The sequence below is a fragment of the Halichoeres trimaculatus genome, unplaced genomic scaffold, assembly GCF_033239565.1.
Source record: "Halichoeres trimaculatus isolate MK-OKI-2021-1 unplaced genomic scaffold, fHalTri1.1 fHalTri1_scaffold_10, whole genome shotgun sequence".
NCBI lineage: Eukaryota > Metazoa > Chordata > Actinopteri > Labriformes > Labridae > Halichoeres > Halichoeres trimaculatus.
Window position 1 is genome coordinate 28,711,356 of NW_027437187.1, and position 228,658 is coordinate 28,940,013.

At 39.7% G+C, this 228,658-nt stretch overlaps 8 protein-coding genes across 13 annotated transcripts; 3 read left to right on the forward strand and 5 right to left on the reverse strand.

Annotated features, from left to right (window-relative positions):
- The first annotated feature begins 9,489 nt into the window (after positions 1 to 9,489).
- Positions 9,490 to 14,313, forward strand: best1 (bestrophin 1). Its single transcript, XM_074678233.1, has 10 exons — positions 9,490 to 9,669; positions 9,846 to 10,121; positions 11,210 to 11,304; positions 11,387 to 11,620; positions 11,727 to 11,881; positions 11,989 to 12,066; positions 12,325 to 12,477; positions 12,565 to 12,645; positions 12,736 to 12,887; positions 12,969 to 14,313. Exons 2-10 carry the CDS (start codon positions 9,970 to 9,972, stop codon positions 14,056 to 14,058), a joined length of 2,190 nt encoding a protein of 729 aa, XP_074534334.1. The 5' UTR covers positions 9,490 to 9,669; positions 9,846 to 9,969; the 3' UTR covers positions 14,059 to 14,313.
- A 103-nt stretch (positions 14,314 to 14,416) lies between these two features.
- fth1b (ferritin, heavy polypeptide 1b) lies at positions 14,417 to 17,673 on the reverse strand. 3 transcript variants are annotated; one of them, XM_074678231.1, is made up of 6 exons: positions 17,485 to 17,672; positions 17,015 to 17,073; positions 16,542 to 16,645; positions 16,305 to 16,451; positions 16,013 to 16,138; positions 14,417 to 15,656 (listed from the first exon to the last, which is right to left on the reverse strand). In XM_074678231.1, exons 3-6 carry the CDS (start codon positions 16,641 to 16,643, stop codon positions 15,498 to 15,500), a joined length of 534 nt encoding a protein of 177 aa, XP_074534332.1. In that variant the 5' UTR covers positions 16,644 to 16,645; positions 17,015 to 17,073; positions 17,485 to 17,672; the 3' UTR covers positions 14,417 to 15,497. The 3 variants fall into 3 exon arrangements, with proteins under 3 accessions (XP_074534332.1, XP_074534333.1, XP_074534331.1); XM_074678232.1 differs by lacking the exon at positions 17,015 to 17,073 and having other exon boundaries at positions 16,542 to 16,664; positions 17,485 to 17,673; XM_074678230.1 differs by lacking the exon at positions 17,015 to 17,073 and having other exon boundaries at positions 14,419 to 15,656; positions 17,485 to 17,665.
- A 682-nt stretch (positions 17,674 to 18,355) lies between these two features.
- On the reverse strand, positions 18,356 to 29,057 carry incenp (inner centromere protein). 2 transcript variants are annotated; one of them, XM_074678228.1, is made up of 21 exons: positions 28,872 to 29,057; positions 27,769 to 27,917; positions 27,549 to 27,659; positions 26,872 to 27,470; positions 26,688 to 26,763; positions 26,534 to 26,594; positions 26,300 to 26,432; positions 26,177 to 26,216; positions 25,980 to 26,067; positions 25,742 to 25,882; positions 24,514 to 24,531; positions 22,830 to 22,939; positions 22,633 to 22,753; positions 21,369 to 21,482; positions 21,018 to 21,181; positions 20,746 to 20,866; positions 19,801 to 19,899; positions 19,366 to 19,398; positions 19,029 to 19,091; positions 18,762 to 18,915; positions 18,356 to 18,630 (listed from the first exon to the last, which is right to left on the reverse strand). In XM_074678228.1, the coding sequence occupies exons 2-21, from the start codon at positions 27,906 to 27,908 to the stop codon at positions 18,455 to 18,457; spliced, it is 2,562 nt and encodes an 853-aa protein (XP_074534329.1). In that variant the 5' UTR covers positions 27,909 to 27,917; positions 28,872 to 29,057; the 3' UTR covers positions 18,356 to 18,454. The 2 variants fall into 2 exon arrangements, with proteins under 2 accessions (XP_074534329.1, XP_074534330.1); XM_074678229.1 differs by lacking the exon at positions 24,514 to 24,531.
- Positions 29,058 to 29,944: 887 nt separating this feature from the next.
- LOC141796902 (inositol hexakisphosphate and diphosphoinositol-pentakisphosphate kinase 1-like) lies at positions 29,945 to 89,174 on the forward strand. 2 transcript variants are annotated; one of them, XM_074678227.1, is made up of 29 exons: positions 29,945 to 30,189; positions 39,996 to 40,567; positions 43,032 to 43,227; positions 44,935 to 45,025; positions 45,631 to 45,716; positions 46,286 to 46,440; positions 46,906 to 47,007; positions 47,113 to 47,274; positions 48,462 to 48,583; positions 49,322 to 49,423; positions 50,584 to 50,670; positions 51,746 to 51,821; positions 52,227 to 52,336; positions 54,614 to 54,699; positions 55,753 to 55,878; positions 60,137 to 60,258; positions 62,227 to 62,409; positions 62,575 to 62,716; positions 63,168 to 63,391; positions 63,921 to 64,048; positions 64,171 to 64,285; positions 65,744 to 65,851; positions 65,932 to 66,048; positions 66,755 to 66,895; positions 67,088 to 67,196; positions 70,615 to 70,767; positions 82,496 to 82,633; positions 82,820 to 82,933; positions 86,229 to 89,174. In XM_074678227.1, exons 2-29 carry the CDS (start codon positions 40,364 to 40,366, stop codon positions 86,318 to 86,320), a joined length of 3,591 nt encoding a protein of 1,196 aa, XP_074534328.1. In that variant the 5' UTR covers positions 29,945 to 30,189; positions 39,996 to 40,363; the 3' UTR covers positions 86,321 to 89,174. The 2 variants fall into 2 exon arrangements, with proteins under 2 accessions (XP_074534328.1, XP_074534326.1); XM_074678225.1 differs by having other exon boundaries at positions 29,945 to 30,091.
- A 6,232-nt stretch (positions 89,175 to 95,406) lies between these two features.
- On the reverse strand, positions 95,407 to 196,841 carry map1ab (microtubule-associated protein 1Ab). The gene is made up of 7 exons (XM_074678269.1): positions 196,572 to 196,841; positions 181,860 to 181,961; positions 114,389 to 114,471; positions 113,674 to 113,811; positions 101,884 to 113,425; positions 101,465 to 101,697; positions 95,407 to 99,617 (listed from the first exon to the last, which is right to left on the reverse strand). Exons 1-7 carry the CDS (start codon positions 196,834 to 196,836, stop codon positions 99,462 to 99,464), a joined length of 12,519 nt encoding a protein of 4,172 aa, XP_074534370.1. The 5' UTR covers positions 196,837 to 196,841; the 3' UTR covers positions 95,407 to 99,461.
- A 5,022-nt stretch (positions 196,842 to 201,863) lies between these two features.
- Positions 201,864 to 216,682, reverse strand: scamp2 (secretory carrier membrane protein 2). Of its 2 annotated transcripts, XR_012598883.1 has the most exons (10): positions 216,479 to 216,682; positions 212,142 to 212,213; positions 211,883 to 211,969; positions 209,231 to 209,342; positions 208,754 to 208,882; positions 208,389 to 208,548; positions 207,341 to 207,442; positions 206,973 to 207,027; positions 205,524 to 205,641; positions 203,571 to 203,710 (listed from the first exon to the last, which is right to left on the reverse strand). XR_012598883.1 is itself a non-coding variant. In XM_074677337.1 (9 exons), exons 1-9 carry the CDS (start codon positions 216,533 to 216,535, stop codon positions 203,561 to 203,563), a joined length of 987 nt encoding a protein of 328 aa, XP_074533438.1. In that variant the 5' UTR covers positions 216,536 to 216,680; the 3' UTR covers positions 201,864 to 203,560. The 2 variants fall into 2 exon arrangements, 1 of the variants encoding a protein (XP_074533438.1); XM_074677337.1 differs by lacking the exon at positions 206,973 to 207,027 and having other exon boundaries at positions 201,864 to 203,710; positions 216,479 to 216,680.
- An 817-nt stretch (positions 216,683 to 217,499) lies between these two features.
- Positions 217,500 to 225,003, forward strand: mpi (mannose phosphate isomerase). The gene is made up of 8 exons (XM_074677336.1): positions 217,500 to 217,583; positions 218,333 to 218,460; positions 219,782 to 219,982; positions 220,147 to 220,288; positions 220,409 to 220,588; positions 220,995 to 221,168; positions 221,262 to 221,470; positions 222,242 to 225,003. Exons 1-8 carry the CDS (start codon positions 217,568 to 217,570, stop codon positions 222,458 to 222,460), a joined length of 1,269 nt encoding a protein of 422 aa, XP_074533437.1. The 5' UTR covers positions 217,500 to 217,567; the 3' UTR covers positions 222,461 to 225,003.
- A 708-nt stretch (positions 225,004 to 225,711) lies between these two features.
- On the reverse strand, positions 225,712 to 227,834 carry LOC141796755 (protein PML-like). Its single transcript, XM_074678013.1, has 2 exons — positions 227,405 to 227,834; positions 225,712 to 226,958 (listed from the first exon to the last, which is right to left on the reverse strand). The coding sequence occupies exons 1-2, from the start codon at positions 227,481 to 227,483 to the stop codon at positions 226,276 to 226,278; spliced, it is 762 nt and encodes a 253-aa protein (XP_074534114.1). The 5' UTR covers positions 227,484 to 227,834; the 3' UTR covers positions 225,712 to 226,275.
- Positions 227,835 to 228,658: the final 824 nt, after the last annotated feature.

Here is a 228,658-nt window from a genome sequence, read left to right on the forward strand (position 1 = left end):
AAAGTCAAGCAAAGTAAACAATACAAGGTAACTTCCATAGGCCAATTAAGAAAATTAATATAAAATAGAAATCAAATTGTTTTCTGCAAATTCTAGAAGATTCTTCTTGAACATGTCTCCACCTACCTCTGAGGTGATTTTCAAGTAGTTTCACTGCAGATTTTACTGACAGTTTTAGGTTAAAGTCAGGCCCAGTATACAATGTAATGTATGCTTCTTTATGCAAATTTAAAAAAATTAATATAAAATAGAAATCAAATTTTATCAGTTATTTGACCATAACTTTACTTGTATTACAGCAAATTGAATGAATTTTGGGCAGGAACCTTATTTTTACATGCATTTTGAAAATACGATTTTAAAAATTTTCAAAGGGTTAAAAGCCACTGTGGACAACTTTACTGTACACTCGTCCTGTTAAGGCTGTTTTCAGCCACTAACTTCCAACTGCTCTAAAAACCCATCCAATCAGTATTTTTTTCTACTTTTTTCACTAAAATCTCTTAATTCACTTCTGCCCTGCTCAGAACTACCAAGCATTGAAAAATAATTTACAAATTTTAATACCTTAAGGGCAATGAAACTGATAGAACATCACTGATTATGGGAGGGTTAAAGACAATGACCTATATTCCATATAAAATGCCATCAGAAACCAGAGATTTTTAAAGGGTTATCATGGTCTTAGATATGTCAAAGATTTGTCGCATCATTGATTTTTGATCATTTCTCATTTTTTTTTGGCATCAATTTTTTTTTCGAAATATTAATATATATTAATATAAATTAATAAATTTGATTTCAGCCATAGCAGTGCACAAGGGTTAAGTAGAATCTGGTAGAATTTGCAGAAAACAATTTGATTTCGATTTTATATTATTTTTTTAAATTTGCATAAAGAAGCATAAATTACCTTGTATACTGGACCTGACTTTAACCTTAAACTCTCAGTAAAATCTGCAGTGAAACTACTTGAAAAGCACCACAGAGGTAGTTGAGGTCATGTTGAACAAGAATCTGGTGGAATTTGCAGAAAACAATTTGATTTCTATTTTATATTAATTTTTTAAATTTGCATAAAGACGCGTAAATTTCATTGTATACTGGGCCTGACTTTAACTTCAAACTGTCAGAAAAATCTGCAGTGAAACTACTTGAAAATCACCACAGAGGTAGGTGAGGTCATGTTGAACAAGAATCTGGTGGAATTTGCAGAAAACAATTTGATTTCTATTTTATATTAATTTTCTTAATTGGCCTATGGAAGTTACCTTGTATTGTTTACTTTGCTTGACTTTAACTTCAAACTGTCAGATAAATCTGCAGTGAAACTACTTGAAAATCACCACAGAGGTAGGTGAGGTCATGTTGAACAAGAATCTGGTGGAATTTACAGAAAACAATTTGATTTCTATTTTATATTAATTTTTTAGTTTGCATAAAGAAGCATACATTACATTGTATACTGGGCCTGACTTTAACCTAAAACTGTCAGTAAAATCTGCAGTGAAACTACTTGAAAATCACCACAGAGGTAGGTGAGGTCATGTAGAACAAGAAGAATCTGGTGTAATTTGCAGAAAACAATTTGATTTCTATTTTATATAATTTTTTAATTTCCTAATAGAAGCATACATTACATTGTATAATGGGCCTGACTTTAACCTAAAACTGTCAGAAAAATCTGCAGTGAAACAACTTGAAAATCACCTCAGAGGTAGGTGGAGACATGTTCAAGAAGAATCTGGTGTAATTTGCAGAAAACAATTTGATTTCTATTTTATATAATTTTTTTAAATTCGCATAAAGAAGTGTCATTTACATTGTATACAGGGCTTGACTTTAACCTTAAACTGTCAGAAAAATCTGCAGTGAAACTACTTGAAATCACCACAGAGGTAGTTGAGGTCATGTTCAAGGAGAATCTGGTAGAATTTGCAGAAAACAATTTGATTTCTATTTTATATTAATTTTTTTAATTTCCAAATAGAAGCGTACATTATATTGTGTACTGGGCCTGACTTTAACCTAAAACTGTCAGAAAAATCTGCAGTGAAACAACTTGAAAATCACCACAGAGGTAGTTGAGGTCATGTTGAACAAGAATCTGGTGGAATTTGCAGAAAACAATTTGATTTCTATTTTATATAAATTTTTTAAATTTGCATAAAGAAGCATAAATTACCTTGTATACTGGACCTGACTTTAACCTCAAACTGTCAGAAAAATCTGCAGTGAAACTACTTGAAAATCACCACAGAGGTAGGTGGAGACATGTTCAAGAAGAATCTGGTAGAATTTGCAGAAAACAATTTGATTTCTATTTTATATTAATTTTCTTAATTGGCCTATGGAAGTTCAACTTGTATTGTTTACTTTGCTTGACTTTTACCTCAAACTGTCAGAAAAATCTGCAGTGAAACTACTTGAAAATCACCACAGAGGTAGTTGAGGTCATGTTGAACAAGAAACTGGCGGAATTTGCAGAAAACAATTTGATTTCTATTTTATATAATTTTTCTAAATTCGCATAACGAAGTGTCATTTACATTGTATACAGGGCTTGACTTTAACCTTAAACTGTCAGTAAAATCTGCAGTGAAACTACTTGAAATCACCACAGAGGTAGTTGAGGTCATGTAGAACAGGAATCTGGTGGAATTCGTGGAAACCATTTTGATTTCAATTTAATATTATTTTTTTAAATTTGCATAAAGAAGCATAAATTACCTTGTATACTGGACCTGACTTTAACCTCAAACTGTCAGAAAAATCTGCAGTGAAACTACTTGAAAATCACCACAGAGGTAGGTGAACTTATGTTCAAGTACAATCTGTTGGAATTTGCAGAAAACAATTTGATTTCTATTTTATATTAATTTTCTTAATTGGCCTATGGAAGTTTAACTTGTATTGTTTACTTTGCTTGACTTTTACCTCAAACTGTCAGAAAAATCTGCAGTGAAACAACTTGAAAATTACTGCAGAGGTAGTTGAGGTCATGTTGAACAAGAAACTGGCGGAATTTGCAGAAAACAATTTGATTTCTATTTCATATAATTTTTCTAAATTCGCATAACGAAGTGTCATTTACATTGTATACAGGGCTTGACTTTAACCTTAAACTGTCAGAAAAATCTGCAGTGAAACTACTTGAAAATCACCACAGAGGTATTTGAGGTCATGTTGAACAAGAATCTGGTGGAATTTGCAGAAAAAAATTTGATTTCTATTTAATATTATTTTTTTAAATTTGCATAAAGAAGCGTAATTTATAGTGTACTGGGCCTGACTTTAACCTTAAACTGTCGGAAAAATCTGCAGTGAAACTACTTGAAAATCACCACAGAGGTATGTGGAGACATGTTCAAGGAGAATCTGGTAGAATTTGCAGAAAACAATTTGATTTCTATTTTATATAATTTTTCTAAATTCGCATAACGAAGTGTCATTTACATTGTATACAGGGCTTGACTTTAACTTCAAACTGTCAAAAAAATCTGCAGTGAAACTACTTGAAAATCACCACAGAGGTAGTTGAGGTCATGTAGAACAGGAATCTGGTGGAATTTGTGGAAACCATTTTGATTTCAATTTTATATTAATTTTTTAAATTTGCATAAAGAAGCATAAACTACCTTGTATTCTGGACCTGACTTTAACCTCAAACTGTCAGAAAAATCTGCAGTGAAACTACTTGAAAATCACCACAGAGGTAGGTGGAGACATGTTCAAGAAGAATCTGGTAGAATTTGCAGAAAACAATTTGATTTCAATTTTATATTAATTTTCTTAATTGGCCTATGGAAGTTTAACTTGTATTGTTTACTTTGCTTGACTTTTACCTCAAACTGTCAGAAAAATCTGCAGTGAAACTACTTGAAAATCACCACAGAGGTAGTTGAGGTCATGTTGAACAAGAGACTGGCGGAATTTGCAGAAAACAATTTGATTTCTATTTTATATAATTTTTCTAAATTCGCATAACGAAGTGTCATTTACATTGTATACAGGGCTTGACTTTAACCTTAAACTGTCAGTAAAATCTGCAGTGAAACTACTTGAAATCACCACAGAGGTAGTTGAGGTCATGTAGAACAGGAATCTGGTGGAATTCGTGGAAACCATTTTGATTTCAATTTTATATTAATTTTTTAAATTTGCATAAAGAAGCATAAATTACCTTGTATACTGGACCTGACTTTAACCTCAAACTGTCAGAAAAATCTGCAGTGAAACTACTTGAAAAACACCACAGAGGTAGGTGGACTTATGTTCAAGTACAATCTGGTGGAATTTGCAGAAAACAATTTGATTTCTATTTTATATTAATTTTCTTAATTGGCCTATGGAAGTTTAACTTGTATTGTTTACTTTGCTTGACTTTTACCTCAAACTGTCAGAAAAATCTGCAGTGAAACAACTTGAAAATTACTGCAGAGGTAGTTGAGGTCATGTAGAACAAGAATCTGGTGGAATTTGCAGAAAACAATTTGATTTCTATTTTATATAATTTTTTTAAATTCGCATAAAGAAGTGTCATTTACATTGTATACAGGGCTTGACTTTAACCTTAAACTGTCAGAAAAATCTGCAGTGAAACTACTTGAAAATCACCACAGAGGTATTTGAGGTCATGTTGAACACGAATCTGGTGGAATTTGCAGAAAACAATTTGATTTCTATTTAATATTATTTTTTTAAATTTGCATAAAGAAGCGTAAATTTCATAGTGTACTGGGCCTGACTTTAACCTTAAACTGTCAGAAAAATCTGCAGTGAAACTACTTGAAAATCACCACAGAGGTATGTGGAGACATGTTCAAGGAGAATCTGGTAGAATTTGCAGAAAACAATTTGATTTCTATTTTATATAATTTTTCTAAATTCGCAAAACGAAGTGTCATTTACATTGTATACAGGGCTTGACTTTAACCTTAAACTGTCAGAAAAATCTGCAGTGAAACTACTTGAAAATCACCACAGAGGTAGTTGAGGTCATGTTGAACAAGAATCTGGTGGAATTTGTAAAAAAAATATGATTTGATTTCTATTTTATATTAATTTTTAATTTGCATAAAGAAGCATACATCACATTGTATATTGGGCCTGACTTTAACTTCAAACTGTCAGAAAAATCTGCAGTGAAACTACTTGAAAATCACCACAGAGGTAGTTGAGGTCATGTAGAACAGGAATCTGGTGGAATTTGTGGAAACCATTTTGATTTCAATTTTATATTAATTTTTTAAATTTGCATAAAGAAGCATAAATTACCTTGTATACTGGGCTTGACTTTAACCTCAAACTGTCAGAAAAATCTGCAGTGAAACTACTTGAAAATCACCACAGAGGTAGGTGGACTTATGTTCAAGTACAATCTGGTGGAATTTGCAGAAAACAATTTCTTTTCTATTTTATATTAATTTTCTTAATTGGCCTATGGAAGTTTAACTTGTATTGTTTACTTTGCTTGACTTTTACCTCAAACTGTCAGAAAAATCTGCAGTGAAACAACTTGAAAATTACCGCAGAGGTATTTGAGGTCATGTAGAACAAGAATCTGGTGGAATTTGCAGAAAACAATTTGATTTCTATTTTATATTAATTTTTTAATTTCCATAACGAAGTGTCATTTATATTGTATACTGGGCCTGACTTTAACTTCAAATTGTCAGAAAAATCTGCAGTGAAACTACTTGAAAATCACCACAGAGGTAGGTGGAGACATGTTCAAGAAGAATCTGGTAGAATTTGCAGAAAACAATTTGATTTCTATTTTATATTAATTTTCTTAATTGGCCTATGGAAGTTTAACTTGTATTGTTTACTTTGCTTGACTTTAACTTCAAACTGTCAGAAAAATCTGCAGTGAAACTACTTGAAAATCACCACAGAGGTAGTTGAGGCCATGTTGAACAAGAATCTGGTGGAATTTGCAGAAAACAATTTGATTTCTATTTTATATAATTTTTTTAAATTCGCATAACGAAGTGTCATTTACATTGTATACAGGGCTTGACTTTAACCTTAAACTGTCAGAAAAATCTGCAGTGAAACTACTTGAAAATCACCACAGAGGTATTTGAGGTCATGTTGAACAAGAATCTGGTGGAATTTGTAAAAAAAATATGATTTGATTTCATTTTATATTAATTTTTAATTTGCATAAAGAAGCATACATCACATTGTATATTGGGCCTGACTTTAACTTCAAACTGTCAAAAAAATCTGCAGTGAAACTACTTGAAAATCACCACAGAGGTAGTTGAGGTCATGTTTAACAAGAATCTGGTGTAATTTGCAGAAAACAATTTGATTTCTATTTTATATTAATTTTCTAATTTCCAAAAAGAAGCGTACATTATATTGTATACTGGGCCTGACTTTAACTTCAAATTGTCAGAAAAATCTGCAGTGAAACTACTTGAAAATCACCACAGAGGTATTTGAGGTCATGTTGAACAAGAATCTGGTGGAATTTGCAGAAAACAATTTCTTTTCTATTTTATATTAATTTTTTAAATTGGCCTATGGAAGTTTATCTTGTATTGTATACAGGGCTTGACTTTAACCTTAAACTGTCAGAAAAATCTGCAGTGAAACAACTTGAAAATCACCACAAAGGTAGTTGAGGTAATGTAGAACAAGAATCTTGTGGAATTCGTAGAAAACAAACAAACAAACAAACAAACAAACAAATATATATATATATATATATATATATATATATATATATATATATATATATATATATATATATATATATATATATATATATATATATAAAGGTTTTCTGACCAATTCAAAGAATGTTTTAATGACCAGTACATGTTTTCCAAAAAATGGTATAATAGCAAGTGAAACACATTTCTATACAGATTCCCACGTTTCCGAGATGTACTTGAATGCACCACAGAGCCACTCTAAAGCTTTACCGTACAAGGAGGTTCAAATGCGCACGCGAGTTTTAAGCGTAGATAGCGCGACTGAGTGTTTCCAAAGCGCAGCTGGCGTGACCGCAGTCGTCTGATGAGGACGAAACACAACGTAGTTCAGCACTATCGACGACCTCTCTGACACTTTCCAGGCACTATCTGTCACTATTTTTGTCTTTACTCTGACTTTTTTTTGCCATTCCAGCCGGGAAAAGGAGTGTGTTCGCCACGGTTCTGCCTCCCTCTCACCGGTCACATGACAGCACATCCACTCCCACCCAACGCCCTGAGAGGGACACGCTGTCCGGGAAAACAGAGGCAGAAACCCGTGCGGACAGGATCCTGTACTTAGTTATGTTAAAGATTTGAAAAGTGCAACTGCATTACATTTGGTTCTCTCTGTATTTCCCACTTTTGTCAAGATGAAAACAGTGTTAACATATAGTGGGTCACGTTTTTTGTGTGGGTGTACAACCTGCTAGTCTTTAAACTGGACACACAAAGTATTAAAACCACTTAAATTGAACAGTGGTGAACAAATTACTCGAACACCTGACAGGTCTGAAAATATTGACCATTTTTGCCTCCAAAGCATGATTGTGTAACATGCAGATGGTTACTCTAAGCACAATAAATACCAGATGAAGTAAGTCCTGGTTTTATCTACTTTTGATTTTTTTTTTTCCACCTCTTGCAGCAAATAACTGCAGCACATGTTTCAGAATCTCCATATGATGGCACTATTCTATGTTACAGTGAGTATTTTACATGTTTCTTAAAGGCCATTTCAACCAAATCCCTGAAAAAAAAAACCCCTGAAAACTTTTAGATGTAAGTGTAATTGTGACTGTCTTGTGTGTCTAACCAAATTTATGTCCCTCTTTGTTATATTATTATCATTTGCAACTGTAAAGTAGGGTAAAAAAAAACAAAATACTATTTCACAATAAAAACTGGCTGAGACACCACCCTGTAGGGGTTTACCTAGTGTTGTCAAAAGGTAGTTAACCCAATGTAGCCACAAGGTATACAACATATTCACATAATTAATAAGGAAGGAATATTCCTACTACTGCTGAACTGCCCACACTAAAAGTGAGATGTCAACTGTTGAACTAGCGTGTTTATGATAATGTAAATCAAGGTTTTACAGCTCCCTGATGTCAATTAATGTAAATACAATGGATGGTGAGATATAGATGAACATGAAGGCAATAAAATCTATGTTGTCTATGTTGTGTATATGTAAACTGATCAGAACACCTTCTATATATATTGTATTTATAGATATCTAAAATTATTTCTGTACAAAAGGAATTTCTGCCTTTCTGTCGTGATATCATTTTAACGTAAAGAATCTTGGACAACACTTTGGATGACTAAATCTATCATGTATACACCACATGGGGGAGATCAAACACATCCTTGGTGCAACGGTGCATCAGATCTTAACTCTTACCGTCCAACAACACAGCCTTCTGCCTCTGCGTCTCTGTTGGACTTTTGTCTGGAACCTTGACGCCCCAGAGCCTCAGGTGAACCATAAAACACAGCAGAGGAATAAACTGCTATTCCAGACCTCCCAGCTCTGAGGACTTCATATCCTGGGCTGACTTTCGCTGAAGATGGAGGAGAAGAGGAAATCTGGACACTGTGAATCCCCTCAAAAGCATCCATCAGAAACTCACTGATGTCTTTAGGGATGATGATGCCACTGTTCAGTGCTTTTTGTGGTGATGTCCTATAGGTGCAGAGAAGGGGTTACACACTGCAGCTTGAAATCACATGCAAACTAATAAGGTCATTAAAGTTTAACCAAAAGACAGTCAAAGTTTTCCAGTAGTTTTAACCACAACTTCTACATATTTCCTTCCTCTTTGAAGAGCTTAAGAAAGTCACGCTCTTTTCTTTGGCTGTCATGCCAAAGGAATTTGTTTCTTTCAGAAAATCAAGTGTAAACATAACTTCCTATGAGAGTATCACAAATGTGTAGTGCAGAAGAGGAAAAAAATAAGAAATACAACAAATTATACACTCACCACAGTGTAAAAAAGGGATCTTCAGTTGTTTCCGGCGCATCAAAAATGAGTTAAAGTGCTGAAAAAGGGGTTTGAAAGTGTGAGGCAGGTTGTCAGCACTTTGCCCTGCTGTTGGTCTCCTGGTTAGACGGGAAGGGTTAATCGCTAACACCTTCTGGCCAGTTAGAGCTAAGCTGTGCACATTTCTTCCAGCAGAGGGAGTGTGAAACAGTTTCACCTGATCAAGACTTCTCCCTGTCTGCACACCCAATGATCCCTCACAGGGGTAAAAATCACTTGGCCTCTCTTGAAGTTGACAGAAAATATATGACTATGAAAATATTTGTGTTTCAACATAAGATGAAGACTTTTGACTGAACTTTGAGAATAGTAGTCAGAGTTGCAGGAAAGAGTTGCATAAGAGTCTTTCTTCCAAAATGTGGACACAATACCCGGCACCAGCCAACCTATTTTAGAGCAGTGTTGGCGCTCTGCTGTCCTCAGATTTGTTCAGATTAACAGGACCAGGACTCACAATGCAGCTTTGTTACAGAAACAGATTAACACATCAAGTGACCGGAGGTGGACGACTCTCTTGCGCTCTCTCTCTCTTGTTCTCTTTTTATTTCCTGCCTCCCTTTTGGTCCAACATTCCCCCACACGTCTCCAGCCTCAGCAGCTTCCACACCTCGGATGTTTTCACTCTGAGTCGAGTAAGTAACCACAACTTCACAGTCTTGTGTTTTGCTTTGTTTGAATCAATCTTTGGGAGAGTCATATACTGTTTTTGAATGATGGACTATTATATTTTCAATGCTTATTTTTTACTGTGCTGAGTTGATTTTGAATGGAGTGATGTAACAGATCTGGTATACTTTTGTCATTATAGGTATGTGACCACATTGGATTTAAAGGACCCAGACTAGCACAACAAGAAGAGTGAAGTTGTAAAAGTCACAAAGGATTTTCTTCATGCCACACCACAGTCAGCGAGTAATGGCCAGTGAGCAGCAATGACAGTAACATACTCGCGCAGGGTTGCTGATGCAGGTCTGGGGACCTTCTTCCATCTGCTTCTGCGGTGGAAGGGCAGCATCTATAAACTTCTCTACAGAGAGCTCATCATCTTCACTCTTCTCTACTACTTCTTCAGTATTGTTTATAGGTAAACTCTCAAAGATGATGTCAGTAATCTTTACTGTTGGGTTGTTTTGTGAAACTGAATTTTTAAAAGACAATCTTTTGTTAAATTTGGTGGATTGAGTTGATTAAAAAATTGATACCAAAATACAGTACTACATCCCATATTTAGAGCTTTAAAAATTACCAGAGCCAACATTTCTGCCTGCCTAGCTGTTAGTTGGGTTGTTTTCTTCAACCAGTAGCGACTGGTTTGCCACTCCTGAGGGGGGTTACATTACGCACTGACTGTGGCAAAACCATTCAGACCATTCAGGCAAAAACGAGGGGGTAGCCCAGTGGAAGCTTCATAAGAACTTATCAACTGTTTCTGTTAGTTTGTTCTACTAATCAACAAAAGAGGGAGTAATGAGCCATGGTAGTTTAAAGTAAAATTGTAAAACAAAGTTTAGAAATGCTCTTCAAAACATGTTTTGCTTTTTTATGGCCAACCAACACATGCTATTACTTATGTATTTTTGGTGACTCAGTGTCAGCTGATGTTATATTAAATGACAGGTCTAAATTAAATATGAGTGAAATTAAGACCCATTTATCCTCCCTTTTATTATTCACAATTTTTATCAAAGTAAAAATAGCAGCTCCCAAAGCAGGTTGTAAACAAGTTGCTTTAAATTTTCCTGTTAGTTACCGGTAAATTACTACGAGTATTATTCCTGTATCTTCATGATTGCATTTCAGCTTGCCCTGCATTATTGTTTTTTTTTTTCCCCCACAACCCTTTGCTGGTAACAGTGATATATTATAGACCTTTTAGGTAAGTTAGTGCAGATATTACGGTAAAATACTGTAAATATTACAAAAAATGAAAATAAACAAAATAAAAAGACCAATTTGACAAACTTAACATTCAAACACTGATGAATCAGTTACTGTAAATAAAATCCATCCATTATTTTTCTAAACTTTAAAATAGCATCACAACCAGATGCTTTTGCAATGTTTTTGTCACAGTATGTGCCAAAACACCATGCTAAAGTTATGTTTAACCTATAGACCAACAAGAGCACTTTTTTGTTGTACTTTGATCATAATGGTTGTTTTCTTTACCAGGTTTGTGTTGAATGATGAACAAAGAAGGCTGTTTGAGAAGCTGTCTCTTTACTGTGATCGCTATGCTGAGCTCATTCCTGTGTCATTCGTTTTGGGTAAGTGTTTCAATGTCAAGGTTGGAATCTATCCCAGGAGGGTGGCTTGAATTCTTAATTCATTTATTTTGTTATTGGGCAGGTTTCTATGTCACCCTGGTCGTATCCCGTTGGTGGGGCCAGTTTGAGAATGTCCCCTGGCCGGACCGGTTGGCAGCATTAGTGGGTGGTCATGTTCGTGGAGCTGACGAGCCCTCCAGGTTGACCAGACGGACGCTGATGCGATACGCCAATCTCTCTGGTGTTCTCATCTACCGTTCTGTCAGCACTGCCGTCTATAAGAGGTTTCCCACAATGGAACACCTGGTGCAGGCAGGTGAGATGTGGTCCGCAAAACCATCCAATCCCACATGGATCATGAACAGCCAAATATGCTGGTTACAAAAGCTCTCCGTTATAGCCTGTTTGTCTGCTCCCCTAAGGCTTGATGACCTCAGAGGAGCTGAGGAGTCTAGAGGACTTGCCTTCTCCCCACAACAAGTTCTGGGTTCCCTGCATGTGGTTCGTCAGCTTAACTCTGAGGTCTCGAGTTGAGGGTCGCATCAACAACGACGTGGCACTGACGGCTATTCTCACTGTAAGTCTGGTATGCAAGACTTGAAACATCTCTTTCACTGAGTGAACATTTCAGCTTTGAAACATTAAATTGGTTTTGCATGTCCTGCTTTTGTCTTCTCTGTACAGGAGTTAAATAGTTTACGAGCAAAGTGTATGAAGCTGTACGGTTATGACTGGATAAGCCTGCCTCTTGTCTATACTCAGGTTTTGTTGATATACCGATAACTTGTTTGAAGAACAAAGTGATTCTGTAGCTCATTTTAGTCAATAATACGTAATTTGGTATCACTAATACCAATAGGGATGTGATTACGTGCTGTGCAACTTTAATCACAAAGCCTACCTGAAAATGATTCATTCAGTTTAATCAAACATGATGAATAAGCAAAAGCAATGCCAACGTGACAAGATATCCCCTCATAAAAGTAGATATTTGACATATCCATTTCTTTTATTAAGTAGGTAGTGACAGTGGCTGTCTACAGCTTCTTCCTGGCTTGCCTCATTGGTCGTCAGTTCTTGGATCCATCTAAGGGTTACCCTGGTCATGACGTGGACTTCTATGTGCCTGTTTTCACCCTTCTACAGTTCTTCTTTTATGTTGGCTGGCTGAAGGTCAGGATCAAGAGAGTCACTTGGAAGGTGAACTGTTACATATTTGTCCACTTCAACACTAAATCCCTTTACTGTTGGTGGTCTTAGGTGGCTGAGCAGCTCATAAATCCTTTTGGTGAAGATGATGATGACTTTGAAACCAACTGGCTCGTTGATCGCAACCTACAGGTTAAGACTGAAACCAAACTGTAGTGTCACTTTTCATCCAGTGTTTACAGAGGCTGTCTTGTACTTCACCTGGCTCTTCTTGTCTCTCAGGTGTCCTTGTTGTCTGTAGATGAGATGTACGACAGTATCCCATTGGTTGAAAGGGATATGTACTGGAATGAGTCTGAACCTCAGCCTCCCTACACTGCTGCCAGCGCTGAACATCGGAAACCTTCCTTCATGGGCTCAGCCCTGGATATCAGGTTCAGTATTTTTCTTTTCAGCAGATGTTTTTTTTGTAAGTACACAAGCCAATATGTAATAATTCTCTTGATCTAAATTAGTGTTCCTAAAGAGGAGATGGAATTTCAGTCCAATTTGGAGCAAATCAAAGAAAACGAGGAAGCCAACTACTCAACTCCACTCCTTGGAGGGCTGGGGCGTCTTCTTGGTGTCAATTCCCCAAACTTTCCCCGATCTTCTCGAGTTTCCCTACTGCGACGCCGCCCCGGTGCTCCGCTTAGCCGCTTTCCCCTGTTCCTCCATCCAGAGGGACTATCCAATCAGAGTCAAGCTCGCCAGCCTTTGAACCAAGAGCGAGATCCAGACTATGCTTTTTCTAACATCCCCTTATATGAGAGACCTGGTTTTTACAGCTGCCCACAAACACCCATCCACTGTGCCCCCCCTGCTGTCCCCCGTCCCCGGCCGACCCGTCGACCTCAAAATGAGTGTGACCGCAGCTGCGCCTCTCTCGCTCATCCACTGGTAGCCTCCCAGATGCTGCCTCCTGACACTCCAAACCACATCCCGCCGCCTCCATCCTCTGCCTTCCCCTGGCTCAGTGAGGATGGCGGGGCACCAAGCGCTCCTGCATTCTCCTTCCCAGATCCCCTACCTGAACTCTCCCCAATCTCTAAACTCAGACCTGGACATGGCCTGCTCTCACGCCGCCCTCTACCTCCCCGCCTCACTCTGGACCCACTCCCCTCAATGGATACCCAACAAGGACCCCTCAGCGCTCGGACAACAGGAAGTGGAGGAGAAAGGGTGTTCTCGTTCACTCCACCATCTCGCACAGCAGCAGCAAATCCCAGTAATCCCAACAGCAGCTCTAACAGCATTAATGCAACAAGCACCAACAGCGCTGGCACAACAGGAAGTCCCTGCAACAATACCAGTCACAGTAATTTCAACAACCATGGTAACTTAAGCACCAACATGAAGACAAGCAATGGGGGCACTAATGGTGGACTGAGCAATAACATGAACACAGGTCCCACTGCAGCACCATCACAACCGGAAACCAATCAGCAAAACTCACCCAATGACTCGGGAATCTCATTGGCTGAAGGTGACCTTCTGGGCGTTTTGGTGGACGGTGGGGTGAACAAGGCAGCAGGAGGAAGGGAGCAGGACGAGGCAAAAAGGTGACTGACTGTTTTTGTATCACTTGAGGTATTTGAAATATCTGAGCCTAACACACAGAATGTTGTCACAGTCTGAATGTATTACAGTTATTTGTAGCACTATGCAGAGCTGAAAGTATTTAAGTTAATCTCTACTTCCTGTTATGGTCTTACAGAACACTTAACCTATTTGTGATTGAAAAGCTCCGTATGAGATTAAACAGTCAACATGTGAAGGATAAAGGAGGAAACTTTTTTTCTCATTTCATCTTTAATAAATGTTCAGTATCATGATGTTTCTTTGGTCATTTTTTCACCTTTTCATTAAAAAGAAGTTTCTTTGTAACCATATGACTTCACTTTATTGCAGAAGCAAACTGCATAGACAACTTGCCTGAAATACAAAATAATGCCACAAATAATTCATAAACTGTAGAGTTGTATTATGTATAAATTGTTTCCATAACAATATGCACAGTTGAGAAATTATTTTAGAGGTTATCTACTTAAACTTAATAATGTGTTTGTAATCTTAAAACAGGTTTTGTACAGTCAGACTTCAGAGTCTACTTTTACATGTGACTTGTGGATACAAGGGAGGAGGCTTTTATGTGAAAAGTTTATGAGAAGCAGAGGATGGTGTTCTTTCTTTTTTAAATATTGAATTTAGCACTGTTTATACATAATATAAGCATAAAATGACAATGTTATATTTATTAAGTAGATTAACTATAATAGCAGATTTCAGTTCAAATATTTTCTTTCAATGTGATTTATAACAGGGGCTCCCAAACTTTTCAGCTTGCAACCCCAAAAATAGGTGTGCTAGAGGGAAGTGATCCCCTGCTGTGGGAAAACACAAATCAGCCAATCCAAAAAGAGAAACACACAAACACATGAAAAATTAGGACTGAGATACTGAATTTAGTTTATCAGCAGAAAATTGGACTACCTATGCACACACTTAGCCGCTTCGTCACCTAATCTGCAGCCACTAATGTCATCGTTATCCTAGCTAAGTGGCTTGGGGTCTTGGGGCAAGAGAGAAATCTGGAAAATAGATCCATTTTCTTTTTTACGGTTTTCCAAAATGTACCCCCTATCCTGGTTTTAGTCTTACTATAATAAATAAAATTTGAACTTACAAATAGATTTCAATTTTTCAGAGTATATATTCTGTATTTAATTTTCAAAATACAGAAGCAGTGGATAAAATACCAAGTTCTATGAGCAAATATTTAACATCAGAGGTTTTTTAAGTGTTATTTCCACAAAAATTGATTTTAACCTAGAATGTAACATGAAGTAAAATCTGCAGTCCTGTGATTTTTGAAACCTGTGCAGTTTAGTGCTCACAAGCATAAATTAAGCAGTGTTCCTGTAGCATTATCTGGACACATCAGAGGCAGAAGATTAAGCAACACACAGTGAAGTCCAGGAGGATCATCGGCATCACAGTTTGGTTTAACAGCCTTCTTTAGCCATGGTGTGTTTATCAAACAAGTACTCAGCCATGCCACTCTGAGGAGCCCCCATGCGATGCAGGTTGGATATCCAGTCAGCAAGCTGTTTGATGGATTTGACTTGTTCATCCAGGAAATGTGTTTCTATGAAGTCACACATCTACGGGGCAGAAAAAAAAGTACTTGTCAACATCCAAACATCCAGCATGCATATGCACACAGAATCGGGCTGTAGTCTGGCCCTGTAACAGCTCCACCCTTGTTTCAAGAGCAGTATCTGCTCTTCATCTATCACACTTCATGTGTAGTTGTAAAGGGAACTGGATAAACACATATTTGCAGCTCATCAGGATGTATATGTTCTTGATTTTTTTCTAATCAATGCACAGAACCTGTTGTATACCTGGCCTTCAGTTTTTTTTATTAGGTAAAGTAATAATTTTATCTGGAGCTTCATTAGACTGCTCACAAACAAAGGGTCTTATGATCTGAGCGTTTCTTTTGTCTACTGCTTACATGAGGATCGTTGTGTTCTGCTGCCATTTTCTGCAGATCCAGCAGGGATTGGTTGACACTTTTCTCAAGTTGCAAGGCACACTCCAAAGCCTCCAGGCCACTGCCCCAGTCATCTCTATCAGGTTTCTGAAACGGACATCAATAATTCAGGTTAATATGATACCAAAGCTATTCCAATTTTGCAAAAATAGAGAGCACACAAATTGATAACTGTTTGATAAATGTGCAACTTCAAGGCCTTGATTTTGTACCCCACTGCAAAGTGAATACGCACAAAATCATACACAAATACCTTGATGTCCTGAAGAAAAATTTTGCCTCCCCGTTTGTTCTGTAGACTCATGAGTTTCTCTGCGTGTCCCTGCTCTTCTTTTGACTGTGCTTCAAAGAACTTTGAAAAATGTGGCAGGTATTTGTCATCCCTATTGAAATAGTAGGCCTAAAGAAAGAAAAGATAACATTTTCAGCCACTCAGCAGTTGTTTGTCAGTTTGGAGGTAAGGCAAAAAGATGCATCATGCATATCTCACCATTGAGAGGTAAACATAGGAGGCATAAAGCTCCAGGTTTATCTGTCTGTTGATGGCAGCCTCACAGTCTTGGTGGAAGTTTTGTCGGATTTGTGAACTCATTTCTAAGGAAGGGAAAAAAATCTAATCAGAATGAAAACAATGTGTCAGAATTGCTTTTTAATTGGCCCTACTTTTATTTTTCTTTCATTCTCTTATTCACTTAACACATAAGGCAGATGTAACGAGAACACAACAGACACTGACCAGTGCTTAAGCTTTGCTAGTGCAGTTTTCATAGGGCTTGGGACTAAGTTTAATGCCAACAGACCACAGACCTATCCGAAATTAACTTAAAACTTCCTCTCCTACACATGTAATTTAGTTTGAACTAACAGAATTGCAAAATTGTTTATGTATTTGACCTTGACCCCAACTACATCCTGTAGTATTAAAATAAGTGGTTAAATAAACTGACTTTTTATACTCAATACCTTTAGACTTCTTCCACTGCTGTTGTGTGTTGTGTGACTTTAAGGGCCTTAGATTCACGCTGACGAAATGACGTTCATGTAACAGAATGACATTGAAACAGATAAGAGAATAATTTATGTAAAAACCTCTGTTCACCAAACTTTGACTGTAACTTTTTAATTGTATGCCTATCTTCAATAATAACAAACCCATTTGTTATTATGTGTTACAAAGCTATCTTACATAAACATTGTTTTATTAAAGGCAGTGAAGAGGCAGTGTTGGGCGCTAATACAACACTGTTTTCTGTATTCCCTGACAAACGTTACCGCTAACTTATTAGCTAGCTGACAAGTAACCGTTACGTTTTCCAGCAGCCCTTCCGTTGCTAGGCATCGTTAGCAACCAAATCTCCATCACCGTACCTCAAACACTAACCTCAGCATCATAGTACTGGGATAGCAAATCTGAAGCCGCGGTGAATACCTACCTGGTTTTCAAGCCTCGGTCTCCTTATTACAGGGATAAAAGGTTATGTGACTGACACCAGCAGCAGACAACAGGAGCTGTAGCCACGTCCGGATACAGAGCTTTGCATTTAGAGATGAGTTTAGAGGGGAGGGATGAGCGTAAGGATGCCACTTCTTCCAATGTTGACGTTTAAAGGGATAAGGACAGTTTGAAAATATCCTAAATTATGACAAACAATCGTTTTCGACGCTAGGCATGTATCCCCCCCTCCTTTTTTAAAGCTATGTCCCAGTTGCTTTTTTAAACATCACCTTATTTTTTTAATACTTTTTTTTGGAACTGGTCCACGTCGGATCCTTCATACCAGTATCAAAGGCTAAATTTAATGTCCACGTGTAAAACTCATCGGTAACAATATAAATAACATTGAAATGAATTCATTTTTGATGATTCAACAGAACTGAAAAATAAAGCTATGGGTTGTCACATTAGTAATGCAGTCAAAATACTGTGGTGGTCTGTTGGATACAAGTTTCCCAAGTCCAGTGACACAACTTAATCTCCATCTTTGCTCTATTGAGCCTGAGCAGAGGCGAAACCAGGCAAAACTCAATTTCAGATTACACAACCTTTGGTGGATCTAACCTTTTAATGCACCTTTATATATCCCAGACATACGAATTCTGTCATATACATGGAGTACACACACGATACAAGTCAAAGTATTAACTTATCATACAGCATAGACTTCACATCCCACTGAGGCAGTGTAATCTCCCACATTCAAGTACAAGAATGAAGCATCAGTTTCCCCTGCGTGTTTCAACTTAAGCTAAAGTCATTTAAAATTACTAAAAATCATAAAATACCTAAAGAAAACAGATTCAGTGTGGGAGAAACAGAGGGAAAAGTGATAACTTTATTTAAAAACAGACAAAACTAAACATAAAAATTTTTACAGCAATGTAATCTGTATCAGTGTACAGACACTATTTGGTTCCAATTGGAGGTGAGTGCCATACAGCTGAACTGGTGCGTTTGAAATAGCGTGGCTTGCTCTTGTAAAAGATGCCTTCCAGTTTAGGTGGCTCAATATCCCCGAAGAAAGTGTCAAGATCAGGAGGATTGAAGTACTGTTTGATAATAATCTGCTGCAGGTTTTGACCTGAAAGTAAAAAATTAAGAACCAAGTTTTTCATGGGCACATTCAAGTTACGAGCACTTTTCAAAAGTTTAGGCAAAATGTAGAAAGTAATCCCACAATAAGAAATGACTGCATGATAAATTATTGTCTACCTTCTGCCCAGGATGGAATAGGCTTCCTTGGAGCAGACTCGTCATCAGTAGAGTCATCACTATTTTGGTCCATTCCATAATCTTCAGTACTTTTAGACATGATCAAAGGTTTGTTGCCTCCTTTAGGAGTGATGGGGTAGGACTGTGGTGATTGCTGCAGTGGAGGATAAAACACTTGCTATTAGACACTTCACACATTTTTGTGACAGCTCGTTATGAGATTTCAGCCCATTCTAAACATTTTTCAATACTATATCCGATTCTTACCTCAATATCCATAGTCTTATTAAGACAGCCACCTTTTCCTACGGGTGTGGTCATTACAGAGCGCTACAAGGAAGAAAAGAGGGACATGAATTTTTCAATTTTTCTGGATCTTCAAACCTTATGTGATGTTACAAAGCCATATTTCAAAAGACAGAAATGTCTCTTTTACAAACCCAAGACTAAACATTAAGATCTATAAAATGAAACAATTTATTTAAAATAACAAATTTCTTCACTTTTTGGTTTTTGATCCCGCTTTGCCTGTGATACACAGTTCATAAATTTAAGCTTAAAAAGTGGGGTTTTTTTGTCTGAAATTCCAGCAGATATTTCTTACCTCCAGATCCACAGTGACATTCAGGGCAGCCTTCTGAAAGAGCATAAAGATGAGAAAAAGCATATTATAGAAAGCAGATTCAGTATTATATATTTGGTTCTTTAAGGATTTGGGTGATGTGTGTTTTTAGGGATCATTATGTGCAAGCGGAAGTATTCTGAATGTGTTTTGGTTTTGATATGTTTTTGTTTTTATTTAAACCATCTTAAAAAATGTGAATATATTGTATCTCGAGTTTGACATTATTAGTATTATTTACATGAAATAAATGTGCACCTGGTAGTCAAGTTCATAACACACAAAGACCCGACAGTTCTCAAAAGATTTTTTTGCACTGAATTAAGACATAAAAAATCTTTTCCATGATATTCTGCTTTTAAGTTGCAAAGGTTGAATACTTGCGTATGTAAACAGCATCGCCCTCTACTGGTTTACCTGTGCCTCAGCAGCCTGTTTTGCAGCAGCTTCTCTCTGCCGAGCAGCCTCTCTCTCTCTAGCAGCCTTCTCTTCTGCTGCCCTTCTCAACTGCTCCTCCTAATGGAAAAAAAAGCCCATGAGCAACCAGACAGCTGATCATAAAAATAAGAAACCAAGAAGTGTCAAAAGTCCTAAAACATCAGCATCAAACTAGGGGGAAAATTTTTACTTTGAAGGGTGTATTCACACCTGTGGCTCGTTTGCTTTGTTTCGATTCAGGGGCAAAAAATTATACAGTTGTAGCAGTTGTCACTTGGTTTGTTTGTGTTCACGGCAGAAGTCTGTTGTGGTCCAAAGTTGTAAACGAATGCCACGTGCGGCCAATTTTTTTTCTCTCATTGGTCAGAAATCATACCCACAAGGTAGGGAGTTTCCTTTTCTCCATGGAGCATCAAAAATGTGTGTGGCTAATTAGCGTTATAGCGTTTATGGCTCATGTAACAGTGTGCGCTATATGATCAACATATGTAGTTTTAAAGAGTCTTGACTGCATTAAGGCACTTCAATGGGGCACTTTATTCCTTTACTGCCCCACGTGAGCCCATGTGAGCCCATGACTCATTTTCTTCAGTGCTTTGGTCTTCTCTTCCTCTGCTGCTGTAGTTGATTCTTCTACTCCTTCTTCCTCTACTGTTTTGACAGTACAGTTGTCAACTCAGCTCATTACTGCTCACATCACTACAGTGTGAGCCACAGTTATAAGTCAGTTGTGATGGTTGCTGGAGAGGGGGTTGTGTTCTCACTGTAAATGAATAGCTACAGGGCTTGAGTAGAAGTGATTTTTGGCGGTCTCAACCTGCTTGTTTTGTCACGGATCTGAGAGCGATAACTGTGTTCTCCCATGAAATCAAACTTGCTGATTGAATCGTGGTTAAGATATTTGGATTCAAGATTTTTTTTTACCAGTTTTCTTTTTTCCTCGAGTGCCTTCCTCTTCTCCTCCAGCTCTCTCCTCTCCTTCTCTCTTGCTGCTTTCTCCAGCTCCCGCTGCAGGGCCAGAGCTTTTTCTCTTTCCACTCGTTCCCTGTAAAAATGAACACCAGGTCACTGATCAAAGCTCTGGTGGGGACAATGCTAAGCCATTTTGGATTCTCCAAATGTTTGATGTTTCAGGAACCTTGAAACAATGTTCTCTCAATGAATTCACATGAACTTTAGAGGTAGTTAAAACCAACCTTTCAGCAGCAGCTTGTCGTTCCCTCTCCAGCTCTCTCTCCCTCTCTCGCTCCTGCTCTCTCTTCAGCTCCAGTGCTCTGCGGGCTTCAGCTAGCCTACGAGCTTGCAGTTCTTCCTCTGCTTTCTTCTTGGCGAGTAACTCCTGTTGTCTCTTCTCTTCCTCCTGAAGATTTTAACAGAACACACTTTTGAGTATATTTAAATGCACAAGTATTTTCTGCTCAAACATCCAAGGACAAGAGCCCTCAGTTCTGTGCCAAAATGACCCGATGAAAGCCTCACTTAGCACAGCCACAGTAATGACCAAACTAAAAACTCAAAATACAAAAAACAGAAGACTATATTCTCACTGCTGCTTGCTGAAGCTTCTTTCTCCTCGCCTCATCCTCCAGCTTCTTCTTCAGCTCGAGCTCCTCCTGACGTTTTAGGGCCACCTTCTTCTTGGCCTTCTCCTCTGCCTGACGCTTAAGGGGGGGGGGGGGGGGGGGGGGGAAGAGGAATTATCAGTCCACGCCATCATGAAGATGCTTACGCATTTTGACTGCAGATTCAGCATTCAGCTACATTCCTTTGGACAAGCTAGCATTTTTTAACACTAAATTCAACCTGTTAGCTGCATTAAAATGTACAGTTGTTTTGCGGTCAGCTGTCAGAAACAGTACAACACAACAGAGGCAACATCTATCAAGTTCTGACGGTTGCATAGCAACCAGTGCTTTGGAGTTAACAGTGGCCATGCTAACTGGTGACTCTCAGTCGATGGTATCAGTAATAAATGGCTGAAGTCACCAGTTAACAGGGTCACACTTTACACTGAAACACCAGTGATGTCTGCGGGTAAATAATCAAAAGTGCCATTTTCATTTAACCTCAGTGAACAAGATTTGACCGTAAACAAACAAAATTAACTTTTGATATTTAAAATACAGTTTTTGCTTTGTTTATTTAATGAAAAGGTTGATTTGGGGTCGAGGTTATGACCAAACATGGACTCAATATAGAGAGTAAATAAGAGTAATAAGAGAATTATGATTGAAAAAAACAGATTTTATGATCAAAGTAAAATTGTAAAATATTATGAAATCATTAACCAGTTTATCAACCCAAAAATACACAGCCATTCATATTCGGATATGGCGCAGTTCTCTGGGCGTAGTTTTCCGGTCCTTTTATGCTGAACCAAGTCTCAGACTCAGCAGTCTGTGTGCTCTCTTTGGTTTTGGAGGGTTTCTGATTTAATGACACATGTTTACGTCCGGGTATGTCACAGTCTGGTAAGTGTCAATGGATAATGCATTCATGAGCACAGTGTGAAAGTTGTGTGCCTAAATTCCTGACTAAGGTATGCGGAGGATTCCTCTGCTAAAAACATCTGTCTACCTGCTGATACCTTCTATCTACTTACTGCTATTTCATAAACGTGGAAGCCATTTAAAATCTGTCGAAGTGATTACACAATGTTAGAAAATGTGGGGTTTTTTTGTTGGGTAACTCCCCCACGTCAGTTGAAAAAAAACATTATACTCCACAGCCTCTGCGCTCATCTGCCATTGTTGATAATCAAATACCACTATATGAAGGAATGGATAAAGAGCTGCTGCAATTGTGGCTTACCTTGTCGTTTTTCTCATCAATCTGAGCCATTTTTTGCTCAATCTTCTTTTTCTTTTCTTCCTCTCTCTGCTCTTCTTTTACTTTAGCCTCATTCACTCTTCTCATCCTCTCATCCCTCTTCCTAAAAGACAATTTGATTAATTAAAAACAGAAGTTCTGGAGTTATCCACACAGATCAGTATATATGTTGTGTTAACCTTTTGAGCTCCTCCTGTTTTCTTTTCTTCTCCTCCTCCATTTTCCTCATCCTCTCCTCTTCTTGCTCCTGCTTCTTTTTCAGCGCCTCCAGCTTGTGGCGCTCTTTAGTCTGAGGAAAAAGAAGAGTGAGAAAGCATTAAAGAATTTGTTGACAAAAGAAGAAAAGCTCATTGAAATTTTATATACTGCATTAGTTGACAAATGTGGAAAGGTGGGGGGTTTGTTAACAGATCACTGTGTCATTGCAGAGGACAGATGAAGCAAAAATCCACCCTGGCAGATTTTATTCCCTGAAGTTAATATTGTGTTTGCGGTTCTGAAAAATGACTCTCCAATTCTGATTTTAACTTGAAGTAGTTTGAGTTTATCATCAAAGTTTTAGAGCTAACTTTCAACTTTTTTTTTCTTTTCAGTTTATTGGTTTCCCACTTAAGTTCATTTTTCTCAAGCAAAGTTTTCATCTTTATCATTGAAAACTGTTTTTACTTTTTTTTTCTTTGAGACAGAATGTAGAGACCCAGGAACTACATGTGCCAGACTGTCGGTGCCTGTTACTTGTGCTATTTTGGCACCACTTTTACAGTAGGAGGAAAATGAAGCATGCCATCCATCTTTCAACATCTGAATTATGAGTTCAGTAATGCACAGTTGTGACGTTTTTAAATAAACTTGACAAGGTGTCTGGTTCAGGTGAGTTTTTACTTCAGCTTGTACCCCTGATTGAGTTATGTAACAAAATGAACAAACACTGAGGTTATCAAAGCTTTTGTGAGGAATACAAGATTAGGAGAATGAGAATAAGTGACACACTGGGTTAAAGACACCATTTACAGCCAGTGCAGTCTTGGGTGTGGACAGGAGATCCTTTCACCAATAGAGCATACATTGGCTCAATGAATGTGACTGATTGAAGTGGCCGATAAAATTTGCAGCATCAAATCAGATCTCTCAGTTTTACTAATGATTTCTGAAGTTTGCAGCTCATATTCTTAATAAAACTCAACATTTTCTAAGAGTCGAGCCATCAATTTGTCATGTGTTGCATGTCAACAAATATTGAAGACACATCCCTAAAGTGGAAATGTGAAATTACTGCAGATATGTAGTAATGTGGAGACATTTGATGAAATGGCACAGTGGGAGTGTCTCTTTGTCCTGGCAGACTACCTGCGTTCATTTATACCTGGAACGCGCGCACGGACTGATACACCAAACGGCGAGTGCCTCGTAGCCAGCTGTGGCTCTGCAGCAGAGGTAGCGCCGTTTTACGACACGATGAGAACTAGAGCCGTGTTTAACGGTGTTTTGTGTGAAAGTAACGTGCTGAAAATTCTCTAAATAAAGCATGAATGCAGACCGATATCAGATTTATTCGGTGGGAGTCTGTTTATTTGTGTTTTTGGTCAAGTAAAATATAGCCCTGTCTGAGTGCAGAGGAAACCGGGAGACGAGCAGGGAGGGGGTGATTGGTGCGTGCGCCCTGGGCTTCTGCTGCACAAAATCACTGCTGTAGGGGTAATTTCTGCCCTAAACCTTGTGATAGGACCCAACTTGTTCCATCTCGTAGTATCACTTTAATGAATTTAAGACATTTTAACACTTTTCAAGGATGTGCAGACACCCTGATGTTAGATGACACCAAACACCCACAAACGAAACAAGGTGCTAAGACATTACACTTACCACAGTACCAATGTTCATCTGGGGAGAAAGATAACATCCTAATGACAGGACTGCAGGTTTATTAGAAAAACACTTACTCTTTAGATAAATTAAACAGGAAATGTATTTATTCATTTTTGTAAATACTTGTATGATTTTAAAATGTTGTATCTGCATAAGTCTGTACAAAGAGGGGGTCAACATTAGGTTATCCACAGGTTTTAGAAACTCCTTTTAAAGCCTCAGGTAGAGCTTTTTCCCTGTGCCACCTTATTTATTTGTGGAACACAGAGGGATTATATCTTTAAGATCGAATAATTCACCAGGGAAGTTCCTATTCTTGTTAATGTGAATTGCCATGGAGTATCTGGTCAACAACAGAGAGCAAAGTCCAAAGCATATATTTATATCCCTATCATTATGCTAAATAGAACCAAAATTAAAAATAAAATTATGCTGTATGAAAGAAAACTCATACATAACAGACCCTGAAGTCAATAGAAGAACTTTACTAAGATGGTTAACCGAGTAAAAAAACAGTCCATGTCTATTCTAGCTTTAAACAATCCCTGCTCACAGTGCCGATCATAATCTGTTTCTTTAACCGCGTTTCCACCAAGCAGTCTGAGTCAGTTCAGTCCTGTTTGGGACAGTTTGGTACAGTTAGGCCTGATCCTGTTTGCGTTTCCACAGCAAACTGTGCCCTCTCGTGACAGGCGGCGTGTAAGCCGGATGCTGGGAGCTGCAGCTGTTAAACAATAGAATGACGCCGTAGCAGCTTACCCCGCTATTAAATCCAACAAAGAAGAAAAACGCGACACAGTAAACAAAGAGCACAGATGGAAGACATGAATCATTTCGTCCTCTGTGATTGGCATGTAGCTCTTTGATACAAAGTGCAATCAAGCTTTGTTTCAGAGAAGTCTGTGTGCCGCCAGGAGAAATGCAGCCGCTGTCGGGGTAAGTGACAATTATTTTGACCAATCAACGGTCTGCAATGTGTTGCTCCACCTTCAGAGAGCGGATCAGTCTGGCACCCATACGAAAGGAACCAAAAAGTAGGCCGGCTCGTCTCGGTTTTTAGGGATCTGTCCTGGGATAAGTCAGTGGAAACGCTGCAAAATGTGCGTCATACCGAGACGAACCAAACCAGTCTACTTGGTCAAAACGAGGCTTTAGTTTCTGCCCTACTTTCAAAGTCTTGCTACAGAGTGTCGTGGCTCTGTGTGGATATGAGGGCAAAACATACCTTAAAATCAGTCTTCAGAGGAGTGGTGTGTTTGATGAAGGATTTGATAGCACCAGCTCTGCCGAGGGAACTTGGAGTCATCATCAGCATCTGGTTCTTATGCACAGTCTGGAGGAAGGATCTCATATGGGGTTTGATTGCCTGTTAAGAAATACAAAAGGAAGTTATTTTGACTTATTTAAAAAAATCCATACAGCAATAAAAAAAACCTTTAGTATTTCTGAATTTTGCATCTTACACTTTGACTTTTCTTGGGAGGAGAGAACCTCTTTGTGGGACTTTCCTCAACAGTATCTGGTGCTTTGCGTTTAGTACTCTGGCGTGACCTGAGGAAACCAAAACCATTTATTGAACCACTTCAGCACTTTGATTCGTCCTATAATTAAATTTAATAAAAGCTTTCTGTAGCTGAGAGATCACAAGAAAAGCACTTACCTACGACCTGACTTGGAAAGCTGTTGCTTTTCAATAACAGCTGAAACACAGAAAACAGATTAAGCAGGATGACAAAATGCAAAAACCCATATAATATATCTGGGAAGTGGAAAGCTGCCTTACCTGGTTTCCTGTTGGGAGTGCTCACTGTCAGCTCAGAGGTAAACAATGATGGAGGGGCCAGTTTGGGAGAGTGTGCAGCCTGTGATCGAGTGACGCGTCTAATGGATGGTAGCAAGAGTTCTTTGTTCTGGGCCTGTTTGATACACAAAATGTAAAAGAATAGCATCAGCTGAAAAATAACAGAAACTGCATTGATAGCTTAATGCTTTTAATAGTAAAGGAGATTATATTTACTTCTGGAGGTTTCTCAGGTGTTACTTTATCCACTGTGTCTCCAGATTCTGCTTCCAGCACCCTAGAGTGGAGAGTATTTTGATATGAGCCTGACAGATCAGACATGCATCGACACATCCCAAGCTGCAAAGAAATATCTGAAGGCTTTTCTTACTCCTCTTGTCCTTTCACCTCCACCATCTCCTCCACAACCTCCTGTATCTCCTCCTCTTCCTCGGCACAAGATTCCTCTTCAACCAGAGAGAGAGAATTATTATTACAAAGGCAAATCAAAAAAATGGCAGAAACATATATTTTTTCCATTTCCTTTATGCAAGAAGAAAAAGTCTCATTCTCACCATCAGCATTGCTGCTGCTGCATGTTGAGTTTCCCATGCGAGCAGCCTTCTTTTTGAGCATGGAATGGCGCGAGGTGCGGCGAATGGACTCCTGGATCATGCTGCGTCGCAGACCTGCTAGTGAGTGACGTAGCTTCAGGGAGCAGCTCCGCCGTGAGCTTTGAGTTGTACGAGCTATTGGGATTTTAGCAGCAGATCGGCCAGGAGACGGGTCCTCATGTACAGCACGCTCAGCAGAAAGACGATCGCTTGAGGTGATGCTGACAACAACATCCGGTGAGGGTATTTGAGGGGGGGATGGAGCAGCGCTGCATTTGCTGTCAGACTCCATCTCAGTGTTATTTTTGTCAGCCTTGTTATCCTCTGCAACCTCTGGCTTTTCATTCTCCACCTCCTTGGTTTTGTTGTCAGGAGCTGCCTCACTCACCTCCTCTGTCACCTTGGATTTTGTTTGTTTGTTTTTGCGGGTGGTGCGTTTAGGCTGAGTGGTGCTGTTGGTTTCAGATGTGGAAGTTTCTGGGCAGATCTGGTCTTCGGAAATGAAGTCCAGTGTTTTTACAGATGAGCGACGAAGATTACTTCGCTTTCCCTTAGAAAACCTGTACCAAACAAACATCTATTCAGTATTTAAAATGGAAACAATTTTAAACTGCTCAGGATCTGGATGCTAAATTAACCTGCGCATGGCTTGATTTTCTTCCTGGCGCCCCATTGACACACGCTTCCTCCGACTGTTCTTCTTTTGTGATGGTGTTTTTGGCATTAATTCTGGTTCTGCATTGAAATCACTGAAATATGGAAAGCACAATCATCAGTAAACCTTTTCAAGAAAATAACAAAAAAAAAAAAAAAAAAACAGATTTAAGCTTAAAATTTAGATTTAAACTTTAAGCTTACCCTGAGAAAATTCGGTTGGCCTCTTGCTGGATCTCCACGAGCCAAACCATATCCACACTTTCAATTTCATTGATGAAGTCCTTTGTTTTGTCAACAAACATCTTATTGAGGGACCCTATGGTTGACTGTACAGAGTTCATGTTGGCAGCCTGAGGAAAATATTACAAAAAATACAAGGATAAGCTCAAACTTTCTTGAGACAGCAAGAAAAATCACTCTAGGGAGTCGGACTGGCTTTTCTTGTCTAAGTGTTTGGTCTTTTTTAACTGTAAGTATACATGAATCCACTTATGTGAAGCCAATTTCAGTCCGCAGCATAATAAAATGTTTATGCACTTAGCAATAACTCACAACTGGTCAATCTGTAGGAGATTTTTTTTATTGTTTTTACCAACAAATAGGGAGTTGAATGGATTATCATTCATTATTAATGGTGAAGCAGTAGGAATGACTACGTTCTACTTCTTTGTAGCAATGTGAAAGAAGTTAAATCAGAAAAATAACACGTTTTTTTGTGCGTTGTTTGCAATACTGTAATGTTTTCCTCCCGAAGCAAACCAGTTATGCTGTAATCGTGAAATCTGAATAGGGCTTTTAGAAACATAGCTACACCGAAACCTTACAGCACGACACAAGATAAAATGCAACCCATAGCCTCATATAATGTTACATTTTGCTGGAACAGAGAACTTAAAATAAACCAAACAAAAATAATAACAAAGCGTGCCTCGTGTTTTTAAAATAGTGATGTTACCCAAGCTCCCCGTGTTTTTATAGTCACCAAATCGTAAATAGCCGCAGATGGATTAGGAAAGACTGCGTAAATACTCGAATTATGTGACTGACAACATGATGCGAACAGTGAGCTAACGTTCCCAGTGTCTGGTAGCTGAGCATGCGTATCTAGTCTTTCATAGCAATGGAATCTACATCAACATTTAATTTATCAGCACACAGTCGTGACAGTATTGTTAATCACGTTTCTCTTATTAAGGGATATTATAGAATACAACAGCTCTGGTGTCTTTAAATGTAAGCTCTAACATTACGATGCTAGCTCGCTAATGCTAACACAGCCCCTAAAAACAAAACCATCACATTACCTTTGATTTCCAAGTTCCTAGAATTGAAATCCGTGTTTCGTTGATTGTTTTTATTATTAAAAACTAAATTAATCGCATAGTAGCGTCAAATTGAAGGTGTTGTAATGAAGAATCTCCAACTCCCATTCATGTACAACTCCTCACAAAGTGAACTTCCCGGACGGTAAATACAAACCTCCCCGCTGAAACCGTTAGACTTTTTCAAGCCTTCAACGGCCAATCCCAACCATTCGTTCCGTGACGTTGAAGGAAGAGGCTGTTCAATTTATTACATATATGTGCTGAGACGGGCGGACCCCACCGTTGGGAGGCATTGGAGATGACGAGGCGGGGTTATTGCGCTGTAAGCGTTGTAAAAGAATCGAGCAAACCCAACGGAAAACAGGGGCGGAGTTACAGCGCTGCTCGATTTTAAATGCTCCAATTAGTAGTGCCCTTCTCCGCCCACTGTTCTCGTGTTTCCTACGGCTTCTTGTTTCCTTCCTTTCAGCAAAACGGTTTCTCGATGCTTCATAAAAACACTAGTCTTCCGCTGGGAAACATATATATTGTAGCGACATACACTCCATCCTGCGACGTTGCAGCCAAGGGAATGACTGCCAAATAAAAGAGAACAAGTCTAAGTAAAAGCATTTCATAAACTGGTTGTGTAGTCATTTGCTCAATAAAATGATGCATATAACACTCAAGTGTTGAAAAAGATGAGTGGCGAGGTTGAAGTTGTACACACTGTCACTTCTTTTCGTCCTTTTATTTTTTTGCACGTGTTTTTGTATTTTTTTCCTTTACTGCCAGGCCTGCACTGTAAATAAAGCTGGCTGTACTTGATCTGCGGATGAGATTTTTGCCTGCTTTTTAAGCCACCTCGACTAATCTACTAGTGCACCACTAAATTTTATCAATCAGTCTGTGGTTCAGTCAGTGTCTGCAGCACTGCAGTACATCTCTTTGACCGCTAGATGGCAATGATGTCGCTACCGCGTAACAAAACAAACCCTGATGATTAAAATAACAAAAAAGGAAGAAAAAGAAAAGGGAAGGAAGCTTCCTGTGGCGTAGGCTAATCACGTGCAATGACCGGACTCGAACTTCGGGGTGTTGCAAACAACTTTACACTGAGTTTAGAAAGGAAAACAAACCAAGACAGCAACAAGAGCTTCACTTCAGTCAGAGGAAACAAGGAAGTGGATAGCTGAGTGACTTCCAGTTGTTTTCCGCCGGTAAGTCCCGTGGGTTTTTCACGCTTTCTAGTGTCTCCTCACGGCGTGATACCTCTGAGTACTATAATAGAGGAAAGTTCGTGTTTACTGCTGAGAAGGTAAGTCTTTAGACTTATCTGCGATTGTCTATGGGCTTGTGGATGTACAGCCCGACGTCCTGATTTATTAATGTGTGTTTTTAGCGGTTTATTCTTTTCACTGGACCAGTAAAGCTGCTCATTCATTGTGTGTCAGAGTCAGACTGTGAGACAGACGCTCGCTTTACTGAAGCAGCTGGACACCTGTAACCCCCTGTCACAGTTGTATAAGCGCTAAGAGAAAAGAGGATGCCTAAAACCTCAAATAATGTTAACTTGACATAAACTTTGGTGATACTTGCGCTGCAGAGTTTGCGTGGGAGTGTTGATAAATTGCTGACATGAGTGTGCATCCGTCAGACTGTGGGAAAATATGAGTCCTTGCTTCCGAAATTGTTGTACTCCCTGGTTATTGACTGGTTTCCAACCTAAACTAATTACCTATCCACTTTTCCTTTTGAGTTGAGTTTTGTTTATTTCGTAACTAATAATTTTTATTATTTTCATCTTTGGTTGTCTCATTTCTTTTAAGTTCTTTTTTAAAAAAAAAAACAAAACATATTGGCATCACAGTATTTTTAGTGTATTATTTATTTGTATTTTATGGTCATATTTTTGTTTTATTTTAAAGCTACTATGCACAAGTCTCCACTTTAGAAAATATTTTTCCAATTTATATATATATATATATATATATATATATATATATATATATATATATATATATATATATATATATATATATAATTTATTGCTTTTTCACAAGGCTAATAATTAGGGAAAGTGACAGTAATTTTTATGTACCTAATAGATCTTTATATCATCATGTGAAGACAGAGATATTATTTATCAGGTAATGTGAACTTCTTTAACTCTGTTTTAGTATAATTTAACTGACTTATTTTAAAAAGAGGCGTTTATATCATGAAGGATGCACTCATACATCGAGTATCGGTGCAGGCTGATCGAGGTAGTTATCTTTCGACTTATTGGCAACTTACTTTCATTTAGATTTACTGCAGAATTATATCAGCTGCTTCTCTTCAAACTAACAAAAGTTGTCCCCACCTATTTGACAGCTTTTTTTATTGTTGTTGGAAACTCAAGTTTCCATTGTTTGTATTCATGCTTAATTAACATTAATTGACTTACTTATAGTAATTGCATTTAATTACACATCAATATTATTTTTTATGCATTCATTGAAAAACCCCAAGGGTTCTTTTGTTCAGCACTAGTTTAGTAAATTGCTTCTTTGTGGCCTCTGAAGTAGATAACGAGAGTTTTTAATTTGGGGATTCTTTGTCTTGGCTGCCTCACCTGGTTTCCTGTTAGGAGTGCTCACTGTTGGCTCAGAGGTATACAATGATGGAAGGGCCAGTTTGGGAAAGTGTGCAGCCTGTGATCAAGTGATGGGTCCAATGGATCGTAGCACAAGTTAATTGTTCTGGGCCTGTTTGATAGACTAAATGTGAAAGAAAAGCATCAGCTCAGAAAAATATCGTGGGCTCTGGAAGGTGAAAGTGAAAATAATACTTTAAAAATTAATCAACTCAAAAGCTTTAAGATTTAGTTTATCTGTAATTTACATTACATTTTTAAATGCTGTTCTGAAAAGCATTACCATTCAGTAGAAAGACAGCAGAATATAAGTTACAAACACCTTTAAAATCAACCACGCTAAACCCCTACTAGTAATGAAACAGGCTCAGAACAAACAGGGTACATAAAGAAACGGCACATCTTCGAAATTCCTTATCTTTGTAAGATCACCACACACCTCAGGAAAAGCAACAAAAAAATAACTGTAAGAGAGGCCGTAATACTGTCCAAATAATGATATAATGATGTCAGATCTTTTGACTGTGTCATTAGCAGATTAAATATTATCAAAACAGCTGTAAAACGTCAACAAAAACTACCCATACCCATACCTCATACCCAGCAGGTATGAGTTGAAATAGCAACACTAATACTTCAAACTGTCCTTTTAATGAGTGATTTATTAGAAAAAAATTCTGATTAAGAGCCAAGAATGGAAACCCCCAACAAGAAAAAGGGTCACTGGTCCTTTGTTAGTGTATCTTTTTATCTATAGACTGCATGTAGAGATCACATGCAGGCTGTCACCTGATTCCCTGAGTTGTTTTTTTGTGGAACAAATCTGATGAAAATAGTTTTGGACAAAGATATCTGCGCACTGAATGTAATCTGATGTAACACATATATACAAGCTCCTCTTTTTCAGTTAAAGGCAGTGTGTAGCATGAGAAATGTGAACATGTAATGATGAAACTGCTCCATTTGTGAAAAGATTTCTACTTTATCTGTGTTTACAACTCAGTTTATCGTCTGTATTGTTTGTTTAGTTTCTCTTGCGTCATGTTATCATCCTGCTGCCTTCATTTCATTTGTGATTGTGGAAGCCCTACTCTACAGAATTGTGTTTATCTGTAGCTTAGAAGCAGGAGTACAGAATCCTGCAGTTTTCCACACTCTATAAATCATAATCCACACAGGGCTCATCTTTTATACAGTGTGGGATGTTTGTGTAAAGTCAGAGATAATAGGCCTGTTTTGGAGTACACAGCCAGGCCTATTATGGTGTCTGTTTCCTGTTTGTATTTGCAAACAAAGCTAATTTCTCCAGTGCTTGGTAAATATTGAGTTTACAGGCTCATAACTGCTGTTTCTCTGGTGGTTTTCTTCCTGATAACATCACTACAGCACGTTATCAGACCCTCAGGGTGGTGTTAGTGTTTCAGGGTTGAGGTTTGTGCTGTTCAAATACAATAATTAACTCAATATGTTAATGATTTAAACCCTCCTCGGATAACAAGCTGCTGTATTCTTAGGTATCAGCTGTATCTGTGGAGAAGAAGTGATGAAGAGCAGAATACATCTGCATTATTGTCAGGATATTTACAATAAAGGTAATTTGTCTCCAACTTTTTTAATCAGTCTTCACAATATGATCTATAACCGACAGAAGAGCTGCTGCCAGACAGTGTTGTGATGTTTTCATTAGCGGTCTTATCAGAGAAATGACGGTGAACCAGAGTTAATGACCAGCTCCTCCCTCACTGGTCATAAACACGACACAGGCTTCCTGAGGCAGACCGTCTCAAAGGTTAAAAGCCTTTTATTGGAGCCAGGTTGTTGATCTCTTGCCCTGCACTCATGCCGGAGGTGAGTCATCCACAGTCGACGGGATGTTTTTAATCAGACTCCTGATTCATTTAAAAGTGACACGGGGTTTCTTCCATGGGAGGGAACAATCTAAAAGGCAGACAGGAGACTTTTTGACACTGTGTCTGTCATTACTGTGTGTGTGGTTCCTCTGTCTGTCGCCCTCCTGCTGGTTTTTCCATTAAATCATTAAAACATGAAGTCATCTTTGACTTCAATCAACTTCCAATTTGCATTTATTAGGTGAAAAAATCTCCAGTTACAGCTCACTGCACTGTAATGACAGCAAATGAGCATCAACTTTGAAAAACGATCAGTGATATGTAGAAGTGAAAGTGGCTGAGTTGCTCTTACAGGCGTAACTTTAAAGTGATCCCATGTCAGAGTTTATTTTTGCAGCACGAAGGTAACACCTTTTATTTCCTTTGTTGGAGCATTACATTTCTTTGCTCCACCTTTTTTTTTAAAAAAAAACGTGTTTCCTATATAGCGGTGTCTAGTTTGGCATCAAGGTTGTAATAGTTAACTAAAACGAAACTAAAACCGAAAACTAAAATCTAAAATACATTGCAGTTAACTCAAACTAATAAAAACTAGAAAAGAAAACAAAAACGATAAGTAAACTAAAACTGTATCTTGTGTTCACAAAACTAACTGAAACTAACTACAATGAAAGACAAAATTCCCTTAGTTATAGTTTTTGACAATATTAATAGCCTTTGGGATTTAAATTAATCCGACACATTTTCCTAACCAATTCTAGACAGTTTTAGGCAGTTGTCAGTGCCGTACGGCACCGTCATAGCGGCGTATAGGGACGAGCTTGTTTACTGCACAGACTGGCTGTGCGCTGTGCTGCAACAAAACGTAGTGGAGCAATGAATTAGAGCATCTGTAATAGTTTAATTGTTACACAGTCAAAGTTTTTATTGTATTTGAGTCTGCCTTTATTGTTACAGAGTCCAAGTTTTTATTTATTGAAGCTCATATTATATTGTTTTTTTTATAATTTATGTTTTTATTATTTTTATTTAATTCATGTTAACATTATTTTATATAATTTATGTTTATATTTTTTATACTAAGTTTATATTATTTTCATGTGTTTAAGGCAGCAACCAACATTTCGGTATCAGCATTGACTGAGCAGTGAGCACTATGTTGGACTTGAAAATAAACAGTATGACAAAATATTTACTCTGACCTTTTTGAATCCTGCACCTGGTTAATAAGGTATGAAAAAAACTAAACTAAACTAAAACTAAGCCTTGTGGCAAAAATCAAAACTAAATAAAAACTAGAATGCCCGCTCCAAGACTTATTAAAACTAAACTGTAATGGAAAAAAATGTCAAAACTAACTAAAACTAAACTATAACGACAAATCCAAAACTATTATAACCTTGTTTGGCATTGAGTTATTTTAATTATTAGTAAAAAGATAATTGTTTATTTTGAAAGGTAATTTTAACAAAGTGCAGCAGCACCAAAGAGAGCCAGTAAACAGACTCCTTGGTGTCCTAGCATGGAAATATTCTGTCTTCACTTTGCTAACTTTAGACTTCAGAAGCTAGCAGCTGTACTTCACAGTCAATCCATACATGGATTTTAGAGAGAGACTATGCTTTGTCTGAAATGAGTCTTGTTGAAAAGCGATGGTCCAAGAATGACTTCATGCATCAGGTTGAATTGTTTGAAAAATTTATTGAAAAAGGTCAAAAGTTTGAGCATCAGAGTCTTGTTTGGACTATTTTGCTTCGACAGGCTCCCAGAAACTGTGCTGTTATCATTATAGAGCCACTTTTAGGCATGAATAGAAACAAGGCTTTGTACTTCCTCTCTTTGTGATTACACAGAGTAATGTGAGATCATGAGCAGCTACACGGTAAGCTAACCTTGATGAAAAAAAAAGAATCTAATTTGATACAGAACTGGGGCGCTTGTGTCGCCTTGTGGTATAGGTTGCGTGAGGCTGAGCCCTTGAGCGGGTGGCCTGGGTTTTGGATCCTTCCTGTATGTTGCTCCCCACTCTTACCCTGTTTTCTGCTCTGTTCACTGAACTGTCCTCTCTGAAAAAAGAGCAAAAAATGACTTGATAATAAAAGAATGAAAAAATCTTACTAAGAAGAATTTACTTATCTGCAAACTCTGGGATGGAGTAGTTTGCCGGATGAGGTAAACTGGGCTAGATTTACAGTTGGTGAATAAGACATAAATTGCTTCAGAAAACCCTCAGACACCGCTTAAACAATGTATCTCTGACAAACTTTTTGTTTTCATGTGGCTCAAAGAATTTGGCAAAAGAGGAATTTTGCAAATCAAAATATGCTATTTATTTATTTACCAAAAAGATTCTTCATTTAGGATGTGGTCGAGAGTGTTTACTGTACGTATAACTACACGTCAGAGTGTATCTTCTGAACAGTTACAAGGCAAAAGCTTGTTTGACCTTAATTTTCAGATTTTCTTCTGACTTTTTGTGTTTTAAAGTGATACTCCGGAATGGAACAAGTTGGGTCCTATCACAAGGTTTAGGGCAGATATTACCCCTACAGCAGTGTTTTTGTGCAGCAGAAGCCCAGGGCGCTCGCACCAAACACCCCCTCCCTGCTCCTCTGCCGGTTTCCTCTGCACTCAGACGGGGCCAATTTTTACTTGACCAAAAACACAAATAAACGGACTCCCACCGAAAAAATCTGATATCGGTCTGCATTCACGCTTTATTCAGAGAATTTTCAGCGTGTTACGTTCACACAAAAACACAGCTAAATAAGGCTCTAGTTCTCACAGTGTCGTAAAACGGCGCTACCTCCGCTGCAAAGCCACGGCTGGCTACGAGACACTCGCCGCTTAGTGTATCAGTCCGCGCGTGCCAGCCATATACAAACGCAGGTAGTCTGCCAGGACGAAGAGACACGATGAGAACTAGAGCCTTATTTAGCGGTGTTCTTGTGTGAATGTAACACGCTAAAAATTCTCTAAATAAAGTGTGAATGCAGACTGATATCAGACTTTTTCGGTGGGAGTCCGTTAATTTGTGTTTTTGGTCAAGTAAAATATGGCCCCGTCTGAATGTATAGGAAACCGGCAGAGGAGCAGGGAAGGGGTGTTTGGTGTGAGCACCCTGGGCTTCTGCTGCACAAAAACACTGCTGTAGGGGTAATTTCTGCCCTAAACCTTGTGATAGGACCCAACTTGTTCCATCCCGTAGTGTCACTTTAAGCTAGAAAAACCAGAAAAGTTACCTCTATCAAATAAAACACACGGCACAAAAAGTACAGAAATTTGTGTCACATTTGTAAGGACTATGTGGGTTGAGCGCATGAAAAAGCTGCCAAATCTTCTCTGCCGATGCCAACAGCTTCTTCTGCCTGGACTCTTGTTTGGTGGATTGGATGATTCAGGTATGAAGGAAAAAGACACATCGGCAATTTTGCAATTTATTCATTCAACTAACAGGAGATATAACAGAAAAAAACAGTCAGCACATTGCACTTTGCATGTCAGGGGAAATAGAACGTGAACTAGTCAGCTAGAGTTGATCCAGAGCAATAAGGACTGAAGCTTTTTTCCTGTACATGGGGTGCCTGATCTACCAACTGAGGTAAACCGTATTCCAACTTATTTACTATTTTTACTTGGAGTTTGATCAATCAAAACAAACCCAAAACTAGTGACCAAGATGAGTCCAGCAGCAGTTGCCATGCTAGCTTGCTCTCCATGGATAGGAAGAGATGAATGAATTGTCCATGAAAATCAATCTTCACCATCTTGCAGAAGAAATTAGAGCTGAACTGTTGAGCTAGTGGTACTGGTGAGTCATGAGTGCATGAAGGACAGTTACATCACTATCTGTGTTCAAAGCATCAAGTTATTTTAATCTGCAGGTTGAATCTGTTTGGATCTGCATTCTTTCATTGCTTGGACACTTAGTGCAGTTTTGCAGAGCATGTGCAGGGTGGGCTGAAGGTTGTGACTTTCTCAGAACTTGGAGTGATGCATTTACAATGTCATTCGTACAAGTCTGTTGGTGTTTTTCAACCTCAGGCCAGCAAGAGAGGCTTCCACTTGGTTTAGTGCGGCCTGTCAGCACCTCACATGTTAGTGATGATTAGTTATCTTTGGGTTACGTAGTCGCTCATGGCACCATTCGCCCGGGGCTTGTCCAATTTGGCCCCCTGCAGAAGAGGACACTGTTATTTCTGGGACCAAGGTTAGGCTGGGTCACGTGTGGGATCTGGTGGAGGTATGTGCTGGTAGAAAGTCCCCGGACACAGAAGAACCATGGCTGTTCTGAGGCAACATGGATGTTAAAGCGGTGCCAGGGAATTAAAGCCGCTCCGTAAGCGAGTGGAAGTGGCTTTAAATAAGTTCTTGTTGTCATTTGAAGACTGTTCGGCTACCGAGTGGTGATACGATCCGCCCATCTGTTGCTGGAGGCTTTTCCCCTCGAGTCAGCTGTTAAACACCAGTGGAGAGGTCAGACTGGGGATGGTGGTGGTGTTTGAAGTGTGTGTGAGGGGGTGTTTGACTAGATTGATGAGTGACATATGAGCCACTGCTGGCTGCGTCTTCTGTTGGTGGATATATCCTGCAGGGGCAAGTTTCTACTTCTAGCTCAGCTTCATTTCCCTGTGGCTCTCTAGCTTTGGCTTGGTTATGGGGAAGTGACATAACCGCTTTGTTTCTTTTATTGCATCGTATGGGATCAGCTAACAGAGCAGCGGTGACAACACACACCCAGGGTATTGAACCACTGGAGTTTAGCCTGTTTAAAAGAAATGGGGGTCAGTTTTTAGCAAATGTTGTACTTCCTTTTTCAAGCAGCGTTAAATCATTGTGATGATGTTTGATTTTAGATTTTGGAAGAACAAAAGTTCAGAATCTGCTGTTTTGACAATGTAAAAAGATGTCACATTTCTTTTTTTTGAACACTGTTTTATTTATATTTTACATAGATAAACCACCTGTACCATTCAGTGTAGTTTCTTTAATATAACATCTCTACAGCAATCCAGTTCCACACAGAGGCACAGGTACAGCTGTCTGGCTGTCTTTATACAAAGTGTGCATCTATTGCTCCACTTCTGCACCAGTTTTTACTTGAGCCCGACCGATATGGAATTTTTGGGGCCGATGTCGATACCGATATTGGGGGCAAAAAGAAGCTGATTTCTGATATATAGGCCGATATTCGATATATCGGCTGACATATGTAATAAATTCATTGATATACACAGGATATATACTGTTTATGAACACAAATTATGACTAGCTATTGAAAAGTTCCATCTTCCATTTGATGCATGGGGCTAAACTAGATTTTAAGTAACAATGTAGCTGCTTTCAAAACATTCAATATATACAATTACAACAAAATACACTGAAACATTTTAAAAAATTATTTTAACCAAAACAATAACTGGGGAATTTATAAGCCCAGGTAAATCCTGCATGGCGTTATGAAGTGAGACACTGTGTAGTAGCCTTATATTAATTAACACACAGGAGCAGGAGCGACAGAATCTCTGCGGAGCAAAACATTTTTTAATCGGCTACATTTTGGCAGATGTTGTTTAATCGGTGACAGGCTATAATTGGTCTGATTAATCGGCCGGGCTCTAGTTTTTACCATGATCGGCTCAACTCTACTTCAGTGGAGATCTCCCAAAAGCGGCGTCTGGACAAGACAGTTATAGCACCACCTACAGGCCTGGCATGCTTACTACAGTGTTTTCAGTCCATCAGCGTTTCCGTTTAAATGCGGATGACAATGAGTAGCTGACTAAGTTTAAGGATTTATTAGTTTTATTTTGAATAAATGGAGGGACACTGGCGCTTGACTTGCAAAAGGAAAAAGAACAGAAGAGCAGAAGAAAACTAAACACGAGAGTGATAGAGAAAGGACTAAAACACAGGTTAAGCTGTTTGTGATAATGTTCATTCAAACCAACACGCCGCAGTTGTTCTGCAGTGGCCTGTTCAAACTTATGAGTCTATTGCCAAGTTTCCAACAATAGAGCCCCATAACTACAAATAGACAGTCTACTCTCTATTTAAATACATGGGTGGGAGATGGTGCTCATTGAAAAGTCTTTCTCTTGTAAAACAACTATTAAAGCCAGGTATCATCACAGCACCTTTCAGAACTGGATATCATATTTAAGACTGCATTTCCTGTGCCATGGCTGCAGGCGATGGCCCTGACTCAAGCCACCGTGGCTTCACACAGGCCGTGACGTGGCTACACAAGAGTGAAAGCTGAAACCCATGATGTCACTCTTGCTGACTCAGAAAGGTTGAAAACCAGACTCAGGCTACGTGACACCCCTGCGAATGTTGAGTCTTGCCATCAAAAGTGTTTCAGGAGCAAAACTATCAGAAGTTCTTCAGACTTGTGTAACACATTTCTTGACTCAGGAGTGTTGTAACACTCAGTTTCCCCAGGAATCAATACACTGTGCCCTCTATTGTTCGGCGTTTTGACGTTTTACAAAAGGGCAGATGAAGAAACACTGCAACAAACCATCCACTGATGGGCTGTTTGTGTACCATTTTTAAATGATTCTGTCTGTTTTTCTTTTTTTGTGGACATTAAAAGCTTACATTAAAATTATATCTTTTTTCTTTTGTGCCCAGGGTAAAGAAGTTGCACACATGTTGACCGAGGATTACCCGGAGTGAGGACCCACCTCAAACTGGGAAATGTTATCTCTCAGACCCAGACCTCCTCCGTCTTGACACATGGAGTTTTACAACCAGAATCTTGACTGTCTACCTCAGCGCACGCAAAGTTCACCCCTTCTCCTCTACCTCTAAGGAGGTGTTTTTCTACCTCAACACGCTGCACAGACACGGACTCACGTAGCTGTTATCAGAAACACCAACAGGCCTTTCACTTTATCAGCAGGCTTTCAGGTTTCAGTGAAAGCACTGAGGACTGGCTCTCTCCCCGCTTAGCCACTTGAAAAGACACCCTGAGCAGCGATGTCACAGCGAGGTTTGTGATGTCCGAGCCCTGCAACGGACCAAGACTTGGACTTGGACCTGGAGCGTTGGGAAAGGAAGGGCAGGTGTGGCGAAGTCGAGGAGGCGTTCCCCGGTTTGTGGTTGGCAGTGAAGATGAGGAGCAGGACATGGTTGAAATGGAGGCTGGCATGAAGAACGAGATGTTTCGCGAAGAAGATATGGAAGATGATGAGGATGAGTCGGTAAGAGAGGAGTGTTGGTAAATGTGTCCTGTGCTTTTGTTCAAAGTATCAAAGTAGACTGCACTCTAACCTTTTAACAGAAGAGATGGTTTATAACCAGAACAGGAAGCCAGAGCTTTGGTCTGAATCAGACTGCAGAAATGAAAGAACACAAAGCCTGGTGAGAGTACAATACCACAGATAAATAACTTTAAGCACACTGGTCTGTTGTTTACTCCTGTAGCTATAAAAAGACTTTATGATAGAGCTGCTTTAGCTCCTCGACTGCTTGTCATTATATGCTCCCTCTATGTTTTCTCAGTTTATGTCTCTGTTTTGCTTTTATTCTCTGGCTGTTATCTTATCCAATCTGGAACAAAAGCAAAGTCTTCGTGACTCACTATTATGCTCGTGAACTCAGCCATTGGGGTTTGATTTTATCTTAAGAGCTCAATAGCTGTCAGGGTCCAATGATAAATTTGTGTTTTCCACGAAGAATGTTTTTTTTCTCCATGATGAAAAACATGTGACATCTTCAGGCACTATTTGGTGATTTCAAGACAAAACTCTTTTACCTGAGAATTTTAGGGAAACAAAGTTATAACTCTGAGTTTAGAAACATATTTTCTATATTTTAGGATTCTTTGGGATATTTGCGATTTTTAGTTTGCTTTTTAAACACCAGACTAGAGCCCGACCGTTATGAGATTTTTGGGACCGATTCCGATATCAATACTAGGGGCAAAAAAAGCCGATATCGGATATATTGGCTGATATATATAATAAATTCATTGATATACACAGGATACTGTATATGAACACAAATCATTACAATACCCATATGATTCAAGAACACTATTGAATTAAAACAAGGAACTTTAATTATAAAACTGTCAACATAAGAACTGTGTTGTAAACCAATGATAAATAAGAACAAGCTGTGAACGCAATAATAAATAAAGAAGTCAAACTGTAAACACCTTAAATAAAAAAGTCAAACTGTAAACACACAATGAGCAACTTACACAATGTTAAAACGCCGTTTTACAGTCTTACATTAGATAATGGTGGACAGAGGGGGAGGGCATTTGGGCAGCACACAGACACACAGGAGCAGGAGTAACAGAATCTCCAAGGAGCAAAAAATTTTATAATAGGCTTCATTTTGGCTGATGTTGATTGATCGGTGACAGGCATAATCGGCCCGATTAATCGGCTCGACTGATTAATCAGTCGGGCTCTACACCAGACCATGTAAAAAAGTTAAATGATGGTGATAATGTCTACAGACTATTACATATCTTCCCATAAAATGCACATCCCGTGAGTCAAAGAAACATTTCACCCTCTGTAGGAGAAAAGTGCTTACTTTTTCCCAATGGAGTTTATAAACAAAAACTGAAATGAAGAATTTGAATTAAAAAAAACATAGTTTTTGACAAAAAATCCCAATATATTGATTTTAGGTTTTTTTCTACCACCTCTAGTATAAAGATCCAACTAAAATGATCCTTAATTTAGAAAAACAGTATGATAATGTTAAAACTAATTTAATTCTGACTTTTAAAAAATTCAGACCCTAAAGTAAGATTTTTTTTTTGTAAGTGTTTTTTTCATTGTCCCTCATTTTTTTCTGTGGCGCCAACCTTTTCCCAGGTCATTCAAAAAGCTCATTCCACTAACAGAGTATTGATGAATGAAAGTTAAAACATGAAAAACATGATATTCTTACATTAAAATCTTTTCTTTCAACATACGTGGGGAAAACAGGAGAAGAGATATCCTCAGAGAACCATGATTTTAAGGAATCAATATAAATTTAGCACAAAAAGTTGGGCAATTTATCTTTGATATAACAACTTTTGGCATGATCTTGTTGTATTGTCAATCTATTCATTTTCCTTCGGGCGCATCCCACATACTTAGCTCTGCTGCTCATCTCTCAGATGCATCTTTCTTTACAAATGTAACTCAATTTAAAAAAAAGAAACAAACCTTCCAGTGGTATCAGATTTATTGCCAAGATGCATTGTTACAACAAAGAAATAATATACAAATCACAGATTTACTTTCATTATGTGCTCAGTAAGGCAGATCTGTTTTATGCATGTTGAGGAATTTCACTTACGACCCTTTGAAGGTGCTGAACAGACCATCAAAGTCACCAGGATTCACATCCGATGATTCAGACCGTGTGCTCAAAACAAGTATAGATGTGACCAAAGACACTGAGTGATGAAATTTAGGCTGTGTGGAAAGGATAATCTGAAAAATGACTCACTCTTAGTTTCTTTCAAGGCTCCCTTAAGGTTTTATCAAAAGATAAAAGCTGCAAAACTCTCAGTCACAGTGTTCAAAAATCACTCAGTCACAGGACAACTCAAAGCTTTGCATGCAGACTTCTTTGAAATGACACTACAATTAACCCTTCATCCTTCCCCATCCTTCTCTCTCTGCACTTATCTTCCTCCCTAACCTCCTCCAGCCCCCAGAGCGACAGATCGTGGTGGGCATCTGCGCCATGATGAAGAAGTCCAAATCCAAGCCCATGACTCAGATCCTGGAGCGCCTCTGTAAGTTCGACTACATCAACGTTGTGATATTTCCCGAGGAGGTCATCCTGGAGGAACCCGTGGAGAACTGGCCCCTGTGCGACTGCCTCATCTCCTTTCACTCCAAAGGTAATGTTTCAAATCAAGTCAGAAACGTCTCCCTGCAGGAGGAGAAAAAGTTACAAGGAGGAGATGGGGAGAGATCAGAAAGACTCAGTTGCTTTAGTCTCTACCCTCGGTGTCCTGCGGTTGCATCATGTTTTGCTACAAATGATAAAACACTTGCAGGTTTTAAACCACAAATAAGAGCCCTGCAAGAATAGTTTCAGAAAACTTTCCTTAACCTGTATGCAGCCAACGTAGAGGAAAAAACACACGTCTGTTTCTCTGACATCAAAATCTTCTTTCTCTCTACTTCTGAAGTCCCGCAGGGACTAAACCCCTGTTGAACAGTACATTAACATTGTCCCATGGAAGAAACTCAGAAGTCATGTATTCGGAAGTGTGCCAGGTTTGTGTCAGCATGTCTGGCAGTGATCTCAGACGTTTATGGGAACTTGCTGGAGGGAAACAATGAGTGCAGGGGGCAGTGGAAACATCTATTTAAAGCCTAAATATTGTTCCTCAGCTGACTCTGCGTGCTTTATAAAGGCAGAGAAGAAATCAATACCACTCTAAAGAGCTTAAACTGTATCGCTTTAGGGAAATGTTACTGTATTTGAGCAGGGTTGTATTTCCCTTCGACACTGATTGGTCTTGTTTGTTTGAGTGACAGGGGTGCCGCATGTTTATCATGTCTGTTTCAAAGGGAAGAAGTTTCTGATTCCTTTGTTGCTTATGTTTTTGTTACTGTAAAAATATTATTAGAGGTTGAAAAAGTTTTTTTCTCTTGAGTGTATTCCCTGCTGCCATTTCTCTCTGGCCTTAATACAGAGCATGACAGCAACAACACAACAACATCAATGTTACACATTCAAAAATCAATCTGCTCAGTAGGTGACATATAAAAATAGAATAGAAAATACTTAATTTATCCCTGAGGAGAAATTCAGGAGAAGTCACAGCAGCAATCAAGAAAACAAAAGTAAGAAAGTGTATAGAAAGTGCAAAAAAGTCCATAAAAAAATAGATGATGACAGCTTGTCCATCATTGTCCAGTCAGCCAGCCTCCACCTCCACAGGGTCCAGGACTGAGCTTCGTCAGCAGTCTGTTCAGTCTCTGTCTCCTGGATCCTGCCTGCTCACAGCAGGTGAAGCTCTTCCAATGTGGCGTTCATGTCCAGTGTTAGCTCCATTAGCCATGTCTGTGAATAGCATGATGCTACTTTGCCTTCTGGTAGTCCCTCTGTTGCTGAGTTAGCATGGTTAGCTGGTCCATCTTATTGGAGATAGATCTTACGTTCCCAATAACGATGGATGGAAGGACAGGTGGATGTCATCACTTCTTAGCTCACACCTGAGAACCAGCACGTCTTCCTCACCTCCTTCTCCTCACCCTGTGGGAAAACATCAGGCCTTGCACCAGTTAGCATTGACATGCTACAGGCTGCTAACAGCTGATTTCTAATGTAAACAATGCAGCCATGGTTACATTTAGGATCTCCAGACAAACACAGGTGTAAAAATAGTAAAAATATCACTGAAGACAAAACCAGTTTGGTGTCCACGACCAACAAATGAACCATACAACACAATGATCCACTTCAAATGCACAACAGGGCAGCGCCCTGCAACAAAGGAGAAAAAAAAGGAAATAAAACTGCTTTATTTTTTTCAATTTCCAAACCTATTTTGACAGAAATATTAAAAAGTATGTCACTGTCACTTGTTTTTCAGGTTTCCCTTTGGACAAAGCTGTGGAGTACGCCAACCTGAGGAACCCACTGCTTATCAATGACCTCAACATGCAGTATTTCATCCAGGACAGGTACAGCTGAGCTAGTACACCTACATCTGAGGGGCATCGAATCGATTTCATTCATTTATTTTTTTCAAAGAAGTGTCTGATGAATGTTTCAAAGTGCAGAAAAAATATTCAAAACTGATCATTTCACCATTGAATTCAGCACACTGATCCTGATCCTGTGTTTTTGTTTGTTGTAACTGCAAAAGTTGGCATTGTTTTCCATGTCCTGTTTTATTTAAAATTTTTACAATGATTATTACAATCTACTAAGATTGCCAATCAGCTCCACTCGAGCTCATTTCCCAGCTGTCAGCAGATGATGTGGTCATCATTTTGAAGTAGCGTGTCCGATTGCCACCTGCTCGTTAAAATCAAACATCTTCATGGCGATTCAGCTCATCCCCTTCGATAAACTGCAGCAGCTGAATTTCTGATGTAATCAGCACGTAGCTGCAATGTTTTTTCTTGTCTTTATCAGCTGAATGAATGAATGAATGAATGGATGGATGAATATAACAGAACTACTTTTTTCCAGATTCTTGATATGTTTAGGATGTTTAATGAAAGGGCTGCTCTGTGCTGTATTTTTTAAGGGTTGTTGATAAAGGTGTTTGATTTCCCAACAGGAGGGAAGTGTACCGGATCCTGCAGGAAGAGGGCATTGACCTGCCTCGTTACGGGGTGTTGAACCGAGACCCTGACAATCCTGAAGGTGAGGAGGAGCTCCTGCTGTGTGTTTAAGAAGCTTTTAACAATGAACGCTCTCATTAATAGTTATAAAACTAAAGATAAGTCACCAGCTCCTGGGGAAACTATAAAACATTTGCATTATCAATAAAAAGCTGACCTTTCTGAACTGTTAGACAGTGTAAACACATTTCTCCCATTGTTTTCTTTTTTAGATGTGTGAAGTTGTGTTTAAACAAAAAGTTACCAAATGTTTATAACAGTATTTCCTATGCACTTTTATTATTGAGGGTGCTGCAAAACTTGTCAGTTATCTGTTTTGAATAAGAAGCTTCCCCTTGCCACATGTTTAAAGCTTTGATAATAGAAAGAAAAAATAAACATTTAATGGATTTATTGCTGTAATGACTTTTTAGTTTGAAAGGACTGTGAATTCAGCAGGACAGCTGGTAATAAAAGATTCAGTAGTTGAAAAATGGGATCAGAGTTTGTTTTTAATTTAAAAACCAATATCTGCTCTCCACACTGCACAACACAAATGTGTAATTTCCTTTTAAGTTTGACTTCTGTTGAAATTATCCTTCCTCTGTGCAGAGTGCAACCTGGTGGAGGTGGAGGACCACGTTGAGGTTAATGGGGAGGTTTTTCCTAAACCCTTTGTGGAGAAACCTGTGTGCGCTGAGGACCACAATGTCTACATCTATTACCCGACATCTGCTGGTGGAGGCAGCCAGAGACTCTTCAGGAAGGTAGCTGTCTATTTTTAAGTGCAGGAAGAGTTCATTTTAGTGATTGGCTGATTCTCTGTGGAGAGATTCTTTAAAAAGAAGCAACAAGAGTTCAGAAAGCAGGTTTGTCATACAACTGGCAACAATTATTGGCTAATCTTTGCTTCATTTGGAATAAAATTTAGTATTGCAACAGTTAAACATCATCACGCCAGCTGGTCTGCTAAGGTTTACAAGTTGTCTAAACAACTCATCCACATTTTGGGCTGTAGTGGCCACTGGCATAATGCTAAAAAGCTCTACTATCCAGATGTAGACAAGCATAGATTATGGATGTCATTTTGTAGCTCTGCTAACATTTGCAACACTTGATGGACTAATTTTACATCAACCTCAAATAATTTTTTTGTGTTTTAATTTTTTTTTTTTGTCAGGATGACTCAAACATTTACATTTCCTCTGTCTCTCTCTGCCTCTGTGCTGCAGATTGGGAGTCGTAGCAGTGTCTACTCCCCAGAAAGCAGCGTGCGAAAGACTGGATCCTACATCTATGAGGAGTTCATGCCCACAGATGGTACTGATGTGAAGGTACCGTTCAGTTTCACGTCGCTTTTAACATCTGTTGAATATGAAGACATGAAGCTCAGTCTTTCTGAGATGTGTCTCTGAGGCTCGGTCTTTGTGTTGTTTCAGGTGTACACAGTGGGTCCAGATTACGCCCACGCAGAGGCCAGGAAATCTCCTGCCCTTGATGGGAAGGTGGAGCGGGACAGTGAGGGCAAGGAGATCCGTTACCCTGTGATGCTGACTGCTATGGAGAAACTGGTGGCCCGCAAAGTCTGCCTGGCCTTTAAGGTAAAAGTCACAAAAAAAACCAGCAAAGGTACAATATGTATGCGCTTGTAGTACTTGTTTTGTCCTCTTTCTAGTTTGTAATACCTTTTAATCTACAGTTATCCATTTGTAGCGAACATAAAGCGCACATCAGCTTCTTTTTATCTGCAGTGAAACAAAAGTTTCTCAGCTCATTAACCCACTTTAAAAGTGCTGAAAAAATGTCCTAAAAACTGAAGACCTCAAACACAAAAGAGTCTTTCAAATGTGGAGAAGATTTTGATATTAGATATTTTCATATTAACACATAATCTTCAAACAGTAATGTTCTCTCAGAAGCTGTCAGAAGCTTAACTTTCTGAATCTGGCAGCTGTAAGAATAATTCAAATCAACCTGTTCCTGATATTGTTAGTATGTAGAGTTATTAGCAAACATTTTGCTCATTGAGGGCGTCCATTTGCATCTTTGTGTCTTGGCTAGTTAGGTAATCAAACAGATTTTCTAAACTGACAAATGAATGGAAGTAAGAGGTGAGTAAATCAAATGTACACAAATTAGTTTATTATTTAGGAGCAGATGCTGATTTAAACCACAAATGAGTCGCTCTCTGGCATAAGAAGTTATAAACGTAGAAAGAAAGTGCACAAACACTGCAGTTCTTTCATGATCCACTAGAGGCACCATTCAGGAATATATATACACACACTCCGTACAAAAGGTGAATCGTTTTTATGACTCATGTTTTAAAGACAGTACGACTCATGGGCTGACACTGAGACGTCATGCACCGTTTGCATATTTAGGAGCTCAACGGAGCTGATTGACAGCTGGGTGCAAGGTGACAGTTTGTCATGAAATATGAAAGCAAAATGAAGACTGATTCTTTACAACTTGACTTTCAGAGTCTCTCAAACACACACACATACGTTACTTAACCTCAGACATACAAAAGACATGTTAATGTTTGGATAATACTATACCAGTAGGAAATGATCTAAGGTGAACTTTTCAGTTTGGTGTGTCAATAGAATTAAGTGTTTTTCTACTCTTGATGTACGATCTGTTGCCTGTCAAAACTTGTATTATTACTGTATTCTAGTCTTTCATTTTTCTTTTAAGTCTCATCTTTTCTGGCTTACATGTCTGAGATTTTCATTTCAAAATTGTTTTCATTTTAACTCAGTTTTGTGGTGTTTCTTTTGTTTAGCAAACAGTGTGTGGGTTCGACCTGCTCAGAGCCAACGGTCACTCCTACGTCTGTGACGTCAACGGCTTCAGCTTCGTCAAAAACTCCATGAAGTACTATGACGATTGTGCCAAAGTCCTTGGGTAGGTGACATCAGCTCACACAGTTTGATCTTTTTGTCTGACTATACAATCTAAATCTTAAGTGGACCTGTTTGACTTTCAGGCTTTAACCCTAAGACCATATCAGAAAAAAATGGCATTGATTTAGATTCAGAATTCAAATCAAATATCAACTGTGTCAACATACAGCAGAAATAAAAAATACAACCTGTCCAAAGTGCTCTTTCCTATCTTTTTGTTCTCACTGAATGTTTCTCTTACTTAAATACATAAATGCATTCAAAATATCCAAACAAAATGGCTTACCTGACATCTCTGGCTCTAATCCCTAAAACCTTTGTTGAACGTCCAAAGTAAACAATTCTTTAGAGTCGCCATGTTGTAAATTATCCAAAGCCTCAGACAGCTGTGAGTCTGCTGTTGTCAGCATAACATAGTGAGTTAGTTTCTGATTTATTACCTTAGCCCCCAGGCGCTGAAGCTTAGCGACTGACTACTTATAGATGATAGGAATAAAAAGACAGACCAAGAAAACAACTTCTCCCCATTCATGGACACGAGCATCAGCAGAATGTCTCGAAGTGTGAGGGAAAGCTGAAACAGATTACAGTGCAAATTCCAAAAAGTAAATCTGGAAAACTTAAGACACACCATTGAATATCATCTATAGGCTGTTATGAGTCTGTATTTCAATACTCATATGAGTGATCAGTTTTGTTTAATACTCTGGTGTCTGTCATTCTGTCATGTACTTCACAGGAACATGGTGATGAGGGAGCTAGCTCCTCAGTTCCACATCCCCTGGTCCATCCCCATGGAGGCTGAAGACATCCCCATCGTCCCTACAACCTCAGGAACCATGTACGTACTGAAAATAGACAAAGATAGTATATTAACAGGGTTCAGGGTTTCTGGACAGCCTGGAAAATAGTGTAGTTCATTTTTTACTTGAAGACTCTTGTACAACAAACCTGTATTTATAACTTAACAATGAAATTTAAAAGAATGCACAACAAAATTGGAAAACTAAACAAGTGTTTTTGTCTTCTTTTCAGTACAAATTGATTATAAAAAGTGATACTGAAACTAAGAACAAAAGATGATCAGAAGCAGCAGTTTCCATCCTTTCTCTCTGATCAAGTCCTCACTGTAGTGGAAAAAGTCTAATACCTGGGGCACATTGTCAGAAGTGATTTGTGTGATGATGATATCCAGCGTCAGTACTGTAAATTGAATGCAAAAGCTAATATATTAGCTCGTAAATTTTAGATGTGTACAGAAAATATTAAAACTGAGCTTTTTAGAGCCTACTGTACCTCACTGTACTCTGCACATTTATGGTGCAACTACTTTAAAGTAAAAATGAAAAAGGTACAGGTAGCTTATAATGATGCCTTTAGAATATTTCTTAAACATCCTTAATGGACGAGTGAAAGTCACATGTTTGTTTATAACAATGTGCCCACATTTTATGCTGTTCTTAGAAGCTACAGGTACAAACTCAAAGGTCTATTGGTCAATTCAGACAATGAAATGAAAATGCCACTTACTCAGCTCACACAATGCTTACATCCTGCTACTGGAAACATTGGTACAAATGTCTTTTTGTGTTTTAAGTTGCTGTCAACATATGAACCGTGTTTTTCCTTTTTTAGTTTTTTTTTTTTAACCAGTATCTGTTGTTTTGTTATGAATAAAATTATACGGACCTAAGGGTCTAAAATAAAGTATATAGTAAAGTAAAAGTCATAAAGATACCTGAATTTTTTGTACGGAGTAGAGAAGTATCTAAACAAGAACATTTTCTGACATTTCTTTTACTCAAACATCCATGCACCAGGAACTTTCTTACACTGATTTGATTTCACTCTAACTTTGAAACTTCAACAGTCTTGGTGATAGGGAAACACTCCATGAGGAGCAGTGTATGTCCAGGGTTGATAAGGTCTTATTTAGTAACATAGCAGAGTCTTCATATTTTCTGTTTTTTTTTAAAGTTTTCACTTTCCAAACTCATCTAGGATGGAGCTGCGCTGTGTTATTGCCATCATCCGCCATGGAGACCGAACACCAAAGCAAAAGATGAAGATGGAGGTCCGACATCCTCGGTAAAGCTCTTGGATTCCGATTTCAGATTTTGCACATTTTTCTTTAAAGGTCTCATATTCTGCTCCTTTTCTGCAGTTTAATATGGATCATTGATGTCTTCATGAAATGGTAGTAACAGGTTTTGGTCCAAAAAGCCAATAAATCAAGCACAGCAGCATTGTTTCCAGGCTCTCATAGCCCCTCTGTTCAGGATTTAGTGGGCGTAACCTTCATATGTAAATGAGCCACAGCTGATACCGCCCCGCTCTTCCGTGTTACTGAGAGCGGCGCCACGAGCTCCAAGTGCACATTGTTTAGAAAACAGAGAAGCCTGTTTGCGGTAACATTACAGGCTAAAACAACAGGCTAATCGCAGCTACAGTTAGCATCCTGAAGCTAACACAGAGATAGGGGGGACACTGAGGAAAAGCTCTTACATCTGCTCCACAGCACACAGCATTTAAAATACTCAATATTTCCAGGGTCCGAGGTTTGTTGCCGGATGGTTGGTAATGCGCCTGGATTCAGGACCAGTCTATTTGTGTAGCTGGCACATTTCCTTGATAAATGAACTCAAGCCATTTAGTCTTGTCTTTTTCTGAGATGGGAAGCTTGAGCATGATGGAACTATGTAGCTGTTTATAGCCAAAAACAGAACAGTGATGGCTCTTCAACCTTGGCATTCTCCTCCCCACTGCTGAAGAGGAGTGGGCTGGGAGGGGGTTTGGGGGTATCTGCTCCGGTGGACCAATCAGGTCAGACTTGCTCCTGATTGGTCAAAAATGGGAATGGCTGATGTCGGCAAATCCCCAAAATCCAAACAGCTCGTTTTAGGTCAGGATTTTACATTCACAAGCACTACTAAATACAGGTTTTGTGATTAAATATCACATTTTGTGGGCTGGGAGGAAAGTCAAAGACCAACAAATATCTCTAAAAGACTTAATAAAGTGATTTTTGTATAATATGGGACCTTAAAGGTTTTTTTTTCTTGAAGAGGGGATATTACCACACAGTTTAGATTTTCTAAATGTAAAATCTCACTGCTTTCAGCTGGTTATCTTACAAACCTTGTATAATGATTTTCTTGCACAGATTCTTCGAGTTGTTTGACAAGTATGGAGGCTACAAGTCTGGAAAGCTCAAGCTGAAGAAGCCAAAACAGCTCCAGGTGAGTGACGCTGATTTTAATCTCTCATGAAAGCTTTTTCTCGCACTCCTCCTCGTCTTCCTGTTTGTTCCTCCCAGATTATGACTTTTAAAGATGATGACGGTTTCCAGAGGATCCAGTTATTGCTGCATTTATCAAGCCATATAATCATTATCATGAGACAAAAACACTGTTGTTCTGTTGTCTAAATATTGACACTCAGCTGTCTAAATCCAGTCCCACGCTGCATTCATCCTGTAACTATCATCATTTTTAATCTACAAAGCCACCCTCTGTGCTACCAGCCTCATCTCTAACTCTGTCATCAGTTTTGTCAGAATTGCAGAGCTCGAGTGTTTGTTTGTTCTGCACAGTAAAATTAAAAAGATAAGAGTCCAAATGAAGGATAATCTCGTCTGTCTCCAGGAAGTGCTGGATATTGCCCGGCTGCTGCTGGCTGAACTCGGCCAGCACACTGACTGTGAGATTGAAGAAAAGAAATCCAAACTAGAGCAGCTCAAGACTGTCCTGGAGATGTGAGTGAAGAGCATCAGTCACACACTCCATCGTCCTCTCAGTTATCATCTTTCATCCTCAGCCATCCGCTCATGATGCAAAGTTTCATGTCTCCACACTCCACCTGGGTTCAGTCGTTACTCACAGACACATGTTTATTCCTTCCTCCCTCCTGTGTCTCTAACTCTTTGCTTTTTTTCCTCCTTCCTCTGTCTTTCTCTTCCCTTCCCCTTCCATCCCTCCTTCTTTCTCTCTAAAAGGGAATCCAGCTTGAATGACACTCAGTACGCACCCTCTCCCTTCTCTCTTTAAAGGATGAGGTTTTCCACCCTCCTTTTCTTTGGTCTACTTCAAAAAAGTGTACAAAACATTAGGAACACCTTTATATAACCAGGCATCGACGAGATAAAGGTTAAAGCTCAGCTGTTTTGCTTGTAGCAGTTTTAAAAAGTAAGAAGTGGGTTAAAAGTCAATTTAGTGCAAGTTTAGAAATCTAAATTCACCCCTGTGAGGTTTTCCTAATGTTTTGAGCACTGAGTGTATCATTTTCCATTAACATCCATTCATTCGTAGCCATTAACAGTGGACACATACACAGTTTGATGTATTTGATGCGTTCTCTGTGTTCCTGTGTATGTAATCAGTGTGTGATGTGCTAGTTGTGCGCATGTGGTTCTCACTACATACCAGGTTGACTCTTAATCTCCTAATGTCTTCCTTCCTCGTGACTTCCATCCATGTAAACATTCATTGCAGGTTTTTCTGGCGCTCATTTTCTCAGGGATTCAAATGAGTGGAACAGGAAGTAATCTTGAAGTTGTAGCCTCTGAAGAATGTAAGAGAAGTTTTTTTTGTCATTGTTTTAAAATCAAAGGTATCAAACTTTTTAGATTTTCTTTTTAAACTACCAGTCTGGTCCATAACCAGCTGTAAACTCCTCAGAAGAGCTTCACGTGCATAGGTTACCTCTCTGACAGATGTGTGTATGAGGTGAGAAGAGTCTTAAGAAACACTTAAAAGTAAAAATTAGATAAATGCAGCAAAATCAGTAAAATGAAAAAAGTGCAATAATATTATTAAAATAATGAAATGATTCGATATTAGTGAAAAAAAATGAAACACAAAATTTATTGAATTTAAATCAAGTTTAAAAAATGAGTAAATAAAATAAATCAGAATAAAATAATTAGGAATTACGTGAAATAGGTTTAAATGACAGTTAAATTAATAAAAAAAATAAAATAGTGTAAAAAATAAAAGAAGTGAGTGAGAACAAAAATAAAATTAATGGGAATTGAGTGAATTGAATTAATTAATTTAATTAATATTAAATAAATTAAACTTTAGAAAATTAATAAACATATTTATTTAGATAAAATTAAATAAAAATAAACAAAACCAGCAAAAATTATAATAAATTAATTAAGATAAAACTTTTTTTTTTTAGAAAAAAAAAGAATTTAAATTAACATTGAAATTAATAATGAGATTGAATGAAGTTGAATAAAAATAATTGAATTTAAATAAAATTGAATTTATATGGAAACAAATTGTGCTTTAAGTTGCTGTGGTAGTTAAAAAAACACTGAAGCACACCTGACCTTATATCTTTTTAAAGTGTCGGTCTTCAGCAGCGGCTCTGATCCTCTGGCTCCCTGCCAGAGTTATTTCTCCTGCTTCAGTGTCCCTCATCGTGTGGCTCTCTGAGGCGTCCACTCAGCTGCCCGTCCCATTACAGAACACCATGTGGTCATTAGTCCGCAGGATGTGCTAAATTCTTACTCAAGCAGAGCGTGCTTGGCAAGTAGACGCTCCTCCTGGTGTGTGTGTGTGTGTGTGTGTGTATGTGTGTGTGTGTGTGTGTGTGTGTGTGTGTGTGTGTGTGTGTGTGTGTGTGTGTGTGTGTGTGTGTGTGTGTGTGTGTGTGTGTGTGTTTTGAAGATTAACAACATGGTTAAAATAGGTTTTGATTTTCATCCGTCACACACACACTCTTTTTTTAATGTCCTTACACATGTGCACAGTGACACGCTGGAATCAAACCCCAAGGTCCATTAGAGGTAAAGCTAATTAGCTGACCTAAAGTATCCGCTGAGTGACTGGATTATTATTAAACCATTAACCGTAACTGGTACGTTGATGTTGGTATCACCAGAGGCAGGTTGAGGAAAGTGCTGCCTTGAGAAAAGTCAGATGTTCTGATAAAGTGGATGAATTCTTCCTGCTTATGTTTGTTTGTAAAAGTGTACATCAAACTGTGTTTTGTCTGCTTTGTGTGTGTGTTCTTCTGTCTCCAGGTATGGCCATTTCTCAGGTATCAACAGGAAAGTCCAGCTGACCTACCTGCGTAATGGGCAACCCAAAGCTTCAAGTGAAGAAGAAGGTAAGAGACCTCCACAAGTGCCCTCCTGGCAGGCAAAACATATTATCTGCCCGCGTGGGATGCAAAGGCGTGGTAAAGTTCCCTCGAAAATATGAGGAACTTACTGCTCTTTTAGGTCATGATAACGCGCTGAGTGTCTTTTCGTTTCCTTTCGCCCCTGACCTTAAAAAAGTGTTTGCACGCCACTGCCTGTTGTCGTGTGTGTGTGTCAACAAGAATGGTTGCCTATCTCTACATGTTAGTCCTGTGGCAGTCTGGCGACCTGTTTTCAGGGTGTACCCCACCTCTCGCCCAATGATAGCATTGTTAGGCCCCGGCCTGCTGTTAGCCCAACAAGTTTTATTTTTTACAGTGCTACAGTTTCATTTAGCAGATGCTTTTGTCTAAAGCAACGTACAACACAAGCAAGAATTTAGACAGAAGGAAAACCTTGGCCAGTGCAACAAAGTGCTACAAGTTATTTGGCTGCAGGTGCTGCCATTAAGTGCTGGATTTTTTTTTTCTAATAGTGTTGAATGAGTGTAGAACTCCATGGTAGATATACTGACTTTTTTGCCACTATCACATCTGCTTTATCAGACAGGAGGTTGTTCCACAAATACTTGGCAGCCACAGTTTTTGACCTCAGAGACACAAATCTGTCATGGAGTTCACTCGTGTGTTGTTGGCTCGTTTTATTTTTTCTTCTTTTTTTTTAAAATCACTTTTAATCAGTTTTTCAGGTGTGAGTCTTTGCTGAGACACTTCATTTCTTTCTGGAGACTTGTAGGGGCTTATTTTGTGTTAATTTTCATCTCTCTTCAAAAAAATCTTTTTGTCAAACCAGATCTTGGATCTAATCTGGACTTTTACATGATGCGTTTATTAGTGCTCAAGTCTAGTGGGTGATAAAAGCTTGTTCCCAGCTGCTATAACACAATAACTTTTCGTTTAAAGATGCTACATAAAGGCTTTCCTGTACATGTTTTCTATCAGGTTGATGAGTGAAAGCTTTTAGGGAAACACTTTAAAACTTTTTGAAGGTGTTTTATATTTTTTCTCTTCTGATTTTAGACTCAAAGAAGGAAGGTCCGTCTCTGCTGCTTGTGCTGAAGTGGGGCGGCGAGCTGACGCCTGCAGGCCGGGTTCAGGCTGAAGAGCTCGGCAGAGCCTTTCGCTGCATGTACCCTGGAGGTCAAGGTACCTGTCAGACACACCTACACACACACACTAAGTCACATCTGTTGTGATCATAAGGGATTGTTCCTCTCTTGCCCTGTCGTTCTTGGGTATAATTAGGTTTGATTGATTTCTTCCTTTTTTCTGTTCTCAGTTGGAAATAATGTAAAAACTGTGGACTTAGACTTAAAAAACATTCAGTCCACAAAAAGCAGCACAAATAGGCTATCACATCTCTCTTTATTTTTTTTTTTATGATACTACTAGTATACAAACTAAGTGTCAAACACCAACATTTAAAACATCGCTAGACGACAGTTTTACTGAGTGTCGTCAGAAGGGAAAACAGTGACAGCTCAGTCTGTCCTCCCATGTTTGCTTTGGCTTATTGAAGTTTATTTCCAGCTCCTCTCTTCAGTTACTGCGAGCTCTGCAGTGTGCAGTGTCAACATTGCGTTGCTGACATACGTTGTGTCAGAGGGGTCAAAGGTGGAGGTTATTTTGGAGTTGACAAGCCAGACTTTCAGGCTTCTCACCGCCACTGGATCCTTCTTTTTTCTGTCTTTGCTTTCTTAGACGTAAGAGCCAGTGTGCAAACAACTCATTCAGAATGAGAGCAGAGGAGGGTGAGACATCAGGGCTGATGCATTAAAATAGATTTCAGTCTCTAGTTGTAAACAGTATTTTCTTTACAAACTGCTCTCTTTTTACTTCTTCAGATCAATATTCTAGGTTGCAATTAGTAAAAGGTTATTTCTCCAGAGGGGTATCAAGTAGAGCATGTTTTATTGCTTTTCAGAAAAAATCAGGTAGAATCTGTTGATGGTTTACAGCAGATAGTTCAACAAGGGAAAATCTTTAAAAAACGAATCGTTAATCTTGGATACTGCCAAAAAAAGCAAAGCTGCCTAAATGTCTAGACTGGAACCAAAACGCACCCACAGTTCCCAGGAATAAGTTTTCCCACCAGACATTTACAGGAGGAATGATATGACAACATTTTTGCTTTTCACTAATATAAATAAATGTTTCACGGTGTTGACCTCCCCCTCCTCCAAGCTGCTGGTAAGAGACCCACCATCAGTCTGCATGAGAGAGGAGGCAACTCTGTAGAAGACCCAAAGCAGGGTCAGAGCAGGAACAGGTGGTCGTTTAATTCACTAAGACAAGCAGCATTCATAGTCCACGAGTACACACAGCTGGGGCACAGACACACAAACACACACAGACAATGAAAAGAAGTTAATCTGATTCCTTATTTGACTCAAGTGATTCATCTGTTTTAACAACTTAACACTGAAATAAGCCTTTTCCAAAATCTTTCTCTGTGTTGAATCAGTTTTTTAGAGCTTCAGTTGAATGGCTGTGTTATCCAGATGTACGGAGATGCAGTTTGATGGAAATTTGCCTTAAAATGCACCTTAAAGCCTGGTTTATAGAAACAACATTCTCAGATTCACCGTACATCAGCCGTACGGTTTATTTCCACAGATGTATCCTCTCTTGTCTTCTTTTTAATAGTTGCTTTATGGTAAACGGCAAGATACACCCACCGGCCACTTTATTAGATACACCTTGCCATCAGAGCTGCCTTAGTCCTTGGTGGCATAGATTCAACAAGACACTGGAAACATTCCTCAGAGAGTTTGGTCCATATTGACATGATAGCATCACACAGTTGCTGCAGATTTGTCGGCTGAACATCCATGATGAGAATCTCCCGTTCCACCACATCCCAAAGGAGCTTTATTGGATTGAGATCTGGGGACTGTGGAGGCCATTTGAGTACAGGGAGCTCATTGTCATGATCAAGAAACCAGTCTGAGATGATTCCAGCTTTATGACATGGAGGGTTGTCCTGCTAGAAGTAGCCATCAGAAGATGGGTACACTGTGCTCATAAAGGGATGGACATGGTCAGAAACATTACTCAGGTAGGCTGTGGACTTTAAACCATGCTCAGTTGGTACTAAGGGGCCCAAAGTGAGCCAAAAAAAATATCCCCTTCACTATTACACCAGCAGCAGCAGCCTGAACCGTTGATACAAGGCAGGATGGATCCCTTTCATGTTGTTGATGCCAAATTCTGACCCTACCATCTGAATGTGGAGCAGAAATCCAGACTCATCAGACCAGGCAATGTTTTTCCAATCTTCTATTGTCCAGTTTTGGTGTTGCTGTGTGAATTGTAGCCTCACTTTCCTGTTCTTAGCTGACAGGAGGGTCACCTGGTGTGGTCTTCTGCTGCTGTAGCCCATCTGCCTCAAGGTTGGACGTGTTGTGTGATCAGAGATGCTCTTCTGCAGACCTCGGTTGTAACCAGTGGTTATTTGAGTTACTGTTGCCTTTCTGTCAGCTCCAACCAGTCTGTCCATTCTCCTCTGACCTCTGGCATCAACAAGGCATTTTGGCCCACAGAACTGCCGCTCACTGGATATTTTCTCTTTTTGGGACCATTCTCTGTAAATCCTAGAGATGGTTGTGGGTTAAAATCCAAGTAGATCAGCAGTTTGAGAAATACTCAGACCAGCCCGTTTGGCACCAACAACCATGCCACGTTCAAAGTCACTTAAATCACCTTTTTTCCTCATTCTGATGCTCCGTTTGAACTGCAGCAGATGGTCTTGACAGTGTTTACATGCCTAAATGCATTAAGTTGCTGCCATGTGATTGGCTGATTAGAAATATGCATTAACTAGCAGCTGGACAGGTGTGCCTAATAACGTGGCTGGTGAGTGTATATCAGCTACAATCTAAGATAATATGCTCAAAACTGTTGTTAAAAAGCAATCAGTAGCAGTGTTGTGGAAAACTCTGGTACAGAAGTATGAAGTTTATTAATCTGAAGCACAAGTGTAAACCAGGCTTTAAAGTCATGGCAAAGTGAGGCAATAAAAAAAAGATGTTTAAAAATATATGTGTGGGTCCAAAAGTTTACAAAGTCTGTACATATAACCACAGGGAGGAAAGCACTGATTTTAGGCAGACAAACCTGGCTGTTACATAAAGTTTCTTCCTCTCCTTCACCTTCCAAACACTTTGTGTTTTCACATTTTACAGGCTCTTCTTCTAAATGCTTTGTTAGTGCATGCAGAATCACTCCCAGACTGCGCAGGGAAGCCACCTGAAGCATAGCAGAAAGTAGATATCCCTTCTGTTCATGAAAACAAGGCCCTCTGCTCACCCCAGCCACTGTTTTCATACTTCTTTTTCCTCCACAAGTGTTGTCTATTAACTCTGCTCTTCTCTTCTTACCTGTTGTTGCACTGTGTAAACTACTAGCGGGTAACCGCCGGTCCCTTGGCTGTGAGTCCCCTATTGACTTTGGTAAGAGAAGGGTTTCCTGGACATCACCGCTCCTCCACTCCTCTCTCATTCTGCGCGTCTCTCACTGCGTCTCCACTAACGTGCTTCGATCTCTCCTCTCACTTCATCATGATTCTGCTCCATTCCACTTTGCGAGCAGTGCCGTTTGTCCTACATTGAGATTGCTGTGGATTGTTTGTGGCATCAATGATGTGTTCTCGAGGTGATCCACCGTGGCAAATGTTGTTTTGGTCACTCAAACAAAGGAGGCAGAAATTAAAGTCAGTGTGCCCACGCGGATCATCTCACACTAATCCTGCTGCTCATGAGATCTTTGGATGTTGTTGCCTGTTTAATGAAAATCTGCATTAGACTGAACCAGAGCCTAGAAAAGGGTTAAGTCTCCAACATGTCCCAGATCTCTCTTGCCAAATGAGGCATGATAACACAAGATGGCCTGTAGCATAATACCTGCTATTCGGCTGTACACTAAAGAAAAGTGCATGAAGTATTAGTGTGATCTGGTCTGTAGTGTTGGTATGCATCCACCTCCTACAGAGCATTAATAAAAGTTCATATAGCATGTCACAAGATCAAGTTATTAATAACGTGTTTGTTGATCTCTCTCCAGGGAAGCCGTCTGCTGTAATTTTGGGCGTTCACTCAACATCTGTTCGCTTCACTTTCACTTCATATTTGAACTTAATCCACAGAATTCAGGTTAATTGAAATGATGAAAGCCAAAAACAAGTTACCAACCCTGCTGAGGAAAAAGCATTTGAACTGAAAGTGATGTTGCACCCGCAGAATTGCTGAATCAGACGTGACTTTGTAAAATAATGCTTGGTACTTTTGGTACAATCAAGACAACGTTGAATTTCTCTTTTCTTTAAACTACCTCACCATCTCGGCAGTAATGAAGAGAAGTAATCGTGTCAGCTAATCATGACACCTCACTGTGTACAATCCTCCAGGTGACTATGCTGGGTTTCCAGGATGTGGCCTCCTGCGCCTGCACAGCACATACCGCCACGACCTGAAGATTTACGCTTCGGATGAAGGCAGGGTACAGATGACAGCAGCAGCTTTCGCAAAGGTAGAGAGTCTTAAAGAGTTCAAGAACAGAAACATCACTCAAGCTGACAACCAGTGCTCACCTATGAAGGATTTCAGACAGAACACCTTTCCTACAAGCTTGAAATCTGGTTGTTGCTGAGCCATGATAAAGAAAAAAAAAATTAAGAGGCCTTGTTACCATAAAATTCAAAGTGGGCTGTTATTTTGCATGAAATATTAAAATTAGGGTTCTCACTTTAATGCACTAAAGAGATTAATTACACCACAAATTAACACGTTATAAAAATTAACCCAGATTAACTCATTTGCTGCCAGACATTTTCAGAGCATCTTGAAAGATCTTTCAGGAGCCAAAAAATATTTTTTTTCTATGACTATGTAAACACCAAAACTTCCCAAGAAGAGTGAACCGTCTTCTTTTGTGTCTCTACTACTGTCTTTGATCCAAAAACAGACTAACTTTTTTTTAGATTGTGCTCATTTCAGGCGCTCTAATCTTTGATATCTGTTGTCTTTTCTCATCATAGGGCTATTCTCTCTAAACTACTGCGACACATCTTCAGTTTAAGCATGAGGTGTCTTAACTTTTCTAACCTGCAGCGTCTCGCTATGCGTCTGCCATCTCACATCTTCTCCTCATATCCATGCTGAGCTCTCATCCCAAAGAGCGCACCGCTTTCACCACAATAGTTTATGAGCATGATTTTGATTGACAAGCTCCGCCAGACCCTGCCTCCCCCTGCTGAAAAAACATAATTTACTTCTATGGATGCAGTAAACAGCTGTAATCGAATTAATGTCTATAGATGTTAATGGCAGCAAACACAGACATTTTAATATTGGCCAGTTGAAAAAACACTGAACAAACCTTCTCTTCTTTGTCTATTCATTTGATTAGTCACGCAATACAATTTTGTAATGTGCTGAAATTCAGATTCTTTATTTCGGGACCTTAAGCAGATATAAGATTAAAATGTAATTAATTAGATTAATTAATTTTCAATCCTGTGATTAATTAGATTATTTTTTTAATCACCTGACAGCCCTTATTACAATGTATACTTTTCAACATCTGATATGTTTTCTTTGTTCTACTGTGTTTAACAAAGGTTTCTGGTTTATTTACATTTTGCAGTGCACCCCAGATTTTTTGACATTGTCGGCAGCAGAGGGTAGGACGAGCGCTAGTGTTGCATCTTCACACAGAAAGTGTTGGGAGATGTTTCTTGTGGTATTTTCCCAGCTCTCTGTCTGACACATGGAATGAGCTTGTTTGTGTGTGTGTAAATGCGCTCACCTGTTTGTGTGTCTGTGAACGCGTAGAGGCAGAACTTCACTGTGCGCTAAAGATAATGAGCTCTTTCACGCTCGGTGAAGTTCCAGTGAGGAGAAATGTGAACCCAACGATGTACAAACGACATCCCATCATGTAAACTAGATAACATAAGGCTGTTTAGTCTGTTACATTAAAAAATCAAGGTATAGACCTCATTTATGAGAGAGGGGACTCTAAATTGCTACTGCTGTGATCTGGCGCTATACGGAAAGTAAAATTAACTTGACTTCCAGGAGGGGAGGGCTGCCCCCCTTTATAATGGTAGGGGAAACACTGGGACTTCTGGCCGAGACTGAAACCAAAACCAGTAAACCAAAAACTCTTTACCGGGAATCTTCATATGAAGGTGTGAAGGAACGTTCCCTGCATAAAAAAAAATTCTTTCTCAGGCTTTAAGAGATCTGTTTCATTTTGTTTAACTAATATATTAACAAGGTTTAAGGTATAATTTGATAAATTATAGCAAATTACACTTGAAAAAGTTACAGGGTAAAAAGAAAACAACAAAACAAGAAGGTGGTATATGCTTTTTTGTTTATTTTAGCTCTTCAAAGGGAAAACGATGACAACCCTTCCTGTATTTCTTCTCTGGGCGTAGTTCCAGCAGAGATGCCAAACCTTGACTTCAGTTCCGTTTTGGTTTCTCCACAGGGTCTGCTGGCTCTAGAAGGGGAATTGACACCTATCCTGGTCCAGATGGTGAAGAGCGCCAACATGAACGGACTGCTGGACAGTGACAGCGACTCTCTGACCGACTGCCAGCAGAAAGTAAAGGCCAGGCTGCACGAGATCATGCAGAAGGACCAGGACTTCACAGAGGACGATTATCAGAAGGTTGAAGTTGATAATTTGTGCAATGCCACACACCAGAAATGTTTTTACTTTTAAAATCAGTGTTTTGAGGTTTCTCATTAACATTTTTTTCTGTTATTTATAAGGTTTTATTAGTTAAATCCTGATTTTTACTGACCACATTTAATCGCTTCCATTTCGTCCCAGTTGGCTCCTACTGGCAGCCCATCTCTGGTGAACTCAATGAAAGTCATACAGAATCCAGTCCAAACCTGCGACAAGGTGTACACCCTCATCCAGAGTCTCACCTCTCAGATCCGCAAGAGGCTGGAAGACCCCAAGTCTGCAGGTACGTTGCTTCAACTACAAACCTCCTGCAGTCTTCCTCAGAAGACTCACATGATACTGTTGTGACCTGCCTGTCAGCTGATTTACGCGGTTTGGTCGTCCTAACTGAACCTGCTGGAAAACAAAGCCGAGAGTTTTAGGAGAGCATCTCAGGTATGTGACAGCTTGTAGGCCCCCTCATCCTGTTTTTACTGTTCTTTGGACCAGGAATGATGACCAAACATCTATAAATCAGCTGACGAACAAGTCACAACAACATAAACATGAATCTTCCGAGGAAGGCTGCTGAAAGCTTGTGGTTGACAAAGATATCACGCAGAGTCAAACTAGATACAAGTTTTTGTCTTGTTTATGTGTGTGGAGAAAACAGCACTTGAGGAAACATTCATTAAATTGTTCCAGTGTTTCAAAGCTGTGAAACAGTTTTTGTCATCCTGTTTTTGTTCCCTCAGATCTCCAGCTCTACCACAGCGAGACACTGGAGCTGATGCTGCAGCGCTGGTCCAAACTGGAGAGAGACTTTCGCATGAAGAACGGGCGCTACGACATCAGCAAGATCCCAGACATCTACGACTGTATCAAATACGACTCACAGCACAACGCCTCGCTCGGGCTGGAGGATACGCTGGAGCTGTTCAGACTGACCCGCGCCCTGGCTGACATCGTCATACCGCAGGTTAACGGTCAAGATTGTAAAGAAGTTTCAGACGAAATTTCAGGCTTCTCTTCCTGTTGTAAAATTGAATGAACTGTTGGATCTGTGCTCCAGAAAGTAAAACTTAGAGGGTTAAATGATGAGCTTAAATCATCTGAAGGAGTCAGGGATGTTAACAAATGGGTCACATTAGAAATTCCATTTGCAGTTCTTTTAAACATTTATTGCGCTATATTGTGGCCATGAAAGCAGCCATATTTCCTTTGAGCATAAAGTCAAACTTTATTGAGCCCTTCAGCAAGATTTAGGCCACAAGACGAGTGTGAGTCTGGGATGAAAATCATCATAAAACATCATTAAGGCTAAAAAATTGTCAGCTGAAAGGAAAAACTACCGTAAGGTTTCAAAATGTCCAAAAGTAGGAGGAAGAGTCGTATTCATTTATTTAAAGGCCGTCCTTGCTACATTTGCCACTTTTTGTGTTTGATGTTTCCAGCATGTTTTCGTTCATGAGGTCAATGAAAGCTGAAATATCCTGCTTATACACCAGGAATATGGCATCTCCAAAGCAGAGAAACTGGATATCGCCCAGGCCTACTGCGTCCCTCTGATGAAGAAAATCCAGCTCGACCTGCAGAGGACTCACGAGGACGAGGCTGTAAACAAACTTCACCCCCTGTGAGAACTCAGCCCACCTCACACAAGCATGTTTACATGTATATACAGGCTAAACTGCATAAACAGTGTGTGTTTGTGTATGTTGTTGGGCTCTGTGTCATTTCTTCTCCTCTGGTGTTCAGGTATTCTCGTGGTGTGATGTCACCTGGTCGTCACGTCCGCACACGTCTCTACTTCACCAGCGAGAGCCACGTCCACTCGCTGCTTAGTATCTTCCGCTATGGAGGCCTGCTTGATGTACGCTCCGTTTTTATCATGTCATTAATAAGTGATGATGTTTTTCACTATGACTAGTATTTATTTACTGATTTTATATTAGACGGATGATGAATTTAGTTGAAGTCAAAGCTGGAGAAGTTTATTTTGCTTGTGAGCCAAATGAGGTAACCTACTCCAGCTTTCATTTCCATTGTTAAAAGTCCCATGTTCTGCTCCTTTTCTGCAGTTTAATATTGAGCATTGATGTCTTGATGAAATGGTAGTAACATGTTTTGGTCCAAAAAGCCAATAAATCAAGCACAGCAGCATTGTTTCCAGGCTCTCATAGCCCCTCTGTTCAGAACGCTCTGATTTAGTGGGCGTGGCCTTCATATGTAAATGAGCCACAGCTGATACCGCCCCACTCTTCCACGTCACTGAGAGCGGTGCCACGAGCTCCGAGTGCACAATGTTTAGAAAACAGCGAAGCTTGTTTACCGTAACATTACAGGCTAAAACAACAGGCTAACGGCAGCTAAAGTTAGCATTCTGGAGCTAACCCAGAGACGGGGGGGGGCACTGAGGAAAAGCTCTTACATCTGCTCCACAGCACACAGCATTTGAAATACTCACATTTCCAGGGTCCAAGGTTTGTTAGCGGATGGTTGGTAATGCACCTGGATTCAGGACCAGTCTATTCGCTAGCCCTCTGTTGTACTGTCCAAAGTTGGAAAAGCAGTTGGCCGTGAAGTGACTAGCACACACATGCCCAGTTTTACTGAGTGTAGCTGGCACATTTCCTTGATAAATGAACTCTAGCCACTTAGTCTTGTCTTCTTCTGAGATAGGAAGCTTGAGCATGGAACTATGTGGCTGTTTACAGCCAAAAACAAAGCAGTGATGGCTCTTCAACTTTGGCATTCTCCTCCTTGCTGCTGGAGAGATTTCTCTTCAGCAGTGGGGAGAGGAGTGAGCGGGGAGGGGGTTTGGGGGTATCTGCTTCGGTGGACCAATCAGGTCAGACCTTGCTCCTGATTGGCCAAAAAAGGGAGTCGCTGACGTCGGCAAATCCCCAAAATCCAAACAGCTCGTTTTAGGTCAGGATTTTACATTTACAAGCACTATTAAGTACAGGTTTTGTCATTAAATATCACATTTTATGGGCTGGGAGGAAAGCCAAAGACCCACAAATTTCACCAAAAGACTTAATAAAGTGATTTTTGCGCAATATGGGACCTTTAATCTATTCTTTTTAAACTTGTTTCTTCTTTCTTGTATGATATACAGTAAATAAACAATATCAAAGGGTTAACTTTCATGTTATTGCAGCTTCTAGGATAAGTATCTTGTGTCCTAAATAATATTTAAAGTTTAGTGATACCATAGCCTTGTTGTAGGTTGATACAGGATCTGACGTCATGCTCTCTGATTTGTTTTTGTGAGGTTAGTGTTTTGGGTTTTATTTTTGCTTATTGTTTTCATATCTGTGTGCATCAGGATGAGAAGGACCAGCAGTGGAAACAGGCGATGGACTACCTGAGTGCCGTGCCTGAACTCAACTACATGACGCAGATCGTCATTATGCTCTACGAGGACAACAACAAGGTAACATCTGTGTGGCTGTGATTAAAGTTCAGGACATAAACAGTTTCATGTCTATAATTAGTCCCATTTTTGGTGTTCAGGACCCCTCCTCAGAGGAGCGCTTCCATGTTGAGCTTCATTTCAGTCCTGGAGTCAAAGGATGTGAAGATGAGGAGAACATTCCTCTTGGCTTTGGCTTCCGCCCAGCTTCATCTGAGGTATGTGTCCTACTTTCTCTAAATGTTTCAACAGAGAGCAATCCAGTTACAACAAAGTCCCTTTCTTCTAATTTTCTAACATGTATGTTACATTTGATACTTCATGCACCTGCAGTGAGATGAATTGGTCAGATTTTTGTGTTTTTTCTGCACCAGTGGGTATGTAAAGTTGCAGAGCTGTATCTTAAATGAGGTGAATGATTTAGGCCGTTATCTCTGTGTTTTCATGGTTATCGGGGCTGCCTGTCTGACACGGTTCTGCTTTTTAAGAAAATTGGCAGTGCGTTGGCGTATCTGAAGGAGATAAAAGCTCCTCAGGGCTCCAAAGCTGGTTAATTGTGAAGTACTAACAGAGGAGGCTGTACCTTCATTATCTCTGCTAACATGCACACCAAGATTGGCAGCATTACATTGTCTCATTCAGAGACAGGATCCCACTTTTTAAAGACTGGTTGTTTGGCACAAGAATGCACCACTTTGAGTTTATCATATCTCATAAAACATTACTTAAGCAGACTAAATATTTGTCATTTATCCTGTTTTTTAAAAGCTCAGCCTGCTGGTCTCAGAGGTTTCAGGGAACAGCTTTTCATATTTTCGTTTATAAACCATATCAAAAGCTGTGACCTGATCTCCCCGATCGTTTTTTGACTCCACGATAAGGATTTATTGCAGCACCTTTTCTTCTTTTTTCCTAACCAATCAGAATGAAGATAAAAAGCCCAACCAGGGCAGCCTGGAGGACCTCTCCCAGGATCAGACCGATCAGGCAATCCATGTCTCTGAGCCAATCAACATCCAGAGAAGGTCACCCATGATCCGCAACCGCAAGACGGGCTCCATGGAGGTACCAGGGCATAAAATAATGACAGAAGCAGGCGGGCCTTTCTTTGTATTTCCTGTTTTAGGATCTTTACACCATTCTCCTTCTTTTTTATGTTGAAGTGTTTTGATTTGAAGTTTAAGAGAAACACCAGGTCCCTGGTTTATAGTAGCAGCCGTCTCACGTTTAACCCCTGGTCTTCATGGCCCCACTCAGGTCCTCTCTGAGACCTCCCCCACCCACTCCTCCAAAGGCAGCACCTCCCACCGACTCTTCCCCTCTGTGTCACGCCAGTCTCCTGAGATCAAACCAACCAGTGGCCTAGGTGGGCACCTCATTCCAAGTGTGTGTGTGTGTTTCCTGTACATATGTGTGTATGTGTGTGTGTTTCCTGTATGTGTGTCTGAAGAGAGAAAGAGAGCTAATGCCAACAGACACACTGACCTCCAACACATTTATCTCCAGCTGTCATCACTGATCCTCCCTTCATCACATGTCACAACTGTGACTCTCCCTCCCACTTTTCCACATCTCTCCTTCTCTTTCTTCCTTTGTTTGTGTTTCTTTCCCCCTTTTATTTCCATCACCCTCCCCTCCCCTCTTTCTCTGCCTCTGATGGTCACATAGCTTCCACCCGAGCTTAGCTTGGCAGCAGCCGAACAGGATCAGACTCCAAACTATGCAGGCAAGAGGTCAGCAGGGAGAGTTGCGTTCACAGCCAGCTGCAGGATTCCTAGTGTCACGTAGCGTTCAGGGGCACACGGATATCTCAGGCTAGGTGACAAAGTGGCAGCATGGTGTTCAGATTGTCCTACTGTTATCTTTATTTCTGAGGTCTTTGCAGGAATACACCAAAGTGAAATGATGATTGCACATTCGTTTTATAGTGAGACAGATTTAAAAGTAAATCCATCACAATTCCTTACACATACTTATCTTCGACAGTCTGACAGTATGCATTTTATTCCTACTAGTTTAGTGCTCATTGCTCTGCGGGGATACAAAAACACTATAGTTATTAAAGATGTAATAAAGCATGCACAGTGTGGCATTAGTCTGAATTAACACCTGTCACTTGTTAGTAGCTGAATCTAATGGAAACAGTAGGTTTAATACAGTGGTGCAAATGGTTGGATCAGTTTTAAGGGCATCTGTGGGACAGTTATTTTCTGAAAATATGAAAAAATAAGATTTATAAAATCATCAAATGTTTTTGAAATCTACAAGAAAGCACATAATAGGTTTAGCTGTTACACATAAATCTGTTATTTGTAGCTGAAGTGATAAAACATCATTTTCACTCACTGAGAAAAAAAATGATTATACTATGATTTTTTTTTTGTTAGGTAAGCCAGATAATCTTAAATCATATTTCATAGATTGAATTACTCAATGACTCATAACATCAAGCTAATGTGAAATAATATCACCTGGAAATATTAGCTTTGAAAGCTGGGGCTTTGTGAAAGATAATCTGCTCTGATAGTTGCAGGAAATCAAAACAAAAAGACCTAAATGAACATTTTAGTGAAAGCCAGATTAGGTTGGAGGAACCTGTATTTTCTTTCTTAAAGTATCAATAAAAATACTTTTAGATGTCTTAGGCTTACAGAAGTCTTCATCTAAGGTGGGCTCTGATCAGAGTGACACAGAAACAGGGATCTCAGCTTCACGTAGACTTAACTGCACAGTCTGTTTTTTTAACTGTTGTCTTAATTGGATCCATATCTACTGTGCTATCATTAGCATGCAGTTTTTAGCATTACGTGGTTTGATGCGACTTTTCTGCCACATTATCAATACAGCTGAAATGAACTGAAAAACATTCAAACGGGGAATAGTTACACATACATTTGGAGCTACATACAGGTGCCTGTTTACTCATATGCCTTTTGGAGACCAGAGGATTAAAGTCTACGAGAAGCAAAAGTTTCTGTTTCTGCATCACTGTACTATCAGGACCCCTTAGTGGACAATTCTCCTGCGATATCTAATATAAACAGAAGGGGTGTGAGAAAAATTGATATCAGATTTTTTGTTTGACAATATCAAAATCGGGATTCTTTGTCAAAAAAAAGTTGTTGTTCTTTCAAATTTAAATTCTTCATTTCAGTCTTTATTTATAAACTAGTTTGGAAAAAAAATTACCACTTTTCTCCAGCAGGGGGTGAAATGTTTCTCTTTGACTCACGTGATGTGCATTATATGGGAAAAATATGGCTCCTGATAAAGTCTGTAGACATTATCATCATTATTTAACTTTTTCACATGGTGTGGTGTTAAAAAAGAAAACTAAAAATCGTAAATATCAAAGAATCGCAATTCAAATCGAAATGGCAGGAATAGCATATTGTCCCAGCCCTAATTTACAGTATATGCCTTAGGGTGTTCAGGTAGCTCCTTTACTGCTTAAAAAACCTTTTATTAAAATCCTGAATGACTCCAAACAGGCTGTTAAAAGTTGTTTACAAGAACTACAGTGCTCCCTCAAAGTGCCTCCACCTTCACTTCAGCTAGTGAAAGAGGCTTTAAAGGACCTTGTGTTGCTGTGTGTACTGTTTCCTTGCAACACCCAACAACCTGCTAACATGCTGACACTCACATGAGCATGAGCGCTCACCGGCTAAATCAAGACGTGTGAAGGAAATCATAAAACCATTAGTGTGAGAACGCGTAGAGGAGTCACGGCGTGGAAGATTCCTGACACATTGCTCTGAATGACTTTTATCTGCTTCACGACTGAGGCGCTGCAGTTGAGGTTAGTTTATTTTATTTGCTGAGGTAATTCAGCCCAAAGGATGTTTACTCAAAGTGTAAACTTAAAATACAGACAGATGTAATTATAATATCAGGCAGATAAAACAACACAAACAGGAGCAGGTAAAAGAGCAGTGTGGGTGTAGTGCTGTGTCTCACTAAATGTGCTAATCAGCCCGTCACTCACTGTTTGATAGGGACAAGTCTGAAAGCAGCAGATGCTCTGGTGTTTGTGCAACATCAAAGAAGCTGCACGCTAAAGCCTCTGGGTATTTCCTGAGTGGAGCCTGTCACTTTGTTATGTTATCTATAGTAAGTGTGAGGTTGCTGAGTGATCCCACCCCTGTTCATCACTGACACCGACAACAGTGGGCGCACAGGTCAGAGACGAGAGCAGCAGGTGTCAGGAACGACCTCGGCTACTGAGCTGCTCTTCATTCCCTCAGACTATTTATAGAACAAAGAGATGAAGAAAAAAAAATGACGTCATATGAAATATTTTAATTTTGTGCACAAAACTCCCAAAAGGTACTTTTATTGTCAATGTGTGGTCTGCAAACTCAAGTTTAAACATCATAATTTACTGCAGCTCCAGAGCTAAAATAACCCTCTGAGTGTTTGTTCACCCTCTGCTGCTTTCTGCATACAAAACACACACTAACCACTGCACTGATTACTGTTCACACACACACAATTTTGATGTAAACATGTCTAACAGATGTAATCACTGTTGTGAAAACCCTGTAACTTGCTTTTCTCACAAACCAAACACCTTCTTTTAGCATTTTATTTAAGCTCATTCATAAACAATAGAATTCGATGAGCTGAAGTGGTTACAGGGTTTTCACACAGGTGTACATTTTTGTGAATGTACACACACTCATGCCAGAGTCTCTGCATAGCATAATGTTTGTTATGAATAATGGCATGGTGTGCATTGAAAGCTAACCCTCACCCTGCACCCCCCCCCACTCCCCTTCACACAGGCTCGCTCTGCTCTGGGCTCTTCAGTGCCTCCGCCCTTGGGGTGTCCTGTAGCGCCCCCAACCTGCGGGATTACGTCCGCACGCACCACCACCACCTCTACCGAAAGCCACCTCTGTCCCCCGGCAGTCTGCCATGCCAGAGCGGCATGTTTGGTATGTTCACGCACAAGAGCGGGGTCTTTTCATCCTCTTTTAAGAAATCTTTTTTTCTTCTTCTCTAAACACTCTGATTTTTGGGGACATATATATTTCTAAGTTATTTATTTTTTAAATCAAAGCCGCCTCCTTTTTTTATATTTTGATGACGATACCAAACCGGAGCAGCAATTTCAATCAGTTGCGTCACATTCCTTGAGTGATTTGTTATGCCGTATGCATGATGAGAGCACTAATTTGACAGCAGAATGATTATCTGTGCATTGACCTGAGAGGTGTTCAGCAGTTATTGGCGATCAGCACGTCCATTCACTGATAACACCACCGCCTGCTTGGGTTCAACTGTGTTGAAATACTCTCTGTGTGCATGTTTTGCGGTTCTTACCACATCCTCTCGGGGAATTTAATTTTATAATCCACAGCAAAGTAGTTTTTGTGTCTGGAAGCCAGAAGCACGGCTTTCCCCATTAATCAGTCTTTATGGTAATCCTTACATTAAGAAACTCAGCCTGTTATTTGGAACACATATACTTTCAAGACTCAATAATCCACCTTAAAAAATAATCCCCAGTCACACACTCCTCCACACTTTTCCTTCAGCTTTATGCTGTTATGGTGAGTACATATGCGCTGTTTCTGCAGCCAGCAGCGCTTGAATTGTCCCAAACACCTGCATTGGATTTCCTCTAAAGCTTCTTTAATCACACAAGTTTTAGCACTTTCTTAATATGAAAATGACACATTCTCAGGTGAAGTTAAATTTCTGGAAATTTCTCGTTGACTCTTCAGCGCTGCAGGGATTTCACTCCTCTCCCCTCTGCTGGTTTTAAGAACATGTAGCTGAGCTGTTCAGTTCATCCACCGGGTGTCACTCTGAGTGTACTGAGTGTACAGATGCTTCCTCTCTCGTTGTGTTACATCATGTTTTACTCTGAGAGACAGGTAAGGGTTTGGGCTGACGTCAGTGCTGTTCGTTTGGGAGGAGAGAACCACTTATAGACAACCACTTTATTCAATCCAGGAGGAAAATGTAGAGAAGCTCACCTTTGATTGAGCTCAATCCTGCAGGGTTGGTGATGATTGTCCTTCAGAGTAACAGTTCAGATAAGTTCCAGTGCCGCTTTATCAATACAGTCAAAGTTTTAAGTCATTAAAAAGATTTGTCTGTATTTATTGACCTACAGAAGTAGACACTTTTACAGGTGTAGCCTTACCCATGTTGTCTTTCGCTTTTTCCTACTGGGGTTAGTATCATCACCGATGTTCTGGGTTGAAGGGAAAACTGTGCAACAATAAGTGGGAACAATTTGGTGAAATGGAAAATTAGTCATAAAGATTAGTTTGGTTAGTGTGTAACCACCTCAAAACATGGATCTATGTGGGTTTGTTTTCCCTGGAATGAGATATTTTTATCCACAGCAGGAGCCAGTCTTGTATCTGTATTTCGTACCTCAATGCTAGATACACCTAAATCCTAACCTATGGATACATTTTTCTTTAGACCAATTACTGCACTCTTTTCACAAGTTTTTACTTTTGCTTTTTTTCCTCAATTTTGAGCATGTTCCTTTTATTTTGGGGGACTTTCATGCCTTTATTTAGGTGTCATAGGAGTTGAAAGTGCCCAGGAGAGGTCCAAATATCAAACTTGGGTTGGCAGGGTCAAGGATTACTGGTCATTCATTTTGTTTTTGCTGTTTTTTGAGTGAGTTGGTTTAAAAAAAAAGTCATTACCCATAACCTTTAAGGTATATCTTGCAGATTATCACAATTAGCAAGTAGTTTGTCAAACAGAAGCTGCTGAAAAAAAAAACATATTTCCTCATTGAGTTGGTGATAAGACAAGCCAGAGCCAGAAGAACAGAGAATACAATAAAAAAATGATAGATAGATAGATAGATAGATAGATAGATAGATAGATAGATAGATAGATAGATAGATAGACAGACAGAAAAAGCTCTGGAAAAGCTTTTGTGCTGGAAAAATATGTAAACAGGAAGTTAGACATTAAGTACAGCAAGATACGTCTTATCATTTGTGACATGAAAGCAAAAACAGGCAGGCTATTGCCCACCGTGGCTTTAGGCTAAGCTAGGCTAACCTAGCTTGGACACATTCATTTGTTCCACACAGACATTGAAGGGATGATGCTTTAATCTTCTTCAATCCTCAGCAAGACAGTTAGTGTCTCACAAACAAGAAGTCAAAGGAAAGAAAGAAAAGGATTGAGTTCAGAGAAGGAAAACTTCACACAAAGTCCAGCATCACTCCTCCTGCATGCTAACTGTCCATCCAAAACGCCCATCATCGACACCCTCCACTCCTCAACCTCTCCATCCGTTTCTCTCTTCATCTCCTCTTTATGTATTCAGAGCTGAACCTCATTTTCACGCATGCTGGTTGGCAGAGGGATGCTGATGAATCGGAAAGCCAACTCTCTCTTTCTCTTTCTCCCTGTTTTCTCTCTTTTTTCCTCTTGTTTGAATCTCATACAAACAAACAGGCCTACAGGCTGGCAGACACAGGAACCAGCAGTCCCAGTAACACCAGTTACCTTTCTTATCTCCTCAGAGCTGTTCTCTATGCCGCCAGTAAAGAGATTTTCTGTGTCGTTTGCCAGGCATCCGACCAATGGTATGTCTGCTTTCATTCAAGTTTATTCGACACTCCTCCAGTGTTTCCTGTTATCTTGCATGACCTTTTGTTGGGAAAACATTTCCTGTGTTTATTTTCTTGGGGGTTTGACGTTTGACTGCGTTAATTACATTAAACGTCACCAAGATATAAAAAAAAAAAAGATGTAGAGTTTCTGTTTCACCGCACACCTTCGGAGTTTGTTGTTCCCTGTGTTGTTTTCAGCCTTCACCTCTAACACCACCTGCTCTGCCTGCTCCTGTTTAATCCACCTCCTGATCCTGCTGTTCTTTACAGATTGGATTTATTTGTGGACTCTGTCTTTATTCTACATTGATTATTGTATCGATATTTCACCATGGGAAGATAATCAATCTTGTGCACACATCATTGAATGCCCTCGCCAGCACTTTTTGGTGAAATTGCTTTGTTGATTTCTTAGATTTGTTTTTTTTCACCCAGCATCACTGATGGGTTTCCTGTTGTCGTTGACTGACACCATAATGTATATTTGTGTGTCACTGCTATAGAGGTCTTAAATATGAGACTTCCTGATGTGTTATTGTGCTGTTTTATCTGTTAGCCACTTTCCATCATGATGACAAGTGTGACAGAAAATCAAACAGAGGGATGTACAGGGCTTAACATCCGATTGTTTTTTTGAATGTTTAGATGATGGATTGTAGCTTTTGACCCATGCATCCAAAAACAGGAGTCTGATGTTTTTACTTGGGACAATTTATTTATCAGGACCATAAAAATTTACTAAACATCTCTATCTGTGATTATTCCTATTCTTTGTTAAGATACACTTAATTTCTTGTGTATATTTGTGCATGTGTACAAATAAGTAAGCGTAGCATTTTTACTGATCCACTAAGCTTTACTTACAATATCAAATTTTATTAGTAACGTTGAACTTAACAAGTTTTGTAGTTTACATGTATCATACTTGGGTCACGTTAAGGGTAGAGTCTGCAGGAATTTTCAATACTTGGTAAACAACTTGGCTCCTCCTCCTTGGCTCAGTGCCAGCGGCAGCGCACACCCACATCCTCTGGCTGAAGCTACATAAACACACTCACTAGCCCAGCAACTACCTATAGCATCACCACTCAAGAGCTGTGCACCTGACTCGGGATGTTAGCACAAGCTAATCACAGGAATTTGACACATACCTAGTTAGCAGAAAGCTAACTTGCGTCACTCTTTGCCCTGTGTTGCTCTCTAAATCCTTGGAAGAGAGTGAAATTTGAGCCAAGCTTCACCCTTGTTTGGGAAAAAGCTTTATCTGTTCGGCGTTTCACTTTGGTTGTGTTTTTCGTCTCTGTGCTACGTCCACTATCGTAGCCACTCAGAATAGCTTCTTCCACTCGCTGTTATCAACACACAATGTCACTTGCACATTGGGAGCGCTGTAATTTGCGGATGTAACCACATTTACTTTTCACCCGGAAATGTCTTGACACAACCAAAAAATCAACATAAAGGCAGAGGAGGGGGTTGAGGCAGTCACAGATACTAACACACATTAGAAGCCTGTAGAATACAATTAGACAGGTTTATCCCTGTTAACATTGACATTCTATTTTTAGGAAAATCCTGCAGACCCTACCTTTAAGGAAGAAAAATTGAATTAAGATTTTTGAAGAACAAAGTTATAAATTTACAAGAATAAACTCTTAAATTAACTTGATTAAAGTTGCGATATGATAAGAAGTCATAAATTCATAAGACGACAGGTGAACATTCAAAGAATAAAGTTGCAAACTCTGGACAGTTAAGTGAAACATCAGTTTGTTGATTGTCCTCTAGAGGTCGGCTCTGGAAGAACCAAAACCACATACACACTGAGTCAAAGAAGACAGCTTTTACAGCAAAAATACACGCGTTTGTTTACACCCTGGTTAAAAAACTTCAGTCTGAAGTGGGGTTAACACTTTTTAGAGCGCTTTAGAGGGCAGTTGACATTTTCAAGTCTCACCTTGGACACCCACATCAGCAGAGTATTAATAATGACGGTTTTGTATTTCTTCATTGCTTCCCTGTAATGCAAAACCCCTCCCTGTTCTTCTGTATCACATTCCTAATGATCAAGGTTTGACTATGAGGGTTTATAGGGTTTGCTTTACTTGACTGTAAAGCTGAACTCTACCAACTCAAAGAAAAGAAGCTTCAGCAGTTGTTGCCTGCTATTCAATCATCTGTTTTCATCCTTTCTAAATGAGATAATTTATGTCGAGTATCTGGCTTAAATAGAAAGTTGAAGAAAAGTGTAGCTTGAGTATGAAAAAATCCAATTTTTATCTCCTTAAAATGTTTTTCAAAGTAGTTTTGAACCACCCGTGTGTACAGATGAGTCATTCATGGAGGCGCGGACTGATGGCACTGACAGAGAAGAGGCGAATAAAGGCCACTCCAAAATCCACTACAAGTCCTAAAATATTTATTTGGATGTGACTGAATGGTGTGAAGGATTTGGAGCAGTGGCTCAGCTGTGATCAGCTGCCATGTGCTGGCAGCCTTATTATTGCTGTCTGAACACGGGACATCACATGTTGTCAAAGCACCAGGATTATCTGTTGTGTTGATTTCAACAACGTCAGGGTAATCCAGAAATCTGGTGTGGTATACTAGTGTTGGATTTATTGGAGGGACAGAAAAGGAGTACAAATAAATGATGGGTGTGTTCTGTACTGTTTGGACATATGTATAAATAACTTTGAAAACTACTGTGACTGTATTGGCTCACAGACTTGCTTTATGGTCATGTGGCTCAAGATACAGCAGGTTTTGAGCTCTTTGTACTCCTTTGGGATTGTTTGTGCATCAAAAAATATATTAGCAATGAATATCCATAAGTTACAGCGTTTGGGACTCCTAGAAGTGTTTGAGGATGTTTGACACCTGGTCATGTGACCTGTTGAAACACTCACTGAATTCTGCGCCAGCTTTTTTAAAATTGCGTGCTTCAGCAGTTTTATTGTCGATTCTTTGGTTCACGTACAGATCTGCCTCCCTGATGTGTCCCTCCTAATTCTTTTTAACCTCTGACGTTATGGGTAATTGACGGTTATTGAACCCTACCCTTACTTGACCTCTTTGTTATCTTTCATTTGAACTTTGCCACTTTGAAATGGAAAATAATGTATTGGGATGTTTGAGGTGTGGTCGTACTGATGTTCCCAGGACGAAGCACAGAGTTTCAAGAGGTTTAGATCTGTATTGATTTATGTACACATCAACACTCTCCACTCTCAGACCAGCAGTGTCCTGAACTCATTCCACTTTGAGGCTTCTCCTGCTCCTCTGTATTGTACTGTCCACTTTTCCTGCTCTGCCTCTCATCCCTCAGAGCCCTCTGATAATCGTGTAGTCCAGCTCCAGAGGGGGCTTCTCCCCGCTGAGCCCTCTCTGTTTGGGTTTGCCCCTCTGGCTTTGGACGGGATCTTAGCCCAGCACCTGTGCCACTGTCCCTACCACCTCCACCTCCTCAAGACCTGGCTGATGTCTGGTCAAGAGCTGCCAGAGTTCCTGCACGGTCAGCCTTTGTAGACCCCTCACACTTTACTTTCAGAAGCCCCATCTAGTCTGTGTTATGAATGCTGCTCCAGTCGATCAAGCTTTGCTTAATTTGGTAATCTGCATTTGTTTTCTTCTCTTGTCACATCTATACAGCTTTGCTCTGTTTCATGTCCAAAGGAAACACGTTTCTGTTTTCCTTTGTTATGTGTGTGACTGCTGGAAGGCAAAGCTGGCTCTGAAAGCAGGAAACAATTTTTTTTGCCCACTTGAACTCAGTAATATAGTAGATTACCTTTGAAGGCACTTTGTGATCTTGAAATGGTCTCACTTTATATATTTGCCCATTCATCATCATCATCATCAATTGAAAATGAGATTATCAGCGATGAAAATTGTTTATTTATGCCAATTCTCAGCATCTCAGGTTGGACTTTCTTGAGAGAACACAAATCCACTAGAAGTCTACTAGAAACAAGATCCAGTGGAGGCACTAGACCAAGCAACAACAAAATGGCAACCAAAGCAAGCAGCAGCAGAGTAAAGCCAGCTCCTTCAACTTTTAAGTCTGACATTTGAGTTGTTTCAGTTCGCAATAATTTGAGGTGACATACCAGATGTTTTCACATAGGAATGAAAATGAAAATTTGAAAATTGTCAACAGAAACTAATTATTTGTGTATTTCTGCGTCTTACTGAATCAACATTGAGGCATTTAAAGGTCTCATATTATGCAAATTCACTTCACTAAGTCTTTTAGTGAAATTTGTGGGTCTTTGTCTTTCCTCCCAGCCCACAAAATGTGATATTTAATCACAAAACCTGTATTTAGTAGTGCTTGTGAATGTAAAATCTTGACCTAAAACGAGCTGTTTAGATTTTGGGGATTTGCCGACATCAGCCATTCCCTTTTTTGACCAATCAGGAGCAAGTCTGACCTAATTGGTCCACTGGAGCAGATACCCCCGAACCCCCTCCCAGCCCACTCTTCAGCAGTGGGGAGGAGAATGCTGAAGTTGGAGAGCCATCACTGCTCTGTTTTTGGCTACAAACAGCCACATAGTTCCATCATGCTCAAACTTCCCATCTCGGACAAAGACAAGAATAAGTGGCTAGAGTTCAGTTGGAGCAGATGTAAGAGCTTTTCCTCAGTGCCCCCTGTCTCTGTGTTAGCTTCAGGATGCTAACTTTAGCTGCGGTTAGCCTGTTGTTTTAGCCTGTAATGTTATGGTAATCAAGCTTCGCTGTTTTCTAAACATTGTGCACTCAGAGCTCTTGGCGCCACTCTCAGTGTCGCGGAAGAGTGGGGCGGTATGAGCGGTGGCTTATTTACATATGAAGGTCATGCCCACTAAATCAGACCATTCTGAACAGAGGGGCTATGAGAGCCTGGAAACAATGCTGCTGTGCTTGATTTATTGGCTTTTTGGACCAAAAAATATTACTACTATTTCAAGAAGACATCAATGATCCACATTAAACTGCAGAAAAAGAGCATAATATGGGACCTTTAAATCACTATCGAATCAAATCAGTAAAGAATTGTGAGGTTCATAACAATACCCAGCCTTAGGTCTTAGAGCACCTTGCTGTGAGTAATACCAAACAGATAGTCTGGTACACAGATAGTCCTGGACACTAAACTTTACTACAGACTGAGTTTACAAAGATTGTGTGTTGTCACATTTCAACTATAACGCTACGTTACTACAAATAAAAACATTACCTTGTCGTTTTGCATCCTGGTGGACATTTGATGTCTGGACAGAGAAACTGTTCACTGTCAGAGTTTCATGCTTGTGTCTCTACATCATAAGCGGGCTCTTTCCAGAATACCATGTGCAGGCGGAACAGCCATAAAACTTGACATTTATCCATAACGAGCTCTGTGGAAAAACACGAGACACTGATAGCACCTATTTAGCCCTCACACCAGGGTCACAACGGGGCACTGCTGTCTCCCCCCGTGGCTCTTGAAACATGTTTCCTGACTAAGTGGCAGATATTGGAGCTCCTGCTGAAAGATTTGGGTCATCATCCCATCCCTCATTTGAATTGGTTTATTAAGTGGTGTCGTATTCATAAACTAGTGATTTAGGTAAGAGTTTCTGGAGCACGTCTTGGCATAAATGTCCCTCTAACTGAGCTCCTGCTGCTGTAAAAAATGACTGAGGGATAACTTATGGATGCTGTTGTTTAAAAACTGTAGTTTAAGGTTGTTTGGCTTGTTCAGGTTGACTTATCTGATTTTATATTTACACATCTCTCAATCCTCTACGTCCCGTCCTGCTGTCTTTGTGTTCAAACCCGTTTGTTAATGGTTGAGTGAATGGTGCAGTGAAGCATCAGTGTTTCCTGCTCCTGCTGCATCTGGTGTGTGAGCTGAATGTGATATCCACACAGAGAGGCTGCAGCAGAGATAGGGAGGAGTAGGAGGCAATAAATGCCATCTTATGTCATTTTTATACCACTCTCGCTTTGAGCACAGCAACACAAAAAGCGGAGAAACAGTTGGGGGGTTAGGATTAATGTCAGCTAACAAACGTAAAGAGTAAGATCAAAGTCTGCTGAGCCACCAAAATGCTTCCTCCTGAGGCTTTGTATTATCAATTTAAGAAAGGAAGGTGATATTTTTCTGCTGCCATCCAAGCCTTGGCAGAAAGAGCATTAAAGCTGAACAGAGATTTTACCTTGTCTGATGAATAAAGGTGCTTTTGGCTGACGTCCAGGCCGCAAAAGATATTTAAAATATGGAGAAAAACAGGCCAGAATATCAGCTGTCTGTGGTTTTCGCCTTTGGGTTTAGCTTTCCATTTTTAAAAGCAAAAACAACTTAAAGATGTGGAAAGAAATGTCATGTAGGGGTATGTTCATCACAGAAAGAAACAGAAAGATAATGTGTCAACATAGGCTTTTTTCCAAACCGCCTACTACATACTACAAGTGAATGTAGTGGGCACTGCGTACTGCCCTTTACTTTTGTATGTAGTATGTGGTATAACTGTTCTGTTGGGTCTGCTTTGTAGTATAATACTCTGGTTTTCAGCTTAGGAAATTGGAGCTATAGGTGATGGGTTTTATTTTGCCTTTATTCTAAATGAACTACCAAACTTTGGGTAGATTGGTTATTTTGTTAATCATATCATAGCAGAATTATCATACTTGATTTTTAATCCTGCACTGAAAGTTATATCGTTTACTGAAAACAAAACCTGGAAGGGATTTTTATTGTTACAGCTGATGGAAAAATCATGTATCATGTTAGTGTTGTTATATTGTAGTTATATTGCTGACTCATTCTAGTAGATAGTAGTAATTTACCAAAACCTGCCACCCGCATAGACAAACAGCGATAGTGCCGTGCATTGTGGGAAACAATATGCCAGGTAGACTGGTCCGTTGCATACTGAGAAATTTTCTTGGATACATACTGCAGATTTAGCAAGTTTTTGCATAGTGCCTACTACACACTGAATTTTGACCAAAATAGCAGGGGGTTTGGAAAACAGCCACAGTTTAGCTAAGCCTCAAACAATCTTTCGCTTTATTACAGTTCAGATTTTTTATACGAGCTCCACATGATTAATTCCTTCAGAAAAGTCACAGATCATTTGAGAAAATGATCAGCTGACTGAACTCACATCTCATCCCCTCGGAGGCTCTGGCTGGTATCTGCGCAGTAACCGCTGACTGCACTTTGTTCAGCTTGTTTCTTCACATTGGACGAGTTGTTTGAGGAAGAAGCTGAAGCTTCAGCTCATTAATCTCGTAGAAACACAAGGCTGACCAGCATACTCTTGGGACTTACTGAACTGGAACCTCCATCCATCTCCTTTTTTTTCAGAGTATCCATTACTTTAACATGATCATCATGCATTCCTCTGTACTGTGTGGCTGGACGTGGTTCCTACCTCAGCATCATAGTTAATTTTTCATATTTTTACATTTGAACAAAATATTCTTTAGATGTAGTCTTTTACAGCTTCTGTGGTGGACTTTGTGTCTGTACAGACTTTTTGATCTCCTCTGTGTCTCAATCATAGACTGTTTAAAAAAAAGGATGTTATCTTGCTCAAAGTGAAAAAACTGCTCCCCCTGGTGTCTCGCTGCATTATAGGTCAAGAAATCTGTTTCCCCAGCCATTCCAGATGAGCTTAGGTCAAACTTTAAAAGATAAATACAGCCTGTGAAAATGTTTCTTACATCTGCTGCTTTAGTGATGTGAAGATGTTATTGGGCTGCACTGTGTTCAAGTCTATTTTCTTCTAAAAATATTTGTTTTCATTGGTTATTAGAGGTAAAAAAAAAAAAAAACAACAACAAAAAACTGGGTTTCACATCATGTTTAACAATGATTGACAGCTGCCATTCTTGTGTAGTTTTTTTCTGTAATAGTGAAAAAAATCAAGGGGAAGAGTTAAGAGGAGATTAGATTCTCAAAAACTCTCAAATTATTTGTCTTACCCAGCTCCACTCAGATTCTGTGCAAGTCTCTCATGATCTGTACTGTGCAGACTCTGGTGGCATCTCTGATGGTGGTATTTTGTGATTTTTGGTTTTATGTGGCTCTTTTTGTATTTTGTGTTGGTGGGATTTAATTTTACCTGCTCTTAACTGGAAATTGAAACATTGAGGATATTCAGATAAATTGGGAGAAGTATAAACACATTCTTCTGTAAAGTCAATTTTGCACCTTTTTCCCCCCTCGTAGTTTTGTTTCTGTCAGAATCTATACTCTTATTTTATTAAAACTTGATGGCTCATCTTCTGTGTCAGGTTTTGATACATAACTATTTTGTTTTCTGTCTGTAAAGAATATTTTTTGGTCCTTTTGCTTTAGCTGAAATATGGGGAGTGTTGAATGACAACCCACAGATCTCTGGGACTTGATCTTACGGCCAATTGGACCAGGACTTTAGCCTTCATACATGGGGCGCCTGTTCTTCCAAATGAGCTAAACTGAGCTCTAGTGTTTTTCAATCGAACAAAAACATTGTGATCATATAAAAGTCACTTCTTATGCCAGGTCATTGTTTTGACTCCTTCTATGAAATGTCTGCCAACTACATCTTTTCACTTTCAACATAGTGCAGTAACTGGAACGTTTATGTGATTAAATGGGATTAAATTAATCACTTTTAAATATGAATGTGTCGATCACTCCACAATGATGAAAAGAATCCATTCATGTCAGTTTGATCTCACTAACCCAAGCAGAGCATTAACTCCAGCCATACTTTGCAGATGTTGTTTTTGCTGGTAAGTTTTTGCAGTGCAGCTACTTTCAGAGTTCAAACATAAAACTTTACCAGCTGCTGTTGAAGGTAACATACCACTAATTTTAAGCCGTAAAGTAGCCTAAACCTTTGTTTGGCAGCTTGATGAATAAAGGCGTCTGCGTGATGCTGCTGCTTGGTTTTCAGTATGGCTTTGAATGTGCTGAGACATAAAGAACAGCCGACACGCACAGAAAGCCGTAGTGTCACCGCTGCTCGTCCTCCTCCTCTCTTGTGTGAAGGCGACGTTGTACGATCTGCTGTGTCCCCCGTCTCTCCTGTCTGTGCTGCAGGGTTTGAAGGCTGCTCCATGGTGCCCTCCATCTACCCGCTGGAGACGCTGCACAACCTGCTGTCGCTGAAGCAAGTGGACGAGTTCCTCAACGCAGTGTGTGAGAGCAGCAGCGAGGCCCATGCCAAAACAATGAGAGGTAGGACTGTGGAGTAAAGCTGGAAGAATCTCTGCATTTATTTAATTTATTCAATATGCATGTGTATTTCTCTCCAAAAAGTCATAAAGTCTTAAGTTTTGCGCTGTGCGGCAAAAGATAAGCGACCTTTTGCTGTTCGACTTCTTAAATCTGATCCTCTTGTTTTTGTTTCTGTCCTTGCTCCAGTGCTCTCCAGCCTGTTTGACTCTCAGAGCCAGACGTCTCTCTACAGCCCTCAGCAGGCTCTGTCCTCATCTGGGTCTGAAACATCTCTTCGGCCCCCCAGCCAGCCTCTGTGGCGTAAGTGATGAGTTCATTTTCAGAGGTTTTATGAGCCAATGACTGGGCCAGACTTTAGTTAACCTTTTCAACTGAAAAGGTTATTTGGTGCTGGAGCTTTAGACCTGTAACAGCCTTTTCTACCAGGTGTTAAAAAAAACTGATGTAGAATACATGATGTGTGTGTTTGTGAGATCTATTATTTATTTTGAAAGTGACTGATTCAAAGAGCACTGGTCCAGGAGCCAAGACCTCGTGTACCTCTTAAGAGCCTCTCTACTTTTACTCAAAGACTTCATATTTTTTTCATACACCACAGCCACTGCTTGGTACCAGATCGGTTTCAGTTTCAGTTCAGAACATGACTTTTTAATCCTCGGCTCTCCTGTAAAGCTGCTTTTCAGATGGACCTCTGCTGCTCTGGACAACTCCCCTGAGTAAAAATGTGTAAAAATGTGTAACAGTGAGAATGAGAGGCAGAGTGAAGACTCTGTACGTTCAGCAAATCCTCAGTTAGGGATAAAAAGGGCTCACCTTCAGCTGACCTCTATGTCCCTGATCGGATCTGTAGCCGTCAGGTCACTGCAGATAAATGATCGCCTATCAAGACACATCTGTGCAGGCTATAATTACACCGAGGTCACGTTTAGTGCTGAGGTCAGGTGAAAGGCGTGTCATTAAACCAGCTTGGAAAAAATATCATATTGTTAAAGTATCTTTGTAAATATTTCGTGTTTAATGCAGAAAAAAAATGTTAAAAAATGTAACAATTCTGTGATAAAAAAAATTAAAATTGTCTCATTTATTGTTAAAGGTAAAAACCATTTGGATTATTTTGATAATAACTGATGAAAAAAGCAAATATAAACTAACTAAAGTTTCACCTGATGATCATTTGTTTTAAAACTACCAGAGATAAACTGTTTTAAGTCATTTTCAGGAATAAGAAGTGGATCTTTTATATGACTTTTTCATTAATTTAGTTTTTAGAATAGAATAGAATAGAATAGAATAGAACTTTGTCATTGTAACAAGTACAACGAAATTGAAGTCACAGCAGCAGTTAAGAAAGCAAAAGCAAGAGGTCTATAAGAAAATGGATGATGACAGCCTGTCCATCTTTCTTCAGTTCAGCCTCCACCTCCACAGGGTCTAGGACTGAGCTTCTTCAGTCATGCTCCATCTCTGTCTCCTGGATCCTGTCTGCTCACAGCAAGTGAAGCTCTTCCAACATGGCGTTAGTGTCTGATGTTAGCTGTTGGAGATAGATCTTACGTTCCCAATAACGATGGATGGAAGGACAGGTCGATGTCGTAATTTCTTAGCTCACACCTGAGAACCAGCACGTCGTCGTCACCTCCTTCTCCTCACCTTGTGGGAAGACATCAGGCCTTACACCAGTTAGCATTGACATGCTACAGACTGCGAACAGCTGAGTTCACATGTAAACATTGCAGCCATGGTTACATGTAGGATCTCCAGACAAACACAGGAGAAAAAAGCAGTAAAAATATCACTGAAGCCACAAAAAGTTTTGTGTCCATGACCAACAAATGAGCCATACAAAGTAGTGATCCACTCCAAATACAAAGATTATGAAAAAGAGAGGAAAAAAATTACAAGAATCGGACAAAGAGAGAGCTGCTGCAAAAGGCAGCCATAGCCAACTGGGCGGCGCCTAGCATTACACTACTTTTCACTCCTGACCAGCCAAAGCTTCAAATTTGATCAGTGACAGGTTAAAAGTTCCACTTGCCCTCTGAGTGACACCCATATTCATGGTTGTTTTAAGTTTCTGTGGACATGACCATCACATAATGTGTTTACAGACTGATGTGGATCAGTTCTGTGGGTTTTCAGCATGAGGAGTGTAGCATTGGCCAAGCCTGTTTCAGCATACTTTGGAGTGTGAAGGAAAAAGAGTCAGTGTGGAGAGCAAAAGCAGGCAGAACACATGCCACCTTAATGACAGCCCTGCTCTTGTTGGTAGTTATCTTACAACTGTTTATTTATCTCTACAACAGTTATCTCCTTAAGAAAGCAAACTGTTATAGATGAAAACAATAAGCAGGAGCATCTTCTCCTCTCAAGGGCAGGAGCAACAAGCTTTACAGTTTTTATCACAATGTGAGTTCAACAAACTCATGATCTGTAAGTTGTCAGTACAGAATAAGAACATTGGTTTCTATTCTGGGTCACACAGCTGAAGTAAGTCAGAGTGAAGCATCTGCTGTTGAAGTGAGACCAACCACTACTTGAAAGAGATGAATGGGTGCCACCCTGGAGGATGTAATGGACCAAAAAATAACAGTATTTACGTCTGCAGCGTAAATGCAGCAAGGGAAAGGAAGTCTTGGCTGGAAGTTTTCTCCTTACGTTTGTCACATGTGAAGAGGTACATTCTGCCTGTCATGGTTTAAATGCTCTGAGTGTTAAAGAGTCTGGGTTCCTACAGACGAGTTTTTATTACTCAAAACATAAAATTAGTCTAAAAATGTCAGGCTGACTGAATACCAGCAGAATATAAACATCTTGCAGGCGCTCCTGTGGGACCAACACCAAACAAAACTTCAAACAGGACTCTGTAAGAACAATCCAAACTCTCTTTTTCCCCTCTTCTTTCTCTCTTCTTCACCCTCCCTCTGGGCGGCTGGCTGATTATTTCATCCTCCTGCCAGCGTTGATGATTGATGAGGTGTCCAGCTCCCCCTTTTTCATCTTTATACTTTTGCGAGTGTTTTATTTACATTGTTGGCACTGAGAATGGATTTTTCCATCTCTACCTGCTTTGGATCTTATTTACCATAGTGTGTGTGACTCAAATAAAAAAAAAACATGAAACATTTGTGAACAACCTTTTTTAAACTCTTCCATTATTTGCTACCTCTTATAAGCCAAAAAAAATCCTGAAATGGTGATTATTTGATTGATTTAGAAGGTGAGCCCAACCTTAATTTCTTGGTGCACATCTTGTCCTTATCACTGTAACACATTGACGTACGTGCAGCTTGATTTATGACACCAAAACACAGTTTTTATGAAGTTCTCCATGGCAACAGAGGATGAAGTGGCGAGAGGATGACGCTGTTAATGTACCAGATCACCTCAACCCTCCCCTTTTTGATTCCCCTCATGTCCCTCCTCATGACGCACACACAGAAACTGACTCTGATAACACACACTCAGGGAGGAAAGTGGTTCAATCAGGAAACAGCATAGTTTAAAATGTGTTTTTGTAGCTGTTTGTACATTCTGTTTATCTAAATCTATGGTTGTGAAATTGCAAAGTTAACTGTCTAGTGTGTTTCTTTTACAGATGGCAGCATCCCCTCCAGTGCTGTATCCAGCGCCGGCCCCTCCTCCCCCATCACAGAGAGCTCTGGCCTCAACTTCAGCTTCAGTGAGTAGACAGACAGCCTGAAAACCACAAGGACTTCTGGGTATTCAAGAGCCCCTTCTCAAGACTTTGGACCGGTCTTTCTCTCCATTCTTTGATTCATCTTTTCTTCCCGCTCACATTCACAAAAAGAAACACTGGTGCAGGAAAGATGGAGACTCAGGAGTGAAAGGCCATTCTGTCTCAGGTGTTATGAAACATTCAGACTGTAAATAAATCCACTCAAACTGAGCGTGGACTCGTCCACATGTCTGCTCACTGAGACAAGGAGTGAAGGAGAAACCACGTCAGAGCTTTAACAGTTCAGGATGCAGTTCTCCACCTTCCTCAAGGAACCAGCCTGACTGAGCCACAGTGGATCAAGACGGCATCCACACCAGTTGTGCCTTCAGCTGAATTAAGATGCTGCCTACGCTGAAACATCAGTGCCTGCTGTTTCTGCTTCTTCTCTTTAATCCCAAATGCTGTTAAACCAAAAATGTCACGCACCAGCTGCCTCAGTCCCGACCTCAGGCATGTAGGACTAAAATACATCACAGAGTGGGAATCAAAGTGTCAGCAGTTATTGATTTTAATTTGTTTTCTTCACTTTTATGCTTCTTGGACGGGAATAGGGAGCCGTTTTTTAATTCAAGTTAAATTAAGTGGCAGTGAAAAGTTAAACACAAACCTTTATTTTGGCCAATGCACATGTTCTAGACAGCAGCCAGTTAGCTTAGCATAGCACACAGGCTGTAAACAAGAGAAAACAGCTAGCCAGGATCTGTGAAGAATCCACAAGGGGAATAAGAAGCGGTAATACATGATTTTAAAGGTCTTTAGCTGTGTTTCCACCAAGCAGTCCGGTTCAGTTCAGTATGGTTTGGCACAGTTTGGTACAGTTAAGCCTGATCCCGTTTGTGTTTCCATACCTAAACTGTGCTCTCTTGTGGTAGGCGGCGTGTAAGCCAGATGCAGAAAGCTGCAGCTGTTAAACAATACTGTGACGACTTGTTAATAAATCCAACGAAGAAGAAAAACGCGACACAGTAAACAAAGAGCACAGATGGAAGACATGCAGCATTATGTCCTCTCTGTGATCGGCATGTTTCTCTTTGATACAAAGTGCAATCAAGCTTTGTTTCATAGAGGACTCTGTGCCGCTAAGAGAAATACAGCCGCTGTCAGGGTGACGATTCTTTTGACCAATCAATGGTCTGCAGTGTTGTAGCTCTACCTCCCGAGAGCGGATTGGTTCAGTCTGGCACCCATACGAAAGGGTCCCAAAAGTGGGCGGCTCGTCTCGGTTATTTGACGATCTGTCCTGGGACAAGTCAGTGGAAACAGCACAAAATGTGCGCCGTACCGAGACAGTATGCTTGGTGGAAATGCGGCTTATGTGCTTGGTGGTTGGAGTAATGAAAACTGCCAATAAACAAAACATTAATCTTTTCACACATAATGTTTTTGGCCTTTACTTTTATTTTATATGGCATCTGTAGGAATTCAGAAAAAGTGCCAATCCCGAGCACTGATTAGCTAAAGGAAACGAGTTCCTGTTACCATTGGAAAACAAAAACAGGACAGTTTTCCACATTTCTCTTGTTTATGCTAAGGTAAGCTAACAGGTTTCTGGATACAGCTTCATATTTAGGTAACCAATTGCAATTCATCAGTCTTTAGCTCCAGCTCTTGGAAACACTGCTAATGTTATGTGTAATAATTCATATTATCTTATGCACCTTTGTTTAAACTGCTGAGATCACAACACAAGTAGAGAAAGAAGCTTCTTCTGGAGCCATTTTGAATATAAACCAAACTTTATCAATGCCAGGATGAGCCAAAGCAAACTTTTTTAAAGACTAACATCATGCTACCAACAGATTTAGGTTTACTTCATACATCAACTAATCAGACTCTGTCTTATCGAGGGGATTGTTTTTAAAAACTTGTACAGTTAAAACCTGGAGCCAGCTCTAGTCTTTCCACTGAGTCTGCTGTTTAATGGACACAATAATGATCTGTAAATGTGCCTTCAAGTGACTTTTAAAAGAGGATATATTGGTTTCCTGCTGTATTTTAAAGACTTTTCTTCCTGAGGGGAAGTTTTTGAACCTGTTGTTTTAAAAAATTGTTTGGAACAGGGTTTTTTTTAGACTTAAAGGGAAGAACCACTCAAATAAGTAAGTAGGAAAAGTGTATTTTTACGTATTGATGACTGCTTTAGTATCAGATAGGACTGAATTCTTTCACACCAAATTTCATGTGTTAATTTCATGTGACTTAATAACACGGCCGTTAATTAACAGAAAATGGCGCCTCAGGTGAGAAGTTTGTAGATCAATGGTCTGTCATTGGTTTTGTGATCATGTGACTAAACTGGAGGTCAGTTCAGTTTCAGATCTATTTTAAAAAAGGAAAAAAATCCAGTGTAAATATTTATTACTTGAACCTTCAAAAGTCTATTATGTTTCAGCAGAGCGCTGTTACTTATCTGCAACACCTCAGGGGTCATGAATCTCCTCCAAACTCCTTTCAAACTGCTGAAACTGAAAACAAACTGGCCCAAAGTTTAACACCTGCTGCAGAACAAAACACACATCCAGTAAATTTCAATCATCATGGGAAGAGTTGGTTCATTACAGTCTGTTGTAGTTTTAACGATTTTCTACCTAAAGGCGTGTTTCTGTAGTCAATTTCAGCCATGTATTTATGTGTTTATTTAATGTGGTATTTAATGACAGCCAAAGAGGCAGAGGTGGAGTGTTCATGATGAAGAGTCTTGCTGCTGGAGAACAAAGTGTTTTAAATAAGTAATAACATCTCTGTATGTGTGGAGCTGCAGGTTGGGCTGTGATAATGGAAAGATGAAGAAGAAGAGGAGGAGGAGGGAGGTGGGTTAATAAAAGTGATGTTAAAGTGGAAAATGTGGTTTTTATTCAACAAATCACATCTGTTCACACCTATCACACATCTGTCTACATTACTACATGCGTGTGATATAATCCAAACACAGATTTAGCTTGTTACTAAAACAAAACAAAGCCCTGCATCCCATCACTGTGCTAAAGTGAAGCCAAAACCTCCCCTGTGATGAGCGTTCAGTCCATGCAGTACAGATCTGATGGAGGAGCAGAATTTACAACCCAGCCCTCTGGTTGATATAACCAAAATACACATTTAACCTCCTGACAGGAAGTCAGTGATCCCTCAGGCAGTGCTGTGCAAGTTCACACAGAAATTAATCAGGTCAGAGTTCAGTTCACACTGATTAAAATGAAGTTGTTCATGTTCACGGTCAACTATTTTGAACTTTGATCTGAGTTTATGGTCTAAAAAAGACTTGGTTCATGTTCATTTACTTAAGCTTCACTTTAATTATTTCCCAGTTGAGCGTATGATCTTCAATCCTTAGCCCTCAGTTGCTGACATGTCCTAAACTAAATCAACAACCACTCTACTTATTGATCATATAAACAGGCATTAAGTTTATACAGAGTGTCCATAAAGTCTCTAGAATTTAAAAAATTGTAATACAAAGGCAATTGATGAGATATCTTAATCAGATTGGTTCTATGTATTCAGTTGTTATCAAAAACTACACAAATGCAATGTGTTTAATCACATTGCATTTGTGTGTTTTTCATGGTGCGTTGAAACAAAATCCCATGCAAAGACTCAGCGAAACTACAAGACTAAGTACGAAGAGATCCAAAGGTGTAAGCCTTTCAGTGTTCTCCTGAAAAATAGTTAAAAAAGAAAATAAATAGATAAATATCTACTCCTAATTTTGTATAAATTTCCACATATTTGTCTGTCATTTTCTTTTGTAATAATTTTTTTAAACTGAAAAAGACTTTATGGACACTTTGTATACGTGAAAAAATCTGTAATTGTGAATACTTAAAGACAAACATGATTTGTTGGCCGAATATTTGAGAAAGTTGTGACTTTAACACCCAAATACTCAGGTAAAATCTGAACTAAAATTTGAACATATCCTAAAATAAAAAGGTTGAATGAAAGAAAGAACAAACATATATATATAAAAAACACAACTTGAATCATTCTCAAAAATCTATGCCTCTTTAAAACTCTAGTTTTCAACTGTGCCTTTATTTGTTTTAATATTTCCTTAAATGTCCACAGACATAGGCTTCATCAGCACCACCTGAACGTCTGTGGGGTGCCATAAACAAAGCTCTCAGTAACTTACCTCTAACCTCTCTCTATGTCTTCTGGATCATCTAGGAAAGTAAGCTTCCACTACTTTCTTCAAAACATCCCATTTATGAGCTCTAAACTAAGCTGTTCAGTTCTCTATTCACCAAAATATCAGTGAGTTTGATGAACGTGTTAATCATAGAGCGTTCACGCCGTCAGGTTGGCACAGTCAAGAGTGTAATGCATCTTGAGCCAGTTTAAAACACACATGCCTTTAGCCATTTCAGTTTGTCAACAAAGCTGTTATTAACTGGCATCAAATTCCTGTTAATGGCTTCAAATAAGTAAAAAAAAAAATCACATAACTCAGAATGATACAAAAAAACGAACATAGATAAGAATAAGAGAGTAGAAGGATTTCCAGGATCTGTGGGGAGTCAGGTTATGCTGTGATTTTGAGAAGAGAAGAGGAGGGGTTAAAGCGTTATTTATCCTACTGTGGAAAATGTTCAACATATCATCAAGCACAACAAGTGGTGTAAGTTTCCTCCTCTAACACGCCCGGATATGTGTGTGTGTGTGTGTGTGTGTGTGTGTGTGTGTGTGTGTGTGTGTGTGTGTGTGTGTGTGTGTGTGTGTGTGTGTGTGTGTGTGTGTGTGTGTGTGTGTGTGTGTATGAATTTATGTGTGAGACAAACAAGACACACTCTAAGCCACTTATTACTCCGTCAACAGAGCTCGATGTCACCGCTCTGCCAACACACTCTTTCCCCACTGTTTTATCTCTCCTCTCCTTTTATTTTTTTCCCTTCATCTTTTCATCTCGTACTTTCATTTGTCAGTCCCCTAGTCTTGTCTTTGTGTCCCTTCTCCTTTTACCTTTTCTGAATTGTGTCTTTTTTATTGTCCTCTTATTATTTCCTTCTCTTTATTCTTTATTTTCTTCTTGTCTTTTCTTCCCCTTTCAGTCCTTTTCCTACCTCCTTTCCTAAATTTTTTTCTCTTTCTTTCCTCATGTTAATTTCTTTTCTTTTCCCATGTTCCCCCTTTCACTGTTATCCCTCCTTTCCTAATCTCCACCCTTCTTCACTTGTTTCTTCTTTTTAGCTGCTATTCTCGCATTTCACTGTCCTCGTTGAATCTACTAGTAGCCACTCCTTTCCCTGTCTGCTTTCCTAACTTTTCTTTGTTTCCTTATATCTCACCTACTCCTCTTCTTTACCTTAACCTTGTTATCTTTTCTAGCATAGTTTCATATGCTAACTTCATTTTCCCTTCGCTGTGTAACGGCTATTTTTCTTTTTTTTTTCTCGCCTTCATTTGTTTCCTTAACTTGTTCCTAATCTTTCCTTGCTACCTGTTCTGTTTCTTCCTTATGTCTTTCCTCTCTCAATTTCTTTTCGCATCTTCTCTCTGTGTATTTGTCTCTTCTCCCTTTCTTTTTCACAACCTCCTTCTTTTCTCTTCTTACCTCTCCTTCTTTGTCTTCTTTTTATCCTGACTTTTCCTCATCTCTGCCCCCTTTGTTTCTCTACTTTCCTATACCACGTCTCCTTTTCACTTACATTTCCTTCTCTCTGTTACCTTCCCTCCTAACCTTACCTTTCACTTTATCTATCCCCCTCTTTTCTTTTCTCCGTCTCCTTCTTTCCTTTCCTTACCTTTCCATTTTCTGTCTCCTTTTTGTCCTTTCTCCTTACTTCCCTTTTCTTTGTATCCTTAACTTTTCTCTTCCCTCCTTTTTTTACAGCTCACCTTGTTTTTCCTCTTTCCTCCTCTCTCCTCCTCTATTATCATCCTCCTCTTCCACTCCTCTCTGAACAGCTTTTCGAGAAAAGTGATGACTCACGCCTCCCTCCAATTGCTCCCATGCGTTGCCATGGTGACGCCCCCAGATGTATTTGACTCCCTCTGAGAGACGCGGACTGAATCAAAGAGGAGGAAAGGGGGGGCTCAGACAGAGGACCGCCGACTCACCGGAAGCCAAAAGCTGATGTCATCCTCTCTGTCTGCATGACAAGTCTTCTTCTTGGGCTTTATTCCTCCTACACACACACACACACACACACGCACGCACACACACACACACACACGCACGCACACACACACACACACACACACACACACACACACACACACACACACACACACACACACACACACACACACACACACAAAAGCACATCCATTCATTCTATGAGCTCTTGCGGTCTCACACTCTTGTAGTTACAAACACACAGCTCTCCTCTCTTCCAACAGTTTATTCTCTCATTCATAGCAAACACAAGAGCATCACTGATTGGCTCCTGGTTGTCTAATATCAGTTTGTTATATTAAACAAACCCCAGCAGAAAGACATCATCCAGTCATTCAACACAGAAATATTCTTATAGGTCTCAGGAGACATTAAAAAATGAGTTGTCTTTTCCAGCTCATCTGTTTGAGGATCCTTTTTCCAAAATAGACAGAGACAGATGTGTACCATGTGTGTAATAACATCTCACAGTTATAGTAAGACACACTTAAATCTGAGCCACTTCACCAACAAAACCTGTTATTCACTGTAAAGCACTTTGTAAACTTTAAACCACATTGGATCTTTCTTTCATGGCATCATACTCATGTCTCGTTAAAGCGGTGGTTTCCAAAGTGAAGATGAGGAAATACTGATAGGGGGGTTGTAAAATGCCTCCCAAATTAAAAAACGATGTAAAATTGAAGATTTCATCCCATCATTGCAAGAATATGAACAAACACAGGGCTTACAACTTGCACTGCAGTTTTCAACACCTCTAAAGTGGTGTTTATCTCAAAACCAGTTTCTGGCTAGGTTTAGAGTTGCATATCAGTTGCATTTTCAAACATGTCACATTTTTTTTCATTTCACCTCTATTTTAGCAATGCCCCTCATGCCCTGGTTTGGAAATATGTGTAAGAAGCTATCATATTCAAAAGCAGGATTGACTTATGGCAAAAAAAGTAAAGGAATTTAAAGTTCATAGCTATTTTCTAGATATTTTATTGTTTTCTTTCAACAGCAAGCCGTCACAGTGTCCTAAACCCTCGCCTTCCTCCCCGCTGCTCAATTACTTAGCCTGCTGTCAGATAATTGCCCAAAATCCAAAATTAAATGCAGAAGGAGGCGTGACAGTGGAAGACCAGAGAGGGAAAATAGCAGGAATGCTGATGAGAGAATTACCCTCATCCATGCTCTTCCTCTGAACACTGACAGGAAGGTAGGAGGGTTTTCCCATGAAGACCTCAAGCAGTGTCCCCAAACACACAGCCTGTCCTCTCCTCTAGCGTTAACTCAAATTGCAGGGTGTAGTAACCTGGAAGACAGATGGCGTAGGAAGAAAGGGAACTGTTTGCTTGGGGAAGAAGCAGCTGTGCTGCAAGGTGTACAAGAGAAGAGCCAACATTTCCCTGTCTCCCCTTTTTCTTATTAAACTGTTGTTTGACTTTGAGAAAGACGTAAACACTGAAAGGCTAAGATAAATTACAGGACGAGTCATCACCTCCTGTATTGAATACAGAGCATCATGTGAGGGTGTGCATCCATCAAGGTTAATCTAAGGCCAAATTGATCTGCCCACAGCCTCGGGGGACTTTATTGTTCTACCTCCTCTGGCTGCTTTTGTTAAAGATCTCTAAATACCAGATGGAAAAGCACTAAATAACTCTGACAGGTGAGGCGTGAGGCCCAAGTCAGCCACTGAGGCGTAACATCTCTTTTTTTCTTTCCAACTGATGAATCAAAGCAAATCAACAAACTGACCAAGGCTGTTTACCTCAAGTTTAATGAAATTAAACTGTGCACATCAGAGCTTTCATTTTTTAAAACAAGAACTTTGATGATGAGGGTTTGTAGCCTCAAAAAAATAGTATTTTTTTCCCTCGATTTAGCCATCATGCCCAACGTAGGAACTTCAGAGATAAGAAATTGAAACAGAAAAAAATAGGAACATCAGAGGGCAGCAACTGGCAGAGGGGCAGTTTGAGAGGTGCTTTAATAATTTTAAGTGGCAAAAAAGAGATCAGATTAAGCAAAAACACATCTGCTTAACATTTGAAAATATATTAAAGAAGATAAAAGTTGAATATCGTTTTGCAACAGGAAAAATAAATACAATTCCAAACACAGAGAGGGAAGGAGCGAGGCATTTATATAGAGCTATGCATTTCATTCTCACTAAACAACGGCTAGCTTGATGTTAATGCTTCGTTTCTTAGGATAAAAGAAAGATGAAGAAATCAATGGTCAGAAACTGCTCCAGGATGATAAAGAGGACTGAAAGGAGCTACATTTATTTCGTAAGTTTGCTTTTTTAAAGTTTTAAGTCTGGTTTCAGTTTCGCTAACATTAGCTACAGGCGTTAGCTTGCAGAAGCTAAGTAGACGTTACTCTTGTATCTACGTAGATACGTTAAATAAGTCTGCGTCACGAAAGACCTAGCTTACCTCCCGACATAAGTTTGAAAGATTTTGTTAATGTTGTTGAAGTTTGCTTTTTTCAAGAATACATTTTTTGGGAGTGCTTTTAATGAGTTCGTTTTTGTGGTAATAGTTTTGTAAGTACTCATTGAGTTTGTACTGTACATTGAGTTACAAGAACAACAGTTATTGAGTCAAGAATATTCTGAGGTCCTGGGAGGTTCAACAAATATTAGTAATACAATAAGGTAAATACAGATATTACAAATGAGTTCAAAGCCTCTTATAAAAAGCATACACGTTAAAGTCATACCTTTAAGAAAAATGGAAGGCCATACCATAAATTTACCCCTATATTATGAACCTGTCATCTTTTTATTCAATACTGTATAAACTGGTCCCAATAATTATACTCTTTCTTTGTTTTTTAAAGCTTTGTTGTAATCAAGTCGACCCGACAAACTGAATATTTTCATCACGTTTATAATAAAAGACACAAATAACTCACACACCACACATGTAGATTTCAATGAACTTTAATTGATGATCACCAGGCTGTTTCCCTTTTACAATGAATCTGCAGTAGTTCTAGTTTTACCAGTTAGATTTAAAGAGACAGAGAGATATTGAATATTGCACTGAAGAAGAAAAACATAACTAAGATTAATACAATGCAAAAGAGAAAGAGAGAGAGAGAAGAGAGAGAAGAGAGAATCAAACAGAACTACCAATACAGCGTCTTCTTAACAACATGTTAATAGGGCAAACAATAAAAGCACAGCCCAGTATTATATTACTGTAGGTCATTTCAGTACCGGTTAAGACAATTAGCTTTTTTTTTTTTTTTTTTTTCAAATATATCTCTTTAAAATAGCATTGTATCTTTTATTATTACCATCATTATTATTATTATTTCCATGTTAAACAATTACATTCAGGATTATAACTAAATAAATCACATGCAGATAGATTAGATGGACGGATGACACCATATTATGATCAAATGATATGGTTGTTTTAATGCAGTTATGGCGATGAAATTTAACTGAAAGATGCACTTTTTTCGTTCTGTATCTTGTCAGCATTTTGTGTAGTTTTCTTGGTTCCAGGATTTGTTAGCAGTTTGTATCGTTCTGTCACTAAAATCAGCTAAAATGAACAGGTATCACAAGAAGGAGAGTTTGCAGTTTCTTTCAGGTTTGTTCTTTCCGGAGCGGTATTTACAAATCTGTGCACAGTACATTAACGTACGTGTACGTAGAGTTTAGTTCACTGATGGTTTCTGAGTCTGCATGTGTTTCAAGTCATCTTCAGGAAAAGTTGCAGCTGCAGCTAGTACGATTCTGTTACTGTTAGTTTGTTTGTTATGGGTTCACTGTTGCTCTCTGACTTCATAAAAGTCAACCCCCTCAAGGACAGACTGGTACTGAAACGACGATTTGTCAAAACAGACATCAGTGTCCGCCCACTTTATGCGCTCCATAAGATTTGTATCTGTCTAGGTTGGTGTGAGAGTTACTTTTTTTTGTTATTTATTTATTCGTTTTTTGTCACTTGTTTTGTTCCAGCAGCATTCACATGTAGTACCAACTCTACATTCAGAAAAATAGATCTCCTGTATAGTGCATTCATCCTGTGTGCAGCCACACAGTTCAATATTGAGCGTTTCACAGCGTTCTACTCATGCCTTAAAAAATAAACTCTCAAGGCCTGATATTTGGAATCTGCCAACTTAAAGACATTTTTCAAAGACAGTATACAACACATTTGACCATCTACAAAAATCTCAACCCCACACTGAAAAATCTTCTCCCTGTCTTTAGGACACATCACTGGACAGCGTCAAAGAAGGGCTCAAAGAAGACTTAGTTGAATTGGTTGGCTCACAACACTCCTAAACTGTTTACAAGGGAGTCAATTTGATCTTGTGCACAATGTGATCTGGCCTTCAGTTCATAAACTCCCCTCAGATTAGAGAGTGTGTGTGTGTGTGTGCATACTTGTGCGTTCCCAGCTGTTTAATAAACACCCTGCATCAGACTCTTACCGAGTGGGAATTAAAAAGCTATGTCTGCCTCTGAAACAGTGCAAAATGGGAAAATATATGTTTAGAAAAATAATGACATTCAGTGGCAGCCTTGTAAATCTTTGATTTGAAGACGAGGGAGCAGAGAGCATGGAGACTTCAGAGGATGAGGAGCTTAAATAAACTGACCTCATACTCTGGTCAATTTTCCGTATTTGATTAAATTTGGAGAAGATTCAAGTGAACATGATTTGTGCAACCTGATGATCTACATTGTCATCAGTGGTTTGAACAAAGTACTTCTCTGGAAATCCAAGCCTCCCTCCATCTCAGAGCTTCAAATCAAACAACAGAACAAAAACAGCTTTTAACAAACAATCATACAGAAAAGGGGTTCTCATGTTGGCCAAAACAAATCACAATTTCATTTTCTTTTGAAATCAGAGAAAATTAAACCCTGGAAAGATTGCACATAACAATTTTTGACTCTAGAAATTAAAATATAAATGAAGTAATAAAACTTGGCCATGTGCATATGAGCTTCTCTTCAGTCCGTCTGTGGGCTAACAAAACACCTTTCACACTAAACCCATGCTGAGCGATAAAAACACTTTGTGTGCATCATAAACTCACAAACACAAAAACTACATCATGTTCATTCCTACTTTATAACTTCTCCTCGTACAATTGAAATCATTCACATTCATGCTCATTCTACACTTACAACTCTAGAGTTAAGATTATATTAAGTGTCGTCTCAGTTTGGAGGAACGCTTTATACATTTTTATATATCTGTAACTTTTATAGACGTCATTCTCTGCTGCTACTCACTCTCAGCTACAAACTCACACCTCTTAAACTACATTCCTATGTGGTGCAATACTTTGCTTGAAGATGTTCACATTAGAGCTTTTTCATGGTGTTGAATCAACGCTTTGTTTAGTTTGTATTTTTTGGGTGTACTATTTAACAAAGGACAAAGTTTGTGCATGTACTGAACGAGCAGATTGGTCCTCTGTTTTTAAAGTTTTTCTCTTTTTTTTCTTTTTTTTAAATTTACCCTGACTTTGCTTCAAAATGGCTGACATGTCCTTAAAGTATCTCCCTCCCTCCAAAACCACAAGCTAAAGGCACGTGAAAGAAGCCTCCTGTTACACACTCCAGTTTTTTTTTCTGTCCTTAAGAAACAACCCATCAATAAATATAAATATTGCAGTTCACACTGGCGTTAGCCATCCCTCTGAGGGGACTAGCAGTCAAGCTTCCGTTGCTACATTTGTCACAGGTCACCGCTTGTTTTCTCCATCGCTTTATGATATCAACAGACGGTAAATGCCGCTGAACAGGAGGAAATGACAAAAAGTTAAACCTTCTTCTCAAAAACTTGCACTTCAGGATAATAATTTGCTGCATCATCACAAAATATATAATTTCTCAACAAAATCTTGTATCCATGTAGAAACATTTACCCTATATGTATACTGGAGTACATACAACCAACAAAGACCGTGATTAAGACTTGAAGAGGAACCGTTACATCCAGCAGAGATATGATAATTGTGCAAACATCGTCCCTTTGCCCGGCGCTTATTGAATTCACTTGAGCATAGACAGCCAAACAGTGTAGTATCTATCTGCACTAGAATGCATTCCACACTCGAAGGCTGGCTAAAGAAAGTATTAACCCTAGGCAGTTCTGACAGAGTCGGAGCTAAAATGCAAGCGTCATGCACCAGCAAAGCTGTGAAAGCCAAAAGAGAGGGATTCCTAACAGTGGCAACTTCAGGCAACCCCTAAAACTTCATCACAAAATGACAAGAAGTAACATGTTTTTCTTTTTTTCTCACGTTGTTTCATTTTACTTCTCTACGGAATTACTCCAAAACTACAGTTGCATGAGCAAAAGTGCAGTGGATGAGTTTTGCCATGTGCACTGATGGGGAAAAAAAGCCTCACATGAAGCATTTCTACTCTTAGAAACACTGCAAAAAATAATTATCAGTAATGGATTGATTTAGGGACAATTTGAAAACATGCATCTTTTTTTGCTATGGCACTTGTTTCAAGAAATTTAGGGATTTCAAATGTCAGATTAAATCACGGTTGTGGGAGACATTTTCAGAACTACACTTTAGCAATCAGCAGTTCCTTTTTTTAAGGTGTTGAATTATTTTGTAACTAATGAGGCAAAGAAAGCTCATAAAAAATGATTATTTAAATGATCTTTTCAGCACAGCTGGTGCTGATGTAAGAGATGCATTAGGTCAGACAGTTTACACAGAAAACACAGAAAAAGTAGGTTATTTGCAGAATAACCCCTCACCGTCACATGGAGCACAAACCCGGAGTTCTGATTTGTTTTCAGCTAGCATGATCTAGTGTATGCAGAGCTGCAGCGAATGCGTTTGAGACTGACACCATGAGAGAGCGAGATGCTTTGATGGAGCAGAGTGTGATGTTCACTCTCGCTCTGACTCCAGAGACGACCGGTGACAGGGTGGGGAGGATGGGAGGGGAGCAGGGGGGAGCACAGCAGAGCTCCTGATGCTCAGAATTCAATCTTGCAGGCGGGGAAGGACTCGTCTTGCATGACTACGGTGCTGCTGGAAGCCAGAACCATGATGTTCAGGTCCTGCTGCTTCTCGTGGGTCTGCTGGTACCATTCCCGTGTCACCTCTGTGTCGTGTGTCGGGATAAGGGTCACCTGAGGGGAGACAAAGATGAAAGATAATCTGGGAAAATGGGGCACTGAAATTTAAAAGAAAACTAGTAGTGCAAAGATTTATTATTTTGAATTAGTAACCGACATGAAGATCTGATCTCAAGCATCCCAGATCGGTAAAGTATTGTACAAATCAATCGATGGCTTGGTTCAAAGTTGTGACCCTGCTTACTAAGGTTTAATAGCTGTTTTTGTCTCGGGCCATCTACCTTTTTTTAAAGCTCCAAGTCCTTGAAAGTAGTTACAGACTCTTCAGGAGAGCATTAAAGGAATACTTCTACACGTTTCACTTGTTGGCTAAGAGTAAAATAAGGTTAAAAGTTTAATCCAAAAGTCTGTTGGACTTGGTTGAGGCCCAGTTGCCTTTTGGATTTAACTTTGAATCACCATGACCTGGAGGACAGAGCACCTTACCAGCGTAGACGGTACAGTGAGACCATACTTAATATGTGTGCATTAAATATGATGCTTCAGCTTGAAAGTTGTTTAGCCTAGCTTAGATTAGTGTAAAAACTAGAAATTAAGAAAAACAGTCAGCTTGGCTCTGATAAAAGGCAACAAAATGAGCCTATCAGTACCTCTAAAGCTCATTATTGACTTAACGTTTCATCTTGTTTGTTTGATTGATTAAAAAACAAAAGGTCGAAACAACAGGTTGCTGTAATGTGTAGGGCTGTTTTGTGGTCTGATAGTGTGTTAAAAATATTTTCATTCCTGTGAGAGTTAATCTTTTAGTAAAACCTCACATGTCAAGGCTCTGATTTCAGTTCAAGTTAGTATGTGGAACGTATCCACCCATTCAATCATCGATCTACCCAGGTGTGTATCCATCACGCTTTCTTCGTCTTATCCAGTGCCCTGTCATAGTAGCAGAAGGCTATGCTAATAGTTCCAAAAATCCCCATAGACCTTTTCCAGCTTCCCTTGGCACCCATTGGCATTAACAGGCCAGACCAGATATGTAATCCCTTGAGCGTGCCCAGAAAAACAAAAAAAGAAGGCCCCCAGGAGGCACCCTACTCAGATGCCTAAACTATCTCAGCTGGATTCTTTCCATGCGAAAGAGCAATGGCTTGACACAGAGCTCCTTACCACAATCTCTAAGACTAAGCCCAGCAACCCCGCTGAGGAATCTCATTAAAGCTATTTGTCCTGGCAATCTCAATCCTGAGGTCACTACCCAAAGCTCATGACAACAGGCGAGGAAAGGGACACATATCCACTTGTAAATCAAAAGCTTTGCTTTCTGGCACAGCCTCATCTTCACCACAGCAGTTCGGTATAGCGCTCAAGCCAGCAGATACACGCCGTCTACAAAAAGAGCAATTCTCTTGCATCTATGTTAAAATCAGGTGACTTGCAACAGTGGCCCAAGTATATCAAGTCTTGCTCTAACACTCACAGAAGCCCCATCAGACCACAAAAGATGTAAACATGATAAGAAAATCCCTGTGATCATCCTCTTTTATAACTGATCAGGTGTTTTGGACTGAATTAAGCCTATTTGACCCTGACTCCGCTTTTGCAGGGTGATTTCAGGCTGGTCATGCAGCCCGAATTACTATCTTGGGTATTTGGCTCCCAGCTGTCCTAATTTGCTTCTCACAAGAAAGAAGTAGAGCTCGAGGCCTGATGGGGTTGTTGAATAGAGATGGAGTTCTTAAGAAATAAGTTAGAAGACTTCATGCAGAAAAAAAAATTTCATTATGGGACATATTGAATCTCCTTGGCCAAGCTTCAACAGTTCAATGAGTTTAAGACATAAACATCTCTTGGGCCCTGATCTCTGGTGTTTTGATGTAGACAAATGACTCCAGTAGGTACAATACCTGTAAATTGGAGCCCCACTGAGCTTTGCCCTCCAGCAGGGCATCCAAGACCCCACGACTGGGCTCGCCACTGCCAGGGTCATTCCCGCTAACCACATAGTACGCAGCTCGGACTCTTTTGAAGAACTCCTGGTCCACGTTCTTTGCACTGCAGTGGTTTGGCACATAAGCCAGGTCGACATAGACGGGTGGTCCAGGGGGGACCGCTGAGCTTGATTTTTGGGAATTGTTGACTGAAAAATTCAAAAAGAGAACACCATAACATAAATCATAATTTAAGATAAATCAGCAAGACAACCATGCCAATGATGTATTATGTTCTCTGATATCTTGTCCATGCATCCATCATCATTGTTTTCAGCCCGTTGCCCTTTGTGTCTATTTTGAAGGTGGATTAAAAGGGACTTCAGTGAACATACCTGAGCTGCTCTTGACACCGTTCACCAAGCCCTTCACTCCCATGTCACTCCTAACGCTGTGGGTTTCAGACATCTTGTTCATCCTGGAGCTCTTCTCCGTGTCCCTCCTCCTGAGGGAGGCTGATCGAGGCGAGGCAGAGTCCTTGGATGTCTGCTTCACTGGAGTGTAGGACCTCTTCCTGACTTCATTCTTCCGAGCTGGGGAAGCTGACTTGGGTTTGCTCTTCCTGAGGCCCTTTGTGGTCTTGTGCTCTTTCTTCAGAAGTTTCTCGGTGCTGCTGTGGTCATTGAGAAGCGCCTCTGGATCGACCATGCATACATCAGGGTGTGGAGGGTGGGGATGAGGGTCCTTCATTGGGGTGGGGAGAGGATCATGGGTCTTCTGCACTGACCTTGGTGATGGAGGCTGGTGACCTCCAGCAGCTCCTGATGCAGATAATTTGTCCACAGGTAGATGTTCAGCATCTTCGTCCGAGTCAAGATTTCCTTCGGCCGTTATGGATGGACATTCCTCAGTTTCTGGTGGCACGTCAGAGTCAGACTGTGTGGGTAGTGACTCACTCACTGAAGTGGGTGGTGTTTCCTCTCCGGCTAATGTCACAGCTAATCCAGAGGACATGCCACCGGGCAGCTGGTGTGGCCCTTGACCAGAGTCCCCATGGTGGCTCTGTGCATGATGGCGCCTCTGCTTGTGCGACCTCCTCTTCACTGAGTGTTGCTCCTGATCATCCTCGTCCCCTTCTTGAGAGTGGTCACTGTGTCCATCGTCCTCGCCCTCATCACTGGAGACCAGGTGAGGGCTGGGGTTGATGAAGGACGGTGACAGCTCTCCTTTGCGATGTTTGTATTCACAGGAGGAGAATCCAGAATGAGAGGCGGAGGACGAGGTGGCTCCGGTGTTCAAGTCAGAGGGGCGATCAGTCTTATCAGATTTTTTGCAAGAACTTTCTGTGTGACTGGTATCTTTTGAAGAGGTGCTGTGGACACTGGACACCCATTCCATTGCTTCCTCCTCCACCTCATCATCATCATCATCATCATCATCACCATAACCTGCAGGAGGGATGCTTGGGTAGTCGTCGGGCCTTTGCAGGAGCTCCCAATCAGATATGCTGCTCTTTCTCCTCATCTCTAACCTCTCTGGTGGCTTTTCCAACAAGCTTTTCTCCTCCATTCTTTCTTCTTCTTCTTTTTTAGCATCCTCTACTTTCATACAGGTCTTTGGATCAGATGCTTTACTGTCTTGACATGCTTTCTCTTCTGTTTGAAGTGTGACTCCATCTTTAGCTGTTTCCTCTTTTTCCTTCTTTTCTTCTTCTGATACCTTTACGTCCTTCTTGTCCTCCTTTTCCTCCTTTTCCTCTGCTAATTTCTCCGCTGTTTTGGACAGTTCTGTTGTGGCACACACGGTTTTGCTAACATTACTTTCACACAGTGAAGTAACTGAAACTGTGTGTTGAGTTACTTTAGATACATCAGTGGTTGAGGTGATGGTGGTGATCTTTGTTTCTGTGGAGTGTGTGCTACTCTCCACTAGACAGGACTCGGTTGTAGTTGATAAAGTCTCTTTTTGCTCAGCCACTTTGATTTTTTGACATTCAATACGACATGGTAGGGTGCTGTCTTCCATTTCAAGTGTATCAGGCTCCTCGCCTCGAACTGACTCTTTGCACGCCCTGTCTGAGGAGTCAGCCCTTTGGAGGGGAGAGACATCAAAAGAAGCCCTGGAGGTGGATAAACTCTCTGATACCTTTGCTGGTTCGACACTTTGTACAGATGTTGCTGCAGAGGTTGTAGTCTTCGTCTCTAACATATAAAAACTATCGGTGCTCGACTTTGTATCCTTTTCTGACTTTGAAGGACTGCTTTCATCCTCACTTTGCTGTGCAGCTGTGGGTAAACTTGAAGATGATGGTTTGGTCTCCCCAGATGGGCTGGGCACTTTAGTTGCAGGTTTTGTCATCACTTCCATGTACTCCTCTCTGTGAAATCCACCAAAGCAGCTTGAGCTTGATGACTCCATCCTGAGCGAAGATGGCTCTTCTTTTGCAAGAGGTACCTCTGAACTTGATGGTGTTGTGTGAGTTTTTGCTTTGTCCCCGAGTTGTTGGCTAACAGGGGAAGATATTGGGGCTGAGGAGGAGAAACTGTATGACGTAGAGGAGTATGTTGTAGTTGAATATGTTAGAGTAGTGTAAGTGCAAGGTGAGGTAGCTCCCCCGTGTTTTTCTGTGATACCTGTTGTCTCATCTTTATGTTGGGGTAGGTGGGGGGCATCTGAGAGCACTGAGGTTTCTTCTTTTAACCCTGCTTGACTCTTTTCATCACCTAGATACTCAGAGAAACCTGCGGGTTTGCTCTGCCCGATATCTGCGTAACTACTTCCTAGAGGAGGAGAGGAACTTGATGTATCCTTAGGCAGAGGCTCTGAAGAGATTCCTGTAAAGCTGCTTGCGGACACTTGAGAAGATTCCTTTGACGAAACACCCGGTGACCCAGTCGGTCTGTCCTCATCTGCTTTTTTCAACTGTGGTACCTCAGAGGAGGGAAAGTCCTCAGTGGACGACAACTTCCTCTTTGCGCTGGACTCAGGAGACGGCTGCTTTTTGTCAGTGTCCTCTGCTTTTGGGGCATCTGATAAGCAGCTTCCATCCACTTTGTGAGCACTTGAGTCTTGTACGGATGTTCCTTTACCCACGTCTTCACTCTTTGTCTCCAGAGGTTTAGATGTGGCACCACTGAGACCCAAATCCTCATCTTTGAGCGGCTTTGGTTCAGGAGACTCTGCTTTCTTGTCTGTGGGTGTTACTTTTGAAGCATCATCAGGCGTTGGTTTACAGATTGCGTCCTCTTTGTGGACACTTGAGTCAGGCAGCTGTGACTTTTTATCGGGGTCCTCTAACTCTGCCAGCGTGGTGCTGTCATCAGAGCCACGTCTGCACATTTCCTTTTCAGACTGTTCTCTGGCACCCTTCTCCATATCAACATCACTGGACACCTCCTCCTCTTCCTCCTCATCGTCTTCATCATCTTCATCATCAACGTTAAAATCTTCTCCTTCTACAAGTAACCTTTTATCTATCAAGCTCTCCTTTCCTTCAGGATAATCTAACACAGATTTAGAAGTGGCGGAGCTGCAAACTTGACTATTGTCAGATGCTAAGACGTTATCATCTACATGCCCTGAATAAGTGGCTGCAGATTCAGTCCTTAAGACACTTGAGGTTTCCTCTGTCTTTGATGGAGACACTCTCTGAGGTAAGATATCTTTCTCTGCAGGTGAGCGCCGACCAGACGAGGATCCTTCTCTTTCGTAATCAGTGGACTCCATTTTGTCTTTGAGTGACTCAGCAGATTTCTCCTTCTCCTTTTCTGTTCTCTTATCTGTCGATTCTCCAAAAGCAGCAGGAGCTGCTGCAGCTTGGGAACCGAGATCTGGTTGGCTCCACGATGGAGAGGTTGATTCTTGTCGTATCGATGTGGCTGCAGATGGTGCAGCAGCACAGGCAGCGATGTTATCACTTTCTTCTGTTGCGCCTGTTGAAGAAGCACCATCCATCATATCCTCCTTCTCTTTCTCTGTTTTCTCCGGTTTGTCCTCTTTGGGGCTGAAAGAATATGATTCAGCAGCCTGAGACATTTTGTTATCTTGGACATCTATGGATTGAAAGCTCTTGTCAACGTAAGGTGTTTCTGGTCTTTCCTCTCTTTCATTCTCCTCCTCCTGGCCTTTCTCTCTGTCGTCATGTTTGGGTGAGGCACTTGGGCTGTGGTGGCTGCTTCTTTCGCTCTCTGTGAGGGATGCCGTGCTGTAGTCAACCCTACTGAAGGAGAGTGGCTCTTCTTTGTACTGGTCATCCAGGAGGAACATGGCTGCTCCAGCCTCTGCCTGGCTTGCTCTCCTGTTATCGTCGATACCCATATCAGAAGTGTGATCGAAACCAAGAGGGACTTCGCTTTCTTCCCTGGCGTCCAAGTCATGATCCTTCGGAATAGGCTTCTCGTATGGAGCATACTTGGAAGGAGCAAAACTCTGCTTGTCATCCCCAAGGGTTTCGCTCACTGCTTCCTTCTCTGAGGTCACTTTTTCAACAGGTTTCACATCCTCAGCATGGCCGGCCTCCTTCGGCTCTTTTTCCAACATAAAATACGAGCAAGGCTGTGACAATCCTGGCGAAGCGACCTCTCTCTCCCCCTCCATCTCCCTCTCGGCTTCCTTCACTGGTTTCTCATCCAGTGGTTTCTTCTCCGTAGCGCTGACAGGGCCCGTTTGAGGCGGCATCTGTTTCTCTTGTTGTGGTGTTTCCTCCACACTGGACTGACTCTCTGTGCTTGAAAGCGTGCTGCTCCTCTGTTGACTGTCACTGCTGGATACCGTTGACAACACAGGCTTTTTCTCAGTCGAGTCAGACATCGCAGGGATATCAGAGGCTGTTTCTTGTTTTGGAACAGAGGACGCCTCCTCCTTTGATGTGACAATATCAAAGGAGGGCTCTGGCTTGGCGAGAGGTGCAGGTGTGATTTCAGTTTTCACATCTTTTCCTGCTTCTGGTGAGAGTTCAGATTCTTCTTTCTCAAACTCTTTGATGTCTTCATCAATGGAGGGCTCCTGCATTGTAAGTGTTGGGATTATAACTGTGATCTTTTGTGTTATCGGTGGTTTCGTTTGGTCACTTGTCTGAAGTGTTGGGGGAGATGAAATGACATGTTCTAGTTTCTGAGGCTCCACTGATAAAGGTCTAGAGCCTGCTCCTCCCATACAAATATCCTCCTCCTCCTCATCTCCTCTGTCTTCATCAGATGACTGGACCACAAATGCAGGTTTGAACTCTGACTTTGACGTTGCTGCTGCTTCTTCTTCTTTAGCCTGAGGAGGCTGTTTTATAGTTTTGTCCTGCTCTTTCTCCTGTAACTCCTCTCGCTCCCATTTCTCCTCTTTGGTGTGGTCTGCATCAGAGGAGTCATATTTTTCTTTCTCATGGATCTCATCTTTCTTCACATCAGCAGCAGCATCCTTTTCGTCAGTCGTCTTTTCATCCTCTGGTTTTGTCTTTTCATCTTTAATGTCTTCATAGGTGTAGTCTTTCTCTTGCTCCTTTTCCATTTTCTGTTCTTTGCTCAGCTCAGCAACATGTGCATCATCTTTTTCTTTCTCCATCCTTTCCTCAGGACTTATGATGGCCTTTGCTTCTTTGTCTTCTTTTTCCTCCTGCATTTTGCTGGGAGACACACAAATGCCATCTTTCTCTGCTTTCAGGGGCTCACTTGATGTACTTGCAGAAATGTCTGGCTGCATTTCTTTTGATGGAGCGCTTAAAGTTTCCTGCTCTATCTGAGACTCTTTGAGCATATCAGAGCTTTCTTCGTGTATATGCTTATCACCAGTGTCGCAAATATCATCCTTTTTAGTTTCCTTCTCTACGGTCTGGCACACAGAAGGATCTACTCCATTTTTATCAGCCGTCTTAGATTCAGACTCCAAAGGATAATCGTCTTTCCCTTTTTGCTCATCTTTGGTGCTAAATGTTGGCGTGTGTGTCTCCTTTTCTGTCTCCTGTTTGACGGATTCAGCCTGGACAACATCTTTTGCATCCTCTTTTATGACATCCTCTTCAGACGACTCTTTCTCATCCTTTGGATGCTCGACACTTTCTTTCTCCTTGTCTCCTTTTTCAGTGTCTTTATCCTTGACTTCTTCCAAAGTTGGTTTAAGGTCAGAGATATCACCCTTTACTTCCTCTTTGTCTGAAATGATACTTTTTTCCACCTCTGTGGTTTTTACACTAGTATCATCTTTGTCTTTCTCCTTCTGCTCCTTCTCAGGTGCAAAATCAGAAATATCGCTTTTGTCTTTCCCTGGTTCTGGTGCTTCCTCCGTGATCTTAACGTCCTCTTTTGAGATTTCTTTCGCCTCTTCCTTTATGAGTTTCTCATCAGGTTTAACGTCTTTGATATCCTCCTTCTTGTCCTCATCCGCTACAGGTTTTTCACTCTCCTTCTCTTTGCTCTCCTCCTCCTTGGAGGATTTCGTATCTGAAATTTCATCCTTAACTGTTGCTGAATCTTTTTCTTCCTTGACGGTTTCAGTTGCATCACTGCGATCCTCAGCTTTCCCCTCTTTTGAGATTTCCACAGTTATAGTTTCCTTCTTATCATCAAGTCTCTCCTTTTCTTCTACTGGCATTTCAGCATCAGAAGGGTCTTTACTGACTTCTGCTTCCTTTTCTTCTTTTATGGCGGGTTTGGCAACGAAAGCGTCTTCCTTTGGGCTCACTACATCCTTGGATATCTTGACGGCAGAAGTATCTTCCCTCATTATCACAGCCTCTTCCTCTGCCGTGGTGGTTTTGACGTCTTTATCTGTAATTGTTTCTTGCGTCTTTTCTTCCTCCATGACTGGTTTGACAGCATCTTTAGGGATGTCTTTTGCTTCTACCTTTATTGACGTGACAGAGGAATCATCATCTTTGCTAACTACCTCATGCTTCTCGTCCACACTGGTAAGTGTTATATCCTTGGTGTCATCTGCACTTTCCTTTTCCTCTTTCTCTTTCTCTTCTCCAACTGTTGCTTTAACGGAAGAAGTTTCTTCTTTACTTGGGAGTTGATCTTTTTCCTCTGTCTTGGCTGCAGCATCATCTTTACCTGTGTCATCTTTCTTTTCCTCTTCTGTTGCAGGTTTAGAGACATGTGCCTCATCCTTGCTTGTTGTCACATCTTCTTTCTCATCTTTAGGGAGTTTTGTCTCAGAAATGTCATCTTTACTCTCCTTGTCTTTTTCTTTCTCTGTGGATGGCTTGGCAGTGACACTCTCGTCTTTACTCACTGTTGCTTCAGTTTCCTCTGTCTTTGTGAGGCTTGTAGTTGAGATAGTGTCTTTACATGTATCTTTCTCTTTTTCCTCTGTCATTGTAACAGCAGACGAATCAACTGTACTAATTATTTCTTCCTCTTTGACGGGTTTGGCAGTAGTGATGTCTTCCATCTCTTTTTTTTCACTGGGTTTTTCTGTTACAGGCTTGGTAGTAGAAGCATCTTTTTCCTCTTTCTTAACTTCCACATCTTTTACTTCAGATGTTTCTTTCTCTTTCTTCTCATCTTCCAGTATATCATCCACCTTTGCCTCATCTTCCTTTATATCATCCTTCTTTGCCTCATCCTTTTTATCATCTTTTAGAGGCTCAGTTGTCTGAACTTTTTCAGCTTCTGTTTCACCAGTTTTGATGGAGGTAATGTCAAGGGTATCGCTCTTCTCTGTTGCTTTCTTCTCTTCCTCTTTCATGGTCTTACTGTCTAACACCTCAGTGGTTGTAACGTCTGCCTTTTTGACCTCATCTTTGGTCTCGAGGTCGACCTTGTCATCTTTTTTGGTGTCTTTCTGCTCCTGCTCATCTTTGGCTGGTTTGGCCTCAGTGGAAACAATCTCCACCTCTGCATCTTCAGGACTTTTAGGCACTGTCTGTTCATCTTTGATAGCAATTTCAGTTTTTTCATCTTTTTCATCTTTTACATCAGAGATCTCAGCCTTTACTGCTTCCTTCTCTGCTTTCTCCACCACGGTGGACTCAACAGCAGAGATCTGCTCCTGAATGACGGATTCCTGTTTCTGCTCATCCTTGATTTTTACGACATCAGGGGTGTCGTCTTTTTCTTTCTCTTGTTCCACCTTGGCAGTTTTGACTGCAGATTTATCATCATGGTCATCATCATCACCTTTGTCATTATCATCACCATCAAGGAAACCACTTTCTTTCTCTGGAAATTTACCTTGAAGAGGCACTTTAGGTTCTTTCTCTGTGAGCCCTTTGTCTAATACTTCATCACTTTGCACAGGTGACAGGAGGGAATCCCGCTCTGACACGGGTGGCTGAACCTCTGTAGATGATGGAGCAGCAGGTACTGATTCTGCCTGTTTGTCTTCACCTTTTGCTCCAACTGAAATCTCTTTTTCTGGCTCCTTTGGAGCTGAAACCTCCTTGACATCAACTGGTTTGTCCGAAGGTGTTGGAGCTTGTACTTCAGGCTGGTCAGTAATTTGTTTGCTGTCATCTTTTTGCACCTCAGGCTCTGCTTCATCTTTCTTTGCACTTTTGTCTTCAGATGTTGTCACTACATCAAGAAGCTCCTCTTGCTTTTCTAACTCCACATCAGCAGAGGCCTTCTCCTTGTCCTCCACTGGTGACTGACGAAGGGGAGAGTGAGCAGCACTGGGTGGTCCAGACTGTGGTGGGGAGGCCATTTTCACAGTGATATCATCCGGACTGAAGCAGCGCTCTTCACTCTCTGATGTTACTGAATCGGATCCAAAGGGTCTAGTAGGCACAACAGAAGACACATCTTTGGGTGCTACTACATCTTTATTTTCCTCTTCAACTGGCAGATGGATTTGTTTACTGTCTTCCACAGGCTGGAGGCAAACTGGAGGCACAGAGGCAGCCACTGGTTCAGTATCCTTCTCTTTACTCTGTAATGAGGCATAGCCTTCTTGAAGCTTCTCAAGTGAAATGTCAACATTGGGAGTTTGGTCCTCCTCCTCCTCCTCCTCCTCTTCCTCTTCTTCCTCATCACGAGCATCAGGCGCTTTTGCAGCTGTCTTTACTTCTGCAACAGGAGTCAGGTCATCAGCTGGTGATTTGGACTGTTTGTCATCTTCTAATGAAGGCGGTGAAAGAGTTCCTGCAGAGAGCGGCTGCTCTTTGCCTTGATCAGATGGGGTTGACAGGGGAGCGGGGCTTTTGGGTGGTTCTTCAGCTGTTGGCGCTACCGCAGACGCCACAGATTGGTCCTCAGCAATAGAAGTAGGAAAGGAGGATATTTTGTCGTACTCTGTGATGGACGTTGCAGAAGACACATGCTCTTCTTCTGCCAGAGGAGCTGTGATGATGTTCGTAAACACTGATACTTGCTCCTGCACACCTGGGATGAAGCCTTTCTCTGTCATGGCAGCAGCTTGCATCTCCCTCATGCCGTGAATGTTCACAAATGATCCAGTCTGATCTGGAACAGATATGTCATAAGCACCGACATCATATTGGAGGTGTGGTATCCTTTCTTCTGCCTCCTCGTGGATCTCCTCGTCAGAGATGGTCTGTTCAGTCTCAGAGTAGCCAGGGATGGTCTCATCTTGGATGTATGAAACTGGTTCAGCAGCAGCTGCTCCTTGAGCCACTGAGGTTATGGGAGCTGTGGCTCCTCCCACATGTGACAGGTAACCTTCCTCCTCCTCCTCTTCTTCTTTGGCTGCAGCCAGAATGTCAGTGGTCATTTGTTCCTCAGCTGTGTCTTCAGGTTTCACTTTGATCTCTTCGTCTGCGATTACGTCTAAATCTTCTACCTCCTCCAGTTCAGCTTTCTCTACTGTCTCCTCCTCCTCTTCCTCCAGCTCCTCTTTAGTCTCAACCTTAGCCATAAGATTTTCAGACTTCTCCATTTCTTCTATCTCATGCTTCCTGTCGAGCCCTTCATCTAGGGTCTCCTTTAACTCATCCTCCTCTTCACCAATTCCCATATCTTCCTCTTCCTCCTGCTCTATTTTCTTAGCGGCAGCCGGTGCCTCTTCCTCTTTGTCCTCCTCATCCTGAGATGCTGCTCCCTCATCCTCAAACTTTTGAGCATCTTCTTCTTCTTTCGCTTTGTCTTCATCTTTGGATTCCACCTCAGGGGCTGCTGCCTCTTTTTCTGGAGACTTTTCGCTGGGTGGAATTTCTGAAACGGGTTCTTGTGCTTCTTGCTTCTCTTGGGTAAGGCTTTGTGATTTCGGCTCCTGTGAAACCTCGGGCTCTGCTGATACAGCGACAGTATCAGCTTGATTTAGTTCTTCAAACTCCTTGGTGAGGTCTTCAGGAGTTGAGGGAGCAGATACGCCCTCGACGGCTCCATTCTCAATGGGTTCAGCTTGGATAGTTTCAGGTTTTGACTCCTCTTTCTTCGTCTCAGCAGGTTCAGCTTTTGCAGCTTTGACTTTTGCAGTCTTGGCTTTACTGGACACTTTAGCTTTATGTAATGTCTTTCTGACTTCAGGCGTAAGAGGTTTCAGGTCAGGCTTTGTAATCTTCCTCAGCTCAGGTTTGGAGCTGTCTTTCTTTTTGTCCTCTTTGGACTTTGCATCTTTCTTTTCATCTTTTTTAGCCGAGTCATCTTTCTTCACTCTCTTGATCTCTTTCTTTTCCTTATCCTTTTTCTCATCTATCTTTGACACTCTTTCCTTTGAGTGCTTTTTTAAGGTTTTTTCTTTTAAGAGTTTTTTCTTTTCTGGCACATCAGTCTTAGATTTGATTGTTTTTGTCGGCTTCTTTACCTCTGTTTTCTCTGATATGTTTTCCTTTACAGAGTCACTCTTTGCCTCTGTGGCAGCCGACACGTCATCCTGTCCTTCGCTCTCTTTCTTTGAGGCCTTTGCAGTAGTCTTTGGGGACGACCTGAGACTCTCTTTGCTGTCTGTCCTTTGCTTTAATTTAGTTTGTTTTATAGCAGAGGGAGGAGCTCCTGAGGCAATGTCCTTTTGTGTGGCTACAGGATAGCGCAAGTAGTCAAGGTGCTTTAATTTCTCCAGCCCCTCTAGGATCTTGTTTTGTGGCGCATTCCCAGGGAAAAGCACTCTGATGATCTTCTCTGTAGGGCTGGCAGGGAGCCAGACAACCAGAGCGGTGACTGATGTCAGATAAGGGACAGATATTTCTCCTTCTTTTCCATTCGGCAGAACAATGCCAGTTTTGGCCTTGCTGTTTCCAGCCCACTTCTGCATTAAGAACTGCATCTCTTTGCTGTCTTTGACCGGGTTGAGAATATACATGTCTAACCTGCCCACTCCCATCTTGTGGAACAGAGTTATGGGCTCGATAGTGTTGCTGACCACTCGAAAAAGAGGTTCTGGTTTGATTCCGAGTTTGTTAAGGTACTGTAAAGTCAGTGAGGCCTCTTCGATGCTGCGTTTGACTTTGAGATTAGATTCTGGCATCCGGAGCTTCTCTGGCACATTGAAGAATACCACACCTAGTTCAGGAGAGATCAGGTTCTTCATCCATTCGTTATAATTGGTAGAGTCTTGAGACTGCTCCTCCTCTTGTTCTGCTATCTTCCTCTGCAGCAGCCCATTGATGCCAGGCAGATTGTCAGCACCAATGTGTGTGAGCAGAATGGAGTCGATGCGGTCCAAGTGGCGGACCAGCTTCCAGAAGCAGGATTTCCGTTCAGAGCCTCCATCCACCAGGATGTTGAAGCCATTCACAGCAAAGAGAGCGGAGTCTCCTCGTCCGCCGGGAAAGATGTAACAACATGGCTTTGACAGTTTCAGGAAGCCCCCAGAGGTGGGCGGCTCCAAGAGGTCAAAAGGCGAAGGAACGTCGACGGTTTCAGAGATGTACTCTGTGAACTCGGTGACGCCCTCCATTTTGGGGAGAACGGGGTCAGGGTTTAGTCTGTATTCCAGGAACTCCCGCAGGGTCTGATGCTGTCCCAGGGAGCTCCAGCCCACCTCCCCGCGGCAGGACACGGTGAGTGTGGCCTGCGGCTTGGGGGCTGCTGTGCCCAATAATTCACTGACCTGCCAGAGAGAAACACCCAGATACCTCAGTTAGTAACTAACAAATGGACTGTGGTGGACTTAAAGTTTAATGATTTCAACAAGTAACAGGACATGCAAAACTGTTTCGTGGAATGAGACTGTATAGTCATTGTTTCAGCCAATCAAAGATGACAAAGCGACTACATTCATACCAGTTTTGTAGTCACTTCAATCGTTTATAAGAGTACTGTATGATTTTTAGGTCCGGTTATTGATATCCAACTCACCCCAGGATCAGCAAAGACACGTGAAAAGGTCTGGTAGGTGAAAACCCCAGTTTGAAGGAGAAGTCCGCCGTGATCTGAGCTCTGACCACTCAAGACCAGGAGCTTATGTCCTGCTGAGTCTGTGACTAGAGACTGGATCTGAGACACACAGAAAAAGTGGATTAAGAGAGGGGGCTGTTAAAGGAGAAACAACATTGCCAGGAAAGAGAGAGAAAAGTACCTGCATTGTGACAGTGAAAGGTAAGCTTTTCATATGTCAAGAGAAACATAAATCTGAGTTGATTTATTGCATTTTAATTGAAGAGAAAAAATATATTGTTATATATTTTTTTAACTGACAGAGAAAAAGGCAAATGAAGCAGACGTTAATTCCAACATCCATTTTTTTCCAAATCCTGACAGAAATTGAAACTTCCTTTTTTTAGGACACCGCAAAGTAGTAAAAAAAAAAAGAGAGAGAAAATCTGACAAAATATTACACAAAAATTTCACAACTCGGACATTTTTTTGACAGGATTTCAACTGTTAAAAAAGTTTGAAAAGAAAATGTGTAAAAAAAAAAACAAAATCATGAAATTACTCAATTTTGGGCATTTTGGCACAAGTCCAAAATTTCCTATTAGGTTCTTTGGTCTGAGGCACATAACAAGAAACAGTGAAGGACGACACGTAGTGATTTACGACAGGATTGTTGTGTAAGCATAAAATACGTTACCTCAGACACGACGGTGTCTCCTGAAGGGTTGACGAGCACCACGGTCTCTAGGACATCACTTCTGTGGTGGAGAGTTCTTTGTCCTGTGGGAAGAATGTAAACATGAAGTTAATCTTAAGTCAGGGATTCAATTCATCAATGTCTATAGGATGAATGAGGTAAAGCAGGTGACCAGACACTCAGCTGTCTAGACCGAGGACATCCCCCTGGACCACATCCAGACCTGATCCTGAAACCTCTTCGAGCCAGAGACAGATTTACTATACTGCTTTCATCGTATCGAGGTGATGGTTATGTAACAAGCTGAACGTTCATGTTCATCAACACAAGAGGTAAAGCCAGATAAGGACACAGTTTGCTGAAGTCTGAATTTCAGTCTTAAAAGTACAGTGCGTGTAATATTTAGTATCAGATCAGAATTTGCTGTAATCTATGCATGTTTAAAAAAGCGCATAATTCCCTGAACACTAAATAGTTTGGTTTTTGTGAATTTAGAGTTGAAACCAATAAGAAGTTTCTTTGTGTTTTCTGTTTCATACCTCACCACTATGCCAACATTCAGAAAGCAGACATAAATATTTATCATCTTACCGCAGTGTTAAACTTGATTTATATCCTTTCCATCCTTTCTATCCCGGGTCATTATCAGGCCAACACATAGAGAAACTTGTCAGCTCATTCAAATAGGCGCCCAAATATTAAAAATGTCACAAAATGAGCTAAACAGTTGAGCACATTTCCATAGATCCTCATGCATATTCATCATAATTATGCATCAGCTGTTAATGCCACTGAGGGGTGATGTTAAGCTTTTAATTCCCCTCAGTTTCAGCACAGATGCAGGCTCTAATATTAGAGGGGTCTAATAATAGAGGGAGCTCAATGACTCCTCCATCCTACGGGATCTTCAGTCAGTCTCCTGAGTTTGCAGTACTTTACAGACCAGAGCGGTCAACATGTGTTCCCTCAAGAAAACCTCATGAAAAGTTGCTTGCTTATAAGATGAGACACTCCGAGAACCGCATCCTCAGTGTTACAACCCCTCTTATATGTAAGCTGATATTAAATGTGTAATCATATCAACAATGACTCCCTCAAAACATTTCGTAACAATACAAGTTAATGCAACATATTGAAAATCCTTATTCTCAGACATGACACTTCAGGAATGGGAATGGTAGTAGTAGCAACTGCCCCCACCCGGTCATTGTTTTTAAAAGCATATTTTTCTTGTTTGTGCAAGCTCTAACCTCTTTAGTGATATCAAGTTTATTGTAAGGGAAGTAGTACCACAACAGCAAAGAGAACTGAGAGACCATTTCAAATTTGTGAATGCCCCTGCAACTCTTGAATCCCATGTTTGCACAAATTTTAGGTTTCCAAGTGCCAAGAAATGAGGAAAATGAGGTGGCAGACCTAAAGTTTTTGGGAACCTTCACTCTGGAAAATATGAGTAATGCGTGAAAGCCATGCGCCATTGTCACTGGGGTAGGAATCAAAAAGATGTGAACATAAAATTTAGCCAAGCTACAAGATCCTAACAAAGGGATTGTGTCACATGATCTGTCCCTGGACCCAAAGTCAAAGGCCTAGACAACAAAGAGAAGCACTGTTCTGATCCTGGTATTGGGTATCCATCCATTACAGACTCAAGATATCAGTGACAAAAGGCTGATCAAATAGTGCAGATCTATTCAACTTGCAATATGTGGAAGTTCATTTATTTTCCAATGCTGAAATTTACAGTTAAGTTGTAATTCCAAAACATAGTTCTCAGTGTTGTCCTTATACAAAGGGAAAGAAAGTGTCAAGTTAATACTGGTATCAGATTGGTTCAGTATCAGTGTGAGGTAATACCAAAGTCTGGGTATTGGTTTTAGATTTAGAAAGTCAGATCACTGCATCCCCATTTACAAAAAATTTTTAGAGGGTTCTTAAGCATTCTGGAGTCAAAGTTTAAACCCATCCATCCATCATTCTTCTACCTGGTCCCAGGAGGTTGGACCCTATCCCAGGTGTCATTGGACGCAAGGAGGGGTTGCAAGACAAGTTTCAAGACAATCACATGGCTAACTTCTAGATACAGACAACCTTGGACTGTAGGAAGGAACCGGAGAACCTGGGCATATAGAAGACACCTGCCCGCCTGGGGCATCAAACCAGGAAGCTTTCTGCGGCAGGTCAACAAACCTTATCACTTAGGAGTAGCTACAATAGTAAGGGCTGTCAATACTCATCAGACTGACCCAAGTCTATAATTTCTAGATTTTTCAGAAACTTATTTATGATAAAACTTTAAACAAAACAAAACATAAACTCCATGAATCAAATGTTCAGGGCATCACTGAAGCAAATCAGAGGATGTGGCTCCCTCTGTTGATGTTACCATAGCAACACACTGACAGACATATGTTTCCTCTCTGCAGACATACTGCAGTAACTAACACTAACGCGAGACAAAAACTGGGATATTTTTACCCTCTTCACGGGGGGATAGAGGAGAGGAGTAGGAGGCCGTAGGATTTTGTTGATGGTCAGAAAACGATGATTCGCTCCTACTGTTCAAACAAACATGCTGCTGCTGCTGCTGCAGTCAGGACGAGTTCTAACACTTCAGCAGATCTGCCCACAGACGCGTCCGGTTTCACAGCACCATGACTAAGCTGTGAGGGTGAGCCATGATTTGCAAGTTCGCTTTGATACTTTTAATGCAGAGGATAGAAACGTACAGCATCGACTTGAAGCAACCTCAGCGACACAGAAACCCGAACGCCAGCCTGAATCTGTAAATCCTCATCCAGAGGAGTGAAACCTGGAGAGACAGCGCGTCCCTTTGACCTCCTGATGTGCTTTTCTCAGGTGAGAGAGAGGGAGAAAGAGCATTATCTGCTGCTGACGGCTGCCTGCAGGGTGAACGCTCGCTGACACTGCAGACTGGTACAATGTGATACTACAACAACAAAGGCGCTCTAAGTGGCTCTGAAACGCTGCTGTTCAGAAACATCAAACAATGTGGAGCATCTGAGGAGACGACTGTCACTGCTGCTTAGGGCTTAAGGTCACTGCAATCAGGTTCACCTTCACTACAAAACAACCGATGAACAAGAACGTTTGGAGGTGACTGGAGCAGAGAGAGACCTGCAGGATACGAGAAAATTACCCCATGTTCACTTACATGGTGTAGCATATTATTAAAGAGTGCATGCTAGGTAAAACTCAATGTTGTTTATTTTTTAATTTAAAAAGTTGAATACAACAAAGACAAAAAACCAGACAGAATTGATGTTAAATGAACAGGCCTTAAAATGTGTATTAGCTTTAAAGTAACTCCAAATTAAAATAGTTGGACATCATTTTTTCTTTTAAACACTCAAAGATCTTTCAGTTTTGATACATATTTTTCTGTCTTTGAATGAAAGAAGCATAGACCCGGTGTTAGGTAATAGTCAATGCTCACGTCCCTGAGAAAAAGTTTCTGAAATAAAACGTATTCATATCTTTGAACCACAAAACCTTGCACTCAATGCAGCTTAGCTCGTTTGAACTTAAAGACAAGATTAAAACTGCTCGTACGAACTTACACAAGATAAATGACGCTGATTCTGATTCAAGTTCTGAATATTTGCTCTTAAGGATGTGTTTGAGGGCACATAACTCTGGAAAAGTTTTCACAGTTTTTGTTCAGGGAAGGTATTTTCATTCATAGATAAAAATGTTTGTGAATTGATTTGAAGGCTAAAGCTGCAAGGGAGGGAATCAAAAGGAAATGTATGGTCTTACATTTTGGTTAAGATTGATCTAATAAGGTCTTTTTAGTAACTACTAGGAACAAGTTTGATTTTCTAATATTTGATAATAATAGATTAATTTAAAAAGTCTAATAGTTCATGTCAGGATAATCTTATCTCAAAAACGTGTTTTCCCATTGTTTTTACACTCTGAAATTTGAAACATGATATATCTGCCATTTGGTGTTTGCAAGGCATCTCAAAACTTTTCAGACGTTAAACTACAAAAAACGTCTGTATCAAATGAGAGATCTAAGATTCATAACTAGATAAAAACAAAGAGACTTCACAAGAAAACAAACTCAAGGTAATGTGCAAACTTTTCTAAGTAAAACTAGATTTGACATGTACATCCATCCATCCATTCATCATAATGTCTTACGTACTGTCCAACAAGAATGTCTCCTTGAGTCAGGGGGGTGATGACTATTCAGACAACTGGTGAGTAGTTAGCACTGACTATCAAATTGTAAAAAAAAAACCCAAACATTCTTATTTAATCATACTCATTTTCGTTTTAACGAACTAAACAGAGGTTTAAGGCTCTAAATAATCAAAAAAAGACAAATGGACTTCATTCAGAGATGTTCTCTGTGACGTTGTGCTTAAACTTCTTGTAAATATTTAACATGCCAAAAGTGTGACCATCCAAGTTGAATTCAAAGCATAAAACTGACACAAACCACTTACAAACCACTGTTAAGTTGAACTCTGAAAAGCCCTGAAAGAAAACCTTTTGAATTTGTTATCAAAGAAGTGAATTCTCACACAAGGAATCATTCGATCTAAACTTAGAATTTAATTTGTATATGCACCATGGGGACCTCACCCTCCTTCTTGTGCATCTGTTTAGACCTGATCCTCTATTTAAAAAGCATCCTGTTACTGTGACACAGCACCAACAGTCTGTTAATAATAGTCTGCACTGAGAGACAACAGGATGTGTAAACCGAGAAGTCAACAGAGGACTTTTGGAGGTTGTTTGAAGGTTCAGGTGTTGGAGCTGAGTTAGTCATCCCTCCTACTGACGATGGATGAATGTTTACATTTTTACTTTCTCTTTTATCACTTTTGTTAGACTTTTTGGGCAAAGATGAGCGTGTTACTCGCTGTTAAACAAAGTTGGGTCATTGTCAGACTGTAGGTGTTGTTTTAACACATCCTGGATTTGTGTTACTACCCAGCACAACTTATCTGAACACATATGCTGTGATTTTATGAGTTTGAATTCACTCACGCAGGGAAACTAAGAAAATCATGACAAACTTATCTTCTATATCTTCTGCATTTTTTGATAAAGGATCTGATGTTTAATAACCCTTGAAAAAAAATACTGAACTTACAATGTTGACAAACTTCAATGCCTTTGCATTATCTGTCACTTAAATAAGAAGGCTAATTCCTGTCATTTGGTTGACTTCCAGTTATTTATGCATAGTTTAGTTCAAATAGTGAGCTCTCCTTTCAGACTGAAATAATCTGACCAATCCAGAATTTATTAGAGATTTCTTACATCTACTAATTTGCATGTTATGAGTGAGGAAAGTTCTGCTCACTCAATGTTGTATCAATAAGGAAACCATCGGTGGAACTTTTTTCTATGTTTGTAAACAAAAAATTGCTCTGCCTAAAAAAAAAAAGAAGCAAAAAATGCACCTACATTGATGGCAAAATCATACATGGTTAAGAACAGTTTTAGAACTGAGTTGAATAGATCTGTCCTATGGATCCGCCTTTTGTCACTGGTTTCTGATCTAGTTTTTTTGCATCTGCATAGGACTGATACCAAGATCGGATGAATGCATCCCTATCAACCCTGACCAGTGCACAGACTTTTTGAAGGGCAGGGGTGAAAAGAAAAAAAAACAAGGCACATACAGCACACGTGTTTGCAGTGTTCTAATGTAAAAAAGTACTAATACTTTGTTACTGTACTTAAGTAAAATTTTAACTTATCTGTACTGTCTGACAACTTTTACTTTTACTCCACTACATTTTCTTAATAAAATGTGCACTTTTTCTCTGATACATTTTCTCTATCACTTTCATTACTCATTACCACAAAATAAAATTAGAAGAAATTTGAGATGGCAAAGAAGAAATTAAGCTTGTCTGGACATGTCATATTATTGATGCCATCATGGAAGCACCTGCGGGGGGCACTGATGCTAACAATAGTCCGGTAGCATCTGTTTTGCATGTAGACCACAGTGGCAAACTCTGTGAACTCTGTGGTACTGCCGAAGATAACATTGCACAACTGTGGCCGTATTTGCCAGAAATTGTTTCTTACGTTGGAGTGAAAGATTCCTCCTGACGGATGAAATGCCAAGAGTCACTGAAACAGCAGCGTGCAAGCTTTCATTGAAGAAGTTCAAGCCTCTTTCTCCTGTGCCTGGATATTGTTCTTTTACTTTTAGGAAGCCCCAATAAATCTCAAAATCAAAAATTCTAACTGCTTACTTTTCAAAAAATACTTTTACTTATACTTTTAACACTTACGTAGATTTTATATCTGGAAATTACTTTTGATATTTAAGTACAATAAAAATCAGGTACTTTAAAACTTTTACTCAAGTAATATTCTAAAAGGTGACTTTAACCTATAAGGGCAGTTATATTTTGCCAACCAAGTGGGCACTGTAGTGTGTTTTGCAACCAGGAGGGCACTTAAGCGTGTGCTTTTGCTCCCAAGCAGCCACTTTAGCAGGTGTTTTTCAACAATTGGGCCATGAGGGGGGTGCACACCAAAGATCACATTTGCTGACAGTGAATCTCTTTTTGCTCTCTGCCCTCTGAGTCTGACACATGCTCACATAGAAGGCTTGTAGACACCGCACGGCTCTGATATACCAAAAGACTTCTAATTCATCAAGTTAATGACATTTCCTAACCTTAGGAAAACTTAACTAACCTGGTGAACTAAATTTTTGAGGGTATATTGGAGCCCTGCTGTGAGCTCAGATTTTCTGACATCTATATAAACTGAACTGCTGATGAAAGTTGTCTAAAGATCAGTGGCATGCAGAAAACAGAAATTGAAGGGTAATGCTGGAAAATGTGTGTTCAAAGAGGGGAAGTCGGAGAAGAGAGTACAGCTAATGTAAAAACTAGCCTAATAATGTAAAAACTAGCCTAATAAAAGAAAGCTAATACAATATCATTAAATAGCAAACACGAAACACTGGAACAGTTTCATGGTTCATTTTTAGGGATGCACGATATTATCGGCACAACATTGGTATCGGCTGATAAAAGCTTAAAAGCACGTTTATCGGTATTGGCAGATATGAAAATTTCTGCCGATAGGCACAGCCAATAAGGTGCTATTCAGTTAAGATTATTATTATTTTCCATCTGAAAAAATAAGCTCGCTAAATAAAATGTAGCACTTTATTTATTTGCACTGCAGAGCTCTGTGTCTGTCACCAGGTTGTTACAGTAGCTCTAAAATAATCAAATGCAACTTGGTTATGTTTAAAAATGCATTGTACATTTAAAGTTCATGTGATCTAAAGAAATTATTTTTCTGTATTTCAATACTTAATGTCTTGAGTTTGAAAAAAAAATACATTTCTTATTTATGGTAAAATCAAATGTTTTTTGTCTTGTTTTATGTGTGTTTCTTAAACAAATAAGACCGTCACAATTAGAGTAACATATAAATTCCAGTACAGGATAGACTTAGCTTTCTTTACAGTGAAAAAAACAAAAACTTGTGATTATCGGTATCGGAAAAAAGGGGTTTCGATATATCGGCATATCAGATATCGGCAAAAATCCAGTATCGTGCATCCCTATTCATTTTTTGGACACAGCCCTTGCTAAACAGGTGAGGCTTTTTCTACAGTTTTAATGATTGTTGGTTGATGCAAGGCACCACAAATTGTGCTCTAGAGTAGGAATGTGGGTATAGAAAAATACAATACAAAAAGAAAGAAGGTACACTGCAACTGTCATAACAAATGTTCAAGTACCTGACTTCATTTTTTAAATTTTATTTTAGAGTTAATGAGGCCATAAAAACTGGATCCCAAAATGCTTCAACTTTTGTATTAAACCAACCGACATTATCTCTCTTTGTGTAGTGCTGAAATGTCACAGTTACGTACCGGCTTTGACAAGTTTCTCACTAACAAAAATGATGAATGTGCTGAGACGAAAGAGAGCTGTCACAGGAGAAAGACTGATGGTGTTTTCAATGACTCCTGTCAAGGTGGGAATCGACTTAACTGCAGAGACTCAGACACACCCTGATTAAAGACGTCTTCACCTCTAACGGCATCCACACACCAACACATCAGCCTTTCTTTGTGTGTGTTCTCATGCTGGAGTACGACGTGAAAAATACAGATTTTATACTTCTTTTGCATAAAGCTAAGTAGAGCTTATTTCAGGAAGATTTAGGGGATTTTTACGTCTATTGCAGCAGAGGAGAGAGTGTAAATCTGTTGAATAACAGCGTTAATGTTCGGTTAAGTATCCACCATTCGTCAACAACTAGACTTTTACCAGTTTACACTTAAAAAGAGACAAATCAAGAAGCTGTAACTGGAAACGACACCCCGGTGATGGGAGTCAGCCCACAGCGTCTCATTGCATCCACAGAGATACAAACAGTGTGAAGTCAAAGTCTCCTCGGGCCGCCCAGCGTCTGTTTCTCAGCTTAAACGTGTTTGTTTAAAGAGTCCTTTTGAAGAGTGCGATGTTCAGCCAAGTTACCCTCGTCTATTCATCCCCCTGGCATCGCAGACAGAGGGAGACAGCATCATCCTTTTACATAAAATGACTCCCAGCCAAAAGGCATTTTGAGAATCTCATGCTTTGCTCTGCCCAGTTTAAAAAAGAAACTTATGATTGTTTGTTCGTATACCTTTAATTCTGCATCTTTCACTCACTGCCTGCTTTCTCTGTTAATCAATCTTAAGTGCTCTCCGCTTCTCCTCATATCAGTTCTCCAGCTTATTAAAGCCTGTGACTTAGAAACATCAAAGAGGTGAATATCATTAACACATCATTAGCATGTGATTGTGACACATTTCTCTGGTTCAGTGAGTTCGCAGGAAAAGACGGAGACTCTCAGTTTGAAAAGAAAATCGTTCGTTTGAGGAAATTCAAACATGAAAAATCTTGGCACCTTATAGCAAATATCCCCACAAACAGCGGCAAGCAGAGCATATGTTGAGGGCTATTTTTAGCAGTGGAAGAATCAACATTTACCCTGCTGATTGTATACAAGCAAGAGGACAAAATGTGTTTATGAAGGAAAGCATGGTAGGAACATAGACTTTAAAATGTGTGTGCAGTCTGCATGACGTCATTTATCTGTTTTGAAGAGTTTCCAAGCCTATCGCTGGTGGTTGAAAATGCTGACTAAACTAATCGTTGCAAGGCTTCAGCTACATAAATGGCTTTTGCAATGTTAGCATAACGTCATAGACAAGTTTGTGACAGGGCTCCCACGAAAACGCAAGCCAGATGATGATTCTTCATCAAACGTAGCAACTTCCAAAGCACAGCCAAGAAAATATGATGAGGCATATCTCGCACTCTGCTTTACCGGCACAATATGTGAAAATTAAAGGTGCAGTTTTGTAGTTTTCAGTTTTCTATGTTTTAGTTTTGTTCAGTGAGAAGTTAACAAGTTTGTACAAGTTACAATGTCCCGTAAAGTCCAGTGGAGTTGAGTAGCAAAGGATTTGTACGTTTGTGTAAATGTGGGGTGCTTGAAAATAATCTTATCTTCAAAAAAATGGGCCCTGCAGGAAAAGTTTGGGAACCACTAGTTTAAGGCCACGTTTACACGGAGACTCTCGCAAAGATTCTTCCTTTTGCATTTCCAAAAGCCACCCACGTTTACAAGAGGATGGCGTGAAAACGATCCACATACGACTACTCTGGAGAGTGTTTTCAATAGTTTCCATTTTCGAACAAAACGCAACGCGGTCTCATCTTAACGCAAGGCCAAAATGTTATCAGATTTGACTATTTTTGGTGTTGTGTAAACGCGGCCTAAGAAAACCTTTCCCAGGATGCAAATGAGGTAATGTATCTATTTGATGAGCTGTCTTTCTGTGCAGTGTTCCTCACAGCCTGGTGCTCTAAGTTGTGTCCATCTACCAACTCCAACCTCACCAAGTAGAGCTAATGTAACCTCACTCTTCATTTTATTGATAAACTCTCAAGTTTGAAAAGACCACTGCAGAATAACTGCTGACTGTGGGTTTGAATGAACATGATCACAAACAGCTTCACCAGGGTTTTAGCTCGTGCTCTATCGCTCTACTGATTAGCTTTCTTCTGCTCTACTCGCCTTTTTTTTCTGTCTGCCAGTTCAACTCCAGTGCCTGACATTACTACAAAATAAATCCAAGCCATCCTTTTCTTAAGAAGAAAATGACAGATCTTGCTTTTCACTGCTAAACTTTGCCTACTAATGCTGTGTTGTCATAAGGACTTTCAGTCTACTTGTCGTAAATGGATTTGTTTTCTCCTGGGAAGATCCAACTCCAGCAATTCCATGTTAAGAAATAGTATTTTTAAACATCTGATTTTGGTGCTGATAATCTCATTCTGAATAATGGATATCAAATAAACAAATGAGGGTAAATTCATTTTGAGATCACCAATAAAGTCCTCACAGGGTCTTTAAGAAGTCTCAGGTTGTCACTTGAGGAACTTGAATTCAAATTTATCGGCTTTATTTCTCATGGTTGCTTCTTGTAAGATCAATGGCTGCATAGTTTTTTAACCTCTTTTTGGTAAATGTTTTAAAAAAGATGACCTGCTTTATCAGCTGGTCAATAAAAAGTCTTCACAGAAGTTCCAGCAGTCCAAAGGAACATCCAGTATCTGTGTAAATGGATCACATATCTGCAATGATCCATTTTCCTGACTAAAATAACCCTGATGACAGAGCAGACGCTGGATCTCATGCCCCGCTTCAGTCCATTGGCGCAGAGATCTACAGAGGTGAACTCCTCTTTCTCTCTCTCAGTCCTGCCATGACTCTGATGGTAACATCAAGGCCCAGAGGAGGAAGGTCATTTGTCAGACGGAGCTCCGTGTTTCTGCTCATTCTGCCTCTTTTTTGGCTGACCCGTTTGATAAAAATATCCACGTCTGAACTCCCCGAACGAGAGCGTTCTGTTTAAAGACGACTAAAACGGAGCACTGATCGACTGAGGCCCAGCCACTGCACTGCTCCAGATAGCATGCTCCACATTTAAGGTGGTATGAGGGATGGCAAGTTAAACATTTAAAGTGGTCACTCCTTCTAAGAAGAATGCAGGAATTCATGAGATTAAGCTTTAGATGTTGTTCTCTCCAATCCAAAGAAAAAACTTTGAAACTTTAAATTACTACCTGTGTTATAAAAGCTTCAAAATGTTTTTGCAGCATCTTTGAGCAAGCTGTCTGTGCAGAGCATTCAGAGCTGAAAATGAATCAGCACCAAGGCCAGCTCCTCTTTCAGTAGCAAAAGTCATAATTGTGATGTAATTCGGGACAGAGAGCCAACATACTGTTCTAAATATAAAACCAATGAGTGTGAGGGTGGATTGTATTGTGCTATAGAGCCACACACGTCAGCACACTCATCAAACAAGGTCACAGCTTCAGTTTTGCTATAATGCAGAATTTTTGGAGAATACTGACTGTGGCTGCAATAACAAAGCAGTCACTGCACTTACTCCATTTAGAGATCACAGAGAGATATACTCCTATGAATAATTATCATATTTGATTCTGTATATCCTAGCTGTGTTTTAGACTTGATTCTGATAGGTCAACAACAAAGGTGGTTTGTTGTTAACAACGCAAGTGATGGAAGAGACAACCTGATTACATATTTTCATATACAGTTCAATCGCATTAAATGAGTCAATCACCTTTGCCTCTTGGCAAAAATGTTGGTTCCTATCCCAGGCTGTTTTGAGAGTCAAGAAATAATGATAGATGTAAGAGAAGCCTGTGGAACCACCAGGCCCTAACTATCTCTGATAGTGCAAGTGGGGCAACATCTTGTCCTGTAATCCAGGCACCAGCCGCAGAGCTGGTGTACCTTGTGTGTTTTTTTTCTTCTTCATAATTTACACAATACCGACTTTTCCCCCTTTTTTCCAAATAACAATTAAGCATTTCCACAAAATTTCACTGATCAATCAAAGAGTATTTTTTTTTTATTTCTAAATATGCATACTAAAATATGTGTTACATCCATGTCTATAGCCCCTGCCTTCACCTGTGAGCAGCTCCTTGAGTGTCAGACCCCTGGCCCCACCACCAACGCTGGCTCACCTGTGCACTTTATATGTGGCAATAAATGGGCAAACAACAAAAAATGTAATGAAATGCACCATGCTGAATTGAGTGAAAGAAATCAGTTTAGGAACTGCTACAGGGAGTTGAGCAGGGCAAACATACTTTCAGGAAGTAGATCAACTCTCTAAACTGAACTACAGCCGCTACTTTTGTGGCAGCTCAGGAGATCATACGTACTTATTGTAAATACATGAAAGAATTGTTCATAAAAGTTTCAGAGCATCTATTCTCAGACTTCAAAAACAGACAGGAAACTGTTCCGAAGCTTAGAGAAATGCCAGCCTGCAACCCTGTGTGAAGATCACTAAAACTTTAAAAGCTGTGTTATATTTTATGGCTCCAGATCATTTTTCTTTGGTGGAAGAGAGGGCAAAATGGCTCTTTTGATAGTAGAGGTTGCAGAACCCCGTGCTAGGCCAACAGCATCCTACTCTGAAAGTATCTTACACGTATCTAATGGTGCGTCTACAGTATTATTTAATGTTTATATACAGAAATACTGATGTTATGTGAAGTTTTTCGACTTGGCAACTGGAACGCTTCACACAGAGATGACGTAATTCCCACTCCTGAACATATACTGTGTATAGAGTGGACAGCGTGACTCTGCCATTTATTATTGTGCGGTTTTGAAGGCAAAATACCGCCGTCTCAGGTGCCACCATTGTAGCAGTTTGGAGCCAGGTTCTGCACAGTAGCAATGATGAGGGATTCTGGGAGAATCTGAGTGGAGCTGGATGGCAAAAATGATATATATCTTTTTCTTTCGAGAGTCTAATCACTTCCTGACTCTACCTCCCGACATATTTTACAATCCCTGAAAAAAACACACGAGAACGGCAGCTGTCAATCATCATTAAACGTTATGTAAAGCCTTGTTTTTAACCTCGTATAACTAATGAAAACGAAACTTTTCAGACAAAAGAGGACTTGGATACAAGACAGCCAAATGATATCTTCTATTAGATCTTCTGATATCAAATCACCACAACAATCGGACATGAAAAACATTTCTACGAGGAGTAATAATTTTTAAAAGTTTGACCACAGCCCATCTGGAATGGCTGGAAAGCTGTATTTTTAAAGCTATACTGCAGCCAGCCACCAGGGGGAGCAGTTTTTGTGAAGACCTCACATTAAGCCAAGCAAGCCGACGTCCATTTTTTTTTTACAGTCAATGCTCCTGACTTCCCAGTTCAGTACAAATGGAACGCGCCATAAGCTTTAGCTGACAGCGTCAAATCCAACAGGTTAAGTTTAGGCCACTGACTTCACGTAGATTCGGATGGCAGGCCTACATTTTCTCCCACTGTGAGATGTAAAACCAAAGTATGGCCTCAGCGAATGCTGACAAAACTCCAAAGAAACTTTAGGTGTGTACAGTTCACAACAAAACAATTTTTGTGTTGATTTAAAGAAGTCACTGATGGATATTTGTGTTCGTATGTGGTTTCCATTACTGCTCCTTCTTTACTTTGATCATCCAGAATGGACCGCTGCAGGAGCCACATTCATCAACAGAGCTGTCAATTCAATTAAATGAGTCGGTGAAACTAAACTTGAAACGCACACACAAGTCAGCCGTGGAACCTGCTGCAGCGACCAAAAGCAGGCTTGAGAAATGTATTCGAAATGTATCTAAGGTGACCCATGTTTCTACTGTTATGGAGGAGAAGGCAGAGTTTAAGGGCTACACTTGAAGTTTTGAAAGTCTGACTTGAATCAATGTTTTTCTGTCTGTCATCATCTGACGTCAATGGTTTCTTATTTTTTTAATGTTAAGTTATGTTATTAAATACACGTGTATATGAAAACCTTTGATATCTGCAGTCAGGCCATACATGCCATAGCTTTAACCCTCCTGTTTTCACAAAGAGGAACTGATTCATAGAATAAGAAAGCTAATGAAGCTGAACTGATGCCTCAGGCTTCATCTCCATATACACGTTGTGTCAAATGAGGCTGATTGGAGCTGACATCGAAAAGTTATCACCGTGTTCTTAATCTCATTTGCTTAATGTGAGCTGGTTACTTCTCTCGGACCGAGCACCAGCGTCTTAGTTTAGATAGAGCGATGTGAAGTGGGCTGGAAAATTAAAGAAGCTGGCTCTGTGTCACATCAATATCTTTACCCATCAGAAAACCAAGGAGGAAAAAAAACAAGACAGACCATTTCTTTGGGTCTTCACACTGCTGAATCAACCTCACTGCAATGAAGCTTCTTTTATTTCAAAATGTGCTGATTTACTGCAAAGTTTCAACAAACCTGAAGGCTCAGACTGTTTTTGGTTGTGCCGACTTACAAATGAAGAAAACACTGATTAATTTTAGCTGATTAGGTAATGCTATCTAATTGTTTATCTTAGCTAAGTGAGCACACAAACTTATGTCACCTCTAATAACTGTTGTTTACAGTAAATAAACACTTAACTGTCTTACTATAACCATCAATGACCCTATAATTGACTCACCAGGTGTAGATTATTTTAATTTTAGAAAGACTTTTACCAAATAAGTCCAGCTTGAGGTCACAAAGTAGCTCTATGGACCACAAGCTCTGTCAACATCAGCGGGAAGCATTAGTTCCTGGTGCTAATCCTGGTCCTGTGATTTGGCAGCGCTGAGAAACTGAGAGTGTCTGTGCCAGATTCACTCGCTGTTCTTTCTAAGAAAAGACAAATACATCCATCCATTCAGTCTCCGTTACACAGAGTCTAAAACATCAACAGGCTGAGAATGAATCTGTGGGGCCTCAAATTTTAAATTCATAAACTGCCTAAAACATTAAAAAGGAAAGAAAAAACACACAAAAATAAACTTAACAGAAAAAAATTCATCGAGGAAAAAAAGAGTGAACAAAGGTAAACTTTGCAGCTCTACTGATGAACATAAACTTCCTCTTAAGTCAAATAAAAAAAATAATGACATATTTTCAGTTATCTTTACATATAGTACTCTTTACCCTGTGTCAAAGTGTTTGCAACATGAGCAACAGAATGTTTCAATGAGAGACTAAAAATCCATATCTCTGAGTAAATCCTTCAAAAGTCCCCGGAGGACTCACTTAAAGTGTATCTTATCTTAAAAACAATAACTTCACTCCCTGTTGTTGCAGATTAAATAAGCACACAGAGCCATCAGGGCTGGGATTTATCAAAGCTCATCTTCTCGCTGAATTCTTACGGTGGTAAATTGTTTAGTGATAAGAAGCCTGTTATCAATGTACTCCGCGCACACGGTGACGACTTTGGGTTAAGTGACTTGCTTGAGGCCTGAGGCGAACTGAAGGACACCAGAAAGCACCCGACGACAAAACTGGGAACAGATTTTTCTTTGGTTAGCTCCAAAAGGCTATGACCTAGCAGTGAGGCAGCACGCCGCAGGAAGCTCCTTGAGCGGTCAGCTGAAGTTCATCTTTCCTGCATGTCACTACTTACACTCGTGCTGTTTCCCACTCTGTCCGCTGACTGCCCTCTCTAAATAGAGGCACAATAATAATAGTAATTTAGATGAAAAGCAACTTGAAAAAGATTCATTCCTGCATACCTGTGCTAGTAAACCAAACTGTATAATGTGATTCAGAAAATGAAGATAAAAATAATTAAAAAAAAAACTATACAGTAAGCATCAGAATTACTCGGACTTAGGAGGAAAACTCATATTCTGCTTGTAGGTAATTAAGTAATGAATACATCATCAAAAAGATATGTTCCAAATGTGAAACTAAAAAAGTTTTGGCACCAAATTATTTTTCAAATGCTAAAGATAGGACTGGATGATTGTGGCAAAAATCTAAATTTTTCTACCTGTATTTTTGTTAATGCACAATTTATTTTGTAAACATTTGTAAAACTCTAAAAGGAGTAACTAAAATGACAACAAACAGATGAACAATTAAGGGCAATTTATTAAAACAGTGGAATCGGAGAGACACACATCAGCTAAACTGAAAATAGTTTGAGGAATTTTTTTTTCTTCTAAAAATGGAGAAAATAAAAAACTTTATTTAACTATATCAAACTGTATTTCTGCAGTGTTAATGCAGAAAATAACTTTCACCAGAGGAAAAAAGTACTTCTCTTCTTTTTAGTTGACATCACCCTTATTGTAACCAAAGTGTGTCCAAACAACTGACACAGAATTCCTTCTGGGTAAAAGCTGCTTGTTGTGTAACTGCACAACCAGTTGTGCATTATAAGAGGATGTTGAATTAGTCTAGAGAGGACAACAAGAGCGTCAAAAAATTAAAATAACCAACACTGCAGTTTCATGTTGGTTAAAAGCTCTAAGTGCAAGTTTTGATCATTTTTGATTGATTTACCAACCCTATGCTAAAGTTTCACCATTGGCTGTAAACTCATTTTAAATGTATACTGCGGACTGTACCTAAGGCTGGATGGTGCAACAGCACCCCAAAAAGTGAATCCACAACATCTGCAGTGGGACAATTTGCCTTGCTGTAGCACTGCAGCATTAGAATGATTTATACATAATAAAGTGAGGTATCCCATCATGCTTTGACTAATGAATTAGACAATTACAGTACTTGTATGTATGTATGTACTCATGTTAGAGCATCCCCTGGTGATTGGTTGCAGTATGGGCCTGTCTCTACCATTATAAAGTAAGTGTTCATTTTTTGGTGATGTTTATCTTCACTTGGTTATTTCATGTTAATGAAGACATATGACATCATGTTTTAACCAGATTAGCAAAGCAGAGAAGGAAAACCCAGAAACTTACTTTATTGTGAGTTTCTGCTTTACACATAATCCTTGTAGCTCCAGCAGTCAGTCACATGACATGGATCCAAATTATGTCACCAAGCAGCATTCATTCCAGCAGTATTGGCATTTTTTTCCTTTACAATGGAAAGAGATGGGAGAGTTCAACTCATTTTCCTCTGACTGTTTGAGGAAAACGTGACTTTAAACCACAGGAGCTTCTCTTTGTATCACTTTAAATTGGCCCTTACTCAAAGATGGTTAGAATCCAACTATTCAACTCACCACAAAGCCACAACTACTGGTTGAAAAACGTTTCATACTTTAAACTACTCTCTGGAGTAGCCTGACTCATTATGGACACAAGCTATTATCAAATGAATGAGGGGAAGAGAAAAGAACTGAGTGTAAGAAGCTTCTCTAACTTTCTCAGACCTTCAGGAGAACTTTTCACCTGATTTAACTCTGAGCTGAAGTTTTATCATCACGTCTGACACATTAAAAAGAGAGGAATCAATAGGAGAAGAAAAAGAGGAGGAGACAGGGGTCAAGGAACTGTCGATGGAGGAGTCAGAGCTCTTTGGTTTTCCAGTGTGTGAGCACCAGAGTGTTTGAGGACGGACTCAGACTTTGTTAAACTTCTATAACAACAATTATCCCAGTCTGAACCTTTACACTGCTCCTCAAAGGGCCTCTGAGCTCCTTTTGCTAGTCTATCATTCAGGATTTGTTGCTGCAGACTGCCATGGTGATGCCCTGCAGACACACACAGACACAGAAGTAACAAACACACACTCTGGCAGTTGCAGATATGCTCTCATGTCATTGGTAGCTCAAGTTTAACACCAACAGTTTTGGCCTGGAGTTGCAGACATAGTAGTTGCAGTGTTGTAGTCGAGTCACTAATCATTGAGTTCAAGTCAAGTCTTGAGTTTTCAGTGTTCTGGGCCAAGTCTAGGTATCTGAGTTTGATTCCTCATTGTTAATATAATTTATTACAAGGGGAACCGCTGTTTTACTCAAAACTGTAGATGTTTTACCTATTTCCATTGATTCATGAAAGGGACTGTTTTACTTTAAGTCATTTTTGTTGTTGGTGTTTTCTCAAAGGAATTCAGATTTGAGTATAATTTCCTTGATGGTATCAATGATAAATTTTAGTTCCCAGTTTGATAGGCTGATAGTCCCCCCCCCCGTAGTGTGTGCTGATTGTAGGGCTGCAGCTATTCTACTGAAAATCCCATCGGTTAATCGAGTAATCGGATAAAATACATTTTTGTTTAGTTAAAGAGCAGTTATTTTTCAAATGAAAATTTTTCTCCCTAAGAAATAGAATTTTCTGATACAGCATGTCAATAAGAGAACTTGCTTTGGTAGCTCCAAAATTTGTAAACATACTTTGACACATTTTTTTCTGCCTTGTACATCTCATCAAATGTTGCGGACCCAAATGGCACCCGTTTCGTAGCATGACCCATTAGTCTCCAAACTCCAGAAAAGAAGCTAGATTTGTTGCTAGCTGCTATTTTGTATAAGAGGTAGCTTAAGGGGTCTGAAAACTCTCTTAATATGGCCTCAGCTCTATTTGAAATACCACTCTTTGATCTTTTTTAAAATTAAATGATTCCTCAACGCAGAGAAAATTACTAGAGTATTTTTTGTAATCGAGTACCTCGAATCATTCGAGGAATCGTCTCAGCTCTAGCTGATTGTAAACTTAGCAATTCAGACACACAATTCAGGAGACATTTTTGGACCAGGCTATAAATTGGTTAAATTCTGTGGTGAAAACAGCTAGTTTTGGATGGTGTGAATGTGACTTCTGGTTCTTTTGGAGCCAGCCTCAAGTGGACACTTGAGAAACAGCAGATTTTAGCACTTCCGCATTGTCTAATATTCTTGGACCGCTTGGTCAAAACACAACATAATCTGGCCAAAGGTGTAACTGCAAATAACGCCAGTCATACAGTCCTCACAGCACCTTCAGACTGGAGTAATAAATATATACAAATGAAAACACAAATAAATATAAGCAGAATATTATGACTTAAAACATAATGTATAGGTTAATCCTATAAAATGACGTATCCATACCTGAGTGTTCAGGTTTACTGATGCATTGCTGCAATAATGACTCTTAAATGTGTTGCAAGCAAAACCTCATGGTGAAGGTGACATAGAATTCTGTAGTGCAAAATAATTATAGTCATAATTTATGCACATATATTAGACAAATTACGGTGTATAAATTAAATTGTGTACATATCCTGCATCAGCAATTGACAAAATAAGATTAATCACTTTACCTGCAAACGCAAAACCAACTTTAGATCAAAACTCTTGAATAGTGTTTGTTGATGGAATAGTGGTAGCGCTTTTAAAAAGTTCCTCATTGTTGAATTGATTGAAAGTAACAGAAAATTACTAAATCAGAGTGACACTCCTAAAATAAAAAAATGAACAGACTGACTGACTGACTGGCCTGAGAGGGAGCAGCAGCATGAGAAGCAGACAGAGCTGCAGTAGGAGAGCAGCAGGGAGAAAGAGGGCAGCTCAGGGAATATTGGCAAAGTGTCATCGTCTCTTGGAGTCCGGTCCACAGCGTGCCAGTCATGACATCACCGCTACCCCCCTGTACCCCTCCACTCTCCCTACCGTCTGAGGGTCTAAAGAGGCTGAAAGCAGTTTGCACACACACTGATACACACTCACACACACACACACACACACACACACACACACACACACACACACACACACACACACACACACACACACACACACACACACACACACACACACACACACACACACACACTAGAGCACAGTCCATGCTGCCAAAACATCACACTTAAATGTGTCAGAGCATCTTTTTCAGGCCACCACAAACATTTCCCCTCGCTGTCTAACAGTATAAATACCCGCAGTAATGAGTCTTTTGTGTTCGGGCGGTATCTGGAACGAGAAGAAGTCACATTCACAAGTCACATGCCTGCATTGTTTGTCCTACATGAGCCTCTTTGATGCTGTTTGCATGTTGTTCTGCTACATCATGAGTGTTATACATTCCTGTTTACAGCTATGAAGGAGACTTTCATGGGGCGCTGGTTGAGCAGGTGCCTCATGGAAGGGGGCTCCAGATCTCATTGCAGTGGTCATGAGTTCAATTTCCATTTCTGACAGGATTTAATTCATATCAATCCCCACTCTGTCTCACCATATTTCCTCTCTATGAAGTTGTCCTTTCTAAATAACAGATAAAAACCTCAACAAATAATGAAAGAGGAGGAGATTTTTTTTTTTAAAGAGTGTGATTCACCACCTTTAGCAATTTGGATTTTCTCAGCATTTGCAATGTTGATTCTCTGGGTAATTCAAATTTATTTTTTAGATACTTTTAAAGTAAACAGTTCATGTCAGTGGATATGTTTTATAATTGGAAGTGAAAGACAATGATAAAGCTGTTTATGCCACACTGTTGAAATTTCTAAACATGCTAACATTATTTTATCTCACATTTCAGAATTTTGTTTCTTAGCTGTAATTTGTTAACACTGTGCATTCTTCACACCCAAAGTACCTGGTACTTTAAGCTCCAGGAACTATTTTTTCCGGACTCTTCAGCCCATTGTTGTCTGCATTCTGACTCCAAAGTCGTTGAGATTAGAAAAAAATAATCTGTTTAGTCTGCAAATGCAGATTATAAATAACTGACGGCTGACATTTAAGTGTCTTGGCCGAGTGGCTGAGCTGCTGTGGAGTCACCAAGCATCAAGTCGAGCCTGAGCCACCAAACAAGACTAGTCCTCATTTTTTACATCAGTTTCTAGAGGATTAATATTTCACTCCAAACTATAATACTGCATAAACCTGAGCTGACTGTGTGGAATCTACACGTTTCATTAATTAAAATAGATTTTGACTGGTTCGGTCAGCATGCCTGGGCATGTAAATCCTCATAAAATTACAGCACTGTACAAAAATGCATAACACATCTCTCAAAATTAATTCTAAATGAACACCCAGCCCAATAATTGTGTCACTTTCGCTGCTAACTTTAGCTTTAGTAATCAACAGTTTAAACACGGTTTTAGCATTTCGCTAACTTGTATGGGTGCGTCCTGGACGAATGTACTGCAAATGAACCTGTATTTCTCATAGACTGTGTAATAAATGGACATAGTTTCTGTGACATCACCCATCTGTTTCTGATACATAGTTTCGAAACCTATCTTCATCAGATTTGGATATACTGATTCAAGAGGTAAGCTACAGGATACCACAGCTGTGCCTCCGATTGGGCAGCCTTGTAATGTTGTTATTTTCTAAACTGCTGAATACAGTGTGTGTCATCAAAAAAAATTAGCTATTAAAGCTGAAGTCAAATTTTGAACCAGGATGTAAAATCTCTTAACTTGGTGTGTGTATGTGGTTTCCAAAACTTCTGGAGCCAGCCTCAAGTGGATACTTGAGGTACTGCAGCTTTTTGCAGTTCTGTATAGGTTTCGTAGAGGTGGCTGCATGGTATTTCTCTTGTTTATTTCAATATAAGTTTAAATAATTTGGGCCTTGTACTAAAAAACTATTGTAAACAATAAAACAGACTTTGCTAATGAGTTATTTCAAGCTCCGGTCTCAAACTTTGAGTCTTGAAACTTTCAAGCTGACTACAAGTTTGAATTGTTATTGCTTGAGTCGAAGTGAAGTCACAAGTCTGGGAAATCAGGACTTAAATCAGAGTTGAATCCAATTGTATTTGCTGCAAGCCCCACCCCCAAAGTTCTTTAACTGTTACAAAATCTGGCACCCTGTTCAGGCTCTGTTTTGGAGTTAAAATGATTTCCTCAAATCTTCTTCAGACACAGATCCCTGCATGTCAAACACACCAGTTCTTTCAAAGGTTCTTAGTTCTTGGGGAACCTTCCCATAATGGAAGCACAGCCTCACTGTTTTTCTTCTTTTATTTTTATTCTTTCAGTTTTTTAAAGGAAGCACCAAAACTACTCATGCAAATGAGCACTTGTTAATGTTCTTTCTTCACAACAAGAGGGAAATTTATGCTGAAGTCATCTTTGGAGCCTTGATACAAAGAGGAGGAGAAAACAACTCTACCCAGATTTAGACCCACCACTGAATAAATTTACTCACAGCTTTGCTTTATTGACTACCTTACAGCCTTCCTCCTGCTTGACACACACACACACACACACACACACACACACACACACACACACACACACACACACACACACACACACACACACACACACACACACACACACACACACACACACGTTTTTAAAAGGACACTCCTTGTTTCATTGCTGAGGTCTTGCAGTGTCAGGAAAGAGCTACAATGATTATAAACTGGTTGTCAGCAATATGTTGACGAGGGAGGACACTTCATTCATCATAGTTGACGGACACAAGACAGGGTCTCAGGGTCAGACACATACAGACGAAGGAAACGTCAGCTATGAAAAATAAGTGTCAGAGTGACCTTCCCTCACACAATGACAAGATATTCAATCCCTCAAGATGGGAAAACCTACAGAGAGAAGGAAGCTGCCCTCACATGACAGAAGAGGAAAGAATCCCGATGGAGAGGTGTAAAAGAAACGAGCCATACAGAAGTCACAGGCTGTTAAATTAGCTGCTGTTTATTTGGAGTTTTCTCTGCAGCAGCTTCAGAGCAAGAAGCATCAGTCCTCAGGGATTTACTCTCAGCTCAAGGTGGTTTTAAAATGGCCAACATGCCGCTGACTAGTCACTTGGTAACAACAGCTTATTTTAAACAACGGCTTCATAAACACAGCTCTGGACTGGAGGTGACTCAGACGCTGATGCTGCTGTACATACACATGAGGTATTTCTTGCTTGATTGCTGCAGAATAATATTTTAGACAAAAAAAAGTGAAAAAATTCCCTTAAACTGTTAAGATCTGAATCTTTCACTGGTTTAATTTAAAAGGGAATTGGATAATTTGGTCTGCTTCTGTTTGAGGTTTCTACATCAATTTTTCTGCTGCCAAAGAAAATATGCATCAATGATAGAAAAAATAATTCCCTGAAGTTTGTAAGAGTAAAGAAATTAGTTGTATTTTACCAGGGTATCAACATGTTTTGGGTTTTTATGCTGCAAAAGAGGCCATTTGGAATCGGGCCTATTAGGAATTCCATGGCTTTTGGAGTCAGCCTCAAGTGGACACTTGAGGAACTGCAGTTAATCCACATTGGCTTCACTTTTCATAACCTGAGGCTAGTGTTTTGTTTGGACCTGCCATGTTTGTACAGAGTCCCGAGACAGCTTTTGTTATGATTTGAAAAAAATAAGAACAACTGACGTACTCACGAGCTTACTTCACTTGGCGCCTGTGTCTCGGTTCATTGTTCTGTTTGAAGGTTTTAACGTCTGCATGAGGATTCAGGGAATTAAATAGAAAAATAAGGTTCTTAATATTTGATAATCGTAACTCCTGCTTTGGCAAAAACACATTAATAGAGACTGAAGGGAGCTTAAGCTACTTAGACTCCTGTGAAAAGAAAACACTATTGAAATCTTCTACATAACAAATCTGGAGACTTTAATTCACATCACTGCAGGGTTAAATGAAGGACAGGTTACCATGGACACAAGCTCCTCATTAGTAATTGTACTGCTCCTCATTTGCATCGCCTGATTTTAGAGCAAACCTGCTATGTTCAGCAAGATACAGGTCCTCAGGTTAAGCTTCATCATTTTTACACACATGGTTTTCCTTGTGTGTGTGTGTGTACTGTTCAACACAGCAGCTCAATGAAATAGGAAGAAGTTTCTCTGTGGTACCTTGAACCAGCGCAAATTCAGTGGAGATATGAGGAAATAAATTTAACCTCACAGGTCGACTTTCTCCTAAACAGGAAAATGGAATATATGAAAGTCCTTGCTCTTTAGTTTGTCTTTAATTCAAGGGTGGACCTAATATTGATAACAGAAGAGAGTTCTTCATTGGACCAGAGCTTTGAAGACCACTAGACAGAGTTTATGGGCTTCAAACATGAGCTGGCCACGTCTGTCAAATATTTCCACATTAAAGAATTGACTTGATGCTTGACAACAAAGACAAAAAGTCATAAAATACAGAAGCAATGGTAGAAAATAAGAGCCAAATCCATGAGCAAACTAAACAAAGATGTTGGTCAGACTGCTGTTTCTCAAGTCAAGAGTGACCATGGATGCCACTAGGAATGACTTTTGTAGAACAACACAGCTTGGTTTCTGCTATGATCTGTCATTACAATGCCACCTAAAACTAAAATTAGACCGTAAATGCAACGTTAACATGCTGAAAGTAAAGCCAGCATATCTTAAGCACATCAGTAATTGCCTCACATGTCTAGAGATATGCATGTTTAGCCATTGTGTTGCCCCCAGTGGCTGGCACCAGAATTACAAGTCATTTGAACTCACTATTTATGTCTTTATCTCCATAGGCCTGAAAACTTGATCATTTGTTGTGTCTCTGTAGTGCAACCAAACATAATACGCCAAAGCTGTTGTCCCACTTAATGTTTGGCTATAACAACTTAATGCTCTACTACCAGAATGTAAACAAGCACAGATGACTGATGGCATCTCTTAGTGCAGCATGGTTAACCAGTGTTTTATACTGATCTAAAAACAAAATGGTCAAACTGGTGATCTAAGGACTGGTAGTGCTAGCTCTGCTAATGTGAGTCACACTAACAAAATCAACTTGACACAGTTAATGTACATACTTAATTTTACTGTAGTTATAGGGATTGAAAATTTTCGTGTGTTTTCATGCCTCTAGGGTTGCTAGGGATGCACTGATCCAACTTTTCTGGTTCTGATACCGATACCTAGGCTAGGATAAGACTGGTCCTATTTTGGGTATAAGGCAAAAAATGAGTTTATGGAATTACTAAAGTTAATATTTATTTAAACTATGAAATATTTAAATGTTTACTATCAAAACAATTATTCAGAATGTACACAAGTTCTTTTCAAATGTAAACTTTTATTTCCTGTTGACTGGTAATTCAGCAAAAAAAAAAACAAAAAACCAAGTGCATCAGAAGCAACATTTCAACTCAAGTAGCAAAGAGCACTGGTAAAAAAAGAAAAAAAAAGAAAAAAAGGTACAGAGCTGTTTTCCCTGGATCGGAAACATGGATCCAGCTTTGAGGGGCACCGATACACCAATAACAGATACCACTGATCGATATCTGTGCACCCCTCCTTGTTGTACATGTTTAAAATTTATGTTAAATGCACAAGGAAATGAATCGCTTTGTAACATCCCTACACATGGCTAACACATACAGCTAAGCTATGCTATAGAAAACTGTACATGTGAAGATCAAAAGGAGCAGCATACAATAAAATATAAAATAATTCCCAAACACATTAGCTCAAGTTGACGCTAAGTTGGCTTTATTACAAACTCTGTCCTCCAACTCCTACTGTGCTTGTTTCTCAAGTTGATTATCAGTCTATAAACAATGGGGATGTAAGGAGAAGGAAGTCTCAGCTGTACTTAAATACTATCTGTGGGCTGCATTGAGAGCCTTTAAAATTGGCCATCACACCCAAAGGCTTTAACATCATCAAATGATAGCCAATGGGTTCCAAAGTTGTTGCTAATAAACAAAATGAAGTCAGAAATGCAGCCTGTGACAAAGGCAGCTTTCAGTAAGTTAAAAAAATAGATATCTGTCTCTGTGTCTTCAATGAATCCACCCCCTCAGAGTCCGGGCGTGTCGGCGCATCAGATACACGGTGGCGTCTCTGTCAGCAGATCAGAGTGGACAGAGGGATGGAGGTTGGGACCTCTGGGAATGACTCCTGATGGAAGGATCAATGGTTACTGTAACTCTCCTCCTCTGATGGTCAGAGAGGATCGACCGTGGAGGCGTCACCTCTACACTCTTGTCCAATATGGCTGCCATCAGCATGAATTCTCTGTCTGCAGTGTGACTGACCACTCTGCCTCCGTTCTGCTGTTGTTCGAAATGTTTAACAGGATATATTTTTGTCCCATACTTCCTTATTTAGTCGTTTTTATTACCTTTTTCTTGCTTCGTCACTCTTTAATCCGGAGCGTTTCCTGAGGCTTCATGCTTTCCCTCTAAAACAGCCGCATAATGATCTCCTGCGCTCTCTTTCACTTTGTGTTTATTCCTCTCTACGAAACCCCAGAGAAAAGGAAAAATGAGAAAATTTGAACAACATTCGGTCTTCAAACCTGCACGTCTTTAATTCTGATCTATCAGTTGGTGGCTTCATATTAAAGATGTGGGTCGCGTACTCGCACTGGTAAATAATAAGAGATAAAGAAAATGAGATTTTCACGATGTTAAAAGCGTCAGGAGGACAAAGAAAGGAGAAGAGAGCTCGTCAAGCAGAACGAAGCAGAGATAGAAAGTGAATTGAGAGATAAAGAATGGGGCTGAAAGCTCCTGCACCTCAGGACTTTATTTCCCTCAGAAAACAGGGACTCTTATCTCAGCTTGGGGTATTTGGGAGCCAAGGGAGGGGCGCAGGGTTTCGTCGCATTGGTTCGTTCTAACAGTCGAAACAGTCTCCTTTTACATAAATATAATACAAACACAGCATGGCTATTTTCTGCATATCTTTACATGTACTATCTCTCTCACACACACAGACTTCAGCAGCAGGGAGGGTTGGCTAAAGCAAACAGGGAGGTGCGAAACACTGCAAAGACTGCTCACTGCTGCATTCTCCGAGCCAGAACCTCCCCTCTTTTCTCTCTATTGTTATCGACGGGTCCCGAGACTCAGTATCCGTTCATTCTGCACTACTACTTTGCTTCAGTAAATCTACCTCTGGTTAGCAGGATACCACATACATATAGCTCTACATGTTTCATGTCACGTGATGCTTATTTACGTAACTAGCGCTTCTTCATCACACACAGTTATCATCAGAATGCTGGATTAACAATACTGTGACAAATTCTACAGTGGTCGATGCTGAGATGAACGTATTTCTCAGTGTCAAAATTTTCAAGCGTAGGCTAATGTTTTATAATGATGCTCTCCATGTTAATGGCAATTTCCATGCCCTTAAAAATGTGAGTGCAGTACTCAGTGGTTCCTCTGACACAGCACTTAAAAATGGGACACTAACACTCTTCATTAAACCCTAAAGGATTCAAGGCGGGTCAGTTTCTCCTTAAAAGGAGGTGACCTAATAGTAGGTGAGGAGTCAAATATGCAAAGTTTCAACTCTTTAACATGAATTACTTCATCTGGAAAAAGTATGATCACATGAAAGTCATCAGGAAAGTGCTTGAAAAACACAGCATTTAGTGTCAGTGAGTGCAGTATACAAACTATTTATGGAGTATCATTTTAAGCCTCTTAAAGCTGCTCTATGATCTGTTAGTCTGGACATATTTTTCATCCGGCATTATCACATACCTCTGAATATCTCGCTCTGTCTGGTTCTGCTCAAGGTGTCCGCCAGTTAAAAGACAGTTTGTCCTTGAAACTGTTGTGGATTGCTGCTTGAGTTGGGCCTCTGATAAAACCGCAAATACGTAGGTGTAAACCTAATCTTTGATTCAAACGCTACGGGACATCAACAACAACATGCAGTGGAGGTCAAAATATTTCAGCTACTGTAACTCTACCGTATACTTTAATGGTTTAATATTATATTAAACCACACACTTGGTTTGGGATTCTTATGTTTAACTAGGGTTTAACATTTGTTACATGGTAGCCTATTTGTACATAAGCTTGGCTGTGTTGCTAGGTTTGTGCCAGTTGTGAGTTGGAGGCCTATTCTTCCAATGTCTCTACATTTTCAAAAAAACCTTTCTATCAATGCCAAAATGAGGACGTTCGACTATGTGTTTGAAAGGTTAAACTGAGGAGTGCAGATGGCCTAGTGGTCTAGGTGGTGGGCCATGAGGTTTGCACTGGCATGGGTAGAGATGGGTACCTTTCACATTTGAAACAATATGGTACCCATGCCCTGTACCTGGCAGTCGGTAAGGAAGCTTAAGGGTACCAATTTTTGGTACTTTTTTGTGTTTACATGGTAAAAAATATCAATTTGTTTAATAATGAAATGTATATTTTTTTCAATTTAACGTATTTATTCTTCAATATATAACCTTGCAATGATGTATTCATCCAACATGGAGAACTGCCTACTCTTCCACTCCTTCACAGTCAAAAGGATGTGTTTAGGTTCCTAAACATGGTGCCTTTTGATTTTATGTGAATTAGTACCTGATACTTCTGACAAAATTTGGTCGGTACCTATAAAAGAACCTAATTCGGTGCCCATCCCTAGCCACTGGTGGTCTGGGTTTGAATCCTGCCAGTAGTCTCTCTCCGGCATGTCACACCCCAAACCTATCCGGTGTCCTGTTCTATCCACTGTTCTCTCATATCCAATTAAAAGGCATAAAAAGCCAAAATAAGTATTCCTGAGAAAGGTTAAAGCATATCCTGACCAAATACCGTACTTTTTAAAAGTTTTGTTTACCTTGTTTTTTATGCCTTTAGGTAGAGAGGATAGGAAAGGGGATACAGTAAGAATCAGGGTAAAAGCAGGGGTTGACATGCAGAAAACAGGCCACAGGCTAGATTCAAACCTTGACCACCTGCTCATGGGTGAACCTTTTGGGGCTCAACCCAGACCATAACTCGCTAGGCCATCTGTGCCCCAGTACATTTTTAAATGGGTATCAACTGTACCCTCCACAGCTGAGGCCTGTAATGTACTGTGACAGCGATTGTTGGATGAGACAATAAAGTTAATTTTGAGCTGAGACTAAACCAATTTGCAGACAGGTTGTCTAAGGGAAATGAGCCAGCAGCAGCAGTGTAATGCCAGTTCTCTGTATTGGCTTTATATTGGTCTCTGTGTCCATCCAATAATGTTGCACACTTCCAGTGTTACTGAACTACCTTTGCCACATTTAGCTGATGCTCTTATCTAAACTGAACAAGTACAAGCTCAGTGTTTGTCCAAAGAAAAACCACACCAGTTGACGGAAGCTGGCATGAAATATCAACTCTAGAACAGCCACTAGCAGGTGACGAACTCCTCACAGAAGCGTTGTATGACTGATTTCCCGTCAATCATTACTTTGGATACTCAAATATGAATCCTTGTTCTTTTTTCAGAAATGTAAACATGTCCTTGGTAAGTCTTCCTTCCATTACTCTACCTGCTTGCAGGCTAAACTGTTGTCCCTATTGGCTTCTGGAGGCTTACACTGATCAGTTGAGTCCATCAGTATAGCGTGCAGTTTTCAAGTTTGTAACCCACAGGCTAACCAGCTCACTTTTAACATGCTATTTACAGCATGGTAAGATTTTCAGAAAGACAACACCAACATGGTGATTTTTAGCATGTATAATAACAGCTATGTTCACTCTGAGACTTTGGTTTGTTACATGTGTTTTTCAGCACTTCATAATTTGTTTTGAATATGCACAAAATTTGCTTGTGTTAAATCAAAATATTTTCCCTTCATTCAAGCTAAAAATGTTAAAGTTGCATGGTGTGGAACTAGGGAAAACTAAATCCATCAGAAGTATTAAGAATCATGTAATAAAGAGGTTCTCCTCTTAAAGGTTTTCAGTGTGTCACTAAAGTGCTGGTCTGACTGTTTGGAAGAGCCGTTGTCCTAATAAAGCCTTGTTCCTCTGCAGTACTCCTCCGAAACATGTGGGGGCAGTGTCACCAGTATGATCGACAGATTGTCAGCTTTTGGTCTTGCTTTCTTTGCTGCTCACTATTCTTAAGCTAATTTGAGTGTGATCATTATATCTAGCTCAAACATGTTGCTTACTGTCATACCGTATTTGTAAATACTAGGGATGCACCGATCCAACTTTTCTGGTCTCGATACCTGGGCTTTGGGTATCAACTGATACTGATCCTGATCCACTACTAGAGTTAAATAATAACCTGCATGCTCCAATGTGGGATAAGACTGGCAAAGTTATAAGTAATACACAAAAATGAGTACATATGGAATTACTAAAGTGAATCATTATTTAAACTATAAGTGTTTGAATGTTTAACAGCAGTTTGGTTAAAAAATGCTTCAGAATGTACAGAAATGACTATTTGATTGTAAAATTGTATACCCTGCAGACCTAATCATAGTTTAGCTTTGGTGATAAGTTTTGACAGATCCTTCGCACTGATACCTGAACTACCCTAGTAACTACAGGAAGCACAATTCTGCTCTGCAGACGTACAAACCAATTCTTGATATTGTAGCTTTGGTCAACAACAACAGCAAGAAGAAGAAGAAGAAGAAGAAGAAGAAGAAGAAGAAGAAGAAGAAGAAGAAGAAAAGAACAACTTATAGTGGAAGATGAAATATACCAGATACTGTTTCTTTGCTGTACATGTAAATAGTTTGATATTCCATTAAAGTAAACACCTAGCTTACTACCTTTATGTGATAAAAACTGGTGTTTAATATTTGATACCTGTAAAGTTAAGTTAAATCAGTGTCAAATACCAGTAGCTCATTATATATGTATGCAAACCAGGCTGTGTGGCTGGTTAGCGGCACAAATCTTCTGGGGGCAGCTATAGAAAGCTTTAAAATTGTTTTTAACAAAGTTTTACTCTTAATGCCAAAATGAGTATGTTATTTTTTAATATCAGACAAAGTTAAAAGCAAATAAATAAATAAATGAATACCAATCAGTCCTCTCACAACTAAAAATAACCTTTGAGAGGCCTGAAATGCACTGTGACAGCGATTGTTAGATGAGACAATAAAGTTAATTTTGAGCTGAGACTAAACCAATTTGCAGACAGGTTGTCTAAGGGAAATGAGCCAGCAGCAGCAGTGTAACGCCAGTTCTCTGTATTGGCTTTATATCGGTCTCTGTGTCCATCCAATAATGTTGCACACTTCCAGTGTTACTGAAGTACCTTTGCCACATTTAGCTGATGCTCTTATCTAAACTGAACAGATACAAGCTCAGTGTTTGTCCAAGGAAAAGAAAATAGAAGTTGATGGAAGCAGGCACCAAAGACAACTTCACTGTCAGGAGTGTGCCTCTCCAACAGCTCGACACCTCTGGGCCTGCGCTCGAGAAGATAATTGCAGCTGGACGATACACTTCATGAGACAGGGGCCAGAAAATTAGACAATACATCAAATCAGGAGTAGGAGCAGTGAAGCTTTGTCCTTTAGCTGAATAAGCAGTGAGTGGACTTTGATTCAAGCTAAAATGTGAACTCTCAAACAACACACCATTTTGACAACTCCCTGACCCAGCACGACCTTTCAAAGTCCAGCTGGTTAAAGCCGATTTTCAAGCTCTGCCCCCCAACTAAATTTACATAATCGAGCAGGTCACTAATTGGAAAACCATCTAATGTCCCCACACGAGCATTCAACCAGTGACATAAGAGGGCTAATACTTTAATAAGAGGATCTAATGAAAGATGTCAATGATCACACCAGTCGGCATCTCAGTTCCACTTAGTGGTCCTGGGAGAGTCATGAGGGCTTCAGGGTGCTTTATAGTGGTCAGCTGTTAAGCCTTTTAGAGATATTAGATAGGATAAAGGTCTGTGTGAATGCCTGAGTGTCTGTAAGCATTATTTCAATCAATAAACCTCATCCAAATGAGGTGCTGCTCTGCCATGTGATCAGTTTTCCCTGGATGCTCACCTTCGCCACAGCCAGCCAGCTAGTTGATAATCCGAGAGGGCGAGCACGGATCATTGTCTCCATCGCAATCCAAAATCCTTGCAGATTAACAATGAGCACTTTCAGTTGTAGCGTAAGTAATTTGGAAATGTGTTGGAAGTTACGTGTATTTAAAAACTGCGGTAAGCTCCATTGTGCTTGAACTGATGTTGTAAGAATAATAGGATAAAGGGAGATCACCTGATGGATGGACCTGCCAGTTTTCCAAAAAGTATTTAACTGTTTTCTTTCTGGGCCTAAAGAGCTTACACGACTAGTCTTTGTAGAGTTGATTGGAAAACAATAATAGGAAACCATTCCCTGGAAGTCTTTATGTAACACTCTCTTGTTTTGGGTTCATTGGGAGGATTAGTCAAATTTCTTTGTTTCCCATGACTGTCAAGAGAATGTGTCTGGGTTTTGGACTTTCTGTCAGACAAAACAAGAAAACGGATGATGTCACCTCAGTCATAATGAGAAAAACAGTTTTATCAAAAGGATTATATTAACTGTTTGTTGCTGTGTGTGTCTGTCCTTGTGCAACTGGATGATTAAAATGCCATCAAATGACAAATGGGTTCATGAGGGCTGTTTTGTAGCTAACCCTGACCCCTGGTCACCCAGGGATAAGTTAAAAGTTTGGCATAATTTTTGTTTAACAGTTAAGAGATAATTTTCACATGATTTGTGGTTAGCTTGATAATTCTTCAGTACAAATACCAAAAAAATAAAACAGTTTGTCATTGAAGACAAAATTGTGTTTACTTACTTATTTGACAGGGAGGAATGCATGCATCATTGCTTCTTATAGTGTACAGAGTGGCTGCCTTGTATGCAGGTTACGGATTATTTGCAACCCCTGTCTCTGCTTTGGCAATCTAGATTAAAAGCCATAAAGTATTGAGTTTTGGCTTTAAAACACAATGCACAGAAACCTGCAGTGTTCATTTGGGACTATGTTGCACTTTCACAGTAGATGTTGATGAAATATAACAGCCGTTTATATTTTCTCCTTTCCACACCGTGTTTTGATTAAAATCTGCTTTAACCTTTATGCCACAGCTCTTCGATTTACTGGAACACTAGTCACTGTCTAAAGCTCCATGGAGTCTGAAACTACACCAGCATGAGCACTCCCTCCAGGCCCTTCAAAAGCATGTCTACTTTTACAACTCTAATGTGATTTCTTCCACAATAAAAGACACCCAAGAGAATTTATTAATATTGATTTTTTTGTTGATAGTTAAACGCTGGTCCAAATGCAGCACACCTGCCTCATCTGGAAAACCAGCTTCAAAAGAAAACAGGTATAAAAATATTAGGATATTTTTTTCCCATCTTAAACCCCATTTACAGCCACTTATTTCTTTACAGGACACATACAGCACTCTGTATAAGTCAAGCAGAAACCTCGCTTTAATGTGGAGTCAGTGTGGGATGTGAGGAGTGAATCGTAGGAAGAGAATGTCAAAAAGTGACTCAGCACTCTCGCTGCAGCTCCTAACTGTTGATTCACTGGCAGGCTCGCCAGCTAGGCTAATTGTTTGTTATTCCTTAGCTAACCTCAAAAGTGGTAATTAAACAGTGTCTGTTGGTGAAGCAATGAGTGTCATTGCTCCAGGGAATTAACCATTGTTTGGTTTATAACATAACACTTGTACAATGTAGCAGCTGCTTGACAATGGGCAGCAATTTATGTCTAGCAGTGACTCAGCATTGTTGGCTGGTTTGTTAGCATCTGATTCAATGGGAGACAAATGAGAGGGGTAAAGTTTTGCTTATATTTGGCAGAGGGATAACATCTCAAGGTTGACAACATGTGTAAGTGCAAGAGAGTCTGGTATTACTCCCCCAATGAGCTCTGCCAATGAGTCAGCAACCTCTTTCTTCTTTAAAGAGCTAACGCTACGCTAGAAGCTAATAGAAGCTAATCTCAACATTTAGTCATACTGGCTTCTATTATCAGTGCTATACAAGTCAATGTTTGGCATGGCATGATTTAAAGGTTTTTTAACATTTTTATGTATTTCAAACAATCCTCTGGTTTGTTCAAGACTGATGTGAAAGCAGAATCAAAACGTAAACACTAGCGGCAGCCATTGTGATTGTTTAAGGATGCCTCACTTGTGCACTTTTGCAATATCAAACCAGACACTGGCTGGCTACATATGACATGAACAGTTGGGATTAAACCAGTTTCAATAATGTTGAATGAAATTCTGTCAAAATGGGAGAGAAATTCGTATCGAAACCTACATGACTAAGCAGATTTACAAAAGCTTGATGCAAGGATTCTGATGTCGGAGGAGTAAAAACCTATCCCATGATCCCAAATGATGAATGAGAGGATTGGTTAATTTTGTATTTTTTTGTTTTTTGTTTTTCATCATTTGCAGCTTAAGACAGCAGAGGACTCCACTGTCAATACCACTGTCAAGCAAGCTCATGTCTAACCAATAAAAAGATGACCATTTTGTTAGTTTTGATTAGCCATAGTAGTTGTCTTATAATTCATCATATCATAACCACAAAGTATCAAAGTTGCACATGAGAGAAAATCTGATTTCAGGGGTAGATGGCTCAATGTGGCCCAAAATTAAAACCAGGATTATGCAGCAAAGTAATTATGAAAGCACAGCCGTGCGTGCCGACAGTTTTTATCACAGAGCCAAAATAGTCGTGCATGCAGACAGACACTCGATTAGATCAGTCTGTCACACACACACACACACACACACACACACACACACACACACACACACACACACACACACACACACACACACAGTAGCTGTATCGAACCACCTTTGCTGAGTCACTGGAACCATTTCACCCCAAGAAACACATACAGGATCCCAGAGCCTCCAGTTACATGGTGAAAACTCAATAACAGGAAGAAAACCAACTAACAGAGAAAAATAGCAGCTTTTCTTGGCATCAATTGTTATCTCACAGACATCTAACCACACACACACAAACACACACGTATGCACAAACATACACAGCTGAGGATGGTTTCACTGCAATGGCAACATCCTCGGCATGAATGAATCATCACAAAACAGTTTTCTATTTCAGAGTTCGATTGATGGCTGTTTGTTGCTCGATCAAATGGCTTATTGACACTTCTCTCCTCTCTTTGCACACTCATGTCTGATCCTACATGCTCATTAGTCTGCCTCTGGACCAAAACACAGCTCAGGGACTGACTTCATCCCATTACGTTACCAGCATGCCAACTGGAAACCATGGTAATGATACAATGAGTGCAGAGCAGAACTGGGTTATTTCTCCAGATCCGGAGGGAGCGTTTGCTTCTCCTTTTTCCACACCTATGTGGGGGCATTGAGTTCATCTGCATCACCTGCATGTTTTTAGAAACTTGTCATATTTTTCCATTAACTCACAGTGGCTGGGTAGGAACAGGCTCAAATTAGGGGATCAAACGTGTCCTTGTCACTTCTTGACAATCTCTTTATCCAATACATCATCCTCAAACCTTTTTATCTTCTTTAAATGACTATTTCATGTCAGAAAGTAGGTCCAGGCTGCATTCGGTTTTTGAGGAGCCTGCATCCAGTTGTTTTTGATCTTTTGGATCATGTGCAGCATATTCTATTAGAGAAAATGGGCTAAAAGAGCCCCTACTGCTCTGTAGCCTGGATTAATCTCTTTACTATGGACAAAGAAAGGACTCGCTGAAATCCCTCGCTGAACCTGACATGCCTCCTCTTATGTCAAGGTAGATTTAAGAGGACTGATTGTTTAAGGAGTTAATGCTGTCTCATGCCCTTATTTCTCCCAGACATTGATCCTCTTACGCGCCACCAAAAACACTGCGCAGGAAAGTAAAGGTTTCGCTCCCGGTTGTTTGGAGAATCTTATGCAACAGAAATAGGCGAAAAACACAAACTGAGGCGCAAATGTTTGAGGGAAAACGTCACATCTATGCGGAGAAGCCAGAGAAAAATCAGAGCAGGGACTAAAAACAGGCAAAATACGCAGCAGTCGATCTACAGCATCCCACTCAAATCATAAAAAAAGCTGCAGTCGAAAACAACTCCGCGCCAAAAAGGCAGAAAAAAACATCACTCATGAGTTGGGGGATTTCAGAGACAGTTTACGTACCGTTATGGACGAGGAGCCACTTTACCGGAGAGTTGTGTGTCTAGGACCGGCGAGGAGCGTCGGCGGTGCGTGTGTGTGCGCGCGCCGGGCGGAGACAGGAGCACAGAGGAGGAGATTTGGCACATTTGGAGAGGAACGCAGCCTGGTGGCGGAACGCAGCGCGCCGGGATGCGGCAACATCCGTCTGCAGACTGCCGAGCAGCGGCGTGCGGTCCAACCAGGGAGGGGCGCACCAGGCTCAAACACTGCACCAGCAGTAACTCATTCAGTGCCGGGGAGGAGTGGATGGGTGGGTGGACTGCTTTTGCAAGAAGAGGGAGGGAAACAGCAGATCTGTGCTATGTATGTGTGTCAGAGAGTGAGAGGTGCTATGCACCAGATCTCTCAGCTCTGAATGAAAACATGTCAGCCAACCAGGAACTTCACAATACACCATGACAATGATTAAATTAGAAAGTAACTTCAACTCGATCACATCAAATTGTAAAATATAACATCTTCATAATACTCATGTTATTTTGATACTATTTTAATTTTCAATGTTGAGTCTATGAAAAACTAAACTTTGTTCTGATTTAGAAAGGTATTATGGCCCCCTGCATGGTCCCTAAAAGGGGCGTGTCCATCCGTTTCTGATGGAAGTGGCTGTTTGATACAACGACCAATTCAGAGGTGGCATGTGTGCAAACCTTAATATATAACATTAGTATATCCACTTAATTGTTTTAACTATGTCCAACTCTTCATAATAACTATTCACCTACCCATCCATTACCTTGTGGTTAGTATTTACAACAATGGTAATTACACACTAAAAATACAGGCTCTAAGGAACCACGTTGTCTCTGTGAATGTTCCTGTGGCCCATTATTTATCTCTATTTCCACCATAGGCTGAAGACCCAGGTAGATAATGTATATTAAGCCAGTGTCATAAAGAGAATTAAAAAAAAAAAACATTGCTGTACATGGCCAGACCGGTAGATGGCAGTATAACAACGAAGGCTATTCAGCAAAAATGGCATCACAGCTGTGTGTGATGTTAGTGTGGGTACTCAACCAATCAGAGAAATTTAGCTCACAGGCACTGCCTCCCAAAAGGTCCTGGACATCTGGAAAGTACCACCCAGTCAATAGGCAGGGCTTTTGGGTAAATTCATTACCCTACAACTAAATTTAGACCCTAGTTCTAAGACCCTCATACAAAACAAGCAAAGCCAGGTTGAGTTCAGGAATATGGTGCTAGTCAATGATGTGCTCCATTACTGCATACCAGAATAGATGCATAACATTACAGACATATTATACAGTCTCTGGTGTTGATAGGCACTCAGTGCGTACAGACAGAGACCATGAGGGTTTACATGACTGAAATCAAACTTAAATCAAATCGTATGACTGTTCAGGCAACACGGGCTCTAAAGGACCTTTACAGGTTCTGTGTGTAGTTAAGCTTTGTCTAGCAGAGCAGACTTGGTAGAAATGGACAACAAAGTATATTCAAAATAGTGTATAATGGCTTAAATCTTAAAAATAATTCATTTTTGTTCACCTACAATGAGTTGATATGTCCACAGAAGGAGCTTTTGGGCCCCATTCCATGGAGGCCACTATCTTAGACCATCATGTTTCTGCAGCAGAACAGAAAAAAACCAATCAAGTAACATACACAGGACCCCTGAATGCACTGGTTGGGAGACAGCAAAGACTGCTAGACATTGCTAAATATTCCCATTTCTACTCACTGTCTGTAAGTATTCAGAGGGGTATACCTGCTGCAAAATTTATTGAACACAGAAACAGCTACATTTAAACTTTTGGCTTTTTTTACGAGGCCAGTGGTGGTACAAGTGAACAGCTCACTTGTCCGTAAAGTCACTCACACATTCCGATGCCTAAACTTTTGGTATCTGTTGGAGGGTTGACCAAGGGTAAGTGGTTACACCCGAACCATGTAGGTAAACAGGGTACACAGAAAACCAGTAACACCAAAAAGGCTGACCCTGTCCGGTTTAGTTGAATAAATCTCAGTGTAACTTCTGGCGAACATCTTCTTATCATTGTAGAGTAAGTAAAAGGGGGACCTTTTGTCTGAGGACAAAGCCAAGTCCATAAATGAGATGGTTTCCCCAGTGTAAGACCTCAAGCATTGTCCTCAGCTGTGTCTAGCAGCTTTGGGATGAGGTGAAACTTCACTAATGCTCTTGTGACTAAATGGGAGCGAATCAATGCAGCCAGGTCACAAAATTGGCTCCAAATCCTCCACAGAGGAGCAGAGGCTCTGATATTGCAGAATTTGTGGTTTCATAAGATGTGTAAAACTCACATGCGGTTGTGATGCCTGTGTGTATGCAGCGTACACTTCAAATATCTCTATTAAAGCATCACAATTAAAGAAACAATGCACAAAAGGAGCTGCAGTCAGAGCCAAACCTCAGGTCTTATCTTAATGCTGGCAATCACTCTCTGCGGGAGGTCTAACCACAATACCAAGAAGTTCTTATTTACTCGTTAACTTAGTGTCACATTCTGTGCAACAAAGCCAATTCTTTCTCTCACGTTCGGTCTCAATCTTAAGTCGCTCTCTCTGCTGATGCCGTTTTGTTAAAACACCCTGAAATTGATCAGAAAACTAATCTGTGCCTGTGTTTATGCTCCAGTAAAGAGGATTGCTGGCCTTTTATTGTGCATTTGTGGTATCATGAGAGCACTGCACCAACTAGCTCCTTTTTTATACGACATTTTAACAATCCCTTCGCACACACAATCACACATGCACACTTTACACACACTTGGCCACCAACCCTATCCCATTATCTCTTTTGTTACTGTATTTAAACCTGATCAGATTATCAGATCAGCAGAGCCCATTCAGTAGATGTTGAGGCCACACCTTCTCACCCACTAACCCAACCTTCTCACCTCAACAGCCAATCAGAGAAGCCTGGGAGAGGTAGCACGGCATGTCTTTGAATAGACGCTGCAGCAGCCTCAACTAGAAGAGCAGATTTCCTCTCTCTGGCTTGGCTACAAAGTGTCGTACTGGTGGGGATAGTAGCATAACTGGGGCCTGATTAGCAACACTACTCACATCTCAAACTGTGAGAGATGACGCAAGCAGGTCTGATAGAGCTCTCATGAATGGTTAATGGAGAAACAACCAAAATAATCAGTTTTAATGTGGCTTACAAAAAGCTGGTGACATTTCAGTGCTGAGTCATAGTCTGTGTTTAAGGAAGTGTGCTCAATCAGTGCTAAAAATTTGTAAATGTATGCAGGAAATAACAGTTATATTCTGAGAGATCTTGCAGTGGTAACACTGGGGGGATACATCAGTATTATTATAGCTCAGGGATAAAACTACAGCTCTCAGATCAGTTACCAGCATGCAGTGTTAACTCGTTGAACATTGAAAAGATTATAAAGTATTGTGAGCACCCTCTAGTGGATCAAATATGCTATACTGGCTATATGTCTCAGCTACCTCCAACACTGTTTGTGTATTTTGGTGCATTTTTGTAAATCATGAGCTGCCAATATATCAAAGTATCACAAATTAAATCAGCTGATAATAATTACCCAGTTGATTTATTTGATCTCAGACAGGTAGCAAATTCATCATGGCCTTGTATGTATCTTTAGTTCACTGATGCATTTAATCATGCTGTTTATTTTGATACTGAAGATACATGATTTGAGAAAAGTGGCTTATTAAGACCATAGTCTGTATATAGAGTGGACAGTTTGGCTCTGCCATTTACAATTGTATGGTTTTGAAGCCAAAATACCCCCGTCACAGGTGCAGCCATTCTACAGTTGTGCAGCCAGAGTCTGCGCAGTAGAGACAATGAGGGATTCTGGGAGAATCTGAGTGGAGCTGGGTGACAAAAATAATAATTTTTATTTTCTTTTGAGAGTCTAATCACTTCTTGACTCTCCCTCCCGACGTATTTTACAATCCCTGAAAAAAATACACAACGGCAGCTGTCAGTCATCGTTAAACGTTACATAAAGCCTTGTTTTTAACCTCCTATAACTAATGAAAACGAAACTTTTCAGAAAAAAAGAGGACTTGAATACAAGTCCATGATACTGAAGATACATGATTTGAGAAAAATGGCTTATTAAGACCATAGTCTGTATATAGAGTGGACAGTTTGGCTCTGCCATTTACAATTGTATGGTTTTGAAGCCAAAATACCCCCGTCACAGGTGCAGCCATTCTACAGTTGTGCAGCCAGAGTCTGCGCAGTAGAGACAATGAGGGATTCTGGGAGAATCTGAGTGGAGCTGGGTGACAAAAATAATAATTTTTATTTTCTTTTGAGAGTCTAATCACTTCTTGACTCTCCCTCCCGACGTATTTTACAATCCCTGAAAAAAATACACAACGGCAGCTGTCAGTCATCGTTAAACGTTACATAAAGCCTTGTTTTTAACCTCCTATAACTAATGAAAACGAAACTTTTCAGAAAAAAAGAGGACTTGAATACAAGACAGCCAAATGATATCTTCAAATCACCACAACAATCGGATGTGAGAAACATTTCTACGAGGAGTATTAATTTTTTAAAGTTTGACCACAGCCCATCTGGAATGGCTGGAAAGCCAGATTTTTTTAACCTATACTGCAGCCAGCCACCAGGGGGAGCAGTTTTTGTGGAGACCTCACTTTGAGCCCAGCAAGCGGACGTCCATTTTTTTTACAGTCTATGATTCAGACCACAAGGTGGCAGAAAGCATAAAGAGAATGTCGTAAAATTATATATTTTTATTTAAACCTATATATATATTTAAATTAATTATACACCACAGTTTGATGAAGACTGAGAGTGTTGATGAGTTTTAAAGTAATGTGAAGAAAGCCAACACAATGTCTGGTCATTTTTTTAGAAGTTACAGCTGAGTTTCCACAGCTGGGTAACATTTGCTAGCAAGCTATGTTAGTTAGCTGATTTGCTGGTACTTGTCACCAACTCTTACACAAATGATTGTATCTGGTCGTACCTTTAAAAATAACCAAACAAAAGCAAACAATAGAGTTAAAAACTAACACAAAAAAATAATTATAAGTAATGAATTTTTTTTTTTTTCCAAGCTAGCATAGCCGATTTCATTATTGACTATTATCTGCTAGCTAAAGAGGTGATATTGTTTGACTCAGCAGTGGTGTATCTTAGCTGTTAGAATGTACACCCCAGTTACAGAGACTGTTGTCATCAAAGAGGTCGCTAGCATGTTATCCCCAAGAGGCAACATCCGGTTTGTAAAAATGGAGCCTATGTGGAAGTGCTAAAAGTTGCTGTTTGTCGAGAATCTGCTTGAGGTTGGCTGCAGAAAGACCGGAAGTCATGTACACACCCAGTCATAAAAACTGACTTTTACGGCATTAAAAGAATATTTAAAGCCTGGTTAAAAAGACAGCTTGGGCATAAATTGCTGATTTCACTATGGGCACACACTGTACGGTGAGTGAATTATTTTCTGTGGTTTAGAAGTCATTAGGATGGTTTGATATTCCAATCAGAGGCACAGCTCAGGTCATGTGACCGTCGGGTGCCCTGTAGCTGCTCAAAGAAAAACTAACAGCCAGCGTCATGGCAAATGTGGCTTCATTTCACGGTTTCAGGAACAGACAAGTGACGCCGCGGATGCTTCGTCCATGTTTTATACAGTCTATGGTTGTCTGTCCTCACAATTCCTGTCTCTCTTTAGCTCCCTATTAAATAAGGAAAAAATCCCTTTGCTTTAAAGTAAAAACGTGTCTTAACTGAAGCACCCAACTCCCTATTCACTCTACTTAAATGCTAAATTTATTTTTATCTTGAGTATATTTGTTCAATTACTGTGCTGTCAAAACAAATAACGGTGGATAGCTTTATCACTATCATCCCAACAACAGACAAAAACAACATGCGCCCAGGCAGAGGCTCAACTCCATATCTGCAGTGGATTAAATATGCTCATGAGTGTAGACACCAAATGAAGAGACTCGGTATCTGCCAGATGTTTTACCCTGGCAGCACTACATACCTTTGGGCTCTCCTGACACGTTGTTTATGATGTGTGCAGAATAGAAGCTCTGGTCTCAGAGGAATGATAATTTTCCTAAACGTTTCTCTGTCTGGTCTCTAAAGTCTCCTTACAGCTGATGTAACTTCTTTATTGTAGGAGCTATTTTTATTCATGAAAAACACATTATGCACGAAGGTGGGAGATGAACTCATGAATGCAGGATTTATGCTGTGACACACACCACATGGGCATCTCAGTGCTGCTTCATCTTTGTCTTTTTGTTTACAAAGGATTATTTTCTCTTTATCATCAGGTTTTTGTTTTCCATTTCTCGTTTTCCTTCTCTTTTTCACAAGTTCTGTGTCTCGTATCAATTCCTCATTCCGATCTCAAATTTTCTCCTTTCCTCACTTATTTCTTACTCTTCTTCATTCTCACTCACTTTCTCTCCCTCAGACTGCAGAGATGGCAAGCCCTGGGATCAATATCAGAGCTTTGCATAATTCAGCAGCTGCCTCAATAATGTATGACGCAATGAACCACTTTGGGAAGGATGGTCCCCCTACTCTCCCTCTCTCTCTCTCTGTTAGACCCTGTTTACCCTTGGTTTTAAAATGCTTTTCACTTATCCCAACACAAGTGTACCACTGAGACTCACCACTGTCTATACCTGTGTCTATCATGTCTCTTTAAAAAGTCCAGCTCATCCCCTGAAGAGTATTTGTTTTGGGCCATACCACCACATGAGGTTGCCATCCCAACCAATGCATTCATCAGAATAACATCAATATTGTGTCAGAGCAGCATCCGATTTATTCCCCACAGAAAACAAAAATGTTTCAGGAACTTAAATACATGCAACAGCTTTTCAAATATGGGAAAACAAATCACTGTTTGAGCCTGCATTACCAACACAATAACTGCTGTGTCATGGATGATGATGTATTTCCCAGCTGATTCCAAATTTAAGATTTATCATTCTTAACACGTAAAAAATAGTAGTTAAAAGTGTCAGTGTTCACCTACATGGGATAATAAGTGATTTGAGAGATGGTTAAAGTCCTGGTGGAGACATATTTGGAACAGAACTGGAAGCTGAAAGCTGAAGAGGTACCAGTTCACTCCTTGGGTATTGCTGAAGAACCTTTAAGCAAGGCACTAAGCCAATGACATTGAACGTTGGATTTCAAAAAGTTAATACATTTGAAATTAAAACATTTCAGAGGCTCATGGTTGTTATGGACAATCGTTTGAAGGTGACGTGTGATTTTTTTAATGGAACAATAAACATCATCACCAGCGCCAGAATAACAAATAAAGGTTAAATTGTTCATGTTTTTATTATTGATGAAACAAAGTAGGGGTCAAATGTAGTGCCTAAACTGCAGTCCATCCAGCTGTAATGCTTTATTACCCTGATGTAAACAAGCACATCATGATATGGTGTAATCTTTGATTTCAGTGTGGGTTTTTTGTTTGCTTTTTGTAGTTTTTTAATTCTTTGATCAAGAAAAATGGAGATGAAGTTGTATGTAGGTAGTCTGGTTAGAAGGGTGTTACGCTATGGTGGCCAGTAGGTGTCAGACAATTAGCAAAACCCACAATGTGATTGCAAACACCAAACACAACAAAAGTACAGTCACAACAGAAGTTTAAAGAAGTCAACTTAAGCAGTTTTCTAATGAACTGTTATCCCAACAGACACAGAAACGTTTTCAAAGAAGGTAGAACATTTTTTTATTTGTTTACTTTAGCTATGATAAATATAGCTTTAGCGACAACTTTATAGCATGAGTGATCCTAAAAGCTAAATTTAAAATGACCAATAGTGGTAAATATAGAAATATAGGTACCACAAAGGAGATCACAAGGTGATATATATATATATATATATATATATATATATATATATATATATATATATATATATATATATATATATATACACCATGACTAAAGTTGACCTCTTTTAACTTCTATTGTGGCTTTTGTAAAGTGTCTGACACCTACTGGCCCCTGTTTAAAACTCCTTTAAGTAAAGCAACAGTATGTATGAGGAAACTAACCTGAAAGGGAGGGCTGTAGGCCAGAACAACTATCTCTGCTAACCTTAGCCTCGCTCAACAAACAAATTTTTTATTGTTTACCTGCAGGCACTTTTGATTAAGATAACCATGTGGAAAAAAACTGTCAAGTTTTGGCTGTTTTCTAAATGCTTTCTTGCTTTTGGACTTGTCTGTTGGTGAAACTAAAAATTTCCATTTTGACAATCAGGGGATTAGCCCTCGGTAAAAGCTCTGTCTGCCTAAAAATGTCCACCTAAAGCCCCATTCACATAAAACCTGCAGTCAATTGTAAAACTATAGATAGTTATATGTGATCCAAATTTTGTGCAAACTTGTCGTGTAGGGGATTTGATGGCTGAAAAAAAGTAATGTGATGATGCAGTCATCTGACTCTGCTTCTCCATGACTCTGGATTATGTTTTTAGATATTCTTTTCTTCCCATGTGTGTTTTTATTTGTTCATTTCTTTGGTAGGAGTAACATCTGTCATAGTATAACAAGTTTTGGCTACATTTTGGGTAGCAGGCCTTAAATCCTTAGTAAACTAACTTTTCAAAAAAAAAAAAAAAATTGCAATGTTTTTTAGATTATTACACAACCTGAGAATGACCCAGTCAAATGGCATAAACATTTTAAACAGGGCCTTAGGCCATGTCCATACATAGCTGGGTATATATTTTTTATACGTTTTTATACTCCTGTCAACCACATGAAATCGCAGCAATACATCACTAAAAATAATGTTTTCTGAAAACTCTGGCCAAAGTGAAGATTTTGAAAAACTCCAGTTTCATGGTTTTGCGTGGAATCTGGTAAACAGAGTTTTCGGTTCTCAAACATCACAGCTGAATGACAGGGGCTCATTCTGATTGGCTGGCATAGACTTTACGTTTGGAAAACACTGCCAAATATGGGTTTGGCATGCCTCCAGCCGCACCCACGGGGGGTGGGGGGGTGGGGTGGGTATTTGTTTTGGATATACCCGGCTACGTGTAGACATGGCCTTAGTGTGGCCCACGAGAGAGAATGCAATTGACTAGAGTTAAGCACAGCTTGGCCTGCCCTGTCTGAACTGCAGAAATAAAAAATGGACTTAAGAGGGCAGTTTCTATACCACACCAGGTCACCACTTAATACTAGTCTGTGATTCAAAGCCAAAAACAATCAGGTTCCTTCAGGTTCAAATGAGATCAACCTTTACTACCATCTGCATCAACAACAAGATGAGTCGCTTGCACCAATTACATCAAATCAGCACACAAACAATGGTAACGGTCAGGTGGTAATGATCAGGTACGGGTCCTGCTTGAGTTAGTTAAGGATTACGAGAGTAGTTCAGCTCTTTTCAAAGTCTGTTCTTCCTGTTTCGACAAGATTATTACAGCCAAGGGAATTGCCAGAGAGCGACACAAAACAGGGTGATTCAACAACATGATTCAATAGTCATTATGCCTCGGCACTGCAATTTGCATTATTCAAGAGCTATTTTTGTAGGAGTGAAAAGATTCGTTCAGATCTAACACCGAGGAAGAGTCTCTGTATCTGCTGCAGCTCAGAAATACAGCATCCTGTCTGAAGAGGATCAAAAGCTGGTCTGCAGTGAATTAACAGCAATGCTACAGTTACAACAGATCAAAGTCAGAAATGTGAGCACTTGTTCACTTTGAAGTAGACCAAATCTGTCAAACATGTTTTACCTTTTTAAAGTTCCTCCAGATGTTGTTTCTCACCCATTAGCTGCTCAGAGTGGCTCCTGAAGAATGACCAAAATGCTACTTTACAACATTTTTTTGTTAGGATTGAGTTGAAGTGTAAAGATAACAAAGTCTGCCCTCATGTGAAGGGTTAGACTGGTGAACAATGAGAGACAGATTACAGGGGAGCAGCCCATGATGACGCTGAACATTAAGCACTATTGGATTAGCATTAGCGAACAGACCACGGATGTAGATTCCCTCAGGTCCATACAGCATCAATATGCAGTGGTCTAAAAACTGCATCTGGAGATATCGTTGTAGAATTCACTGTGATTCAAAAGTTTCCCTGAATGCTAAGATTGGATATTATGTTATTCTCACGTGGCTAAAAGAGACGGATTAATTGTGTCTAATATTCAAAACAAACCTGATTATTGTGTAAAGTTTCAGAGAAACCAGTTAACAAATTATAAATTGTCCCCTGCAGTTCTTTCACTAAAGTTTACCTAGTTTTAAAGTATTTAGCAGAAAAAACTAGACAACAAATAAAATATAATGTTCAAAAGTATAAAATTAGTTTATATTAGAGTGTAGTTAATTGAATATTAAAAGAAACATTTGTTTTCATTAACCTATAATGAATGGGTCCAAAGAATAAGAGAGTAGTTTTTGCTCTGAACAAAAAAAAGGAAGTTGTTCATAACAGAAACAACAGAGGACAAGACACCAGAAAATGAGAAACTGTCCTCTTGGTGGTTGGGTTAATTTGCAAATTGAAGTGGTAACACCAGCTGGCACCGGAGTGCTCTGACTGAATATACAATACACAACAGTCATCGAACATCACTTTTCCCCCAAGAGGCAACTTAACCTGGGTTGCTAGGCACTGCCCTGTTGGCTATAGCTGCCTGTTATATCAGCTCTCTTATTTTTGTCCGTTTCTTGTAATTTTTTCGTCTCTTTTACGAAATCTTTGTATTTGGAGTGGATCATTACTTTGTATGGCTCATTTGTTGGTCATGGACACCAAACTTTTTGTGTCTTCGGTGATATTTTTACTACTTTTGCTCCTGTGTTTGTCTGGAGATCCTATATGTAACCATGGCTGCATTGTGAACTCAGCTGTTTGCAGCCTGTAGCATGTCAATGCTAACTGGTGTAAGGCCTGATGTCTTCCCACAAGGTGAGGAGAAGGAGGGGAGGATGATGTGCTGGTTCTCAGGTGTAAGCATCCATCATTATTGGGAACGTAAGATCTATCTCCAATAAGATGGACAAGCTAGCCTGGACCCTGTGGAGGTGGAGGCTGGCTGAACTGGACAATGATGGTCAAGCTGTCAGCATCTTATTTCTTATGGACCTTTTAGCACTTTCTATACACTTTCTTACTTTTGTTTTCTTGATTGCTGCTGTGAGTTCAATTTTGTTGTACTTGCTACAATGATAATTAAGTTCTATTCCATTCCATCCCAACCGCTGGTATAAAAATATGAGGTAATGTGAAAATGCAAAAAACCTGCAGTGTCTGATTGGGTCTGGCTCTGGAGGTACCAGAAACCACATACACACCAGGCCAAATTAAAAAAAATAAATAAATAAAAAAAATAAATTTACAGCAGAAATGAGCACGTTTACAGCCTGGTACAAAAAACGACTTCAGTTTCAATCACTAATTTCTCTAACAGCCTACGGAGGTAGCGTTTTCTTTCTTACTTGGTTTAAAAGATGTTAAGATCACGTTAGCCCAACTAGACTGACAGGCAGATACCCTGGAGCGCTTACTGTGGAGGCTCAAAGCCTGCCCCTTTCCAATATGACCTCCACAGAAAATTTGCTCCAAAATTGTTTCAGAAACAGACAAGCGATGTCACAGAAACTACGCCCATTTATCATGCAGTCTGTGTTCTCCCCTTATATTCCCCCTTTTTGTCCTACTTCAAAAATGAGACTCTGCATTCATGCTCATATATGTAAACAAATAACTCTAAACACAAAGGGGTTAAGGCCATTTTTTCCAGGGCTATGCCAATCACATTTTTTCAAACATTTTCTTAAATTGAAACTTTGGAGCAGAAATTTTGAGAGAAAATCAGAAACTTATGATTATAGTCAGAATTTGACTTTTGAAGAAATTCTCAAAATGAAAGATTGAAGACAGAATTGACTGGGTTTTTTTATGCAATTCTTAGTTATATCAAGTTTTTTGCTACTGAAGTTTTCACATGGGCACATTTTAAAAAATGCCCGAATTTTGTATTTCTTGCCTGCCTGAAGAAAAAAAAATTAAATTAAATAAAAAAAATTTCAGCGCTCTTCATCCTCTTTCCTCACAAAGCATTTAAGAGCTCCAAAACATTTTCTGGCATGTTCATATTTGTCTACTTAGTTATACGCTCAGCTTTTCGCAGTAAAAGTTTTTGAAATCTTTTCACTAAAGTAACAGTTGCTGTTAGGAACACAGTGTTACTCTGGACACAGACGCTGGAGGAGAACTAACTGTGATCATAACAAAACTCAGAAAAAGTCAAATTAATCTGATTTCAGTTTGTTTATGGCTGTACAGCTAACGAGGTGATAACAGAAAAGAAAAGGCAGGAGAGGTTAACAGGCTTTAACAGAGAAACTTTTAACAGTGGAGAAGACCGAAGTAGACAAGGGAACGATTGAACACAGCAACTTCTTGACTACACAAACACAACAAACAAACATTCATTTTTTACGCCACACTGAACACTGAAAGCCAGTGGAACTGGTGAACTTGAGGGAATTTCAACTCTTCACCCCGCTCACCGCCTCAGGCACGGGGGAGTTTTACTAGAGAGCACGAGACAGGCCGATGTGCAGGGAGCTGGAAGGAGAGGAGTCGACTAAGCACAAATGGTCTTTCCTCTCTGGTTCAGCTCAGGGCCGGGGAAATAGAAACCGACAGCTCCTCTGATGCCATTTGAACGATAGCTGAGCACTGCAGAGCAGATTGTGCTGTGAGTGTTTGTGTGCTTGGGTTTCCTGCACTGAGAAGGAAAACATGTGATGTCAGTGAGTGTGTTTGGAAAGGTTAATAACATTTCTCTAATGTGAGTCTGTCTGTGTGACACTGGCCTGAATAAAGGCATCACAAAAAACCCTCAGAGACCGATGACCTCTCAGACTCTTTCTAGCTGCACCAGAGGGGGTAATTACACACACACACACACACACACACACACACACATACACACACACACATACACACACACACACACACACACACACAGTTCCTCCCTCTCCCACTGCAACAAGGTGAGACAACAGAAGTGCTGTGTCACTCTGTGGGTCAGGACACAGTTACACAGCAGAATTAAAACCACGGTTACCTTGAGCTCTCTAACAGCTACAGCTGAGAGGAGGAGGAGGAGGGTGAGGAAGGAGATCAATAAGGAAGCTAAAATATATCTCCTGACACAAGAGCTGCTTATGCTTAAATCATTTTTTAGGAATGATGAATCTGATAATGGCCTTGCTTTAAGAAATGTGTATCGGTTTATCATCACTCCATCGATGATAAACTGACATAAGTATGAGCACAAAAGAAACTAGAAAAGCACACACAGAGGGCAGACCTCCACCAAGCGTATTGTGATTGTGACACAACACTGTAGTCTTACTTTAATGTTTTACTACCTTTCAGCAGACTGTCTGCTACAATTTGGTGTTAGTTGCAGGTTTCTACGATAATTTGTTACCTGACAGTGTTTAAAATTATGATGACCCGGTACATATTTCATATTCCGGACCTTAGTATCCAGAATATTGCCAGGATATGTATCGTTCTTTTACAATTGTCTGAAATAAGGTGACCCTGTATTGTTTTGCAAAGCAATCCAACCATTTATCTTGGAGTTACAAACACATATGGTGAAAACGGCCCTATCTCACAATGATAACGAATCCTCAAAAAAAATCCTGGATCCTGAATCCTGGATTCTGGAAATTGCATCATCTCTTCCTTATCCCATTTTGAACATTTCCTGATATTTTATCAAGATCCGTTAGTTACTTTTTGAGTTATGTTGTTCACAGACAAACAGACAGAAAAACTCTCCTAAAAACATAACCTCCTTGGTGGAGGTAAATATGTTAAGTCTTCCACACAGGAGCTTAAAGGATGTGATAAATACGCTATGTAGCTGGTGCCTGGATTGCAGGACATAGACTGTATAATACATGGACATAGTCATCTGGTTAACACCAATCTGCTCATGATGTAAAACTTTAAAGGCTATCATCATCCAGTGCCCTAATGGAAACAATGAACTCAACCAAACTTTGGTTGTGATCGTGTGAAGTAATGAGGTGTGGTTGAGGTGCGTCAAGTCAGCTGCTTCTCTGACATCTCCTAAACAAACAAGTTATGGTGTATTAGTAATGTAATAAGACAGTTCTCCCCTGTACAGTGTGTCCTGTCAGAGAAATGAGAAATTCAGACTGAAGTCCTCTTTCTTTGTACCAGGCTGGAAATACATCTTTTTGAATGAGTGTGTGCTCAGTTTCTGTTAACTCTGGACCCTCATCTGACCCCCTAAAGAACTCCAATTTTATGGTGCATTCACTTCAAATAAAACCAGAGTCAGAATTAGGTTTTATGACCAAGTACATTTACACATAATATGAACTGGAGCTGGTGTACAGGTGCTAAACAATTGACAACAAATAATGCAGAACAAGCAACGACTTAGTACAGCGTAAGGCGCTATCAAATATATACATATAATAAAAATTGATAAAAGTGTTTTAAAAAGTGGAAAATGTATTATAATGTATGTTATTAACTGATTATGGCAATTGAACACATTTTAAGTTCATATCAGTGTTTAACATACTGATTTTGATTGGTAACAGAATCAGTGAATAGACATTTGTATAAACCCAAGCAACAACTGTGTTAATTCTGTTTGACATGAAATTTTCTCTGTGATTAAAAATAAAAATTTGTGTGATAAAGTCTCTGCCTTAGAGCAAAATAAGTAGCCACAGTGAATTAAATATAAAGCCAATGAACAGATGCAATTAGCAAATTGAATGACCCAAATTTAGTGACAGACATATATGTGGGAATGTGCTTTATTTGCAAACTGAATTTGTTTTATTAGTATTTTTAATTTCCTGCAGTTATGAGGATGAAAAATCGGACCTCTTTTTTTAATGTAATATGCAATCAATGATGAGATGACGACATAGGATCTGACTAACTTTCTGCATTATCTTTATTCCTTGAGGTTGCCACTTGATTGCAGGACAGGATCCTGTTTTACTTTTCCCATCAGAGACGGTTTGGGCTCTGAAGCCCCTCAGGCTGCTCTCTCATCTCTGCACAGTGACTGTAATTACTTCCTAAACCTAAGATCCAGACTGAGACAGACACTAACATTTTTGCTACAATGTCAACAGACAGTGGGAAATGTAATGACCACCTTTCCACTGATTGATTTGAGACATCACTTTTTCGCTGTTGGGGATTAATCACTTTTTGAGGGTTTGACCAGTCAGAGCCAAGTATTTCACACATAATCCATGAGCGACTGTACTGCACAACCTTTCAGACCGTTTGCAACAATGAGTTGGATTTCCTCCTCCTAGCTGTGCTGTTTGTCATATTTCTGAAGCCACGCTGTAAAAAGAACAGAAGAAAACCGGTCCAATAACTCCTCTGTCCGTCATGTTTATGGTCCCATTGTTCCTTCTTATTCCCACCTCCAATCACCCTCTGCCTCTGAAATATTTCTTCCTGTGTCAATCTCTGTGTCTGTCTGCTATATTAGATGGTGTGAGGACGACATGTTCATCACTGTTAAGCTCTGCTGGATTGCCTTGAAGGAATCGATTGAGCAGAGCAGTAGCCAGAGAAGTTATGGTTGGGAAGCTGAGAGCTCTTTTCCCCCTGGCGCCAGGATCTGTGTGCGTTCCTTATTTCCCCTCAGTTCCCCTGAGCTCAGCGGGCTCCTCGGTGTTTTCTGCTCATATGGGGCTTCACAGTAATTAGTCACATAAAAATCAACATTACTCTCCTCACGTCTGCACTCTCCAGATTGCATTATGTTGCTGTTTTTATTTAGTCCCAAATGACTTCCTTGAACAAAGTCATCTGGTGCTGCAGAAAATACAAGCAGGCAAATTTAAAGGCGTTAAAGTGCCCTGTTTTTCAACGTACGATCAATATTCAGCTTCAGATTTATTTCTGAAGACTCCTCTGAAAAGTAATTCCCATGTAAATAATTAAACATCATTTCATTGCTTCTCATCAACAATGAGTGAATTTTATATTTTTCAGTATTGTGCCGATCGCCTCTGTGTGTTGATCAATGACTAAAGGGAAAGGCGCTCACAATGCAGCAGCGATAACTCTTTAAACAGAGGCTGGTTTGGATCATTTGAATTGACTGAGCCTTTTTTCGAGCCCTAAGTCTGAATACATCAGTTGAGTCTTCTAGAGTTGTATACCATCAATTTTACAGAAATGTTGATGAAACCCAGAAACTTTCGCCGCTTTCCCTGATTCAGTGATTTATACAGCTGATATAAAAGAAGGAAACTCAGATTCAATAAAACAGGAATGAAGAATTTTCATCAGAACACTGCCACCTCGAGATGAGAACATAAATATCTTACAGATTTTAGGATTTATATTCATTTTGGTGTTGTTTATTGTTGTCCTCTATATCTGTATATAGAAAATAAGTTGACTTCACTTGTCAACACTAAAGCTGCATTTCCACCAAGCAGTCCGGTTCGGTTCAGCACAGTTTGGCACAGTTTGGTACAGTTAAGCCTGGTCCTGTTTGAGTTTCCACAACAAACTGTGCCCTCTCGTGGTAGACGGCGTGTGAGCCGGATGCTGAAAGCTGCAGCTGTTAAACAATAGCGCAACGCCGTAGCAGCACGACACAGTTTACCCCGCTGATAAATCCAACGAAGACGAAAAATGCGACACAGTTAACGAAGAGCATAGATGGAAGACATCCAGCATTTTGTCCTTTCAGTGATTGGTATGTAGCTCTTTGATACAAAGAACAATCAAGCTTTGTTTCAGAAAGTCTGTGTGCCGCAAGGAGAAATACAGCCACTGTCGCGGGGTAAGTGACAATTCTTTTGACCAATCAACTGTCTGCAGTGTTGTTGCTCCACCTTCCGAGAGCGGATCGGTTCAGTCTGGCACCCATACAGAAGGGTCCCAAAAAGTGGGATGGCTCATCTTGGTTATTTGGGGATCTGTTCCGGGATAAGTCAGTGGAAACGCCACAAAATGAGTGCCGTACCGAGACAAGCCAAACCAGTCTGCTTGGTGGAAAAGCTGCTTAAGGGGCCGTTTACACAACGGGTTTAGGGTGAAACGCAAAATTATTGTTGCATTTCGGCCTCGCATTGACATGGTAATGGTGTTTTAGCCAACCTTAAACACAAACTTTTAAAAACGGCCTCCAGAGTGGAATTTTTCTGAGACGCTGCAGACACCTTTGCAGTCTAAACAGTAAACCTGCGTTTTCGGTGGAATTGGTAACGTCACGCTCTGCTTCGAGCAAATGCATACAACAGTTCAACAGTACCAATGTTCTACTTAAAGCAGCTTCTGGACAAGACAGTTATAGCACCAACTACAGGCCTGGCATGCTTACTACAGAGTTTTCAGTCCTTTAGTGTTTCTGTGTAAATGCAGTTTTTTTTCCCCACTCTGTTTTAGCATTTTCAGATGAAACCTCATGTAAACAGGGCCTAAAGCTCCTGTGATGGACGTTCAGTTTCTGTTGATTTTGGCGCCCCCTGCAGACAAAGTATTACTTTTTATCTCTTCAGCAGTTTTGCTTTGTATTACTGTAGGAAGCAAGGTTTTGGCGGTTTAGTTTAGACCTTTGTTCTTAAAAGACAAGTAAAGACTGGTGTTGATTGCAGTTGAAAAACGGTTTCCCATGAGCACAATTGCCCCCCATCATAAGGACATTACTAAGGTGTGCATTTGTTTTGGCAGCAAATTCTCTTCATTCAAGAAAACTTAACAGGATGCAGTGCGAAAAAGGTAATTTGTTGTTATGTAGCGCTACTTTCTTTGGAAACTTTGTAAACTCAGTTCACACTGCAGTAGACTCTCTGTTTAGCTTTAAAAATCTGATGCCCAACACATATCCAAAATGTGTAAAACTAGGGAAATTTTTTTCAGATATGAAAAACAAAAAAGCAAACCAGAACTTAGCTTCATCAAACAGATCTCCCTGATTTAACCAGACCCATGTTAAAGATTATATTTTTTGACTGATAAACAAAGGAATACAGAAATAAAAACAAGAGTAAAAGTGCTACGTAACTGTTGATAAATACCTTAACTCATCGTGATGTATCTGGTAAAAAATTGGCTTGAACAAAGAAAAATAGTGTTTAGAAAAGGATATCTGTTCCCCATTAATTTCCAAAACAGACACACGCCTTTTAAAGTCACATCTTCATGACAGTGCACGTGAGCCTCCAGGCCAAAAGGTGTCGCTGCAGCCTAATTAACACAGATCCTCCTCGCAGTCTCTTTAAATACATCAGTGGAAAACTTCACTCAAGAGTTATGAGACGGAGTGACTCATAGATATACTCTATGGAGGAGAATCATAAAGATCCTGCTTGAGTTTTATCATCCAGGCTTTCTCTGATGTCAAATATAGAAATTAATCTCAGTGGAGCAAAAACAGAGGAGGGCGATTACACCTCTTCACCTCTGGGGTTCTGATCATTGTATCAACAAGATTATAACCATGAGTCAGCAGATTCACAAGCAACAAACAAAAAAATATCAGAAAGTATTATCTGAGTCACACTGACTGAAAGGTTGACGATTTCCAATCCCTCCCACATGTTCAGCAGCCATGTATCATTTACAAGCTGAAGTCTGTGATTCATCCTGTACAGAACAGAAGGATTTTATGAATCTATCAGTGTGGAATAAAGTTTTATTGTACTTAGAAAATATGGTGAATACAAACTGCATCTTGTCACTGATAGGAGGTTTACACAGACTGTTTATTACAACAGCAATGAGGGGACACAACTGGGGCCTTTAGCTGAAATTTTGTCAGATCATTATTTACCCGTCTCTCCCCCTCACATATTCCCCTCATGGCTTTTCTTCTGTTTCTTCAAAGAAGTAAAAACAGTGGGTGGACAGCTCAATCTGCCCCTTAAAAAACAACCACCAAAGAAAAGGTCAGAAAACCCTCGGTGAATAGATAAAGAGTGGTGATACCGATGAAAGCTGTTTTTGAACTGAGCAGATTAGATGCTTGTTGTGATCAGAGCTTCTTAATCTATGTGGATAATTTCTAGTTAGTGCTTAAATATCAGACCCTCATTCTGACATTTAAAAATGCTAAGCACCTTTCAGCATGACTGAAATGGTGTCTTAGATCAGCCACCTTACAAGCAACTCATACACGTTTTTAAAGTTCAGAGCAAATACTCCCGTGACCTGGGAGCAATCAGAGGAAGAATGAAACTCAACGAGAGATGAGGAATGGGATGGGAGGGATTTTTTTAAGCATTAAAGCTATCTACTGCCCAGATTTTAGGTGTAAAAATATTCTTTTAAGCTGAAAATGATGAAGAAGAAGGAAGTAGGAGAAATAGCAGAAATGAGGGCTTAAAGGAGAGCTGGAAGGCTTTTTTTGCCACCAGATAAGCATTACAGGAAGTAAGACAGGGAAGATTTGGAAGAGGAACACTGGGTGGTACTTTCTAACATGATGCAGTTGAACGAAAAGTAAAGTTCTCCATTGATTCTTATACTTTACTCAACTTTTTGACTCTGCAGTGAACTTTTTAATTCAGTATTAAGAGTAACGCTGCTAATGTTACAGCAAAAGCTGATTGATAACAGATGAAAAACCATAGAAGCTGGGCATGTCAAATGAGAACTATTTCAGTGATATTATCTCAAGAAAGAATAATTTGTTTTCAATGATATATGAAAATGAAATATCAAAAAGATAGAACGTTTTTCCAAAGATTTAAGACACCAAACGAATATGAGATTTGAACTAAGAACCTGTGAGGCAACAATGCTTGTTACCTGCCACTGTTCAGCCCTTATGCAACAGTTAACCTATTCATGGGTAAGAAATGTGAGCAGTGTATATATTTTCTGTTTGAATTTTACTGTCCTGATTAATCTATTTTAACTTCGTTGTATTCCCTTATTCCTCATTGAAAGCTAAAGGAACAAGAGAATTTCCAACGACAGTATTTAACATTTAACTTGGCTGTATGTTACATTATGATAGATTACGTTAGATTACATTATAAAATGCTATATTATGTTGTGCTACATAACAGAATGTAACACTCATAATGTTACAGTACATTATTTTACATTACTCTACTTTACACTACATTATGTTATGCTACATTTAGTTATGGTGCATGAAATTTCCCTACAACGTGTTATTCTATAAAATAGTACACATTACTTTATGGTACATTGGATTTTGCTACACTGTGTTACGCTACATTATGTTGCGCTACATTTCAATAAGCTACATTTTGTTACACTAGGTTATGTTACGCAACAATATGTTTTGCTATGTTGCATCATCCTTTGTTAAGTTATGCTAAATTATATACTGTCATGTTACACAGTACTTTATGCAACTGTCCATCAAGCTACATTATGTTTTACTAGATTATGTTCTGCTAGATTATGTTCCATTACGTCGTTACTCTGCATTATGTTACGCTACGTTATGTTAAGCTATGTTATATAATGCTAGATTATATTACGCTACGTTATTTTACGCTACTATATCTTACTCTACATTATGTTAAGCTACACTTTTTTTCACCTTATGCTGTTATGTCAAGCTATGTTATGTCAAGATACTTTACGTAATGCTAGATTATACTACACTACATTATGTTGAGCTGTTATGTTACCTTATGCTTCTTTACCGTGCATTTTTTTTTGTCACATTGTGTTGCAGAAGTCATAACTTTCCATAACGTCATCTGATATGTTAAAAAAAAACTAAAAAAATAAAAAAATTAGCAAATTTTTGTGTAGTCCATCCTTTTAAAATAAGAACCATTTAAAGTTTTTAGTCATTGCTAGAATCTTACCCCTTTGGGTTGGCCTTTTGTACCAGCAGAGCAGTATCCCCTTACATTTTATATGCTGTTATTTATTATGCTAGTTCAATTGTGATCTACATTTATTTTTTTAATCATTGCCATTATTTGTTTTTTTTTTACTATTGTTTCAAAAGCTTGTTAGCACTTTGCTTGACACTTTTTTTTTTTTTGTATAAATAAACTTTATCTTGACTTCATGCAACTCATTCTTGAACAGGACAAGATAGGCACTATATACTTTGTCCACAAGGGGCACCAAAACCAGAAAAAAATGAAAGTTATCTGGGGCTCTGCAAACATTGTACTCTTGTGTAACCTCAATGCACCAGGTAGAGAAATTATTGAAAAAAAAATTACATTGTAACAAAAAATGTTCTAGCTTTGTCTTGCAGTTTCTGGTTTGTCATAATCTCCCAAACAAAAACTCTTTAGGGGCTCAGCTACATCCAGCTAACACCATGTAGCCACTGTCTATGACCTCGCTCATGGTGTGCCATTAAAAGAAACTCAGCCCCTCATTTCTGGCACCTCGAGGGTCCTCTGAGTGTCACCTGGGCACGGAGGAGAGGTCACTGCAGCAACAGTCATGAAAAACGCATGGTCCCCAGGCACCTGTGCATTTCTGTTAGCTCCAGCTCTTGAATGTGAATCTGTAATCAGCATGTGCTGCCCCTGGGCCAACTCTCACCTGTGCAGCATCAAGGTCACATGATGCCATGGTGATAACTCCCATGAGGGTGTATGTGCTGTACCACAAATACTGAGCAAATGTGAAGCTGAGGGGAGCTCATGGGGAAATTATTTTGGGTTGGAAAGGCTTTGTCCTGAATTATAATGTCTTCATTTTGCCTCCTCACACCCTGGAGTCCATTTAATGAAGGATTTTTAGAATAATCGACATAAAGCTTTAACCTGAAACTAATTTCCTAGTGAACAAAATCCTTTTCATTAATGTAGTTTGTGTGTGTGTGTGTATTTGAGTGTGTTTTGTGACAGAATAGTTTAAGAAGAAAATTATACTTGGCAATAGTAGTTATTAAACACCCTCCATGTTGCAGATTGTTCTAGAAAGCCTCGTATTAGGGACTGGATGTCTATCTCTTCATGAGCTCCCTGCCTGACTAAGCCATCTTACAGAGTTCAACCTGTGTGCTTCTGTGTGTGTGAGTGTGTGTGTAGGAGGGAGGATCCACTCGTAATGATTACATCGAGTTTATTCCCACTGATTCTTTTTACTTTCTGCTCTCTCTCCGCCCACACCGCCCTGAATGAGAGTGAAAGAGACTGAGAGTAAAAAAGAGGAAAAAGAGATGTGATGTTTCGCATCTCACTTCAAAGAATGTCAGGACCTCTGGGACATCAGATGAGCCTGTTTCCCATAAACTGACTGCTGCTTCATCCCTGCTTAGTATTCTCAGTGCTGCTTCCTACAATATGGTTTATAAGATCCTGCAGACATACCTGCACTGACAGGCTGGAAGCAACATGTACACCCACTACAGTACAGAAGCTTCTGGTGATAAACGAAACACACTCTCTTTAAAACACTCTTCTTGTCAGTCAAAACAAACAGCTCCTAATGTCAGATACACAGTCTTAGATAAAACAAGCTGAAACCAGTACAGGTCAAACATAAGTTCTGAGCTTTATTCAGCTTTTATGAAAAAATGTTATCGTCCTGGTTTGTGAGTTGTTTACTCAACCAGGATTCAGGGAGGTTTATTGTCTTTCCATAACACTTTTGTTCATGAAAGGGAACAAAACCAAGTACTGAAGTCCAGTGCTCAGCAAAGTTAGAAAATAAAACCTACCATCAGCTCTTTGTGCACAGGACGAAATCATAAAACACTAGCAATCTCAATACTGGACCCTGATTTAAAGATGTGGAAAAAGAACACAAAAAAGCATTTCACGCCTCTGTTTATATATCAAATATTAGGGATGGGCGAGTCCCAGTATCTATAAAGGGCCAACACAGGCCCTATTTCAAGGTAATAGTAATGGCTAAGGCTGCCGATACCGATACCGATAGTTGATACTCAAGGCAAAAAAGTCTTGCGTCGAATGAGTCCTCCTCACCAGTAATTGGCGCCACATTGCTGCAGATTGACATTACGGCAAATGTGCATCAGGTCCTGTTCAGACAACATGAATGAACCAGGGAGAGGTAACAGTTAAACTGTAGCATGCACTGCAGTTTATTTAAAAAATGACTGAAAGTCTGACAGTTTTTAGTTTTATTTTGCACTTTTGTTAATTTAAATAGTTGTTTGTGTTTTATTTTGAACTTAAATGCAGAGTGAATGAGCTGTCTTTGTTCAAAATGATCTGTCACTGTTAAATAATTCTATGTTTATATAATTTTATGTAGTATAGGTACTTGGCATTGGTGAGTACACAAGAAGGAGTACTCATACTGCTATTGGTCTGAAAAAAGTAGTATCGAACATCTCTATTGAATATTCTGTTTTTATTGTTTATACATTATTGTTGAGAGGTAACATAATGCATCAAATCTTATCACATTGTTATACTGTATCATGTTTTATCATGCTTTAATCAAATCCTATGATACCATTCTATTTTTCAACATTTTGTAATGTGTTTTACCTACCAATGAAATGAAAAAACACATGATACGTAATGTCTCATAATGCCATGACAGACTGTATAAAATATGGATGTCATCACCCCTATGCCACCATTGACTATGATGAGTGGACAGTGTGGCTCCGCCATTTACTATTGTACGATTTTGAAGCCAAAATACCCCAGTCACAGGTGCCGCCAATGGCAGCAGTTGTGCAGCCAGAGTCTGTGCAGTAGAGGCTATCAGAGATTCTAAGTGGAGCCTGCGACAAAAATAATATAATTTTTTTTTCTTTCCATAGTCTTATTACTTCTTGGCTCTCCCTCCCTACCCATTTTACAATCCCTGAAAAAAATACATGTGAACGGCAGCTGTTAATCATTGTTGAATGTTACGTAAGGCCTCGTTTTAACCTCTTATAACTAATGAAAACAAAACTTTTCAGGAAAAAAAAAAGATGTTGATACAAGGCAGACAAATGATATCTTCAAATCAGCACAACAATTTGACATAAGAAACATTTCTATGAGGGATATACATTTTTCAGCCAGATTTTTTGACCTACTGCAGCCAGCCACCAGGGGAGCAGTTTTTGTGGCAACCTCACTTTGAGCCACACATGAGCTGACCTTCCTTTTTTTTACGGTCTGTGCATGCCACCCATTTGTTCCTGATGCAGTGTAATGAATGCAAACTATATTTATTTGCTCACAGGGTCTGTTAAATGTGTACTGAAGTTGTTAGTCAAACTTTTCTTGCATCTCTTGGTGGTGCATACATTAAGCCGACAGTTTATTACAACACTGATCTGAACAGAAGCCCTTGAGTTCAAGAGCCCTGCTGTTAAGCCTGCTTTTCTCTTTCACAAAGTTCTTTCAGTGCTATTCAGTTTTTAAGTTTTGTTTATTTCCTTATTGTGAGCTTGTGCTATAATTTCAGTAATGACTGTTTGTTTGATCGTGAGCAAAGCAAATAAAGCTTTGGGGAACACTTTATGAACAAACTACTGATTAAACAATGTGCTGAGTCAAAATGAGGCATAATATGAAAAATCTGGAGTAGGGTCTGATGTGTTGTTGAATGAGTAAATATTCAGAGTTGGACTACATTTCCCATGAACCCCCACCAATTTCTGTCTCTATGATTCCATGAACATTATTTAAAATTCAGAAACACTTAAAAAAGGAAAGACTGTTTCATAAAAACGTTTTATGAAACTTTTCAGGAACAAGAATTAACAATAACTCCTCAAAACACAGCCCGAGATACACGCTAGCACACACACACACACACACACACACACACACACACACACACACACCTTTGTCAGTAAAGTGTGGGAGGGTTAATCAGAGTAAATCTCTTACACTAATCCATGGCCTATCTCACCCCATCCTCGTCTGGGTATTTGTGTAGGCAGCTGGTGTGTGTGTGTGTATCACTGTTTTTTAATATGTGAGTGTGTGGGAGTATGTGTGTGTACATTTGGATATAAATTGACGGGTTGAGCTCCACAGGCTCTTAAGTGCAGTTTTCTAGTTCTGTCAGGTTGTCACTACAGTACACAGATTGAACACTAGAGGTCGCTCTGTAATATTTGTCATGACAGAACGATGATAAGCACAAAGTTTTAAGCACATGATAGTTTCATCTTGTAGCAAAGACCTGATATTTTTGCTTCTGCTTGAGTGACATTAAATGGTGGATGTGTGGTGAATTAAACCTTTAATACTCAGGTCTCAACAGTTTGAGCTGAGATTAATCTTCAAGGTTGGATCCTTTCTTTTCTCTTCTGATGCCTTTATCACTTCAGGACTTGGTACCTGTGCTGCACTCTACTCTGACACAAGTGAAAGAAACACTTACAGACAACAGCTCAAACAAAACAGTCTGCTCTGCTCTTAACTCACTCCAGCAGAAGCCAGTTTAGCGGTTGTCCTCGACATTCTTCAATGACAACCAGTTATTACTAGAACTAGTTTTAAGATACTTGTTTTGCTTTCTTTTTGCTTGTGAATTTTGTCTCGTAACCAAAGGTGACTCTTGCTGTTCTGGCCCCTAAACTTTGAAACTCCCTGCCAGATTATCTAAGGTCAGTTAAATTTGTGTCCCCCCTTTAAATCCTTACTTTAAACTTAGTCACTCAGTGTGCCATTGATATTTTATTTGTTTGTTGTTTTTTCTTTTTCTTTTTCACTTGCCTGTGTGGCACAGTGTAACTGTTGAGGCTTTTTGGGCAACTTAAGATCTCTGGTTAATAAGCTGGATGAGCTAACAGGACTAGCCAGAAGTCAGATGGAGAAGGGGATTGCAGTATAGATTGCCTTACAGAAAAATGGCTGCATCATGATATACCGCCAATGTCCACTGCTTCCAGTTTCTTTGGGTTTACAGCAAGAGCACTGAGCACATTCTGATGTAAATTAAGTTATTGTTAATAGTAAAGTATTCAATCTCTCTAATTCTGTCTCTGAAACATTTTTTTAGCTGTGCAGCAAAGAAATAGACTGAATCAGCATCTGAAAACAAAAAGGATGGCCTTTTGATAAAAACACGATGTCATTGTTCACAAAAGTGGTCGCCATCTGAATTTAGCTGAGAAATTTAAGCTCTTAGATCAATGGACTCTCAGTGAACTAAATATAGATTCACAGTCTCTTGTTTCCTGGATATTTCCAAATCTATATGACTTGCCTGGTATTGTTTCCACTTCTAGGTTAGAGTAAGGCAACATCCTTATTATGCATTCCTCGTGAACTTCTTATGGGAAAATGACTCATATTTAACATCCACAAAGGAGTACAGATATAGCTTCTTATGAATATGTGATCAACCACTTGTGGATGGTGTTAGCAAAATTAATACTAATACAGATTGTTGAAAAAGGATGTCTATTTTGTGTCCAAGATAATGAGCTGTCAGTTGATACGAGCTGGAAATGTGTCTTGTGGGCTGAGCTTGACTTTGTGGCCTGCCTGAACTAATGCTTCACTCACTGTCAATGTAAATTATATCCAAAATAATCCAAAACAAAACCAGAGTGGTATTTGGAGAGCAAAAAAGTGTTGAAGAAACCTTTTATAATTCTATCACACGTTTTGAATTCTGTGATTTTCAGATAACATGTATTTAATCCAGCAGTAGTCCTTTCTTTGGTTGAAGTCTGCGCAAGTGAATCTGAGTGCTGCTCCAGTCCTCAGTCTATCATTGCTGATGTGATGTGACCTTGTGCTTTTGCTGTTACAGAAAAAAAAAAAACATGTTTCTAATTCTGCTCTGGTACAGAGTGCTTTGAAAACTCTTATTAAAACCAGCGTGCTGTGAAATTTGAAGATGTAATTGAACTGTTCCAGCTTTGGTTTGAATAGACTGTTCTGTTATCTCTAATAATGATGATGCTTAAAAATAAGTCTTTTAATCAAATGCAGACAAGAAGAGATTAAGGTGTTCATGTTCAGAAGTGAAGATGAGAGGTATTCAAATAAAGAGACTGCAAATGTCACGGCACTGGAAGACTGAACTCAACACTGTTTCTCAGCTGTTGATATCACGACGCAGTCAAATCAGAAATTTAATGACAGGATTAGACGTTAAGAAAAAACACAGCCCCTTTACACTTTCTTAAGTGGCTGTTTTAATTCATTCACAGCCCTCCTATGGAAGCAAAAAAAAAAAGCTATTACCAGTGGAAAATCTTGCATCAAAAGAAATCAAGTAAATGCTGCTGAGTAATTGGTGCTTTATGATTTATTTCATTTGAACTAATTCAGTTTGTTAAACATAAAAAAAATGCAATCAGAATAAAAGGAATGTTTCAAAGGTTAAAGAAGTTTTCTAAGACTGTGAAATAATGAACAAAAGGGAGCTGGAATTTTTGGAGTATGGTAGAAAATGAATCAGTAAATCACAAAAAGAACTCCTCTATCATTGGTCTCCTTTAAAGGTCCCATATTAAGCTCCTTTTCTGCAGTTTAATATAGATCATTGATGTCTTCATCAAATGGTAGGAACATGTTTTGGTCCAAAAAGCCAATAAATCAAGCACAGCAGCATTGTTTCCAGGCTCTCATAGTCTCTCTGTTCAGAACGGTCTGATTTACTGGGTGTGGCCTTCATATGTAAATGAGCCACCGCTGATACCGCCCCGCTCTTCCGCGTCACCAAGAGCAGCGCCATGAGCTCAGAGTGCACAATGTTTAGAAAACAGCGAAGCTGGTTTACCGTAACATTACAGGCTAAAACAACAGGCTAACTGCAGCTAAAGCTAGCATCCTGAAGCTAACACAGAGACAGGGGGGACACTGAGGAAAAGCTCTTACATCTGCTCCACAGCACACAGCATTTAAAATACTCACATTTCAAGGGTCTGAGGTTTGTTGGTGGATGGTTAGTAATGCCCCTGGATTCAGTACCAGTCTATTCGCTTGCCCTCTGTTGTACTGTCCAAAGTTGGAAAAGCAGTGGGCCGTGAAGTGACTAGCACACACATGCAAAGTTTTACTGAGTGTAGCTGGCACATTTCCTTGATAAATGAACTCTAGTCACTTAGTCTTGTCTTCTTCCAAGATGGGAAGCTTGTGCATGGAACTATTTGGCTGTTTAAAGCCCAAAACAAAGCAGTGATAGCTCTTCAACTTTGGCATCCTCCTCCCTGATGCTGGAGAGAAATCTCTCCAGCATTAGGGAGAGGAATGGACGGGGAGGAGGGTCTGGGGTATTTGCTCTGGTAGACCAATCAGGTCAGACTTGCTGTTATTATTAATAATATTAACAGCAACTTTTCCATATAAAGTACAGCTAGAAGTTATTTATTGATTTAAGACTGTTGTTGCCATGTTAGAAATGCTGAATTTAGCTTTCCTCTAGAAACCAGCAAAAAGGTACAGTTGAATACATTTTCACCTGTGCAGTCAAACACAAAGGTTTGTCAGCCTAACATAGGCGCTATCTCTCTGATTAGCGCCTCATCTCACAGACTCAGATATAAGCTTCATTTGGTTCCTCACCTGAGCACCTGAGCAGGTTGAGACTAGATCAGAATCAATACACTTTATTCACCTGTTTTATCAGTGAGCCCTTCTTAACCTTATCACCTCCCTCTACAACCACCTGAGATGAGAGAGGAGTGCTGTCGCAGTTTCCCATGATAGAAGTTTTTCGGCCCACCTAAAGAAATGCGATCCCCTTATCTATTTCTGGCCCGCAGTCATCGGGTTGCTTCCTATTGAAGGGTTATTGATTTGCTGGTGGAGGGAAAGGAGGGGGTGTAATCAATGCTCGAAGCATCCTGCATCCTTTAGCCCTTAAGTCCTCACAGTCCTAACAGGAGATGGGATGGGGTGATTTTATATTATCTTGCTTATCACTTCAGGAAAACACAGCGTTACTCTCTAACCCTGTGCACTGCATGTATACAGGATGAATACGAAGTCAGTTTAAACTAACAAAAATTCAGTTTGATCCTTCAAACTGTATCTATGACAGAAATATATGAGAGAGTTTGAGTTTTAGGTGTTACTTTTAAAATACAAAGACATTTTTGGAGTGTATAAAAGAGCTCACTGTACACTGCAATGTTTTTACTGCTCTTATCTGGACCATGTTGGCAAACCATAGGCTGTGTAACAAATGGACTTAGAGTCTGTGACATCACCCATCTGTTTCAGATATGGTGTTTGAAGCCCATCATTAGTGGGAGCTGTACTGGAAATGCTGAGGACAAAAGGCGGAGTTTAAGCCAGTGAGCTGTGCCTGACTGGGGAAACTGGTAATCCTAGTGTCTTATAAGCTGCTAAGTTGTGAAATAAACTGTATAGTGTGTGCAATTAAAGAAATGAGCAATACCACCTTAAGTATTTTTTGCACCAGACTGTAAACTTGTTTATTTTTGTTGTAAGAATCTGCATTTTTGATTTGGTGTGTGTGTGGTCTCTGGTTCTTTCACAGCCAGCCTCAACTAGATGCACAACAACCTGCATTTTTTTGCATTGGCTTCATTTTTTTTTCTTGACAAATAGTAAAATGTGTGTCCTTTTCAAAATGCACTAACTAGTCGCCTGTGTCAGGTTTGATGGAGTCGTACATACGCCTGTCAGTGATGCTCATTTTTCTCGGAGGGATCTTTGCTGCTGCTCTGCCTGCCATGGTTTCTCATGAAACAGAAAGGAGTGCTCACCCCTTCTCAAGCTTTGGCATTCAACATAAGCACATGGAAGGGCAGGGAGCTCTCAGAGCTACCTGCTGCATGCACATTATGAATTCTTTTAGAAAAAACTGTTGTGTGTTTGGCTTTTTTTTTCTTCACACTGACAACAAATAAAAAAATCTGGTGGCAATTCTGGCTAAAAAAAAGATCACAGCAGAAAACATTGAAAACACTCCTCACAACAGAATAACAGTAAATAATAACCTGCAATGAACATTCTGCTTACATTTGATGTTCCCTGAGATGTTATTTCCACACAGACCTGCAGGGCCTCAGCGTCATGTCTTTTGGGAGGCTATTGAAGGTCACTGGACGATGTAATTGACACTTCTGGGCGTCCTGTCCCACCAATATGCCACTGTGCTATTTGACATCACAGGACGGAGGGATAGAAATCTAATACAGCTTCCAGGAATCAATACAGCTTTTCATGGAGCAACACAGTCCATTAAATCCATGACATATCAAAATAATTATGCTTGAGTCCCCTGAGGTAAAGGGGAGATAAAAATGATTTGGATGTTTATGCCATGATGTGTTAATATGTTCAGGTGTTGTTTTTACCCAGTGTTACAGATGGAGCTGTTTTTTTTCAGCAGTTTCATGAATAAAAACAGTCGTAAGCACAAACGGAGGTGACTCACTCCAGCTCACATGAGTGGAGGAGTGTTTCTTTGTAAAAGGACAGACTGGGAGACAGATGGACAAATGAGACAAATATTGTTTTTAGTTTCACAGGACCCTGTCTGTTTTTCCTGAAGCTACTTTTACAACACTGGAATTAAATCTGGTGTCGCTTTCTGCTGACGGCTGCTACTTAGCATCTGCCACCAGTGTGGTAATAATCTGTCCCATGGATGTTCAATTTCTATTCTGTGTGTGTGTAAGTGTGTGTGTGTGTGTGTGTGTGTGTGTGTGTGTGTGTGTGTGTGTGTGTGTGTGTGTGTGTGTGTGTGTGTGTGTGTGTACATTAGTTCCCATCAGGCCCTTACCTGGCAGATGAATGAAATAATCCCCTATTCTGCATCTGTTGTACTTTCAAACTGGGCTCTGAGCTGAAAATCATCTCGCCACATAAACACTGGAGACTTGTACACACACACACACACACACACACAGATTGGCACACACTAACACATCAGCCTTACTCTGCAGGTCCACTCTTCCCTGAGCAGTCACCATGGTGATTATACACAAGCGCTGAGCTCTGATGCAGTGCAGATGGATTAAAATTACGCGAAAGTCTTTTCTGTCAGTCATCCGTGAATTAAGAATATGCTGTTATGATGTTTTAGGAAACTCAAACACCTTTATCCTCTTGGTTTTTCAGTCTATAGTCAAGACTATCTTAGAAAGATAGAAGCCAGGTGATGTACCATATTTACTAGCTTAAGGTAATGCTTGCAACCATTTTCTGGGTGAAATCTTTCTGCATCAAACATTCATGAAAAAATCAAAGATCAAATAGGAAACAGGTTTTTGAATTTCAAACTCCAGAAAGCTCTGAGATTATCAACCAAATAAGGGTGAAGTTTTCCTTAAGGTGAGGAATAAGAATAATCCATCTACAACATCTGAGGTGAGGCGACTGTTGAATGTAAATATGTATAAAGCAAGGCTGTATATAAAAAGGATGGCATATCTCCACCCATCTGTTGCCCAAAAGTGAAGCCAAAATACCTCTGGAGCCAAAACACATATCTGGCCCTCTGACCAAAACACTCATTGACCTAACCTGTAAATCTGCAATAACTCCTCAGTTTAGAGCAAACACTCCCAGTTATAGAAGTTTAATTGGTGCTTGTGTTCATTACCCTTTTTATAGCATCACAGTAAAACTTCACAAACAACTGAATGTCTCGGCATAATTCAGCATGATGAGATTTTACTGTAGTGGCAGAACTCATGCTTGCAAAATGTACATGATGTGTATCTTGTGTATTTTTAGTTTGACCCATGTTCCATTTGTTAGCATGGGAGAGGCCAGCTTCATGACCTATTCTGCAGCCAGCCAGTAGAGGGGGCGCTAATTGACTCTATCTAATCGATAAGTATGTTGTTTCTCTCAGAAAAAGTATCTTAGTTGCACTGACCTCTGACCTCCGAGGAGAAGTGAGCAGAGTGACGAGTTATAAACAGCTGCAGCTGCTGAGCAAGGTCACAACACTTCAGGTCCACATCCCAGGATCGAATTCCTGCCAGGAAGAGGAGACAGAGAGATAGTTTGAGGTCAACATGATGAAGCAGGGTGGGATTGACATGAGTGAGGCATCCATTTGGCCGGACGCAGAGTTTCAGGGAGTAAGTTAGTGAAGTCCCTTACTCTGTATTTTGTGAACTTGAGGAAACCTTTTTACCAGATGTTGCTGCAGAGTCTCGTCTCTCACCCTCACCTTCTCCCCTCAGCTCAGTTTCTCACTTTGTTTAAGCTGCGGGGAAGGTCAGCGAGCAGAAAGTGTTCCTGCATTTAAATAAGTCTTGAGACCAACAGCACAGTACGGGTTTCTCTCATCAGTATAATCAGTCTTAGAGCTCATCCTTACACAGCCTCAGAACCACCAGGTCTTTACAACAAGAGTTTATACTTGGTGAAACAACAATCTAATATTTTAAAGGCCCAGTTTGAAAACAATCAATGAGTGGATCAACTCTCTGTTTCAGCTTTGATTTTGGTCTCTACCAACTCAAATATACAAACAAAGATTTAAAAAAAAAATACATTTTTTTTGCTGCTTTGGGCCCCTTTTTATTGGCACTTATTGCTGACTTTTTAGTGGGGCCCTACTCAATGTAAAAATACATCAAAGTCTACATGCTGACACCTGCATCAATGGCAGCTGTGTTTGGCAGTAGAAGCAAAACCACATGATGCAATGCATGTCTCAAATCGAAACAAACAGGCATGGATGACAAACTTCATCTGTTGTCCGCAAAACTGTTAACAAACTGAGCTAAAGGGGGAATTAAAGACTTTTGGAAGCAAGGGGTTGGATATGATTAATGCAATATATAGGCTATGCTTGAACTAAGACTGGACTGATTATGAGGGGTTGATATTTGGTATTTGGATAAATGGGGCGAGCCCGCGAGCTAGTTCAGGCAGTCAACTCGAGCAGCACTGCTATACACATACCACGTGTCTCACACGTCATAACCATCTTGCAATCACACTCTCTCAATTGGGCGGTCTATTTAAACGGGGAGTCTCTCATCCCTCTCTGCCTGTCAATGCCTTGGCTGCCCTGCGATTGTAATGCTGCATGTTTCTTTGCCGCTCGTGATTTTACCTTCTGGCTGCGTAGGTCGCGGTGTCTCTCGCCGTTTCTGATTCAAAGGGTGAGTCTCGACTTTCAGAGGCGGACGTTGGCTTATTCCTGAAACCCAGGCTCGGTCGGCGAAGTTTGCTCCATGAATGAATCATCCTTCTACATTACCAGCAAATGACTTGCCGGGCTGCCCATGCACCTCAACCTGGGAGAGCTGTAAGCCGTAGCTTAACGTTCCTGGTCAGCCTCAGCCGTTAACAGTTTTGATCATCTGCTGATCCAACAAACCTTCCCGATGCCTCGACGCCGGGTGTCGAAGGCACAGCGAACAGCGGGCCCTCCAGGGGGAAGGTAAAGCTCCAGCTCAAGCGCGCGCTCTGCTCCTCACTCTGCTTCTCCCGAACCGGAGATCGGAGCTGCCGGGTCCTGACACCTCCATAGACGCGTCCCTCTGTCTTCACATCTCGGGGGAGTCTCTGATCGTCAGAAATGCCTAGTGAATGCCATGGACTTCCTTTCTCGCCATGTGAGCTACCTGGGCTCTCCCGTGTCTGCTGTACCTGCCCCGGTCTTTCCCACTGACGCCGCAAAGGTCCCTGGGAACTGCAGTCCCAGCCCCTGCCTTGGCTCTCGGTCCCTGCTCCCTGCTGCCTGTCGCTCTTGATTCTTTGGGGAATAATTCCTGCAGGTAATCTCCTCGTGCTTTCAATTGCCTTCATAACTGATAAAGTTAAAAGTCCGCCACTGGTCCGTCATTCAAAGGACGCAGGTCTAAGCCCCTCAGCCAACACTCTCCTGCTTGTGTTGTAATTATTCCTTACTTATTTAATGTATTTTTATATATTTATTTATTTATGTATTGTCGTATCCGAGCAGACACGGGGGTTGTGCAAGATGTAGTTACTTTATCATTTATCATGCGTATTATCTTTGCTCTTATTCTGACAGGCTTTGACATTATATTGGTAAAGATTACGTTGCGTGGGTTCGGATTTGCAGACAAAAGTTTTGTAGATTGCATAAAATTCTGCAGGTTCTTGAGAATAGTGAGCCAGGTCTGTAAAACTTTTACTATGGCAGAATCTATAAGGCTTTGGGCGTTTTAAAACCTGCTTGCAGTTTATGCTCAATACAGTGAGGAATTTGTTACTCTGCCATGTTATCAGACCTCATTCTCATCTATGGTGGCTCTTTCTTTGAGCACCTCAATCTTTCAGCCAAGATGTCGTGGACATTCAGAGATTCGATTCAGGGTATCTGCAAGGTATAAAGCCTTTAATCATAAAATCCAATAATTTGAATTTAAGATCTTAAATGTCTTAAATCCTCTTTTTATAAAATGCCTGAATATGAATGCTAAGAGCTGAAATGTATGACATTTTCTCTAAAACAAATAAATAAAGAAATAAAAGATAAAAGCAAGTTTATCTTAGCAGCAAGGCAATTCAGTGTCAGTTAAACTAAATAAATAAATAAATAAATAATAATACATACATTTATGAATTATAATATTTTTAAAAATACATAAATTAATTAAATAGATATAAGAAATGCATATAAGATACAAGAAATATGCTATACCTTCTATAAAGGTATAGAAGTAAACAATGATAATAATAATAATAATAATAATAATAATAATAATAATAATAATAATAGAAATAAAATAATAATAGTTATAATAAATTAATAAATAAAATAGATAAAGAAATAGCAAAGGTATAGAGGAATAAATAATGATAGAAATAAAATAATAATAGTTATAATAAATAATAGTTTAATGATAATAATAATAAAACCAAAGGCATATATTCAGTGTTTTATTGCAATGCATTCAGTTGTTTTTAATTGATTGGGAGAGGTCATGCAGTTATGACCAATTCTCAGAGTTTCATTGCTGCTCCTCTGCATGGGGGTATGTTTGAAGACAGTGCTGCTGTCTTTCACCTCTGCCAGTGCATTTATGTCAGACTGTGAGACCGGAAGAAAATTAAAATAAATAAAGAATAATAATGATTTATAAATAAATAAATAAATAAATAAATACATGAATAAATAAATAAATAAATAAATAATTAAAATGAAATGAAATAAAAATAAATGATTAAATAAATAAATAAAAATAATTATAATAACATAAAATAAAAAATAAAAAAATCAATGCGTTGCAAATGATAATTCATTAACAGATGAATGTTGTGGAAACATCTAATTTCTGGACTCAGCCAGGGAAGTCCTTTAAAATGTTAAGAAGAATCTTAATCTGACTCTTCTTTCAATCCGTGCTCTGAATCTGTCATGTCCTATGTCTTCTTTAGCCAGTGGAAATGTGAATTGGGTTTTAAGTTATATCTATTGTGGCATTAAAAATAAAATAAAAAATAAAAAATAAAAACAAATATAATACTCATGACATGATAAGTATTATTTATTAATAAAGATAACGAATGAATGAATACAGGATGATAATAATACACAATAATAATAAATTTAATTATAAATGAAAATGATATATTTAAAAAAAAAAAAAAACCTGTTGAAACTTCAGAGCCTATTTCCTTGACCTCACAAGCTGGCTTTACTGGGCGTAAAACCCGAGACTCTTTCATGACTTCTCTTTGTGCGATAACTGTTACAAGACCTGCCGGCCCCAGAATTCCAGCCAAATTCATGTCTAGCTCTATAGATCATTCTTAAAGGGTCAGGCACCTTTTTCTTCAGGATATGAGTTCCCTGTTTGTTTGTTTGTTTTCTTGCAGTGAAAACATTTGCATTTCCTAATTGTTAAATAATGCCTATGTGGAGTTGGTGTGCAGACAGCCACCCTCGCTCGTTCTTTCAGGAGGCTCACTCCTGCTGAATCGAGGAATTAATAGGAAGCATCTTTCAACTCCGGTGACGTGCCGGCTCTTTCCAAAGCTCTGTTTATTCTCCCCAATAGATGTTTTGTGAATCATCTGAGTACTGGTTTAGTAAAAGATTTTAGCAGTCCTGTGCTCTTTAAACAACCTTGTCAAATTCTCAGTAAGTTAAGGTCAAACTCCCTTCTCTATTCGGAGCAAGAGCTATGGTGTTGCCACAAGGAATGTTCAATGAAGTTATAATAATATAGGTTTCATTAGATCTCTCTTCAGTTGCAATGACTTTGTGGAGACTTAAGATTCTCTCTAGTTTTTAATGACCCTGCTCCATTAGTTGGTTTTGGGGGATTCTTTATGGTTAATGGTTTGCTCGTCTGGATTTAGTTTTACATTAGATGCTCAGATTCTTCTTGGGGACCCTTCCATTCTGCTGCTCTCAATGACTTAAGGCATATCCTCCAAGCAATGATAAAGAATGCCCCTCTTTAAATCACTGGTGCACAAGTCAGTGTTGAGATTAAGACCTATTTGACTTCTATTGTTCTTCTTCCAGAAGCAGTTCTCTTCATGGCTTTATAGTTTCTCAGTGGCAAATCCAAATCTAGGCCTCTCCTTTATTATCATTTGAGCTCACTATTCTGATTCAACTTAGAAGAGCACATGTATTCCATATTCTTGAAACTCTGTCAGATCTTGTCAATGGTTATTGCTGAAACTAATACCATTATTTGTTCTTTGTTTTTATGATGGAATATTGGCATTATCATCCCTCAACCCATCAATCGTCCTCCTGTTCATCATCGATGGTCCCAACCTATGATGAGATCCTGGTTCTCCAAAAGCTGCTTGCTCTCTGCCTGTGCTACTGCCTGCCAGACGAACTCTAGTCCCCTCAGTCCCTGACGATCAAGGATGCCCATTGCTGCTCATCTGCCTGCCTCAACACTCAAATCCCTGGGTTGCTAGTTGTCTTCTGCTAGCAATGCTATGATGGTTCTCAAGAGATCCAGCTTGCTCAAAAGCCCTTGAACTTCTGCTTGAAAGTGTTAATGAAAGAAAAGTTGGATTTACTTGCTGCTTAATACTGTCAATGCATATCAGGTGGTTTGCTGGGTTAAAGAAAGTATCTAATAAATGCTATAGGCCTGCATCTTCAACGTAGAATGTTCCCTTGCGGCCACAGTGCTATCAGAGAATGGCCTCACATAGTAGAGAACGCTAGATAGTATATTCCCCGACAGGCGCTGTACTGGCGGGGAATGGCCTCACGGCGGCTGGTGCCATGGTCACACATAGTAGAGAACACTAGATAGTATATTCCCCGACAGGCGCTGTACTGGCGGGGAATGGCCTCACGGCGGCTGGTGCCATGGTCACACATAGTAGAGAACACTAGATAGTATATTCCCCGACAGGCGCTGTACTGGCGGGGAATGGCCTCACGGCGGCTGGTGCCATGGTCACACATAGAAGAGAACACTAGATAGTATATTCCCCGACAGGCGCTGTACTGGCGGGGAATGGCCTCACGGCGGCTGGTGCCATGGTCACACATAGAAGAGAACACTAGATAGTATATTCCCCGACAGGCGCTGTACTGGCGGGGAATGGCCTCACGGCGGCTGGTGCCATGGTCACACATAGAAGAGAACACTAGATAGTATATTCCCCGACAGGCGCTGTACTGGCGGGGAATGGCCTCACGGCGGCTGGTGCCATGGTCACACATAGAAGAGAACACTAGATAGTATATTCCCCGACAGGCGCTGTACTGGCGGGGAATGGCCTCACGGCGGCTGGTGCCATGGTCACACATAGAAGAGAACACTAGATAGTATATTCCCCGACGGGCGCTGTACTGGCGGGGAATGGCCTCACGGCGGCTGGTGCCATGGCCACACATAGTAGGCTCTACATCCTGGCCCAGGCTCCTAAATTTTGTTTTGGGGGATTATGTTCACTATGTTTTGCTCATCACTCCTCAATGTCACCATGTAAATTTATTGTGAGGGGTGATGAGGCCGGAGCCTGGACGCCAAACATAAAATATATTTGCTGCTAAATAAACAATTCAAACGTGAGTTGTCTGACTGAAATGGGGCGAGCCCGCGAGCTAGTTCAGGCAGTCAACTCGAGCAGCACTGCTATACACATACCACGTGTCTCACACGTCATAACCATCTTGCAATCACACTCTCTCAATTGGGCGGTCTATTTAAACGGGGAGTCTCTCATCCCTCTCTGCCTGTCAATGCCTTGGCTGCCCTGCGATTGTAATGCTGCATGTTTCTTTGCCCCCACCACCACCCCAGCAACCACCTGCAGGCTCCGGGGGGGATTATGTTCACTATGTTTTGCTCATCACTCCTCAATGTCACCATGTAAATTTATTGTGAGGGGTGATGAGGCCGGAGCCTGGACGCCAAACATAAAATATATTTGCTGCTAAATAAACAATTCAAACGTGAGTTGTCTGACTGAACTTGCCTTGCATGACACTTTACCAATCACCTACAACACTGGTGGTTAAAAAGGGTACACCTTTAACGATTTTTTTTAATGATTACTGTAAAACATCACTTTGTCTGCGTAAACATCAGTAAACTGCTTCTGACGAAGGAAAATGTTCTCCATTAGGGGGCGATATGGGGAAAATATGTCAGGATAATTTTTTTTGTCCAAATCAGGATCTGGATTTTATCAGGATTGTTATTCATCAAGACTGATGAAGAAGACCATTTCGACCTGCAAGCAATACTTTTAGCTCCCTGCTTTCAGAACAATTTTAATGCAATTTTTCTGCTTTTTATAAACTAATGTAAATAATCTCATCTGGCGTGTGTTTTGAACTCTGGATGTTCATGAAGTACATTTTTACATCATAAATACAGTCACTTAACGACGTCAGCTGTTAGAGCTCTTGAGTTTGAGCTTTATACAAGTAGCCTACGCACAGTCCAAATGTATAGTGAGACAAGATGAGATATACTTCGGTTTTTGAATGTGCACTAGATGGATAATCTCATGCTACTGGTTAATATATACATAACTGTAACAGGAGTGCAGTTTGTTTGGGTAAAAAAAAAAATCACTTAACTATTGCAGTTGCACCATTGTTACTGTTGAATGACTGATTAGTACATTTTAGGTCGCCCCCTGCTGGCCATTAGAACAGTTAGGGGTTTAGGACCCTCTACTACTGGTTGCACTCCAGACAACGATACCTCAAAGCACTCTTCATAACTTTTAACTCCTAAAATGGAGGGATGTGACAATTTAACTGATAACGTTGTAGAAATATCCGTCACTTTAATATTAGCTAAAGTTAGCACAACACTGTCGCATCATACGGTCTTAATCACCATAAACGCTCCCCACATAACAACAGTCTTTGACATGAGAGCTAATTAAAGTTTGCTGGATCAGTTGAAATGACTCAGTAATGAACTGCTCAACATCACACACACTCACACTCAGTATCCATCTCCTTTCCTCTCTCTCTCACACACACACACACACACACACACACACACACACACACACACACACACACACACACACACAGCAGCTTTATCAGATCCTGCTGAGCCGCACTGAGTCAAACTTCAGAGAGAACTTGTCAGATCTCATCCAGCAGGGTACAAACCAGTGCACACACCTCTCTCATCTTATCCACTTGTGGATTTGTTCGGCTTGGGCAAGAAATTAGATTATTATAATTTTTCAAATCCGTCCCCCTGTGCCACAATCTCTTCTTTCACAAAAAGAAAAAATAAGACTTTGAAGACCTTGTTCTGCCCTCAGCTGAGAAGAAACTGTTCCCTAACTGCAGACTGCAGTCTGTTCCAAGAATCGCTGTGTCACTGTTATCACCCCATTCATTAGCATTCATTGGCCAATGTTTTTCTTAGCACTAGCAGACAAATTAGATGGCAACCTCCTGCTCTGATGTTGGTATCTTCTCATTCTGGTCATCATCCTTAAAAAATGATAGTATCTACAGAAGACAGAGGGAGTGATGGGAATAAAACAGGTCTCTGTAGTGAGTCTCAATCTGCTCATCTTTGAGGGTGTCGTTAGTCAACAAGTTATGAAAGTCAAAGTTTAACATACTGAAAAGGTCTATGACCTAACAGGGTGGACATAGAAAAGAAAAGTAAATGCTTTTATTTTTCTTATGACTCAAATAATGAGATTTATGAAAATAAAATAAAATTTAATTAAATTTAATTAAATAAACTAAATTAAACAAAATAACTAAATTAATTAATTAAATAAATAAATAATTAAAATCTGCTCTGTGTGGATTATACACAGTTATGCTCCCTACCAAAATAACTGATCAAAAATGCCCTACTTCTTTGACACTCTTTTGTTTGGGTAACCAGTGCACCTTTATGACCCAGAACATGTAGCAAGACACAAAGCATCTGTTGACTAAGAGGAGGGCAGAAGAGAAATTGTACAGGATTAAGTCTCCCCTAAGCCCATGGTATTTGATTATCAAAATAATAGTTTTAATCACATATGTCTCAGTTTAATGTATGTTTGGATTTATAGAGTGTTATACTTGTGTTAAAGTCTTGTCAGGAAATGATCTTGGTTTTAAAATCAGAGCAGGTGCTTAACTTAGACAATGGCTGAGCAAAGAGAGGGGCACAGGGATGAATGCAAATGCAAACGCAAAGGGAAAGGGAGATTTTACAAAATGAAAACAAAACAAAAACTAGAAAAGCACTCAGAGAGCGCAGACCTCCGCCAAGCATACTGTGATTGTCACACAACACTTGAGTCCTACTTTAATGTTATACTCCCTTTCAGCAGACTGTCTGCTACAATTTGGTGTTAGTTGCAGGTTTGTACGATGATTTGTTACCTAACAGTGTTGAAAATTACTATGACCCAGTACATATTTCATATTCCAGATCTTAGTATCCAGAATATTGCCAGGATCTGAATCGTACTTTTGCATTTATCAGGAATTCTGGTGACCTTGTCTCGTATTGTTTTGCAGAGCAATTCGACCATTTATCGTGGAGTTATATACACATATGGTGAAATGACAACAATGATAAAAAATCCTTTAAAAAAGTCCTGGATACAGCCAGTGATCTGGATCACCTTCAAAATTTAATCATTTCTTCCTTATCCCATTTTAAACATTTACTGAAAATTTCATCAAAATCTGTTTGTTATTTTGTGAGTTTTGTTGTTCACAAACAAACAAACAAACTCCCAAAAACATAACCTACTTGTGGGAGGTAATAAATCCTTGTAACCTGATGATGATGAATAATTAACACATGTAACCTGTTGCCAATGCGTTTAATGACAACTTATTTTCTAATAAGAATACCTCATTGGGTTAAACAAAAAGCCAAGGAAGCAACTTTGCTTACCAAATAACTTCAGAATAAAAGCATGGTGGGAATACAACGGGAGTCTCTCCACAGGAAAACAGATCTGGGTTTTGTTTTGTAAAGCATTACAGAAGTGCCTCCAAGCCATATTCCCGTCATGCAGCCGAGGGAACCTTGTTTGTATGGTCTGGTGTGGCACTCAAAAAGAAAAATATGTTCTGTTTGTGGTTGTGTGGTTTACTGGTTGCTTTTTGAGCGTCAAGTGAAAAATAAATGAACTGGGTGTTCAAAAAGTGAATACGTCTAAGACTTTAATTCATCCAACACGGTAATTCGCAGCAAGTCAATTAATTATCCAGGTGCAGCGCTTCAGTGGCTTAAAGCCTTGGCTTGGCCGCTATGGCACTGTATGCTGCTGCTCTGTAGCCCTTTAACAGGTTGAAGTTTGTAGGTTAGTTTATTAAATTTTGATCCCACAGAAGACAGATGTTTTCTTTGTTTCTGTCCTTGAAACATGAACAGTTTCATGGTTTTCATGTCTTTCCTCTGTAATACCAATCCTCTCAGCATCTCATCAGGAAAACTTGCACCAGATGTTATCTGAATGCTTCTCTGTCCCTTTTTTGATCACTTTCTTTGTTTTCTTTTTCTAACTCACTTTGCTCTGCTGTGAAGGGTGTCATGACAATGAATTAACCGACACGTGAGTCTACGCTGAGTAAAATACCTACATACAGCTCTGTAGCCGGTAAAATAAGCCACTTAAGCTCATCCTCTGACAATAACAGACCTGATAAGATTGAGTTAATACGGATTCAAAACCTCTTCTGACCTTTTACCTTTAGATTACCCTGCAGGGAGTCTCAGACGTACACATCAAAACGTACACGGGTTATGAACTTCTTAATCACTGTTTGTGAGACAGAGACTGATGCTGCCGTTAGAGGCTCAGGTTCCTCGATGTTCGCTCGTGAAAGAATCAGCTTCAGCTTGATAAAACATAAATGTCTGCTCTGTCTGGATTATAGTACAAGTTTATTCTCTTGTATTTCATTGCTGCTGCGCTCTGTAACCATTAGGGAGAAAACGCCCACTATGACTGCAGTTCTTTCTGAATCATAACAGTAGTGAATGTTTTCTCCCCTCCAGCTTTGAGGGACAGTAACCAGAAAAAAAACAAGGCACAACAGAAAATATAAAGCAGAGAGCACTCTCATAAACTTACGAAGAACAAGGAACAATCTTGACAGCTGAACTGCGGGGGTATTTGAGTTATCCTCTCTGGTCAGGAAGGTTCCTAACTGAGTGAATCAACCTGTTTCCAATGACAGTCAACGTTTTTCAGATCTGAAAAGGTTATGACTGTTTCAGAAGAACAAAGCCCTTATTCCTAGTGAAGGTTTGGTTTGAAGAGTTGTCAGCCCACCTTTAAAACTTGAACTCTGTAAAAACTGTAATAATAAAAGCTGGTTACCAGATTTATTGTGCTACCTGAAGGGCAAAATCACAAAGTTTTTACACCCACTCGCAAACTTACAGGAGGCCACTTTTTGGTACTACAACACAAGGAGATGTGAAATTTCAAAAAATGGTTCAATTCAAATCCAGTTTTTGTGTGTCATTGGGGGCTGAGGGACTGTGGGTAAAAAATTTCATCATTTTCCATGTTAAGGTGCAGCCGAAGATTTTATGGCTGCCTAATGCTGCAGAAAACCCGTCCAAAAGAAACCTGTATGCAACAGGAAGAGTTACAGCCCTGATCAAAGTTTTAACCAGTGAAGACTCTGAATTCACTCCTGGTTCATGAAGTGAGGGTGAGAGCTCTCTCTAAGCTCAGTGTCAGACCCACAGTCACACTAATTTTCTCTTTCACTGCTTCCAAGTTCCTGATCTGCTAAACCTAAAAGGTGTTACAGGTCTGACAGAAACACCGGATCACAAGCTCAAGGCGTGCTTGTGATGTTTGGAGAGTCATTTTCTCCTCTTGGAACAATAAAGCGTACTAGGGATTTCATGCAGGGATATGAGAGAACACAGAGGGCTAGAGTAAACAGAAAAACAGGGTGGAAATTGGGAGAGGAGTTTAAATATCAATATACAAACAAAACGAAATCAAATATGCTGTAGAATAAGCTTCAGAAGGGAGGGAGGAAATAAATATATAATAAATAAAGAACCAAAGTGCTGCCAAACACCCAAACTAAACCTGTTAAAGATTTAGCCCTGGGCTTTTTGTTACCTTGGGTTTAAAATAGCTCCAGGCTTAAAAAGTTTAAAAATCCACAAACTAATTTGTGGTTATACTAAAGTTTCTAAATCACAAATGTTTAGAAATACATAATAAACCTATATTAACTTTAATTTACAGCCATAATCTTGAGAAATGTAAAACCAAAATGCTCGAAGTTGGCCTTTTGTTTTATGAAGCTCCTGTCAGGAACTTCTGGTTTGTTCTGACTTTGGTGCCCCCTTTGGTTAAAGTAGCACACCTGTCAAAACATTGCTGTAACGTTACATTTGTAATCTTGTAACAGTACAACTTCAATCTCGTAGCTCTTAACATTAAGAGATCTTGTACCATTACGCCTTCATTCTCATAACATCAGGACTTAAGTTTTGTGGCTTTGTGACAAAATTCTTAACAGATATACCAATTTTCTTCTTTTTGGGGGATCGGTGATCAGGGATCAGTGATCGGTGATCGGTGATCAGTCCTTCCTTACATATGAAACTGATCTTATATACCACTGGGAAGGTCTGACAGCCAGCCATTGTTGGTTTTTGCTCTGAGACCTAAAACTCATGACACTTTATTTGTTGTTTAAGTTAAAACATTAAGATTTTATTGTTTCAAAGGTATTATTCAATGATTTTCAATAAAATAAGATGGGAACATTGAAGGTAGGTGCTATCAGTTATTAAGAAATAAAAAAAATAAAAATCTGTATTGGCCCAAATCAGTATTGGCAGGTCAGGCAGACCAGTGATCGGTGATCGGACAGAAAATTGAAATCGGTGTACCCCTAATAACACCCTAATTTTTGTAAAACAAGGTAATATTATGACTCAAATCTTGTATTATTACGACTGTACTGAACTAATACTACACCTTTCATCTAGAAACACTCTAACATTCATGTCTGTAACTTCATTCTTGGAAAATTAGGATGTTGATTTTAAAATTACACGCCTGTATTCATGTATTACAACTTTGGTCACCTAATACGACAACTTTAACTTCATAAAATCAGGACTGTAACCTTTTTTTCATTAGGACTTTCATCTTATGACATTTCGACTTGGCTTTGTGATTAAATTACTGTCACATCCAGTCTTCAGTCTCGCAAAATTATCACTTAATATTTGTAACATTGTGACGTTATTCCAGTCACAGAATGACTTTATTCTAAAAACACCAGGACTCTGAGCTTGTAATATACTTTTTTACTTTATCCATCTAACGTTACAACTTTGGTCTTCAATCTTTTTTTTTAAATACTTTATTGTTTCAGTTGGTGTCATTAACACAATGTTGCATATCTTAATGTTCCAGAAAATATTGACACATTTGTCCCTTTTTTTTGTGCTCACTACCCAGACAGAATATTATACATACATGAACAATTGATTCTCATAGTATCATAATATCATGATGACGAATAAATAATAAAATTCCAAATTCATTGTACATACTTGGCAGCAACTTTCCATATACATCCTTAAATTGGGATTACATTCAAAACATGTATTTCCATTATTAATGTATCGTTGAAACAGGGTATATTGTCATATTAGTCATATCAGGTCTTTATTGTAATCAAACTTTGACATTATTTTGTGATATTGTGGCTTCATTCTTCTGACTTGATGACTTTTTTGTGCAAAACTTAGCCTTTAAACATTAGGACATTAATCTTATAATTTCAAGACTTTAATCTTGTAACATTGCAACCTTAATCTCATAACACTGCAGCCATAATCTTGTAACATTTTGACTCTGATCATGTAACATTACAGTTTTAATCTCTATCTCGCTAACATTAGGAAAACAATCTTGTGAAACTAGGACTTAGTTCTTGTAACATTGCCTTTTTGTTGTTTTTTTCCATTAAGGCCTAAATTCTGACATTATTTCTGAGAGAGCAACCAAAGGCAAATCTTTGTCTGTATTTCTAAAAAGAAGGGAAAAAAAATAATGTGATATTTCACTATTTTTCCATAATAATTTCAGATAATGTCAAATCAATTCCGCCTAGTTTGATGGCAGCACTGCAGTGTGGATGACTTGTTGCATGGCCCACAGTGGGACCCTGATGCTCCCATGTAATGAGAGTCAACAGCAGGTCATTTAGTTTGAGTCACACTGAGTCACACTTAAAAACACAGAAGAGTCAATGCTGCAGTGGGATGAGGAGGTGTGATACAGAGCTCAACACAGTGCTGTCAAGTCCCTCACGGTGGTAAGAGGAGGTCAGGGGGGGATAGGGTTGCTATGGCGCCAGATTGGCATCTAAAAGTGCGATTGATCATCTGGCATGAGAAGAGCTTAGAGTGGCAACGGCACAGCACAAAAAATTGCTGACCAACACACTCCTCGGTCCACACACAGCAACATCCCTCACAACTGCTCCACAAATCCCTTTAAACTTCAGACAGCCCACACTGACAGAATGACTGCAGAGGTATTCAGCTGAGTAATGACGCCTGAGAGCGTCAAAATAAGAGTCCAGCTGGGAGCGGAGAGCTTCTCTATGTGTGTTTTCATTTTTAATACCAGAGAAGATGCTGAGCACAGGCTGCAGATAAGGTTTGTTTACTGGTTTGAGGGCACTTGACAGCTCATCCATGACGAGCAGAGACATAAACACACAAGCCTGCTCCAACTGCTGCAATACAGACACCCACATATGTATTATGCATGCTTTAAATTAATCTTTTGCTTAACATATCTAGCCACACTGATCGCTCCAGTCTGTTAATGTCTGCTACATTATTAATGCATGCTTTAATCAGAGATGGAGTACAGTATTAGGGTAAAGTGAGAGGGAGGCTGAATGCCATAAAGTGAGAGCCCTCTGCTGCAGCCATAACTTGACACTGCAATTTTACAGTCATAGAGTTCACTTCGGGAAAAGGGAAATGCGTGGTGTCCCATGGTGCAATGCTGCAGCAGATACTACTCCAAGCACTGCGTCGAAACATTTCACTCAAGCTTTAATGTTATTTCTCGGCTTTTCCTCACAAAGTTGCATATTGTCACACAGCTGCCAAACAGATAACATCCACAGATTCAGACCGGTAGTTCCTCCATCACTTACCCCGCTCTATCTGCGCTTTGGCGGCGTCCAGCTGGTGCTCCGTGCCGATCTCCCCGATCACTATCAGCATGTAGTAGCTGCTCCGGTTGAACGGCACCCCGAACCGCCGTCTCCCTCCTCCCCGGCGGTGCCGTAGTCGCTCCTCGGACCCCGGCTTAAGAGTGCCGAAGCCCTCGTCCTCTTCCACTGCCGGGAGCGCACCTCGCACCGGGATCTCCATGGCAACAACCCCCGGTGCGGACGCCGGGGCTGACTCCATCGCCATGACAACTACCGGTATGCGCGAGGGGGAGAGCCTAGTGGGTAGGGGTGGGGCGGAGCGGTGTCGGGGGGACTGGGGGTGAGGGATAGAAGGAAAGAGGGGAGGGGAAGACGGGATTTGACCAAACTGCACAAAGCTGCATTTGAAAGTCTTAAAATTTAAAATGAAGTAATCTAAAATAAAGTAATTAAACGGAAAATTAGACAAAGTTCTGTAATTACTCTGGACATTTTTCCACACTATGCGGAATAAGTGCTATCCCAGAACAAAGTTAACACTCAGAGGAATTCTATCTTAATCTACTAGCCTATATTCATTTTTTTTTTTAATTTAAAAAACCTCAATATTGGTGTACTGGTGACCTTTAAAGGGACTGTCCCACTGGTCTAGCAACTGGTGTCATGCTGCAGACGTACCCCCTGGTATCTAGGCCTAGGCCTACCTCAGAACTACTGGCACCTGCTACACTGACCACATAACCTTTGTGTACTAATCAAAATAAACTTAAATTTAACTTTTACTTAAATATGCCTCAAAACTACCTACACATAATGAGCCCATTTAATGGCATATCATAGATTCTTTTCCATTGCCGGGCACTTTAACTGATACAAAAAGTTACTGTAAGACTAATGTATTTTGATCAAATTATCAATTAACCAGGATGTTTTTTTAATTTTAAGTTTTATTAAGATATTATTATTCTAGTGACAAAAAAGTTAGAATTTTCACTGTCCCTTGTTAGATTTTGCATTTTCATGTCATTGTAAGTCACAAAATTTTCACAAACACAAGAAAATAAAAAAAAATAAGCCTGAGAGAATGGACCACCAGGTTATTGTTTTAATCTGTTAATCTATTCTATTCTATTCTATTCTATTCTATTCTATTCTATTCTATTCTATTCTATGACATATTTGTATTAATAATTTCACCAAGGCTGTGGTACTATTTGCTTCAAACAGCATTTACTGCATATATTTATAAATCTTATCGTTGAGCGTGTTGAAGGGAAGATACATAGGGAGATTTCTAAAACAGCTAACAGACACATATGTTCTAATATGTTTCTGGCATCAAACAAGTTGCTATTATCCAGATTTTGCAGTTGCAATGACGACATGAATATAGCGCAAACTTTTTGAATACAACATGCAAAGATATATGAAGTGTCAGTGATGGGTTGTCAGCTTGCAACTTTCACTATTCTTGTTGCTGTAGGTTTGCAGGTTGTGTTCTGGAAACCAACAAAGGCTTCAATAAACAGCTACACTGTGACACAGGAAAAAGACATTTCATAGCATACATTGTGTGCATATTCTAGCAGGATTTATAAGTAAAACTGGATTAGACCCTTCGAAACGTCACTCAGGCACTCTCAATCTCCTCTAAGGCTTCAGATGATGTTTGAATTCAGTCGCTCTTCAGCTGTGAATGTGGAGGACTTATTAAAATAATCTGTATGAGATTAAAGGACAGTTTCTCTACACACACACACATACACACACACACACACACACACACACACACACACACACACACACACACACACACACACACACACACGCACACACACACACACACACACACACACACGCGCGCGCGCGCGCGCACACACACACACACACACACACACACACACACACACACACACACACACAGATAGAAAGAAAGGGAGAATACAGAGGAGAGCCTCTTTGTTCTTTAACAATGCTTCCTCATTTGGTCTCCCTCCTGGTTAACCTTGAGCTTGGCACATTTCAGAGTGCAGCAGAGGGCGTCTCAGCACAAACTGTCAGCGCCACACTGAGAGGATAATAAGGAGGTCCACACTGATTTCTGTATGGACTCAAAAGTCAGCCTGAACCTTTCTTTTATAGTTATCTGATTTAACACAAAGCAGGGGGACACTGAAAATGAGGGCCAATGCTGTCAGGTCTGTCCTTGTCTGCACCCATGCAAAGGTAAATAACCCTGATTTAAACCATGTCCCCATTAAAGCTGAATCTTCATGTGCTGATTTATTTCAGAGTGGATGAAAATTCAGAAACCTAAATTGACCTGTGTCTGGTTCCTTTAAAAAAAATCCTTTTTCCTCTGGAATTCAAAGTAAAACCTAGTTAAATGGTTTAAAATTAGGTCAGTGTGACTTAAATTCCCTTTAACTACTATCTACTCTAACAAGCTGTGCTTCTGAGAGACTCTGTGAAAGGAGTAAAAATAAACAGTGCTACATCCAACCGTAGCAGCATGAAGGTACCTCATACTGTGTGTTTTTACTGCAGGTTTCTTTGACAGTGAGTCAGCACTTCACTTCATAGCCCACTAACACCACAGTCATGCTACCCTCTAGTGGACAGAATAAGGCTTTCAACTCAGTAGAAGTGGAGGGATGATGTAAGCTGTTACACCTGACTGATTACCTTTTTTCTCCCTTTTTTTCTGGACAGAAAAGAAAAGAAAGTATTTGAGGTGAGAGCATTTAAAAAACAAAAAGGAAGTGTACAGCAGTCAAAACTGTCTATGCATTGTTCATTTGATTATTGCAACTGCACAGTTGTGTCATTTTTTTCCCATCTAGAATCAGGCGTAAGACCCACATTTTTGTCTTTTTTTTGTCTTTTTCCAAAAAAGCACCACATTAGATCATTTAATTAAAACAGCAAAGTCTAACTACATTAAAATATGGTGCCATCTGCTGGACATCCTATGTTATAACACACTGTTGGGTCAATCAGTTTTTCTGCATATTTGCTGTTGCGGGGGCGGCTGTAGCTCAGTGGTAGAGTCAGTCCTTCCTCTTTTGGACACTCACTGCCGAAGTGTGCATGGGCAAAACACATAACCCCTAACTGCCCCTGAAGCTGCACCATCTGTGCATGAATGGGACATGTAATGTGAACGAGCAGTATGAAGATTAGAGAAACCCAGTCAATTTAAAGTTTCTATCCTTCTCTTAATTTGCTTGATCTTGGGGGATAGAGGAACGTTACTGCTGACCAGCTCATTAAAGCCCCTGTGAGGAGTTTTTAACTTGTTTTGAAACATATTGTTTGATTGCTGATACTGACGCCCCTTCAAACCACTAATGGATATGATTTTTCTTTCTTTGTCCAAATTATTTTTTCTTTCAGTAGCATTCATCCTGTTTGATACTGAAGTTTGCAATGTGTGCTGTTCTCCAGGGGGTTTCTTGAAGGCTCAGGCCATGTGGGATATATAATCTCTCTTAAGACTCGAACCACACCAGCTCCAGTATGTGTCATGGTCTCTTACTTGGGGGTTATACCGAGTTTGTAGAGTTTGCACTATTTGAGCCGGTCTGGCCCAGTTGCTGATGGTAGTGCTTGATGGGAAGTGGCTGCAGTTATTCTAAGCTGCAGGCTGAGTGACAGTCAGAGCCTGGAGAAAGAAAAACACACAGGCAGGCAGAGTGACGGACAGATAGATGGTGAAAGCAGCAGTTTGGGTTTCAGCTCAGATTCCCCACAGACTGTCTGAGTCGCTGCAGACACAGAGCGGTCACAAAGGTCTGCCTCTCCTCTTCACTCTGTGTCCTCACTCCTCTGTCTCCTCCTGTCTCCTCTGTCCTGCCAAAAATAGAAAAGAATAAGAAACTGACAAGAAACTGTCAGACTATCAGAGATGAGAAAATGGCCTTGAGCTGTTGTCGAGTGTGTGGTTATGTTTTTTGTTGCTGTTGTTGGGTTGAAATTAAATGTTCTGGCAGGAAAATTGTCTCAGTAGCACCTCGGAAAACAAACACGTCAGAAAAATAAAAATGAAGGCAGATGAAGTGAAAACTGACACAACAAACTATATCTGTGAAATGATGAAGCTCTAATGGGAATGTTAATGCTTCAAAAATGCCATTTCTAACTAAATGTTTAATGAACTTAAAAAAGGAATCAGCATCAAAAGTAGGGAAGAAAATAAGTATTTAAGGACGTCAAAATGACTGTATTTATCAAATTATTACTGAAAAGTTTAGAAGTTACATGTTATTTTTGTGACGCACCAGCTAATTATCTGGCTGCACCTGCATGCTCAGCTCATTGTTGGCAGCTGAAACTAAAAGTACTTGAGTGAAATGTTTTTAGTTAAAGTGCAAATGACAGTTAATAAATCAGCTAAGAATAGTAACACAGATGGCCTAGTCGTGTTTTCTTTTTTGACTTCGCTATAATAACTATAGCTAACAGTATGGCATAATTGATTTTTAATACTAAGATGACACATTAATAATAAATACAGAAATACTACAAAGTACTATGAAGTAGGGATGGGTACTTTTCACATTTGGAACGATACAGTGCAGATGCCTTTTTGTGTTTATGTTGTAAAAAATATCAGAAAAAAATAAATATAGATTTAACATTTATTCCTCAATATGTAACCGTGCAATGCTGTGTTCATGTCCAGCATGGAAATTCTCCTACTCTTCTACTCCCTCACAGTAACAAGGATGTGTTTAGGTACCTTAACATGGTACCTTTTGATTTTACGTTGATGGATACCTGGTACTTTTGACAGAATTGGTCAGTACCTATAAAAGTACCTAATTCAGTACCCATCCCTACTACAAAGGATGTCACAAGGTGAGACCCCTACGATGCCATATATATCATGGTTTAGTTTAGTTTAGTTAGTTGAAGAAGAAAACAGAGTTTAACTTACTTTCACAACTTTTCTGTGTCCATTGGGATAACCGACCGTTGGAAAAACACCAAAGTTGACCTCTTTAAACTTCGATTGTGGTTCAACTTTCATTGTGAAGTGGCGTTTGCAAATCATTCGACACCTACCGGCACTTGCACTTTGAGAAACCTCTGTACAAAGAGTTGGAAAAAACTTAAATAAAATCAACAAATAAATATGAATTTAAAAAGAAAAAAATAAAATGAAACAAACAGCATAACCTCTACTTTTGACACAAGCTTTTTCTTTCCATAGCATGTTTCAAAGAGAAAATGCAATCACAGTGTCACATGAAAGCAAAGCATTTTATTAGATGCTATATTCATCATTGAAATACAAAAGGCATTGGCTTATAATCTCTTAGAACAATGCACTTAGAGATGTTTGACTTCATAATAATCATGTTATTATATTCATGACAGACTTGAGATTGAACCTTAAATTAGACCACTGTGTCGCTGTGTTTGTTTTTGAGGAGATGCTAACATGTTACATCCAGGCTGATATTCTTAACAATACATCAAACACACTGATGCATGTTTTTTTTTCATTTTCAACACATGAAATCACAGAAAATATACATCACATAATTTAGAGGCTGGTCAACAAATAAACCCATCAATGAGAAAACGTGAAAATGAAAAGCGGCATACTGGTGGTACAGAGACATTCATCTCCTTTGGGTATGTCAAGCGTGAAGGCCAGTTTATGTTACAGTATTAGAGATGACTGCAAGAGAGTGATCCACACCTGATTATTTCAAAAGATGGACTCAGGCTTCACATAAAACTTAACTGTTAAGAGGTGAATAGAGCAAACACAGACTATTGGAGGTAAACTGGATGAATGGTGAAAGTCTACTGAAGTTCAGTTGCTTATTTTGATGACAGACGACAGCAATGCTTTGGTTTTGTCAAGAGGAACTCTTAAATAAGGCACTGATCAAACATGCTGTTAAAAGCTTCCAAAGTTTTCTACAATTACTGCCAAAAAATGTTTAAAAAATTATCATCTGAGCTTTGTAAATGTAAATTTACTGTTGAAATTACTGTACAATACATCAACACCAAAAACAAACACGTTTCCACCACTTTGAGATTCAAAGTGTTATTTTCAGAAAAGTCTTGGCAGAACTTTGGTTGAAGGGAGTCTAAAGGCACAGTTAGAAAGAGTGACACAGGAAGTATATGAAGCTGCTTTAGGATTGTAAAGACAGAGAGGATTGTGGGTATTTACCTTGTTAAATAATCAAACCAATATTTTTGATAATCATCTACAGTAACAGCTTCTAAAGACCTTAGGGCAAGGTAATAAGAATAAGCTAAACATTTTTACAGTTATTTTTCTTCCTTATTAAACTGAAATTTGCAGCACACAAGATATTTTCTTTTTGCCAAAGTATGTTCAAAGACCAAGAGAAATGCATTAAAGGCAGAAAAAATGCCAATCACTGACACACAAACACTTCATCTTGTTTATATTACAGAATCAAAGCCCACAGTCACCTGTGGACAGAGACAAGCACGCTGCACCCACATGTTTACATTTAATGAGCATGCCAGCACACACACACTCAACACACTCATCTACACTGTCACATATTACACTGAAGAGCATTGCCAAAAAGTGCACACACAATTTACAAAACACAGACACACTGAAAGAGCATCAGTCGACTTCATTCATGCTTCTCACCCCAGAATGCTTTTTTTTCCAAGAGTAACTTTCCCCTCAAATGTTTTTAACCCCAAACAGAGCTGTGGATGCTGAATGTGAGGAGCAGGTGTAGCGTGGGGAATCACCTGTGCATTGTTTGAAGGGTGAAAGAAGGGAGGCTAATAGTGTAGCCTCACCTAGCTCAAGGTCTATACGTCATGAGGTTATGATTGGCAAAAGTAGGAGTCGTTTTCCAGATTCATTATAGTGAATCCTACTTTTCTGTGACCCTCAGTTTTGAGTTAACCATCCACACCTGACAACATATAGACCTTGACCTGTGAAATGGAGTTAAGCTTAGCTCTGTCATCCATTAGTTATTTCCCTGGAAGGCTCCCTGGGTAGCAGAAGATGCTGCTCCTGCCGCAGCCGTCTGGAAGGTTTTACTGGTGAAGACGCCCTGTGAGAACTCCTGCTGGGCCTTCTGGAAACTGGCTCCAGTTCGACGGTACATTTGGTGGACCTGATGATGACAGAGAGAGTGAATGGTTGATTTAACTTTCTCTTTCTTACACTATTTTTTTGTAACATCTCAAGTTCAGTATTTGCAGGGTGTGATTTGTTACACATGTAGCCTGCATTGCTAGCTGTATTTTTCACCTGAACCAAACTGTTGGCAGTTTTGGAATTTGCGACTATCCCCACGGACAAAACAACGATGACACGCAGATGACACGCCGACAGGAAAGCTAAAAAGCCATCGGCGTAAATGGTTTACTTAGTCTAAATGGCTGAATAATCTTGACATAATGTGAAATCTTAGTCGATTAGGTTCTGTATTAGTTTGATTGAGTTGCATGTTGGCTTTAAATCCTCTGGCATGTTGGCGTGTTCGGCCCTTATCCTCCTTATTGGTCCTGAAAATTAATCAGGCTTTCTCCCAGATCATAGATGTGTCTGGGACAGGAAATCAAAAGTTTCACGCCTTTTTAGTTTGCATTAAGACAAATGTTTAACTAGTCAAAATGTAGCTGAGCCTCCAGCTCAAAGTATTAAGCATGTTGATGGATTGTTTCTCATGATTAAACCCTCGCCCAACTTTTTTTTTGACAAATCACACTGAGTATTTTATTATACAATTTTTATCTAATTATTTACTCAAATGACTAAGCCGCTCTTTATATATATATATATATATATATTTTATATATATATATATATATATATATATATATATATATATATATATACAGTGGTGTGCCGATCAATCTAAACTATCGATATACCGATGCCAATGTTGATATCACTATTGATCAATACTTGGGTGATGAGATTGACACTTAAGTTTCAGTTTCTCTTCGCTGCATGTGCTCCTCTCAATTGCTCATAGCTATCTATTTAGACAGACAGACAGACAGACAGACAGACAGATAGATAGATAGATAGATAGATAGATAGATAGATAGATAGATAGATAGATAGATAGATAGATAGATAGATAGATAGATAGATAGATAGATAGATGAATAGAAAAAGAGGTAGATAGATAGATAGATAGATAGATAGATAGATAGATAGATAGATAGATAGATAGATAGATAGATAGATAGATAGATAGATAGATAGATAGATAGATAGACAGAAATTTGTCTCTTCTTCAGTAAAAGCAGAAATTTGTTTGAGACACAGCTCCAAGTACAGATTTAAATACACAAACACAGTCAATCTCGATTTGAAAAGTTTAATTTTTTTATTTTTTCATTTCATGTCATTCTGTTTATGTGTGAGAGGAAGCATGTTTGTAAGACCACATGTGTGATGCGGCTCTTTGTAGTACCACAGTAATTTTTGTAGCTCTTGATCTCTGAGTGGTTGGCCACCCCTGTTTTAGAGAGTGGTCAATTATTTGCAACCTTTTTTTTTAATTTTTTTTTGGTAGTATGTCTCTGTTCTGCTCCCTGCCCTTTCCTGTGCCCCCATGGAAGGCAAAAACTTGGGATGGAGAGAGCACATCTCCCCTCATCTGCATACATGAAAAGCCATCAGGAGCAAGCCTCAAATGGACACTGGACAAACTGCAGATTTTTTTTTCTCTCTTCTGCACAGACCTAATTTCCCATGGCTGGAAGTTGCCACTTGATCAGAAGTCAGTCATGAATTACCTCTGGTCCAAATACACCATGGATCTTAGTCTTTCAGTCAGTAAAATGAACAATAAAATTTTGGGTGAAAGTTTTAAGCAAAATTCAATTTCCATCAAAGAAACATACCTGCAGACTAACAAATGCAAAAAGAAAATACATAACAAATAAAACAATGAAAATATTCATCCTCACCATCTTGAGCAGGATGATTGACAGCACGGCGCACATGGTGAAGAGGATGGCCACTATCATCATAATGGCTCCCACTGCCTTGTTGCTAGTGAAACTAGTGAAGGCAACAATCCAACCACTGGAGGTGACAAACAGTACATTTTCAGGGTGTTAAAACAGTTTGAAGTGGTTTATTAAACATAATTAATCACATGCATAACAGCAGAATTAAGAAGCACTATTATGAGAAAACAGAGAGTAGAGAGAAATTCAAGCAGGAAGGCTGGAGGAGGAGGTAGGGGTAAAGTTAATTAAAGATGCTGTGTAGAGGATCTGTTTTAATTGGCCGGCATCACCACCTTATGGCCTGGAGTCTCACGCACACTGTCCTGAAGACTTAACTTGTGACAAAAGAATTACATGGAGATCGGATCAAAACAAGTTTTCTTAGATCAAGACAACTTGTTACCAGATACACTGTGGCGTGGTGAGGTATTTATAAGTGCAGTAACGTAGCGCTGTTGTTTGAAATGTGACAAAAAGCGAATGTTATAAGTTTGTACCGTAGTTTAGTAGCCGGCTATATGTAGCACTACTCACAACCCAGTGCTCAGAGACATGTCTGTAATGTGTAATTTTAGTGAACCCTGGCAATGTCCTGCCAGTCATCGACCAAGCAGAGCTAACATAACCTCACTCTTCATTTTATTGATAGACTCTCAAGTTTAAACAGACCACTGCAGAATAACTGCTGACTGTGGATTGGAATGGACATTATCACAAACAGCTTAGCCCGTGTTTTAGCCTTTAGCTCATGCTTTTTTCAGTCTCCCTTTTCGCTTTCTTCTGCTCTTCTGTTCCTTTTCTGTCTGACAGTTAGGTGTCTGTGTCCACTATCACAACAAAATTAACCACAGAAATTGTTTTCAGCAGAGAAAAACAGATCTCTCTTCTCACGTCTAAACTTTATTAGCCAGTGTGGTGTTGTCATAGAGAGTTAGACATGCTGTAAATCAATCCAATCCTGCAGAAGTAGTATTTTGAAATAACCTATGTTGGCACTGATAATCTCATTTTTAAGTCAGACATATATCTAGAGCGGGGACTTCTTCAAGATCACTTAGAAACTCATTGCGGCCCATATAAAGCAGCCTTTTTCTGTCAGTCAAATAATGATAATGCCTTCATTAGAAATCATTGATGGCACAGTTACCATCAGATAGTTACATATCAAAACCTTTGCACTGGCAATCTCTGATTCTTATTACTTTATATTTATATTCATTTATGTCTGCACTACTTTTATGTACAGCACTTTGTTTCAGCTGAGGCTGTTTTAAAGTGCTTTATAAATAAAGTTGAGTTGAGTTGAGTTATAGAGATTCTCATAGTTTTGAAACCTAAACATGAGTTTACTAAAGGGCGAGGTGAGAGTAGCGTTAGCAGAGATAGTGAGAAGCAGAAACTTACAGAGTTACCAGCAGACAGAGAGGCAGCAGAGGAGATGCTGAAGGATGAAAAGTTTCTGTCAGAAAAGGTGAAAGAGTGCAGAAAATAAGAAAAAAGAAGAGGGTAGGAAGGTAGGAGTAGGAAAGAGATCCAACTTCCAGTGAGAAATGCATATACAGTACGCCTTTTAGCGTAAGGTTTATTTATACAGGAACTTTCAAAAGTAGTGGCAGATAAAATATGAAAAGGATGACTTTAAATGCACTGTTAGGACTCTATTTGGAGTCCAGTGCAGTGACACCTGGGGCCGGGATCAATAGTGTTTTTCTGTATTTATCAGGTAGGCTATTATTAAGGTATTATGGTATTCCATTCTGTGTTTGACTGACCTGTTCCCCCATTTGGGGATGCCTACAGCCTGGATGACGAAGATCACCACTTGGCAGAAGAACACGAAGAAAAAGAAGAAGAAGCTGAAGGAGCTGTCCGTCCTAAAAACAAGAAAACAAGAAATTCACTCAGAACATCAGGTGGGTGACTAAAACAGAAGAGGCAGAGGCTCAGAATTCCCTGTCAAAAATATAAAACGGCTTCTTTTTCAGATACATAAAGGAATACTGAACACAACACAACATACAAAAACCCGGTTCAATCTAACGCACATATGTTTAGTAAACAGATGAAAAAAATGCACATTACTTATGAGTTGTATCATTCCTGCCGAGCATGATGGGTAAAAACCAGGTGCTCAAATAAAAATGTTCAGTGGGTCAATACTCCAAAGTAAGTAGTTTTATACTTCTGAGGAACACTAAATCAATCAGCTGGGGGTTTTATTGACCACACATACACATTTTCATCTATACCAAGCATAGACTGTGTATAGAGTGAACAGCGTGGCCATTTACCATTGTACCGTTTTGAAGTCAAAATACCCCGTCACAGACGCAGCCATTGCAGCCATCGTCTGTGCAGTAGAGTGGAGCCGGGCAACAAAAATAATATATTTTCTTTCTTTCAAGAGTCTAATCACTTCTTGACTCTACTTCCCAACATATTTTACAATCCCCATAAAAAATACACAAGAACGACAGCTGACCTGACGTAAAACCTTGTCTTTAACCTCTTAACCTCTTATAACTAATGAAACCAAACTTTTCAGAAAAAAAGAGGACCTGAATACAAGGCAGCCAAATGGTATCTTCAAATCACTGCAGCAATCAGACGTGAAAAACATTTCTACAAGGTGTATTAATTTTTTAAAGTTTGACCACAGCCCATCTGGAATGACTGGAGAGTGTAATTTTTTGACCTATACTGCAGTCAGTCACCAGGGGGAGCAGTTTTCGTGGCGACCTCACTTCGAGCAGAGCAAGATGCCGTCCATTTTTTTTTTTTACAGTTTATGATCCCAAGGCAGAATGGAGGTGAACTCACCTGAAGGCCTTGTAGACCGGTCTGTACCAGCAGAGGAAGGAGCAGGGAGTGAAGAGGATGAGCCAGAGGATGGAGAGGCCAAAACCAACACCTTCATCTGCGTCTGTGATGAAGTATGCCAAACAGGCCAGCAGGTTGAGGAACAGAGTCACACAGCTGACTGGAAGAAAGAGGGAAGACAGACAGAATCAGAATCAGGATATGTTTTTATATACAAGGGATCTGACTCTGATGGACTTCATCTTCTCTTTAAAACAGTTAACAGGAAAATTACAGTGACATGCACAAGCTTAAATCAAACATTGAATAATCAAGTAAACACTGACAATTCATCCCTCTTGTGAACACTGTGTTATTGAACTTACACATCCAGAGGTAGTACATCATTTTGCAAACTCTCTGGTACTCTGGAGGAATTTCCTCTGAGAAGTCCTGGTAGAAACAGGGTTTGATGGGGAAGCTTTTGGGAAGTGGAGGCCAATTGTTCTCTTTACCTGTCAAGAAAAGAAAAAAGCTTGGCCTGTCAGAAAGAACGAAACTCTCAACAAGATATTTTTCAGTTTTTCAAACTCTGACTCTGTGTTGACATGAACTCTGCAAACATCATACAGTCAAAAGCAGCTCAAACAATACAACATCTGAATGATTTCTATACTCTGCTATCATGGGGAACTTGTTTTTCAATGTGCAGATATTAGCGGCTGTAGGACCATTTCTCATAGCCAGTGTGCAAAAGTGTTTTATATCCCCTCTAACATCTCGCATGTCATATTGTTTTTCTGTCTCTGTGAGTTGTCCTCCTTCTGCGCGTGCTGCAGAGGAGAGGTTTCATCTCTAATGACCTGATGAGCCTCTGGTCTGCAGCTCCTGCTCCCTGCGGTCCAGCTCGGCAGCTTTCCTCTCCAGCTCCTCCTGCTGCCTCAGCAGGTTGGCCTGAGCCGCAGCAGCAGTGGCCTGCAGGAGGAGAGACAGAAACACTTTACTCAACAAACAAACTGAATGTGCAGGAATTTATCTTTGTGACATAAGTGCAGAAACCAACAAATACTCTTTCAGGGCTTTAGTGTAAGAAACAGGAGCACTCCCATTTTCCTGCACACACAGCAGAACACAGCATTATTACTTTTCATACCTAACATATCATAGCAGGCACATCATGTTCAAACTGACAGCCATTCCATGCATTTGCCAGATTTTCAACAGATCAGTTTCTATACTCATAACTGAGGTCTTACTTGGCAAACAAAGGAGATCTATAGCTCTGTCATAAATATTTATGAGATTTCTAGTTGAACAAGGAGTCTCATTTTAATATTGTGTAAACTGAGTGGATGTTTGTCCAGCCATTAGACTTCAACCACTGGCTCTGTAGCCACCCTGATACCCTGATAGTGTGAAATGATAAATCTAAGTGTTTACCATGAGCTAACCGTCGACCAAAGTCAAACCAGACTGACATTTCACCAGATGTTGTTGTACTCTCTGTTCGTATGTGTTGGTTCAGGAGGTTTGAGGAAACACGACAGCCTAAATAATGCAGTGAAGTGCCCTGAGGGTTAACAGCAGTACTGTACTTTGTGTCTTTAGATCTCTGAAAAACAAGCTGCGCACACAGCTCTGTGTGTTGGTGAACATTTGTATAACAACATGCAGCATCAAGATGCACAACTTTAAAGCTGATGAATCTGGGTTTATATTGGTCATGATACTTTTCCTCTTTGGTCTTTTTTCCTCTTTATTTTTCTTGATGCAGAGAATTATTTTGAGGATCAAATGTTGTTTAAACTGAGCCTTTTCAGATGCAGACTTCAAGTGGTATGGAAGAACTAGTAATGCTTTACAAACTGAGGGAGATTAAAATGTACCACAGCTAGCAGCAGTGGTGGGAGATGCAACATTTAAAGAGGTGTGTCTCACTTTAAAGAGGGGGTACTCTGCTCATTTCCAGGCTTTGTATTTACCCTCTTCAGCAGCTTTGTATGATTTACAGCTTACTTTTTTACTTCCCCAGTCTCATATCTTTACTTAACCTCATTCCAGCTACTGTCTGAAACGCTTCGTTTCAGCTGCTATCTCTACGAGCCCACAAGCATTCCAGAACCCATCAGTCTAGATGCCTCCCCCGCTGTTGCAGAGCAACAAAGTTACGTTTGTCATTGTGAAATAATAAATTTGTCTTTAAAAGGAGATTTAAAGAAGTAACTAGTGATAATTTGAGCAAATTGTAAGTTATTCAAAGAATATTGCTGTTCAGAGCACCCTGTAGTACCATCTTCAGGTCACTGCTATCCATTTTATCACACAATTCAAAACAGTTTAAATAAACTTTGCATAATAAGTGAATTTGTGTTTGGTAAATCCTTTATGTTGTTATAACCATTCCTCTTGGCAATAAATCTGATACCATTTTTAAGCCTGTTTAGTTCACTTTCAAATGGAGCCACATTTGTAAGGAACTTGCATTTGTGGGATGAGCAGCAGAGCAGAGTACGAGTGTTGTGCCCACAAAAAATTTGCCAGATCCTCTCTGCCAACAGATGCAAATCAGACACCTGACTGTCAACACCTGGGGGGTACCAGAGGCTCAAACCAAGAGTGAATAGCAACAGCAGTACGAGCTGTTTGGCACTGGTGGAGAAGATTTGTGTGTTTTTCCATGTTTTATTCTTCAAGAAAGGATTTAAAACTTTGCCCCTTCAAGTCGAAGGCTGAGAGCCAATTGGCTTGTGACATCACACCAAAAATTACAACAAAAGGACAAGAAACTGGGATGAATTAAGGATAAAAGCACACATTAGGTATACTTTTGGTGAGCCATGTGAGGCTATCGGGTTGAACCGACGTCTCTTGCTGAGCTCGGACTCAGAGTGGCATTTATCTGCACAAAAATGTTGAAATGTCCACAGGAGAATCTCTCCGTTGGAATTCTAGCAAAACCTTTGGCCATAACAAAAAAAAAAACAAAACAGCCCAAAGTGTCCCAAAACAGGTCCACTGTTAAGCACACTGCTGGATAAAGAGTCTCTGAAGAGCCCTACAGCCCAGATTCAAGAATGGAGGGGCTGAAAATTATATTTGAGCTGTGACAGATGAGGTTTCTGGATTAAGGTAATACTTCCCTTCAGTTTGTGTAACACAACACCAAACTAAAGATCAGAGATCAGAGAGAAAGATTGGCAACTAAGTAAGCTGTTTCTGCTAACTCTTTTTTTTAACTTTTCAACATTTTATCTGTGATTTAACTCCCTGTACATTCCTCTCTATACTTGAGTTGCATTCTTGAGACTTTACTTTGAAGCAAACAGGAGGGAGTAATGGTTCAAGGCCACTTTGTACCCGTAGGCAGATTTGGTTTGCAGTAAATGAGTCAGCCTTTAAATGTCTGTAGCAACTGTAGCAACAGGATCCAGAGAAATACCGCCCTTTAGTCTTCTTTAACACATTACTTTTTAAATTCAGCACAAACAGAGAGGGTGTGAGGTGTTCAGGCTCACCTGTGGACTGGGTTCTGTTGAGGGCTGTAACACAGCGGGCTGGAAGGGAGAGGGGGTGGCTGGAGTGGTGTGAGTGGCTAGACCGCCCTAAGAAATATGCATAAGATGTAGAGATTATTTAGAGACGGTAAATTAATTGAGTGGAAATGTTGAGAACATTAAAAACATTGAGAAAAAAAGAAAAAGAAGGGGGAGAGGAGAGGACCACACAGAGAAGAGGGAGGGAAAAACTTGATAACACAGGTGTGAGATATCTTACTGAAGCAGGGAAAGGGTTGTACTGGTCGACAGGCTCTACATTGGAGTTGGTCACTTGTGTGACTGAAGGGTCCTGGAGACAGAAAAGAGACACATGCCACTCATTATTGGAGGTCACTTAGTCACAACAACTATAAATGCATTAATCGGATCAACTGAGACTTCTGGATTCAATTTGAAGGGCTTGACTTCCTCTGAACTTTGTTGATCTCTTGTAAGTATTCCATGCCTCTGGTCAGAGAGAGGTCAGACCTGCTAGACTGAGCTGAAATGTACTGTCTTATTCAGAGGCGGTCATAGGAGAGAGGCTTGGATTAAGCACTTCAAGTTCAGGGTGAGTCTGTGACCATGAGGCCAGCACCATAGGGGGGCTTAGTCAGGGATCTGTAAAAGACTAGAGAAGCTGAAGTGGACAAAACTTTAGGATGAGAAGTGTTTTCACCTGGAGTCTTAATATTTAAACACACACTCCACAATACCTTAAATTATAGACCTTAAAGATGAACTCAAAATCAGAAAAAGGGAGCCCAGACAATGAATGAAACCTGCCTCAAAGCTCTGATAAAAACAAAAAATAACATTAAGCTGTTGTTGCTTAACTTTTAGAGATCCGGTTTAATTATTACCCAGGGTAGACTCATTTCTTCAAGAGGTTAGGCATGGGTGGTAAACATTAATTCACCCAAGTTTCTGATCAAAAACACAAGGAAGAAGTCAGCTTTAAAAGCGAAAATCAGACTAAAGCAGATTCTTCCAAGAATCTTACTAAAAATTTTGTGACTTAATCCTCCCAAACAGAGTGTGCTTTATTGATTTTTTAACAACATTTTTAAGAAAAAATCACTCAACACCTCAGTCATGAGTGAAATACCACTTTTTGTAGCAAAAAACAAACAACTTCTCAGGCAATAATTTAGCTAACATGATCGGTCATTGTCACAGTAATATCTGGATCAGAGTACACTTAAGACAGAATAACAGCTCCTGATGCTTTCATGGCACCAGGAAGGCTGACTCCCTGTAAGCATGTTACAAACTCCCTGATAATCAAAGTCAGGGATCCAAGTAAATCTCCTGATACATTCAAGAGTTTTTAATTCTCTTGCAGAATGATTCAAGTAACAACTTAAACACACTTTGTAATGCTTTATAAAAAACTTTATCTGAGATCTCAAAGACAACTTTTTGATTAATGCAAAACAGAAAGGGCAGATACTACTACTGTATCAAGAAATCTCTGCTTGTAATCATGACCCGGACAAACCAGCATCAGCTAATTTTGCAGATCATGTCATTGAAAGAGCAACATGATGGATTATGGGTAATGTAATACTTTGGGAGATCATTGTTTCCTTCTAAACCAACCAATACTGTGACTGTTTCTAAAATCTGGGTCAATCACTTCAATAAAGAAACAACGCACAAACTCAAAAGATAACCAAACTGTGTGGGCTCTCACTGCTTCTTATCTGCTCTGTCACACCTGTTATCATTCCCAGCAGGAAACACAGCGCTCTAGTTTTACTTCTCAACACAGTTTGGAACAAAATTAATCTTAATGAACTGATTAACTGTATAATACTGTCAAACACAGAAAAGTGTTTACTTTGTGCTTCATGTTACAACAGGAAAGAGATCTGCTGTGTCATGACCAAGAGGCTGATTGTGATGACACATAACAAACAGCAGAAATTTAAGCCATAACCAAATTGATTACAAAAAAACACTAAGCCTTCCTGAGTGGAGGACTAAGCTGGGACACGCCAAAACAAAACAAGCCCATGTTTAAGAAGGGAGTATGGAGGAGACACACTATCAGATTTCTACGTTAATATTGATAAAGAGTATGTAATAAGTATATATTACATTAAATTTAAGTATGAGTGTGTCAATATCAATCTGTGATAAAATCAGTAACATAATGTGACTTAAGGTCTGTACCAGGAAACAGGACCTACTGTGATATCCGTTGATTGCTGAGGTGTGGATTCTGCAACAGTTTCATAACTGCAGTTAGATATTGCTTCTTCATACACTGATAAACCAACCTAAAAATTGTGAAGCTAAAATGTGCTATCACATGTTGGAAAATTAACATAATTTAAAAAAATCTTTACACCAACTCTAAAAGAGTGCTTCAGTTCAATCTCAAAGCTGCATCCTAGAAATTCCAGCAAAACTTGGTATTTTATCAAGTACTACATTTCATTTCAGAGTGCAGGCTTGTGTTAATAAAACAGTGTGATGGTGAAGTGCTGCACAACAACACAGACAACATGTTCCAGCTGCTGCTGGATATTTATTCAGCCACTTCCACACCCAGCAAACAAACAGTGGCCTGGTCTACTCTCTGACGTCACTGCTATTGTGCACCTGATCTAATAAATTGTGACTCTGAAGAATAGTAAAAGTGACTTTATTATGCAACATAACAGAGGAGTTCATTTATACTGAACTTTGTCATCAAGTATTGTAGAAGCACTGTATTGATTAAAAATGTCTTATGGCATGTTGAACCTACTTACCCCCAGGCATCGGTTGCTTATTTGACAAAACAAACATTTTGTGTCTCAGTAAGGCCTAACTTCTCAACATTTTCTACGTAATGGATGTGACAATTCTAATGTATGATCTATGATCACGGCAACTGTACTAATCACATATAAACAGGAAATATCATAACAAATGGACCTGAAGTTGTATAATAATGTAGTTTAACTTCATTATTTGAGTTAATTATCACATTATAAACTCTATGAAAAGATTAATGTAAAAAGGATGTAATTGCATTTGTATATTGTCTGTAAACCCTTACCTATATTTCCTAGGAAGTTCTAATGTATCATGTGTCTGACACAAACCACAGTGACAAACAGAGCAGTGCATGTTCACCTATTTCTTTGCTTTGAACCATAAGCTTATTTATGCAGCATATGACAAATGTCATGACAAAATCTACATTCTTATGACAAGTGTGAAAACTAAGATGTTTTTATGGCTTTAAAGATTCAACCAGTGCTGAGTCACATCCTCAAAATACAATAATTATGGTATGTGTTGGAGATTCCTCAGACTTCAAGGGACAAACACAAGACTGAACCTACATATGTATAAACATGTTATAAACAGATTATCATTATTGTTGTTATTACTACTGCTACTACACCTGGCAAATCTGAAAATATAGACTTTTTTACTGCCTCCAATGCATGATCAGGAAACATGACGATGGTTACTCTGAGCACAATAAACATCACATAAGAGTCCTCCTGTTTTTTTTTTTAATCTACTTTTAACTTTAATATTTGGTACGCACACCTTTTGCAGCAATTATAGCAACACACATCCCTGCCGTAGTGTTACATTTCCAGAGATCTTCATCCCATGCCTTTTGCAACTCAAGCCAAAGGCTTTCCTTTGAATGTACAATAGACCTGTCAAGGTTATTTTACAACTCGTTGAAATTTGCTGAATGAGGTTGATGTCTGGACCATAGACTGTATGATCTGGACTGGCAGAGGATAGTCTATCAAGTTCGATCTGAGGCGGTACAAATATATTATGTAGCTAAAAGTTTTAGACAAAGACAATGCAAGATTCTTTATTTTGTCGTCAATTTTTCCTTGTAAGTCCCAAAACTCTCCCGCCGACCTCAACAGTGCCCACTGACACATGCAATGAAAACAATGGGATATAAGTGGCACTTAATATCTTTCAAAGTTAACTAAACTTGATAATGAGCATCAAAGCACTGTCATTTATGGGGCAGACGGCCTGTTTCCTAGATCAAAGACGGCTAGGTAGAAGAAACAGCATTTAACTTTTAGTGTCTAACGAAGAAGCCAAATACGATACATGTACAGGCAAAAACATAAATAGGACCTGGTTGTTTTTTAAAGGTTCATTAGATTTTTCGGGGATTCTTTTTAAGATAGAGCTCAGTGGCTGCACTCAGATTTGAATAGGTTAGCAAGTATTGAAGAAATGACTTCATATGACCTTAAAGGTTTACTAAATCTAACCCAACATGCAATGTAATCTAAATAACAATATTCCGAGTATAATTTTTTCAGTAGTAATGCGGATAAAAAGGTTTGACACACATTCCTAGTTGGCCACAGCTAACTTCCTGCAACTTATCTAGCTAAGTGGCCCGCCCACTTCTCAAACACAGCCCACTGATTGGCTGTAGGACTGTCAATCGTGCTGTTTTTGTCCAATAGCTTTCGATAAAAAAGAAACGCATCCCTCCCCCACATCCACCCAACAAATTTCCTGGCGAGTTGGCTTCTTTTAAACAAATCACCACCCGAGCCCGTTAACAAAGCACACACTTACATTGAAAGGGTTGTCTGATACAGGCTCTGCGAACGGGTTGTTATCGTATCCCGACATTTTGAACGGACAGCAGGTTGTTTCGTCCGCTCTGAAACAGAAATAAACTCAAACTTCTCTCCGCCGTTGGACTTCTAACACTTCCTCGATTGAAGTGGACTGCGCAGGCGCACTGGACCAGCTGGGCTATGACGTGTGTGCTGAGTTGGTTGATGGCGTTCACGAGGGGAAAGTACGCCACCTGTTGCTCCAGGTTCTGTGATACATTATTGAGTGAAAAGTGCTGCTTTTAAATGTTCTTCTAAAAACAGTAATGAGCATTATGTAGAAGGGGTCTTGTTGCCACAGGGTCTTTAGAGTGGCAACACAGTGGATGTAACTTGCAATACTTTCATTGTAGTTATCTGAATAGGTGTATTTTAAACTCTTCAGCATGAATTTATCTCTCACTTTGAAAGAAAAAACCTCTCTAGCTTCTGACTAAAGGGAAATGGATCAGCGTCAAGACAGAAATAAATAACATGGCAAAGCTAACTTTCTTATTGAATGTATGTCTGGAAAAATGTATTAAGTGCTGGAACACAACAACTCCGTTTGTTGAGATGTGGAAACTTGCATAAATGTGTACTATAAAAAATAAAAATCAAAGTGTGTGCTTCTAGAGTAGCTAAAGCACACACTCATTCAACCGTAATTTATATGGTCCCAGTTCTATAAACAAAATTGAGCTCAAATACAGTGATTGAAAATTATATATAGTTGTACATGTATGCATGTCTACTTTGGGCTTTGTTTGTTTGAAATTCAGCTAATTTTATGATTTTTTTTCAAAGCATATTTTTTTCTGGTAATACTATTTCTTGTACTACTTTCTACTACTATAATCGTGACAATACAATTATAAGTACAGCCTAATGACGACGACCAACAATATTCTTTCTTTTTATTTAGTTACTTCTGCGGTTTGATTCAATAATGTTTCAAAATCGTGTTTGAACTATTTTTTTCTTTGACAAACAGAAGAGAAAAAGCTACGCACCCGGTTGGTTGAGCCGTGACGTCACCAGAGGTCTGACAGTCGACGTTGCAGCCATGGAGGAAGTGCGAGGTGAGTGAGATTTTCTCCTCCTTTCAAATGATTCAAATCATCCCTTCCAACAACATTTAAGAAGCTAGAAGTGGAAAAGCAATTTATTTACAGGTCATAATATCCGATTTATGTTTTTGAAAACAAAGCACTGAACAAAACGCGTTGTCGCGCATCCCAACCGGCGTTTTGTTTGTGATAAAACGGGGAACCGGATAATGTTACAAAGCGGCACGATGTTCGGTAGCAGTATATAGAAGCACCACATTGGCTTTATGGCCAACATACAGATTGGGTACAGCTAAACGCTAAGTATAGCGACATTTTATCCACCCGGTGAACTGACTCGGTATCTCGCAAATGTAAACCTGCTTACTGTGTGCGTTTCTGTCAATGAACGTTGCATCGTCAGCTGGCCGGTGTTGTGCCAAAAACTGTATCCCCTGCGGAATACTCCCTCGCATTACTGTTTAATTGTGCTGGTAAACATTCAGTCAAGGGGCTTTTGAGTATTATTCCTTAGAAATACGCCACGCCTTGTTCAGCCGAGATGCTGCTTTAGTTAACAATTTAGTTTATTATTGATTCACCTACATAATGAGTATTGTGAAGGATCATGGAGAATATTCAGATAAAACAATTGTTATGCACACATATCCAAACATTGTGTACATCAGTAGGAAGGCTACCAAGAGTGTTGTAATACCATTTGTGCTTTGAGATTATCACATAATAATCACAAATCACTGTTGTGATCTATCTCTTCGCAGTGTTTCCCCTTACCTGTGCTGTGCAAAACTATGCTTGGGGGAAGGTAGGGCAGGACAGTGAAGTGGCCAAACTGGTCATAGGTGGAGATCCCCTCGCTGTCATAGAGGAAGGAAAGCCCTATGCAGAGGTAAAGTCATCACTGGACAGGCACTAGTTTGATTCACATGATCACTGGTTATACAAGTCTGTAAGGCACACGCTGAAGCTCTCACATGGGAGGTGTTGTAAATGTCAACAACAACAACAACAGCAACAACAACAACAACAACAACAAATTCTCCAAGTTCAATGCAATAAATATTTTTGACTAGTGATTTCAAAGTTGGAGCAGAGATGTTTGGAATCGTATCACTGCAACAGAGCTGAGAAAATCTATTTCCACATCATTTCCTCACAAAGCACGAGAAAAGCAGCTCACATCAGTCACATTGACTACTCTTACATTGCATTTCTTTCAGGTATTGATATTCATTTGAACAAGATCTCTGAGATCGGGAAATTTTGCTGCACAGTACAAAGATGCATCATCCCTTCCATATTTTTAGATTATCCAGGGCATAAAAAGTGGTGTTGTTCCTCAGTGTCTTGGCAGAGAGCCCTGTTCTCGTCATGCCTTTCACAAGTCTTTCCTTATTTAGCCTCAGCAGGTCTGCAGGGTTTGTCATGAAGGTCATCAGTTCCAGTTATGGCTGTGGCAACATATACACATATGGCAAGCCACATTAATGTCACATGTCATGTGAGCTTAACTATTATCTATAAGAGTGCTTTATCCTACATTACACCCACTTTACATTATCCAGCACAATGAGGTCCTATTGTTGTCATGAGTGAGATATTTGACATAATCTTTTGTGTGGATCATTAGGCTTAGCTGCAATAAGTTGATAAATTAGAACAAGTATAAATCACATACTTTTAATTAAACATATTTTAATATTACTATCCCACCAGGATAACTGAAACTGCAACTTTAGGAAACCAACCTGTACCAAAAAGGTTAATATCACACAGTTTACGCGGTCCTGCTGCACTTAGTGTTTGTCCACCAACAAGTAGGTGTCCTTGAGAGACAAAATCCTCCATTTACTTCTGGGGCATTAGAGTAACCCTCTTATCCCGAGTGATTTACTGAATGAGGTGGTTGGGATTCCTCCCCTCTCACTGAGAATAAACCACTTTAGATTAAAGGATTTGATGAATTGATTAAATGTAAATGTCTGATACCAGACCCTTTGTTAACAGAGAACAAAAGGGGCAAAGCAGCTGATGATGCATACTATTTACTCTTGAAGTACAGATATTTCTAATTGGGTTGCAGAGCTGAGGAAGGGAGAAGCACTTTAACATTTTCCCACATTTGTTCTAGTCAAATTAAGATTGTGACCCCTCTACTTCTGGTCACAGACCGGCTGCTGATTTAAGTTCATCTTTGCTGTGTTTCCCAGCTGTGGATGGGTGCCCATCCAAAAGGTGACGCCCAGATTAAAGACAACCGGATTGCACAGACAACACTTGGCCAGTGGATTGCCCACTTCCCAGCATGTCTGGGCTCCAAGGTCAAAGACACCTTTCATGGCCAGCTGCCCTTCCTCTTCAAAGTCCTCTCTGTCAATACAGCCCTCTCCATACAGGCTCACCCCAACAGAGTGAGTACAAATACACTCACTCAGTGTTCAGTTCTGTGTAAAATGAGCCATTATTCAGAACTTGGGAAGTTATTTAGCATTGATTATTTCATGTCTGTCGACATGCTCTCTGCCTGCTCTCTCTTGCTAACCCTCCTCCCCCTCCATCATTATGGTGTGGCCAGGAGTTAGCTGCACATCTCCATGCTCAGTTTCCGGAGCACTATCCAGACAACAACCACAAGCCAGAGATGGCCATCGCTTTGACCCGCTTCCAGGGCCTGTGTGGCTTCAGACCAGTAGAGGAGCTCCTGGGATTCCTTAAATGTAGGAGTCAAATCATACATTAGTGTGGCACCCTTACAACATATCCTGTATTTCATCAAAAGTAGTGGACTTTAACAGATAAATGCTTGAAAAGTCAGTTCATACCTTTGTGCCAATCAGGTGTCCCAGAGTTTCGTGCTCTGGTGGGCAATGAGGCAGCAGGGGAGCTGCAAAGCTGCATGGGAGATGCAGTTCATACGAGCCAGGTGTTGAAGAAGTGCTTCACCAGGATGATGAACTGTGAGAAGAAGGTGTTTGTAGATCAGCTCAACATGCTCGTCAAGAGAGTCACTGAAGAAGGTAAGGAGAAAGAATATCTGTGCATATGTGAAACCTTCAATTCTTAGCTTTACTTTGCTGCATGCCTGACTACAACTGGAGTCTGTTACACCATGAGAAGATTTCTCAATATGCTGGCACAGTCTTTAATTTGCATAGTCAACAATGTGGTCTATGATGCAAGGGATTTAAAGAGAGATATCATCCAGGTAAAAAACAAATCTACTTGTTGAACTTTCTCCAGTTTAGCTGGACGATGTTTGCAGGCATCTACAGAATTTATTCAAACACTTAATGATCAAAATCCTCCACATTAATATTTTGTTTTTACCTCCTAAAGCCATTTTTGGCAGTAGAAAAATGACTCTGTACTAGTTTAAAAGCTGGCTTGGCTGTGGATGATCTTAGATGTTAATGGCTCTTACAGGTGCAGCAGGGAAAGACACATCAAGCAGTAACGGGGACCTGTTGCTACGTCTCCACTCCCAGTACCCAGGAGACATCGGCTGCTTCTCCATTTACTTCCTTAACTATGTGATCCTGGAGCCAGGACAGGCAATGTTCCTCGGAGCCAATGAGCCACATGCTTACATTTATGGAGGTTTGTATCTTCTAAAACGTGCTGTAGCTCTCCAGGCTGCATGGGTACAGTAGTGCCTTCTCTGTGCATCTAAAACTTCTCTTTTCTGTCCAGACTGTATTGAGTGCATGGCCTGCTCAGACAACACAGTGAGAGCTGGTTTGACTCCTAAATACATTGATGTGAACACCCTGTGTGAGATGCTGAACTACACCCCGGCTCCTACCAGCTCCAAAATCTTCCCAAGTGTCCAAGATGCCTCAGACCCTTGTGTGACCCTCTACGACCCCCCAGTGCCAGACTTCACTGTCATGAGGATACAGGTGGGAAACATCAGCTAGTTTCTACATAATAAAAACCACCACTTTTTCAATGACATCCAGCTTTGTTGTGAATTACAAAATCAAACAGTTTGTCACCTTTGTTGTTAGTAAAAAGTTATGACTGTGCGTGTATTTAGGCAGCATTTTCCCCCCTGATCTGGAAAGCACACAAGACCATGGGGTATAAGACACAGATGTTGCTGGTGTTTCAGTGAAAAGTGTGACCCAGTTAACTGGCAACTGTCAGCCAAAAATCACTGACATATTTGGCTAAATGCCACCAGTTGGCACAGTCGCTCTTAACTCCAAAACACTTTCTCTGAAATGGTCATAGTTCAATTGTAATGACATTTCTGACGACTCACCAAAGAATAATCAGACATTTTTGTGCTGCCTACAGTTGTGATATAGTGTTCAGAGAACACTAACTCGTTGCTTCTGTTGCCAAAATGCATTCAAAATGCATGCACATTTTTACAATGACATAGACTGTAAAGCAGTCTTTATGAAATAAGACACATTTTATCCATGAAGGTTTTGCATGAACTAAAAGTAAAGATGTACAGTTAATATGGCGACGAAGCAAGTTTAACCTTAAAATGTGATGTCTACCTGTTTGTCTCAGCCTCACGGGTCTTTAAGCTGTTGTGTTGCATCTCACGGGAGATGTTTCTTGGCCCACATTGTGCCAAAGAATAAACATAAATTAGAAACAATTCAAAGACAATGCAAAGTCTACCAGGCTTTCATTTTTTCTCATCTGCTGCTCAGGTCCCAGCCTCGATGAAACAGTACACTGTCGCTCCAGTCGACAGCGCCAGCATCCTCCTGGTCATTGAAGGTGACGCCACAGCAACGTCTGCCGCTGCCCTTTCTGACGTCACCCTGAGACGTGGCACTGTCCTGTTTGTGTCAGCCAATGAAAGCGTCTCCCTGCACATTACCTCCCCGCCAGGGATGATCATGTTCAGGGCCTGCTGCCTCCTGTAGCTGTGAGTGAGTGTGAAACCTCAAACCGCCTGTGTTTGTTTTCCTCTGGTGTCACTGCAGGTTTGTTCAAGGATGAGCCTACAGATCACTCCCTGCACATTCAGGGAGGTAGTTCACCAAAGGAGGATTAAGACACAGTGTGGATGCCTCTGTGTGCCCGCTGCTCCCCCCAGCCCAACTCCAGTAAATGCTGCCTCTGTCAGTGTTTCTTAGGGTTTAGATTAGCAGTTCTTGCTGCTGGGTTTTAACTGGTTTTAACTTTTATAACTTACAGTTGAATATCTCTTTGAAACTCTGTGGAGGATGTGCACATCCCAAATAATCCAAAGGTGCTGGACATGTGCTTAGAATAGACAATGAAATATTGCCACAATGTTGAAGAGAAAGCAGTGAATAACTTTGACAGCATAGAAATATTGGAAGAAACATTGGAAACAGTTCAGTAAATGTAGAAATTATGACACCAAAATAAGTTGTACTGCAGCCAAAAGTTCTAAAAGTGCTCAGAGGAAGAGACAACAACAACAACAACAACAACCTAAACTACATTTATTCCACAGTAATCTTCCCCTGAGGACACTTAGAATTAACTGTTTTCAAGGTTACCCTTCAGTATTGATGGCATTTTCCCTTTTTATTCCAGGTACACTCACAGTTCTACACCCATATCTTCAAGTTTAATACAACAAAAATAACACGCATCAACCATGATTTACTCAAACTGCACTGCAGCAGGGTTGGGGATATGTTTACACCTGTGCAGTTCACCACCACTCACTACTCAGTACACTACTACCCCACTTAGCATGTCCGTTAAGTGAGCCAGCAGTTTGTCTCTCTAAGAGACAAAGCTACCTGTGTTATCTTTTCAAAAACTCAAAACCCACCTCTGGGAAAACACAAATTCTTAGTGTTTACAGTTGGGAGTATATAGTGTAATGCTGAGATGCCTGTGCATGTTTGATTTGGAGCAGTAATACCTGAGAGGGTCATTTCATCTTGATCTCTGCAAGTATTGATGCTTTAAAAACGTTACCAGCGCATGATTACCTTCTGGAAACTTCTCCTTAAAGTAGTGAACAGTCATAGAAATCATAGAATCAAGGCCTGTATCTCCATTCCATTCAGCACGACGTCATGAGATTCAGGAAATGCATCTTTATGGAACTCCAACATTTGTTCGACTAAAAGTTAGAGTTGTTCTGATGTCAATACCAGTGGAAGAAACAATCCTGATAGTAACGCTACACCTACAAACACTCAAGTTAAATATTTACATGTTTCAGGATGTTCAAACTTGAAGTAAAGTAGTGTCAAAAAGGTTAGTTCAACTTTTTCCTTCCTTGCATTGGTCCAGGTCATAACGGTTATAGCATCATTGTAACCTAATTTTACAACTACAACTTACTTAGCAGTAAGCAGCTTTTAAAATGAACAATCTCATGTATTATTTTCTTCATGAGGTTTAACTGACTTGTAAGTCCCAGTCAGTCTTAATTTGAAAGAATAGTATCAGAACATCTCTACTGAAAAGAACTACAGCTGCTCGTTGCAAACCAATCAAAATCCACATCTTGTACAGTCACGTCTCGAAATGCTGCATTCAGTTTTATAGTATTATTGGAACAAATACGTCTGTATTTCTGACTTTTTTAAAAGCCAAAATGTTCAGACCTTTTGCATGTTTTATTGTTTGAACTAATTCATCAATAGTGAATGAACTGACCCCTGAAGGAGCTCTGTATCATAAGGCTTCACTTGTACATTATGACATAATGAAGTGTCATGTCGCCACTTTACTGTAACTGTATTTTTCAGTTTGGTGCAGACTTTAGCGTGATATTCCAGTTCCATTGGTAATCTCTAATCAAATATTTGAGAATGAAACCTCCATTGAGCTGAAAACGTAACAGTGAGTAAATATTTCTAAATTATTTCACCCTAGAGTGACTTCAGTGAAACAAAAAACCCTGCTGTTTTTTTTTTCCTTTGTCATAAATGTATCAGTGATGACAGTCGATCAATATGCTTGTCTTTGATATAAATGCACTAAACCTTCAAAATGTTTGTTGTTGTACAGATATAAGATGTGAATGTTAACAGAAACAAGAGGGGAGTCTTGTGTAGAGAATCATTTTGATTATGAAGCCTCTAGTTATTTTTGTCATCAAACCATCGACTGATTAAGTTTAACCATATTTTTAAATGTTTTAATTTAGTGACTAAGTCCTATAGAGGTCAATGTAATGTTTTATCCAATGATCACACCTTTGTTACTGATCCTGTTTGGGATCACAGTTAGTGTTACACTGTACGTCCAGGAATTTGCACATAAATCTTTTTTGTCACTTTTAAATTGTGTCCTTCAAGTGCACAGAAGTCTGAAGGCCATGTTTTTACCATAATTGTTTGATATGGGTGCTTGTAAGGGAACATTTCTTTGAATATTTCCGTAGTTTGGGCATGGTTTAGCATTTTTGATTATACTGATTATGTAGCCTGGGACTGCAGGGAACATGTGTCCGTAGAAACTGGTGTAATAAAGCCTGGTTCTGTTACTACACTGTCTGAACTGATGTGTTTGGTGTTAAAAAACTACACTCAAAATCAAAACCAAGGGACTTTTATGGATTATTTGACAACTTCAAATTGTAGTATCTTTAAATTTCTATGCAAAAAGATATTGTATTGTCAAATCAAGTAGTTTTATTCAAAGAGATGTCAAAAAAGATAATATTTAACTCTAAGACTGCAAATAATACAGTCAGGAAACACAAAAATGTAAGATTGATTTAATTAAGACAAATAACATGTCATACAAACTTGGTAATTAAAATGGAAAGAATCCAACCAAAATTAACGCATTGTTTTATGATGCAGCTAACTTAGCATAAATCAATGTGAGTCTTTCAACTGTAAAGAGAACTAAACCAGTGCCAGAATTTGCAGAACTATAAATGAAGAGAAATAGCACTTTAATGTTTGTGGGTGCAGAGCAGAAATACACAATGGACTGGAAGAAATTTGACTGTAGCTGCAAGCAAACTATCCTGCACATTTGGGCAGAAGCGTGAATATGTTTCTAAAATGTTTGGAGCATCACCGCTGATAAACTTTAAAAAAAAAAATGTTTCTAGCCTTACCATGTTTCTTAAACTCTTTCTTTTATTGTTCCTAATGCTTGCAGTCTCTTCTTTTACCTATTTGTTCATATGCTTAAGCACGTTCTTTTTATATCACATATAAACATTATGAATAATGGATCTTTTTAATGTATGTGCCATTTAAAAGTCTCTAAGCAGCAGAAATGATACCCTCAATTTATTAATAGACGCCTTTATTTACTCTCAAAAATGTTAGGCTTAACAAAACATTTAAAGGAACTTGGGGAGACAATGAACACAGTAAAAAATTATTTTCTCCGTAACACACAGAAATACAGTCAAAATAAGCTCCTACCTTTGAAGTGAAATAGGAATAATACTTTAAATCTGTTCAACTAATAAACACATTTTGACCATTTCAAATTTTAGAAATAAAAGTCTTAACCCCCTTTTTTTAAGAAATGCTCAAAATAAGGAATGTCGGCCTCCGATGAGCAGTGAATGAGGCAGAAGACACAATGTTCCACATGTTCAAGAACAGTCCCTGAAACTAAAAACAAATTATTTTACAAAAAATAAAGTGCATGTCTTAGCAAACCTTATTGAAGCGCTGCATTTGGCTGAGGTAGAACTGTGTGCATTTAGTATTTTCTCTTCTTTTTGTTTGTATCTGGTCCCCTTTTGACCAGGCCAGTCTTCTGTAGAAATGTTCTATGATCCACTCTGCTGCTCTCCATCCTGATCCTCTGCTTTTTCCTCCGTCAGCTTCACTGCCTGTCTGAAGTGCTCCCACAGGGGGCGCTGCTGTGGCAGCTTAGAGTTCACTTTAGATTTTTTACAGGTTTTGACAGGTTTGTTATGCATGGTGTCCAAAGTAAACCTATGCTGGCTGATCAACTCTGGTGTAGGCTTAAGCACATTGTAAAGAGCCTGTAATGCCCGCACATCCTCCAAAGCATCATGGGCCTTGTAGTCCACACCCAGCAGCTCCCTGACCAGATTCTCCTGTCGAAAACTCTGGAGGCCACGGTCCTTCAGGATCTCCCGAGCCAGCGGCAGAGTGTCGACACAGCCTGAGACTGAAGAGTCAAACTCTGCTCTGAGGTCAAGTTCATCCAGAGCTCGAGCCAGCAGGCGACAATCAAAACGGCGTATGTTGTGGCCAATAACAAGCGGGCGTCCGAGCATTTGCAAGAAAGCTATGAAGGAGACAAGGACTTCTCTCAGGGAGTTAGTGAGGACAAGCTGACGGTGAAGGTACAGTCTGTGCCTGCGGACTTTGAAGCCGGTCACTTTGGCAGCCCCTCGCTGCATTCGACAGCGTGGGATGATGTAGAGGTTGAGCGAGTGACCTCCGCTCACTGCAGCCAGCTGGACAATCTCACAAGTCTTATCTAGAGGAAAAAAACACAGAACAGGTTTTACTTCAAATGGCTTGCTTGTACATATCTATCTATCTATCTATCTATCTATCTATCTATCTATCTATCTATCTATCTATCTATCTATCTATCTATCTATCTATCCGTTTTCACACCCAACAATAAATGTAATTTAAAACGTACACACATTTTTTAAAATCTAAATATCTGACTGAGGTAAATTTGACTACAAGCTTATTTCCTGAGTAGAGCAGTAGTTCTATGAATGGTATCTTATATTAATAATACATTGAGTACAGCTAAATTGTCAGTTATTTAGACACAGGCAGACATTAGTGTCGTCTGAGGAACCCAGTGTAAGTCAGACAGTTAGTGCAAGAAATTAAAACATTATAATGTATGCAATTACCATTAAGACACCATTAGCTCTTATACCAGCAGGGGTCAGGTGATCTTACCTAGTCCGGTTGTCTCCAAGTCAAAGAAAACCAGCGACTGTTGACACTTTTCAGCTCTGTCTAACTCGGACTTTTGCATCACGGCCTCGGTCTCTTACGGATATATTTTAATACAAATAAACGAACAAACACAGACTAGAGAAACTGAACGACTTACTGAACTACATTACTGTTTCTCGGAGTCGCGTTTGTCGTTTCAATTTTACCGCCGAGTGTTTTTTAAAACCAGCGAAGCCAGTTTCCACTGCAGCATTAACATACCGGTGAGTTAAAAATGCCAGAATCAACCATTAATGAGTGCAAAATCAATATATATTTCTACAGTTAAGAACTTAAAACACAGTGGTTTAAAGACAGAACTTTGCTACTATTGTTTTTAAATATTGCGCATGCGCAGAAAACGTTTTTCTTCTTCTGCGACATATGAACAAAACTGCTCGTCCAAAGGAAACTGCTGCCCCCTAATGGAAATAACCGACAGTACAATATGAGAGCAGTATATTAAAATCTAATAAAACACTGAAACGACGGGTAGGTTAGTGGAAATATCTTCAGTGTTTTTTCCTTTCTTGTTTTCTTTTTTTATTTTAAACCCTGAATATTAATATATGGGCAATCTTACACAAAAATAAATGTATTATTTCCCATCCCATCATGCTTTTATCCTTTCATGAAACTTTTGCTATTATAAAGAATATAAAATATAATATTTTACTTAAAAGTTTACTTTAAAGAAAACTTTATTGTTTTGTGTTTGTATAGTTGCATCTCACAAAATATTACAATCAGCTGACAATCTGCATTTCAGGAAAAGTAAACATTTGAGTGCATTGTGAGGACTAAACGACAAAGAACAACATTGTTTTGTTTTTTATGGTCAGATAGGTTACTCTGTGTCAATAAATCTCTTGATGGTTTCTTTGTCTAGCTTCCAAGAGTAGAGCAGCTCCTGCAGCACCCGAGCGTCGTTCGCAGCATTGTGCGCATCAAATGACTTCTTCAGGAAATGCTTTACCATGAACCCCTGGGAATGACGCTCAAGATCTGGAAACAAATCTTTGCTCAGCGGAAGGGTGTCCAGGAACCCTGACACCACCTTCAGGAACTCATCCTCCAGGGAGCATTTCCCCAGCAGTCGCCTGAGCACGGGAAAATCAAAACGTTTGCCATTATGCGCAACCAGCACCACTGGGGCAGGAAAGGAGCCAAGGTAGGTGATGAAGGTTGTGAAAACTTCTCTGAGTGGGATAGTGT

Bases quoted from the DNA above. Each gene is read 5' to 3' on its own strand.
- LOC141796902 (XM_074678227.1), top strand. From the start codon at position 40,364: ATGTCCGAGCCCTGCAACGGACCAAGACTTGGACTTGGACCTGGAGCG. The intron at 49,424-50,583 runs GTACGTACTGAA...AAACTCATCTAG, and splicing joins CCTACAACCTCAGGAACCAT to GATGGAGCTGCGCTGTGTTA. The intron at 82,934-86,228 runs GTAAGTGATGAG...TTTCTTTTACAG, and splicing joins CCCCAGCCAGCCTCTGTGGC to ATGGCAGCATCCCCTCCAGT.
- incenp (XM_074678228.1), bottom strand. From the start codon at position 27,908: ATGAACTCTGTACAGTCAACCATAGGGTCCCTCAATAAGATGTTTGTT. The intron at 27,471-27,548 runs GTTAATTTAGCA...TGTTTGGTACAG, and splicing joins GAAAATCAAGCCATGCGCAG to GTTTTCTAAGGGAAAGCGAA. The intron at 21,483-22,632 runs GTAAGCCACAAT...CCCCCCCTTAAG, and splicing joins TTGATGAGAAAAACGACAAG to CGTCAGGCAGAGGAGAAGGC.
- fth1b (XM_074678232.1), bottom strand. From the start codon at position 16,643: ATGAGTTCACAAATCCGACAAAACTTCCACCAAGACTGTGAGGCTGCC. The intron at 16,452-16,541 runs GTGAGATATGCA...TTCTTTCTTTAG, and splicing joins CCTATGTTTACCTCTCAATG to GCCTACTATTTCAATAGGGA. The intron at 16,139-16,304 runs GTATTTGTGTAT...TGTCCGTTTCAG, and splicing joins TTTTTCTTCAGGACATCAAG to AAACCTGATAGAGATGACTG.
- map1ab (XM_074678269.1), bottom strand. From the start codon at position 196,836: ATGGCGATGGAGTCAGCCCCGGCGTCCGCACCGGGGGTTGTTGCCATG. The intron at 101,698-101,883 runs GTATGTTCACTG...TGAATTTTTCAG, and splicing joins CGGTGTCAAGAGCAGCTCAG to TCAACAATTCCCAAAAATCA. The intron at 99,618-101,464 runs GTATTGTACCTA...GTCTCCCCTCAG, and splicing joins AGTGGGGCTCCAATTTACAG to GTGACCCTTATCCCGACACA.
- scamp2 (XM_074677337.1), bottom strand. From the start codon at position 216,535: ATGTCGGGATACGATAACAACCCGTTCGCAGAGCCTGTATCAGACAAC. The intron at 211,970-212,141 runs GTAAGATATCTC...CATATTTCTTAG, and splicing joins ACAACCCTTTCCCTGCTTCA to GGCGGTCTAGCCACTCACAC. The intron at 207,443-208,388 runs GTGAGTTCACCT...TCTTGTTTTTAG, and splicing joins CCGGTCTACAAGGCCTTCAG to GACGGACAGCTCCTTCAGCT.
- mpi (XM_074677336.1), top strand. The intron at 218,461-219,781 runs GTAAAGTCATCA...TGTGTTTCCCAG, and splicing joins AAGGAAAGCCCTATGCAGAG to CTGTGGATGGGTGCCCATCC. The intron at 221,169-221,261 runs GTTTGTATCTTC...TTTTCTGTCCAG, and splicing joins ACATGCTTACATTTATGGAG to ACTGTATTGAGTGCATGGCC.
- best1 (XM_074678233.1), top strand. From the start codon at position 9,970: ATGACAGTAACATACTCGCGCAGGGTTGCTGATGCAGGTCTGGGGACC. The intron at 10,122-11,209 runs GTAAACTCTCAA...TTTCTTTACCAG, and splicing joins TTCTTCAGTATTGTTTATAG to GTTTGTGTTGAATGATGAAC. The intron at 12,888-12,968 runs GTTCAGTATTTT...GATCTAAATTAG, and splicing joins GGCTCAGCCCTGGATATCAG to TGTTCCTAAAGAGGAGATGG.
- LOC141796755 (XM_074678013.1), bottom strand. From the start codon at position 227,483: ATGCAAAAGTCCGAGTTAGACAGAGCTGAAAAGTGTCAACAGTCGCTG. The intron at 226,959-227,404 runs GTAAGATCACCT...TTTTTCCTCTAG, and splicing joins CTTGGAGACAACCGGACTAG to ATAAGACTTGTGAGATTGTC.